The sequence below is a fragment of the Paramisgurnus dabryanus genome, chromosome 17, assembly GCF_030506205.2.
Source record: "Paramisgurnus dabryanus chromosome 17, PD_genome_1.1, whole genome shotgun sequence".
NCBI lineage: Eukaryota > Metazoa > Chordata > Actinopteri > Cypriniformes > Cobitidae > Paramisgurnus > Paramisgurnus dabryanus.
Window position 1 is genome coordinate 22789461 of NC_133353.1, and position 288358 is coordinate 23077818.

The 288358-nt window shown below is 38.0% G+C and overlaps 8 protein-coding genes across 11 annotated transcripts; 4 read left to right on the plus strand and 4 right to left on the minus strand.

Annotated features, from left to right (window-relative positions):
- The first annotated feature begins 24587 nt into the window (after positions 1-24587).
- On the plus strand, positions 24588-35112 carry entpd5a (ectonucleoside triphosphate diphosphohydrolase 5a). Its single transcript, XM_065288624.2, has 13 exons — positions 24588-28450; positions 29123-29202; positions 29572-29715; positions 30179-30254; positions 30788-30823; positions 30933-31021; positions 31098-31177; positions 31275-31336; positions 31433-31534; positions 32531-32674; positions 32769-32825; positions 33983-34098; positions 34341-35112. The coding sequence occupies exons 1-13, from the start codon at positions 28171-28173 to the stop codon at positions 34422-34424; spliced, it is 1350 nt and encodes a 449-aa protein (XP_065144696.1). The 5' UTR covers positions 24588-28170; the 3' UTR covers positions 34425-35112.
- A 2984-nt stretch (positions 35113-38096) lies between these two features.
- Positions 38097-50417, minus strand: coq6 (coenzyme Q6 monooxygenase). The gene is made up of 12 exons (XM_065288622.2): positions 49877-50417; positions 49362-49496; positions 48342-48400; positions 46442-46568; positions 44984-45114; positions 44802-44909; positions 44624-44686; positions 44356-44463; positions 41304-41506; positions 40881-40996; positions 38986-39152; positions 38097-38229 (listed from the first exon to the last, which is right to left on the minus strand). Exons 1-12 carry the CDS (start codon positions 50082-50084, stop codon positions 38200-38202), a joined length of 1455 nt encoding a protein of 484 aa, XP_065144694.1. The 5' UTR covers positions 50085-50417; the 3' UTR covers positions 38097-38199.
- Positions 50418-50454: 37 nt separating this feature from the next.
- fam161b (FAM161 centrosomal protein B) lies at positions 50455-61546 on the plus strand. The gene is made up of 9 exons (XM_065288621.1): positions 50455-50822; positions 52245-52537; positions 52649-53082; positions 55091-55422; positions 55518-55639; positions 55724-55891; positions 56787-56886; positions 56988-57166; positions 61160-61546. Exons 1-9 carry the CDS (start codon positions 50805-50807, stop codon positions 61239-61241), a joined length of 1728 nt encoding a protein of 575 aa, XP_065144693.1. The 5' UTR covers positions 50455-50804; the 3' UTR covers positions 61242-61546.
- Positions 61547-67303: 5757 nt separating this feature from the next.
- On the plus strand, positions 67304-75302 carry ngb (neuroglobin). 2 transcript variants are annotated; one of them, XM_065288619.1, is made up of 5 exons: positions 67304-67452; positions 67693-67933; positions 68619-68727; positions 72294-72413; positions 72576-75302. In XM_065288619.1, exons 2-5 carry the CDS (start codon positions 67836-67838, stop codon positions 72726-72728), a joined length of 480 nt encoding a protein of 159 aa, XP_065144691.1. In that variant the 5' UTR covers positions 67304-67452; positions 67693-67835; the 3' UTR covers positions 72729-75302. The 2 variants fall into 2 exon arrangements, with proteins under 2 accessions (XP_065144691.1, XP_065144692.1); XM_065288620.1 differs by having other exon boundaries at positions 67309-67452; positions 67637-67933.
- A 20085-nt stretch (positions 75303-95387) lies between these two features.
- Positions 95388-196249, minus strand: tmem63c (transmembrane protein 63C). Its single transcript, XM_065288618.2, has 23 exons — positions 196111-196249; positions 136865-137135; positions 133124-133203; positions 129454-129541; positions 120908-120945; positions 119457-119599; positions 116479-116530; positions 116249-116357; positions 115765-115838; positions 114482-114562; positions 113397-113517; positions 112874-113007; positions 110255-110377; positions 106797-106950; positions 106560-106666; positions 103168-103254; positions 102453-102518; positions 102206-102368; positions 101742-101847; positions 101117-101284; positions 100247-100362; positions 97432-97506; positions 95388-97219 (listed from the first exon to the last, which is right to left on the minus strand). Exons 2-23 carry the CDS (start codon positions 137096-137098, stop codon positions 96995-96997), a joined length of 2544 nt encoding a protein of 847 aa, XP_065144690.1. The 5' UTR covers positions 137099-137135; positions 196111-196249; the 3' UTR covers positions 95388-96994.
- A 397-nt stretch (positions 196250-196646) lies between these two features.
- Positions 196647-201073, plus strand: zdhhc22 (zDHHC palmitoyltransferase 22). The gene is made up of 3 exons (XM_065288824.1): positions 196647-196802; positions 197415-197972; positions 198046-201073. The coding sequence occupies exons 2-3, from the start codon at positions 197417-197419 to the stop codon at positions 198330-198332; spliced, it is 843 nt and encodes a 280-aa protein (XP_065144896.1). The 5' UTR covers positions 196647-196802; positions 197415-197416; the 3' UTR covers positions 198333-201073.
- Positions 201074-204611: 3538 nt separating this feature from the next.
- Positions 204612-209057, minus strand: cipca (CLOCK-interacting pacemaker a). 3 transcript variants are annotated; one of them, XM_065288617.1, is made up of 4 exons: positions 208896-209057; positions 208337-208457; positions 207368-207537; positions 204612-207271 (listed from the first exon to the last, which is right to left on the minus strand). In XM_065288617.1, the coding sequence occupies exons 2-4, from the start codon at positions 208377-208379 to the stop codon at positions 206417-206419; spliced, it is 1068 nt and encodes a 355-aa protein (XP_065144689.1). In that variant the 5' UTR covers positions 208380-208457; positions 208896-209057; the 3' UTR covers positions 204612-206416. The 3 variants fall into 3 exon arrangements, with proteins under 3 accessions (XP_065144689.1, XP_065144687.1, XP_065144688.1); XM_065288615.2 differs by having other exon boundaries at positions 208337-208472; XM_065288616.1 differs by having other exon boundaries at positions 208337-208502.
- A 1994-nt stretch (positions 209058-211051) lies between these two features.
- On the minus strand, positions 211052-237819 carry pgfb (placental growth factor b). Its single transcript, XM_065288614.1, has 7 exons — positions 237386-237819; positions 217181-217217; positions 213953-214149; positions 213303-213382; positions 213066-213095; positions 212918-212980; positions 211052-211188 (listed from the first exon to the last, which is right to left on the minus strand). The coding sequence occupies exons 1-7, from the start codon at positions 237506-237508 to the stop codon at positions 211167-211169; spliced, it is 552 nt and encodes a 183-aa protein (XP_065144686.1). The 5' UTR covers positions 237509-237819; the 3' UTR covers positions 211052-211166.
- Between the last annotated feature and the right edge of the window lie 50539 nt (positions 237820-288358).

Sequence of the window (288358 nt, forward strand, 5' to 3'; positions counted from 1 at the left end):
TTCTACTGGGGTAGGGGCATGTTTGTTTACATGATTTCAGATGTCAACATTGGCTTTCAGAAATCATGCACCCTGCCTTTAAGTATTATATGCCGAATTGCAGCCAGGTACTCTGCAGTTATGGAAAGCCACATAGGTCATGATGTTTTTAGGTTATGAAATTAGATGAGATAATGAGCATCAAAGTTTGATATTAATTATTGATTTACATTGGTGACATGGCCTTACTCGGTCAATATTAAAGATATCAAGATTATATTTTTACAGAAAGTTCTTTTACATAAACTCATCCTACATAATAAAGCAGTTAGCTGGGAATTTGGGAGATAATTTTGGCAAACCAGAACAGAAATCTAAAACCAACATAAATCAGATCTTCATCTTACATCTTCTGCATGCTCAACACTCAACCTCAGATGAAATAAATCTTTAAGATGGTTTGTAATTTGTGTGGCGTCCATGGGTAGTGTCTATCCCTGGATGGATGCCACCCTGGTCCATTGGAAAAAAATGGCAATTCCACAAAATGTTTCTGGTTTCTCATGTGGTTGAAGAAAAATGCAGTGATGATATAAAACATTTTTAACTGAGGGGAGTATGTACCTGCTGAAGCATCATGTAATTCTTGTGTTGTTAAACTGAATTTCCGCTAAAGTTTATTCCTGAACTTTCCCGGTTTTGACATTTTGAACTGTTTATCCAAAATATATTGTAGGTTATTTACAACCAAATGACTAGGTTCACCCTCTATGGTAGGCTGTGGATCACCAAAGACAATAATTTTGTCCCTCAGTTTGTAAAAACAAACAGAACATGCATTTACAGTAGCTCAGTGACAATGTAAGTGTACAGTGTAAACCCACATGTTGTCTTTATCAAGTAAACATCACTTACAATGTAGCGTTTTGGACCTACTTTCAAAATGTTAGTTCATTTAACTTTTTAACTATGTCAAATCCATAAACTTAAAAAAATAAATGAAATTAATATGATGTAAAGAATACCCATAAGCCATTGTGCCTAAAAATTGAGATTTTTATGCTTGGTGAAAGAATGGGGCACTTAAATAGATGCACTTAAATTGCACAAGCATATTTAAGATAAATATCACACTGTTTAAGACAGAACCTCTTACCAGCCGTGTGTGCAGCAGACGACTCTGGGCCAGATCCGCACCGGATCCACACTGAAGTCAGCAGCTCCAGTGCCGATCCGTCCCGGAGCCAGAGCTAATCTAATTTTCTCACAAAATCACCTGGGGCCTTATTTATAAAGCATGCATACGCACAGATTAGATCCTAAAGTTTGCATACCCAAAAATCCCCTGCAAAGTCCATATTTATAAAGATTATCGTGGAAAAGTGCTTATCGCCATGTCAATCTGAGAAGAATTATGCTTGTTTTTGTCCGATTGCTGCTGGTGTTTAGAAATATAAGCCATTCTTGCTGCTCGAAAAGGTTTTAAATATGTCAATGACATTAATTAGAAATGGTTTAAAGCAGTGGTTCTCAAACTGGGGGCCCTAGTTTTATGACATTTTATAAAAGACACTAATTATTATTATTTTTCCTCCGTCATTGCGGTCTATGGCAGCCCATAGCAGTGTACATAGGAAAGTTATGAAATTTGGCATGCTTATAAAGGATTGTCCAAATAGTCTCCACAGCAAATTTGGAGTCTCTATCTGTAACCCGCTAGCGCCACCAACAGTCCAAATTAGCACTTATGTTTTTGCTTATAACTTCTAACATGTAAGTCCTTAACACAAAATTCTTGTTTTCTCTGATTCCTTGGCTCAAGACGATTCGATTGGACCACAAAGTCAATTTCCATCATGAACATTTTTCAGCCATTTTGAATTATTCATAAAACCTACATTTGCGAGCTTGTCCTAGAGCTTTTGCCTGATTGCCACGAAAAATGGTATGTAGCATTTGGAGACACTCACTGCAAAAAGTTATTAAAACAATTTTGATAAACCAATCCGTTGTTTTATAGCGCAAGAAAACTGATTATAGGCTGTATCTTCACCAAACTTATGTCTATTGACACCACACTTGGTAGTTGTGATGCCAGTTAAGAACTAAGGATACATGCAGAGCTTCGACACAACGGCATCTAGTGGTCAGACGAATGTATTAAACGCCTATAACTTTGGCTGCGGTTAACATATTTTAATGTGACTTGTTTCCTTGGAGTCCTGAATAGTTGCCAAGTCCAAAGATACCAAAAATGCCAGAATTTGCCTTACGAATAGCCCTGTGCAGCAAAAAATATCTCCGCGAGCGATATTTAGATCGATTCGATACCACCATAGGAAGCACATTCCAAAAAACTCGATTGGCGTTATATTAAATTTCCATCAGAAATGGCTGAAAATTGCAAAAAACTAAAAATTACCTTCAAATTGTGTTTTTACACATAAATGGTTATAACGGCGCAACGAAATGTGATTTGTTTCACCAGATTTGATACGCTGATGTATGAGCAGATTCTGATGCCACACAAAACAATTGTATGCTTAAGTTGCACCACTAGTTGGCCTTGTAATTGAACAAAACCTTTGATATCAAGCTAGCCCTATGGTCATACAACTGTTTCTTCACTAAACTAAAGTGTATAGTCATAAAACTAGCTAGATGTAACACTATCATGACCTGAGGTTGCATGCACAATTTTGTCATTGCGACACCTAGTGGTTTTGAGAGAGAACATGGTAATTTTTGCCTAAAACTACTGCAACAGTATGTCTAAAATCATGAGTCATCATGGATTATTCCTTTCATGGCTTGGAGTATAATCAATGGTGGATGTCAATTCATGCCCTAGCAACCAAAGAGAATACCTTATCAACCGTTTTTGCAAGAGCTATATCTCTGCATCAGAACATCGTAGAGACATGGGGGTGGCTCTTTTGACTCATTAAACTTGTTGTAACATGATGTGACCCATGTTTTGCCACTGCAAACACCACTCACATGTCCTTCAGTGCTCTAATGTTCCATGATTGTCAATAACAGAAGGACGATTGCAGTAAACAAGAACATAGATTATTTTTGTCGATTACTTTGTTGTTTTTTCATCTGAAATCATTAGGTTTACCTAGGTTTATTAATGTGCTTTTCCAAACTCAACTTTACATCCTTCTGTGCCCCTTTTGGCTTGACCCCGGTATTGCTACTTGCAGCTATATTTGATCATGAATTCTGTGTAATTAAACCTAAAAAAATAAGTTAAGCAGTCGTGTCAGTCAAGTTAAGCAACAGTTCAGCTGTGCACAAATTCAAGGTTATTTGCGATTTATATATTTCACGTCTGAAAGTGAGGCATACGCGTGTTTTCTATGCATACATTAGTTTTATGAAACACACCTGCACGCTTTTGAGAAATGATCTAGGATCAAATTTAGGACGTTTTCTTTGCAGCATTTTATAAATGAGGCCCCTCATGTGGTTAAAATACTAAACTTTAGAGTCTATGCAAAGAGACCAGCGTTGAACTTGGAAGGCGTACTGTAACATAATCTTTAGTTCAGCAAACTCAACATATACACCACAGAAGTGCTTCCGTTCACCACAACAGTACAATTTTCATCAGAACAAAAATGCTAAAGATGCTTCAGATGACTACTTTTAAAATTTCTTGCCAGTAAATGTGTTTTTCATCTATTTTTACAACCTAAATAATCTCAATTCTCGTCAGTATGTCAGTTTCTGCCTATAGATCCTATTTCTCGACTGTCAGTGGCTTGTCATGTGTTTCCTCCTTTGTCTTTCTCAAGTTACATTTTCTGCTTTCTCTAGAGAACTGCCAATACTTCAAAGAGCTGCATTGTGCATGTGAATTTAAGTGGCATGCATTTGTTCCCTGGGCATGACACTACAGCCATTTCAGCCCTATTTTTACCTTTCTGGTTTTGACTCACTACACCACCTCTATGCAGCTAAAACATTTTTTACGCTAACAGATGCTTTATGCCACCCCCACATTTACACTGGAAAAAGTGGGTAGCTTTAGTCACTAAAAGAAAATCTCAGTAGAAAGCACTTGTTACAAAAACTGTGATGTAGTTGGCAAAATACTTATTGTTGATTTTAATGCCGAGTTGGTAAACGTTTTGGAAGGGAAATGTTCTCAATGATGCCAAATAATGGTCATGGTAACAAATTGAAATTATTAAAACCTAGACATGGATACAAAAAATTTGTTTTATAGCACCTATGAGATTGTAATTAAAGATATGGTGTAATTACAGCCAGTGTATTTTTAGATATTTGGTTGTCAACTTTCTAGCTACATAGCTGTAAAAATATGCACTACATTCTTAAAAATGTGCTAGCAATGGCTGTATGGTTCCATTAAGAACCTTTAACGTCCTAAGAATCTATCTAAAAACTAAGGTGTTTTGTAGTGGAGAAAGGTTCCTTAAACTCTAAAAAGGTAAGAAATTATTTTAGAAACCTTTTACTGGTTCCTTGGGACACAAAAAGACACGACAGACTAGCGGGTCATGGCCTTTAACCTGCTTGTTGTGCTTTCACACTAGACGCGGAAGAGGCGGCAAAAACTGGCTATTTGCACGTAGTTGGACGCAAGAACATTTTGAGTTCACTTCATTCACGTGTGAAATTCTAATTATTTGAGACATTCACACGGAAATTTGCATCATGGAAGGGGCTTCTTCTACCGCTGCTTGCTTCCTGTATCACGTCACTACTACAGGAGCAAGCTCCTGATTGGTTAACATGGTGTGAATATCCGCCAAAGTTCAGATTTTTCAACTGAACAGATCACACAGCAACGCGCCATCCGCGCTTATCGCGCCGCAGGATGCTATTTATGTCTTTGCATTGGCTTAACATATAAATCACTAGCGCTTGCCGCCTCGTCGGCAGCTGGTGGGAACACTACATTAGAGCACCACCCTTATGCCAGACCAATCTGAATCCTGCCTGGAGCGTTTCGAGTAGGGCCGGTTATAGTGGTGCCATGACCCAGATGGGTGTAAGGTTAAGAGGGGTGTGTGTAACGGCGTTCAGCTAGCTTATAAGAGCCATCCAGTGCATAAACTCACTCCTCAACCTCAATAGGTACTCTAGTGACAGACGCTAGAGGCCGGGGCCTTTAGATTCCTTGTTAGAGCGCCCGACTTCCATGCCAGAACGATCACTAGTTTGAATCCTAAACCAGGCAGATTTGAGTTGGGCCGATATATTTAGTTCTATTATACTGTTTGTATGATGCAGAGTGGTTTATTTCTATAGCAAAGGTCAAAAGAGCCCATCTCCAATTCCTAAGTGTCTATGCAAGTGTGCATACGCAAAAATCCACGACTAAGTCCATATTTTTAAAAACTGTTTTTGACGTGGAAAAGTTCTTAGCGCCACGTCAGGGTCTGAGCAGACATACGCACTTTTGCTTATCTGATTGCTGCAGGTTTTTGGAAATATAAGCCATTCTTGCTGCTCGAAATTGGGTTTAAACATTGACATGCGCTCTTTTTTATGTCTATGACATTAATTGGGCATTGTTTAAAGGCGGAGATCTAAAACGGCTCAGCTGCTCTCAAGTTCAAGATCATTTGTGATTTGTAAATTTCACAGCTGAAAGAAAGGGGTGTGATTCATAAACCAAACATACGCGCAGAAAATGCTCGTGCATTTTCTGCGTGTATGTTTGGTTTATGAATCACACGCATTTTTGATAAATGATCATAAGATCAAATGTAGGATGGTTTCTACGCAGCATTTTATGAATGAGGCCCCTGGTCCTTCTCTTTACACCTGTTTTATCATCTGTCAGATAAATATCATAAGCCAAACTGTTTAGAAAAACAACAGCCCTAAATATAAACTCATTTTGTTAAAAAAAAGAAGCAAGGAAATTGGTTTTTAAGGTTGGATATTATTACATAATGCATTACGCATGTTGTAAAAAGATTAAAATCAGCAGCGCAATTTCTGGTCTCTTCTGGAAACAAGATTAGAATAAATGTTCGGTTTGCATGTGGTTGGGGGTTTGAGATCATATCTTAGATGGAAGTGTGTGTCCAGTACCAGTGTCTCCACATTTACAGTCTCCCGCATTTGCATTTCCTAGCAGTGGTCCAAAGGCAACAAAGAGATTAGAGGAACTGCCGGCTTGGAAAGCAATAGCCTTGGAAAGAGCACTGAGCGCCAGGCCACACGAGACATGAGACTGCCTCCTACTGTGGAGGTGCAGGGAACGAACCACCACAAGCAAAACAAATACACAGAATAGTGCAAATAAATAACTTGGGAGGGAAACGCCATACCTGCTGCATCCGTAAGAGATTGGAAACTTTCTTCATAATGAAATTAAATTTAGTATCACTATAAACTAATAGGTTTTCTGTTCGTCCAACTAATTTGTTTTTGGCACCAGTAGTGCATCATCCTATCCGATAGTATTTTCAAAATTAACATTTTTTTTGTGGAAGTAGTTGCTATATTTCTGTGGACATCAAGAAGTTGACTGATCAAACAAACCCTAATTTACAAATTAAAAGAATGTGGTTGGGAATTTGAGCTTGCACACTAAGCTCATAGAAATATTATCCTTCACAGAGCACAGCTTGTGCTTCCATGCAGTAATGGTTCCTATTTCTGAATGGAAACCTAAACTTAAATATTTAAAGGTTTGTTTAATGTTCATTTCAGTACACTCTGCTTTCGTCCCATCTTCATTCATTTGCTTTTTCTTTTACGCAATATGCGATAAATCATGAAATAGATCCATAGGAGAATGAAGCCAAACCTACATGTAAATGTCAGTTTGTAGATTGTCGGGAACTACACTCCTAAAACACTGCCAGCGTCCACTTTTGGAAAGGCTTTTTGACCAGGATGTTGAGGTTTATTCTTAAGCATTATACAAGTGAAATCCTTTTTCCAATCTGTTATGTCTATTATTGCCCTGACTTTCATTGCTAAAACATTAAGCAGAATTCATTTACTGTGGTAACTAATGTATGGATGAGATTTTAGATAATGCAATACTAGACTCTTAAAGGGACATTCCACCTTTTTTGGAAAATATGCTCATTTTCCAGCTCCTCTAGAGTTAAACGTTTGATTCTTACAGTTTTGGAATCCATTCAGCTGATCTCCGGGTCTGGCGCTAGCACTTTTAGCATAGCTTAGCACAATCCATTGAATCTGATTAGACCATTAGCATCGCACAAAAAAAATAACAAAAGAGTTTTTTTCCTATTTAAAACTTGACTCTTCTGTAGTTACATTGTGTACTAAGACTGATGGAAAATTAAAAGTTCCTTTGGTTACTTTCAGTAGCAGGAGACTATTTTCGGGCAGTGCGTAATATCACTACGCCTGCTGCAGCCATGTTACATCAGAGGTTGTAGTTGGCAAAATACTTGCTTCAAAGCTTCTTTGTCAAGCTGTGTGATTCCATAAACAACACTATGAAAAATTATCCAGGAGGGTGGTAAATACAACCCATGAAAATCTGTTAGATTATATATATATATATATATATATATATATATATATATATATATATATATATATATATATATATATATTGCACAGCATAAATAAGTACACCCCCTTTGAAAATTAAAATTTTTCTTCTTTTGTTACTAAATATGAGACCAATTTGCTGTATTTTTATACACCGGTTTTATTAAAGGACAAGTTCGGTATTTTAGACTTAAAGCCCTGTTTTCAGATTGTTTATGGTGAAATAGAATGGTTTTGACTGAAATTTCGACATTTGCGGCTGCCCTGAGAATTTTCGTGTGTTTGTGTTTCACCTCACACCTCTACAATGGGTTTAATGTTGCACTGGAACAATCCTTCCTAAAATGCATTAAACGCATTCGTTTACAAAGACATGAAACTCACCGAGTGGTCAGGGGTGTTCACTGGTATGCTCACACAAAAATCGCTGCAAAAGACGCATTCCAACAGGTTTTATCGTAGTTTTTACCAACTCCATTGACTTGTAGTAGATGTCCTGTGAGGTACTCCGCGCCGGGAACTTTGTTTCTATTCTTGCAATTGGCAATGGCGGATTAGCGCCACCACCTGGGCTGGAGTGTCTATTATTCAAGCTCTCAACGGAAGAATGTACAGGTGTGAGGCGTTTGGAAAAATAGGTCCACAAGTTAACAACGAATGCTAAAACAGCTTTTGGAAAGCATCTTTTGCAGCGATTTTTGTATGAGCATAACAGCTAACACCCCTGACCACTCGGTGAGTTTCACGTCTTTGTAAACGAAAGTTTAATGCATTTTAGGAAGGATTGTTCCAGTGCACCATTAAACCCATTGTAGAGGTGTGAGGTGATACACAAACACGCGAAAATTCTCAAAACCATTCTATTTCACCATAAACAATCTGAAAACAGGGCTTTAAGTCTAAAATACCGAACTTGTCCTTTAAACATTAGGTTTATTAACATAAGAGTGAAAGTCACTTACCATCTTAAGGATTCGAAAAATAACACATTTAAATCAAATGAGGTGATGCAAGAATGAGTACACTCTACAAAAATTCTTTAAAAAAAAACTTTTATGGCCTCCATTCTTTTTTTAAAAAAACAGCACTAATTCTTCTAGACATTGAATAAACATGTTGACAACATAAAGTTACATCTTTTATTCTCCATTCTTGAACAATGACCATTTTCGGAACTCCCCGTATGAATCTGAATCACTTTTACCCTGTGCTTCTTCCATAATGAATTAGTGACCTTAGATGTGTGTTTTGGGTCACATTCATGTTAAAAGATTGCCCGGTGACCAACGGCACAGTGTGATGGTAGCATCTTTTCTTTAAGTATTTCACAGTACATCTGTGTATTCATGATGTCGCCTATAAAATTCAACTCTCTGACACGTGCAGCACTCATGCAAGCCCACAGACGAACACTGCCACCACCATGCTTTACTTTTGGAACCATGCATTTTTTATTGTTCTCCTCACCCTTGCCACACCATACAGTTTGGAATACCTCAGAGCCACAAATTTTAATCTTTGTCTCGTTACTCTAAAGTATAGAGAGTTGGAGACCCAATAGTCTTAACCTTTCTCAATATGAGCTCTAGCAAAAAGCCTTTTGTGAATTGGCTTTCTCTGTGGATGGCAGCCATGCATGCCTCTCCTCTGCGCTATACATCCATCGTATAATGTCACAGGAAACACCCCAGATTGACTTTCTAATGATTTAGCCAACTGTGCTAAACTTGCATGATGATTTTTTTTCAACATCTTTCAACTCAAAACGCTCTTTACGAGGTGTTAACTTCAGTGGACGTCCTGGACATCGCAGAGAGCTTAACACAAGTCCATCCTTTTTTAATTTTTGGATCCCTTTTGTGACAATATTCAAACTTATTAGCAATGCTTAACTAATTATCTTGAAACCTTGAACATTTAGTGCAAAGAAATTATTTTATTTCTCATGTATTGAGAAATTTCTTTACCATGTGGTGCTTTTCTGTCACCATTACATGGGAGTGGATTTTCTTTTTTAAATACCACTCTGAATTGCCATTTGTCCTGTAGCAACCGGTGTGATGATTAATTATATTTATAATTTCCTAATTAATTCGTGTTAATTACACTTTATTTAATTTTTTGCTAACATATTCATCAGGGTGTTCTCATTTTTGCATCACCTCATTTGATTTAAATTAGTTATTTTTGTATCCTAAAGATGGTCAGTGACTTTCACTCTTTTGTTAATAAAAATAAAAAAGTTTTTTATAAAGAAAGGAAATTGGTCTCATACTAACAAATGGAGAAAAATCTTAATTTTCGAAGGGGGTGTACTCATTTATGCTGCGCACTGTAAGATTTGGTGACTTAGAGTGTAATGTTCTCAACATTTTTTTAACTGGATTAATTCAGCAATTCTTGTAGTACTTTAAAACCAAACAATAGTATTTTAAATTCCATCCTATAAGAGATCGCCAGCCAACGTAGCTGTTGTAGTACCGGCGTGATATGTTGATATTTTCGATTACCTGTCAGTAATTGTGCAGCAGCATTTTTAACCTGTTTTAGTCTGCCTAAGCTTACTCAATATCAGAGGGATAATACTACTCCATTGTATTAAGTAATTTTAATGACGTTCTAAACTTTCAGAGAAGCCTAAACATTCAGGCTTGTCAATCATCATTAAGAGCGTATATAAGGCAGCCCCACGCCCAACAGCCTTTTATCCGGCATCCTTTCTCCTCCCCATCTCCTCCTTTGCTGGTTTCTTTCTTCCCTATTTGCAGTTCCATTACGGCTGGAGCCCTGACCTCAGGTTCAGAGCTCCCTTCGAGGACAGCAAGTCAAGTTCAATTACCATTAACTTTTAAGAGACTGAATAAGCATGCAAACTATAGTGAATCTAATTTTATCTAAAGACTTTATCAAATTTTTTTGTGTGTAATAGCTTATATGTTTAGGTACTCTTTACTTTGGTATAATGCGCACTGATAAGAATATCTTGCATGATAAGACTTGGAGTATTTATGTAAATACAATCAATTTTGAGTTCTTCACTGTAAAAAAAATCCATAGAAATTGCAGCTGGGTTGCCGGTAACTTACTGTAGATTTAAATTTATGTTTTTTACTGGCAACATTTTGTTCAAAGTTAAATGAACATTAAACATTTACAAATCTTTGTCTTTACAGAGTAAAACTAAAAAAGCAGCATCAAGCAAAACATTCTGGGAAACAAAATCTGAAGCAAAAAACAGAAAAATGTTGATGATGATTTCTGGTTCCCAGAATGCTTTGCATGAGGCTGTTATTGTATAGTTTTATTCTGTAAAGATAAAGACTTGTTAATATTTAACATTTATTTAACTTTGAACAAACTCTTGCCAGTAAATAGCATAAATTTAAATCTACGGTAAATTACCGGCAACCCAGCTGCAATAACATTGTAATTTCTACTGAATTTTTTTACAGTGTTGTTTACTTCCAAAACGTCATGAATCTAAGCACGGAAAGACGCTGTTGTGTGTACACCATCCATCTTAATTACCGTGGGTATTTGGAAAAGTGTCAAAGGGGAGACCAGATGATGCACAATTGGTATGAAGCTCCCACAAATTGCCTTTACATTTCACCAGCTTACAATTCTGAGGCATTGGGTTGGTCTTGGCTTTACTGAACTCTGAGTCATCTAATTGAATTAGGCTAACCTCAAGTGCTAGGTTTGGAAAAGCAGGTGAAGGATTGCCCCGTGGAAACACTCTAAAGTACTCTAATCTACCCGTCAAAAAGCTTTCCCACACATTGAAGAATGAATGAGCAACATAGGTGTTTCACTGACATGGATTTGGTAAACTAATCACCCCAAACTAACATGGTTGTTAGTGTGGCTATGAGAAGACAAATACAATGGCACGACTTTCTACATTCAGACTCAATTACGCAAACATTCAAGCACATGCTAGTACTTCCCACACTGTGTTTGAAGAAAAATCCCCTCTGGTAAAGATGTAATCATTAGCTTAGGCGATGTGTACTGTCTACAAGAGAGAAAATATAGAATGGTCAAGATAATATAACCTTGTGTGTTATTTTTTGCAACAGAGGTTATTTATTTTCATATATTGTGTGTGACACTGCGGTTTGAAGTGTAAAATGTACCATATAATTAAAAAGAAGGTAGAACAGATGGATGGATTGCAAAGTGCTACCTAGTCAATTTATTTTATGCTGTCCTTTATCCAGTTTTGTTTGATTTTACACTAGACTATGTTTTCATGAATCTGTTTTTCAGATAATGAGAAGAACTCAAAATGTTAATTATTAAACAACTTTTTATAAGGTTTCTGCTAACTAGATGTTGTTAGATATTAATCAGTGTAGCAGCTTTTGAAACAGTGTTCAAATACTATGGAGCAATTCCTGCATTATGGATGTGACATGTCAGTCAGTCAGTCAAAAAAAAAAAAATCTGTTTATATTTTCCTAAACCCAAAGTCCAGACAATCAGAAGAATATCAGTCTATAATCATGTTTTATATTTTAGATGAGGGAAGTAAGTGTTATGGATGTGACAAGTACGGACATGGACATTACAGTATAAGGTTTTATCCAGATTCTAAGTTGCTTTAAGCTTTTGAGCTACAAGGTTTTTGCCATTTAACAAAGATTATATGAGGAAGAAATCTCTTTTATACATGACAGTGACAAATACCCTAAATGTCTTCTAAATGTAGCCTACAATGTTTAAAAATATTCTCAGCTTTTGTTTTTTTGGAAAAGGCTGACTAGAACCGTCTAATTCTTTAAAAATCACTTTCGATTGGAATTACAAGGTACTATCTTAAAAACCACTAATCAAATTCATTATTTTCCATAAAACAGAAACAGCTCATGAAAAGCTTGCATGGAATTTTTCTATCGTGGACTAAGGATGAACAGATGGTAAATTGAATCAGATGAAGCAGGTTAATAACTTACAGATGAACATGCACATTGCATTTGTGACACTCTTATCTTTGCACAGAACCAAGCTGCTGGAGGAGAATAATGGAAATCAGGACTGCAATGGAGAAAACCATCAAAGAACACTGAAGTCATATATAAGTCATTTGATTTTATATATATATATAGATTTTTATATAATTTTATTTATATATATATATATATATATATATATATAGACACACACACACACACACACACAGATTTCCATGTTTTGTGGGGACATTCCATAGACGTAATGCATTTTATTCCATACAAACTGTATATTCTATTCCCCTTACCTACCCCATTCCCTAACCCAACCATCACAGAAACCCTTCTCCTACTTCACATTTTCAAGAAACATCATTCTGTTTGATTTATAAGCTTGTTTCCTCATGGGGACATCAAAATGTCCCCACAAGGTAACAAAAACACTGGTATTCCTATCTTTGTGGGGACAATTGCTCCCCACAACGTGATAGTTACCAGGTACACACAAACACACACACTCACCTAAAGGATTATTAGGAACACCATACTTATACTGTGTTTGACCCCCTTTCGCCTTCAGAACTGCCTTAATTCTACGTGGCATTGATTCAACGAGGTGCTGAAAGCATTGTTTAGAAACGTTGACCCATATTGATAGGATAGCATCTTGCAGTTGATGGAGATTTGTGGGAGGCACATCCAGGGCCATGAAGCTCCCGTTCCACCACATCCCACAGATGCTCTATTGGGTTGAGATCTAAACACTGTGGGGGCCATTTTAGTACAGTGAACTCATTGTCATGTTCAAGAAACCAATTTGAAATGATTTGAGCTTTGTGACATGGTGCATTATCCTGCAGGAAGTAGAAATAAGAGGATGGGTACGTGGTGGTTATAAAGGGATGGACATGGTCAGAAACAATGCTCAGGTAGGCCGTGGCATTTAAATGATGACCAATTGGCACTAAGGGGCCTAAAGTGTGCCAAGAATACATCCCCCACACCATTACATCACCACCACCAGCCTGCACAGTGGTAACAAGGCATGATGGATCCATGCTCTTATTCTGTTTAAGCCAAATTCTGACTCTACTATCTGAATGTCTCAACAGAAATCGAGACTCATCAGACCATGCAACATTTTTCCAGTCTTCAACTGTCCAATTTTGGTAAGCTTGTGCAAATTGTAGCCTCTTTTTCCTATTTGTAGTGAGGATGAGTGGTACCCGGTGGGGTTTTCTGCTGTTGTAGCCCATCCACCTCAAGGTTGTGTGTGTTGTGGCTTCACAACTGCTTTGCTGCATACCTCGGTTGTAACGAGTGGTTATTTCAGTCAAAGTTGCTCTTCTATCAGCTTGAATCAGTCAGCCCATTCTCCTCTGTCCTCTAGCATCAACAAGGCATTTTCACCCACATGGAAGAAGCTAAACATGACTGTCAATCTCCCCTGGACTGGGGCTCCATGCAAGATCTCACCTCGTGGGGTCCTAATGATCCTTAGAAAGGTGAGAAATCAGCCCAGAACTACACGGAAGGAGCTGGTCAATGACCTGAAAAGAGCTGGGACCACCGTTTCCAAGGTTACTGTTGGTAATACACTAAGACGTCATGGTTTGAAATCATGCATGGCACGGAAGGTTCCCCTGCTTAAACCAGCACATGTCCAGGCCAGTCTTAACTTTGCCAATGACCATTTGGATGATACAGAGGAGTCATGGGAGAAAGTCATGTGGTCAGATGAGACCAAAATAGAACTTTTTGGTCATAATTCCACTAAACGTGTTTGGAGGAAGAAGAATGATGAGTACCATCCCAAGAACACCATCCCTACTGTGAAGCATTGGGGTGGTAGCATCATGCTTTGGGAGTGTTTTTCTGCACATAGGACAGGGCGACTGCACTGTATTAAGGAGATGATGACCGGGGGCCATGTATTGCAAGATTTTGGGAAACAACCTTATCACCCGCAGTCATATCACCCTGTTGCCAAGACAGCTTGCCCACTGAAGCTAAGCAGGGTTGAGCCTGGTCAGTACTTGGATGGGAGACCACCTGGGAAAACGAGGTTGCTGCTGGTAGAGGTGTTAGTGAGACCAGTAGGGGTGCTCACCCTGTGGTCTGTGTGGGTCCTAACACCCCAGTATAGTGACAAGGACACTATACTGTCAAAAAAAACCTCTAATGACTCTCTGTGGTCATTATAACTCCCAGGATGTCATTCAAAAAAGAGTAGGGGTGTGCCCCGGCATCCTGGCCAAAACTTGCCCATTGGCCTACTAATCATCCCCATATCTACTAATTGGCTATATCACTCTCCTCTCCACTAATAAGCTGGTGTGTGGTGGGCGTTCTGGCGCAATATGGCTGCCGTCGCATCATCCAAGTGGATGCTGCACATTGGTGGTGGTTGAGGAGATTCCCCCATTCATATGTAAAGCGCTTTGAGGTCTGCAGAAAAGCGCTATATAAATGTAACAAATTAATTAATTACAATCTCCTTCTCTCAGTTAGAGCACTTAAGATGGGTCGAGGCTGGGTCTTTCAACATGACAATGACCCGAAGCACATAGCCAGGATAACCAAGGCGTGGCTCTGTAAAAAGCATATCAAGGTTCTGGCGTGGCCTAGCCAGTCTCCAGACCTAAACCCAATAGAGAATCTTTGGAGGGAGCTCAAACTCTGTGTTTCTCAGCAACACGCCAAACACCTGACTGATTTGGAGAAAATCTGTGTGGAGAAGTGGGCCAAAATCCCTCCTGCAGTATGTGCAAACCTGGTGAAAAACTACAGGAAATGTTTGACCTCTGTAATTGCAAAGGCTACTGTACTAAATATTAACATTGATTTCAGGTGTTCAAATACTTATTTCCAGCTGTATCACATAAAAAATAGTTACAAAAATCATACATCATACACCTCTCCATGATTTCTAAGTGGGAGAACTTGCAAACTAGCAGGGTGTTCAAATACTTATTTTCTTTACTGTATATACATACAGGTTGGTTTAAAAATCTTGCCAAATTTTTTATGAACCTTAAAGAAAATTATGAAACTAATAAAAATGTAGTTTATGAACAGGTGACCTTAATGCAAAGCTTTCTAAGTACGTTTAAAAAAAATAAATGTTCAGAAATAATCAAAATATATACTGTTTTTTTATAGAAAAAAAAATTCTACACAACTAACAACTAGCTATTTCAGAATCTGGAATAGAGGAAGAAAAGACTTTAAAAAAAAAATCATTTGGGAACACTGTGTAATTCTCCAAAGCCAGGACCAAAACCACCCTTTACTGGGATGAGAAGCACAAACTTTGACTTATGGCCTTTTCTTGGGCCGAGGGCACAGAATGTCCCGTAGAAAAATACCTTGTTTTTTAATTGCTGTAAAATAGAAATCTGACCTTCTGCCTCTTGTGTTATGTTATCTACTGGATAAACAGAGCATTCATGCTCAGTTTGTCTTAAATAAATGTTTGTGCTGCAAAATCACATTACTAGAAAATCAGTTTGTTAAAATTATTATTTGAACTAAAAATGTAGTCAAATACATAGTTGTTTTATGACAAATGAAAGCACAAATGACAATACAGCACAGTCAATGACATAGACTATTGCTGAAAATGGTTGATACACATTTAATGATAGCTTCCAGCATCCTATGGTTTTGACCAAACTGTCAAACTGAATTAGAAAAAGAATCTCCACTTCAAAGGTCAATTACATGGTTTTTGCTTTTCTCCTATACCCTTTTTAAATTGTTGTCAGAAAATGGCTGGGTCACAAGGAATACAGCTGGGAAAGCCTTCATAAAATAACAATTTGGATGACTGAATTTCACCCTGTTTTCAGACACATGTCAGACCACTTCTCCAGTAAAAAAGAACAAAAGCAGACACTCACGTTTAACTTGTTTCCATTAGCTAAGCCCTTTCTCAAGACATCTCAAGTGTTTTATTATTTAATGTGAAGGCCAAGAATGGTGGGACTTGAAATGACATTTGAGTCCACCACAACAATTCATTTTCCAGGATTTTGCTATGCTGGCAAATGTGACATTTCCATGAGTTTCTAAGAAGGATGCTTTTAAAAAATTGTCCAGACCTTATTTTCTGCTTAACACTTATTGGTACTCGTTTATTTACCAGGATGAAGTAAGGGATAGTAAATGGAAAACATCTGTTGACCAAATTAACACATTTTTCTCTTTAACACAAATGGCAAATGGTGTGACATTATGCTACAGTTTGGAATTTCATTTATATAAAAGTCTTTGCTATGGCTTTGAATGACTGGGTTTATAAAAAGTTTGCACTGACATAATGTTAAAGTAAAGCTGGGTGATGTAACAATATCAATACTGGATCACAATAAATTTTAGGTTAATAATGACATTTTTACTCAATATTGATAAACCCAGCAGCCTATCACACAGCAGCTATGGTTGCAGTCTTGCATACTGGAAAGTATCTGGGCATCAGATCTGTGCTTCTTTCATATGTTGACATTAGGGGGGGTTTCATGATTCTCAAAGTCCTCAATTCAATGACATTTTAAGGTAACGATTTGATTCTCTGTTTTTTTTTTGAAAGCACAAAAATATGCGATTTTTAGACTAGACTTTATGAAATATAATATCTGACCTTGAACCCGAGATGCCCTGCGATGTTTGTCGTGCTGCCAGTGGAAAAATATGGTACAATGGTACAAATAGTAACGTGCGGACTGCGGAGACTGTGGTAGAATCCAAGTGCAGAAGTTTATTAATAAAGTCAGGCAAACAGGACAAAAGGGTAATCCAAAGACATAATCCAAAGAACAGGCAAAGGGTCAAAATGATGAACATAAACATGAACCATGAAACAATGACAATAACGTTTGGTAATGCAGTTACAACTAACAATGCTTCGCCCTGTGACTTGTGAGAATTGAGATGTCACCTGACCTCCCCAGATTTCAGCGAGCAAGGCTGCACTCGATTCATCCTCGATATCAAGAACACATCCGGGTATTCTTATGTGTCCTCTGTACTTTTGTTCTTGAGAATTGAACTTTGACAGTTGATGATGACATAGAGGGAGAACACAAGGATGCAAGATCACTGAAGAACGCATATTGAAAAACCATGGCTGAATCCGAAATCGCATACTGTGTAGGTACTGAATTTCACTGGGTACCTACTTATAGGGGTGCACGATTCAGAAAATTTCACGATTCGATTCGATTCCGATTTTTTTGCTCAAGATTCGATTCAAAATCGATTTTCGATTAAAAAACGATTCACGATTTAAAAAACGATTCACAGTGTGTAAATGTAGTTTACTTTTTCCTATGTGACTGATTGTAGTAGATATACAATTTTAAAGAAAAGAAACACAACAAATTAAATGTAGTTTGATATTACTTTATGGCTTTATGAAAAAAAAATTGTTATGAAGCAATTAGATGACCCCTTTTATCAAACTCTATTAAACACAATAATACAGTATATTAATAATAGACAGTGCAGGTCTATAGATTATAAATGTTACTGGTGTTATAATGGTTATTATTTCTATTAGATAGAGCAGAAGCAGGAAAAGTCCCTCTCTTTCTATTTCTCTCTTGCCGATTAAAAAAAAGCTAAATGCACTCATTATTTCAGATTCAAAAGTCTACTTGCTGTCCCAGTGACAGGGGACTTTACATTACAGCTTTGCATTTTGTAAATCTTGAGTCAGCTTGAGGTTTGCTTGGTCAGTGCAATATATTTTAGAAAAGATATGTTTTATTAATAATAATAGAAAAGAGCCAGTTTTTATCGCCATAGAAACCGTCGGCACGCTGAAACTGCACGCGAGCTTTAGCGCGGTAGCGCTCACGGCCATTTTCCGTTCGACTCGGGTTTTACACACAATAGTAATCAGACTTGGGACCCAAAGTAATTTAACTATGATTGACCAGGACCCGACTGACCATTTCAAATACAAACCCGGAACCATACGGTCCGCGGGTGCTCCGTGAACTCCTCTAATGTTAAAACTCTGCTCAAGTTCAGAAACATGAAGGACACAATGTGACACGAGCTTGTTCGCGTCGCAGTCACATAATTCATTGAGAAACAGAGAGCACGTGAACGCACACCGAACTCATACTCATCATGTCGCACACAAAATTAACATTATTAAAGAGTGTCATCATCACAGAAAAACAAAAAAGACAAAATTTGATACCAGATATACTTAGGCATTTGTTAATATAACTGGGCAGCGCGCCCAAGTAAAGTCAATGTGTGGGAAACACTGTGACAAGAGTGTGCAGGCGTCGGAGTGAATACGACGCAGCAACCCCATCTATGGGAATACTGAGATAAACTCATTTCAGGACAATAGTAACACGGCATTACAAAAAAATATGTATGAATCGATTTTTTGAATTCTATGAATCGATTCTGAATCGGCAAAGGTTGAATCGCGATTCAAATGTGAATCGATTTTTTTGCACACCCCTACTTAACGTGCGCTAAGACAGTATGTACGTTCACGTTAAGTATGGACAGCATTCGCCATGTTGACGTTATCATCCGACATATGACATAGTAGACTTGTTCGAGTTCATGCTGAGCCACAAGAATCGACAAGAGATTGACATCACAATACCGCGAGAGCAACTCGAAATCAGACTTCTCCGTGTGATTTCTGGAATCGCTCTCACTGTACTTTGATGTCATCCAGCTGTTTGTTCTTACAGCGGTGCATAAACTCGAACAAACCTAATAACAGACATGAAAACGTATGCGTGTGTATGAGGGACAGGTGCACTAACATCTGATTGCATCAGTAACCTTACAACTCTACTACGGTCTCTGGCAGTGTTACAGATATATTACATAATTTTGTAGTGGACACAAATAAGTAAAACAAGCAAATTGTAATTTAATATCTATTGTCACATGACAGCTGTGCTTGAATACAAACTAGACAATGCAGGCAATGTGATTATATACATTTTAGTGAAGCAATCTCTTGTATTTACTTAAAACAACAGGAAACATGAATAAAAAATTAATGAATAAAACCATCACAATAAATGAAAACGTATAGAAGTGAATCCCATATGAAACAAAACTTTATTCAAATGTATTTTTCTAACAAACCATCACATATTTACTGTCAGCTCAACACAGCTGTGACAATTCTACAGCTTTATTTTGATGAATCTGCTGAGCACTTTGTGGTATATCCTGGGTCTGTCAGGGTGCTGAGGAGTCCTGTTTAACGTATCGAAATCACCCGATTGGCTGGTCTCCGGTCGAATGCTTTGCTTTCCTGTGGCATCATGGGAAAGTTGGGATAGAAGTGTCCATCTGATACACTCTTCAGAATCTGGGCGGACTCAGTAGGGCATCCGGGGATTTCTCGCCTACTGATTTTATGGATACTGAGGATTCGGACGTACTACACTGTTTACGTGCTGTTTCCCCTACTACATTTTCAGTAAGTAGGCGGTTTCGGACGATACTTAAGTACACGTGCCTCTGAATCTCGCAAGAAATAGTCCAAAATCCCGCTAATTCTCGCCTAACCTTTTACGTATACTGAGGTTTCGGAAATACTATTCGTTCGCCTACTGCTTTTTGCCTACTATATAGTACGGCAGTATGCGGTTTCGGATTCAGCCCATGGTTTTATACACACAGAACAGGAAGTGAAAGTAGAAGCAGAGTGACTGTCCACTGTCTGGTTTGTGAAGAGGGTGCCACCTGGTGGTAGGATGAATGAGCAGAGGAAGACATGATGACTACTGACACACATATGGTTAAAAAACACATTGTTTTCCGCATACCGTACATTATTGTAGCGCTCTTCCTGAAAAGGATTTTGTACAAAACTCATAAATTGGAAAAGCTCTAGCCTAAAGAACTCTGACATCACAATGTGACGCTTCTTTCCAAAGCTGACAAAGTTACTTATTTGTCTGAATAGCACGTTTCTTGAATCAAGTTGTTGCAGAGAGGAAGACACAGCAAACTGGCAGGTCAGAATTAACATTCTAATCTTGAAGAAGAAAGGCAATCTGTCTAAATGTTCCAACTATTGACCAATTTGCTTGCTTAGACACACCACAACGATTTTTGAGCAAGTCCTGTACAAGAGAATTCACAGCATTGTTCGTCTTGCAGTCAACAAAACTGGTTTTGTAAAGAACTATGGAAAAGTCAATACAATTCAAGCCACCCGGCCCTTGTTTAAGAAACATTGTGAGAAACGATGTACTGTCCGTTGCATTTCTCGACCTTAAAAAAAAGGTGTTGTACCGTGTTCCTCATGAAGCTATCTGGCATGCATTAAAAACCAGTTCCTGAAGAACTTATGGAATGGGCAATGCTGCTGTTCCATAGTACTGTGGGCTTCCACCAATAAGTGTTATTACCACTTCTATTTATTTTGTGACATATGTCATCATGCAAGACTTAGAACACCCAGTGCCATGGACAGACTCTATGAAGGCAACATTTTGTTTGCTGCTGAGGAGAAAGCCAGGTCAGCCTCAAGCAGGATGTCCAGGCATGAAGTAACTAGCTGGCAGTTTTCGGCCTATGCCTTAATGTTAAAAGGATAGAGTAGATGGTGATGGATCCGAATGAATGAGCATGGTACAATCAAGATTGATGGTACTGACTTACCAAGAACTGAGGCAATACAGTTCCTCAATGATCGCAGTTAATAAAAATCTGAGCCATAAAGTCCCAATACAACGCTGCCTGGCTGAAGTAGCATGTGACAACCAGCTTTATGTGCAATAAGTGACCTCCTCAAGTTGAAGATCTTCCATTATCCTTCTTAGGGCTGTCGCGGTGAAGGATTTTCCCTTGCGATGATTTTGCGGGGCTCACTAGCGCGCTATGCGGTTTTACCGCCTTCATTTACTAAAATAAAATTATTATTTAAATCCAGAACAACGGGGTGCACCGATGTAGAAGCAGGGTGAGAAAAAGATTATCAAGCTATTATACAGCTAAATATATTTTTGAAAAAATTTTTGAAGAACAATTTCTTCACAAAAAAGTGCAAATTAACAGAGCATCGGTAATACAGAACAAAGCTTAAAGAAATTAAACTTAAACAGTATTTATGCACCTGTAAATGTAAACAAAACAAATGCAAGATGCAAGAATTTTGAATGGCGGAAACTAAAGTGGTGGAGATTAGTTCAGGCAACAGGTGTGCAGATGAGTGTGGCGATTGATGATTGGGTGATTCAATGACGAGGAGGCACATAAATAGGGCGTTGGAAGAACAGGAAGAAAAAAGTTAATTCCAGCAGATGCAGCGGGTGAGACGGAGCGGTTGAGGCGATTGGAGAGACGGATGTATTGTGGATATTGTGGATTGGGCGAAGTGAAACTGAGGATTGGGTGTTGAGTATAAAACCTACCTTTATTGAAGTGTCGTGTTGACATGTGTTACTTTCTGGGAAGAGTGTGGAGTATCAGTGTGTCCCTTGCGAGTTGTGCTTAGTGTGTAAGCGGCCCCACCATGGAAAGGATTGGTGGGCGAGCCGGAACCAGCAAAGGAAGGAGTATGTTACATTGTCGTGGCTGTGACCTTTACATCCGGCCATCCGCTGCATAAATGGTTTCAGTTATCCAGGACGAATCCCCGGTCCAACGTGGTGTGCTGACCCTATTTCACTGTGAGTGTGTGGAGTGCAGTGGGTGAGTCTTTTCTTTGACGTTTTCTTTGATATATGCCCGCTTGTGACTACTGCCCCTTTTTCCCCCACCAGGTGGTGGCGAGGCAACGGTAACAAGTAAGGAACTGTGTGAATATTGTGTGCAACATCAACGGAGGGAAGTATTGGCTGCTGCATGGAAAACTAGCTGTGTTGTCTCTGTGTATGATTACCTGTCTGTGGAGTGTGTTCAGAGGCTCGCCCCTGTCTGGATCTCTTGTCCTGTCAGTTGGAAGAGAAGAGAGGGAAGCGTTCGACCTATTCCTGTGGTACATACTTGGCGTGACAACCTACCTGAACTTACCCATTGTGGTGACACCAGCTGAGGCTGCGTTAGGCCCAACGAGCAGCAGCTTCAACCTGTTCCTCCATCTGCCCTTGTTCGAAGCCAAAAGGTGGTGTATCTTTCTCCATATATTCACTGAAGCCAAGTAAATCTGTGAAGGAATTCTGTGTGTCTACCTGCTACTTGTTCTGCAGGTCCGAGCCTAAGGCTCTGTGTCGTCGTGTGAGTGTTTTCTACGGTTGGAAGGGACCGTGTTGAGTATTTGTCTGGGAAGTCTGTCCCGGTGAAGAAGACTACAAGTGTCGTGGCAAATACATCCTCTCCAGTCCCCCAAGCTTCAAAGGGCTAAAGCCTGTCGTCCACCTCGTTGAGGGTCTGTGAGTTGTATCCATTCTCAGCCCTTTGTATACCCACCTGTATGCCCAAAGTAAAGATCCAGTGTGTCCTTCTGTATACTCACCTGTACGCCTAAAACTAAGAGCCAACGTATTACCTTTTGTAAACTCACCTGTATGCCCAAAGTAAAGATCCAGAGTGCCCTTCTGTATACTCACCTGTACGCCCAAAGCTAAGAGCCAGCGCATTACCCTTGTATACTCAACTGTATGCCCAAAGTGAAGACCCAGTGTGCCCTTTGTATATCCACCTATACGCCCAAAGCTAAGAGCCAGCACATTACCCTTGTATACTCAACTGTATGCCCAAAGTGAAGACCCAGTGTGCCCTTTGTATGTCCACCTGTATGCCCAAAGCTAAGAGCCAGCATATCACCCCTGTATACTCACCTGTATGCCCAAAGTAAAGATCCAGTGCGCCCTTCTGTATACTCACCTGTACGCCCAAAGCTAAGAGCCAGCGTATTATCCCTGTATACTCACCGGTGTGCCCAAAGTAAAGAATCAGTGTAATCAGTAATAAAGCCACCAGCGTTATTGGCTGGAGCCTATATCCACGGAGCGGATACACACAGAAAAAAACAATAAAAGTTTTTATTTGAAGTGGTTTTAATGCTGGTAAGCAGTCAGTTATTTTATGGCGCTTTGTATTCGTGTTGATCAGTTATATTAAAGTAATTTTTTAAAACTGCATCTGTAGATGACGCTGTACAGGTATTCTGTCATTTTAGTTTCACTTTTGATTTAACGAAATATGAATAGCATAATATTACATATTTAATTGAAATTTACGAAAAACAAGTTACTCTCTTAACACTTGACAATCTATTTGGCATTTATTATACATGTATGATGTGAAAAACAAGAAGGGCATAGCTATATAAGAATTTTATGTGAAAAGCGCGGTTGTTGCGGTTACTTGTCATCCATGCGGTTACGCTTCTCAGTAGCGCGGTAATACAAAATTGCGGTTACCGCGACAGCCCTAATCCTTCCTGTTGCTCATTATGTTGCTCAGTGTTGGCCCCTGATGAAAGATGTAGAATGACCTCAAGCTTACTGGCCCACATACCGAACAAGCTAAAGAAATTGCAACAACGATCCAGATCCTACCAATTTATTGGACAAACTTTAAAGAAGATAAAAATTTTTGCCACATTGCCCAGCCGCATGTTAAAGCTTAATTTGTCATTTGCGACCACCTGATTTTGAGATATGTGAGAAACATATAACTGCACTGCACATAGAACACGTATTTTGAAATTCAATATATGTAAACAATAAATATAGTCTTGCAGATGTGGATAGATTTCTTAAAGGCAGATTTCTACATTTCTACAAATACAGGACAAGCATTCTAGAAGAAAAAAATCTATCACTTGTGCATCTGTGGTTCTTTACAGTGGAAACTTCTTAAGGTCAAGCAGTGACACATACAATATTTTTTTTTTTTTATTAAGCCAAAAGTCAAATATATGAGAACAAAATCATGATGAGTCTGCATTTTTGTGACGTGTGCAGTTTTGTAAATTTGGTGACTGAAAGTTACTTGCATGCAGTTATATAATAACTAAATAATCCAACTGTTACAGTATAAAATTATTTTAAATATAGACTATAGCTTTTATAATGGCCAGTAATCCAACCCCAATGTGCAGGTTTGGTATAAAGTAAATTTTGGAAGGGGGGGGGGGTCACAGATGCTGTTGTTTGCAAAGCAGAATGTGATATTCGCCGACCAAAGAAATGTGGGATGAAGAGTAACCATGGGTGCATAGGGTTATATAAGCAGATTGGGTTTATTTCCCGTACTCCCGAACAGAACTTCAGCAATGATTGACAGGTCATTCAGCCACCACACAGACTTGAGCTATAAGCAAGTATTGCATAAGCTGTGGACTGGCCACACAATTTAAACAAAATTGCCGTTGACTTAGCAGATTCTCCGGGGTAAAGCCTCTTAAAACACTGTAAACTTAGCTCAGAACAATTTCGAATCCATCCAGCAGCACCACCCTCGGATCGCATGCCTTGTACTCAAGTCAGATGCCGGCTTCCCAGCTACTCATTTCTGTTCAGCTTTTTGATGAAACTGGAGAGTATCCATAAAACATTCCACAGGCAGGAAAAGCCAAAAGAACATATGTCAAAATGTCAGGGTGTAGCTACTGTAACCTTATAGCGGCTCTTGGCTTTAGGTTCATGTGTGTTAGGCAACTAAATTTAAAGCTAATTGCTATGACAGAGATGAAAGCAGACTTCCATCCCTCCCCCCACCATATACAAATAACTGTGAACATTTTCAAGCTGTCATTATCATCAAAACTGTAATTACAAGGTTATGGTCTCTTCAATAGGAGTTCTTGGGCAGGACACCCACAAAAATGGCATTTCCGTGGCTGCTATTTAATGTAAGATTAGTTTACAAAGCAAGGGGGGTCCATAAATGTATGCTAACATAATGTAACAACATAAGCTTTATCCTATAAATGCTGAATTTGTCTACAAAATATGTGTTTTTGTATTTGTACAGGTATTGTTTTGTAAATTGTTACAGTATCTTGACAATATCTTGCTGCCATGCTTCTCAACAATTGTAGTCATTGTATTATTTGCTGTAAATTCAAAATTCAAACATTTTACCCGATCATTATAATTTCAAATTACATTTGCAGACATCGTATTAAACTTGCATTGTTTTGCAACCTAGAAATTAGAGATGAAAATTGTAATATTACTGTTTATAACTTTTTTTATGGATAACACATTTAATTTCAGTTCACTTGAGCATGGTAAAACCTCACAATTTTGTTGTCACATGTTTTGATTCATGCACTGGTAGAGCAGTCTATTGTTTTCCAAGTGTTTATTTTCTGGTATATTGTGCATGCTTTGTACATTTTAATGGGCTGGCAACCAATTATTCCAAATTATTATTGTGGCTAAACTTGTTATAGTCCACATTGCACAACTGGTTTTGAATCAGTTAAACTGTGTACTGTAATTGCCTTGCTTTATGCCATAAATATTGTTTATGATGTACTGTGATAATCCCATGGATATACATGCGGCCTTGTCCGTAATTGTCTTTAGTTATGTAGGAACATAATTATAACTACTGGATGGATGAAAAGCATAGAGAAAAGGATGAAGAAACTGAGAATGCGTTGAATTGCAATGCAGCTATAAAATGAATCATATTGTCAAGTAAAAACATAACTGTAAAACAGTAATCCACAAGAAGCATGCAGGAGTATTTTTCTATTATACTTAAGTAGCCGGCAACCTATTAAATAAGCTCATGGTGCCCTTATACTGCTGCCCTGGCACAGCTGAAAGTGTTCTTTTAAATGGTCAGAAGTCAATATGAGGGCCTGCACATGCATGCTTGGCACGGGAGAAAAGCCCATAATGGGGTACCGCAGTTTGAAAAAACAAGAGAAAGAGGAAAGAAAGTGTAATATTTTTAGTTCCAAATTACAACGTTGGAACTGTTGCTTTGCTCAGCCGACTGTCCGGGGACTGGAATGGCATGATGGGAGCACAGACACTGCCAAACTCCACCCTGGCCCCCTCCCTATGTCCACTCTGTGCTTCTCCTTTCCTCTTTATGCTCTAAAATCACAAACTGGGCTCCACCACCTCTTATTTCTGCTCTTCCCTGTTCCCTGCTAAGTCTCACCGGCAATGGCAGAGAGAGTCATTCTTAAACTGATGTGTGGTGAACCACTTTCATTAGTTGCAAGTGAGAGAGAAAAAGACATGTCATAGCAATGCAATCCCACTGTGAAGACTGAATTCTTGAGAATTGCGCAAAACGGTTTAGCAAACCTTGTTGCACTGCCAAGGTTCACCGGGCGGAGAAACCCCCTCTACTGTTGAGTTCATATGAGGTCTTGAACAGTGTCTTCTTGCAAACACCTACAGTAGCTGCTTTTGATCTATTTGAACCAATAAAGAAATCGCATAAGTGATTCAACAAAAAACTCTTTTTGGAAAAAAACTGTAAATAAGTTTTGTCCAACTGAAAATCTAATTGAGAGACAATGGTGAATAAGCCTTCAATCAATTTACAAATGCTTTATTTTAAAGACACTTTCCATTATTGAGCCAAAATTTCTGTCAAGTTAGTTGCAGTAGTCTTTCAAGAACTTCACAGTGTTTGAGTCCAAAAGTTTGACCCTAGGTGTCCTTGGTACAGGATCTTCCACTACTCTGTGGGCACTGAAAGTAAACGGACACTGAAGTTTACAATTGGCCGTGCCAAAATATCCGGCCACTGATGTGAAAACAACACGTAATAGCTTTGCTTCATGTGCATCTTATATTTCAGCTCCTGAGACTTTATTATAATAATGACATTTTATACACTTGCCACACAGTCCCACAATAAATTAGATAATGTCTACATGGCTTTACACCTCTCTTAAAATGAACAAAGGAGGAAAAAGTCCTGTTTAAGAAGTTACAAGACAATTAACTCATATTCACTGGATAAGAATAATTTAATGTGTAATCCAGAGTCATAAGAAACCTGTTAATCGGACTTCAAGATGAAAGCCAGTTCATGATATCACTACTATTGTTGGAAAGGAAGCTTGTTGCATCAAATGGTAGCTTGCATGAGTAGGTTTAAATGCTTGTTAGAAGAAAGAAAAGAGTGGTGAAGTAACAAACCGGCCGTAAGTAGAAAGCAAAGCTGTAAGTTTTAATTAAGTACGCCCATAAAATGTATTTTTAAAAGAAAGCATTCACTCTTAGCAACCCAGCTGGTTTTGAAGTCTTAATATATACTCGCTTTAGTTTTTTAAATAAATTTTTTTTGCAGTTATTGCACTTTAAATGATGGGGGAGGGTACAAGGGGTTAACTACCAATTAAACCATCTTTAATTGACGTGAAAGAAACTGCACTGTTTAGCAGGTATCCCATGTCCATTTTTATAAGTAAGGGGAGGAGAAGGTGGAGGATGGATTTCAGAGGGCTTGTGATGGCGAGGCTCAGGATTGGTGGATGCTCCTGTTTGGCATGGCCCCCTGCCAAGTGCTTATGTCTTTATATACTGTAAACAGATGACCAACCAGTCCCGAGTGTGTCTCTCTGTTCACCCTCTTTCCAACTCTCTGCACCTTTATTCTCTTCCCTCCTTCATCATCTTTTCTGCACACTGCATCTGTACACCTTCAAGACTTTTTCTCAAGAAGACCGGGCAAAAACAGCAAACACATCCTCATCAGTAAAAAGTCTTGAGTCACTTCTTGGAGAAACCACCCTTCAAGCCTTCAGCTGTTCGTAGTGCCAGCGTGGGTGAGAGAAACCATGTCTCAGCAGATGTTGCTCTTGACGGCGGTGTCCATGTGGCTTTTCGCCGGGTTCTTCCTGGCAGAGGCGACATATAACAGCCACATGTACAACCGCTACCGTGCGTTCAATCACCAAGCCAACATGGACAATCAGCTTCCACCAGAAGTACCTGTGATGGCAGAGGCAGTTGCACCCCGACCGGTCAACTTCAGTCGCACCTTTTATGGAATCATGTTCGATGCTGGCAGCAGTGGCACTCGTATCCACATTTACAAGTTCATTCAAAAAGACCCAGGTATGTCCTCTTTTTTTTTGCATGTAGAAATCCAGATACTTTTCTCAGAGCTAAAATTTGTATACTTCTACAGATCTGTAGGTCCAACTGTCTTCATTCACATCCATGCTTTAGAGTAGTCTACACCATGAACTCAGAATGATCTTGAAGAGTCCCGCCTTGTAGACTCTGTGAACGGCTGCCCTCTCCAACTCTCTCTCTCTCTCTCTCTCTCTCTCTCTCTCCCTCTCACTGCAACCTTTCTAAGGTGGCTGTATGTAATAGTATGATTGCTTAAAGTGTCTGTTTGGCGTGGGCTTACTCACTACTGCTGTACAGGCAACAGTGTGGGAAGAGAAAAAGAGGGAAAGATAGGTAACAGGCATCTGCAGTTATATTTAATAAATTGCAACCCTAAGCAATCTGTTAAAAGATTATGGGTTTGGGCTGATAATGCAGTAATCCTAAATGCCCATCAAGTGGAGACATGGCATCATGCCTGATGAGGTAAACTTTAAGCCTGCAGAAACTCTTAATTTGTCTGTCTGGAAAAATCTTAGTGGTCGCCATTTGTGGTAAACATACAATAACCAAACATGTCTGCTCATGCAAAATAAGCTTTAGAGCTTCTTACAGTCCATCTCTAATGTGCACCTTCTAAATTGTCTTCTGACATTTCTGTCTGTCCCACAGTTGAGCTCCCAGTGCTGGACAATGAGATGTATCATGCCGTCAAGCCTGGACTGTCACATTATGCGGATAAGCCTGATGTGGTAAGCCGCTAATTTCATCTATGAACATGGTATTTCTATTAAATTTGTATAGCTTTAAGTTTTTCCAGAACAGTATCATGCAGACAGAGGAAGTATATATTTTATTACATTTTTCCCATTACAATGTCATGAAAAACACTAGAAAAGCTATACTTAGCGGTGTGGAATTTGAATCTAGACTTTGCAGTTATCCATTACAGCAGTGTAGTTTGTCACCATAGTAATTTATATCTCTTTAAAATAAGGTTACTTGTAGATCAGATTAATGAAATGTTAAAGACAATACATATCAAATTTTAAAGGATGCTTCTCTTGAGTTCATTTTAAAGAATTATGCTAAATAAATAATGTTTGATGTTTATTTCCTAGGGTGGAGAGACTATTAGGCAGCTGCTGAAAGTGGCAAAAAAGACAATTCCCAAGCAGTTATGGATACAGACACCTGTGGTTCTAAAAGCCACTGCAGGCTTGCGCTTGTTGCCTCAAGAAAAAGCCAAAGCCCTGTTGAATGAGGTAAGGCTTCATCGCTTTCTCACTTCCTTGCCTGCTTTCTCAGACAATTTCGTTAGAGAAACTGACCATCCCAAAGGGAAGCAAACCACATTGTGTGCAAGACAGAGAAAAAGAAATACAGGAAGTGAGAGAGAAGAGAAACAAATATTGTGCAAAAGCAGCTGTTCTGAGGCTGTCTGGAGCCTCGGGGAACCGAATGGCTTTTGAATTATCATTTTCTACTCTGCCACACCGGCCACACTTGTGGTTTTCAGCTTGCACAGTTTTCAGACAAATTTGCCCAAGATTGATTCAGTGCACTCATTTTGACTTCAGATTAAAAAACATACAACAATTGCATTTTCAAGTTGTAACAACTAAGCGGTTTATTTTATTCCTTTACATATTTCAGAGGAAAACGAGTCATGAACTTTCAGAATACATTACATGAAATTTTAATGCAATTTCTGCTTTATGTCTATAGGTGAAAGAAGTCTTTGATGACTCTCCTTTCTTTGTGCCAAACAACAGCGTGTCCATCATGAATGGTGCCAATGAGGGTACTATAAACATTTTTCTTATCTAGTCCTTTGACATTCAAGACAATGAAGCCTAGATGTATTCTAGTGAACCCTTTGACACCAGGTTTCCTCTGTGTCTGTTATTGTGATATTGACCCCAGTGTTTTATAATATAACTGTCTAGATTAAGCCTCGTCTGGAAGCCTCCCACACTCTTTATAAAATCCAAATTTTTTCATTTAAGTTCACATTCACTTAAATGCAATATCAAATTTGTTTATGAGGTGTGGCCAATTTTACATCTCAGACAGTCTGATTACCTAGGCTAGTCCTTGATGACCCCAATATAAGACACTTTTTATAACAGGATATTACTTTTAATAAAAAAAAACCTGGAGAACATATACAGTAGAATATGTCTGTTTGATAATCATGTAAAGGTGTCAGTACTTTCAAAAGGTTTACTTTCTTACCTAATACCCATAATAAGATTGGTGATGGATGCTTACTACTAAAATACTGTGATAAGTTGATACATAGAATCTTAATAGAATGGATTCTCTCTCTTGCAGGGGTCTTGGCATGGGTTACAGTAAACTTCCTGACAGGTAAAGTATTGGTTACTTTCATAAGGTTTTGCCAAACTGTTGTGATTATTAGTGTTTTTTTGTGTCATAACTCCAAAGTAACACTGTTTATTAAACTTTTGTATTGCAGGTCATTTGTATGCTAAAACAAGAAGAACTGTTGGGATTTTAGATTTGGGTGGAGGCTCAACACAGATCACTTTCCTACCAAAATTAAAGGTATGATAATATAAAACAAACCCACAGTCCTAGAAAAATATTTCCTTAACTGACACTGTTCTCCATTCTTTCACAGAGAACTGTACTGAATGCTCCACTAGACTATATTGCCAGATTCAACATGTTTAACAGCACTTATGAGCTTTATACACACAGGTCAGTTAACTTGTTTCGATCATTTTGTTAAAAACGTAATTTCAGGAATTTTATAAGCAGTGTAAAATATGCCATTTTTCTCTCATGTCATTTGTAGTTATCTCGGAAATGGAATTTTTGCAGCTCGACTAGCAACTCTTGGTGCCCTCGGTTCTGATGGTAATAAATAAATGTATTTTTATTTTTAATCTTCATGTTTCAAAATGGATGGTTATTAATATCTCGCTGTTTTCTCTGGCAATGTTTAACCATCAGATATTGACTGGAAAGTTTTTAGAAGTTCTTGCTTGCCCAAAAAATTCAGTGAAGAGTGGTCCTTTGGTGGACTTACATACAAAGTCAGTGGAAACCCAGACGGTGAGTGGTCTTAAAATTACTTTTAGTTACTTCCGAAAGATCGAATCAAGTTTTGATTTAAAAAAAAAATCCTATACTTGGAAATATAGACCATATTATATAAAAATTTAGTTGTGAGTGATATTTCATGTTGGATTTAAGGTTTTACAATGTAACTATAAAATTGACTTCACTAAACTTCAACCTCACTCTGGTCTTGTCTATTTAGTGTCATTCTAAGCTTCACAAAAATACCAAAATAGCAAACAAAACATTTACTGTAGAGTGAGAGAAAATAGTCAGTTCGCTCATTAAATGATTCATGAGGCATGTAGCCAAAAGTAACTAGTTTAGTCAGATGTTTGGCATTTAGCCTTACTGCATGTTGCTTGCAGCTTGATCTTGGCTGCACACCACATTGTGGTCTAGAATAGCAGCTATGAGGGGCTTTGTTGAGTAGTCCACATGATTTCTGACTGGTAGAGCTGACATACCAGTGAGCTCACTCCAGACCATATGAAATCTGCCTATTTAGAGCTTTCTGTGAGGAAACCTCTTCCTGAAATGTTTGTGGCAATCCCTTAAATTGACCTCATTATGTAGAAGGGAGGCAATCTCCTGAAATGCATTTTTCCACATTCAAAGTATGGGAACCCAAACTCGAAATTTAACCTTCATTTAACCCATACCAGTGAGTAGTGAACAACTGCACTGCAAGTCGTAACACTGACACTGCAAACTGTGCAATTCCACTTCGACACGAACAACATCATCGCATAAAACTAACTAACGCGTAGCCTACAGAGAAGATGCTGTGGTTTCTCTTTGGAGTGACACAAATATCAAGCAAAGAGTTAGGGTTAGCATAGTCTCATTAACTGTGATTGATTGTTGTTGGTCAGATAGATTATGTTTCAAGGAGATATTATTAGTGCCATCTGTGTCAATAAGATGTATTGGTGAGATGACAATGTCAATTTAAAATTTTATTCTCATACTCTACAACTTTATTTTCAGGTTATGCAGGGTATAAGCTGTGCTACCATGAAGTCCAGCGTGTAGTGAAAGGGATTGTGCATCAGCCTTTGGAAGTGAAGGGAAGCAGTGTCTTCTATGCCTTTTCCTATTACTATGACAGAGCTGTGGATTCTGGTCTCATTGGTGAGTAGGGTTAAATTTGGAATAAGTGTGCCTCAAGAAGTTCATTATTTTTTACATTCTAACGGAACATAAACGGACTGTCTCAATCTTTTAGACGGATCTCGTGGTGGTACTGTGGAAGTCAGGGATTTCAAAAAGAGAGCCAAAGAAGGTAAGACCTTGGATGACTTTCTCCAATCTTCCAAAGCACATGCAGGTCAAAGTCCTGCCGCACACATTGCACAAACATAAACCCTCTGTGCTTATTTGCATTTGAGGCTCTCGACAATCACACTGGCTTCACAAAATGATAGCTCTGCCACCACATAAACACGGGTTGCACCTCTCCCACACAAATACTTTTGCCTGTGTGTGTTCATCATCTTTTGAAACCCTCCGAACCACTATCTCAGCTTTTTCATGCACCTCAAATAGAGGAATATATTATGCATTGTCATACAGCACAGAATGTGAAGTATAGTATAGGTGCACATGTTGCTGAGGACAATGAACACATATTGGCCAGTCTGACAACTGAAATGGAATCAGGAAATCTGTCACATTCGAAAGAATGTGTCAAACTATAAATGTCTTTGAAAAAGATTTATCACTAGGGGGAATGAGTTGGCGTCTTATGTAAGGCTTTCATTTGTACGATGAGACTGTCGCATAGTCTTGATAAACCAAGCTTGGCGAAATTGTAATCCATGGCAGCAGCCCTGTGGGCACCCCTTTCTTCACTGACCGAGAGACAACACCTAATGCCCAGTATCTAACTGAAGGCAGACAGGTCTTAATGTCACACCATGTGCGGGAACACTTGGCGCTGCTTGTCCCCTCTCGTGGCTTGGCACATAGTACATGTGCACGACTGAGGATATGAAATAGTTCTTTTACACTCTCCACCTTTCCGTCCCCTTTTCCCAAACTTTCACAAATCAGCGTGTCAGCTTGAGGAAAAACAAAACATTGTGAAGAGCTGTTTCACAAAGAGGTGCCAGACGCTTGGGGCATACACAGCGCTGGTGCCTCAACGTCTTTTGTAATTTTTCCCAGACTCCGACAAACCTTGGGCTGTCAATCACCAGTAAGGGCCTTAGTGGACAGTCTATACTCTACCTTTAACTTCTCATGCCAAGACGTAACTGTAACATTCCTATGGCATAACTGGTAGAGTATTCAGTTAGCAGGGCAAAGGTCATGGGTTAGATTTTGAGGGTACACAGTTGAATGCCTTGTACATTACGCTACAGTATAATGCTTGATCTCTGCATTTTAAGCCTCATAGCTTAACAAAATTTTTACAAATGTACTTTTTTCTTTTTCAAGTGTGCAATAAGATGACCAAATATCGTGCAGTCAGCCCTTACTTGTGCATGGACATGACTTACATCACCTGCTTACTAAAAGAGGGATTCGGCTTCAAGGACACCACTGTTCTGCAGGTGAGTGGAAAATGTACAAATAATGAACATATAAAGGTAAAACTAAAAGTTAACAGGAAATACACTGTGGGGAGGGATCTAAAATTGGTCTCAAACCTGTTTGCCATTTTCTGTGTACATAAGTAAATTGCGAACCTAAATTAACATCCCTTGGCAGTCGGAGATCGCTATTTTTATGGATTGTCATTACCGTACCACAAATTAGGCAAGAATATAACTTTTTATTAACGTTTTCTTTGCAGCTTACTAAAAAGGTGAATAATGTGGAAACAAGCTGGGCGCTCGGTGCTGTCTTTGATCACTTGCACAATCTTAACATTCATTAAGCCTGCGATCTTCTGGCTATAAGCAGTAACAGGAGCACAGGGACCAAGAAGGAGGACACCTCACCTAATCAAGTAACCCCACCACCTTTTACCCTACACTCCTCAGTGAATTTCAGATATGCACTGCACCCCTAAACCACCACACTCTCCATCATTACATCCCAAATCAAACCCCCAAAAACTGTTCTTATTTACTGTGTTATTTATGTACAGATGGCAAGGCCAGCCTGCTACTTCTACTGTATGTTTACATTTTTTCCTCTTTTGTCTCTCATCTAATATACTGTTGATGTCTACTTTGGATAAAGTTTCAATGTATAACGCAACCAATCAGAGCTGTTTAAGCTCGATCTATGTTGCTGTGCAGGGTAGTGTGCAGTGTGATATTTGTAAAAAGCCTTGTGTGAGGTAGTATAGCATCCATAAACGGTCTATTGTCTTTTGTTAGCAGCAGTGCTTGTACACTAGTGTAGTCCTCTGTTAGGGTATCGTCAATTATATTGAATACTCCCTAAGTCTTTAGTGCCTTTATTCTATCTAGCACATAACACTTTAAATGTAGCTGTAAGAGCCATTTGTGCTGTTTTGGAATATTATGTGGGATCAACAGTTCAAAATGAAGAGAATTTTTCAAGTAGGGATAGAAACAAAATAATACCATATACTAATTTGATAAATACATGAGTGGTGTAAATGAATGAGTTATTTATTTTGGTTATATTTTTATGTTGAGAAGGTATGGAAAGTTGACCTGTAATTGGATTATAATATCTTCAGATGGACATTGCTCTTAGTGAAATGCTACAGGGGCTTTTTCAACCAAGGTATAACCAGCCATGGTTTTTTAAGTGGCATACAGTATGGTGCTTTCTTCTTCTACTTATTAAAAAAAACACATGGTAGGATTCTGAAGATTCTGTCAATACTTTAAATGTAACTCAAGTGACTACTGGCTGGAAGTTAATAATTAAGACTTTATGGTACTGTATATTAACCTAAATTTACTAATTAAACATTGTTAAATGCAATATGGTAACATGCACCCTCTGTAACATTTAGATCTTGGTTTGGTTAATATAGGCCTGGTTTCACAGACAAGGCTTAGCTAAAGCCAGGAATAGAAAATAAATTAAGATGTTTAAACATCTCTTATAGACACGCCTTAGAAAAAGGTGTTACTGGTGTGTATCTTGGCATATTTAAGATCTGTCAGTGCAAGTTATTTTCAGTTGAAAGAGCTCAAACGTATGTCTAAGTCTAGGACTAGTCTTAAGCCTTTTCTGTGAAACCAGGGGGTAGACATTTAGGTTACTATCGTTGTGCAGGCACGCTTAGGTGTAAAGCATTGCAAGGAACCAGGTCTTCCAGAAATGTTAACTTGTTTAAGTGTTACATGTGCACACCCCTGTAGATACCCTGACTGATTTAACAGGCTTTACTCAGTCAATTTTCATCATGACATGCTTTTGTGAATTATTGTACAAATATTTATTACAGTGTGGCATTGTTGTTACTTTTCTTGTTAATCCAAGAACATCTCTAAACCAACATCATTATACAAAAATATGATTTATAGGTATTTACTATATCAACAAATGGCCTCATCAGTATGGTTAACTTTGCCACAAGTGGTGTTTATGAACGATTATCATGTACAACAATGCATTTTTAAGGTATTAACTGCAACAAATGCTATAAATATGGCTATGCTTTTCAAATTAATCTTGTATATGAAGTGATTTTATTGTACATGTATGAATAATAAAAAAGTTTGAAACTGAAATCTGTTTTTGACTTTCTTATATAAAACTATTTGAGATAAAAACACATTTACAGACTTACGTTAATAAACCTTAGTTTTTTTTAACCTAATCATTGTATAGCTACATAAGTCCAGCTTGACTTCCATAACATGACTTTATATTAACATAGCCTGAGTCATATTCACAATAGAACTGCGTTAATTAAACTATATATAGAACTGCGCTAAAATAAACTGCTTAGAAATTATCGAGGCATTTAAATAATAAATGATATTAGATACGAATGTTTTTGCCTACCTTTTGGTAATAGAATCCACAAACTTCATCAAAGGTTACAGTTCTCCAGTTACTTTGGATACATGACAGGATAAACGACTATTCGCGCCAGTTATTACAAGTGACGAAACGGTCATCGCGAGTGTTTGTCAATTATCGCGAGAAAATTATTTTGCGTTGTTTACTTGTAAGTAGGCCATTTTTTTATGTTTTTTTTTAAATGATTCTATTCAAAAACAATGTACAGATAACAAAAATGACAAATTATAACAATAACAACAAGAGTATGAAAAACACACAAAATAAAATAGAACAACCAGGGGGAGGTATAGGTTAAATGTGTTATTCATAAATAATATTAAATAGAATTATAAGACCTCAAAAAAAGGAATTACATACAGATAGATGATTTAGATGATTAATTGAACATTTCAAGGGCAGGAAATTGCAGAAATTCTGTAGTTTGTAGGGGGTGGGGTAATTGATGATTTCAGATGGGTTTAAAATAACATATTGTCATATAAAAATAAAATAACAATTGTCCTCCCACGTGTTTTCTTGATTATTAAAGTGACAAAGTTTTAACACTTTTTTTGTTTAACTGATACATCAGGGCGTTCAGCCCCGACGAAACGTTGCACAACGTTTATTAAACAGAAACAGTGATGCATTGAACACCCTGTTGTGATGACGCAAGAGTTACAACTACAGTAGCTGAGGGGCCATTCTTTGTGTTCTTTTTTAAATGTTTCTGAAGTCTGATGAATTCTATAAAATGTGTGTTTAATACTGTAAAATACCCTCGATGTTACAGTCACTGACCTTGCCGTTCAGAATGAAAGACAACATTCCAACTTGAACCCATTGAGCGAGCTGTCTCTTTAGTACCGCGTGGTTTATATACATCTTGCCGCTGATTGGGCCGACATTTCTGACACACCCACCAAACAAGAGAAAACGCATCTAAAACCTGTTGCACACCGTTTCCAGAAAACATGTCGTTCAACCCGAAAACCGTAGCAAAACGTTGCGCACCGGTGTTAGCTTGAATGTGCCCCTGCTCATCTGCATTTAAAAGAACACGCCTAAAAAGGCACATTTTTGCTCACACATACAAAGTGGCAATTTTAACATTCTATAATAAATTATCTATATGGAATTTTGAGCTAAAAGTTTACATATGTACTTTGGGACACTACAAATTTATCTTACATCTTTTAAAAGTCTTGTGAAATGCTCTCTTTAACACAAGAGAAAGATGACTTACATAGAGATAATTATCATTTGAGCAATTTTTACTGGATGTTATTGTCAAGATATGTAAAAATATATACTATATGTATAGTGGCACTCAATGTTCATTATGCCCTAAATTAACTACCATTGAAGTTACTCAAACTCAATGTTTTGTTTAATGCACACATTATTTTCCACATTACTTAACAATAATTGTTACAACAACAAAAACATGCGGGCCTGTATGTGTTTTACAATTATTATGCCATAGTACAGGCCTCTTCATAGAACTCTGTGTGGAAGAATATACACAAAACTATACTGTTCGTGGAATGTCTTGTTATGAGTTGACAAACACACAAACAGTGTTTTACATGTGTAGAAATTCATGTAGACAGAGGAATAAAATATAATTTATTAATTTACACTTTTACACTCCATGAACAAAGTCTTCACATCATCTTTAAGAGGATCAGCAAACATCCAATTTCAGCTAGTCTTTACTTGCTTGCAAAGGCCATGATCTGCTCCTGTGGGTACAGAAAACAATATAACTACAGGTCAGTAAGACAACTTTCAAACCGCAAGCGATATTTTATATACAGTTTAATTAGAGAAACTGAGATCTTGCCCACTTTAACCATAAACATTGTTCTCACAGACTAAAGCAACTAAATTGTAACTGTTTTTACAGAAAGACAGAATATGAGCAATATTTCTCTAGGATATATGCACAGTGAAAACCCTTTATGAAAAGTTAGGGACCTTCTGGTTGAAAATCGCTTAGTAAAAGGAATGAAGCCATTTCATATGAGCGGCCTATAATAAAAGGAGTGTGAAAACACAAGCCAACACCACCATGCACGGCCCTGCAACCCCACCCACACGCTTTCGGTAAGAGTAAATTTAGAGCTAAACATAGCCATAGTAGTAGCTCCTGACCATGCAAATTACAGGCACGGATGAGAGTAGAAAGGCATGTAATCAGAGGACAAGATGGGGATGGGGGGGTGATGGGGTTAGAGAGAGAAGAAAAAGTCAAAGGAACAGTGAAAGAGGGAGAAAAAGTTGGAGAGGTGAAAAAGGCTAAATGGGAAGCTGGAAGCAGAACAGAGAAAAGAGAGAGGCATGAATGACAGAGAGGAAAGAAAACATGAGAGAATCGCCACAGAGCCAGAGAAAAAAATAAATAAAATGCAAGTGAAGGAATACGTTGGAGGAAGGAAACCAAGTCAGTCATTTAGAAGTGGCAAATCGAAAACCTTTTTAACATCACGTAATCATACTTTGAGAGGTGGCAGTATGTTGGTAGCTTGAAGGCCAAAAGTTCGAAGCAGAACCACAGGTGCGGCGTTGGTGGAGTAGAGCTTCTTCATCAGGTCAATGGCTGCCATCATGGGAAGATTGTGTCGCTGACGCTCAGTTTCGTACTCCAACAAGTGTTGCATGGCTCCTGGAATTTAAAGACCAAATGTTAATTTTTAAAATACATTACCACTGTATCAGACAATGGCTATTTTATTATACATATATTGTAGTTTCAAAGAAACTTTTGTTAAATATTGAGAGTAACAATCATAAAAAAACTTTTTCAAAACAACTGTAAGCTTCCCTCACCACAACGTATGGCCCACCTCTCCCCTCATTCGATTGGACAATGAAAAGACGCAAATAACGTCGGCTGCTTTTCTGCTCTCAGCACGCTTTCAAAAACGCGTGCTGCGACCCGCGGCAAAAACTGTAAGGCGTTTGGTGCGCATAAACAGTGCGCATACGCTCACTGCCCATAGAATATCATTCAAAAAAGGCACCTGCAACTGCCATAAACGCGTTTGGTGTGATTGGCCCCTTAAAGGTGACATAGAATGATTGAACGGAGTATTTATCTTTGTTCTGTGATGTGACATGTAGACAAAACATTTTTTGTTTGGGTCTGTAAGGCCTTAGAAGCTTCCTAAAAACCTCTCTCAGATAGCTCTATTAGGGTGGGGGATTTTAAACAAGTGGTTTTGCACCTATTTGGCTCCCCCTACTGGCTTAACTTGCAATCTCATTACTGATTGGCTGACTTTGCTGCCACTCAAAAAATTTAGCCAATTATTTTAAAGTGGAGGAGCAGTTAGATGCCTGTGATGTCATAAGCATCAGTTTTTCAGATTGGGCTGTTTTCTGTCTGACATTTCTAAAAGAGGAATTTCTATGAGACTGAGATGTTTAGCATGTTTAGCACTTTTTGTATGTTTGTGAATGTGGGTAGACTACCATTATTCAACAAAGACAAGGTAAAAATTGTTTTTCATTCTCTGTCCCCTTTAAGGAGTTCTGTCAAAGTTTTTTTTTGACCATGTCAATACAGTATAACGTCACAATATAATGCTGAGACAGTATATGAAGAACTCGGATGCTAAAGCTGCTAAATGCCACCTCCGTCAAAAATGAAATATTGATTTTAAATATGATATTGACCGAATGCTCTCGACACGTACCATACGTTCATCAAATACTTTAGTTGCAAATCCGCTTAACCCCGGCCTCAGGTCATTCAGAAATGCCAGTTTTTTGGCAGTTAAATGGAACAACGATTTTTCAGCAAAGCCCTCTAAGTGCAACTGGATAAACGACAACGCGTGTGAGTTGCAAGTGTTGCAAGAGGTTTTTACCTAAAGGAGGTTTACAGAACATATTAGGATATTGACCGAATTTTTGAACCTTTTACGTTTATTCAGAAAGGACAGTGAAGAGTCACTGGAGAGAGATAGAGTGGGATTGGAAGACCACAGTGGATTACATACAAACTTTAGTCTCTTTTGAGTACTTGGACCTGAATACAACCCAAATGTGGCAGCCACATGCATCACAGCTCCCCCTAATGTGTGGTTCAGTTTATTCATTTTTTATTCTTACTTTCATTATTTGCAATGTTTTCTAGTTGCATCTTAATGATTTTGTCTTGTTGAAAAAAGCAGATGTTTTTGTCAAAAACGCTTGCATGCATTTAGAGGGTTTTGCAGCGAAATATTTTTTTTAAAATACCAATGACCAAATTGACATTTGTGAAAATAAGTAAATTACTTACTGACCCTAAATTAAATGAAAGTATTTGGGTGACAAAAAGTGTGTTATCATAAAAATACTGCCTGCATCTATTTGGCTTGACTGTCCTTGTAGTTGAAATCCTTACCGAGGTCTTTTCCGTTAAATGCTGCTTGGCTAAGAACGTTCGTGAGACAAGCTACATCTCCAAAGCCTAGATTGGCACCTTGGCCTGCTAAAGGATGGACTCTGTGTGCAGCATCTCTGAAATTAGAAAGATCAGAAAACACAGACCTTGAGTTTGGAACCATATTTAGCATGATGACCATATATTACAATGCATTCACAGCAATATCGCCAAGAAAAACAAATCTAAATACATCACTGCTTTAAAAGGCTCAGTGAATCACTTAACATTATGAGTACACTATAAACCTAACATAATGAGTGATTTCTCCTTTAAACTTATATATGTTTATATAATTACTCATATATAAAGAAAATTATATATATTTAAGAACACAAAATTCTGAAAAGGAATGCAAAACTAAAAATCTGCCCTCAAACGTACCCAATGAGGACCACTCTGTGACGAATGTACTCTGTGGCATGACCCATACCCAGTGGGAACATGACCCGGCTTTTTGGGCCAATTCCTGACACGCTAGGTGGAAGTTGGCGTGCAGAACCTCGGTCGGGCATCAGGACAGACATGACAGTCCGAAACAGAGAGCCAGCAGTCTCTACCAGCTGAGAATGGTTCTCATTACTCCACTGAAGAGGGAGAAGCACGAAGAGAAGGTGTTAATGGTCAAAGAGGACCGAACATATGCTGTTTATGGCAGGAAAATATCTACATAATAGAGTTAAAAACATATGGAAAAATGAGCCAAGGCGAGGAAAAATGAAGTGAATGAAGTGGAGAGGCAGGTTGATGGAAAGTTTTCAAAATTTTAAGGTTTTATTGCAATGCTTTACTGTAAAGCTCATGTTCATGTTTAAAACACTTTACTAATATTACAATAATTATGCACTAAGCTTAATGTTAAATAATACTACATATACAATCAAAATGAAAGAAAGTATTGTTTGTTTTGTAAAAATGAAAATATTAAACTTAAGGAAACAGGACTGGAGATGTGCACTTTTTTCTTAATGTATTGCTGAGCTATTTGTTAAACATATACATTAGGTTGATTTTTTTTAATAACCGTAAACAGCACCTAATGTCTGATTCACGATATTACATTTTCTTTGGTGTGTATGTGTGTATTAGTACATATTAACAATATACAAAAGATACAAATCCCAAAGCAAACGATAACGCAAGTTATCGTCTCCAACTTAAATCTCTTTTCTTGGATTACAACGAACACGAGAATTGTAGGCAACAGTTTATTTCCTCGGCCTGTTGACGTGGACACAACGGTCATTATCATAATTCTGCCACAGTCTGTAAGTAGTCTATGTTTTCATATTAAAAGAATTTAATACTTACTAAACCATGATCCAAATGCAAGTTTTTAGCAGTGCAGACTAGCGCTTGTGTTTGTCGTTTCTACGATCACAAATGCAGAAATAGTTTTAATGTTTTAGTATCCTGGCCTTAGCAATCTGTTAATCGATCAGCTTGGTCATCTGCATTTTCTGGATCAGATTCGGCTCATATTGATAAGCTGGTAAAGACGCATAAACTCCTGTCAGTATTCCATTAGGAGCTGATCTTCAAAACATGGTAAGGAGCGTCACATTTCCAGCTGACGACAGAGGTATCCAGGCCAATCACAACTTAAAGGTTAGCTGGCCGATTGGATGACATTGTGCTTTTCAGAACGATAAGTTTGTACAAAATCAACGCGTTTCAGGGAGGCAGGGCATAAAGGCATTTGGTGTAATACAATGTGTTTGCGTGGTTTACGGTTCAAAAAACAACACATTATTTTCAACATACCGCATATTATTGTTGCTTCTCTTTCCCCCAGCTATCCAGGCGTCGTAATTAGTCAAATACCTCAAGCGTGTGGTGAAAATGTGACGCTCCTTACCATATTTGTAAGATTAGCTGCCAACAGGATATAATATCATCTTTACTACCTTATTAGTACAAGACCCGAATCTGATCCAAAAAATGAAGATGACCAAGCTGATGGATCAACTTTGCTAGTGCAGCTAGAGCAGAAAGTAACAGGTTGTCGTAGAAATGACAAACAACAAGCCCTACTCTACACTGCATGTTTGAATCGTCGCAAATTTGTTAAAGGGGACATATCATAAAAAAAATATAATTTTTCCATGTTTAAGTGCTATATTGGGTCCCCAGTGCTTTTATCAACCTAGAAAATGTAAAAAAGATCAATCTGGTAACTTAGTTTTGGTAAACCATTCTTTGCAAGCATGTGAAAAAATAGGTCATTGAAATGTGGCTCCCCCTGTGATGTCAAAAGGGGATAATGGCGCCCCTTAATCTGCAAATGGTCAACCACAGCACTGTTATTTGGTGCCGAGATTAGCTCATTTACATTTTAAAGGAAACAAAAACAGCAAATTTTTGCTCGCACCTACAAAGTGGCAATTTTAACATGCTATAATAAATGTTCTATATGGTATTTTGAGCTAAAAGTTCACATACGTACTCTGAGGACACCAAAGATTTATTTTACATAAAAGTTTTTAAAAAGTATTAGGCTGTGATTAAAAAGTGAGTGGATTTATGATAATGTGCATCATGTCCAGGTCAACCAGATGCGGAAGTAAACTGTTGCCTACTGTACAATCCTTGGGTTCATTATACTTCAAGACAAGATATTTTAGTTGGAGATGATAACTTGTGTCATCGTAGACTTTGGGATTTGTAACTTTGCAGATGTACTAACACACACTTAAAATGTAAATGTAAAATCATGAAAAAGAGAATAGGGGCTCTTTTATACATTTAAAGTTTGCACCTAGCACTAGAAAAAACATGTGTATGGTTGGGACTCTGCATCGGCCGAAACTTAAAATTAAATGACTTGGATCAGGGGCACAAAAACATGATCGGAGAGTAAATAAATGACAAATTGACCATTTAACGCAACTTTGGGTAATCTTCAATTTTACAACACAAAAATGAAGATACAATGACCTTCTTTCTTTTTTCACTCAATACCCAAAGAAAAAGACAAAGAAAGGGTATTTCATATAGAAAAAACATAGCTAATTAAAGTATAACGCTGACCAGGCCATAAATTTGAGTTTGGTCTACAGAAAAAACATTCCATGGCGTAATGACCAATACTGGCAAACCTTAGGTTTAATTAGCAAACCAGTTTTGATGGCAAGCGTGACTCAGATGCAAAGGCCTGTGACCAGGAAGACCAGTAAAAATAGCCTGCTTGGGAAAAGTGATTCTTTGACAGAAACACAAACAAAAGACAAAAAAGGGTGTGAGGGTCATCTTGAGGGCACTGAGACGAAACCAAGAGTATTCACTTTCAATAAAAAAAACACTGCTTCATAACTTTAAATAAGAACTTAATATGATATGAGGGTTACGTGACAGGACAGCCTTAAGGCGTTTAACTGAAAATCATGACTAAATAGTGAGGACTGGAAAAGTGGAAGCAGGCATGGCGTTCACTCACAAATGCAGAGTTAATGGCATCCACAAAGCTTTCCTCATCCAGCTGCAGAAGTTCTTCAGCATGCTGATGACTGGTGGACCAGACCAATGAGCTCGCCGTGTCTGACAACTGCAAAGCAGACACATACACCATGTCTGGGTTTAAAGTATTAATACAAACAGATGCATTTTCCATTTGAGTACTGAGTGATATCACAATGAGCTACTAAAACAAATCAATTAAATCTGACATCATTTACAAGTAAATAAAACACTGTAGATCAGCTCACAGGAAGCATTGCAATGGGTCCGGTGGGAAGGAACCTCTGCCAGGCCACGTTATTTTCTGTGGGCTAAAAAAGCAAATGAAATAAAGTAACATAATGAAACATTTGCAACACATAACAAATTTGACTTATTCTGACCCTAATGTGCAATACAATGTGAATTTTGTCTGGATCATCATACCTCAGACAAATGCAGAACAGCGACAACAGCTGACTGGTCGTAGTTCCATTTGACAGTAGGGATGCCAGCCTCTCTCCTAACCATTGAGTTTGGACCATCGGCACCAATCTAAAGGAGGAAAACATTTAGCACTTCTGAAGTTCTGCATATGACCCCACTGTGCCCTCCTGTGTTCTACATACCAACAGCTTGGTATGGAGAGTCTTTCCACTGGCCAGTGTCACTTGAACCCAAGGGATGGAATCAGCCATATGGTACGGTCTGGGCCAGGTGTATTTCACCACTTTTGTTCGGTACTTCACATCAACATGGTCTGTTTGGTACATGACAGATAAAATTTAAGCTTAAATATCATCATGCATTCGATATGACAAAAATAGGATGTCAAAACAGTATCTTCCACAGAAATAGGGAAACAAGTCCGCTCCTTCAAAAGCGCGTGCTGCGGTTGGCGGCAAAAAGCACAAGGCACTCGGCACGCATAAACAGCGTGCAAACGCTCCCTGCCCATAGAATATCATTCAAAAAAGGCACCTGCAACTGCCATAAACACTTTTGGTGTGATCAGCCCCTAATAGTGTTTATCTACAAGCAGACCATGCCATACATATGACCAGCTGCCAATAGCCTGCACACTACAAAGCAAGAAAGAGTAGGAGGAAAAAAATCCACTTTTCTTAGAATCACTGGCGATCAGTCATCTAGCACACGAAAAGATCCAAAATTACGCCTACGTTTCAGAATTGGAGACCATTTGGTCCACAAAATTGAACGTTGGTTGGAATTTTTGGCTTCTGCTGATTGGAAAGCAGTGTTTTACAAAACATAACAGCTGGCTGATGTATGCGAATATGTTTAAAGTGCAAGTACTTTATGTTCAGTCCTTTAGCAGAAATAGAGGAGTGCTAAAATAAAGTAAGACACACACCGACATGTGAATATGCACGTGCTACCAACCACACATCTGTTAAACGTAAGATGTGTTTAAAAAAAGGCTTGTTTTTAAAAATATGCCGTTTTACAGAGCATGGCATGGAAAAGCAAAGCAAAGATTTCAAATGCAGAGCCCTGGAACAGTTTAGTTAATTACAACAACCAAACGTAACAGTAAAACGCTATCCGTGCTTAGGCACCGTGAGCAAGCGAGATGCTCCGACCGGAGAGGAGTGTGGTTTTTTTAAGTGGGTCAATAGACCACTGCACGTGTACGAACAGGGTGGCAATTCTCGTGGGGCTCCTAACTCCCAACAAAAGTAACATACTGGACGATCGAAATAGCAGGAGAAACATAGACGCGTCCAAAGAAGTGGAATCTTTCAAAAGAGGGATAGAAGTAAGATGTTCAAAAAGAACAAGTACAAATAATCATAACGCCAAGAGAGGAAGGATGGCTTGTGGTGACATCATTTGCCAAGCCATCCCTAAAACCAATTAGCAGTGCATCCGCTCGGCCCTCGACTGTGCCGGCTCCTCCTGGGGGAAACACTGAGCAACACAGAAATAGTACAGCAAAACATCACTGAATCAAACATTGTGTAACGATCAAATTGTACAGCGTGCTGGAGAGGATTCAAAGCGATGATTACAAAAACAAACACCAAAACGATGGCATATAGCAAACATCAAATCGTGTCCGTTACCAGAGAGGGTCTGCAACTGTTTAGTGAGAGAGGCCACAATGACGTCGTTCTCAATGATGTATGCCATCTCGTCCTGCAGATTCTCCTTATCGAATGTAATCAGGGCATCCGAACAAGCATCCCAAACCTAAAGCAGAGGACGAAAATATTGCTGTGGTTTACAACTCTATCTTTAAGTGACCACGTCACCCTATTTATGGATTACCAAAAGAGCACGTGCTTCACTGAACTTGAACACATCAAAGCCGTTCTACTGAGCAAAGAGTTTTGCCAGATACTCTAACCAAACATCAAACTAGGTTCGGCAAAAACCACCAGCAGCCTTTGAGGTTGCATGGTTGACTTAGTGTGTGTACTGGGGCGAGGAGACATACAAAAATTTCATTCTTCTTGGAGATTATGCCTGCATTTATAGTTAAGCCGATAATAAATAACAAATATGCGAACATTACTGTCGAGCTAAATATTCTGTTGGCTGTTTGTTATACAGTAGTTGAAAGCCAACAAGCCAAGTTTTGGACAAGCCTGCAATTTAATAAAATATTGGGCTGGTTTTAAAAGCACAAAATGTCTTGGTGATTGATATATATATATATTTATGTTGAAAACCTAAAGTGACTTGTTACTTAGGTGACAGACAAACAATAGAATCCATGAGAAACATGATGCAAAAAGACTGTTCTATGCTGCTTGCGTATGGCCATGCAAAAACCACTAATAGTAGTGGTCTTGTGATTTTTGAATCATGGTTACGTGAAAGATTTCAAATGTGACCAACCCACAATTATGAGGATTTTACACATAGGAAAAGTACTGCTGGTGATAAGTTTCTATAGTTGCTGTGTACTTTTAGCTTCTGCCAAATAGGCCGTCCCCTGACAAAATGACCATTTTAACGTGATTATTTTTGCAATTAAAGATACCAGACACGGTTCCAACCGCCCACGAAAACCTAACGGATAACACTTTAAAAAAAACTCTTTTAGTGGTACGTGGCATTTCCCAAACCCGTTTTAGTCACTTTCTTCTAACCGCTTTAAATTTAATTGAGGGAGAACCTAGTTAGGCACTTCACAGTTTGATCCCTTGTTTGGACATAAATGCACACACATACAGAAAAAAGTCAGGAGGTATAGTGGGTGAAGAGTATCACTATAAAGTTCACCCTGATGACATGCCTTCGTTTGCTAAGAAACCGCAGGATTTCATTTTGGGAGTGAAAAGGCCACATCTTACAGGAGAAACCAGTACTCCCACCACAGCGTAGAAAACCGAGGGTCAGTTTATTGCTGATCTGTGCAGCTTATAATTTCTCTCCCCGCATTTTACATGAATCTTTGAAATTAGTAGATACGGGAGTTAGATGACAATTTGAAGCGTACGCAGAGATTTATTCCAACCCACAAAACCAGACTCCAATAAAAAAAACTCCCTGGGGTGACACTGCGTGGGGCATTTGAGGTTTTGCATCTCTAATGTATGTTTTGTATTCTGAGGTTGTGCTTTTGGAGCATAACTTAATTTATGGGTGCTGACAGTATGATGCACACAGCGATCAGCAAAATACCAGACAGTTGTAATGCAGTGAACTCATGATCTTAAACAGGTACATGACCGGTGCTGCACTGTTGGTTGCTTATAAATGTGTTTTGGTTTGGTGTTAGAGAACAGAGATTTAAATAGTGTGAGGTCTGATTAATTAATTTACACAATACTGTACGTACCACAATATTACTATGACCATGGTAATACCAAGATATTTATGAAGTACACTATAGTACACTATAGTACGAGAATGTTTAACACGGAGTACCTTTTTATAATAACCATCTCACATTATCACTATTACGGTACTACCACCAATATTTCTGGGGATGAAAAACTTGCTCATTTTACTGACCTGCATTTTATTATATGGTTTGCATCTCATATTGACAATATGGTCCCAAGCACCAAGACCTACAAGATCAAGGAATAAAATGTTTAAGGTACAATAAATCTTTTTCTTTTAACATTTTCAATTAAAACAGAAAAAAATAAATGCAAAAGACATGTCCCCTATCCTGCCTCATTGTAATGATACCCTTTTGACATTTTACATAGGAATTTGTTATTTCAAACATCACTGTTCGCACAAAAACTGGACACGACACACAGCATGACCAACAAAGAAAGATAACTGGACATGGGAAAGAGGCAATGCAGATGCAAGCACAATTCTTGTCCTATACAGTGCATGAAAGGCAAAGAGAGATACCTATTGAACCACTTCTGGGAAATCTTTCATATACTTATGTAAATAGGCTTAATGACAGTAGTCTCCTCTTTTAGAGCTTTGACTGGAAGAGATTTCCTTTTCTTAGCATTTGACGACTCAGTTTCCCAAACTGCTGATTCTAAATTATGTTTACTGTCCAAAATGTAAACAAACGTTCTGTGGAAGGCAGCTTGCAGTTGAGGAAGGCATTCAAAAGCATTTATTGGAAAGCCGAGTATCTAACTTTAGGTAGATCTTATTTGTATGGGGCAGTTTTTTTATTTACTGCAGGGTATCAAATTCTTTACAATTTGTATATTAATAATTTACACGTTGTGATAGGAAATGGTGGTGGGGTGCCTAATTGTCATGAAAATGTCAAAATATCAAAGCCTACAAGAAAATACTTAAAATGGTCTTCATTTATTAAAAAATAAATAAAGCAAAATGTATATATATATATATATATATATATATATATTTTTTTTTTTTTTTTTTTTTTTTTTTTTTTGATAAATGACATAGACATGTTTTTGGCAGGTTTGATGACATCAAAAGGAACAAGCACACAGATCTCAGACAGATGTGAACAGTTGTTTAAACATAAAAACAACATATAAAAACATCAACATGAAAAAAATCTACATTTAAATTTGTTTATACCACTAAGAAGAGTTGCTGAGCCTGGACTGATTGAGCTGACCCTTGTACTGTAGGTCTCAGGCACACTGTCCATCACTTTTTTGTGACCCGCCTCCAGCAGAAGAATCTTCTTCCCAGCCAAATTTGGATCTAGACCTGCAAAAGGAAAAACAACACAGAACATTAAAAGGTCTTTGGAGAAGTTATGTTTGTAAATAATGTGTTTTAACATTGCTGATAGATTAAAAAAAAACTCAGGTCTGTTTGTGCATAAAGTATCTGTTTTCAGCACATTGCTTATTTAGCATCCTACTGCATGAATGAGAGTACTCTAAAAACGCAATTGCATGCTTTACCTCAAGCTAACTTCCATCAAGGAAAATGACAACCCCTCCTATGCGTGAAAAAGTACGGAAAGGTAACACTTTATTGCAACTGCGAAGTTAGACTGAACTTGAACATGAGATCTAGAGTGGGCAGGGTTTCATGACAGTGGCATTTTACATCTATGTGCATGTAATGCCCATTGCACTTACCCAGTGAACATGCCATCGCGGTGCCCACCATACCTCCGCCGGATATTATAATGTCATATAACTCATTTTCAGACGTGCTGGATTCTTTCTCGCTCGCGGAGCACGCGAATCCTCTACTCACTGCTCGCGCTCCATTAAGCGTCCTCACTGCAACACACTGTCGCCCTATACCGACAACAGCTAGTTTAACTTTGGTAAAAGTGTACATTCTAGCAAAGAGCCAGACGTTGAACGGCTTGTTACAAGTAACGACTGCGAAAAAAAATATTGAACACTTCTCGTTAACTTTGTCCTGTTATTGACCTGTTATAAACCTACACACTATAACCCAGCCATGTTTGTTGATGATAGAGAATACGTAACAGTTATGTTCGCAACAGTCCTTCCGGTTTAAGAGCCGCTCAAATAAATAAATAAAATCACATTTTAGACGCACTTAATTTGGTTTCACTATGAAAAACAAAAATGCTTAACTGTGAAGTTAAACTAAACTGGCACATTTGTGTTTTAAACTACTTTCACTTTGCTTACACTTCCTTGAATGTTTCTATGGTTTCAGATGACTGATGAACTAGTACTGTCGCCATCTACAGTGTTGGAGGACAGACAAAATTCGTTTAAATGTGAAATCATGTTGCATTTACTGTATCTGTTTGAGTGATTACCATTTATTACTTTAAATAAAGCATAGATGCTTTGAAACAAAGCAATTTTTTGCTGATAGTCCAAAAAAAGTTAATGAATTTACACTGTCGAAACTCAAAGGATTTAGCTGCAAGCCGTCGGTGGGCGGAGATTGTCACAACACCACAGAAAGAGATCATGATGTTTGACGATTCTCAAACTGAAGAAATGGAGGGTCTGCTAATCTCTGACAGTTAATGGATGAGTGTTAAAGTGATGTCCTCATTTCGCGTCTGATCGCACCATGGATCAGAAAACACTGGTGAGAAAAAAGGCAATTGGGGAGAAGGTTATTGAATGATACGAGTTTACGTTGTCAAGGAAACGAAGGTTTATGTCGCCAGTCCATACATACAATATATATTTATGCAGCTTGTTTTGCTGTTCTTACAGTTTTAAATAGATACGTTAATAATAACCTGCTTGTTTTGCTGTTTTTACAAATAATTATATATTGTATTGGGTTTGACTGCAGCACGACGGTAAAAAATAATAGCACGTTGCTGGGAGCGTTTACGGTTGTCATGGTAGCACCTGTTGTGCTGATTCAACAAGCTCGATCTGTTTACTTATACAGATTAAATGGAACAGATCCAGTCAATATTTTGGTATTAAGTGTCACATCGGTTCTGCGATTTTATTTATTTTTTAATACATTTTCTTTAATTTCTAAGATTTTTTTATTATATTTGCACCCTATTTTCATACTCATTTATATAATAAGTTATGTCAACTTATCACAGGTCAAAGCACAGGTCAATAAATCCATTTGGACTTATTTCGGTAAAAATGTGTTTTCTATACCAAGAAAGTGACAAGATGAAAATCACTATTTTCGGTTACAAACTTTCACATAGCATCTTTAGGTTATAATAACATAAAACAATCTAATCCATAATTTGATTTTCAAAGATTTATTATAAAAACTGATTATTTTTTCCGCAAGTTTTTTTTTTTCAAAATGCTATAAATCTATTGAATCAATATATTTAGTTGACTAGTGATATACATGGATTAAAAAATAAGCATTAATGGTATTAATCAAAACACTTACTTTTTCATATTAAAAACATTGTCATTGCTGCTGTCATCCTTGGGACGTCGTCCCTGAACTTTTTTGACAGCGATCAAGTTTTTTATAAGACCCTCTGGGATCAATGTGTTAGCATGACAGAAGCTTGATGCTGTCGTGTAAGAACAAGCAACAGCCAGCATTTTTCCTTTGCTCGAATGCCTCTCACGTAATTTTTTTCATTTTGATGGCTTATGTTTCTTCCCAGCCACAGAAACCACCACAGGTTTATCAATGCCATCAAAGTATAATTTTGTATTTGTTTATTTGTTGATCACGAAGTACAAAGTAGATGCGGAAAACTAGAATTTCGTGTGTATTTAACGTGCTGGCGTTTACAATGCGTGAAATGGTGTGTTGTGATTTGTTGAGTGGATTTATTGCATTCTGAGGGAGAAAAAAAATGACAGAATAACACGGCGGATATTAGATTTTGTGTAAAATGAAGAATTTACTTTGTAATACTGACCAGATACAATACTAATTTTGGCGGTGACTTTTTTTTTTTTTTTAATGGTGTATATCGCGTTTTGGAAACAAACTCTTCATATACTGATATATGTGTTTGTGTATGTATAGCAGTTTAACAAACAAACTAAACACTCTTTTCAGAACTCTCCCATTTTGGATAACTCTCTATCTGAAGAGAGGGGTAATGTACAAGTTTCCAAAAGCCTGTTGTCCATCTATGAGAACAGAAAGAAATCTGACCTTGAGTTGGATTTGGAGGCTCTGAAGAGCACACACAAGCAGCAGCTGGAGAATTTAGAGCTTCAGCATCAGGATGGCCTGGACAAGAGGGTTCTGCAGAACTCACTGCTCTCCACAAGTACTGAGTGGATACTTAAAACCAGTTTACTGCAGGAGAGCATCAGTCAAAACTTCAAAGACAACAGGCACTGCAGGTAATTTCTAATTAAGGTGTGAAAAAAGACATTAGCAAATGGGAATTCACAGTACTTGCATCTTTTAAAGTCGCCAAAATATTCATTATCATCTGTTCTTTTCCTCTCAAGGGTGACTCGTCAGAATTTTACCTCAAATAGGATCAAGGCTTCAAGTACTCCAACCAATTCTATTGGAATGGTGAGAGAGAGTCATAGGAAACCTCTGCCAAAAGAGACACATAAAGTCAAAGAGGAAGCTGACTTAGCTGAGTGTCAGCAGCAGTTCCGCGTAGCCCCAGTCCCAGATCATGTCTCCAAGCCTCTTTATAAAGATTTGATCCAGGATCAGGAGAGATTGAGGAAGGAGAGCCGCGACCAGAGGAGAGATTTCCTCTTGGCAATGCAGAAGCCCTTCGGATTCCACAAGAGGGAGGAGAAGGAGCGAGAAAAGAAAAAGGATGAGATGACATCTGCCAATAAAAGTGAAAAAGCAAAGCCTGTGTGTGTGCGGAAGCCAATACCGAAAGCTGTCTTAGATCCTAGGTTCTCTGAACAGTTGAAAGGTGCCATTTATTTGAATTATGTATAGAGGGGTTCAGTGAAAATAATGTGAAAGGGTCAGAGTAAACTAGCTAAATTTTAGAATTTGCACAGGTTAAAAGGAGAATTTAATTATATTTCATTTTTTATTTATTATTAATTAGATATTTATCGTATTAGTTAGAACAAAAATGTTTTTTTACCTTATTATCCCAACCCTGTATCAGAGACAAAAAAAATTAATTTCACTGTAATATTTCTATAATTTGAGATTTAAGTCAATATTACCGTAAGAATAAGGAATGTGTACATATTTTACGAGGTGGCTAATTTGTATTATTTGTATGACCACATTTGTACATTTTTGTATGATTTGTCTTTGCCCCTGTGACGTTAAGGCTGGGGGTGGGGTTTTGTTATTGTTTTTTAATGATAATCGTATTTTTTTGCACGATTAACTGTATGAATTAGCCAAATTGTAAAATATGTAGGAATTCATGTGAGATCAGGCTGGTTTTTGTCATTCATGCATTTGGCAGATGCTTTTATCAAAAGTGACTTACACTCACCTAAAGGATTATTAGGAACACCATACTAATAATGTGTTTGACCCCCTTTCACCTTCAAAACTGCATTAATTGGCATTAATTCAACAAGGTGCTAAAATCATTCTTTACAAATGTTGGCCCATATTGATAGGATAGCATCTTGCAGTTGATGGAGATTTGTGGGATGCATATCTAGGGCACGAAGCTCCCGTTCCACCACATCCCAAAGGTTGGGTTGAGATCTGGTGACTGTAGGGGCCATTTTAGTACAGTGAACTCATTGTCATGTTCAAAAACCAATTTGAAATAATTCGAGCTTCATGACATGGTGCATTATCCTGCTGAAAGTAGCCATCAGAGGATGGGTACATGGTGGTCATAAAGGGATGGATATGGTCAGAAACAATGCTCAGGTAGGCCGTGGCATTTAAATGATGCCCAATTGGCACTAAGGGGCCTAAAGTGTGCCAAGAAAACACCCCCCCCCCAATTAAACCACCACCACCAGCCTGCACAGTGGTAACAAGGCATTATGGATCCATGTTCTCATTCTGTTTATGCCAAATTCTGATTCTACCATCTGAATGTCTCAACAGAAATCGAGACTCATCAGACCAGGCAACATTTTTCCAGTCTTCAACTGTCCAATTTTGGTGAGCTTGTGCAAATTGTAGCCTCTTTTTCCTATTTGTAGTAGTACCCGGTGGGGTTTTCTGCTGTTGTAGCCCATCCGCCTCAAGGTTGTGCCTGTTGTGGCTTCACAAATGCTCGGTTGTGATGAGTGGTTATTTCAGTCAAAGTTGCTCTTCTATCAGCTTGAATCAGTTGGCCCATTCTCCTCTGACCTCGTGCATCAACGAGACATTTTCGCCCACAGGACTGTCACATGCTGGATGTTTTTCCCTTTTCACACCATTCTTTGTAAACCCTAGAAATGATGTGCGTGAAAATCCCAGTAACTGAGCAGATTGTGAAATACTTAAACCGTCCCGTCTGGCACCAACAACCATGCCATGCTCAAAATTGCTTAAATCACCTTTCTTTCCCATTCTGACATTCAGTTTGAAGTTCAGGAGATTGTCTTGACCAGGACCACACCCCTAAATGCATTGAAGCAACTGGCATGTGATTGGTTGATCAGAGAAATTGAACAGGTGTTCCTAATAATCCTTTAGGTGAGTGTATAGTGCATTACAAGGTGTGCATTTTTTTTCAGTATATGTGATCCCTGGGTTCAAACCCATGACTTTTTGCGCTGCTAGCACAATGCTTTACCACTGTGTATACTCTTTTGGACTTCGACAATGCACATCCCCATACGATTTGTATTCAAGAGAAATTCTCTAAAACTTCTGTATTTGTGGAGAAAAGAAAGTCAAGAGTGTTTGAAAAAATAAATGCAGAATAAAATTTTGGGGTGAATGCTAACTAACCCTTTATGTTAGCACATGTTCGTTCATTCAACTTGTAATGTTTTGTCCAGAACAGGAGCAACAGAGGAAGATTCGCATTCATTTGAGGGCTCAGGAGACTTTGAAAGCTTCCTCAGCGCCTATTCAAACTCAGGAAGCTAATGCAGAGAGCCAGAGCCGCAGTGCTCAGAAGACCAAAAGCAAGATGCTGGGTTATTTGGACCAAAGGCCATCATTTAGACCAAAGACTAACACAGCAGTGCCTGACTTTGACAAGCTGTACCAAGCCTTTCAACAAAAGGCCATGGAAGCAGCAGAGAGGAGAGATGTCACTTACTGTAAACCATTCCAGTTCTCCACATCCACACAACAGCCACGCTCAAGGAGTCCAGAAAACCCAATGGTCAGGTTTGATTTTTGTTGATGGTTTTAGGGACATGAAAAACTGTATTAAAATCATGGTTGTTATTCTTTTAATATGATTTACCCTTTTTATAGAACTCTACAAACAAGATGAATTTAAAGAGAAGCTGTTCATATGGTGGTTTAACATCACTGTCTATGGATACACTTCCAACCTATACAACAGACGCTGCCAGGAAAAGATCCATGGCCATAAGGTGAAAAAGAGAATTTTTCTTAAGATGAATTACTACACCTCAAATGATTGAAAGGTTTTTAACGTTTCTTTACCATGCATATAGGAGATCTCTGGAGCTGAATGACCTTAAAGAGCAGGAGCATGCAGAGTGGATGAGACAACACAGCATCAGATCTCAAGCTATGAGCAAGGCAGTGGCAATGCGAGCCAAAGCTATGGACCCCCATAAAAGCTTAAAAGAGGTCTACCAGGAGAAACTCAAACAGCACAGGTGAGAAATTTAATTAGCCAGTTAGTTATGTATTCAAAACTTCCTTTGATTAATGCATACGCATATGTTATTAATGAATATAAAAACAAAATCTGCCTGTTGGAAACCCCTGGGTTAGTTTATAGTCTGGACATGAGATCTGTTGGTCTGAAAACCCTGGTGTAAGCAAATGTTCTAGGTTTAATACAGGTAAACAATAAGGTATGACATGCTGCTTACTATAGAAAAAAATTTTGAGTACTACATAACTAGACTTTAACTTTTTCCCCATCATTGACGTGTTATCTTGTCAATTAAGAAAAAAATTAGCATAAAAAGTGCTCCTGATGAGGTTTTATGTAAATTTGTAATACCGCGATTATTCAGAAAATGGCGCACTTACCCAATTTATAAAAAAACTGAAGCAAATTTTTTTTTTACCAATTTTAAACTCTGTGTATGTTTTGATAATCGTTCTAAATCGGATTTTTTAAAGAAAAATACCCATAAGAGTTTATAAGCAAAAATATAGATAGGATAGAAAGTTTTTTCCCGTTTTGTTTGTTTGTTTATTGTTTTGTTTAAAAGCAGAGGGTCTGTGCTTTCATCTGATATATTTGTATGTTTATATATTATATATTCCAGAAATGTTTTTCTGGAATGCATTTTGTGAAAGTTTTGTGAAAATTACAAAAAGGCTGGCGGCAAATGAGTTAATGTAAATATAAGCAACCAATTTTTCCTTTTAAGCCTAATAAGAAATGCCTGTTTTTTTTTAAACTGATATGAATTGAAATGATTCCCCGTAGAGTAGCTGTCCATTGTTCCTAAAGTGTTTTAAACCTAGAACATTTCTTTAATTTATTAACAAGTTATCATGCATGTAATAACTTATTGTATGTCCTTGTGTATGTAGGCAAGCTGATCAAGAGAGGGCGAAGGATTATCAAAAAGAGCTAAGGGACATAAAATCTCGAGTGACAGCTCGTCCATACCTCTTTGAGCAAATGTCCCAGGTTTATTGAAACAAATAATTTGCATATGAAAATGCATTATCAGTAAACTAAAGTAGCCATAGTTTATTGATTCTGACCAGAAATCTTCCTTTTGTTTTCAGAAAAATGCCAGGAGTAATGCCGAATGCAGATATAGGTACACTTTGGAACAAGCAGGTTTGGATGAAAACTTTGTGAGATCAAAGGGAGAAAGTGATAAAAGCATCCATGGATCAAACAATGTGCATGGCGACTCTGAGGATGAAGATTATCACAGCACAAAAAGTGAAAGCCAACAGAGGTATGAAGTAGAAAGGGGCAGAATGGTTCATCTAAACATATTGATATAGAATTATTAAAATACAGTTTATATTAAGGGATGCACCAATACTACATTTCTGTACCGATATTCCATTACTTAGAAATTGAGATCATCACAGATAGACGGTTATTCAGACGGATGTCTGCCGATATCGATAGTGTGTGTGTGTGTGTGTGTGTGTGTGTGTGTGTGTGTAGATAGATAGATAGATAGATAAACAGATAGATCTATACACAGAGTTTAAATTCATTGCATTTTCCTGTTCTTTTTTGATTGACAGGATATATTGGCCATGACTATCAGCGTTTTAAAACTATCGTCCGTTGGTGTGAAAAATTGCTTTTATCGACTGATACCGATTATTGGCTGATATATTGGTGCCTCTACTTAGAATAACATCTACTGATACTAATAGTTTACTCCTAGTTTCAGATAAGTATGTTCTGAAATACTAAGGAAGCACTCACATTATCCAAACCATGCCCCAAGTGTGATTGTCCCCCATCCCTACTCCCCCACAAGCACGCACTCACACTGTACTTTTATCAATCCGAGCCCGGGCACGCTTTTGTCATTTAGGATGCAATTGTTTTTAACAAACACTGGACCCCATCCTAATGTTATGTGTGTGTGTGTGTGTGTGTTTTTTTTTGCGCAATGACACACAGCCCTCTCACATGCCATCGTATTGCTTAGTTGATCTGTCGCATCATAGATATTCATGTAGGTTTTAACGAAGGCAGATGAATGTGAGTGGTCGCGCAATTGACATCTTTCCTTTGAAATTGTGCTCAGGCACAAATGCACTCACACTATAGCCTTCCGCGCCTGAGCCCAAGTGAATCGTGCTCCAGCCCACCTCTGCAAGCCGGCCAGGGCGCGACTAACCAAACCGGTACAGAGTGATCACACTAGTCAAACGACCCAGGCTTTGGGGGTCAAACCCGCCTGAGTGCGGATTGGTTTAGTGTGAGTACACCCTAAGGGGGCGTGCACACCAAAGTTGTTACGCCTGCGGCTGGCGCATGTTTTCAATTGTTTCCAACGGAAGCTTTGCGTATTTCAAATAAGCCTGCAGCTAGCATTTTTTTTCAAGCTAAAATCTGGCGCTCTGCGTTTTTTCCGCTCCCGGCGCTGAGCGTCGAGAGTTGAAAGAGATTTAACTTCGGGTGAAAAGCTCAGCTCGTCAATGTCAGTTCTCACACGGCCGTTCAATCACAGTGGAGGAGGGGCGGGAGATTACCACAGCAACCAACCAGCTTGCAGTTGAAGTATCACAGCCACCAAAGGCTCAAAAGCTGAAGAAAGCTGGCACTCGGATGAAAAACAGCTGGCAATCGGTGTCCTCCGGGCGTTTTCAGCCACGTTTAAAAGTTTTGGTGTTCACAACCCCTAAGGGGGCATGCACACCAAAGCTTTTATGCCTGTGGCGGGCGCATGTTTTCAGTTGTTTCCAATGGAAGCTTTGCATTTTTCAAATAAGCTAGCAGGGTTTTTCCAAGCTGAAAACCGGCACTCTGCGTTTTTTCCGCGCTCTGTGGTGAGCGTCGAAAGTTAAAAGAAATTCTCACACGGCCGTTCAATCACAGTGGAGGAGGGGCGGGAGTAGGGGTGTGACGGTCATTATATAACCGTGAGACCGACGGTTATAGTTGAACACCGTCATTAGAACTCTATAACCGCCAAAACCGTGTTATTAAAATATTTTTTATCATAAAGAATTTTTAAATACTATTTAAAACAATTGTTAACAGTCTGTGTTACACGCCCCCTCACGTTCTCACGCAGTGAAAAATACAGAGCGGAGCAGACACTGACAACGCGCTGACATACAGGACAGACCAGGTTACTTTCCGGTTACTTTTGAGATTTAACATATTAAACAAAGTCTCACCTTTCCAATCATCTCTTCCTTCTAGTTAATTTATAGCATCAAATAAACATGAATGACCATGAGAAGGAATGTTGTTTTAACCGCGGAAAGGCGTCAGTACACTCCGCTTTTCAAGTTCAAATCCTCCCATGCTAATCTACTAACTCTCTTGAACGCACATTCACTGCTAGTTGTCTTGCTGTTAATTTTAAAGAAACGTAGAGCAAGTAGCTAATCAGTGTCTAGTTTATTCAAACGCCGGGTGAGCACCGTGCAGCGCGTCTGCGGAGAGTGTTTGCTGCGCGTGGCCATTGTGCTTTTACACCGGCTGCGTTTAATAACAATCTCAAGTTCATATTACTTTCTTTTACCTGCGCATTTATGAGCAAAACCTCTTCAATACGCTTTTAATCCACATTGTTTTCGTGCTGTTCTGGTCCATGTAATGACAGATATAGACACAATTACAGACATAAAAAGCCCAATGCACAAATCTGTTTCTCTGAAGATTATTAAAATAGATGATAGATAGAGGATTAATTTATGCTGGGCAGAGAGTGACAGCGCAGTCTTCTGGCAACAGTGTGTTTTTTAATATTTCATTGCTTTCTGTTAAATTGTTCAAAGTTATTACTGTTTAAAACACACTTGGCATCACATTCATGATTTTATGGTAAAATGACACTTTCCCGTCAATCCACGAGCATTTAAACGAGCAAAACGCCCCCCACAGACGGTTATGTGATGAACCGTCACATTTGACTCACGTCATAACCGTCATCACCAATTCTGAAACCGGCACACCCCTAGGCGGGAGATTACCACAGCAACCAACCAGCTCGCAGTTGAAGTATCACAGCCACCAAAGGCTCAAAAGCTGAAGTAAGCTGAAGAAAGCTGGCACTCGTATGAAAAGCATCTGGCAATCGGTGTCATTCTGAGCGTTTTCAGCTGCGTTTAAAAGTTTTGGTGTGCACAACCCCTAATAGTGCAGAGCGTACAAACTGCAACTCTTTTGTCATTGTGACCTAATTCAAAGTAATCACAGAGCATCAGTTCTGATGTGTTTTTCCACCCCCTTTGGATGCATCCCTAGTCAGTATTATTTATTAAAAAAAGATTTTATTAAAAGTGCTTTTAAAAGGGTAAATTAACACATGGAGTCTGTCAGAGATGGTTTTATAGTGCTAATTGCCACTGCAGCCATCAAAGGAGCAATTTACAAATTTGACAATTAACAAATTTTAAGTTGTTTTTCCAATAAATAAATGTGAAAATAAAATACCAGTATATTTAAAGACAATTAATGTCTGACTTTAGATCAACTACTGTGAGCAATGTTTCTGTTTTTGGGCATGTAGGTCCATGTGTTTTGTGGGGACTATTTTGTGCAATAAAAATGTTTAATGTATTTAGCCTATTTATTTATTAAACATCTGCCAATTAAGCAACCGAAAGGCGGCATATACTGTAAGTCAGTGGTATCTGTGCTGGTCTTTATGCAGATGAACATCTTTTTAGCCTTTTTTAGCAGCTTTATTGATATGGGCCATATAAAAAACGTGACTCCTGTATTCTGTTTTCCTCCTGTCTGGTTGGGGTCCCTGCTGGAAATCAGTTAAACATGGCTTGATTAAAACTGCCCATTTAGAAATATGTAGTTATGCCTTTGGTACACAAATGTGGTATTGGCCATTAGGCACGACTGGACTATTTTAAATAAAGAACTACACATTACTTTCCATTATGCCATTCAGATCAGGCACAAGAACACTGTAATATTGTATGTATGTGTATGCTATTTTATGAGTGTCACAGAGCGGACAGATCTGCCCAGTGCAGTGATTTAACAGTGTATTTTAAAGCATTTATCCCAGTTTAGCTGAGCACTGTGATTGTACTTCATGGCCCATACCATATAAACTTAAATCATAGACATCTTACTTAATGGAAACACAAAACATTTTGTGGTCGTGACATATGGACTGTCATCTATGAATAGGGTTTATTGTCATTGGCATAAGAGAAAAGTAACCATGCAAATATTATGATGTAGCGGTCAGATGTATATGTGGGGTTCTAACAAGTGTTATTTACAGTGCAGGAAGTGGGGAAGACAGTGTCGAAAAAGAGGAGGACAAAGAGGGGAACGCTGAAACTGAAAAGGAGGACGTGTGCTGAAAGAACATGTATTTGATTACTGTGGTTAGACTCTAAATCAATGACATGCTGTTGCTTTAATTATTTTTATTGTTTTTAAAATTATGTGTTATATGTATTTTTAAAGTTCATTAGTGGTGCTTTCTAAAGCAAACTTTTCGCACTGGCAAGCATCACTCATATTTTTTTTGTCTTTTTAAACTTTTTTTATAAAGGGGACTGCAACAAATATTTTATAGTTTTTAATAATGCAATTTTTACAAATTGTCCTGGTAAAGGAACTTTTGAGTTTTCTTGTATAAAGATTTTACAATACAAAGGGGATTATGAATTCCATCATAATATTTTTATTAAAATCGAAAATCAAAAGCAAGTTTAATTTTACTAAATACAGAAATTGGGGGCTACAGAAACAACAGAGAAAGAAAAAAAACAAGAAAATAAAATAAATTCTTGTCAACAAGAAGAACTGCATATTGAATTATATTTGCTTGAGTTCTGCTTATTGCACTTTAAATGATCTTGTAAACCACATAAACAGCTTTTGGGCTGCCTCAGTTTGCATATGGTAAATTGGGGAAGCACTGACCTGGCATGAACACACCGTCAAAGAAGTTCTGAATGACTGCTATAATTATGAACTATAACTGTCACAGAGGTGAGCTTTATTCACAAAACTGGATTTTAATAAATACACAAACTACATTTTGTGACAACTCCCCTTAGCACAAGACTCATCTGAAATTCCCATTCTGATGTCCGGGTATTTAAAGAGCCGTAGGATTGGTTTAGTAAACAGCTCAGGACATTTCTCTGCAGTTGGATAAGAGCTTGTGTTAGTACATTATAAGCAGTCCTTGGCAACATCAAGAGAATTTTCATCCAATTGGCCTTCAGGGTGAACATTTCTTCAGGCCTTAGTTGCTTTTTTTTATGGAAAGTTCCAGCATTTTGAGTTATTTTGGAGCATTTTAAAGGCATAATTTGTGCTTTTGCTTCAAAAGTCTTCAGTTGAAACAAATGACCCCTGCAGCATCCATGCAAGGCTTAAATATCAATGTTCAACAAAAAATGATTTCCAGTGTTGTCCATTTGGATTATATTGTACATTCTGTGATTAAAGGGCTGGCAACACAAAAAATCCTTGTGCTCACAGCCTTTAGTCTCTCAATCTTCAAATAATTTTGTAAAAGCATGTAGCTCAGTGGTAAAGCAATGCATTAGCAATTAGCACTGCAAAAAGTCATGAGTTTGAACCCAGAGAAGACACATACTGAAAAAAATGTAGTCACTTTTGATAAAATAGCAGAAAATCCTTCTATTCCATTGTGTAAAATACCATCTGTGTACCTTTGGCATGAAATTTTCACATAATCTAATAAAAAATGTATAAAAATTTATTTTTGGCATGCCAGTGGATGTTTTGAGTCAATAAAGTTGCCTTGGCAATCTCAGTGTGTCTCTGATTCAGGAACAAACTGAAACTTTGAGTCTTTCATGAAGCACAGAATGCAGTGTTTGAGTGACAGGCCCTATCTTGAGCTTTGAGTGCCAGATAACTGAAAGTTCAAGTGCTCTTGCGAGGTCACCATGGCAACTGTGCTCTCTCCAGTTACACTATCAGCAAGTGCTGTGGGTCTACAGCTTTCACGGCTGAATGTCCCTTATACTGATAACATGTCAGATATAGTTCTGAATCAGGTGGGACATCATGCATAACTCTTGTTCCTGAAATCAGGATCCCTCATTCTCAAGGGAAACCCACAATTTGTGCCTTTATTGCTATGATGATCATACATTGTTAAAAATAAGAAAATGAAGTATAAATATGTAAAGTAGCTGCATAACAATTAACCCTGCATTCGTTTTTGCCCCGCCCACCCCTATCATCTGTTTTGCTCCTTGAACTTTATATCAGATCTTATTAATCTAAAGCATGCTGACTGCACTACAGATCAATGCATTAATCCGTTTATGTTATTACTTTACAATAAGGTTGTATTATTAGACATTACTAGACATTGCTAGTAGACATTGCTAATGTAAGTTAATGTGAATAGTCATTCATGTTCGTTCTTGGTGCATTAACTAAAGTTAACAGATACAACGTTTGATAAAATTGAAGCTTAAGAACAAAATTACAAAATATTTTGTATTGTCAAAAAAGCTTCTTAAGAAAGTTTTTTTTTAAGGATACTCTTAAGAAAAAACTTAAGAAGTATTCAAATTCTCAAAAAAGAAATGTAAGATGTTTTATAAGTTAATTTGATTGTTTTAAATATGACATGTATTGTGTAGTCGAAAATGGCAATTTAAACTGATTACTTCACAAAGATTAATTTAATGAGGAATGTCATACTCATATAATAATAAAGTTCAGTAATATGGCACAAAGCACATAATTATTATTAATAATATAAGCTATAACATTTTACTTCCTTCATAATACATTCATTGTGAAATTACTAACAGCCAAAGACGCTCTGAGCAGGAGTCTATTCGGCAATCGTTCCGTCATGTGAGTCAAGCGGATGCGTGTGCATGGGAAACGGAACCGGGCACGGAGAGTACACATGGCCCAGAGTGCTCGACCAGCATGACGGACCGATTGGGAGATTAGGGAATGATGTTTACTCACTGCACCGGCTTCTTACCCTAGCTGGTCTCTGTTACAACAGCGAATGACATCTTCTATAGTCTTAACACATAACTTGTTTATGTAGTATATTTATAAAGATAAATGGAAAGATAACCTCATGAATATGGTAGAATTATTTATTTGGAAGCTTGTTATTTTATTCGTAAGACAAAAATTTATAAGATAAGAAAATCTTCAGTAAATATTTGAGAACCTTTCAAGAATTCCACTTAGGAACATTCTTACAAACTTATTTTATCTTAAGGACGTTCTTATTTTTTGTTTTAAAAAGGTCATAGTGTGAAAATCAGACTTTTTCCATGTTTAAGTGTTATAATTGGGTCCCCAGTGCTTCTATCAACCTAGTAAATGTGAAAAAGGACAACCCATTAACTTAGTTTTGGTAATCCATTCTCTGCAAGCATGTAAAAAATTTGGTTGTTCAGATTTCACCTGTTTTGTGAAGTAGGTAGCAAGGCCAATCACAATAATAACGCCCCTTAATCTGCACTATCCAACCATGGCACTGCCATTTAGTGCAGAGAGAAATAGAGAAAAGATAATTGGCAGCACAATTGAGTTTCAATTTTAAGAAAACACCATCATTGATCAGTGTTTGCATTTCATTAGCTCATTTAAATTTTAAACACACCCAAAAACGGCACCTACAAAATGGGAATTTTAACATGCTGTAATAAATTACCTGTGCTGTATTTTGAGCTAAAACTTCACATAAGCACTCTGGCGATACCAAAGACTTATTTTACATCTTAAAAAAATCTCATAATATGTTTAAAAATGTTTTCGTGAATCCAGCCCCAGGTTCCCAGCTCACTCTCCCGCAATGGACACAATCACCAGAGTTCTAATCACCTTCACCTGTCACTCATCATTACCGCACTACGTATGTATCTATGTATGTATATAAACCCTCCACCATTCACTCACTCTTCGTCCAGTCTCGTTAAAGCATACATCTAACCTGAGTATATTGTGGGAACTTACCTGCGTTTACTTTCCTCTTGAAGATTTATATCCTTGTTCATCCTGTCGTCGTCTTGTTGTCTGTTCACCTAGTAGATAAGAAAAGTTATTTGTTTGTTATTTTTAACTGTCAAGAAGTGTATGTGTGGAGTTACCTGTTGTATCATCATATATCATCATTCATCTGTCTACCATAACCATCTGCCTGTGTTAAAGCTCATACAATAAACCAACTATCTCTATATACCATGATGATTACTAAATGCTGGAGAAGTATTGTTCATTGATAGTTCATATAAGTGATAGTTAACTAATCATTCTAAATCCTATTTGGTAAATTATACAGCTTGAAATGGCTCAAATAAATAATAAAAAAGTACATGTATTATTCTGGTCCAACTTAAGCGTCCAAGTCTCACTTTTAACCAACTATTAACTACTTTTGCCTCAATATACTCCAACTACTTATTAACACTTAAAATAGTTGCTAATTTTGAATATTAGAAATGGGGAGGGTAAAGTATCTAGAATAAGGTTTTGCAGAATAAGGCATTAATATGTGCTATTTAAGTATTAATAAACAGCTAACATCTCAGTAAAATTGATGAAAATAAACATCCAGTTAATAGTGAGATTTGGAAACTAGAGTGATACCATTATTCTTACATGCTTTTTAACCTTAGACTTTAAGGGGTTTCGCAGACAGGGCTTATCTTAGTCCCAGACTAAAAATCTTAATTTAAAACACCTTGTACTGACACATCTTAACATATAAGTGCCATTGTTTTTTCTCAAAATGCACATTAATATTATTTTTTGTATGTAAAAACCACTTAAATGTTCTAATAACTAAGGCCTATCCTGGATTAAGTAAACTCTTTCCAGTCAAACGACCCTATTTTTTTATGTTAACTCCACTATTGTAATATATATAATTGTTTTACACAGTTTTACATCAGTAGTAACTGTAATTAAATTATTTCTAAGGAAAAAGTAATACAATTACAGTAACTATACTTATTGACTAGTTACACCCAACACTGATCATAATCATAGGAGAACCACTTTAAGTGTTATATAGCACCTATATTTTGTCAAATGGTGCTATTTAGATAAGCGCTGTAATATTGGTGGGTACAGTATGCTTAACATAGGTGCAATACTGTACTTAACCTGGTTCCCCTACATAATTACAAGCCAATAAAACAAATTTTAGTTTAATTTTTTTTTTTAATGAATAACGTTTTCCTTTGGAAGCAATTTTGTTGTTTGCTTGCCTTTATTGTTTTGCAGCAATAGGTCACATACAAATAATACATAAAACAAAAAATTAAAACACATTACACAGATCATAATTTCTCAGGTTCACCAGTCCTAAGAAGACAGTAAACCAATTGCCACTAAAACAAGAAAACTTTAAAATGTTTTTTTCTTCCACAATGAACTCTAAAACAACGTCCTGAACGCAACAGCTGAAACTCTTTGATCCAAATTCATTTAAATAGACTATGCCTTATTTAAAACCTGCATATGATAAATGTGAATAGATTGAATTTGACTCGCACCTATGACTTTTTCTCCCACTTTGACGAGACTATTCAACATATTCCTATTTGACAATGTAAGATTACCAAACCAAACAACAATCCCAAAAGAAATCCCTGATTCCATAAAGGACTTATAAAATAAAGTGATCATCTTGGTGCATACATTAAATGTTTTCATCTTCCTTAAAAAAACATTCTTATGGAATTTCTTAATTAAAATGCATTTTATTCTGATAATAGAAAACCGTTTCAAGCATTTTCTTCAACAGATTATATTTATACTGTTTCCTAAATAAGTTTTTGCTTAATAATGCAAATCCAAGATCCATAGGTATTGTTTTGTTGAAGGCCAGACTCTCACCTGTAGGAGGAGCTATGGATCATAACATGTGCTAATAATAGGAGAATGTTTCTTATAGTCTTTTTTTACTGTCCATACTCACAATATCATAAACATATCTCAGGGATAAAAGACTTTAGGACTATTATAGTGTGATTGAATAAAAAAAGACAACATACATTGACATATGATTATCAGTAATTTTAATATCCACTACATTTATATTTGTCAACCTAACTTTGGTTTTTGTTTGGTTTTTGTTCTTAAAAAACTGTATTTTTTCTGAAATCAACAAAACATTAACTATTAATGTAAAGTTCATTATGATAAAATGCATTTTATTCTGATTGACTCACACAGTAATATTGGCTTTTGCAATTTCCAAATGCCGTAAATATACTTCAATGTCATAATTTTGTAAACACATCAAGCAGCATTTACTGTAAGAGGTTACATGGAACAGAGAGGGGAGAGGGAGAAGATAGAGGGAGAGATACAGAGAAAGTGAGTGACAGAGTGAACGTTTTATGCATGTGAGAGTGCGGGGGGAGCAAATAAGAAAAGAGAGAGAGAGAGAGAGAGAGAGAGAGAGAGAGAGTCAGAGCAAACACAAGGATAGCAGGCTTGACATATACATATTCGCAGTGAACAAACACAAATCCTAATGCCAGAGAGACGAAGCAACTGAGAGAAGAAGGTCATCTCTAGAACATTGAAAGAACGGTATGTCGTCTCGGCGTTTTAGACCGATTATTAGTCAAGATTCAGTTAGGATTTATATTCTTGGTATTGGGTGCACCTGGGAAAGCCGAGTGTCAGCACAATGCAAAAAAAGGCTGAAAAACACATCTGAAGGTTTTGTTGATGTGTCCTGATTTGTAATATGTATTTCTTTTTTTAACTGTAGTCCTGTTTCTCATTTGTCCTTGGTGAATTGTCTCTGTATATATTGTCACTTCACAGGTGGGTCGGACGTGTAGACCAAAACTCTCAGTGGAAGGCTGGAAATGGGAATTCAGGAGGTTCTGCTTTGAACTGACAGACATACATTTTGATGCCACATCACTGAAAGTTGACAGGAGACTGTAGCATTCCTGAGGGTCACAATGGAGAAACTCTCGGAGAAAGAGAAAGAGCTGATCCGGGACAGTTGGGAGAGTCTGGGAAAGAACAAGGTGCCACATGGAATTGTACTGTTTACTAGGTAATGTATTCATCATACTGCATGCTGACATAGACAAAACTGTATTGCAGCTAGGATGATGCTGTGCAAATTAATCGACATGTCTATTTAAAAAGTTAAAAAAAACAGAATTGCATATAAATAATTAAATACAAATATGTAACGTAAATAAAACAGATAATTGTCAAAACTGTTTGCTGTTAGCTGTTTGCCATAGTTCAAAGATTTACCAGATGAAATTCATTATTGTGCTTTGATGGCATTTGATCATGTGTTCTGCCTTGTAAACGATCCTATGACCTTGGCCTTTCCGGTACTGCTGAGCTACAGGAACACACAATTAACACGCTGGCTATAGCATTTATTTCAAATCCATCACAAATCTTCCTTCAGTCTCCCGCTGTCTGTTCCTCTAACCACAGCTCAGTAAGAGGCTTGACTTGTTGCTTGGCGACAGGAGCTGCAAGATCATTTTCATCTGAATTGCCTTCTCAGTGAAAAGATGCTCCTTAGTTCCTTTTCAATTTCAGCCTAAAGGATATCAATTATTTTTTGAAAAGAGTTAAAGTGATTAAACAGTGACACATTGCTGAAACATTCAAGTCTATGTGGAAAACAGTTAAAACAGTTGTTGAAGATATCCGTGTCAGTAAAATGTGTAGTGTGCAAAATGCTTTGATTTACGTGCAAAAAATTTCTTTGATAGGCTATTTGAGTTGGACCCAGCACTGCTTGATCTTTTTAGCTACAGCACAAACTGTGGGGTTCTACCTGAATGCCTCTCTAGCCCAGAGTTCCTCGAGCATGTCACCAAGGTAAGATTTTCTTTGTACTCTGATGCTCACATTATGTTGACAGAAGAAAACTCAATGTTTTCCATTTAGACCAAGGACTGAATCGACTTCTGGAGGACCACCATTTTGCAGAGTTTAGTGCCAATCCTTGTCAATCACACCTGAACAGGCAAATCGAGATCTTTAGGATTACTAAATAACTGGAATTGTCCAAATAACATAGTCAAGTCGATTATTTTTTTGTACAATGTTTCATTCCTTCAAAGTAGCTTAACAAGAAAGGCGAAGAAATAAAATAAATAATAATAGAAAAACTGACATTTTAAAATATATAGAATATTTAATAGAATATATAGCATTCTTGCAAATTGTATTGTCCTTATCAATAGATTATAATCTAATGATATGGTGTATACTTTTTCTTTAACCATCATAGTAATTAATATAATAAATAACAGGCGTGCAAAAAGTGCATCCATCCTTTACAGAAGTAATCCACATGACTCCAAGGGGTTAAAAAATGTCTTTTGCGGGTAATCAATGCGATATTGTAAGAAAAATATCCATATTTTAAACTTTATAAACTACAATAACTAGCTACTAGCTTCCAGTTACGAGTCACTGTGCAATGTATCCATGGCAATGAACGCCCACTACGCTAAACCTCTTGCGTGAATTGCGTGAATCCAAGATAGTGCCAATACCGAAAGCTTATTACAGTTTATAAAGTTTGAAATATGGATATTTTTCTTACAAAATTGCATTGTTTTCCCACAGAAGATTTTTAGTAACCCATTTGAGTCGTGTGGATTACTTCTGTGAAGGATGAATGCACTTTTTTGGGGTTTAAAATCAGACGTTCCCTTTTTTTTACCATTATAAAGCTTGGAAGAGCAAGGACTTTTACTTGTTAATTGCTTGTCTGAAAAATGATGAAAAATGATTTGGAATGCGCACATTCTTATTTTGAGCCAGAGACAAAAGAAAGTGTAAATGTCATTTTGGTTGAAATTGAGATTTTCATTAAAATAAGTACACATTTGCTGTAATTATGCAGCTGGTTGCCAGTAACTTACAGTAGAAGATAAAGACTGAAAATGTTTCATGTTTATTTAACTTTGAAAAAAATGTTGACAGTAAATAACATAAATGTAAAATCTACAGTAAGTTTCTGGCAGCTAGTTGCTTTTTTACAGTGATACATTAAGCCCTCATCTAGCAATCCCAATGCTCTAAATAGTCATTAAAGGAGGGGTGCATGATTTTTGAAAAAAAAAAACACTTTGGAAAAGAGAGTCCGGCCAAGTACCATAACACAGTAGCCTACCATAACACACTTTTAGCCAATCGGCATGTCTACTAACTGACATCGTTGCCTGGGTTGCGTATCTGTGGGGCGGGTCTATCAAAAGAAGGTCCAGATTCTATTGGGGTAGGAGAGTGTTTGTTTAGTTGATTTTTAAATATCGACGTTGGCTTTCAGAGATCATGCACCTCGCCTTTAAACATCTAAAATGATCTTTATTTGTACGTTTTCTGAGAGGTGTACCATCCAAAATGCTTAATTTACTACAAAGATAGTTGTCCATCTACATGCACGTGACATTTTGGTTTCAGTTTTAAAACATGCAGGGATTCGAAAATAAAGTTCACCACTTGTTTGATGTTAAAATAATTATCAAGAGAGATAAAGTTCAGGACCTGATTGATGTTAAAAGAGTTATTAAGAGCGACAAGACTCCACAAGGCACCGACTGATAGATCTGAAGTTTCCACACAGACGCACAAGCCCCTATATTTTTTTATTTGCTCATTTTGATTCAATTTGCCAGCATGGCTCACATATGTTAGTCGGTTTGCTTGGGGGTGATAAATCATGGGGTAATTTTGATATTTGGCTGGGTTATCTTAATCACTTAATAGTCTTCACAATAAGATGTTTACATGACTCCAGCAAACCTTTTGAGTCCTGTTTACATGCAGTTTTTATTTTTTGATTATTTGCTAATAATTGTATTATTCACCAAGCACAATGTTGAAATGATACAGCAGGTATGTTTTAATTTATTTATATTTAATGACAAACACGTTCCTAGTGACGTATTTCGTTATTCCGTGCTATATTGTGACAATGCCTGTAATGGTTTTATACGATGCTGTCGCGTTCTTTGCGCTGTTTCTGGATAAAGGCAGACTGCTAACAGTGAGTTGTGTTGACAAGAGTTTAGGGAAAATGTCCTAATGTCAAGTTTAATATGAATTTGTGCTTAAGGTGTGGGACAAAAACACATGCGCACTTCAGTTTAGATGCGATTAAAGCATGTACATGGCCATGCATTAAGATTAAAAGAAAACAACACTGTTTTTTAATATTTTACTATGTTCTTACCTCAACTTAGACTAATAAATACATACCCATGTTTTTTCAATTCGTGCACTTAACCTTTGTACGGCACGTCGTGAATGTGTAAGCATTTAGCCTAGCCCTATTCATTCCTTAGGATCCAAACAGGGATGAATTTAGAAACACTTCTATGTTTTCCCTATTTGAAGACTGTTACATGAGTAATTACACAAGTAAGTATGGTAGCACAAAATAAAAAGTGGCGATTTTTTAAACAGATAAAAAATGAGAACTTTGTTGTATGGCGGAAGAGCACTTAGTTTGCAGCACTTTGACCACGGCATGATGTTACTGCGCCAGAGGTCAAAGTGGCAATAATTAAAATTTAATTATGAGGGTCCCAGTCAACAATTTGATCTCTCAGTGAAGTCACCATGAGCTCACAAGATCCTCATAATGTGGTCACAATGTGTGGGTCACAGTGATCTAAAAGTGTAACCACACCGCACACTCATTGTGTGCTCATTTAAAGGTCACAGTATAAGGTCTCTGCACACTTATTGAGTACGTTTACATGCACAGAATAAGCGGATAACTATTAAAAATCTGCTTATTATAGAAAACTGTTTTCATGCGTTTACATGCAAATCAATAAGCCGGCTATGCAGTCAACTGCGTTTACATGGGACTTGGAGAATTATCAGTTTTCTCGCAGGCAGTGACGTCACCACCTATAGTACATAATAGTCGATCAAAAAGCCGACGGCATATCTGTCTTAAGCCATATAGTTGTATCTCTTCTCGTGTCTGCAGAACCTGTAAATGTAACATAAGCTTCTATTTTAACAGTTTCTCTGCCAACTGCTTTAGTCGAGCGGAGACTTTTATGCATTACTTTGCACTTACTTCCGCGTGTGACGTTTATCGTTCATACGCGGAGACATGTGCACATGGACAAAACCGTGAGAAAGCCGGTTAAGGTGTTTACATGCCACGCGAAATCGGCGTAATGAGCAAAAAACTACCTGTGCCGATAGGTTTTAGCTTACGCCATTTATGGGCTTTCCCCGATTAAAGAAAACCGTTTTACGCGTTTACATGACCCCACATGTTATCAGTTTATTAAGCATAATCGGCGTAAGACTGTGCATGTAAACGCACTCATTGTGAGCTCATAAAGCACCCTCCATATTTGACAAAAATGTTAAAAATCCTGGTCCAGAATGGTTGCATATCTTTGCAGGTAATGTTGGTGATTGATGCTGCTGTGAGCCATCTTGATGATCTAAATACTTTGGAGGACTTCCTATTAAACCTGGGCAGGAAACATCAGGCAGTTGGAGTCAAGACCCAGTCTTTCACTGTAAGCAGATTTTGTTATGGCCAGTCTAGTCATTTATGTATTAGAGATCTCAGTGTCCATGTTGACAGAAAAAATAAATTACACACTGCAACCGTGACGTTCAAAATGACAGCGGGTTAATGGGAGTCACAGTGAGTTTAACCATTTGGATTCTTTTATCAGTTGGTCGGAGAGTCTCTTCTCTATATGCTACAGTCCAGCCTTGGTCCAGCATACACAGCACCTCTGCGCCAGGCCTGGCTCAATATGTATGGCTTTGTGGTGTCCACCATGACCAGAGGGTGGGCCAAAAATGGAGAACACAAGTCCAACTGAGAAGGAGGTAGATTTAGATGTAAGATTCACACTGACAATATGCTGAAACACCATATGTAATAAATTATTGCTATGGAGGTTGACCAGATGTACAGTTACTTCACAAAAGTCTTTTGAAAGATCTTGATGGTTGAAGGGAACATCTGTTCGGTCAAGTTGCGTTTGGCTACACGAGCAGTCCTAGTTTTGATAGCTTGTTCTAACTGTAGTGTGAGAATGCATGAGGTGTCAGAGATAACAACGCCTATGAGGTTGATGGGAAAAATCCAGAACATAGATAGTTTATGGTTGAAATTTTAAAAGTTAAATGGGCTTTGTACATATAGTCATGACTAAATGTATTTCCTCAAACTATCTTAAATGACTGTCTAGATGTGTAGATGTTTCATGTGAGCGTGCTCAACGCAGAGGTTTGACTATGCACAGGAGTTTGGTCATCTTAACATTTTTTTAAAGATGATTTTTTTTCTGACACACCTCTTGGAATAAAGATAAGACCTTTACAATAACAACAACATTTTGATCCTATAAATAAACCTGGTCTGACTTTCCAAACATACCTGTGCACTGACAGGTTGAGGGTAATGTTAAGGAAATTACCTGAATATGGTTTAAACGCTACATATTCCAGGACCACTTAAGATTGTTGTCTTTTTTGAAAGACAAATAAAAAATTGTAGCCATAATAAGTTACAGTTTTATCTAATCATAAAATGTAGGTTAACAAGACCATTGTAGTTTTCTGGCGATGAGAGTTAATGACGAGAACTGTTACATCCAAAATAGCTTTTGGAGTTTTTCGACTGTTAATTTGTCAATCTGTGCCATCAAGTTTACATTTCCATTGTATGGGATTTATACAGCATACTCAAATGCTTACCAACAGACTTGTATAGACTGTTAAATACTCTTGTGTGGACTTAATGTGACTGTTACAGTATATCATTTTAGCTGGATGAATTATTCACTTCAGAATTGTAGATAGTACATTTTTTTATGCCAAATGGACATGAGCTAATTTTAATGATTATTTTATTTAATGACCTCTTTGCGGTTTTGTCAGCAATCATTGTGAATAATATTTGAGGAGCTCAGATGCAAAAGACGCTAAACCTCATCTCCGTCAGAAATTGATATTTTGACATCCCGGCGCGTATTATATGTTTATCAAATACATTTGCTTTAAATCAGCCAACTTTTTAACAAAGTCCTCTAACTGCATGAAGATGAATTGTCGCAAAACAAATGTCGCAAAACTACCATGGATCACATTCAAACTTGTATCCGTTGTGAGTACTTCGACCTGAATACAAGCGTGGTTCTTTTTTTTTCTTTTTTAGATTCTGACTTCATCATTAGCAATGTTTTTAGTTGCATCTTTAGTTATTTTGTTTACTATCAACTGTTTACTATGTCTTTTCCAAAGAAGTGGAAGTTTTTACCAAAAAAGCTTGCATGCACTTAGAGTGTTTTGCAGCGGAAGACAGTCAAATTTGTTAAATACCAATATTGAAATGACTAAAGTGACATTTGTAAAAAAGAATGCATTTAAATTACTGACTAATAATCTTTTCATTGCCATTAAAGTTAAATTACTGAACATAAACATTAGAGCCAGATAAAAATGCTCATTTACAAGAAAACATGCCAGACACACTTAGGGGGTTTTGCATCTGAACTCCTCATTTCTAAAAAACAAAAAAATAGTATTAGTTGGCTTATTATTATAACTATGTCAGAACAGACTTTTATTGTATTACTTAAAGAGATACATTTGTCGTTATTATGAGCTATAGAAAAATGTTAAAAAGCGATGATAACCGTTTTGCTGCTATCATATATTATTTCAGTATCTTTGTAGAAATATGGTCCTCTTTGTACAAGAGATATTTCTACATTTAAATGGTTCTGTTCTGGCCAAGTACTCAATAGGCATAGGGGTAACTGTGTGTCATGACTTTAATATGTAAAGTTTTATGTTTCATTTGATCTGTTACTGTATATTACCTACTTTAGGTATAAGCTATATATTGTGTATATTTAGGTGTATGTGGATTAATATTTTTATGTAGTGCTTAATGGTGCACTATAATATTTTTGTGTAAAACATACTATATATACTAGAATTTGTTTATCTCTTTTAAAGACTGTTCTTCATGACAATGTACCATCTGATGGCTTTCCAATAACCTCTAAGATGTCAGTCTTTATCAAATGATGATCTTATTAGTATTGATACAACTTTTTACAAAGATGCAATGTGAAAAATGTTCTTTTGTGCTAATCTATGTTTATTGAGCGTTGAAGAATTGTTCATGTGCAGTGTTTGCCCCTGTGATTTTCCTCTTGATATTCTGTGACTGAAGTGTCTCAATGTCTACCTCACTGAAGCAGCTGCTACTAAACTGGATGTTATGACCTGACTCAGTAACCAAAAAAAGTGATACGTCTATTACACTGTACATTCTGTTTTCTCAGCCGGTCACCAATCCAACACGTATCAGGATAAGTCAAGGCTCTGTGTAAACGTATTTAAAGCTTATTTGTAAAAAAATGACATAAATAAAGAGTGTCTTAAAATCATGGCTCTGACTGAATTTAATAAATTTATTTACTTATATTAAAATGTACCTTAAGATACCTTAGGGAAGATCTTAGTTTTGTTTCATTCAGAGTGTTTCGGATTAAATATTACTGTACAAGTTTTGGTCAGAAAAAGTTGCTCATGCAAATATTGATACCTATATTTTCCCCCATTACCCATGCAAATATAAGTGGAAAGCCCAGTATAAGTGGAAATGTCAGCATTATAAAATCAATTGGATTTACTGTAACAAAATTGAGCACTGCACTTTATATGAATATAGGAGGATGTAAGTCCCGCCTTCCAGTTAAAAGAACCAATCATCAATAACAACTGATATTCTCTGGGACTCTATGCAGGGCAAGACTTAAAGAGCTAAAAGCTAAAACAACCAAAATTGTTGGGCAAAAAAAATTTGTTTAAGCACATGATTACAGGATTGAATGAAAAGTAATATACAAATTCAAATAAAGAATCATTAATCACAAAACCTACATAGCCCACATTAAACTCACAGAAAGTGTAGGATGAATTTATTTTGCATTAGTCCAGTACTGTTAATTATATAGTCATAGGGACACACACTTTACACAAATGCTACCGCTTCCTAAGAATGAGTTTTAAAGGACATATCATTTAAGTGCTATAATTGGGTCCCCAGTGCTTCTATCAACCTAGAAATTGTGAAAAAGAATGACCCAGTAACTTAGTTTTGGTAAACCATTCTTTGCAAGCAGGTGAAAAGTCATTAAAATTTGGCTCCCCCTGTGATGTCAGAAGGGGATAATGCAGCCTCTTAATCTGCACTATGCAACCATGGCACTGCCATTTAGTGCAGAGATCAGCTCATTTGCATTTTAAAGGACAAACCCAAAAACGACACATTTTTGCTCACACCTGGTGGCAATTTTAACATCATAAATGATCTATTGTCAGGGACGAAAAACACACAGGGATCCCAGAGCAGATTAACAGAAATATTTATTAAGGAAATAACGAGTCAGATGGCAAACTGGGCACACTCTGCACACTGCGTTCCGCACACGCTCGGGCTCCTGCCACACGAGCGGTGGATGAGAGAGATAGGGCACACACACACAACGGGAGAAGGATCCTCCACTTAACTGGGTTCCACACCCTCAAAACACTGGCGGATGATGACTCCTGAGACGGGCAGAGAGAGAGAGAGAGTTAACGGTGCCGGAGCACGCTGGACAGTTCCAGCGAGAATGACCCGCTGCTGGACAGCGACAGAGCCGCTGAGAGTCTCACTCTAGAACTGGTAACACTGTCTCAAAGTCTTCAGTGAGCAGCCAGATCGACCACAGCAGCAGAGAGAGCAAAGTAGAGCACGGGCAAACAAACCAACGACAAGACAAGACTAGAAATAGCTGGTTAAGAAACTAGTAGGTACAAACACAGCACAAACACTGGCGTACATAGACAAACGGATCTGCAAAGACACACTAGAGACACAGGGATTAAATACACAGACCAGACGAGGGGATAACAAGCAACAGGTGAGGAAGACAAGAGGAGGCAATCACACTGAACAGGAACACCTGTGAGGAAGCACACGTGAACCTGTAAAACACATACAAACACAAGACAACCACAATACAAACAAGACAAAACCATAAATATATTTATATATAAATAAATAAATATATATATATAAATATTATATATACACACACACACACACACACACGAAAACAGAACCCTAGACTAAACAAGACATAAAAACAAAGACTAGATAATACAAGGGAGCAGGGAAGAAGTCACAAGACACTGGAAAAACGTGGTTTAATATAACAATACCAAAACCACGTTCTTCCACACAAAACATGTACTGTTAGAACCCTGCCATACAAAACTAGATATAATTACCAACACGATTAAGGCAGAGTCCTAACAGGACCCTCCCCTCAAGGGACGCCCCCTGGCGGCCCTCAAGGAGAGACACAGGACAAGACAGACTGAACACTGGACACCATCCACGAAAACATGACAAACACCAACAAAGGAAGACAAGACAGAACAACAAGAGGGTTAGGGTGGGACAACAAAAACAACAAACAAGGGAAGGGGGGCGGGGGAACAACAACGTTCACAGGAGGAGGGATGGGACTGGGACCAGGACGAGCCTTCTGACCCCGGGGAATAGCTGAGGGTTGGGTGCGTGGAGGCCGGGCAGGCCTAGCAGGGTTCTTAGGGGAGGAAACATTGGGAAAAACAAAGTCTGGTCTTGAAGGCTGAGGGGAAACAGGAACAGTGACAGGGGGCGCTGCGGCCGGCAGCGGAGACGACACAGGAACAGTCACAGGGGCCGCTGCGGACGGCAGCGGAGACGGGACAGTGACAATGACAGGGGGCGCTGCGTCCGGCAGCGGAGATGACATGGAGACTGTGACAGGGGGCGCAGCGGACGGCTGCGGAGGCAAGACAGGAATCATGACAGGGGCAATGACAGGGGGCTGCGCAAACGGCAGGGGCTGCAGCGGTGGCTGCGCAGACGGCAGGGGCTGCAGCGGTGGCTGCGCAGACGGCAGGGGCTGCAGCGGTGGCTGCGCAGACGGCAGGGGCTGCAGCGGTGGCTGCGCAGACGGCAGGGGCTGCAGCGGTGGCTGCGCAGACGGCAGGGGCTGCAGCGGTGGCTGCGCAGACGGCAGGGGCTGCAGCGGTGGCTGCGCAGACGGCAGGGGCTGCAGCGGTGGCTGCGCAGACGGCAGGGGCTGCAGCGGTGGCTGCGCAGACGGCAGGGGCTGCAGCGGTGGCTGCGCAGACGGCAGGGGCTGCAGCGGTGGCTGCGCAGACGGCAGGGGCTGCAGCGGTGGCTGCGCAGACGGCAGGGGCTGCAGCGAAACAGAGGCCGGGGAGGCGGCAGCTGACTGGAGAATTGAGGAACCTTTCTTCCTCTTTTTCTTCTTGGGACGCGGAGCAGAGTACGGGGCAGGTGGAATGAGCGCCGTGGTGGGAGTGGCAAGATCCGTGGAGGACCCCTCGGACGCCGACTCCCACGAGATCCGCCTCTCGCGCTTCCCTCGAAGGCTGTCAGGCTGGGCAGAGCTTGTAGAGCTAGATGTGGTGGGTGCTGATCTCTCTGGGACCACCATCCCGACGACGCGACCCTCTGGGATCGGTGGCAATGGGTTAGAGGAAGCAACCTCGGCTGAGACCCCGGGCTGAGGACGATTCATGGCATAGTTCATCAACTCAATCAAGCCCAGGGACCTCCGCATGCCGAACTCGTTAGGGCTGAGAGGCTCATCGAGGCCACTGTTGAAGGCGATCTTGAGCTCCTCCCAGTCTAATCCGGTCCCTCCCATGGCATATAGAAACTCAGTCACAAAAGCGCTGCACCTTCTTCCCCGCTGATGACAACCGTGTAAAAGTTGAGCCCGACGGGCTCTGTCAGCTGGATTCTGCTTAGGTTGGTCCATATCTGCGGGATCCAGTCTTGGCAGATCCGTTCTGTCAGGGACGAAAAACACACAGGGATCCCAGAGCAGATTAACAGAAATATTTATTAAGGAAATAACGAGTCAGATGGCAAACTGGGCACACTCTGCACACTGCGTTCCGCACACGCTCGGGCTCCTGCCACACGAGCGGTGGATGAGAGAGATAGGGCACACACACACAACGGGAGAAGGATCCTCCACTTAACTGGGTTCCACACCCTCAAAACACTGGCGGATAATGACTCCTGAGACGGGCAGAGAGAGAGAGAGAGTTAACGGTGCCGGAGCACGCTGGACAGTTCCAGCGAGAATGACCCGCTGCTGGACAGCGACAGAGCCGCTGAGAGTCTCACTCTAGAACTGGTAACACTGTCTCAAAGTCTTCAGTGAGCAGCCAGATCGACCACAGCAGCAGAGAGAGCAAAGTAGAGCACGGGCAAACAAACCAACGACAAGACAAGACTAGAAATAGCTGGTTAAGAAACTAGTAGGTACAAACACAGCACAAACACTGGCGTACATAGACAAACGGATCTGCAAAGACACACTAGAGACACAGGGATTAAATACACAGACCAGACGAGGGGATAACAAGCAACAGGTGAGGAAGACAAGAGGAGGCAATCACACTGAACAGGAACACCTGTGAGGAAGCACACGTGAACCTGTAAAACACATACAAACACAAGACAACCACAATACAAACAAGACAAAACCATAAATATATTTATATATAAATAAATAAATAAATATATATATATAAATATTATATATACACACACACACATGAAAACAGAACCCTAGACTAAACAAGACATAAAAACAAAGACTAGATAATACAAGGGAGCAGGGAAGAAGTCACAAGACACTGGAAAAACGTGGTTTAATATAACAATACCAAAACCACGTTCTCCCACACAAAACATGTACTGTTAGAACCCTGCCATACAAAACTAGATATAATTACCAACACGATTAAGGCAGAGTCCTAACATCTATATAGTATTTTGAGCTAGAACTTCACACATGTACTCTGGACACAACAAAGATTTATTTGATCTAAAAAACCCTTTAAAAGATTAAGGAACAGCATTTGTTCAATCTCTTCTTTCACATGTCCCAATTTCAAAAAAGAAAATACAGTTCAAGGATGTGTACTCTGTCTCTCCTCTCTGATGTGACACTATCAGAGGGCATGAGATATTGAGGCAAACTCAAGAAGCAAGATCTGCTCGCTGAGTTTCTGGATCAGATGAGCCATTACTGGATTCAATTACATTGCATTATTGTAAATGTCTTGAAATCTGACAGTTAAGTAGGGACGGTCTGCCATGTCTTTGTGGGCTAAAACAACTGCCCCCATATACTTCATGGTATTGTTTACCACTGCTTTTTAATTGGATTTGAGTGAGTTACATTTATGAGAATTCTATTTTTAATTATTATGATGCCAAATTTACTGTATAATAATGCCAAAGGATAAAAGCCACAAAACGTATGCTATATCTGTCCAGAAATGCTAAATAAAGTATATAATTGCAAGACAATGAGAGAGGGAGGGGGGGGGGAGAATAGCACAAAAATAATAAAAAAACAATACAGACTAGATATATTTATTTTTAGAAAGTCTGCAATGTGTTTTTGAAAGCAGGGCATTTGGAAATTACCATGACAACAATGATAAGCACAGTGAGAATGAGTGTGTGGAGTGTTTATATTTTCAGACTGAGACAGAAGAGTTGTTCAGAAAGGAATTGGGTTCAAGCGACAGTTCATTTTCATTGACTTCCTTTAGTTCAGATTTCCATCCACTTTTCTCTCAATGTGTGGCTTTTGTAGTTTAAACTAACAAATATACAGTATATGTTCTTAAAACATTCTGACTAATTTTAAGGTATAAATGTATACAGTTGTAAACTAAGAGACTGTATTAGCGATATAAGTTACTGGATGGCACATAACTTCCTTATGCTAAACTCTAATAAGACAGAGATACTTATTATTGAACCGATTCGCTCAAAACAAAATATGTCAGATAAGTTGCCCATAGATAGCTGCACTGTGGTGCCATCTTCCACGGTAAAGAACTTTGGTGTGGTTCGACAGCAATTCATCCTTCGATAGTCATATCTTCAACGTCTGCCGCACAGTATTCTTCCATCTTAGAAATATCTCAAAAATACGCCATATGCTGTCTGCATCAGATGCAGAGAAGCTTATCCACGCTTTAATGACCTCTAGAATAAACTATTGTAACTTGTTACTCAGGGTCGGGGATGCCATGCAAATCAGGTACTGTAAACAGGCTTCAGCTAGTTCAAAACGCAGCTGTAAGTGTTTACAACTGGGCTGGAGTGTCTATTATTCAAGCTCTCAGCGGAAGAATATACGGGTGTGAGGTGTTTGGAAAAATAGGTCCACAAGTTTACAATGAATGGTAAAACACCTGTTGGAAAGCATCTTTTGCAGCGATTTTTGTGTGAGCATATCAGTGAACACCCCTGACCGCTCGGTGAGTTTCACGTCTTTTTAAACGAAAGTTTAATGCATTTTAGGAAGGATTGTTCCAGTGCACCTATACACCAATTGTAGAGGTGGGAGGTGAAACACAAACACCCGAAAATTCTCGGGGAAACTGCATATGTCGAAATTTCAGTCAAAACCGTTCTATTTCATCATAAACAATCTGAAAACAGGGCTTTAAGTGTAAAATACCGAACTTGTCCTGTAAAAGTATGACCACATAAGCCCAATTTTGGCATCTTTACACTGGCTACCAGTCAAATATCGCATACAATTTAAAATAATATTAATCACCTACAAAGCCTTAAATGGCCTAGCACCTTCGTATCTTAGAGAATTAATATCAGAATACAATTCACCACATACAATGCAGTTGCAAAATTCTGGTCTCTTAACTATCCATAGAATATCAAAAGTGTCTAAAGGTGGTAGATCCTTTTCCTACTTAGCCCCTAAGCTCTGGAATGATTTGCGAGAATCAGACACAGTTGATCACTTTAAATCTAAACTTAAGACTTTTTTCTTTAACAAAGCATTCACATAATTTGTCTAGTAAATTATACTTATCTCGCAATAGTTAGCTTGTACGGAACAAAGCATTCACATAACTCGTCTGGGTAATATACTAATGCTGCAATAGCTAGCCTGTATGGAACCGAGCATATATTAAAACACAGCACTGTGTGACACTTGTATTACATGCGAACTGCCCCTACGCTAATAGTATTTTGGGTAACACTTTATTTTACGACCCGCAAAGTACCGCGTAATTAAACCGAATTTACAGCGTATCTATTTGTAACAACAGAGTACCTCTACAGTACGTACTTGTTGTTATAAGGGAACAATATTTTAAGTTTGGGGTAATAAGGGGGTAAGAATATATGGAAAATTATTCTCTAAGTATTTCATAACTACAGGGTACCTATTGTAATATTAAGTGGTATGTATGACTTACGTCTATGGGTAATATGGTCTATGTGTAATATGTTTTTTTTTTCATATTTGCTACTTACCTGATGAAGTGTTTTGTATAGCCTACAGTTGATGTCTACAAGCCACGTCGGCAAATAAAATATAACACACAATAAAAATAATAGCAACTTGTACCTCTTTGATCTGTATATGTATACAGGAGTTACCAGGTAACTCTTATATTTGCGGGCTGTAAACTAAAGTGGGGCTTATTCCCTGATTGTTCTGTGTATGTACCAGGTAACTCTTATATTTGCGGGCTGTAAACTAAAGTGGGGCTTATTCCCTGATTGTTCTGTGTATGTACCAGGTAACTCTTATATTTGCGGGCTGTAAACTAAAGTGGGGCTTATTCCCCGATTGTTCTGTGTATGTACCAGGTAACTCACATATTTGCGGGCTGTAAACTAAAGTGGTGCTTTGTTCACCTCTTGTTATAAATGTTAAAGGGTAAATACCATAAACATACAGAATATTGTTATTTTTATTTTAAAACAACTTATTTCAAAACATCTTTAAAACACTATAATTAAGCCAACACTTAATGTTTATTATCACATAACTTTTATTTTAAATAAAAAGTCATGACAATTTTTCATTGTTTTTGCGGCTTGGCTTCCTCTGTTGGTGATCTTGTCCACTTGGATGATGAGTTGATGTCGTCTCACAAATGCTGTTCTGCATTACATATAAAAAACATAAATGAAAGCCTTCAATAAATGTTTCTTCACTGTGCCTTGACAGAAACAGAGTTTTCTGAGCCAGTTACGTTAATAACTTTAGGCTTACTTATGTGCTAGCTAACCTGCTACCATTAGCTAGCAACTTTCTTGAAAAACATTGTTTGAAATGCGTGAGTCATGTATTAACAAAACCAGTCACCTTATCCAGCATGCGGATCCTGCTGACATCACTCGCAGCCGTACTCCACAGTGTAGAACGTTTTTAAAACCTTTTAAAGAAATTTCACCTCAGGATCGCGTTCCAGCAAACCTCCTGCAGACGGCCGCGCGCTCTACACCTGCGCAGTAGCCTACGCATGTGGTCGTCTTTTGCTTTAGCGGGAGCTGATATCTGCTGTTGTTTCATTCTGGTTTGCCATTGCATAAATTATATTTGGCTAAAATACTTGTGTTTAAATAAATTGCAAAGCACCACTTCAAATATGTCCGCAAATGTAGGAGTTTCCTGGTAAATAGGGAATAAGTTGCTATTTTTATTGTACTTACTTTAAAAAAAAAGATAACCACATTAAATCAGCTGGACTTTTGTTATTAAAACCAAGTAGGCTACTAAAATTAAAGTGATATGCTGTTATATTTATTTGCCGATGTGGCTCGTAGACATTGACTGTATACAACATTCAGTAGTCAATATGAAAAATTCACAATAAAAAATAGATAAAACACGTAATATTACAATAGGTACCCTGTTGTTATAAAATACTTAGAGTATAAATAATTTATAATTCTTCATATTCTTACCCCCTTATTACCCCAAACTTAAAATATTATTCCCTTATACCTACAGGTTACCTACCCTGTTGTTACAAATAGGTACGCTGTAAATTCGGTTTAATTACGCGGTACTTTGCGGGTCGTAAAATAAAGTGTTACCGTATTTTGTTTCTCTCTCCCTGTCTCGTTCTTAAACCCGAGGACATTTAGACAAACAGACCCAGTTCCGGTTGCCATGAGTTCAACACTCCACTGATCTACTGGCCGTCCTTCAACGTGATGCCCAGCCGATGCCTGATCAACGGCTAATTCGTATGAATTCATATGACCACATTTGTTTGTTTTTGTAAGATTTGCCTTGACTCCTGCGACGTTGGGGTTAGGGGTTGGGTTTCATTGTTGTTTATTTCATGAGAATTGTATGTTTTTGCATGATTAACTTTGTATGAATTCATATGAATTAGCCAACTCGTAAAATATGTACGAATTCTTGTGAGATCAGGCTGATTTACCAGGTGTCCACCAACCCTCATTTGAAAGATTTAAAGGAACAACAATAATTCCAAAATATGTAGTTCATTTATTGTAATGAGGTATGTAAGTGCAGAGGAAGAAGGCGGAAACGGGAACACATTTAACCTTTTAATAAACAAAAGTAAACGCCGGCAGCCCTTCATGAACGACTGCCGGCCACAAACAAAACATCAAACACATTAACAAAACACAATAAAACAATGTCAAGGCCTGGTCCTTTCTCGTCCTCCATCGTCGTTTATCCTCTATTTATACTTCCGAATCTCCTCCGTGGGATACGAGACAGGTGTGCCTCCCAGGTGATGCTCATTAGCAATCGCATAACGGGTCTCGCGCTGCTCCCACAGCACTTGCCCATCTTGCTCGCCACATTTATATTTACATTCATGTAATTTTGAGGCCAAAATTCTGGGACACCTTTAGAACTGATCATGCAAAGCATTCTGGGAACCAAAATCTGAAGAAAAAAAAAAGGTTGATGAGGATTTCTGGTTCCCAGAATGCTTTGCATGAGGCTGTTATTTTGTAGTTTTATTCCATAAAGACAAAAACTTTAATGTTCATTTCACTTTGAACAAACTGTTGCCGGTAAATAACATCAATTTAAATCTACCGTAAGTTACCAGCAAACAGCTGCATAACTACAGCAATTCTTTTACAGTGAAGTCATTAGTACTTACTGTACATGTTGTACTTTTAACACCCTCCACAAGAAACCAGAGTTTGTGGCGCCTTACTGTACATGTCAGCCCCTAGTGTTGATGTTGCTTCTAATGAGAGTCCTTCTGTGACTCAATCTCTGCCAATGTCTTCACACCTCTCCTTTATATGTCCACTAGTTTCCCACAGGATCCCACTAATGATAGGAAATACACCATGCACAGTAAGAGGTCACATGGTTATCACATTCTCTCTGCACATTTAAAGTTGTCATAGTGCATCTGCCAAAATTTGCAGCAGACTGTAACAGTAAATCCCAGAACGAGTTCACACTAGAAATCAATGCCAGAATTCAACAAGCAATGTACCACCACATATCTAGATCAAGATAAAAATGTTGAATATTCTTTAAAATGATTAATAAAGGCCATTTAATGACTGTTCTTGCTTTTTGAAATTGAAGAAATTGAGGTCTTGTACTACGCTGACTACTGCTCACAATACAAAGTTTTCTTCTCATGCACCAGTCAATAAGGATACTAACCAGGGTATCTGTAGCCGGTTGCATAAACATAGTCGTGAAGATAAGATGTAACTTATTTTGTTTGAAAATATGCTAATTTTCCAGCTCCCTTAGAGTTAAACATTTGTTATTTACCGTTTTGGAATCCATTCAGCAGATCTCAGAGTCTAGCAGTAAAACTTTAAAGGAACAGTATGTAGGATTGTGGCCAAAACTGGTATTGCAATCACAAAACTTGTGGCTAAAACTGGTACTGCAATCACACAACTGGTGGTAAATACAAATGACAACATAAACATCAGTTGAGGGCTGCAACTACACTTAAATGACAATATCCTGGCTGGACCATGTTGTCAGTGATATAAGTATTTGAAACGAATATGATTTTTTAATGTCTACTGACATATCAGGGCCATTTTATGATTAATTGATATAAATTTCTTACATACTGTTCCTTTAAGCATATCTTAGCATGATCCAAAAAAAGACACATGCTATTGAAAGTTACTAAGGGACTATTTTCGGGCGCTGTGTTATATCAACAGCCATTTTACGGCAGCAAAGTCCTTGATTATTACATCAAAATGAGAGTATAGTTCCTAGCCATATTGGCCTAGAAAATCGCAACTTTTAATTTTCCTTCGGTCTTAGTACATGATGTAACTACAGAAGAGTCAAGTTTTAAATAGGACAAATATTGAAACGCTTTGGTTATTTTTGAGCGCAATGTTAATGGTGAAGTGAAGTGAAGTGAGTATTTTGCCAATGTATGGTAACCCATACTTGGAATGTGACCTCTGCATTTAACCCATCCAGTGAATAGTGAACACACGCACTGCAAGTCGTGAACACACAAACACTCAGAGCAGTGGGCAGCTATCCCAAATTAGGGTTAAGGTGCCTTGCTCAAGGGCACCACAGTCGCAACCCGCCGGTCGTGAGCCTCGAACCGGCAACGCTCGGGTTACAAGCCCGACACTCTAACCACTAGGCTACAACTGCCCTGGTCTAATCAGATTCAATGGATTGTGCTAAGCTATGCTAAAAGTGGTACCGCCAGACCCGGAAATTGGCTGAATGAATTCCAAAACGGTAAAAATCAAATGTTTAACCTTGGGGAGCTGGAAAATGAGCGTATTTTCAAAAAACATGTTATGTCCTTTTAAGAACTAGTCTGACCAACCAGCAATTAGTTAGGAGCCTTACTATATTGATTTAAATTATACCAGTCTACCTTTTTTTATGCAACTTTCTTGAAACAGTTATTTCAGTCTTGAAGAAAAAAATATGAAGAATAAAAATAAATATAAATATATATTATATAAATATATTTTTTTTCTTACATTTATACATGTATATGTGTGTTTAAAAAACATAATTATTATATACATTACACACACATATATTATGTAAACAAAAACTTTTATTCTGAAAACGATTAGGCAGCCCTAGATGTGTTTTTTTACACATTGTTCTGTGTTATCATATATTTAACACATCATGTGTTGATTTTGTGTTTAAATAAATAAAAGGGACAACACAATATGTGTTAAAACAACACAAAATGTGTTGTTCCAATAATAACACCAAGATTAGGGTTAGAGTTAAATGTGTTGTCCTTTTAAATAGACACAAAATGTGTTATTTTAACACAGCCGTTAGAGTTAGGGTTAGTAAGGTGTGTACAGTATTTATACACCACTGAATATATAGTTATATTTCATTTTTATCGATCCTCCTAAAAATTACACAGTGCACCATCTGCTTCAGGGCCGCTTCGATCACAAATTTTAAATATTCAACATGCTGAATATTTATGATCAGAAATCTTTTTGTGTGGGGGGGACCAAAGACAAACATGCTGTAGATTGACACGTAGAATAAAAGGAGACCCAGTCAGAAAGTGAGCTGATGAAAAATGAAAGTCATCATGTAACAGGCACAGTCCAAAGTGAGATGGACACCAGAACCTACTGTACCTCCTTATTTTTTGCTTTGCTGCTGCAAATAGAATTGTCTAAACCAGGGGTGGGCATCGAGGGCCACAGTCCTGCAGATTTTAGCTTCAACCTTAATCGAAACACCTGAATGTCATTTCCAAACAGTCCTGAAGACTTCAATTAGATTTTTCAGCTGTGTTTGATTAGGGTTGGCGCTAAACTTTGCAGGGACACTGGCACTCAGGACCAGGAGTTGCCCACCCCTGGTCTAAACAATACTTGTGCCTCATCTCTACATGTATATTCTACATGTACAATCACAGTAATGTGATGAATAGCTTTATTGTAAGTGACGTTCATCACACAATTAGTACAACATGTATGTGGGAAAGGTAAGTGCTACAGTATGTAGATGTATAAGATGTGTAAGAAATGTGTTGCCACAGTGCACAAGCACTGCATAGGAGACAAAGCAAGCACAGGTTGAAGTCAAATAAAGGATAAACAGCAGCAGTTCTATTCCAAGCATGTGGCAGCGTGTGCTGTTCCCAGGGGTATTCACCTTCTGAAGACTGCCTGTTCAGGAAGGTTGCTTAGGAGACAGGAAGAAAATGTCAAGCAGGTTTCTTTTTCTCTCGTGTTGACACTTGCATTTAAGGCAGGTGTGTGTTTGTAAAAGAGATTGCTTTCTCCACAGCTTCGATGAGTGAAGTGGTTTTATCACTGATGAAACATACTTGGTCTTGTTTAGCAATGTATAATAATATGAATAGTAATAATTGAAAATATATATGAAGTCATGAAACTGTTAGTGATTATATTGGATATTTCTTGAAGGGGACACATCATGAAAATCAGCTGTTTTCCATGTTTAAGTGCTATAATTGGGTCCCCAGTGCTTCTATCAATCAAGACAATGTGAAAAAGATCAAACCAGTAACTTAGTTTTGGTAAACCATTCTCTACAAGCATGTGAAAAAAATAGGTCATAAAAATTTGACTCCCCTGTGATGTCAGAATGTAATGTTATACTGCCCCTTAATCTGCACTATCCAGAGATCAGCTCATTTGCATTTAAAAGGACACACCTGAAAGGCAAATTTTTGCTTAGACCTACAAAGTGTCCATTTTAACATGCTATAATAAATTATCTATATGATATTTTGAGCTAGAACTTCACATATGTACTCTGGGGACACCGAAGATTTATTTGACATCTTCAATTTATTTGAAATGTCCCCTTTAAACAGTCTAAAGATGACTTTGAGGCTCTAGGTGTCTTTGGTGTCTCAGAAGTACAGTTTGATAAAACAAAAAACATTGTTTTTAAAATACACTGAAGATAGACCAACAGACAGATTAATTAAATAATTACCTGTAACGATAGTACTTTAGGCTAGTACCAAGGCACATTTCTACCCAAGGAAAACCAAATTTGATCTAAAGTCCTGAGTCTTCCTGTCTACAGAAGCAAATAAATAAATAAGAGACCAGTGCAAAGGTACACAAAGATGAAATCAGATTTAAAAAAGTGTTTATTAATAGACAGCTGAGAACTAATAGAGATTTTTGGCACAACAATACATGATGACTGCACACTACAGCAGATCACCTGCTACCTCTATTTATTACACTGCATGCATTTCAAAATATTTTCAAAATAAAATGCATGTCCCAAATCATGGAATGTTGGAATGAGTATCCTTTTATTCAATATGTGGATCCATGCACACTCCAAACACTCATTGCTACCCACAACTCGTTGCGAGGAGTAATTTTTAGTGATACTACACTACCTTAATAATCTAAATTAAATAGTAAACAAGAAATAATGAATAAAGAAATGCAAGGAGAGTACTTGATGTGATTATTTAGGGAACAATAGTTACAACTGATAAGTGTTAGTACAGTTTGTCCCAATACTTACATAATCTAAAGCTATGCACACAGATGTAGGTTATATTTTCCATAAAAACAAATGTATAGGTTCATGGCATAGTATAAATAGGCATATTTCTGATGTAGTTTATAGTGTAAAAACAGCTTTATATTCAGATTTTAAGCTTATATATTTTACATATGATGTATCTTTATACATATGAGTCATCCAAAATATTGTTGCTTGATAAATCCAATAAAAAATCTAAATGATAACTCTATCATAATATCTTTCTCAGATAGACACGCATGCACACACATAAATAATAAGGTTGACTATATGCAGGGCCATCCCAAACTGCACTGATTAGTATGCATACTCACTGTTGTTCACAGGCCACCATTGGAGAGGTGAGCTCTGGCATATACTCAGCCAAATTAGAACAAACATGAGGAACCCTGCTTGAAGATAAACACAGATGTTATTAAGTCTTTGCAATATATAGTTTTGTTAGTTTAACTCCATAGAGGTTCATTTGAGGAGCCTGCTATAAAACAACAAAATAAAGCCTGAAACTCCTAAAATAAAATATACACTGTTTAATATAAATGCCACTCAGCAGTGGCTCTATTCACAGTGGTTTCACTTAAACACTATATTTCAGCAAGACGTTACTGTATTCTGTTGTTACTTTTGGAAAAATCGTTTAAAGATTTCAATTTTATGAGATTCCGACCAGTCCTGCAAAAGATTTGAAAATGATATCAGAGGCAAAAACCACTAAATACCCCAAAGTAACCCAACTCCACTTCCAGATGGACATTCACAATGTGTCAAAAGACAAACCAAGTTTGTTTCATAATTCCACATATATCATATAAAAGATCTCTACACTTAATCTATTAAGCCTACCGAACTGAACTGGAAACTTCCATAACTAAGACCCCGGAATATATTTTGATTCTCTTTTATTATGAGTAAGCATTGTTAATGGTCTTACAGTACATATACCAGATATATTTATAGTGGAAGAAATGAATTTTAAAAGACTGTGTCGAAGCAAAATTTCACAGAACTTTTCTTTCTGATTTCTTATGTCGCTGCAGTTGTTATGCTGCATTCTCGAGCTCTCTAATGTGCAAAAAAACATAATTGTTATTTATCAAGCTATGACCGGTCTTCGACTGACCACTGCCTGTCCTCTGGTACTGCGTGGAGATTTAATTAAGGGCTGGCGTTTCATTTTCTGAAACACTGAGAGAAAATGAAAATGTTTTTCTCAAGATTCTCCAGCTCAGATGATGCTCGGATGTTGTTGGTTGCCAGGACATTGCGATGTGGTTACTTAAGTGGTCTATAGGATGTTGTTATGTGGTTACCATGGTGTTCTGGGCGGTTCCTTAGTGGTCCAAGTCAAAAGACCTTTCTCGGGTCTCAGGACCTTTTGTTAACGTAAGCTGAATTTTTCGTGCAAAGTTCAATATAATTATGTGTTCTTCAAAGAAACTCTCTTACTGATGCCTGCATTACCAAAAATGGAATTGATGACCACGGACAACTTCAAAGTTTTCATTTTTGTTTTATATCCTTAACAGGGCGGTGCTGCAGTGCAACGAGGTACAGCAGTTATAACTGCAACATAAGCACCTATTCACATGGCATATGGCACCTCAAGACACAATTTGGAAACTTTCACTAGAAAGAAATCTTGCACATTAACAGTCGGCAAATACAAACAGGACAAATTAAATAAATATCAAAAATATTTCACAAGAGCACTGCTTGGTACCTGGTATGACAGACATTGTGTTTGCACATGTTTATTTACTCGACTGATGTTATCAATAATTGGTCTTTACTTTAACTTAAAGGAACACTCCACCTTTTTTTTTTAAAAAAAAAAGCTCATTTTCCAGCTCCCCTAGAATTAAACATTTGATTTGTACCATTTTGGAATCCATTCAGCTGATCTGCGGGTCTGGCGGTGCCACTTTTAGCATAGCTTTGCATAATCCATTGAATCTGATTAGACCATTAGCATTGCGCTCAAAAATGATCAACGAGTTGATATAGAGCAATGATATAACGCAGTTCCTGAAAATAGTCCCCAGCTATTGAAAGCTATAAAAGGGAGTATTTTCAGGCGCTGCGTAATATCATTGGGCATTCTGCAGCCATATTACAGCAACAAAGTCCTTGATTATTACACCAGAATGAGAGTATAGTTCCTAGCCATATCTGCCTAGAACATTGCAAATTTTAATTTTCCGTCAGTCTTAGTACATGATGTAACTACAGAAGAGTCAAGTTTTAAATAGGAAAAAAAAAGTGGTACATCCAGACCTGGAGATCGCCTGAATGGATTCCAAAAAGGTAAAACTCAAATGTTTAACTCTAGGGGAGCTGGAAAATGAGCATATTTTCAAAAAAAGTGGAGTGTCCCTTTAACAAATTAAGATAAACAATTCCAACTTGTTTTTACTGTATAAGTTAACAGGTCAAAACTTAAAAAAGTAGGTTGAACCAAGTTGTTTTAACTTCACGCTGCAGTTTTTTTTTGTACAATGCAAGACCGGGAAAGATACTTTAATCAAGTACATACAGGCAAATGTTTGGCCAACACAGTGTGGCATCAAGTCTTTCTTCCTGACCCTGCCTGTGAAATCCAGTCTCATAGTCTAATTGTAAGATTAGGAGCATCAGAATTTTATTTAACTCATTGATTTCACATTCATTTAAATCTTTGACAGTCAAAAAAGTAAATCACAAAATCAACTTTAGCTGGGTTTTCACAGACAGAGTCACATTGTACTCTGTTTTCAGCCCAAGTTTAGAGGACAGATATCTCATATACAACAGATCTCTCACCTCATTGGCGGAATGCACATTAAAATTGAGTTTTGTCTTGATCTTTAAGTCCATGCAGCATATTGCAGATCATGCTGGATTGTCAGACATAACTTATTTTTCTTCTTTTATCAAGATTGGTTTCTTCAAGGCACAACAAGAGAGCACAATACAAATCACAACTCATTTACATTCATTTTGGCAAGATAAACCCTGCACCGCTCCAATCCTCGAAACAACTAGCAGCAAAGACCAAAAGTACAAAATTTACTAAGAAATTGAGAGTATTACAGAAGGCAGAGCAACATGTGTACAAATGTAAAGAGAGCTGCAGGCTGGTGTTAGCGTGTGAAAAAGGTGGGCATGCAGTAAGTGAGTCTGGGATTGAAGAAGACTTGACCACTTTCAAATAACACACATGGAAAACCAGTTTGGAAACTAAGGAGCACAGTTGAATAATTATTAAAGGAATGTTCCAGATTTAAAATGAGTTAAGATTTATTGACAGTTATAATTTTGATTTGCCCCTTAGTTTGTTACAATTTGCAGTACGGTAGCTGCAGTCGTTTTGGAAATATAGCACAAAGACCTGCACATAAAATTGCTTACCAGCTGTATCTGTGCAAAATGATATCTAACCTTTCAACTCATGACATGTCTGTTAAAGGTGCAGTGTGTAGATTTTAGCTGCATCTAGCGGTCAGACTGTGAATTGCAACCGTGGCTCAGTCCACAGCTAACCCCTCCCTTTTGCAATGCATAGAGAAGCTCTGATAGCCACCGCAGGACAAACACACTCTGCAGTTTGTCTGTTAAGGGCCAATGTAGAAACATGGAGCGCAAAATGGCGACTTCCATGTAAGGGGACCCACGGTGTATGTAGATAAAATAGCTATTTCTAAGGTAATAAAAACAATATAGTTCATTATGTAAGGTCTTTTTACACCACTGATAAAATAGTTATGTATAATATATTCCATTTCTGTCAAGAGATCCTCCTAAAATTTACACAATGCACCTTTAAAATAAAGGTATTTAAAGAGTTCTTCACAGCAAAGCCATAGAACAGTGCATGGTTCACAACCTGGGGTCTGGGGCCCCCTTCGGGGTGCCACAGTTTACAGAAGGGACACATGAACAGATATGCTTTGAATTTAAAGCTGCAATCCCTAATATTTTTAACAGTTAAAAATGAACAAAAATCAGTTATTGAATATGTAGAAAAAAATCTGTGTCTATTTTCTTTGCCCCAGCTAATAATGGTAAGCTTATAATAATGAGCCCATTTACATGCACAGTCTTATGCTGCCTTTACACCAGCCGCGGTAGGGGCGTGAAGCGCGAGCGATTTCAATGTTAAGTCAATGTGAAGACGCGTTGACGCGCGTCTGGAGGTCTTGCGGCGCGGATGAGGCGTTTGGCACGGAAGACGCGATTCCGCCTCATTCTCACGAATTGAGCTCCTGGCGCGGTACACGCGAATGGTGCTTTTTGTGCATTTTGCGTTTAACACAAATTGCGGCTCATGCGCAAGGTTAAATTTTTTTAACTTTGGTGGAATTTCGTGCCGCGTTAACCAATCAAAAGCCGCTTGCTGCGGTGGCGGAAGCCCCGCCTGGAGTCACTCATTCAACCTGAAGGCTTGATATTGTCAGTAAGTCACCCGGAGCTATACGACACAAGTTCATATTTCTATAGAGAGAGGAATAAAAAGGACATCTATTGGAAGAGTGTCAGTGAGGACATTGGTAAACCTGGTAAGTTGTAATACACATTTCACTTTTGAGTCACGTGACGTTTATCGACCCGCGCCATTTATTTCCCCCTATAGTAAGGTTACCAAATACAAACCGGTAGCTCTCTTGATAAATGCACATCAATCAACAAATGACATCAGTCATCTTGCAAACAGACAACTGCATAGCACTTGCCCCTCCCACAAGAAGCGGATTTTGCCTCAGACGCGCGTCAAATGTTTGCTCTTTCCACGCGTCTACTTCGCTCTACACGTGCGAATGCATTCAAACTGTTCAAGTGGCAAACTAGGCGCGGTAGACGCAATTTTGACGCCTGAAACGCGGTTGGTGTAAACGCAGCATTACGACGATTATGTCCATAAAACGATCTGCACAGGTAGTTTTTTGCTCATTACCTCGATTTCGTGTTGCATGTAAACACCTTAATCAGCATTCTCGCAGTGTTGTTCATGTGCGCATGTCTCCGCGTGTGAAAGAAACATGTCACATGTGAAAGTAAGCGCAAAGTAACGCATAAAAGTCTCCGCTTGACTAAAGCAGTTGGCAGAGAAACTGCGAAAAAAGCTCATGTTACATTTACATGTTTTGCAGACATGGGAAGAGATACAACAGTATAGCTTAAGACAGGCTTTCTGAACGACTTTTATGTACTATAGGCGATGACGTCACTGCCTGCAAGAAACCTGACAAATCTTCAAATCCCATGTAAACACAGTTTCCTGCATAGCCGGTTTATTGATTTGCATGTAAATGCATGAGACAGTTTTCTATAATAAGCTAATTTTTGAAAGTTATCCTCTTATTCTGTGCATTAAAACGCACTCATTGAAAATTTGAGCTGTCGGTTCAGTCGGTTTAGAAAAAAATTGCTTAGAGTTTAAACGTATTTTTTTGATGGTGGCGTTAAATCTGTAAAGTTTCAAAAGATAATCATCTAAGGGAACGGCATGTAAATATGTCAGTTTATTACGTTCTTACGTTTAGGAAATCATCTGTTAAAACAGTAAAAGCTCAAACTGCAACCTTGTACTAGAAGAGTTAATATCAGCCAGGCTTTTCAACATCTGAAGCGATTAAATACTGGAGCACAGACAGCTTCATTTGGTAAGGCATCTGCTGAAACACTTGCGTTATCATTTAGTCCAAACAAACGCGGCAGGTATGGTATATTACTTCATGTCAGTGTTTCCCACAGGCTTGGCGGCACATCCGCCAGGTGGATGGATAAAAATAAATAACTAATATGGGTTTAGACCAGTCATTTTCTGATGTACTAGGATGTACTTCTAACTGCAATTTATATTTTAATCAGAGATGACGTTTTAAAGGCCCAAATTAACAACACAGTCTCAAGGAAAGTCATGGTCATGAAATATTTGATTAATTTATTTGTGTTCATGGACACGATTTTCGCTTTTTTCGTGCCTTTGAGCACAAATGTTTTTTTCAGGTCACTCAGCACAAATTTCTATAAATAGTTTTTCGTGTCCATGGCACGACTTTCTTTTTTGGTGTCATTTTATATATTTTTTTCTCATTGTTTTTTCCTATTATTAAATCATTTTGGGTTAGAGTTGGGGTTTGGGATGTCTGAAATGTAACAGAAGGTCGTTAAGCAACAATGGTAAAATAGTAAAAAACTATCAGAAAATAATACATAAAATGACACAAAAAAAAAGAAAGTCGTGCCACGGACATGAAAAACTGTTTTTAGACATTTGTGCGGAGTGACACGAAAAAGACATCCGTGCTCAATGGCTTGAAAAAGAGTGGAAAATCATTTCCATGAACATGAATAAATCAAATATTTTGTACTATACTACGGCTTGCCTTGAGACTGGGTTAAAGTTACGGACTGCAGCTTTAAATAAGGTTAAATAAAAAAAAAAAGTCAATCTCATACAACAATGCCAATATAAGGTAGTTAAAATATTTTCTTATAAAAACCAACTATTTCAATTTTGCTCACTCCATCGCAACATGCTTTTAAACGTAACCGCAAAATGAAAAGGAAGGATGGATGAGTGGCTCAGATTGTCACATATTTATGTGTGGGGCAGGGACCATGATTTAAACCGAAAAGAAAATATTAGCAATATGTTTCTGTTTTCAAATCTTATGGAACTTTGAAACATTATAATTGAATTATTTAATTAATATAATATTTTTGTTTGTTTGTTTTAAGGGGTCAGTTAAAATTACTTTCTGTCTATAGATCTTAAAATTTTTTAAACCCAAACCATTGGATATTTGTACTCGATAAGCGCATTTAAGCTTTTTGCACTTATTCAAGCGTTTGTGTCTGTCAAATATATACTTTATAGCAAAAATCCTCACTTTTTGTCTTTTACATTTCCACCGAACATTCAATGTGAAATTTTGCCAATTGACAGCAGCATGCGCTGCAAAAACCCAAAACAATAACAAGTGAAGTCACTCTAGCGTACGATGTGAAAGTGCCAAAACAAGTTTAGGGTGTTAATTACCTTAATAATAATCTAATACTAGTAAACAGATCAAAACAGCACTCTCTTATAAAAATGTCACACAATACATAGCAATGCTAAAATACAAGTACAGAATTAATAGACAACAAGCACAAACTGTAACAGCAAAAGAAGTAAATTAGATTTGGATATCTGAACCACTGCATCTCTTTGGGGCTATCGGATGTGGCAGTACGCATATAAAAGTACATCAAAAAACCTTTCAAAATATGATGTTCTAACCTTCAGTCGACCATAACACCCATTAATGTAATTACAGAGGAAAGAAAGATACAAGAGAAAATTGAAAAAGTAGAAAGCGTAGTCCAAACAAAGGAAGTGGACTGGTCTCTTTTTTAAACAGATCTTTGCTTTTATCCACTTCAGACGAAGGCTGCGGTACATGTTTGAATTCTCTGAAAGTCCCACATTAAATCTAAAAGCTCATCAAAGTCCTCCTAAAACCACCATCTCGGTAAACTCCCCGTCCAGCTTTTGAAGCAGGTCGCTTGGCTGACCCTAATTAGTCTTTTACTCGTAAATGGAGGTTGTTGAGGAACAAAATTGCAGCATGGTGCCTCTTTATCAGCCACTAGCTAAGAGGAGGCATGGGGCTTGAGTTTCGGGGCGATGTTGGTCACTGGAAACCCACAGGGCTGTCCATGAGAGGGCTGGGGCTGCTGGGATTTGGATCATCTTTGAGTTCAGTCTCCAAAGTTTCCTCCAGATCTTTCTCTTCCCCCCCTTCGGCGTCACGCACCGAACTCTGACTGTTCACCATGGTGCCGTAGCTCTGGTGGGCCGGGGAGGGCATGGGTGTGAGACCCAGCTCTGGCTCCAGCAGGACGGAGGCTATAAAAAGCTGTCGAGGGAAAGATGGAGAGGTGAGTGGGTGGACAGCGAGAGTGTTATTATCTCATAAGCTTCATTTTTTGTTTATGCAACATGCTACAGGTGAAGTGCCTTTGACAGGGCATGTAGAAGGGGATGAGAGGAGAGACATTAATTAATTTGATAAGAGGAACTTGAAATAAGAGTGTGTTGAATTAAATGAGAAAGAATGGGAGCAGGTACATTAGCTGTGGTTGTGGTGGAAACGGTGCTTCTCTCTGCGTTGCTGAAGCCTCCTTCTGTTGTCTGATCAGACATCTGCAACAAAACAGGACTACGATCAGATTTTAATGATTGGACATATTATTCTATCTAACCCATCTCTAAGTCATCATTGACAGGTTTTAGTGAAGTTTTAGCCAACAAATAATTTGTTATAGCAAGTCCAAAATGTCCCTATTTCGGTAGTAACAAAAAAGAGTGGTTTTCATATGTGTACCTTTAAATGCAAATGAGCTACAGCTTTCGGTTAAAAATAGATCTGATTCCTGTAAATACAGTGTGGTATTTGTGCCTGCATTAGTGCTACAACATGCTAACAAACACATTAACAAAAGCTTTTGGGTAACATTAACCAGTCCGTCAGTGGCTGAGTGGGGCTGTGTGAGTGTGACATCACATTAACCAGAGAATCAAAACAGCATGTCTACACAGCGTTCCAAATCATTACACTCTTAGAAAGGATTTACACATCTTTGTGCATTAAACTTTTAACAGATTATGTGTAATTTTAACACATTATGTGTCAATTTGTGTTGATTTTGTGGTAAAATATAACAAGTCGTGTTAAAAGTAACACAAAATGTGTTGTTTCAATAATAACACAGAGATGGGTGGATTCTGGGACAACGCATTTAGTGTGTTGTCCCAGAATCAACACTAATATGTTGTTTTTAACACATTCGTTCTAAGACATTTTGTTTATTTTTCCAATAGTCACTAAGTTTACTAGTTTTTATTAAGTTTTTGACAGTGCCAAATATGACAGTGTGGATGTTATTCTATTTAAATGAAATAAAAATGTCAAAAGTAACTTTGAAAAATATGCAAAATATATCCAAATTATTAAGCTGTAGTGCTCATACAATATGGGTATGAAAAAAGATATTTCTAAAGACAAAAAAAGTGTCCATTATCTTAAAAAAGCAAATTATTTCCCATAACAATTTAAATTTGGTGGTTCTAAACATAAATCATTGAACTATTATAAGATTCATGAGTGATTTACAGTAAAGAAAGATTTGACTATATAAAGGCTTTTTATAATATTTTTTAAGGAAAATATTAGGATAAAGCAGCAATAAAAAGCCACAGTTAAAGGTGACATAGAATGATTGAACGGGGTATTTATCGTTGTTCTGTGATGTGACATGTAGACAAAACATTTTTTGTTTGGGTCTCTAATGCCTTAGAAGCTTCCTTAAAACCTCTCTCAGATAGCTCTATTAGGGTGGGGGATTTTAAACAAGTGGTTCTGCACCTATTTGGCTCCCCCTACTGGGTTAACTTGCAATCTTATTACTGATTGGCTGACTTTGCTGCCACTCAAAACCTGTAGCCAATTACTTTAAAGTGGAGGGGCAGTTAGATGCCTGTGATGTCATAAGCATCAGTTTTTCAGATTGGGCCGTTTTCTGGCTGACATTTCTGAAAGAGGAATTTCTATGAGACTGAGATGTTTACATGTCTAGCACTTTTTGTATGTTTGTGAATGCGGGTAGACTACCATTATTCAACAAAGACAAGGTAAAAATGGTTTCTCTGTCCCCTTTAAGAAACAAACATGTATTTAAACCTGCTGGTGTCTCTGGAATCCCAATAACCTCTCAATATGGGATCCTTCAGTGCATAAAGCTGTATTTTTAACCCTTCCCCCAAACCAAAACTTGCAAAAATGAAATATTTGCTGTGAGCTCAGAATACTAGAAGACTTTCAAACTGTTTTATTCATTGACATGCCACAATACACTGAATAGTACAGATGAATGTTATTCTGAATTGTTGGTGAATAGCCACTATATTCAAACAAGACTGTAACATTAGTGAGAGGTGGCAGAGTAATGATTTGGACTGGAATATTGGGAAGTAAGATGGTGGGTCCCTTTAGGGTCCCTGAGGGGGTCAAAAGGGCATCTAGAAGATATGCAGAGTTCCTAAAAGATGGTGTTTCACAATGGGATATAAAGGAAATGTGTATTCTGAAATAAATTTACTTTCATGGAGGATAATACACAATCCCATGCTACAAAAAGCATCACTGACTATATTAATTCAAATGGGCATAAAATAAGAAAAAAATCAAGGTGTGACCACCGTCACCCTCTGACCTTAGTCCTATTTAAGAGTCCTATTTCATTATATAAAAGATCTATAAGATGGACAGCACTATAATGTGAAACATTAGGGATGCCCTACTAGCGTCTTTAAGTGAAATAAAGACAAAACCTATACGTACTTACAAGTTTAATGAATGGGAAAGTTAAAGACATGTCAAAGATATGCTCATATAATATTATGTAAATTGTGTAAATACATTATTTATTTTACATTGTGTTTTTTTTGGGGGGGGGTGATTTGTCCATACTGTACATTTGACCGATATCTGTTTTAATCCATTATATCATTAAACATTTAAAGTATTAAAATATTTTTTGACATTTTTATTTAATTTATAGAATAACATCCACACTTTCAAATAACTGTTGAGGGTTAAATAAAATGTGTAAACTTACCAACTGTATTGGTGAAAAAATGGCATGTGCATAATAATTTGGAACGCAGTGTAATGATGAGACTGCTCAGGTTTAATAGGGAGGCAGTGTAGTACATTAATGAAAATGAAGGGGATATATTTAAATGTTCTGAAAATAATCTCAGAAAATAATACAATTTACGATTTCTTAAGCAGTATAAGTTGCTGCCATTTCACTTACATTTATGTAACAATTATCTGAAATCAACATGAACAAACGGCAACATGAAGATTTTAACAGCTGACCTGATAGCTTGTTGATCTGTCAGGTCTGAGTTTTTTCAGACATAGGCCAAAGCAGGAGAAGGCAATACAGGATATTAGAGTTATGAAAGTAAAGAGAGTGATGGGCTGCACTGGACCTAGGAAAGAGATAAACCATGAGGTTATTAGTACTAATAAAATGACATTATTGGCTTCAACCTTCTTCTTGGTCTCAGACTTTAGACATACTGTAACCATGGCTCTGGGGTTGGTCTAATTTCTCTGTGTTATGGTTTAAGTCTCAGTCTGGAAACTTACTGTCTTGATCTGGATCTGTGATTATATATATTAAAGCTTTGAATATAGTTGTATTGTTGTAAGTTATTATTGTGAGAAATTCAACTTAAAAAATTAAGTTACAAATATTAGTTTTTGTGTAAACTAATATTTTTAAGTTAAATTAAAGTCTCTGTAAAGTTAATCTTGAAAATTGTTTCTAAACCCAATATTAATGTTAGAAATGTATTGCTGAAATGCGGCACTAAGACTGTAAACTATGTAGTACTGAATTGCAGAGTTAGATCGTTAAACAGTTTTCACCATTTCTGTGTTTATCATTTTAGGCGGGCCTAAAACGGTGACTCAATGATCTACTTGAGCCACCGAGCATGGCCCCAACCAGCCCCGTATTGGCCATCGGGAGGACCGGGAGAATTCCCGGTGGGCCGGTGTTTTTTTTTGGCCACGAGTGCCGGTGTTGTGATGCCGACGGGTTGAAGGTTGTGTCCCTATGCTGCCAGCACCTATCAAGCCCCATTCGCATAATTTGCGGGTGGGAGATGTCGGCACCACTTTATGCCCAATTTTTTTAAAAACAACAAATATAAGTCTAAAGAATGAGTGTGAACCTACCGAGTCTGAGCACAGAGAAGAATAGCAGCCAGAACATGCAGAGAATAGGTGCCAACACCACTTGACTGATAGCGGCCGAGTGGACCCTCTGGCTGAGCTTTGTGGGTATATAGGCATAGTAGATATTATAGCGATCTACCATATGCTTCAGAACAAGGTAGAGCAATCCTACAAAATGAGCATAGTTTGTGTTAAAAAAACAACAACTCTATGATCTTTTAAAATTACAATCACTATTCCAAGTGCGTTCAGATAAAGTTATCTCATTCTTATTCAAACTGCACAGGTACATTATATAAAATTTGTCTGCATATCCCATATGTTATTAAAAGTTGCCAAAACAATTTAAAACTATGCGAAAAACCATGATCAGCGTATAGTAAATAAACAGTCATGGTGTGTATTGGTGACAGAACAGGCGTGGAGTGGGCGTCTGGATCTCGGCTAGACGGGTCGGAGCGTCTGGAAGACTGCAGCGGGTTCTCACATAGCGGCCGTGTCACACGGCGATACTGAGATGCTGTTGGAGATACGGCTCAGACGCCCACACACTGACTGAGGATGAGAACGAGGTACAAGAACAAGCAAGGAGGTAAAACTGAAGGCGTAAACTTTACAGACTCACCAAAAGGTGCAATGATGGGACACGTGATGCTGTAGGTCATGCTGACTGAAAATATGCACATGGTCCAGGCGTATTCAAGACCAAACTGAAACTCATAGGCTTGACTCTAAGGTAAAAGAGGAGAAATAAGTTAAAGAAGTTAGCCGAATGGTTTTGTAAAGTCAAAACTTTAATCTCTTCAACTTCCACCAATGGGTCCAAAACTGCATTAAATAAGACATTTTTTTATCAATTTACTCCAAACTATGTGAGTAGGGGACTGGAAGTTTATTTTCCAAATGTTATGACTTTATTCTCATATTTTTTTCTTTATTCTTGAAATGTAGAAGTTTAATTCTGTAATTCTGTAACTTTGTTCTCAAAATATTATTAGCTATTTGTTGACGTTTTTGAATTTGTTAACATTTTGATCTTTCTTTATATGTGTACATTTATAAGGAAACTTACTGTACATAATCACTTACTCTTTTAACGTGAATGCGTTCAGCTTTAGATTTGGCAAAACAGAGGCGAAGCGAATACACCAGCAGTGCAGGAATACGCAGCAGCTCCATCCCTGTTCCTATTAGACTGGATGTAATAACGTAGTTCACAAAGAATGCCCCATTATCTGGCAAGAACACACACCTGATGGGTCGAATGAAACATATGTCAGTTTCAACAAATTAGATTGGACTGTGGATTGAAACAGCAAAAATAACAATAACTTACTGAAACTTCACGTCTGGTTCATCCAGGAAGTGGATGTCAAAAAGCCACCTGAAGAACAAATCCAAGCTAAAGAGCATAGAAGAGGGTTTGTGTTTAATTTTTGCCCTAAAAATTATTACAGTGCCCCCCCCAAGATCGTACGGCGAAGTGAGTGGCACAAAATGGGAAGTTCATCACAACATGTATTTAGCCCGCCATGTGTGTGGTTCATCATTTCAAAATATGTGTTCTGCGCCTCAAGTGAACATATGTGCATCATGTGTTTTGTCAAAATAAGTGTCTTCTGCAGACTAAAGGGTTTATGATAAAAAAAGATGCTCACGTTTGCCAGATGCTCACATAATCTCCTGCCTAATCAGAGTTTACTGTTAAGGGAGTGTCTTGCGTGTATTTTGTGAACGTGAGCGTCTCTTTTATGACAGCAGGCATTTATTTTTACAAAACATGTGATGCACATGGTTCACTTGACGCAACAAACACATATTTTAAAAACACAAGACACTCCGAACACATATTTTGAATTTGCGCCCCTCAGAAGAGCAGTCACCAGCCGCCACTGAACAAAGTAATGAATTATCCTAATGAAATGTCTGAAATATTAACCTAAAATGGTACTGTATTGAATCCAACTTACATCTTAAATTTCAAGTGAAGCTACACTAACTACCTTTTATCTTTGAATTGAGATTCTGCATTCAGATTATAGGATATTTACCTGGACAGACCCAGTGATGGTAGAATAATGACCATAAAGACAAGCAGGAAAAAGCATTTATGCATGGTGACCTGATTCTCACTGGACCTAAAAGAGACACAAATAGATGACAATATATTTAAATATTTAAATATATATATATATATATATATATATATATATATATATATATATATATATATATATATATATATATATAATTTATTATATCAAATTTAAGGACTAAATGTGGAGACAAATTTCAAGTGAGAGCAAGGTTACATCATGTTACCATTTAAGATACATTGTTACAGTTCCCTTTGTGGGAACTCGCTCTGAGTCACTGCGGTGACACTTTGGGGACGCCTCCAGGGGTAAGTGACTCTGAATGTGTTTGTATATCAAATTCAACCAATGGTGAGGCTAAGCGACAAAGACAGGGTGACGCGTAAGCCAGGAAGTATATTGCTATCTGAAATATTGCCAAAGACGACGTTCCATGGACGCAGGAATTATGGCAAGACGCAGCGTCTCGTTCCCTTCTCAGGGAACAAAAGTTACATACGTAATCAGAGATGTTTTCATGTGTCAAACACAACTATGCAAAAAAGCATTTTGGTATGAATCAACATTTGCATACAGAAGATATAAGCATTTAAAGCGAACAGTTTAGCAAGTGTGATTAAAAAGTCTAGAATTTTTATGAAATTATCCTACACTACACAGGGTATTATATGGATTTTTCTCCAGAAAACTTCTTGCATAAAATAGATTCAAGCACTTTCAATGACCTGTATTTATGTATGTATATTTTCAAAAACTTCCCAGGACCTTGGATCTGCCCCCCCCCAGATTCACAAACTTTCAAGGACTTCAAGGACCCGTGGAACCCGTGGTAGTATTTTTATCAGTTCATCTGTAATGCATACTTTGTAGACAAGTCAAAATTAAGTTTGCAACATTAGTCGGATGGTAGTTGCCTACACCATTTTGCATCTTTTTAGTTAACAGTGACATTTAATTATATGTTTTGCAAGTGACCAATGACTGTGGGTTCATAAATCCTTACATTTAAAAGGATCTGTATTTTATATTATATGTAATATTTCGCCATATTTTACATTGCATAGCTCATGGCAGCTACTAGTTAAAGGCTTGGGGTGGTGCATATACTTGTGGTATAAATTAGTGTTGTTTTCAAAATGGAGCAAGTTCTTTGAAAAGCATCCATAAAGTTTTAACAATAAGATAAGGAATGTATAAAATAAGTCCAATTCTGATTATATTAGAGTGCACATTTATAGCACAGTGTTTCCACTGTGTAGATACAAGCCATATTCAAGTGGAGAAATCACAGACATTTTGATCCAGATGCACTACATAATGTGACTGCGTGAAAGACGCCGCCAGTGTGCATATGATTATGCCCTTGTTATGATCACTATGACAACAAGACTGGAGAGGCAAGCAGAGAGTGCAGGAGTGAGGGACATCGTGTTAATGTGCATGGGTGGGTGGGAGACTGAGTTGGGGGGTTGTTGTGCTGTTATGCAATATGTTTGTGCGCCGATATGAACATGTTTATGCAATGCATATTTACTGCACTAGAGATAAGCAAAAGCACAAACTTCCTCACCCCGGTCTTTAGGACAGTGATTTATCTTTGCAAAGAGTTATTACAACAAAGTCAGATAAAGAGATTTTCTTATGATCCCATGGTTGTCAAGAATAGGGTGCTTATTTTATTCAAAAATACAAATATTTTTAAATTAGAGAAAACTGATTAAGCAAAAATGTTATTTTCGTTTTGTGATATTATTTTAATTTCACTTTACATTTTTATAGTAGGGATGTAGTGATATATCAGCCTAAAATTGGTATGGGCAGATAGAAAGCATTTTATCACACTTTATTTAAAAAAACAGCCGATGATTAGGGCAGATTATATCCTGATAATTAAAAGGGAAGGAAAAACGCAACAACTCATGCTGGGTGATTATTTTGATAACTTTTTGGCATAAGCACAGATTTCTTTTTGCGCCGATGGGTTCTCGGCACCACGTCAGACAGTGCTTAGGTTGCTTAGCAATGGCAGATGCTATGAGAGCGCCCAATCGCTTTGTAGAGAAAGAAAAAAGTGGCCCGGTTGCGCTTTCTGCACGGTTTTAGATGTAAAATGTGAAGTGCCCTTTATTCAGCTTATTCATTAAAGCATTGTAGATATTACAATGAATTTCAAAAGCATTAAAATAGAATAATTTTAAATGCATTAATGTGTTAAATCTGTACATTTTAATAATTTAACTCTTTCGCCACCACTAACAAGTTATCTCGTCAATTAAGAGAAAACATTTGCATGAAAAAAACGTGTTCCTGATGAGTTTTTACCATAGACTGTAAAAAAAGATGGACAACGTCCGTTCGCTCTCTTCCATTGGTGAAAAGTGAAGCCGCCAGTGTCCCAATACGGCGCCGACATCTTGGGTCTTGAGTCTGCGCAGTAGCGATTTCGGGACTAGTCCTGCGCAGTAGTGAGCAGGAAGTAAAGCCGCAAAATCAAGGCCCCACCCTCGCAGAATGTGCATATCACAGCTGTCAATCATGACGTGACACCACCGTTTTTATAGCATTAAATAACGAACTAAAAACAAACTTATTTTAAAAACAAACACTTAAATTTACATCTGCGTGATAAAAACTACAGTAAATGACAGAAACCAGCTTCGGAAAAAAAGATAATTGAAGTGTAATTCAATTGTTTAGTTGGTCTCAATTCCCGTTGAATAACATGGGGGAGGCGGGGTTTATGACCTATACTGGGACCAGTCACTGGGGGGCGATCTAGACGTTTTGGCTTCACTTTTCAGGGCTTGTGCAGCAAGCTTGGTTTTTATGTTAATCTGTAATACCGTGATTATCCACGGACTTACAAAAATGTATAAAAAAAGGGAAGCAAAAAATTATTTACTAATTTTTAACTCTGTATATGTTTTGATAATCATTCTTAATCTGATCTCTAACAATTTCCTTCACAAAAATGCAATTATTTCAGCTTTTTGCTACATTTTATATATATATATAAAAACATATTTAAGAGTTTATAAGCAGAGAAAAAAATACAGATAGGATGAAACATTTTTTTTTTTTCGTTTTGTTTGTTTGAAAGCAGAGGGTCTGTTCTTTTATTTGATATATTTGTATGTTTATTTTTTTAGAAGAAAATTTTCCTGGAAGGTATTTTGTGAAACTTTTGCAAAAATCACAAAAAATGCTGGTGGGCAACTTTTCAAAAAAAGGCTGGCGGGGAATGAGTTAATGTGTGCTACACTGGGCTCAACATAAAGACTATTGTGTTCATCTCACAACACACAAATTGCAATGTTTATTGTCAAACAGTGAAAACTGTATCATACCTGGTCCAGTGGTATTCAAAGAATGATGAATAGTACACTATGAAGGGCAGCAGGATGGAAAAGGCCCACAGCAGCAGGGTGGGGAAGAACTGGGTAATTACCGGGTTCTAGACAGCAAGACACAACATTCAACATCCAAAACAACACACAAAAGCACTTTTAGTTTTTTTTTTACATTCCTATGTGGCAAAATACAGTCATACGGTTAAAAAAAATACTTCTTTAATGGTCACTGACCCTTAGGCTTTCAACAGGCCTAGTGACGTTGAACTTGTCCATGGTGTTTACAATGATAGCTGGCGTGGTGAGAAAGAAGAGCAAGAGGAAGAGCGCAATGTTGAGCAGGACGCAGCGAAGCCACCAGCGAGAACCGCATACTGACAGATTTTCCCTGGACAGACACAACCAAGAATCAACACGGCAAGGTCTTAAGTACAGTTCAAGCACACAAACGGGAAGCTTCTATTACACAAACAGGAAGGTTTGGAAAAATATTTATAAATAATGAAAGAAATAATGAGAAAAAGAGAGGCAATGAAAATAAAAGCACAACAATCAAGAATTACAAGTAAAAGTAATTTTATTGTGGTAAAAGACTTATTTTAGTCACTATATATGTTTTTTTAAAGATACAAAATAGTCACTTTGACCCCAAGAAATACACAATACTTACAAACATTTGAACATTATTATCTTATTTTATTATTTGAACCGCATTCATTCAGTTTTAATGTATTTTACTGTTACTTTTAGTGATGTTTTACATTGTTTATCATGGGCATAGTCTCTGAACTTTTGATCACCTCTTGTATGATGGCACAACTATTTTACTTTGCTGCTTACATTTGAATAACAAGCACATCGCAGGTGACAATTGCATGACTAGGGCACCTTTTTAGGGACTCCTCCTCTTTAATAACATCTCTATCATCTCTGGATGTAAAACAGTCCATTATAACACCGTTTTAGGGAAATGACATCAGATTGAGGTGATCATGTTTATCATTATCAAGTGAGCAGCTACTCATTTAGGGTGTTTTCACATATACACTGTTTAGGTCGGCCCAAATGACGTGTCGCTCCGAGTACGGTGCGTTTGGGTCAGTGTGAAACTTCACAAAGACGTGCATCGTTTATCTCCACATCTTGATAGCTGCGCTCTCTCTGTCAAGCTGGTTGTCGTGGAAACGTGGGGGTGGTCATGAGACGGTAAGAGCTGTCAGAGACCAATGACAGCGCTGACCGTTGTCACATGGTGTACGGTGCGGCATTTCGAGTAAAGTAAAAAATATATATATGTGAACACGGACCGCACTAACTGAAAAATGATACAATGTATTTTGGTGCGATCCGAGGCCGCACCACGGTGCGCACCAATATATGTGAAAATAACCTTAGACTCTTGGTTCTCATGTACTCTGTACTTTCAATAAAAAAAATTGCATGCCGTAGTCTACAAAGGACTGGTGGGATGTGCATTTATACACCTTCAATCTACTGTACATGTTGTGTGGTTTATTTTGATAAGTAAACTGCCCCTTCACCGATCCAGGCAGATACTACTGCATTAAAGACGCAGTCTTTTCATCTTCTCAATATAAAGGTGTAGCGGAAGATTTTCTCGAATTTTAGAAAAGAACCGCCTTCTCCACTTTTAAAAAAAATGCAATTGTGCAACACTCCTGATTGACAACTAGGAGGACCAATTGTTTTGATGATCCACCTGAAAAAGAAAATCCTCCGCAATACCTTTAAAATGCACCTATTTCAACGCTAAAAACAACATTATTTTGTGTATTTAGTATAATACAATGTGCGTGGTTTATGGTTAAAAAACACATTATTTTCCACATACCATACATTTTTGTAGCTCCAGATATACTGCTTTCCTTAAACACACTGATTTTGTACAAAACTCGTTGATTTGAAAAGCTCTGTATCCTTGATTGGCCAGCTAATCTCTACGTTGTGATTGACCTGAATACCTCTGACGTCAGCAGGAAATGTGATGCTCCTTACCACGTTTGATTACAATGCAATGCTAACAGGAGGAATTATAATAATGTTGGTCTTGTCTATGTGAACAGGCACAGGAAGTAAACTGTTGCCTAAATCTGTGTGTTTGTTATAGTCCAAAAAAAGAGATTTACGTTGGAGACAATAACTTGCATCATCAATTACTTTGGTGTTTATAACTTTTGCATACCATTAAAATGTACTCTAAAAACAAACGGTGCTACCATAGTTACAAACATTCCTCAAAATACCTTCCTTTGTGTTCATCAGAACAAAGACATTTATACAGGTTTGTAACAACATGAGAGGAAGTAAATGATGACAGACTATCCCTTTAAGTACACTATCAGAAAATAAACCCTCAAAGAATGGTTGGGGCGCTACCCTTTTGAAAAGTACACCTTTGCTTCTATAGAGGTCATATTAGTACCTCTGAGGTATTGCTGCTGAAGAGTGCACATTAGTATCTCAAAGGTACAGATGTAATAATGTTTTCTGACAGTGTTCTGTATGAACAATACACAAAAAAGATATAAAAAGTAATGATTTCCTTTGTTGCAAATCCATATACTACTACATAAGTGTAAGAAAACTGAGTTATACAAAACTATGCTCGAAGGCTATGCTAAACTGGAAAGCATTCACACATCAATACATTTTTTTAATAAGATGCAAACATGCTGCAACATAAGAGCTTATGCTCAAAAGAATCCAGACAACACATGCACACACACACACACACACACACACACACACATACACACACTTGTTCAGTGAAGCAGAAAGACAGGCTGACACTGTCTCCCCCCCACACACCCACACACATACTAACACTCACTCAATATATGATTCTCAACACATATTATGTAACAGATATAATGGCTTTCACTGTGGCTGTCTAGGCAGACACTCAGATTGAGACTTACTTATTTCAATTTCATCTCAAAAAGTGTAATATACCGTAACAAAGTGTGTCAAGAAAAAATAATTGTGCACAACTCTTAGCACAACTGTATACATAAACGTATTATAAAAACACTGTGTTTTTGATTTGTTTATCTCATTTATTATGCGGATCTCTGCAATGCTTAATTCTGATTGGTCAGTTGTCACATCCGTGGTCTTTTATTACCTGGTAAACACTAAAAATGATAACACACCCCTCACCTTGATTAGTTTTTCATTTTATGTTTGTCATTTTATGACGAAAAGTTGTGGTTCAAAAGTGTATATTTGTTATTTTTATTGTCAAAAATGACAATCGTTTCGCTAGATAAGACCCTTATGCCTCGTTTGGGATTGATTAGAGTCCTTTGAAACTCCGTTGAAAAAAACTGTTAAGTGTTGAGTTAAGTGTTAAGTGTTGGTGTCCATTAAAGTCCATTAAAATGAGAAAAATCCTGCAATGTTTTCCTCAAACAACATAATTTCTTCTGGACTGAACAAAGAAAGACATCAACATTTTGGATGACATGGTGGTGAGTAAATAATCTGGATTTTTCTTTTAAGAAAATTGACTATTCCTTTAAATAAAATGTAATAAATCAAATTAAACACACACAAAACTAAAGAAAAAGTTGAAATACACAGGAGGTGTATGTAAAGTTATAGTTGCCAACAACTCAATAGAATGTTACACAAGAATAATATAAGCATATTTACGTTTTCATAATACTTACCAGATTATGTCGCTAGGGGCAGGGGCGTAAGAAACGCCCCAATAATGGGAACGCACTACTGTTGAGATGCTGGACTGCTGGGGTTTGTGTCGGCAATGAGCTCTGCTGTAGTCTTTTACAATCCTATAGAAATACAAACAGAGTTTAAAAGAATGAATAAAAAGGATCTATAGACCCTTTTACTGTTTGTAAACAATGATGATGAAGCAACGTATGCGCATATTTTGGCAATGGAAATATGGCGAGAATCAGCAGCGTGTCAAGCTACGCGAGTGGATTAAGCAACACAGACAGAGAAAGTTATATTAAAAAGTTGACTTTATCAAATGGTACAGTATCCGGCTACCAGATCAGTGTATTATAGTGGAGTGGATAGAAGACATTAGCACAAGCCAAATATATAATTTAAATATAAAATATATAATAAAAATAAACAAATATTAGTGCAACTGTAAACACAACAACCAGACATTTTGATTGTCTGACATTAGACGAGTTGCTAACAAGTTAGAACCACTGGGGAACAACACCACTTGCCGTTGCCAAAATGTATGCACAACTATTTGATCACATAACTGTAAAAGGGTCTATTATTCTAGCTCTGCCTTAAATACACAATATATTAACAGCTATAACACAAAACACCTGTTTATGTAGCAGCTGTGGATATTAATGTGCATCAAAGAAGCAGAGAACTACTACAGCAGACTTACTGTACATACTTTACATGATATATATAATGTACATATCTGTTTTTCTAGTCAAAGAGCTACACCTTACAAATGTATTTAATCATACCTACGTAAGCACACTTTTGCTGTGCTATTTTGTGAATATGGTCACAGTTGAATGGGTTGTACTCTGCTGCACAATGCACGTAACAACAGCCTAGAGCAAAATAAAGTATGGCCTGTGCTTCGATGGAGTAAACTTTACAAAGCTCTTTGTGAGCAAAAATAATAGGCAAGTTAAAACTTCATATTAACATGTGAATTGCAAATAAGTAAAATAATTTAACACAGGATATACCTGTACAACATTCATGTTTAATCCCTGTTTTCACACTTTTAATGTGATATGCGGGAGGAAATAAAATATTTAGTTTTTGGCTTAAAAAAATTATTTAAAGAAATGTAAAGTGGTGCTTGCCGTAGCAAAACTTGCAATGTTCTGTTTGCTAACAAGAGTCAAAAGAGCACATTCACATGTTCTGATTCAGAGATATAGGTCCTGCTAAAGGTTGCTAGGGTATACTGTTTGGTTGCTATGCAGTTGCTATTGTACCTGGGGTGGTTGCCATTGGGTTGCTATGCAGTTGCTAGATGTTGCTAGGTGGTTGCTAGGGTACCTAGGGTGGTTGCTATGCAGTTGCTCAGTGTTGCTATGTGGTTTATATGGTACCCGGTAGGGAGGCATGATTAATCGTATTTTTATCATGATAATGATTTGTGTGTGCCCACGATCAATGAATCAAAATTGCAGCGATCAGCCTGTAAAGACCAAGCACAAAACAGACGGTCTAGAATCAAGCAATGTGTTTGTTTGTTGTTATGGGCGGAGTCAGGGTATACTAATGGATGACGGACAGTGTCTGACATGACAGCGTCTAAATTGCAAGCACAAGATTTACCTTGAATGAACATAATGGCAAACAACAAAAGGAAAGTGCAGAAATACATAGGTTGGTTCCCAAAAAGGATCATATGCTATTGTATGGATCTTTTGGATTCAAGGAATTGATGTTGATCAGGTAAGTTACGAGTCTTGTGCAAACTGTTCTCCTGTTCCATCCGAACGTGCAATATCAAGAATTTCAAAAGCTGTAGACAAGACACAAGCCGCAACCCCCAAAAATCCCTGACCATCCACGACACAGACAACAATAATGGGTACATTGTTAAATGCAGTACCATATTCACCTTGCTCGCAATGACACAAGGAACCGAATGCGATAGCATATCAAGTAGGTCAGCCAAGAATATGTGTCCAATATGCACCTTGAACAGCAAAATTATTGCCACATAAAGGCATATCATAGGCTAGCAAAAACTATTTTTTTATTCTAAAATTTTTTGTTTTTATTATATATATAGCTGTAAAGTGTAATAAAAATACTGAAGTGAATAGAAGTTCTTCACCAAACAATAACTGTGATCAAAAGTTCGAGCAAAATAACTGTGATCATCATTTGTCCTTTTATCGTGGAGCCCTGGTACCCGGGGTGCTTGCTAGGGAGTGAATTGGCATCCACTAATGATTTCAGTCCAAGCCACGAAGGAAACAAGACCACCCATATGATACAGAGATAAAGGTCGCACTAAATGGTTGCTAGGGTACTCTGTTTGGTTGCTAGGTAGACTTGGCATCCACCAATGATTATGCTTAGTGAAACAAGCCCACCCCCATGTCTCTGTGATGTGCAATAATAATGATACTTTGCATAAATACAAGGGACCACTAATAATAAGTTGGCAATGTTTAAAATTAGTTATGACAATATTTTGGTGAGTTTATAATGTAATCAATTTCTTATAATTCTTATTACATTATGTGCAGTTTTTATGTTATGAGCTGCTACAACATTTAAACCTTGCCACAATCAGTCCACCCAAAACTTACACTGCTGTCATTCTTTCATCTCTGAAGGTAACAAAGGCAATGCCCAGCCTCTTCATAGAAATGCGGTTCTTCTCAGCATTAAACTCATCTGTCAGTTTCTCCTCCAGCTCACTATAGTACTGCTCTGCATCCACCTGAAAAAGAGATCACATCTCTCATATACACTGCACTTCAGCATGAATGACAGTTGGTGTGTGGGGGTCTCCAGTGGCCGACATGAGGAGCTGCATTACCATCCACACAGCAACTCAAGAGCAATTTCACATACTGTATAAAGGCTTTTCACACTGCGCTAAACCCCGGGTTTGAACAGTGTGAAACGTCAGATTATGAATACCCAGGGTAATCTCAAAACCCCTGGTTATGTATGAACAGTGTGAAACAGATAAGACAGGGAATTTCAAATGGCGTGCTTCATACCATATGTGGTATTTCTTTCTCTGTAGTTGAAAATCTGTTTATATTCAAATGCAGCTACAGTATTTATTCTGATAAGTATAATGAATGTGTTAGAGCTATGCACCTGCTCAAATCCACAGATATCACAGCAGAAGATCTGTGCACATGGATGCATCTTTATCATGATTCTTCCATCCTTCTGAGCTTTGGTTGTGAAATACAGCCGACCTTTCATTGCTTTTCGCCTGTAAAGAATGGCAAATGTGAAAAAAAAGATCTTTTAGGGAAAAATATACAACAGCAAGTTGAATCTCTTTCTTGTGTCTCTTTAATCTCTCTTTGCTTTCCGAATTTGCAAACTGCCCCCTGATGGTAGATGCTGAAACCATTGCATGATGCACGGTTCCACATTAGTAAACAGTATCCTAATAGACCCTTTTACTGTTTGTACACAATGATGACATGGCAGCGTACGCACGCCCATTTAGGCAACGGAAGTATGGCAAGAATCAACAGTGAAGCAACACAGACAGAGAAAGTTATTTAAAAAAGTTGACTTATCAACTTTTTCAACACAACCACCAGATCTGTGTACTATAATGGACTGGATAGAAGACGTTAGCAGATGGCCAAAAATAAAGTTGCCAGATACATATATACGTATATTAGTATATTATATTAGTACATCCAAACGCAACAACCAGACATTTTGATGCTGGGAAACCGTTTTAATAAACTTTCTGAGTTGCTAACACGTTAAAACCAATGGGGAATAACACCACTTCTGTTGCCGAAATGCGCGCGCAGGCTATTTGATCACGTGAGCTGTAAAAGGGTCTATGGAACCTTTCAATAGTAATTACATAATTAAAGTCTTTTTAAGGAAATCACATCACTGCGCTGCCAAGTTTGCAACACCTGCAATACTGTGCATGCGCAAAGGACCTGTTTGGCTCTTTTTACTGGAAGGCGGGACTACAGCGGCCGTATTGACTGTTGCGATCTCCCCCATTCATAGCAATAGCAATGACGCATATGTAAGATTAAATATTTTTGCTCCTGACCCTAAACCTTTAGGACACAAAGTTCAACATGCCGTTGCAGGTTCAGTGCAAAATAACATCATACAATATATCAACATGCCATATAAAACATCAATGTTAATCAATCAGCTTTATGACACTGGAGATGTTTAAATGTGGGAACGACCTTTCTAAGTCCAGCTTCATCAACCTTTGTACATCGAAGCAGAAACGGATGTCTGTGACAGTGCAGCTTGGGTAGGCCTCACTATTAGAAGATCAAAAAGACAAAAAATTATATAGGGAGACTGTGCCTACACATATACACTAGTAAATATTTCTTAGGAAAGGTTTATTAGTCGGGCATGTTATCATACTATTTTAGGATATTCTGAAAATGTTATCATTTAACAATACAACATTTTGATACATTTTTATTAATAAAAACATTTAACATAATTACAAATACAAAACGAAAAAATTGTAAACATATGGTACAAAAATATCAAACCATTTTTTGTCTAACAATAATTATATAAATACACTGCACTTTTCAAAAAGTACAGTGTGCACCTAACATTTACAGTACTGTGCAAAAGTCTTAGGCCACCACCACCAGACTTATTGTTTTAGAAGTTTTAATGTCCATCCATATTTAAAAATTAAATTAATTCTTTAGGCATCGTCTGTGTTTAGTGTGACCTCTCTTGGCACTAAACACATTTTGAGCGTTTTTGAGCAGAATGAAATAAAAAGACTAATTTCTTCAAAATTAGAAATTAGGATTTAATTTTATTTAGGTTTAAGAGATTCTGCAGTTTCCTGCTATTGCTCAAGTGGAAGGGGAGTTTACCCTAAAAACTTGACACATCAGTTTACATTTTTATACAGTTTTTAATACTATATACACATTTCCTGTATTTCTGGATGTGTTCTATTAAAGAGACTAAGAAACAATTAATTATATATGATCAACATTGCAAAAACAACAAATCTAATTCTGGTATGGTGGCCTAAGACTTTGCACAGTACTGTATATATTGCTTTGCTACCTCAAATATTGGTACCAAATGTATACATATCTGTACCCAGTACATATTAATACCTTGTGACAACAGAGTAGTATAAAATTACAACTCATGTGAAGACTTATCATCATGATTTGACATTTATAAAAAGGGTTTTCTCAAATGTATGTCAATGTGGCTATTTTGTGTTTACTTGTTTATCCAAAAGCTTTTTAAAAATTATAATATAAGAACTTTTGTTACAGTAGGAACTTTGAATCAACATCTGAAATTCAAGACAAACCAACATACTGTAGAAAACAACTGCTATAGAGAAATAAAAAATGTGTGTCATTTTGGTTTAAATGTTTTTTTAAGACACTGACAAATTATTTAATATTCAATATGCTGAAAAATGTATATCAAACGAGACTTTGTTGCAAACATTGTGCTCTTTACTCACTGCAAGTGTTTGGTGATCAAGCCAGGATCAGAGATTTCTCTGGGAATGGAAGTGATCATTAAAGTTCTGGCCACCTGCAGTAAAAACGAGAAAAAAATAAAAACAAGCTTTGATTTTCTGAATTAAATGTTGTAAATATTGTACTACAGTATAGTGTACTTTAAGAAATCTCTTTTATTCCCTGAGAGCCACTTATAAAGTTCATAAAGCATGTGACTGATGTTTTTTATGCCTGGTAGAGAAAATTGCAAGAACTGAGGTATCATTCATGTTTTGAATCTTTACGAATGGAGGCTTGTTCAAATCTTATTCCAATCTTTGCGTGTTAACCAATTAAAGTAAAGAAGACTTTAGCTTAGATTATTATTATTATCATTTCTCCTGCTTTAATTAATGTAAAGCTGCAAATAAACAATTGTGAGAACTGCTATATATATAGATAAAATTGAATTGAATTATTATCACAATGTGTTTGTCCACCGACCTTTTCATCCTCTTTGTACTCAAGTCGTGAGGAGTGGTGGGCCATACACAGTACAGTGATCACAAAATACAGCAGTGCAAAGATGCTGTGCAACCAAAGAAATGCATTTCTAATAAAAGAGGAAGAGAGACCAATTTAGATCATGTCAATGACTACAAAACTGCAGTATGTACATACACAACAAGGTTATGCTTTTTAGTTTCACATGAAGCACATAAAAAATGACCTACTGTCCCGGGACGTTAACTACTGTAGTCCTGCCGAAATTCTGAGGGCTATCTTCTAAAAAGCAGAGAAATAAACAACTTGTGTTAGGATTTCAGGGCCTTCTCACATACCAGCAACAAAAATAAAACTCTAAAAGTAATTTGAGGCGTGTGTGGTAAAGCATGAGCTGTGAATCTGGACAAAAAAAATCTCTGCACCCCGATTATTATGCTCTGAGTTTGGTTGCTATGACAAATTTGTGAACGTGCCAGTTTACTTAACCAACACAGTGTCAAACGGTTGCATGGAGATTATGGTCAGCGTCGAAACCCCCACCCTCTCTTAACCAGCCGGCTCCGAAATGACACCACATATTGGTCTACCGCACATCCACATGCAACGATCACTCACCACTTTTTTAAAAGCACACTGTAAAAATCCTGCCACCAAGGTCTGCTAAGTCATATGAAACGCTTATTGCAGGTCTGAGAACAACACGAGGTAAAGCTGGTGGCTTTTCACAATGCACTTCTTGTGGTGTGGACGTTCAGGGCCTTTCCCATATTTAATTTGGCTCGTTCTAACCCTCTATCGTGCCACCCAACCATCTTCAAACACTGTAGGGTGGTCTGAATGATGCTTTTACACACATCCACTAATGGATGGTTGAGAATGAGCTCTTCTAAGTCTTCATGAGTTTTCCCAGGCCATTCCTGGGAATCATTCATAAGCAGGCCCACACGGAATCTGTGCCCACAGAATTAAAATAACTGTATTGTTAAAATACTGCATGCTCCTTGCATGGTTGTTTATTATATATTGCCAAATTCTATCTATCTATCTATCTATCTATCTATCTATCTATCTATCTATCTATCTATCTATCTATCTATCTATCTATCTATCTATCTATCTATCTATCTATCTATCTATCTATCTATAGATACTGTGTGGAGGTACATGAAACAGTACACAGATGAATTCAAAATGACATTTACCCTATTTACTTTATAATGTATACTCCTGAGGTGCATATTATTACAAATTTCAAACTGTGCAAATATCTATTGCTTTAGGAAACCCACATTTGGGTCTGAACTCTTCCTCCCACTTAAAGTGCATTTGGCCTTACAGGTGGTCTCTTCCCAAACTAGCACCCCTGGTGAAGCTGATATGTTGATTTGCTTAAATAAACAGAGTAATGTTTTGAAAGCACCACAATTTTTAAACTAGGGATGTGCCAATCTGATATTTAGTATACATAATGTCTCATAATGGCAAAAAAATCCTGAATCGGATTTTGGGAAAATAAAGATAATGTTTGTCTGTTACTGCATAACTGTTTCATGTAATATGATGTATTTCATAATTTAACTCATTCGCCACCAGCCTTTTTTTTTAAGATGCCCGCCAGCATTTTTTGTAATTTTTACAAATGTTTCACAAAATGCATTCCAAAAATTTTTTCTTCTAAAAATATAAAAACATAATATATCAAATGAAAGAACAGACCCTCTGCTTTCAAACAAACAGTAAACAAACAAACCGGGGAAAAAAAACATGTTTCATCCTATCTATATTTTTTCTCTGCTTATAACTCTCACATTTTTTTAGCATAAAGCTGAAATAATTGCATTTTTGTGACGGAATTTTGTTAGAGATCAGATTCAGAACGAATATCAAAACATACACAGAGTTTAAATTCGTTAAAAAATAGTTTGCTTCAGTTTTTTTAAATTGGGTAGTGCTAAGGGATAATTGCTGTGTTACAGATTCACATAAAACCTCATCAGAACACGTTTTTTTTATGCAAATGTTTCTCTTAATTGACGATATACTGTTACTCGTCAATGGTGGGTAAAGAGTTAAGAGAGTAGAATATTTTTTTCACATGTTGAGCATAATATTTTGTAGATGGCTAGGTTAAGCAAAAGGCAAGCAGAAAAATGTAACAACAGCTTAGATCAGGGGGGCCCAGCCCAGGTAAATGACATTATATTATAAAACACATTAATTTATCATAAATTCTATGTAATTAAACCTCAGAAAAATAAGGCTACTAACCAACAGCACTACATTGCATAATTTTATATGTTTTGTTTAATTCAAATGTTAAGTTTTGGAATGTTTAATGTCATAAATTTTCTTTGGGGGGGGTATGAAGGGATCCACTGTACACAAGGGGGGCCGCACGCCGAAACAGTTTGAGAACCACTGGCTTAGATGTTTGAGAGGGGAAAGATGGCATCATATTAGTATCAGTATTGGCAGATACTCAGGGCTGCAGTATTGTTATCTGTGTCGGATATTAAAAATGGCATTAAGTCATCCCTAGTTTACACTTTTAAATTATGATAGGAAAAGTATTTTAACATAAAAATGACACTTTACATAAAATAACGCATCTTTACATTTTGTTTTGTTTTTATACAATTTTTGAATTCTGTCATCATTTACTCACCCACATGTCCCCCCTAAACATGTATGAGTTTCTTTATTTCATTGACTTTCATAGTAAGAAAAACAAATACCATGGAAGTCAATTGGTGCCGTCAACTGTGTGATTACCATCATTTATCAAAATATCTTCTTTTGTGTTTAACAGAATAAGACGCAAACAGGTTTAGAACAAAATGAGGATGAGTAAATGACTACATACATTTCATTTTTGAGTGAACTATCCGTTTAAGTATTTCAGAGTGATTTGCTCTATGATAAATTTAAGAATGAAAATGTAAAAAAAATCTATTTTGGGGAAAATAATCTGAAAATAAACCCTAACATTGGCTAACTCATAATTAGTCAATCTGTCAACAAACTCATGAGATCATTCTAAAAATGTCCATCTTTTTAAGTGCACCCCACTGATAAATTAAGTCATGTTGTTTAAAAGAGCACTGCCTTTTCCTGGATACCAAACGTGTTGTGTCTGTTGTCATGAGTCCCTTGAGTACTACTAGAGAAAACAGTAACCAAGCAGTTGAGGATCCGGCGGAGTTACCGAGGAGGTTCCCGGAGAGGTTTATGGGCAGGATGATGCTGAGTGACAGCAGACACACCACCATCATGAGCAGGATGATGTGACGCTGGAAAGACAGGTACGTGACTGCATCAATACCACATTTACTGCGGATCTCCTCATCTCTGTGGGAAACAAAAAGACAAAACAGCCTCAATTAAAAGCATGTATATTTTGCATAGGCTTATAACTATGGCTACTAACAGTGGTACTTTAAGGAATCTAGTTTTTTAAGGAATCGAATACATGGCTTTCCTGTCATTCTCTACCAAACCTGTGTAAATTAATTTGTAACCAAAAAGATCTGGGACACAATTAACTTCCATTGGAAAAAATTTGTACTATTAAAGTCAATGGTGCCTCGAATCTGCTTGTCCAGCAGAACAAAGAAATTTAAATGATCACTTTAAAAAAGTTTATTGTAAGTAAAATATTGGCAGTTATGTTCAAAAATCTGAGACCAGATTAAAAATCTTAAAGGAGACATATCATGAAAATCTGACTTTTCCATGTTTAAGTGCTATGATTGAGTCCCCAGTGCTTCTATCAACCTAGAAAATGTGAAAAAGAACAACCCAGTAACTTTTGTTTACCAAAACTTTCTCTGCAAGCATGTGAAAAATTTGATAATTGAAATTTCACTCCCCTTATGATGTCAGAAGGGGTTAATACCGCACTATCCAACCACGGCACTCCCATTAAGTGCAGAGTTCAGCTCATTTGCATTTAAAAGGACACACCCAAAATATTTTTGCTCAGAAAGTGGCAATTTATCATACTGTAATAAATTATCTATATAATATTTTGAGCTAGAATACATACGTACTCTGGGGACACCAAAGATTTATTTGAAACTTTTAAAAGGTCTTGTCCCCTTTAAAATGAAAATCTAAGCCTGGAAATTAACAAAGCTTTAGGATTTTGATAAATAAACAAGAAGACTGAATTGAATCAGTAATTTTCATGGTGATTTTTCAATGAACATTTTTTTGGTCTCAAATTTCGGACCCCACTTTATGTGTGGCAGTCTTTTTGTAAGACCACACAACTTAAAGAAGGGCGTTGGGAGCTATTATAAATACAAGTAGCACTCATATACACCAAAAACAGTCAAAAACACAAACACACACGCCCCTCTGGCTTCGCCTCACACAGAGCAAGGAAGCTCTCTGCAAGGTCTCCAGAGAGTTCAAGAAGCTTTTAAAGGAACCAGCTAAATATGGCACCAACATGTTATCCTAGTCTTCCAAATAACATCTCAGAAACTGTGGAGACAAGAGGCTGGTTTAAGGTGCTGAAAGCCCGTCAAACGCATCCAGGCGTCAGAAGTGCTTGTAAAGTGCCCGGTAAACCTTTGCCCTTGTCTTGTTTTTGGATGCAACGTGAGTAAACAGGACACCGGTTGATGACATCACCATTTCTAACACACTTACTTCATGTGGTACAGAGATGAGAGCCAGGAACAGAAGCCCTATAAAGAGAGACAACGGTGTCATAAAAAGGTCTGGAACATAAAAACACGCCAGTGCAGAGCACGTCTGGCCAGTTTAGTGTCTGTCAGAGTCATTTGTACTTTAAGTGAACACGAAGAGTCTTACTAGTGGAAAAAGCACATGCTTAGTCTGCAATGTCTTGTAGTGTCATGCACATAAAACACAAGGCGAGAGAATGTAAAGGCACAGATAAAAAGAAGGACAGAAAAAATGCTACGGCTGTTTGTTTTGACATCAGTTTCGGGGCGACGCGACATAACAACGGCTGACTTAGACTTGTGGACAGATTGAACTTGTTCTTTATTTATGCCTTTGTACAGATGTGGCCTTTAAAAATGCGCGTTTCTGAGAGCAGAATGCCGCGGAGACTTCCGAAATTCTGCGAGATCCCGCAGAAGGGGAGTTCGGTGGGGGACGCAGGAAATATAAAAACCTGTAGAGGGCAGGCGTGTTTCATGTAGGCCATACTGACGACAATGTGTGTGCTCGACTTCATGCTTAGCGTATACTGTATGATATTGAAGTAACATGACACGGATTATCAATGTTTAGGCGATAGACTTTGATGTCATACAAATGCATGCTTTTTGGCAAACATTTTGTTGGCGAAGTTTTCTTTTGCCAGTTACATAAACAGTCACATATTCTTCATAAAAATCGGACTCAAACGCGCATCATTTGTCTTATTTTTTCCGTGTACTTACAGTAGAAGAGACGTGATGTATGATAATCGAGTCTAATAACAAAATAATTCGCGAAGACCTTTGAAGAGACCGAGCGCATTTACGCAATATCATTAACTAGTTTATCTAATTTTACATTTAGTTCATTTTTGCATCTGAACGTTTTAATAGCTTTAACATGTACGGTGCGCTTTTCTGCATTACTGAACAGTAGGCTACTTTTTATATTATCATGTTTCCCTTTACATGGTATGAAACACGATAAAAAGTATGCATTGGTGTTTAATACATTTCACTGAGAATTTGTATAATATGTTATACTTTTGTACTAAGGAAATAAAATCATATTGTGAGTGTAAATATTCATAAATTGGAGGAGTTTCTGAGGTGTTTGTCATCGGCAAAATGTGCAGTTTCTTTGTTGCTGATTAAAAACCGTTGGCTATGTGATTGTTTAAAATTGACATTTTTTCTACTTATTATTAATTTATTTTTTGCCTACATTTACTCAAATAATATCAATGTGAAAATATAAGTAATTCATACTTCAAGTTAGGCGTAAAACTTACACATTTTTGATGTCAAATAGAAATAATAATAATTTGAAATATGCAATTATTACAGTTTAAAAAACTTAAATATATTACTCTGACCTTTTTAAATATATTGACTAAAATAATCTGTAAATGTAATACTTATATTATTAAGGCGTATACATCAAATAATATATGTACATTTTACACAAAATATCTGTTCTATTTTAAGTAATTTATTTTCCAACTAAAAAAATCGCATAACTGCATTAAGAGATTTTATTAAGTTACTTTAATCATTTATTTTATGGATATTTACAAAGCCACTGAATCATTTTTAACAGTGTGTACATTATGACCTTACGGTAGACTATTATTAAATGCATATAAATAAAAATATGTAAAACTAAATAAAAAATATATCATACACGGACTGTATGTAAGCATACGTTTTCTTGTTCGGTGCACGTGGGTTTAAATGCCGTTTTTCTAAAGAAGAATTTTAAAACTTTATTGGTGGTATTGAAAAAGAATTGGAAAAACAAATTCCAAGTCCAGGCACTCAGTAGGATGCAAAAGTTAAAAAGCCTTTATTGATATTCAAGGGCTAAAACATTAAAACACCAACGCGTATCGGCCCACTGGCCTTCATCAGGGTGTTGGTAACAAACAAACTTTATTGGTGGTAGTTGAGAAGAATTCCTTTTTCCATTTCTAAATCATTTTGAGCGCAATATAAATATATCATATTTTTATTCTTATTATATAAGAATACGCAATTTTTACAACATTTTTAACATATGGAAAATATACGTTATGTTGTGTGAATTTCCTAATTACAAGCTTTTGATGAAATTGCACCAAAACTAAACGTGCATAAAAACATAAAAAAGCAATTTAAATAAGCGAAAAATCTTTTTTATGAGCTCAAAATGTTGAATATAATGTGCTATTGCTGAAAATTGCCCATCTCTAAAGGAGAATATTCATCTTTAAAGTTGAAGAAACAAAAAAGTACTGACAAGCATTCTCAAATATAGCCTATATATTCTGCAAGCACTCAGTTGAGAACAATTCCATTTTCCATTTCTAAATCATTTTGAGCGCAATATAAATGTATCATATTGTTATTCTTATTATATAAGAATACGCAATTTTTACAACATTTTTAAGATATATAAAATATACGTTAAGCGTGTTGTGTGTATTTCCTAATTATAAGCTTTTGATGAAATTGCACCAAAACTAAACGTGCATAAAAACATAAAAAAAATCATTTAAATAAGCGAAAAATCTTTTTTATGAGCTCAAAATGTTGAATATAATGTGCTATTGCTGAAAATTGCCCATCTCTAAAGAAGAATATTCATCTTTAAAGTTAAAGAAACAAAAAAGTACTGATAAGCATTCTCAAATATGTATATTCTGCAAGCACTCATTTATCCATAATGATGTAATTTATTTTTTAATAACATATTGTCGCTGTCGGGCAAAGATACTCTCTGGACACCAAGACCATGTCTATGGGTTCAAGAATAACAAAATATTGGCCATTTGAAACTCGAAAGTCATCACTTTATTTTGTCCCATTGTTTTCCATTTTGCGGGTGATAAAACTCCTGTGCACGTCGTTCAAATTCATTGAAATTTTGTTCACTTGTAGTTTAGCAAGTATGTATAATACAATTTCAATAATGTTTTTACACTGCACATCGTCTGAGGAAATCCGAAGTTGCGTCGAGGGGAACCAAGCTGACAGCCGCGACAGCAGAGATTGTCACGTAGTACCTACAAAAGGGTACCTGCAGCGATATCATTCTGGCTTGGTGGGATGTCAGCCAGCGAGAGTCCTCTGATTCTGGCCTTGTTCTTTTACTCCTCAGAGTCTAAAACCAGGAGGGCATATTAAGTATTCATTGTATTTTCATTTTAACAGAGCAGCTATGGTTGCGCGTTTCACACACCTCTCCAAACCACGTTGTTAACACTATGCTTGTTCGACTTCATGCGGCGCCACAAGAACCGACAGCCGGATGACGTCAGAGTACCGCGAAAATGATTCAAGAAATCATATTTCGCCTCGCTCTCGCGATACTGTGACGTCTTCCGGCTGTCGATTCTCGGGGCGCCGCATGAAGTCGAACAAGCCTATTGACAGCAGCAAAAGCTACGCATGCGCTTTTAACTTGTAAAACTCAAAGGTGTATGGGTAATGTAGTCTCTGCTCTCGGTGGGACGAATTAGGTAGCTTGCATTGTGAAGGGCGCTTTGAAAAGCGGCAGCGCAGCCAAAGGATTAAATTAAGCCTCTGATTTAAACAGATGTGCAAATGAGCGTTCTGGTACGCTAGAAGTACGTTCTGGGCGCAGGGAGAGGTGGTGGTACGCAAGAGCTATATTTGGAAGTGGCGGTACTGAGTACTGGCGCCTACCGGCCCACATTAAAGCACTGGCGGTAGCAAAGGTAGACGGCCCTTTGAAAAGCAAAAGAAAGCTGATAAAAATGAGAAACCCACACTGAAATAAATTGGAGTAGGATTTAGGCTACTTAACAAAATCTAAACATTTTTCACTCAGAAAAGGCTAGTAAATATAAACAAAATTATCAGCAGCTTTAACTTTATTACTTTTTTAATTTTAATTCACTCTTTGTTTCAGCGATGTTTATAAATATACTATATTTTTGCATTTTGATTACAAACTGTTCTACACTGAAAAGAAACTAATGTAATCTTCATGATTTAATCACGTAAAACACAAGTCTAAACACAAGCACCACTTTTCTGAATGATGATAATCACAAACATCCCAGAGTTTGTAAACCAATTGTTTGTAAACATATTTAATGCTAACTACTTAAAAATTCAGAAAATATTTTTTACAGTGTATAAATAAAAAGACATGAAGGAAGTTAATTCCAAAATGTAATTAATTGTACATGGTTTAGCTGCTTGTTTTAGCAGCTACCAGTGACACAGAGTCAAGAAATTAAAAACCACCCACCCCTAGGTCTGCCAATTCTTTGCCAACCCCCAATGCTAATCGATCACCTCATCATCAGGGAATCAAAAGAAAACCGGTTTATCCAGTTTTCACCAGCGCGTTGGGTTTTAATTTCAACCCTTGCAGTTTCTTTGTTAAAATGCTATTTAAGCAAATAGGCCTAATACATACGCTGTATGTTATTTTAAATGAATGTTTATAACTTATAAAATTAAGTGGATATCAGGTAACTTAATTTGACATATGTTGATATAACCTAGGCTCTTTTTGTTATGAAACATGTTCAATGGTTACAGTGCCTCATGGTGGGGTTGAACCCCTGGTTCAGTTTACCCCATCTGGTTCACTTTGCCCCACAGCCACCGTTTTGGAAAACTGCCTAGCTTAGTAATTCAGGCTAATCTTTAGCTAAATCATTCACATGGTTTTATACATTAGCCTATCACCAATATGTATGGTATAAATATTTAGACCTGGATAAATCTACTTTGACATAACAGCCATTATACCTGGTATGTATACATTTTACTTTGATAGGATAAAAACTTTTTTTTTTTTTTTTTTAAATCATACTTTAATCATAACTCTTTAATTTGTCCTTCTCTTTAACATAGCCAAATATAAATTATGGTTGCTACCTGTATTTGTGGTCACACGGCTACAAATCTGTATGGTTGCCTAGATAAAGGGGGTGGGTCAACTTACCCACTGGCTCACTTTGCCCCACTCTCCCCTACTTGGTATTGAGAAACGGGCATTGTTTATCGAAGCCGGAGCGCGAGCTACAAACTACAGAGCGAGTGCGCGGGTGCACAATGGTGAAAGAGCAACACACGATGTAAATAACTAAACCAGTGCTCGCAGTACAGACACTTTATATTTTAGCGTACTGCGTACCTTCACTTTCTTTTGCGTGCCACCACTTCTCATGTTGCTGGTACTTTGCCTTAAAGAGTCAAAGGGCGTTTCTATGTGGCGCTGCGCAGACAGTTCGGCAACTAAGACATCAAAGTACCGCGAGAGCAAGTCGAAATGTTACAAATGGTCCGACTTTACCTTTGCTCTCGCGGTACTCTGATGTCATACGCCGACCAGTCAGCGCCGCACCATTTAAAGTCGAACACACAAAGCGTCAAGGCAGGGCCGCTGGAAGTCATTTTGAACAGGGGGTGCTGTGAATTTTTTTAACCAAAAAACCTATGAGCCTATAGGCCTATTTAAAATACATTTTAAAAATAAATACATTGAGATTTACTACTTTATTGTCATATACACTTCAGGGCACACAGCCAGGGTCTGAAACACAGACATCATCAGTTCTCAGATGAATATGCGCTATTAATCAGAAGCAAAAATACTTATCCCAGGGGGAATTACTTTCGTTACAATTTACATACAACATATAATATTATAACAACATATAATATTAATTAAACTTCACAGTTTTCAATGTCCATGCGGACGAACATATTTTACTTTCGTTTTTAAGTTAAGATCACACGTCGATTAACAGATGTAAAATATTCTTACATTAACATACCTAGTATATTTTTATATAGATCTTTTTTTACTAAATAGTACTATTACTGTCTTTTTTAAACATATAAATAATTCATAATTTGAACAAAAATAATAATGGGTTTAGTTCTGATATTGTATACTTTTAATAAGAAAAACATGGTGTATAATTACATTTTTAGAATAGGCTTTATATAAGGTTTGTACTGTAAAAATACTTTATTTGTTACAAACAAAAGATAAAGAATTTACAAACGTGTGGAGAGCCATTTCAGCACTTGGACAGCGAAATGTTTTTTTTAAAAGCATTACTTAAAATGTTTTCTCATCTCACCATATCTACAGGTGCAGAGTCATTATATACAATAAATCCGTTGGGTAGCATTTAAAAAAAAACATTTAAAAGTAGATGCATTTGTTTAAAGCAAAGCATTTATTTACTTAGCTACAGATGAAGCAGCTCTTTGCGCCTTCTAACGTCTCATAATTGGTCATCATTTATGTCCAAGAGACTCAATAATAATCTGTTACATTTTAATCCTTTAATTTTTCATATTAAAAAGCGTTTTTGTGCTGCTGCGCATCCATGTAATAAACAAACCCGCGTTGTCATTCCGTTAATACGCATATTATCAACGCGCTCTTTACTCGAACAGAAAAAACTCGCCTCGCGAATTGCGCCGGTTGTATAGAGATTCCAAAGTCTCTCATGAGCTAGAGGACAAATATCCAGGGAGTTCAGTATTTCTGTGTGGGCATGCATCAGGGAAAGGTGTGTGAGTCTTTTCTGGGTCATGGTGCTGCATACCAATGTCTTCAAAAGATGCAAGGCGGAGAAAGTGCGCTCGGATGAGGCCACGGATAGGCACAGTAATGAAATTAAAATCCAAAATACACGTAATAACCTACGTGTGTCAAAAATAATTTCCTAAAATATTCATAAGTAATATATCAATTGTGCAAAATATTTTAACCTAAAAAAAATATATTTCTCGCCTTCCCGCGACCATGCGTCAAGGTCTGGAGGAAAATGATACCTGCCCGGATCCCACGCACGCATCTGCAGTTATATACATTTTACAAAACCAGTATTCATTAGATTTTAAGAACTTTTTTGCCACTTTTAAAACTGTAAAACTAAATAAAAAAGATATCATATGCCGAATAAGCATGTAAGCATATGTTTTCTTGTTCGCTCCACGCAACACGGGTTTAAACGCCGTTTTTTTTCTAAAGAATAATGTTTACACTTTATTGGTGGTGGTTGAGAATAATTTATATTGCTTGCAGAATAATGTATATTGCATTTTAGCGCAATATAAATGTATCATATTGTTATTCTTAAATTAAAGAATACTAATATATTTTTTACAACATTTTTAACTTTAAAACATACATATAAAGATGCTTTGTACAATAGCTTTGCTTCTGACAACAATTTTCTGTAATAAATCAGTAAATGAATCACAAAATGTGTTGAAAGTGGCGAATAAAATGCTTGTCAATTCAAACAAAGGTGTATAAAACCGCTTTAATTAACAATAACTAAACTGTGCTCTTTTGCATACCTCTACTTTTCTCATGTCTTTCTTTATACCACCTTTATCTTTTTAAAATCTTGCCACTTTTAGAAATAATTTGTTTGCATTTTTTGTATACTGCACACTTTATTTGCATCAACTATACCCATAATAACATTTTCTACGTTTTTCTTTCAATAAGGAAATCTGTTTATTGTTATGAATAACGGCTGAAAGGATAAAAAAAAATCATAACACTGACTGCCTATATGCGCAAGAAAGGTATTATTAAAGTTTTAAATATGTAAAACTAAATAAAGATATCATATGCCCACTGTACAGTATGTAAGCATAGGCCCATGTTTTCTTGTTCGCTCTGCGTGGGTTTAAACGCTATTTTTCTAAAGAATATTTTTTTTTACTTTATTGGTGGTGGTTGAGAAGAATTCCTCTTTCCATATGTATAGCATTTTAGCGCAATATACATGTGTCATATTATTGTTCTTAATATATTAAGAACAATAATACTAATATATTTTTACAACATTTTTAACTTTAAAACATGTATTTTTATACCACATGAATCTCTTTAAAATAGTAATACTTTTAGAAAAACGGACATAATTATTAATATTATGAACAAACAATGAAACGGTGTCAAAATTCGACAACACAAATAATTAAGATATTCATTGTAAATAGAGTTAAGGGTATTAGGCTCACACTAAATTCTTTGTTGCACTTAGTATAAATGCCCATTGCACGTACAGTCATCTTAATAAATGTATGCGCTGTTATGCTGGCAAGAAGGGGTTGACGTCACTTTGCTGTTTTAATAGAAATATTAAATATTCAGCAATGCCCTTATTAACTTCTGGAAACAACCGCAATGACAACGCATATAAAAATGTAGTTTTTTATGCGCCACCTGGTGGATTTTCTGTGAAGCGAAACACATTAAGGGAAAAGGGAAAGTAGCCCCCCCGAAAACACTTGCAGAATTCTGCGTGACTCCGCGAGACGATTTGGCGAATGCCGCGGGAGAAAACGCGCGTTTTTAAAGGCCACATCTGTATGTTTATACATTACGGCAGCACAACGTGAAGACAAGAGTGACCAAAAACATGATCTATTAGTTGTTTGGGTAAAACAGCTGCCATAAAACTTTGTACTTGTGGTTGCATTTGTTCCTGTGTGATGAAATATTTGGTAAATGTGTGGGAATCTTACCATGTCCTTGCTCTCTGAATCTGACGGGCTGGATTCTGAAGGAGTTTTCTCCTTTTCACTTTGTTCTCCATAGAATAGTGATGTCAAGCTAAAGAACAAAAGCAAATAATAAAATGTACAGACATATATGACTTATCAATGTTTTAAAAATGAATTCAAATTTTTTGTATAATACTTTTTTTGTATAAAATCTGTAAAGGAGAGACTGTGGCTGGTTGTCACTCTGTTATTAATATGTTATTAATCAAGGTCAATATATTTAAAGACTCACAATGTGTCATATGCAGTAATATCTTAATAATTATATTATAACTGTGAGATGTCACAGTGAGAACCTGCGCTTGTTGACAGTGTTCTGGGAATACTTTTCTTTACGGACAACACTATCTAAATCTATAATTGTGACACAACACGTGTTATGAACACAAAGGAGATTTTATGCACATTTATGACAAATGTCATTAAATGTTAATACTATGTCAAATAACTTTGAATACCTTAACAAAATGCAACAGACACGTCAAAAGATAATACTTAACTTTATGTAGACTCACCTAAAGGATTATTAGGAACACCTGTTCAATTTCTCATTTATGCAATTATCTAATCAACCAATCACATGGCAGTTGTTTCAATGCATTTAGGGGTGTGGTCCTGGTCAAGACAATCTCCTGAACTCCAAACTGAATGTCAGAAAGATGAGCAATTTTGAGCGTAGCATGGTTGTTGGTGCCAGACGGGCCGGTCTGAGTATTTCACAATCTGCTCAGTTAATGGGATTTTCACACACAACCATTTCTAGGGTTTACAAAGAATGGTGTGAAAAGGGAAAAACATTCAGTATGCGGCAGTCCTGTGTGCGAAAATGCCTTGTTGATGCTAGAGGTCAGAGGAGAATGGACCGACTAATTCAAGCTAATAGAACAGCAACTTTGACTGAAATAACCACTCGTTACAACCGAGGTATGCAGCAAAGCATTTGTGAAGCCACAACACGCACTGTGCAGGCTGGTGGTGGTGGTGTAATGGTGTGGGGGATGTTTTCTTGGCACACTCTAGGCCCCTTCGTGCCAATTGGGCATTGTTTAACTCTTTCCCCGCCATTGACGAGATATCTCGTCAATTAAGAGAAAACGCTTCCCCGCCAATGACGAGATTTTCCGTCTTTCCGCAATACCGCTATTATCCACCAGGTGGCGCCCTTCCGCAACTTTTTAAAACCGGAAGTATTGCCCTATGGCAAGCTGCTGCATGTCCGTGTCTGTTTTAAAGATCGCTCTGAATGGGATCTCTATGAAAATGGAATTATCATAAAAATGCAATTATCTCTGCTTTTTGCTCAAAATATGGTGTTTTTGCACAAACCTACCCATATTCAAAAGCTGATTACAAAAGAACCACTGAAGGTAGGATGAAACGGTTTTTTTTGTTTGAAAGCAGAGGGTCTGTTCTTTCATTTGGTATATTGTATGTTTATATATTTAAAGAAGAACATTTTCTGGAAGGCATTAAACTTTGGTGAAAATCATGAAAAACGCTGGCGCTGGCTGGCAACTTTTTTTAAAAATGCTGGCGGTGAAAGAGTTAAATGCCATGGCCTACCTGAGCATTGTTTCTAACCATGTCCATCCCTTTATGACCACCATGTACCCATCCTCTGATGGCTACTTCCAGCAGGATAATGCAAAATGTCACAAAGCTCGAATCATTTCAAATTGGTTTCTTGAACATGACAATGAGTTCACTGTACTAAAATGGCCCCCACAGTCACCAGATCTCAACCCAATAGAGCATCTTTGGGATGTGGTGGAAAGTTTGGACAGCTCTTACATTAGTTTTAGGGGTTGTGTACACCAAAACTTTTACGCCCGCGGCTGGCGCATGTTTTCAATTGTTTCCAATGGAAGCTCGGCGTTTTTCAAATAAGCCAGCAGCGAGCGGGTTTTTTCCGCGCTGAAAACCGGCGCTCGGCGGTTTCTCCGCGCTCGGCGCTGAGCGTCGAGAGTTGAAAGAGATTCAACTTTGGGAGAAAAGCTCCGCTCGTCAATGTCAGTTCTCACACAGCCGCCCAATCACAGTGGAGGAGGGGCGGGACATTACCACAGCAACCAACCGGCTCGCAGCTGAAGTATCACAGCTATCAAAGCGCTCAGCTGATGAAAGCTGGCACTCAGCTGAAAAACAGCTGGCATTCGGCGTCCTCAAGGCGTTTTCAGACGCGTTTAAGTTTTGGTGTACACAGCCCCTTAGTCTAGGACTAGTCTAATCCCTGTCCAGGAAAACTCCCCTTAAATAATTAAATGTTTTTGCCGCTATATGGACCCAACAATGCATGGCTTAACCCATTATTGTACGTTTTCATTTAATTTTAGGTGAATCGCTCTCCAAATGCAATAAAATATTATTTGATCAATTTTAATTATTATTATTATTGAACGATTGATTTTTAAGGGTGATGAACCGATATCAAAGTTGCCCCAAACTGACACTTACTGTATAAAAATGCCCATGCCTCTATGTATTTATGTAAATGTGAATAAACATTTTCCACATTAACAACTATCCATATAACCTCCCCTATATACAGTATGATGTATGTTTCATAATATGGATGATGCCATTTCAACCCCTATAGCTCTCATCTGTGGAAGAGCCAAAGTCATTACAATGCAGCTCATCCAGAATTATAAGGAAAAAAAAACATTTCCACTTACATGTTTATCTGTTATCTCAGGAAATAAAAAGAATGAATTTTAATTCTAGTGTCTATAATTCTAATACCAATATTAATGAGGCAATCTCTCTCTCTCCGAGTGGACTGATGCAATACTGTGTAAGAATCGGCTGCACATACACAGATTTTTATACAGCATGCTGAGGCAGATTAAAAGCACGAGTGCTCCAGCAAAACTGCATGAGGTTTAAGACTTATGATCCACCCACAGGGTCCCACAGGAACTCAGTGTTTGTGTGTTAACTAGAAAGGTTTCATAAGACTATGAGGTTTCCTAAAAAAAGTAAATGGCATACTAAATAAGTTATAGTAATATATAATTGTCTTCCTATACATCCTGATCCAGAAAACATTTGGGTTAAAACTATAGTTATAGTCTATAGCTATAGTCTATAGTTAGCCATCATTTCAAAGTCTAGGGTTTTTGCTTGCTGGGGACGTTCCTGTCAGTTAGAGAAAGTCAATATTCCCCTGGCAGCAATTTACCAATTCAGTCTATTGGAAATGTATAGAAATATGTTTGACCATACCCTGTATTATGACAACTATGTGAGACTATTTAACAAAGACCCATTATAATAAATTCTGATCAACATGACATAAGCAACTGATAATGTAGGAAAAAGCAGATAATTGTACATAATCATTTGCATGAGAAACTGCTTTTTTGATGTGCACAAGTGATAATGATGTGAAGATTGAACAGGTGATGATTTCAATTCTGATCTGAAAAATGTACCAAAGTGACTGAGAAAAACTGTAAATATCACACTGAAGGACCACAACAATTTGATCTAACTACAGTATGTCCTGTTCGTCCAGCAGGTGGAGCCATTGTATCACATTGACCAGCATTCAATACACTTAGATCCCACATGCGGTTGTTTGGTTATTCATATTTCAGTATAACGTGTTCTGACAGCCAAGAAATTATACCTGTCATTTTCCACAAGCAGAGCCAGGCGGCCATAGTCCCATGCTGCTTTTCTCAAACATGAGAAGATCAGAAGGAGGAACTAAGAAGAAACAAACACAGAGTAAAATCAGCATGCATAAATACAAAACATATTTCTTACTGTATTTATATAAAAAGCCTTTATATAAAATATAATAATTTACAGTTACAAAATGGCATGCACAATGATTGACTATTTTAATGTGATTGAAATGTTCCCAGAAGGCATTGCACAATTTTGTATTCTGTCCAACGGTTTTCTTAATGCAAACTCATGCTCTGTTAAAACTATGTTTGTAGGCAAACCCTTCTGCTTACTAGACTGGGCTATAGTAATTATTAGCCTTTACTTAGACAAGTAAAAGAAGAGGTGAGTGGTTGTCTTGGAAACTAACAGGCAGTGAGGTCAGCATGCACACAATGTGTTTTTAATGAATCCAGTAGGAACAGTCAATGACAACACAACTGAGAACTCCGACTGCTGGGAAGCTACAGCCCTCGATTTGGCTTTCTTTGTTATGAAATTAAACCAAGTTAAAGTTTTACAAGTTACAGTTTCATGCAATTTCTCAAGTTCACAATAAATTAAACATTTATTGATAAGAATAGTTTGCATAAAAGTCACCCCTTGAATTACAATGAGTTCCAATAAGGTAAAATGATATACATTGTACAACATACAAGTAACCAGAATAATATAATAAAATCGGCATACACTCTTAAACTACACGTGAGATACGCTGTTTCGTGAATAAGTAACGGCTGAAGGGCGTTGTTAGGCACGACGCGAAGCACAGCCTCTGGTACCTTATTGCTTACTTAGACATACTGTATTGTCCCCCTTATAAGATTCCAAAACTGAGCCTATGAAGTAAGCAGCTAAAAAATGGGCAACTGTTTTATTGATCAGAATTTTTTTATCTTATTTTAGCTCTGTATTTTCATTTCAGTAGCTATTAAGTTTCCCAGTGTCTCTGTTCATGTCCACAGTGCAGTTTATCTAAACTTTAGCTAAAGCAGCAGACAGTGCTGTTCTGCAGTGTTTCCAGCGTGCACCGCAATGTATATTACAATAATAAAACATATTTACTTTTCATTTTAACAGTTTGCTACCATTATTAGGAATATTGTTGTGTTTGCTGTCTCCATTTACAGTAAGTCATATGATGAGGGCTAAATAGATGGCTTTGCCTCATATGCTTTGTGAGTGTTTGTAAGATCATTGTGGTTATTGTGGCCATCTTTGGCTTGCTAAATAGGATTCTGTCATGTACTCTAATTCTAGTTCTAATTCTACAGTTAAGCAGCATCACATCACGGTTGAAAATTTACAGATTTCATATGACAGTTCACTAAACAAGTAATTAATATTAAGCCACTAACATTTTAGACGCAATGTTGACTGTTTTTGTTGTTTTAGCACTGAAAATAGTTCAAAGATAACAGCAGAACCATAACGTGTCAGTCTCACTGCAACACTCAACCGTGTCTTAACGGTGGCACTTTGCTTAGCAAACAACTAAACATTTCCGCGCTCACTATAGACAAACCAATCAAATACATTTAAAATATATATTTTTTTAAATCAGACCAAACACATTTTATATTTATTTAGGAGTTTTTATTTCCCCTGGCATCATTTAAAAAATGGCTGTGACCCCGCGTGCAATTTAATCTGCTGTCTATGAATTTAATACAGTAAGCTGCGCACGCACATGGGTCATGTGACACAGTGGTGGAGTATTTTTTTATTTTGTGTATTTAAAAGATATTTTTTACTGTGCTTTTATTTAAGTGTGTTGAAATTGTTATAGTTTTTATAATAAAATTGAATACATTATTTTAGTAAAAAAAAATTGCATTTTTTTTTTTGGCAACCCAGTTTTTAATTTCCGCGACCCACCAGAGGGTCGCGACCCAGGATTTGAAAACCACTGCACTATGGGGTGCTGTTGAGTCTTAGTTTGGCAACAACTTTCTCTGTGTTTCAGCAAATGGAATGATTTTTGGTGAGAAATCTTATTTTGACAGTTTTTTGCAGCATCAGATTTAAATGACATATTCTCTATTGGTTTGTGTAGTGCTACACTTTGTGTGTTCTCTGCCATTCATCTTCATTCTAGAGTAAAAAAAAATTCGTTCTCTTATATAGATTGGATGGGGGCCCCATACATACATTCGACTTGGGCCCCCAATTTGCTAATTTCGCCACTGTAAGTAAATACCACAAATTACTAGGTCCCACTTTTATATTACAGTTTTTCTCAGTCGCTTTGGTACATTTCTCAGATCAGAATTGAAATTCTCATAACTACCTGTTCAATTCTCACATCATTGTGTCACTTGTGCACTTCAAAAAAGCAGTTCTCATTTCTTTGAGTTGCAAATGCTTTGGCACATCCATGCAAATGATTATGCACAATTCTCTGCTTTTTCATACATTATCAATTGTTTATGTCATGTTGATCAAAATGTATTATTATGGGTCTCTGTTAAATACTCTCACTCCACACAACATTCAGGCATTAATTCATAAGTCTTTACATGCAAAATGGTTGAACAAGTTGTCAAAATACAGGGTATATGGTCATATTTCTATATATTTCTATTAGATGTTTTTTCTAAATGTGTCCTGAATTGGTAAATTGTTCCCAGGTAAATCTTGACTTTCTCTAACAGACAGAAACGTCCCCAGCAAGTAAAAACTGAGATGTTGAAATGACGGCTAACTGTAGACCCAATATAGTCCGGCTATGAGTAACCCACTTCTACCCTAAATAACCTTGAATCTGTTTACCTGCCAAAATAACTCGAAGCTGTATGAGATTCCAACATGTAAGCAAAGTTGACAGGTGTTCAAATTTCTATGCGCATCGTCTATTCTTGGACTATGGTTAGACGTCTATTAGACTTTCACTGGCAGCCCAAAGCACTGCATGTACAGTTCCCTAAGGAGATTATCCTATGTTCATATTTCTACTTTTGTTTTTTTTCTTTGTGCTGTCTTTTCCTTTATGTAATCGCAATGACATGGCCTGTCAACAAATTACAGTACAAACAGTAAAAGTGTAAAATGTAAATTTTGTCCAGTCTCTCAAACTCTCACATAACTTACCCAAAGGTGTAACCTACAATTTACAATACAATAATTGTCATAAAAACTTTAGCCATAGTTTACATCAGATTCTCCCTCCAGAGTAAACTGTTATATTGACAACATGACTAATCAATTTGACTGTCTTATCCGTACACAATGACAGAAGGACTTGTCATTCTGATGGCACTGACATGTTCATTGACACAGATATTTCCTTTTGAGAGATGAACTAAGGATTTTGAGCAAGAGACTGGCTTTTGCAGGTTATCCATGGTGTTTTGCTATTTGTACAAATTGTTTTGAGAAATGCACTTATTGTTTTGCAAATGTCGAAGATGATTTTGAGAAATGTACCAAAGCAACTGAGAAAAACTGTAAGTGCCTTTAACTGTGTGCTTACAAAAGAAAAAAACACTTATAACTATTGTTAATTACTGTACACATGCGTTTTGTTTTGGGTTGGTTAAGGTTTGGGGTTGGTTTAGGGTTATGTGTGGGGTCAAGAGTGTAATTAAATGAAGAATCTTTCAATGAAAGTACAATACATTTTATATACGTACATAATTAAAACACCTAATATAATGTGTGACCAAATACTAAAAGCATGTTATCAGGGATCTTGTACCAGCCAGAGAACAACGTTGATGGCGAGGACAGTGGGTACTCCTCCAAAGGGCAGGCCCTGCAGCACACTGCTACGAGAATGGGAGCGATAACATCTCTCTGCTGTACTGTTCTCCTCTATCAGCGAGCCCAGGAAACTTCTGACATCCAGCTCCTCCGATGGGCTGCCACCACCTGCAGGCCAGAACTCAAGCCTCGGCTGAGCCGTACCCAAGAGGTCAGAGCGCGACGCCATGGCAGTGGCAGGTCTCCAGAAGCCGTTCAAATCATCACTGGAAAGACAGACAGACAGACAGACAACAATTGGCAGTATTAATAAGATGAAAAAGATAAAGAGAGACCATTTACAAAATTCTAGGATGATTTATATCAGGAACAATTTTCTAGTTGCTATGAGTTAATGCTTAATGCAGAATCTGGAGAATTTGATGGAAAACTTTGTATTGTTGATTTACAATTTCCCCAGAGGAAAATGTTAGTGCTTATATGTTGGTCTTTCAAGGCTTTTAAAGTTTTTGGAAATTTCAGTTTCACTAAACTGTAAAAATGTCTGTGGAACTACTAGCTGCCAGTAACTTACTGTAGATTTTACATTTATGTTATTTACTGGCAAAAGTTTGTTCAAAGTTAAATGAACATGAAACATTTTCAGTCTTTATCTTCTACAGTAAATTACTGGCAACCAGCTGTCCCAGGGCGCAAGGGCATAGATTTTGTTTTAACTGTATTGTTATTTTTATTAATTACTGTTTAAATATTGGTGGAGGGGCTTTATTGCTACTCCCACATCCCCCCAGAATCTATGCCCCTGTTAGTTGATACCATACGGCAGTGGTTCTCAAACTTTTTTAGGGTGCGGCCACCCTTGTGTACAGTGCATTCCTTTGCGGCCCCCCAAAGAAAATTTATGACAAAAACTAGTTCTAAAATGTAAAATTTGAATTAAACAAAACATATTAAGTTATACAAAGTAGTGTTGTTGGTTAGTAGGCTTATTTTTTGGTTTAATTACACAGAATTCATGACAAATGAATGTATTTTAAAAAATGTCATCAAACTGGGGCCCCCCTGGCACCATCTCGCGGCCCCCAGTTTGAGAACCACTGCCATACGCTACCAGAACATTTGGTAGCCAAATTACTGAAAGAACCGGTTCAAAAGAACGATTCGTTCACAAACCGGACATCACTACAATCAAGTGCTGTAATCTCAATTAAACAATTTCCTGGCATCAACTGTACCAAAACTTGATATGTATGTTTCTTTTTGTTAAACTTTTGTTAAAGCAACACCAAAGAGTTTTTTTTTACCTTAAAATAACGTTTCCAAAACAGTTTCAGTCGTTCATCCACTTTAAACAGGGTGAACAGCACTTTCACATTCGCTTTGCAGCCCTCTATCGGCCAAAACCGCACTAAAGAAGTTTCCAAACGTCGGGTACTGGTTCTGTAGTCCGAGTGAATACTACAAAAACTTGCTTTACGGCAGACCTACAATCCAATCAGAGCCAGCTATGCCTCAGTATTTATGACAGTGGGTAATGGACAATTACGCTTCTAACCTGTAGGGGGAGCAAAGAGCCAAAACTCTTTGGTGTTGCTTTAAATTGCACTAGATATACCTTTTTCAAGTCACGTCAAGAGAGGCTTTATTGTCATTTCAACCACAAAGCAGTGCAGTACATTCGACCAAATTGCTTTTGTGGTTTTTATGCGCATTTGGTCGCCTATTGATCTAATGTAATGTACTGAGCACAATGTTTTCCTATTGGACATGACTTCTACCACGAATCCACGGTTCAGCACGATCTTTGGCTTTCACTGATAAAATTGAAGCAGCTTCTCTCAACCTCATACATTTCTTTCATTTTGCAAGCGTTTGAAAGTTGCGTGAGTTTATTTCATCAATTGCTCTGATATATCAGAGAAAGACCTGTGCAGCATGTTTACTAATAACACAAGCAGCGGACTCTGACATAATATTAGTTTGCGTTATTTTAAACCCGTCATTTCCCCAGCTCGGGTTTAAACGACAGCAGAGAAACTTGCCCACACACCAGCGCCTCAGAAAATCAGGACCAAAATGGTCGAAAGTGGACAAAAGAGACCAGGTGTGAACGTGAATGTGTCTCTCTTGTCCACTTGTGATCTGATGATCTGTCTGAAACACATCTTAATTCCAGGTATAAACAGCCCCATAAAGTGCATGTGTGGAACCTAGAGCAAACAGTGCCAGACAAGAGATCGTGCAAAAAGATACATTAGTGCAAGATAGAAGACAGCACTGTAAAAAGTGAAAAGTTGGACCAACTTTAATTGGCAAACACGTAAAAAATTCAAGTTTCTTCAACTAAAAATTTCAGTTGAAAAAAAACTTTTTAAGTGTTACCAATTGAAGAAATCTTTTCAAGTGATCCAACTTTGAACTTTTTACAGTTTTTAATACAATAAGAAAATGTTTGTAATTAAACATCCCTACACAAATTTTAGCAGCATACAGTATTTTTAAGGTTGTTTCAGATATGCATATAGACCAGTTGGCAAGCACCCCACATGACTCTGTATAGGCCCTCTCCCTAGGGTGAATTGTCAGTCTTATCGATTTATGATTCTTTTAACTGAAAGCCGCGACTTCCGTAGCCAGAGCGGCCATATTGAGTTTTGCATATTCCCCTATTAATAGTAATAGGAGTTCTCAATCTTGTTATATCCAATATCTTTGTTTCAGTTTTCTCTGGAGTTGTTTGGATTACTTGATGAATAATAAATGCTTTGAAAGAAAGTCTTAAACACTTCTGTGATGAGGGTGAGTAAATGTGAGAGAATTTTTAATTTTTGGGTGAACTATTCTTTTAAATTGCCGACTGCCATGGTGATACAAAATCCCCAACATTTAAACCAAGACACATTATCTCAATCATTTAATACCCCATAAAACCCTTTATAAAAGTTGCACTGCACTCAGGCACAGTGTGAGTTCTAGAAGGTCAGGCTGGTTATTAAGCTGTCACTTCCTGATGTTTCTAATGTCGCTTATGACCAGGAAACATAAATAAATCCACCAACACAAATAGGGAAACTTTTACTAACTTCATTTGAAATAAATTTAGCAACAAAACCCATCACCATGATCTCAAAACCATCACAGTTATTCCGATTCAGGTCAGATAAATAGAAAACAATGAAACAGTCCTCATAACTTACAATTTTTATACGTTCAGCACATACACTGTAAATATTCAATATTACCAAAGGTCACCACACTTTTTGCAGACCAAATGGTACATAAATTGCTCTTTTTGTTTATAAGCTAAACAATTAACAACCTATTAACTTGTCACAGGCTTAGAAATTGTGACCATGAGTCAGCAGATTCCTCCTAAAAAAGTGTAAAATACAGACACACACACACACAAATGCAATATCACTCAAGTAGGAGTGTGATATAGCTCTATATCAGCACTTCTGTGATTAGGCCAGAGGCACGAGGCCGCAGGCCTAGGATGCTGCAGGGCCAAGCTCAATTTGCGGCATCTGCCACTTTCTCTTTGTCACAGTTTGTGGCAGGTGCCACTGCTTTTAAAGCAACTGTCGTTGTTTGTGGCAGGTGCCACATAACTCCTGATGCATCTGATGGGGTTTGTGGCAGTTGCAATTTTCTGACGCAGCTGCGGCAGTTTGTGTCAACTGACTCTCATGCTGTCACTCATTTGTGTGCGCTGGCTATCAGCCGTCAGCCATAGCCTCCACGTTGTAGGCTCTGCGTCAGTTTTCATTTATACTTCTGCGTCGTTGTTTGCGTCAACATGCAATTACACACACAGATAGTTAGTAGGCAATGTCCATGGGCACGTTACAGTATCAAGGCAAAGGCCAATGAAGAAGCAGCTTGTTGAGAAGCATCAGCAGTGATGAAGGTAAATAGACACTTGAGTTGTTAATATAGCTTTTCGTCTTTGTTATTACTGTCGCAAGTGGAAATGCTTATAAGGAATGCGATGAAGACTTTTTTTGACCTGACAGGTGTCACAGCAGAAAAAGATGAGGAGATGATGAATAAACTGAACATTAATAAACTTAAAACAATACACAGACGGACTGGCAATAATAACATAAAACATTAACACTACAATGATGAGAACGGACAATGAAGGGGAACACAGGCAGAGTCTATATAGGCTGAAGATGAGGGTTATGTCTCAATCAGCTCCCTAAAAATTCCCACAATGCAACGCAAAAACCAGTGAGCTTCGGTGTTCACTATGTTCCCTTAACGGATATCATGTGACCTTTATGTAGATCGCCACCCGAAAATCATGTGATCCAACTAAATAAACTTTATGAAATGTGACAGAACTTTTAAAAAGACAAATGTTTGTTTTAGTTTTAAATATAAACACACATCGCTACAGAGTAAGGGAACATCTACTCAATATTTAAAATTACAATATTTATTTAAAATTGTAAAAAATATATATATTTCAAATTAAGTAATTATATTCCCCAATTTTATGCACGGATATGTAAGAGAAAAATGACAATGTTTTTCACAATGTACTGTTTAAAATTAAGTCAGAGAGATGTTGGTTTGGCCGGTTGTTGATGAGTAACAGCTGTGAGTAAGCGTCCCAATGTCAAGTGAGATAGTGTCCTTACCAGTGCCCGAACCTGTGTACACAATAAACTGATTCACGACCTCGGGAGCTACAGTAGGGAACGAATTGAGACACAGTGGATGAGAGTGGTGCTGCGTTCCAGGCAGGCTTTTGAGCACGTGAATTATGACTTCAAAACCACGACTTACGACTCTGAACTGGGAGTATGCATTCCAGGCAGCCTGTAACCTGTGTTTTTACAACCTTACCTTTGAAAGTGCACTGGAACGGCAGTCAAACCCGTGACTTCCCACCCGTGAACTCGTACTAGATCGATGTACTCCCAGTTCAGAGTCGCGAGTCGTGGTTTTGAAGTCGTGATTTACGGGTAACAGGTTGCCTGGAACGCAGCATAATAGTTGTCAGGTGAGGATGATTATTAACACAGTACATGTGAGGGAGTGAGGGGGATGATGGGAAAAGTAGTCCAGAGGAAAATGAATGGGGAAAACATGCAGGAGAACAGACAAGGAGCTTGACAGTACTCCCCTCTTCTCCTAGGCGCGTCCCACGTAACTCAAACACCACCAGAATGGTGGGAGGGGGGCAAACAACAGAAAACAAGGAAGAGTCAATGGTGGTGATGATGGTGAAAGGAGCCAGGGAGAAGCCTGGAGCAGGAGAGGCAAGAAGATGGTCCAGAGACTAGCCAAGATGAAGCCCCAGGGCGGAGTCGCAGGGTGGTGTTGCCAAGGTGACGTTTTGGTGCATGACTCCCTAGGAATGAGCAATGGTAATGTAGACTCTGGAGGAGGAGACCTGAGTGGAGCTGAGGAGACAAAAAGCCTGAGGAAACTTCCCTAAGACGCCATATCCATCTGCCAGCTGTCTTAGGAGAGTAAGATTGCTGAGAGCTGAGTGGAACCAGCGGAGACTAAGGTGAGTTTGACGGGACCAGCAAAGATGAAGGAAAGCTAGGTGGGACCAGCGTAGACGAAGAACGGGATTAGCAGGTTGGGAGATAGCAAACATCTAGATACTCACCCTCAGTGGCAGGAGTGTGGTCGGAGCTTCCCTTGAAATCCTTAAACTCTACCAGTCATCCCAATCCTATACACTATGTCGCTGGCTGAAACACCTGGTCAGACTCGTTAAGAGGTTTGTGCTCTGGAGCGATGACGGGCTCAGTCGCTTTTAACACTGGCTCCAGTGTTGAAACAGGCTCAGGTTCTCCGTCTGCAGTGGGCTCAGGCTCACATTTTGTATGGCGGGGTAATGACTGGCTGGTCTCTGGTGCGGGCTGGTGGTCACAGCATACCAGCACCAAAACACAACATATGCTGGTATGACCAGCATGGGATGCTGGTGCTAATGCTGGTTTAGCTGGTGCTAATGCTGGTTTGTTGCTGGTTTAGCTGGTGCTAATGCTGGTGCTGATGCTGGTTTAGCTGGTGTTCACTAGCAAACCAGCACCAAAACACAACATATGCTGGTCTTGCTGGTATGCTGTTTTTTTCAGCAGGGCATAAGCTAGAGCAAACGCTCCAACCCCAGTCCTTGGGGACCACTTCCCAGAATGTTTTAAATGTCTCCTAATATGAAACACCTGATTCAACTCATCAGCCTGCTTCCAAAATGTCTCCATAATTAAAAAGCACATTGCTATTAGCATTACATTGCTAAAAACAAAGTAATTTTCTGTATTTGCTGTAATACAATGTGTTTGCGTGGTTTGTGGTTCAAAATACACATTATTTTCCACATACTCCTCTATGCCCTGCCTCCCTGAAATGTCTTGATTTTGTACAAAGCTTATCGCTCTGAAAAGCCAAAAGTCCTCAGATTGGCCAGCTAACCATTATGTTGGGATTGGCCTGAATACCTTTGTAATCAGCCATAAATGTGACGCTCCATACCGTATTTGGAAGAACAGCTCCCAATGCAATACTGACAGGAGTTAACTCTTTCCCTCCAACGCTTAAAAAAGTTGCCAGCCAGCGCCAGCATTTTTAATGATTTTCACAAAAGTTTAATGCCTTCCAGAAAATTTTCTTTTTAAATATATAAACATACAATATATCAAATCAAAGAACAGACCTTCCCTCGGTAACTTCCCTCAGTCTCATTCACTCGGATGTATGTCATTGCTTATATTGTACAAGAACCCACTACTGACGGAACACTTGAAGTGGGTTAAAATGGAATGCCCTAATTTACAGGTGTGAACAACTTTCCCCTCCATCATTTGAACTGTGCAGAGCGCGAGCTGCTAAAGTGCCGTCACATTCGTGTTGCATCGTGGTATATGGAGCTGCCTGCGTACATACAGTATGAAGTAGACTAGCTCCCTCGATTTTGACAGAGGGAGTGAGTGAGGGTCTGTCCATATAAACTTCCCTCGTCCACTTGACGAAGTTAAACGCACTTCAAAATGGTGACAGGGATTCCTGTGTTTTTAGGGAAGTTTGTGATTGCATGTCTAAAACTGGAGTGGAACGCAGCCATGCAGTTTTAACTGTTTGCCCTAAGGGGTTACTTCCGGGTTTTATAAGTTGGGTAAGAGCACCACCTAGTAGATAATAGCAGAAATAACTCGTCATTGGCAGGGAAGTGTTTTCTCTTGGTGGGAAAAGAGTTAATATTGTCTTTACCTTATCAATACGAGCCAAATCTGATCCAGAAAATGCAGATAACCAAGCTGATCGATCAACTTTACCAGCGCGGCTTGAGCAGAATGGAACAGATTAATAAGGTAAGGACAGGGGCGCCGTTAGGGGGGGTGCAGAGTATGCAAGGCATATGGGCCCATGAGTACGCTAGGGGGCCCCACCGTCATCACTTTTCCATTTTTTTTTGTCATACACGTTTAATTATTAACACTATAGTAAAATGTAAAGTAAATGAATATAAAACTAATGTACATGACTTTGTGATAAGTAAAATTGAGACACTTTTTGCAATTGCAATTACATATTTGGCGGTTCTGGTGGTTTTTAATTTGATTGTGCAGGTATGGATATGGGTGGGTAGGCAACATTTTGGTTTGGGATCAGGGATGCAATCCTTTTAAGTTACCACAAACAGTCGAAAGCCCTACTGTTTGGCATTTCAAGGTAAGATCTCACATGCCACTAAAAAGCGCTCGTGCTGATCCGTAAACCGTAAAATGTTTCATGAAAAATAAAAATATTTGTGTTAAAACAAAAGGACAGCAAGGCCTTTATTTAAGGAAATATTAGGATAGCGACTGCTGAAAAATAGGCCATTGCATTTCTAAGACGGACAATTACTTAATAGGCGTAGTTAAAAATATTATTTTCTGCAATTGTGGACTCTTTATTAAATAAACATGAAATAGGAGAATTGTCTTAGCCATTGTAATTGAGTTAAATTTTAAATGACTAAGAGCTGGTTTTAATGTGACAACGCATCATTTTCAAAGTGAAAGTGATTCAGTTTTATTCAGGTTTGCAACGGAGGTTTAGCCCTTAGTGCAGCTATTATAAACGCTATATCAGATTGTTTTTAACATGTATCCGAATAGAGAATGTCTGTTCTATACAGATGTGGCCTTTAAAAATGCGCGTTTCTGAGAGCAGAATGCCGCGGAGACTTCCGAAATTCTGCGAGATCCCGCAGAAGGGGAGTTCGGTGGGGGACGCAGGAAATATAAAAACCTGTAGAGGGCAGGCGTGTTTCATGTAGGCCATACTGACGACAATGTGTGTGCTCGACTTCATGCTTAGCGTATACTGTATGATATTGAAGTAACATGACACGGATTATCAATGTTTAGGCGATAGACTTTGATGTCATACAAATGCATGCTTTTTGGCAAACATTTTGTTGGCGAAGTTTTCTTTTGCCAGTTACATAAACAGTCACATATTCTTCATAAAAATCCGACTCTAACGCGCATCATTTGTCTTATTTTTTCCGTGTACTTACAGTAGAAGAGACGTGATGTATGATAATCGAGTCTTATAACAAAATAATTCGCGAAGACCTTTGAAGAGACCGAGCGCATTTACGCAATATCATTAACTAGTTTATCTAATTTTACATTTAGTTCATTTTTGCATCTGAACGTTTTAATAGCTTTAACATGGTTGTGTTGCACTTTTCTGCATTACTGAACAGTAGGCTACTTTTTATATTATCATGTTTCCCTTTACATGGTATGAAACACGATAAAAAGTATGCAATGGTGTTTAATACATTTCACTGAGAATTTGTATAATATGTTATACTTTTGTACTAAGGAAATAAAATCATATTGTGAGTGTAAATATTCATAAATTGGAGGAGTTTCTGAGGTGTTTGTCATCGGCAAAATGTGCAGTTTCTTTGTTGCTGATTAAAAACCGTTGGCTATGTGATTGTTTAAAATTGACATTTTTTCTACTTATTATTAATTTATTTTTTGCCTACATTTACTCAAATAATATCAATGTGAAAATATAAGTAATTCATACTTCAAGTTTGGCGTAAAACTTACACATTTTTGATGTCAAATAGAAATAATAATAATTTGAAATATGCAATTATTACAGTTTAAAAAACTTAAATATATTACTCTGACCTTTTTAAATATATTGACTAAAATAATCTGTAAATGTAATACTTATATTATTAAGGCGTATACATCAAATAATATATGTACATTTTACACAAAATATCTGTTCTATTTTAAGTAATTTATTTTCCAACTAAAAAAATCGCATAACTGCATTAAGAGATTTTATTAAGTTACTTTAATCATTTATTTTAGAGATATTTACAAAGCCACTGAATCATTTTTAACACTGTGTACATTATGACCTTACGGTAGACTATTATTAAATGCATATAAATAAAAATATGTAAAACTAAATAAAACATTTATCATACACGGACTGTATGTAAGCATACGTTTTCTTGTTCGGTGCACGTGGGTTTAAATGCCGTTTTTCTAAAGAAGAATTTTAAAACTTTATTGGTGGTAGTTGAGAAGAATTCCTTTTTCCATTTCTAAATCATTTTGAGCGCAATATAAATATATCATATTTTTATTCTTATTATATAAGAATACGCAATTTTTACAACATTTTTAACATATGGAAAATATACGTTAAGCATGTTGTGTGAATTTCCTAATTACAAGCTTTTGATGAAATTTCACCAAAACTAAACGTGCATAAAAACATAAAAAAGTAATTTAAATAAGCGAAAAATCTTTTTTATGAGCTCAAAATGTTGAATATAATGTGCTATTGCTGAAAATTGCCCATCTCTAAAGGAGAATATTCATCTTTAAAGTTGAAGAAACAAAAAAGTACTGACAAGCATTCTCAAATATAGCCTATATATTCTGCAAGCACTCAGTTGAGAAGAATTCCTTTTTCCATTTCTAAATCATTTTGAGCGCAATATAAATGTATCATATTGTTATTCTTATTATATAAGAATACGCAATTTTTACAACATTTTTAACATATAGAAAATATACGTTAAGCGTGTTGTGTGTATTTCCTAATTATAAGCTTTTGATGAAATTGCACCAAAACTAAACGTGCATAAAAACATAAAAAAAATCATTTAAATAAGCGAAAAATCTTTTTTATGAGCTCAAAATGTTGAATATAATGTGCTATTGCTGAAAATTGCCCATCTCTAAAGAAGAATATTCATCTTTAAAGTTAAAGAAACAAAAAAGTACTGATAAGCATTCTCAAATATGTATATTCTGCAAGCACTCATTTATCCATAATGATGTAATTTATTTTTTAATAACATATTGTCGCTGTCGGGCAAAGATACTCTCTGGACACCAAGACCATGTCTATGGGTTCAAGAATAACAAAATATTGGCCATTTGAAACTCGAAAGTCATCACTTTATTTTGTCCCATTGTTTTCCATTTTGCGGGTGATAAAACTCCTGTGCACGTCGTTCAAATTCATTGACATTTTGTTCACTTGTAGTTTAGCAAGTATGTATAATACAATTTCAATAATGTTTTTACACTGCACATCGTCTGAGGAAATCCGAAGTTGCGTCGAGGGGAACCGACAGCCGCGACATCAGAGATTGTCACGTACCTACAGAAGGGTACCTGCAGCGATATCATTCTGGCTTGGTGGGATGTCAGCCAGCGAGAGTCCTCTGATTCTGACCTTGTTCTTTTACTCCTCAGAGTCTAAAACCAGGAGGGCATATTAAGTAGGCCCTATTCATTGTATTTTCATTTTAACAGAGCAGCTATGGTTGCGCGTTTCACACACCTCTCCAAACCACGTTGTTAACACTATGCTTGTTCGACTTCATGCGGCGCCACAAGAACCGACAGCCGGATGACGTCAGAGTACCGCGAGAATGATTCAAGAAATCATATTTCGCCTCGCTCTCGCGATACTGTGACGTCTTCCGGCTGTCGATTCTCGGGGCGCCGCATGAAGTCGAACAAGCCTATTGACAGCAGCAAAAGCTACGCATGCGCTTTTAACTTGTAAAACTCAAAGGTGTATGGGTAATGTAGTCTCTGCTCTCGGTGGGACGAATTAGGTAGCTTGCATTGTGAAGGGCGCTTTGAAAAGCGGCAGCGCAGCCAAATGATTAAATTAAGCCTCTGATTTAAACAGATGTGCAAATGAGCGTTCGGGTACGCTAGAAGTACGTTCTGGGCGCAGGGAGAGGTGGTGGTACGCAAGAGCTATATTTGGAAGTGGCGGTACTGAGTACTGGCGCCTACCGGCCCACATTAAAGCACTGGCGGTAGCAAAGGTAGACGGCCCTTTGAAAAGCAAAAGAAAGCTGATAAAAATGAGAAACCCACACTGAAATAAATTGGAGTAGGATTTAGGCTACTTAACAAAATCTAAACATTTTTCACTCAGAAAAGGCTAGTAAATATAAACAAAATTATCAGCAGCTTTAACTTTATTACTTTTTTAATTTTAATTCACTCTTTGTTTCAGCGATGTTTATAAATATACTATATTTTTGCATTTTGATTACAAACTGTTCTACACTGAAAAGAAACTAATGTAATCTTCATGATTTAATCACGTAAAACACAAGTCTAAACACAAGCACCACTTTTCTGAATGATGATAATCACAAACATCCCAGAGTTTGTAAACCAATTGTTTGTAAACATATTTAATGCTAACTACTTAAAAATTCAGAAAATATTTTTTACAGTGTATAAATAAAAAGACATGAAGGAAGTTAATTCCAAAATGTAATTAATTGTACATGGTTTAGCTGCTTGTTTTAGCAGCTACCAGTGACACAGAGTCAAGAAATTAAAAACCACCCACCCCTAGGTCTGCCAATTCTTTGCCAACCCCCAATGCTAATCGATCACCTCATCATCAGGGAATCAAAAGAAAACCGGTTTATCCAGTTTTCACCATCGCGTTGGGTTTTAATTTCAACCCTTGCAGTTTCTTTGTTAAAATGCAATTTAAGCAAATAGGCCTAATACATACGCTGTATGTTATTTTAAATGAATGTTTATAACTTATAAAATTAAGTGGATATCAGGTAACTTAATTTGACATATGTTGATATAACCTAGGCTCTTTTTGTTATGAAACATGTTCAATGGTTACAGTGCCTCATGGTGGGGTTGAACCCCTGGTTCAGTTTACCCCATCTGGTTCACTTTGCCCCACAGCCACCGTTTTGGAAAACTGCCTAGCTTAGTAATTCAGGCTAATCTTTAGCTAAATCATTCACATGGTTTTATACATTAGCCTATCACCAATATGTATGGTATAAATATTTAGACCTGGATAAATCTTGACATAACAGCCATTATACCTGGTATGTATACATTTTACTTTGATAGGATAAAAACTGTTTTTTTTTTTTTTTTAAATCATACTTTAATCATAACTCTTTAATTTGTCCTTCTCTTTAACATAGCCAAATATAAATTATGGTTGCTACCTGTATTTGTGGTCACACGGCTACAAATCTGTATGGTTGCCTAGATAAAGGGGGTGGGTCAACTTACCCACTGGCTCACTTTGCCCCACTCTCCCCTACTTGGTATTGAGAAACGGGCATTGTTTATCGAAGCCGGAGCGCGAGCTACAAACTACAGAGCGAGTGCGCGGGTGCACAATGGTGAAAGAGCAACACACGATGTAAATAACTAAACCAGTGCTCGCAGTACAGACACTTTATATTTTAGCGTACTGCGTACCTTCACTTTCTTTTGCGTGCCACCACTTCTCATGTTGCTGGTACTTTGCCTTAAAGAGTCAAAGGGCGTTTCTATGTGGCGCTGCGCAGACAGTTCGGCAACTAAGACATCAAAGTACCGCGAGAGCAAGTCGAAATGTTACAAATGGTCCGACTTTACCTTTGCTCTCGCGGTACTCTGATGTCATACGCCGACCAGTCAGCGCCGCACCATTTAAAGTCGAACACACAAAGCGTCAAGGCAGGGCCGCTGGAAGTCATTTTGAACAGGGGGTACTGTGAATTTTTTTAACCAAAAAACCTATGAGCCTATAGGCCTATTTAAAATACATTTTAAAAATAAATACATTGAGATTTACTACTTTATTGTCATATACACTTCAGGGCACACAGCCAGGGTCTGAAACACAGACATCATCAGTTCTCAGATGAATATGCGCTATTAATCAGAAGCAAAAATACTTATCCCAGGGGGAATTACTTTCGTTACAATTTACATACAACATATAATATTATAACAACATATAATATTAATTAAACTTCACAGTTTTCAATGTCCATGCGGACGAACATATTTTACTTTCGTTTTTAAGTTAAGATCACACGTCGATTAACAGATGTAAAATATTCTCACATTAACATACCTAGTATATTTTTATATAGATCTTTTTTTACTAAATAGTACTATTACTGTCTTTTTTAAACATATAAATAATTCATAATTTGAACAAAAATAATAATGGGTTTAGTTCTGATATTGTATACTTTATAAAGAAAAACATGGTGTATAATTACATTTTTAGAATAGGCTTTATATAAGGTTTGTACTGTAAAAATACTTTATTTGTTACAAACAAAAGATAAAGAATTTACAAACGTGTGGAGAGCCATTTCAGCACTTGGACAGCGAAATGTTTTTTTTAAAAGCATTACTTAAAATGTTTTCTCATCTCACCATATCTACAGGTGCAGAGTCATTATATACAATAAATCCGTTGGGTAGCATTTAAAAAAAAACATTTAAAAGTAGATGCATTTGTTTAAAGCAAAGCATTTATTTACTTAGCTACAGATGAAGCAGCTCTTTGCGCCTTCTAACGTCTCATAATTGGTCATCATTTATGTCCAAGAGACTCAATAATAATCTGTTACATTTTAATCCTTTAATTTTTCATATTAAAAAGCGTTTTTGTGCTGCTGCGCATCCATGTAATAAACAAACCCGCGTTGTCATTCCGTTAATACGCATATTATCAACGCGCTCTTTACTCGAACAGAAAAAACTCGCCTCGCGAATTGCGCCGGTTGTATAATAGAGATTCCAAAGTCTCTCATGAGCTAGAGGACTAATATCCAGGGAGTTCAGTATTTCTGTGTGGGCATGCATCAGGGAAAGGTGTGTGAGTCTTTTCTGGGTCATGGTGCTGCATACCAATGTCTTCAAAAGATGCAAGGCGGAGAAAGTGCGCTCGGATGAGGCCACGGATAGGCACAGTAATGAAATTAAAATCCAAAATACACGTAATAACCTACGTGTGTCAAAAATAATTTCCTAAAATATTCATAAGTAATATATCAATTGTGCAAAATATTTTAACCTAAAAAAAAATATATTTCTCGCCTTCCCGCGACCACGCGTCAAGGTCTGGAGGAAGATGATACCTGCCCGGATCCCACGCACGCATCTGCAGTTATATACATTTTACAAAACCAGTATTCATTAGATTTTAAGAACTTTTTTGCCACTTTTAAAACTGTAAAACTAAATAAAAAAGATATCATATGCCAAATAAGCATGTAAGCATATGTTTTCTTGTTCGCTCCACGCAACACGGGTTTAAACGCCGTTTTTTTTCTAAAGAATAATGTTTACACTTTATTGGTGGTGGTTGAGAATAATTTATATTGCTTGCAGAATAATGTATATTGCATTTTAGCGCAATATAAATGTATCATATTGTTATTCTTAAATTAAAGAATACTAATATATTTTTTACAACATTTTTAACTTTAAAACATACATATAAAGATGCTTTGTACAATAGCTTTGCTTCTGACAACAATTTTCTGTAATAAATCAGTAAATGAATCACAAAATGTGTTGAAAGTGGCGAATAAAATGCTTGTCAATTCAAACAAAGGTGTATAAAACCGCTTTAATTAACAATAACTAAACTGTGCTCTTTTGCATACCTCTACTTTTCTCATGTCTTTCTTTATACCACCTTTATCTTTTTAAAATCTTGCCACTTTTAGAAATTATTTGTTTGCATTTTTTGTATACTGCACACTTTATTTGCATCAACTATACCCATAATAACATTTTCTACGTTTTTCTTTCAATAAGGAAATCTGTTTATTGTTATGAATAACGGCTGAAAGGATTAAAAAAAATCATAACACTGACTGCCTATATGCGCAAGAAAGGTATTATTAAAGTTTTAAATATGTAAAACTAAATAAAGATATCATATGCCCACTGTACAGTATGTAAGCATAGGCCCATGTTTTCTTGTTCGCTCTGCGTGGGTTTAAACGCTATTTTTCTAAAGAATATTTTTTTAACTTTATTGGTGGTGGTTGAGAAGAATTCCTCTTTCCATATGTATAGCATTTTAGCGCAATATACATGTGTCATATTATTGTTCTTAATATATTAAGAACAATAATACTAATATATTTTTACAACATTTTTAACTTTAAAACATGTATTTTTATACCACATGAATCTCTTTAAAATATTAATACTTTTAGAAAAACGGACATAATTATTAATATTATAAACAAACAATGAAACGGTGTCAAAATTCGACAACACAAATAATTAAGATATTCATTGTAAATAGAGTTAAGGGTATTAGGCTCACACTAAATTCTTTGTTGCACTTAGTATAAATGCCCATTGCACGTACAGTCATCTTAATATATGTATGCGCTGTTATGCTGGCAAGAAGGGGTTGACGTCACTTTGCTGTTTTAATAGAAATATTAAATATTCAGCAATGCCCTTATTAACTTCTGGAAACAACCGCAATGACAACGCATATAAAAATGTAGTTTTTTATGCGCCACCTGGTGGATTTTCTGTGAAGCGAAACACATTAAGGGAAAAGGGAAAGTAGCCCCCCCGAAAACACTTGCAGAATTCTGCGTGACTCCGCGAGACGATTTGGCGAATGCCGCGGGAGAAAACGCGCGTTTTTAAAGGCCACATCTGTATTTATGTTTAAGTATTGTTTTTGTTGGGGTTTTGTCTGTGGGTTTCTTGTTTTGTTTATTGTTTCTTTATTTGGTTCTTGTATTGTCCTATGCCCTGCTGTTTTGTATTGTTTGTGATTCCACCTCCGTCATCTGTTGCCCTGGACTCATTGATTACAACCTTTATTGTTCACATGTGTCTTGCATTAGTTAATTATTGTTCCTGTCTCACCATTGGTCATTGCTATGTATATATTCACTTTCTATTCACTTGTTTGTCACGGTTCATTGTGTATATGTCGTGGTTTTCCCCGTGTGATGTCGTGTTTGTTTTTGTAACAGACCTGAGTTTTGTTCATTAAATTCAACTGCAAATGGATCCATTCTCCTGTTTCTTCTCTCGTCCGAGTGCAAATCCTGACAGAATGAACCGTGCAAAAAAAGGATCCAGCAGTTTGTGGAACATTCGCGAGCCCCGCGAGAGGGACTTATTGTTTTGGTCCTCCCGTTTCACAGAAGAAATGGGGAGGAGGAAGGAGGCTGGTAGCGCCCAGGATTGAGCGACTCGTCGGCACTTCGGACACCATGTGGTACGACCCCCTCTGGTATGGGTCTACAGCTGATGCCGTTTCCACACCCCTCGCTGCCGAGAGCCCATGGAGGGGTTCCAAACTGGTCATCCGACGTACGCCTTTCTCTCGGGGAAACTCCACGCCTGAACTGGAAGCGACTGAGTCTCTCGAACCGGGGGGCGCGAAATCCGCGCGCAATCGACGGAGGAGAAGGACCATGCCCGAGCAGCCTGTTACCAGTGTAGATGCCGCTCTCCCCAGCTCTGTCCTTTCTGTGCTTTCGCCGGTCTCCGCTGTCAAGATGGCCACCATCACGTCTTTCTCTGTCCCTAAGACGGCTGTTATATTGTCTACGTCGGTTTTTGAGTTTCCTACAGTCATTCCTGCCCCGGTTTTTCAGAAAGCCATTTTCTCCATTACACCCATTGTTAAAGGTGCCCTATTTACACCTGCACCTAAGATCGAAATGGCTCCCACACCCAAGATGACTGTTCCTGAACTAAGTGTGCTGCCCAGTGAACTGCCTAGTGTGCTGCCCAGTGAACTGCCTAGTGTGCTGCCCAGTGAACTGCCTAGTGTGCTGCCCAGTGAACTGCCTAGTGTCCTGCCCAGTGAACTGCCTAGTGTGCTGCCCAGTGAACTGCCTAAGATGACAGATTGTGAACTCTCTGCCTTATGTTCTCTTTTCCTGGTTTTGCCAGTCTCTCGCCTTTCTGTCATGATTTACAGGTCCAGAGTGCCGTTTTCATCGGCTCCACCTTGGGTTTCGTTGCTACCTGGTCTGCTGTGGTCCTCGGCGCCGCCCTGGCGCCCTGCCCTGCCTGCGCCGCCCTGGCGCCCTGCCCTGCCTGCGCCGCCCTGGCGCCCTGCCCTGCCTGCGCCGCCCTGGCGCCCTGCCCTGCCTGCGCCGCCCTGGCGCCCTGCCCTGCCTGCGCCGCCCTGGTCACGGTTGTGGATGCTGCCATTGTTGTTTTTGGCCCTCCATCCCTCCCCCATTCCGCCTCCGCTCCACCTCCCACCTGGACTATTGTTTTTTCTAGTTTTTTCCTAGGTCCGTCTGGTAGCCGTCCTTAAAGGGGGGGCTACTGTTGGGGTTTTGTCTGTGGGTTTCTTGTTTTGTTTATTGTTTCTTTATTTGGTTCTTGTATTGTCCTATGCCCTGCTGTTTTGTATTGTTTGTGATTCCACCTCCGTCATCTGTTGCCCTGGACTCATTGATTACAACCTTTATTGTTCACATGTGTCTTGCATTAGTTAATTATTGTTCCTGTCTCACCATTGGTCATTGCTATGTATATATTCACTTTCTGTTCACTTGTTTGTCACGGTTCATTGTGTATATGTCGTGGTTTGCCCCGTGTGATGTCGTGTTTGTTTTTGTAACAGACCTGAGTTTTGTTCATTAAATTCAACTGCAAATGGATCCATTCTCCTGTTTCTTCTCTCGTCCGAGTGCAAATCCTGACAGTTTTGTTTAAATATTGTTGTAATGTTTTTACTGTTTTGTTTCAATTTAATTCGATTATTAAGACTGTAATTTTAAACGCTATATATTGGGCGTTGTAATGGATTGAAGGCTAATATGACGGTAAAAATAGAGTGAATTATAAGACATAATTTTCGAGTTTAATTTAAGTTTTGTTTGCTTCAAATGTTTGCTTAAAATAAATTTCGTTTAATATAATTAGTCTCTTAATTTTAATGAATGTTTTGTTGATAAATGTTGTGAATATTAAAGAAAAAGAACATTAAAAAGAACACCGTGCATCATTACGTATATATAAACTACTGCAATATGCTATCAAATGCCAAAACATGCAGTATTATTTTTGTAATAATATAGTTGTTGTTGGATGTGCAAAATCATATTATGGATTATATCACTTTTATCGCTTTTCAAAAAACAGCCTTCAGTGCACAGAAATTAAATGCCCATCAGCAGCACATTTGATGATTGCGGCATGCTTTTGACTGAAAATCAACGTCATATTTAAAACTTTAGCCGATTGTGCTTTTTGCAATTTCTGTGTCACTGGCTAAGGGCGTGCGTGGGCGAGGCACACACTTTAAAAAAAAATCTACGTCATATTAATTTTTAAAACTTTTGCTGACCACGCTTTTTGTCATGAGCGGAGGACGAGTGTGGGGGTTGAGGGAAACACATACCACACGCACAGAGAACAACGACATAAAGAGAATATAAGTGGTGTTTTCTGATGAACACATTCGGTTTGTAAGAACATTTTTAAATGGACTAAATGGACTATAAAGATCATCAATATGAATTAAATTGAACTCTGAAGAATGAACTATTATAGGCTAAACATAAATGTACACATTTAGCTTCTAAAACCGCACAGAAAACTTGACTGCCGTGACTTTCAAAGCGCCTTCCATAGATTTCCATAGATTCAGAAATGCATCTCCATGCATTATTCTTCTTTTTGTGATCTCTTTAAAATCAGTCATGTAAATGTTTTCTGCAATTCCAGATTAAAATGGTATTCATTTTTCGAATAGCCTAAATCTTTTTTTTTTTTGCTTCATCTATTTATTTTTAGGTGCAAATGCGACTTGTAAAATTAAATAAACGCACTCAATTGAGTAATTTTCTATAGCTACACATTATAGTATGAAAATCAAACAATCATCTAAAGAAAGGGGCCCAAAATTCTGTCTCGCATACCCCCCTTGAAACTGTTCATTGCGCCCCTGGGTAAGGATACGCAATAAAACCATGTCTGCATTTTGTGATCTTAAAAACAACAAACAAGCGCTACTCTGCACTGCACAAAACTTGTGTTTAAATATTAAAACACAGACTACTTACAGACTGTAAGTCAGAAGCAGGAAGAATTATGATATTGGCCGTCGTGTCCAGGTCCACAGGCAAAGGAAGTAAACTGTTGCCAATCAGTGTGATTGTTGTTGTCCAATTTAACTTGGAGACAGTAACTCGCATCATTGTTTACTATGGGATTTGTACTTTTGGATATCATTAACATGTACTAACACACACTTACACACCAAAGGAAATGTAAAATTGTAAATCAGATAATACAGGGGTGTCAAACTCATTTTAGGCTGAGGGCCGGATGGTAAATAACGCCATGAAGTGCGGGCCGGATAATTTTTTTAAACCTTAGTGTGCTGATAATTGTGTTAAAATTAACTAAACAAACCAATTAATAAGTTTGTTTAGCAAGAAAACCAGAGAAACACACAGCTCTGTGAAAACTACATTTCATAAGGTCACACTCATACTGTATACACACAAATTTACATCTGAACAAAACCCACTGGCCTTATAGGTTGAAAAGCTTTAATTTAACTTCTTTTGCCTTAATGCCAAAATTATTTATAAACCATTCACTTTTCTTTGGAATATATTTGTAATGAGAACAGTCATTTAGAAAATGCTAGATGGGGCAGTGGCCCAAACCAAAAATGGCACTATGGGTGGTGGTACTATTATTATGGTTTTAATAAAGTATTATAAATATTATGTGTTATATTACTAGCATCAACTTAGACAAGTGATTATAATGGGAAATATAATAAGAATTAAAGTGTGACAATCTGCTAAATATTCAATATGATTTACCTGCTGGCTTGATGGAGCTTTGAATCCATGTTTGCAATGTTGAACTGCCTTTAGCAGCCTCTCTTTCCGTTCTCTGTCGTTATTTTGTGAAGGCATTGGTGTTTTTTGTATTTTTTGTCTACAAAGTGTGCCAACAACAGCAAATTTAGTGTTTATATTAACTTAGATCTGATCGGGAACATTAAATCGATTAGACAAGCATTGTAACGTTAATAAGAATGTGGATATTTTGTTGTTTGCTTGCTAAGTTGTTAGCACTTTTAGAACACTGACAGCAAATCATTACCGGAAGAAATACATAAACATACTTACAAATTCTGCGGTTTAACAACTGATATAATGTAATGAATCTACCTGTTAATGCAACGAACTTCGGAAACTGTTGTCTTCGCTCTCCAGGCAGAGAGTGGACACAGAGATGCTGCGGAGCGGGCGGGAAAACACGAAGTGGATTACTAGAATCGGTGGATCTTTAGCGGAGCGGTAACAATAAAACGGCAAGATTTTTGGGCACCGTGTTTACTCTATGTTCCGCGTTTTGCTGCTTTCCGCAAGTCTCTCATATTAAAAACGAACTAGACACCCGCCTTAAAGGGTTTTTAAAATATGTATTTAATATTTAATAAAACTGTATAAATCATCATGCGGGCTGGATTGGACACGTTTGCGGGCCGCATGTTTGACACCCCTGATATAATAGGTGCTCTTTAGCACACTAACAAGCTGATGAGCTGAGTTGAGATGTGTTTAATAATTTTAAAAATATAACGTACATAAAAGGTCTGTATTACGATAAACCATGTGTTAGTATGTGGTCTGCTTACCCATACTGTATAATCATAATACAGCGTTTTATGAAAATTAATGTTACAGTAAACTTGTTGTTTATTTAAGACGAATGAGCTAAAGAATAAACAAGTCTGGTGCCTGTGGTAGTAAGCATTGAGAGTAAACAATAATTTACTGTCATACAATCCTACTGTTGATCTCATAAATACATTACAGAAGTGCAATGTAAATGCAATTTATTTATTTATTTACATTTCAACAATGATGCACAAAGTTCTGATCCTTAGTCCTTCAGCAGAAAACTTTGTTGAGAGAACCCTTACACATATTAATGAACCAGTGCCACAATGATATGTGATCCGCCACAAGAAATTGAATTATGTTATATTAAGTTTTTTTGCTTGATATATGAGGCCTGGGAGCCTGGAATTCGATATTACATTTCCCTGACTTTTGAACCACAAATCAACTACAGTGTTGTTCTCATAGTAAAACCATTTGTCATTTGAGAACCCATTTCCTGCTTGGGTAAGCATATAATCTGGAGTATGTTTGAGAAAGACCTGAGACAGCAACAAAGCAAGACATAAATAACACTGTGAACTCTAATCGCCTCAATTGACAAAAGCTGTTACATCAAAGGAGTTAAAATAAATGTCTGCTATGCAACTAAGCAATGTCAAACAATTACCATATATAAATATTAATATCAGCTTGTATTTCTCTGTCTGGTTGCGCCACCAGAAATGAGTGTTTACTGTAAATGCAATTTTAGTCTCTCAGTACTTGTTGTTGGATTGTACTTCTACACCTGATTGAAAATGTCATGCAAAATAAAGGTTACATTTCTGTTTTCTCTAAATGAGCCGTTATTTCCTTAAAGGCGGTGTTTATGATCTCTGAAAGCCAATGTTGACATTTGAAATCACCTAAACAAACCTGCCCCTACCCCAATAGAATCTAGACCTTCATTTGATAGACCCGCCCCACACATACACAACCCAGGCAACGATGTTGGTTAGTAGACACGCCCCTTACTGCTGATTGGCTACAAGTGTGTTTTGGTCCGACTCCCTTATTTTCAAAGTGTTTTTAAAAAATCATGCACCCCGCCTTTAAGGCTCTTGAATACAAATGTGTCTTGACAGTGTCACAATCTTTTTGAATTGATGCATTTTAGAAGCCTAGAACATAAAAAGGATTCAGGCTGTTTCTGCAGGTTTTAACCAGCAAAAAGGAAACTGAACAAAATTTATCCAAGGCAGTTAATGTAGGGTTTCAATATCTACAAGTGTGTAAAACATGTAATTTCTGTGCCACTACTGGGATCAAACATAATTGCAAAATTAATGGTTGAAATACACTGTAGGTTTCCAGAATACTCACTCATGTACAGTAGCCATTGTTTGATTATACAAAAAGCCCCGACAGAGCTTGAGTTGTCAATGCTTTCACAATTGTAGTTAACTCTGCATTTTAATCTGGGATAGGCAAAAATGTTTTAACCTTAAAGGAAAACACGTAAGTTTTTCAATATTTTACAATGTTCTTACCTCAACTTAGACAATTTAATACATACCTATCTTTTTTCAATGCTTGCACTTTTGATCTTTGTACAGCGCCTCGTGAATTTGTTAGCATTTAGCTTAGCTCCATTCATTCCTATGGCTCCAAACAAGGATGTATTTAGAAGCCACCAAACACTTCCATGTTTTCCCAATTTAAAGACTGTATGATGGCACAAAATAAAACTTTTGTTAGGAGCCAAAGGACTGAATGGGCTAAATGCTAACACATTCAAGAAGAGCTGTACAAAGATTAAAAGTGCACGCATTGAAAAAAAGATAGGTATATGTATTAATTCAAGTTGAGGTAAGAACACAGTAAAATATTGAAAAACAGTGGTGTTTTACTGTTTTCCTTTAAAGTGCACCTATTTCATTGCTAGAAAACAATTTTTTTTGTGTATTTGGTATATGTGTTTGCGTGGTTTATAGTTAAAAAACACATAATTTTTCACATACCGTACACTGTAAAGAATCCAATTAATGAAATGTTGGACGGGCAAAAATATAAGTTAAACCAATTTTCTTGTTTGGGCTTAGTTGAGTAGACATATTATTTTAAGTCTAGATAAATCTGTGTTTAAAACATTAAATGAATGGTTATTTTCAAATTCAGTCAACATTCAGAATGGCTAGTGTTGACTGAACTAATTAAGACAAATCTGGTCGATATGTGGACTTATGACAGCTATGTTTCCTGACAACAAAATTCTCATAATATTACTGTTATTTGGTCACAAAATGTCATTTTAAAAGTTATTCAGGCGTAAATGTGTGTGCTTTAAGTTTAAATATGCAGTCAATTTATAAAGATAGGTCTATTTAAAAATGAGCTTGGACACTTTCGGACGGAGAAGAGCTCCAGATGAGCTCCAGAAAATCACTGCCGCTTAAGCGCTCACACCCCGCCCAGCGCAGCCTCGCCTCGGCAAGCCCATCAGAAATCGACTGCTGGCTCTGATATCTCTGTGGCGTTTAAACATGTGATTTAATTCATTTTAATTTCTTATACTTAATAATAAAAGGTTTACCGGTATGTTTTAAATCATAGGATTGCACTTAATTGATATCGCTGTTGAATGATCTTCATGTGCGTGTGTGTGCGCGCCCTGCGCACGCTAGTGTGTGTGTATATATGTATGTGCGTGCGTGTGTTTTGAATTTAAAATGTCTTAACTCGGAAGGATCTGGATCACAGGTCATTTCATCTGAGATCAATCCGCACCTAACAGCCGGAATCACTTACTGATTCACACGACACAAGTCATCAACCGTTTCCTGAAGTTCACGTCAGGTAAGTGTTTGTAAATAAATTCAACTGATTAAAACATTTTAGTTGAATGAACTATAAAGCTAGTTGAGCAAACATACTTTTTTATATTTGAGTCAAGTTTGGGCCAACTAAAAAACAACAATCCAGGTAACACTTTGAAAACAGAAATTGAGTGAACTTAAAATTTCTGTGGAGTTACTAAAAAATTATTCATTGAGCCAACAATTTATTTTTTACAGTGTACATTTTTGTACTGTATCTCCAGATATACTCCTTTCCTCAAATGCTCTGATTTTGTACAAAGCTCATCGATCTGAAAAGTGCTGTGTCCCAATTGGCCAGCTACGTTGTGTACGTTGTGATTGGCCTGAATACCTCTGACGTCAGTCGGAAATGTGTTGCTCCTTACTATGTTTAAAAGATTTGCTCAAAATGCAATGCTTACAGGAGTTAACTTACAGGCTATGAGTCAAAGCAGGAGGAATTATTATAATGACTGTCTATCCAGGAAGTAAACTGTTGCCTACAATCCGTGTGTTTGTTTTAATCCAAGAAAAGAGATTTACATTGGAAACAATAACTCGCGCCTTCGTTTACTTTGGGGTTTGTACCCTTTGCATATCGTTAACATGTACTAATATACACTTACACACCAAAGGAAATGTAAAATTGTGAATCTGACCATTGGGGCTCTTTAAAAATATCATATTTAAAATACAAAAAAACTGACTTTGCCTCATGCTGGAAATCCCAACTAGGCAATTTTTTTTAAATACTTCTTCATTTTTTCTCTTCTGTACTTTAGAAAGGAATCCCTCAGCTTGGTTTGCTGTGACTGATTGTCTGGATTAGTCTGAAAATATCCAGGGAGCATCCTGCTAAGATGAAAGAATCTCTCCTCTACACCGCATCCACAACTAACATTCTCATTTTTCAGATGCTGACCTGTGGTTGTTAATTAAAAATCTCAAAAGTTTACTAGACCAGAGGTTTTCAGACTGGGTCCAGGGAAAAGTTTTGAGAAACAGACAAAAAGGGAAAACTCAGTTCTTTTTTATTTTAGGTTTCAAAATTAGGTTTATCTCTTATTTCTTATTACATACATTCCAAAATAGTTTATAAATGCATTTGCTTAGTATCTTTCTAAAGTAGTGTGTTTTCCTTATTTAAGTTATTTATAGTAAATATGCGAGCGCTATTATGGTTGAAGTGCCCATATAAGGACTTCCACTGAACTTTCTGCACTGCATACGCAAAAGATGCAGTAGTCGAAAAAAACTTTCAGAAACTTGTACGAACCCCGGCAAAGTGCATTTGGCTGTGACGTGGCATTGATGTCTCATTATTATTTATGATAGCATGTTCTTATCCAATGTGAAGAAGTTTAGCTTTTGTGTGTGTGTGTGTGTGTGCGTGTGCATATTAGGGTGTTTTCACACCTAGTTCGTTTGAGCCCTCCAACCACTCTCAAAGCAGTTCAGGGTGTATATGTGAACAAACCAAGTGATCTCAGACCCCCCTAGAAGGACTCAAAATTAAACCGAACTCAGACCACGTCCGGAGGTCTGGTTCACTTAAAGGGAACTGAGTTTGGTTCTTTTAAAATGAACTATATGTGAAAACACCCTTACTCATGCAGCCAGGTCAGCTGGGGGGGGGGGGGGCTCGCACTTGGATACGGTTCTGTATAGTAAAGTAAAATGGGAGTGCGCCATGATGCACACACTGTTAATATGTTGGATGATTTTCCCCACAATGCTGTCAGGGCTAGACTTATCATCAACTATATTTGCTCGGGAAATCTACAGGCAGGTGGACTGATCTTGTCCGAGGTACCATTTCCTGAGGACTTTTCCTTATCTTCAAACACTATTATTTTAAGAACCATAACAGTTTTACTTGACTCTTGTTTAAATGAAATATTATATTAAGTTTAATTATTTCTGGAATACCCCTATACGTAAATCGTATTTGTTACACTAGCCTATTATATCAGGTGCCCCACCCACTCCTACCTGGTCTTCTCACAGCATCCACGCCAATTTAAGTTGCATTTTTCAAAATGATAGTGAGCTAGACTGGAGCTGAAACTGCAGGGTTTCATGACCCTTTATTAAGTCAGAATGCATGAAATAGCGTTAGGTACCCCCTTTAAGTATCCTACTGTACATCTCAGATATTTCTCCTACAAAAAAGCCAGACAGCCAGAAATCTTATAAATGTCTCCATTAGTTTTAGAAGAGATCTCAACCTAGTAAAACTAACTCAGATTTGCCAAATCTGCAATCCAAAATGTTACTGAATATTTTAATTTGAACACAAGCATTTTACACTAAAATTTACTGAAATCTGGATTATTTTACATATATTCAATTCAATTCAATTCAATTTTATTTATATAGCGCTTTTCACAAAAGTCAATTGTTTCAAAGCAGCTTTACATAAATAGAAGCAGTGAAAAGCACAGAAAACGACAGATAGCACAACAGAATACATGATAGCATGAGCAGTTAAATTTGCTGCGGCTATGACTCAATATTATAATTGCACGTATTACTAAAGCAACGTATTGAAGAGGAAGCTAGGTAAAGCCCAAAAAGGCTGCCTCCCCGGGGTGAAAAACCCCCTAGGAGAAAAAAAAACCCCGGGCTTTTATCCGAGGAAAAATAAGTCCTAGGAGGGAAAAACCCTTGGGAGAACGGAAATGGAGATTTAGCGGAGATTAAGCGGTTCTGCCGGTGATCGTTGGTCAGGTATCAGCTGGGCATAACGTTGAAGGACAGCCAGTAGATCAGAGGTGTGCCGACTTTCACATCTACCGGGACTGGGTCTGTTTGTCTCGTCCTCGGGTCGAGGACGAGACAGGGAGAGAAAAACAAAATCGTATTAGCGTAGCAGCCGTTCATATGTATTGAAGTGTCACACAGTGATGTGGTTTAACTCAGCTTAGTTCCAGACAGACTAAATATTGCGGCATAATTATGTTATCCACAGTTGAGGATTTAGCAAATTGGGGGCCCAATGCGAGGGTATATATGGTAAATAAGGGTCACCTTCCGATCTTTAAGAGAAAATGAAACCTGACGACCCGTTTGACTAAGGCCTAAAGCCCCACTGTCGTCGTTAATGCAGGTTCAGTGGCAAACGGGTCTATATTGTATACCATTTACAGGACCAGGAGAAGACGCCAAAAAAAAAAAAAAAAAAAAAAAAAAAAAAAAAAAAAAAAAAAAAAAAACATCGCAACCCGACCATACGTGTTAACCCGTTTGACTAAGGCCAGAAGCCCCACTGTCGTCGTTAATGCAGGTTCAGTGGCAAACGGGTCTGTATGGCATACTATTTATAAGACTTACGATAGCGCCAAAATCGCAACCCGACCATACGTGCCAACCCGTTTGACTAAGGCTGGAGGCCCCACTGTCGTCGTTAATGCAGGTTCAGTGGCAAACGGGTCTGTATGGCATACTATTCACAAGACACACGAAAGCGCGAAAAACGCAACCCGACCATACATACCAACCCGTTTGACTAAGGCTGGAGGCCCCACTGTCGTCGTTAATGCAGGTTCAGTGGCAAACGGGTCTGTATGGCATACTATTCATAAGACTTACGATAGCGCCAAAATCGCAACCCGACCATACGTGCCAACCCGTTTGACTAAGGCTGGAGGCCCCACTGTCGTCGTTAATGCAGGTTCAGTGGCAAACGGGTATGTATGGCATACTATTCACAAGACACACGAAAGCGCGAAAAACGCAACCCGACCATACGTGCCAACCCGTTTGACTAAGGCTGGAGGCCCCACTGTCGTCGTTAATGCAGGTTCAGTGGCAAACGGGTCTGTATGGCATACTATTCAAGACACACGAAAGCGCGAAAAACGCAACCCGACCATACATACCAACCCGTTTGACTAAGGCTGGAGGCCCCACTGTCGTCGTTAATGCAGGTTCAGTGGCAAACGGGTCTGTATGGCATACTATTCACAAGACACACGAAAGCACCAAAATCGCAACCCGACCATACGTGCCAAACCGTTTGACTAAGGCCGAAAGCCCCACTGTCGTCGTTAATGCAGGTTCAGTGGCAAACGGTGGCAAACTATTTAATGCAATTCATTTTAAGTGTTCATGTAGAAAAGGTTTTTATTTATTTATTTGGTTGGTCTGTGTTATGACCGTGAGTGCTTTGTTCCGTGAAAATAACTATTGCGAGTTAAGAACCTTTACTAGACAAATTATGCGAATGCTTTGTTGAAGAGAAAAGTTTTAAGTCTAGATTTAAAATGATCGACTGTGTCTGATTCTCGGACATCGGTTGGTAAATCATTCCAGAGCTTAGGGGCTAAGTAGGAAAAGGATCTTCCACTTTTAGACACTTTTGATAGTCTAGGGATAATCAATAGGCCAGAATTTTGCGACCGTAGTGTGCGTGATGGATTGTATTCTGATAGTAATTCTCTAAGATATGAGGGTGCTAAGCCATTTAAAGCTTTGTAGGTGATTAATGATATTTTAAATTGGATGCGATATTTAACTGGTAGCCAGTGTAAAGATGCCAGAATTGGGCTTATGTGGTCATACTTCTTAGATCGAGTAAGTACCCTTGCAGAAGCGTTTTGAACTAGCTGAAGCTTGTTGACCTGATTTGAATGGCATCCCCCGAGTAGCGAGTTACAATAGTCTATTCTAGAGGTCATAAAAGCATGAATAAGCTTCTCTGCGTCAGATGTAGACAGTATATGGCGTATTTTTGAGATATTTCTAAGATGGAAGAATGCTGTGCGGCAGACGTTGGCGATATGACTATCAAAGGATAAGTTGCTGTCGAACATCACACCTAAGTTCCTAAGCGTGGAAGATGGCACCACAGTACAGCCATCTATGTGCAATTTGTAATCTGACATATTATGTTTGTAGCGATTTGGTTCAATAATAAGTACCTCTGTCTTATTGGAGTTGAGCCTTAGAAAGTTATGTGCCATCCAGTCACTAACATCGCTAATGCAGTCTTTTAGCTTAGAAAACGTGTGTGTTTCGCTGGGATGCGAGGAGATGTAAAGCTGGGTATCATCCGCATAGCAGTGAAAACTTATGTTGTGTTTCCTGATAATGTCTCCTAGGGGTAACATGTATAACGAGAACAGGATAGGACCTAAAACTGATCCCTGCGGTACACCGTATTTAACCAGGGAGTGATATGACTCTTCCTCATTTACATAAACAAAGTGATAGCGATTGGTTAGATATGACCTAAACCAGGCTAGCGCCTGACCACTGATACCAACATAGTTTTCTAGTCTATTGAGTAGGATTCTGTGGTCTATTGTGTCAAATGCTGCACTAAGGTCTAGTAATATAAGAATTGAGATTTCACCACGATCGGATGTTAATAGGAGGTCATTTGTAACTCTAAGCAACGCTGTCTCTGTGCTATGGTGGGGCCTGAATCCTGATTGGAACTTTTCATATGTACTATTATTTGTCAAGAATGTGCGTAACTGGCTTGCCACTACCTTTTCTAATATTTTTGAAAGAAAAGGGAGATTTGAGATTGGTCTAAAGTTATTAAGTTCTCCTTGGTCAAGCTGTGGTTTTTTAATCAGCGGTTTAATAACTGCTAGTTTGAAAGCTGTTGGAACGTATCCTATTTCTAGCGATGAGTTAAAGATATTTAGAACCGGGGTTGACACTACAGGGAATACTTCTTTAAGTAGTTTTGTGGGAACGGGGTCTAATATACAGGACGATGATTTGGATGATGTGACTAGTTTAGAGAGCTCATCTATTGTAGTAGGTTTAAATGAATCAAGATGTTCGTATGGTAGTCTAGTGTTAAGTGAACTAATGGGTAGAGTGGTGGCTGCCTGGGTAGCTACGATGTTTTCCCTAATAGCCGAAATTTTGTTAGAAAAGAAGTTCATGAAGTCGTTACTATTGTGTTGAAGTTTACTATTGGTTTCTGTTTGTTCTTTGTTTCTAGTCAGTTTCGCAACTGTGCTAAAGAGGAAACGAGGGTTATTATGATTCTCATTTATAAGCTTGCTAAGATATGTAGATCTGGCGGTTTTAATAGCCTGTCTGTAGTGTTTAACACTCTGTTTCCATGCTGCGCGCCATACTTCTAACTTTGTGCTTCTATAATTTCTTTCCATTTTTCTAGCTGCCTTTTTAAGGGCTGCTGTGTGATGGTCATACCATGGGGCTGGCGGTTTTTCTTTGAATCTCTTTTTTCGAATGGGAGCAACGGCATCCAATGTGTTAGAACAGACATTGTTTAGGTTTTCTATTTCAATATCTAGATCGTCACAGTTATCTGCTACATGTTTCATTTGGGACAGGTCTGGAAGAGTGCTAATAAAGCTATCTTTAGTGGTGGAAATTATTGTTCTGGCTAGTCGGTAGCATGTTGTAGATTGAGTGATCCTATCTAGAAGTACAGTGTATGACACAAGGTAATGGTCAGAAACTGCATCACTCTGAGGTGATATTTCGACGTCATTAATATTGAGTCCGAGTGACAGAATTAAGTCTAATGTGTGATTACGAGTATGCGTTGGCCCTGTCACGTTTTGTCTAATATTGAGAGAATTTAGAACATCTATAAACGCACGTCCTAATGCGTCTTTTGGGTTGTCCACATGGACATTAAAATCACCAACAATAAGAGCTTTATCTACAGTGACTACAAGCTCAGATAGGAAATCTGCTATTTCATTAAGGAAATCTGCATGGTGGCCCGGTGGTCTATAGATTGTCGCTAAAGCAAAAGAAAGCTGTTTGTGGTTACGATCAGTTATTTCCATATTTAACAACATTACTTCAAATGATTTAAATTTTAGCTCAGATTTTTGGTTTACTTTAAACATTGTGTTGTATATTGTAGCTACACCACCCCCTCTCCCCTTTAATCGAGGTTCGTGTTTATAATAATAGTCTTGTGGGGTGGATTCATTTAAACTAATGTAGTCGTCTGCTTTAAGCCAGGTTTCTGTTAAACAGAGTACATCTAAGTTTTGGTCTGTAATTATTTCATTGACAATAGGTTCTTTATTGGTAAGCGATCTAATGTTAAGAAGGCCGAATTTTAAGATTCGAGATTCATCTGTTAATGTATTGTTTTCTAATTTTATTTGAATCAGATTTGTACCAGATGTAACAAGCGGTGCCCTGTATTTATTTGTTCGGGGAACAGATACAGTTGAAATGTGCTGATATTTCGGTAAGATTGACTCGAAGTGCTGGGATATAAGTGGTCTTGACATATCACGGCAGCTAACAGATGGACGGTTAAGCCGATCCGTCTGTTTCCTGACCTGGGCCCTGGATAGTCATACTATATCAGAATTAAGACTATTGATCAGATTTTTAGTGAGTATAGCACTTCCTTCCGATGACGGATGAAGGCCATCTCGGGTTAGGAGAAATGGTCTTCCCCAGAAATGCTTCCAATTGTCTATAAACCCTACATTATGCTGAGGGCACCACTTTAACATCCATCCATTGAGAGACACTAATCTACTATGTGTTTCATCTCCCCGGTAGGCGGGGAGGGGACCAGAGCATATTACATTGTCTGACATTGTTTTTGCAATTTCACACATCTCCTTAATATTATCTTTGGTGATTTCCGACTGGCGGAGCCTAGTGTCATTCGTGCCGGCGTGAATAACAATCTTAGAAAACTTCCGCTTAGCATTAGCCAGCACTTTAAGTTTGGATCTAATGTCAGACGTTCTGGCTCCCGGTATACAGTCGACTATGGTGTTTGGAGCCTCAATGTTAGTGTTCCTGAGTATAGAATCTCCAATGACCAGGGCACTTTTAAAAGGTGTTTCAGCTGGTATACTCCTTAAGGGATCGAATCTGTTAGAAATTGTCGTTACGTTATGGGTCTTAGAAGGACGCCTTATATGACTATGCCGCCTAACAGTCACCCAGTTTGACCGCCGACTTGACTCTGATGACGGAACCGAGCCATGTGTATTTTGATAAACACTATGCGCGCTCGATACAGTATTTGTAATATTTATATTAGCATCTGATGTCGGAACCGAGCCATTAGTCTTTTCGCTCGATAGATTATTTGCGACAGTAGCATTAGCGGTTTTGCTATCCTCAACTAGCGTTCGGATGCGCGATTCTAGTTCAGCAACCTTCTCAGTTAACCTTAATACTTCAATACACTTAGTGCATGTAAACCCCTCTATGCTAACAGCAGAAGCTAAACTATACATGTGGCAAGTAGTACATGTTACAATAACAAGCGGAGTCTTACCGCTTTCATGCTGGGCGATGGCGTCTTCGTTTACCCGAACGCGGTCCCCGGAGCTGCATCGCGTGGGGTGTTCGGTTGTGACACCCCTCGGTCGCCTGCGAACGTCTGGGGCTAGGGTGATGTTTGGCTTGCCGAATCTGCGAAGGCCGGGCAGCGGTTCCTTCACAGCTTCCCGATCGCTTTCATGTCGTTCACGGTCCGTGAAGCTGCATCGCGTGGAATGCATGTTTGTTGCTCGCTTGTGGACGTCGGAAGGCAGGGTGAAGTGGGCGCTGTACCTCGCCTTGGATCTGCTAAAACCGGGAAACAACTCCTCCACAGCTTCCCGCTCAGGTGAGGATAGGTCAGAAAAGCATATATCAGATGAATCCGCCATTAGATCGGAAAATGCTAGCTTCAGCCTCCACCGTGTGGATGCTAGCGGGCTATATGCTAACAACACTGGGTGTTTATTAGTGATAAATAGTTTCACGTGGTAGTACTGCTCAATAATCGTCACGGTAAAGTATTCCTATGTAAAACTAATAAGTTATATTATATAAATAGGAATAAGATGGTAAAAAAAAAGCTTTTAGATGATGAACTCGACGGAGCTACGATGCACGATCTGTTCAGCGTGACGTCACAAACCGGAAACTCAAAGTACTGTATACGATCTACTGTACATTAATTTTGTGCTCCATACAAGCTTTATGTTGCAGTTTATCTCTTATTTGTTGATTTGAAATAAAAAATAATGTAAAGAACCTGTAAAGAATAATGTAAAGTATTGTTAAGTGCCACTGTCCTTTTCGGTTAAAGTTAAGCACACTTTAGATATTACAAGCCGTGTAATGTTAATGTTCTGATTTGGTTTATTCTTAACTGAAGGATGTGAGTCATAATTGCAGTAATGTGACATCTAAGCAGCAATCTGGCATATCACTCTCTTCTATGACATGCATGCATGCACACAAACTGAAGCAGACAACCTAATATCAAGACAATTTGCTACATAGCTTTCTAGAATACTTGATTCTGATTGGTCAATATCAGAATTCTGCAGCTAAATGTTTTGTTGTATTATATATAAAGTGTTTTACATTTCTCATATTACCCCATGGCCCTTTCTCTTTTAAATAAGTGATCGTTTAATAAGTGGGATAGTCAGCTGGTCACATAAAGGCTTCTAGGCTGATATAAGACTGTTTCCTTGTCTGGACTTTTACAATAATAACCAGCTCACTGTGCATTTGTCTTTATAAATTCCAGTGTCAAAGAAAAAGATTGCCAATTATTTCTCTAACCAGCTTCTACACCATGATGCCGGAGACTAGGCGACACGATTAGTATTAGGGCAAGGAAACTTAATTTGACTCCTTCAGTAATAACCACACAAATTAAATATTTGTCATTATTTACTCTTTCCCCTTATTCCACTTTTGTGCTGTGGAATAGAATTTCAAAACGACCAAAACACCAAAAAAGTAGTCCATAAGACTGAACCGATATATTTCATGTCCCTTTTTGTCATTCTGCAGCTTAAGTGAATAATGATTGGTCATTGTACTGTCTGTCAGACATTATATTTACATCTGATTGTCTTTTTACTAAGAAATATAAGTATTTATTGGCTGATTAAAAATGTCCAAATAATAGTGTGATATAGACAATCACTAACCTCAAGTACCCAAATGATTCATCTTATATCTAATCTATTATTCTATATCTATATAACAGCAAGTATGTTACTATCTCTACTCATAAACAGTCACTGCTGCATTGTGTAAAAGGCCTCAGGTGGCAGCCTTAATCTTGTCTGTATGCGTGCGTGGGTGAGTGAATGATATTGCGCCAAAGATAAAATTAGAAACAAATCTCTTACGATGTCCTCCTTATACAACAGTTTTGCCACAGATGCTGAACAAGGGCTGAAAACGTGGCCAGTTTACATGCCAGCTGTTGGATGCTTTCATCCAGTTACAGTGGAGATGTGAAGCTTTGAGAAACGAGCTCCGTACAACCAATGTTAACCACTACCTGCATGAACCTACCTGTAGCTCAACCTATCCTAGTCTCTCTAGCTCTGGGTGTACAGCAGCGGGATGTATCAACTTCCAATACAAATTTATTAGAGGATTTTTTATATTTTCTCAGGAATGTAGTCCTTTCTTTTGATCACTGAAACATTGGAGATGAAGCTGTAATCTGTGCTTTGTTAAAGCTTCTTATGGTATTCAATTAGTTTGCTAAAGTAACCCTTCAATGTGCAGTTACTCCCTTAATCTGAATTAATTGTTTTAAATGACCACATCTGTCTATGTATGAATCATTGTCTTCTATGTTTGAATATCATCTTCATCTGTTCCTTGTTATCATCCATGTGTATGTAAGCCCTGTGTTCTCCCTTTGTCTTCGTCTGATCTCGTCTGTTACATGTTAGTTTTTCCAGTCTGCCTGATATTTGTATTATTACTAGTGTTGTTTTTGGCGGCCTGTTTTAATTTTAGTTTTAGTCTAGTCTTTGTGTCAAGCTGACATTTTAGTTTTTATTAGTTTTAGTCAGTTCATACTCTTTTTAGTCTAGTCAAGTTTTAGTCGACTAAAAGTCTGGGCATTTTAGTCTTATTTTAGTCAGAATTATCCTTGACTATTTTTGTCTAGTTTTAGTCGACTAAAACTGGTGACATTTTTAGTCTAGTTTTAGTCAATGAAAATTGTATTTTAGTCTCTTTTTAGTTCGCGGTGCCAGCAGTCAACGCTATACATATTAACAGGCTTGTGAACTCACCTGAAAACGATGCACAGGTTTCATTTTGGACTTTTCATTTCCATTTGAAGACTTGATGCGGCGGTGTATTCGCGGGCGCAGCTGGCCATCAAACGTGACGTGTCGCGTGTTACTGTTTCGTCTCGTCTCGTTTTGGTCAACGAAAATGAAGACACATTTTAGCATAGTTTTTATTTAGTACAGGGGTTTTCAAAGTGGGGGCCGCGGCACCCTGGGGGGCCACCAGGTGGCGCAAGGGGGGCCGCAGCAAATTGGAAGAAAAGAGCAAAAAAAATTAAATACCAGTAAGTATTTTTAAAATAAAAAAAATTATATTATTATGCGTATTTTTATGAAATAGCATTATAATAATTTGTCGATATCTGAACATTAAACTTTTAATGCTAATCATTCTGATTGGCTGGGTAAACCATCACGTAACCTGTCAATGTAGCCTTGTAACAACCGCCAAAACTCAGCTATTCAGCTATTTATTAATTTAACGTTAGTAAAAAATGTCAAAACTTTATCAAAATGGATAGATTTTTAAAAAGAAAAACTGACGAGCCAGCTATCGAAACGTCAGGCACAAAAAATCAGAAAACAAACTCCTGGCCGAGTAAGACTCGTAGGTATGAGGCAGCATACATAAAGTATGGATTTACCGTCACGCAGAAGAACGGACACGAGTGCCTAGGCCTGTCGCGATAAACGATAAATCGATTAATCGCACGGTAAATAAAATGAGCTCGATCATTTTTTTAGGCCGCGATAATTCACACTTGCATGCTTGTTTGTTTTCCTTGTCTCTCTCTCTCTCTACCAAAGAGACTGGATGACCGCTCCGTGCAACGAGTGACAAGGAGTGAACCCTCGTCAGTCATTTGTCAGTCGCATGATCTGTGTGGGGAGGGGGGACTCCTGGCGTAGCCTATCACAGTAGGAGTACTGAGGAGGATGAGCGCCGCGTGAGAAGTGTAGCAGGAGAAAACACTAGTTAAGACGAGAGTTGGAGAAAAAGATGGATTTACTAGAGGCTGTTTACACTTGTCATTAACATGCGTTTTTATCGATCGGATCACAATGTATTACGTCTTTTCTGACTTTTCTGACACAAGGTGAACAGTGCTATTTTTAGCCTTTCATTGATAAACTAAAGCGGGTGATCTTCGCAGTTTCATTTTGCAAGCGTGTGAAAGTTGCGCGATCTTATTTCATCAATTGCGCTGAAAATTCAGAGAAAGCTCTAACATATACATGTAGAAAATACTGTGCAGCATGTTTACTTGCTAAACAAGCAGTGGACATAATATTAGTTTGCGTCCATATAAACTCATAATTACTCCCGCTGGCGTTCAAATGACAGCGGAGAGACTCACCCACCGTCTCGACAGACCACCCCTCACAGTATTCAGCACAGAAGTGGTCGAAAGTGGACAAAAGAGACGGATTTAAATACCAGGTGTAAATGTGATATGTCTCTCTCGTCCACTTGTGATCTGATCAAAAACACATCTTAATACCAAGTGTAAACAGCCAAGTTTCAAAACCAAACGCTACAGCTGCAGTGTGGGAGTACTTTGGATTTAAACCTAATGACCGAGGTGAACCACTAAACCTGAACGAGCCGTTATGTCGCATTTGTGGTAAAAACGTAGCACTTAAAAGTGGCAACACGACAAACATGCATATGCACCTAAAACGCAATCATCCTGTTATTTTGTTCATTTCTTCTGGATATTTAAAATGTCTTCCAGTTCCAGTATTACTTATTGTTTAGAAATAAAAGTTTATAGATCTTTGAAAAGGTGTATCTGCATTATTATAATGGTCCCGGAGCATCAATGTTATCGTCTATCGCGATAAATTCCGAGGCAATTTATCGTCTAGCAAAATTTGTTATCGTGACAGGCCTACGAGTGCCCCAAATGCGTTCTTTGCTGCGAAATCCTCTCCAACGAATGCTTAAAACCATCAAAACTTCAACGTCACCTGAACCAGAAGCATCCAGCAGAGGCCGAAAAACCAATTGACTTTTTTAAGAGAAAGGAAGAACATTTGACCAGGCAGTCAGCGATATTTGTGCGGCAAGCTCCTGTCCCTAAGAGAGCACTGAGGGCATCGTTTTGGGTTTCCTTTCACATTGCGCGAGCTAAGAAACCGCACACAATTGGGGAGGATTTGATACTACCAGCTACCAAAGACATTGTTAAAGAGCTTCTGGGTGAGGATGCTGCCAAGCAAATTGACGCTGTACCGCTCTCTGATAACACGGTGAGCAGACGTATTGGCGACATGGCTGAGGATATGTCTGCTCAACTGTTGGACCAGGTGAGAGCTAGCGAATTTTTTGCACTGCAGCTAGATGAAAGTACTGATGTCGCTAACGCTGCCGAGTTGCTTGTGTACATAAGATTCATTTTCCAAGAAATGTTCGTCGAGGAATTACTGTTTTGCAAAGCACTTGAAAGTAGAACCACCGGGAAAGACATTTTTCAAGTGCTGGACGAATATATTAGTTCAAATGGACTTGACTGGTCTCGTTGCGTGGGTGTGTGTTCTGATGGGGCTGCGGCTATGACTGGGAAGAACAGTGGGGTGACGGCTCTCATCAAACAGAAGGCCCCGAATGCCGCGTTCACGCACTGTATGCTCCATCGAGAAGCACTGGTGGCTAAACGGTTGGATGATGAGCTTAATCAGGTACTACAGGACATAATACAAGTAGTAAACTTCATTAAAGCACGCCCCTTGAAACACAGGCTATTTGCTCTTCTGTGTAAAGAAATGGGAGCCCGTTTTGATGGACTGCTGCTTCACTCAAACGTACGCTGGCTTTCACGGGGGGCAGTTTTGAGCCGTGTGTATGAATTGCGGAGTGAGGTCGCAGAATTTCTCTTGTCTGAAAAACATCAGCTGGCTGACCGTTTTAAAAATGAAGCCTGGATTCTCAAACTTGCATATATGGCTGACATTTTTTCTCATCTGAATGTGCTTAACCAAAGCATGCAAGGGCGTGACACATACATAGTGCATATGCAAGACAAAGTGCGTGCTTTTTCCCTGAAGATTACGTTGTGGTCAAACAAGCTCAAGGAGGGAATTACAGAAATGTTCCCACTATTTCACCAAGAGCTGCTGTCATCTGGTGGTGAGATGGACACCATTTCTCCACTGATACAATCCCACCTGGAGCACCTCCAGGGATATTTCAGAGACTATTTCCCTGACCTTGACAGCACCCATCTAAACTGCAGGGCTCAAAATTAACTTTTTTATTTGGTAGCACTGGTGCTCCCAACTTTAAAGAGTTAGGAGCACCAGCAAAAATTTAGGCGCATCCATCCAAAAATTAAAAGGCACCAAAACTACAATGTATATGTTAATAGATTTATTTTACTAAAAATAAAACGCCACCATGGCCAGCATTTAAAATTTGGTCTTCTATTTATTTTATTTTATTTTTTGCTGCATAGATTCCAAAATGAATACCCAAATGCTGTTGAAATAGTATAGCAATAATAATTTAATAATTACAGGTAAAATGATTAAGATTACAATAGAAAATCTAGCAAACACGTAAAACACTGATTAACTGGGACATTACAAAAGTGACCTTAATATAGAAGGCTAATATATATATATATATATATATATATATATATATATATATATATATATATATATATATATATATAGGTATTGATAACTGCATTACCAGGATGCTATTACTACTAAATAGGCAATGTTTTAAAAAATACTATAAAAACATACCATCATTGTCGTGTTCCACATCAACATGGACCACAAGGATGTTTGTCGGATGTTCGCCAGCGCATGCGCACATACACTATCAAACACTCTTTGACAGACAGGTTGGTGTCTCCATCAATAATGAACACATTTGTCATGAAACTACTTCTGTTTTTGGCACTTTCGCCATGTTTAAGCAAGGTCTGGCGCTTAAAATGTTTTGATTCCGCCACCAACGCCGTTTTACAGGATTTACAGTAAACACAGTAAGTTACATCGAGCCATTCTCATAGCGGAGACACTCGTAATCTTTAAGCCACTCTCTCTGAAAGGTTTAACGTCAAGTCTTATTTTCCGGTGGTGGAGTCGCATTTGAATCCGGATCGTCGTCATTAATTACAGTAGTACTAGTAACATTGGCTGTAGTCGGCTCGTTCTCGTCATGCTCGCGGTTCGTCTTTCACATTTTCGCGCTTCACGTACCAACGTAGCACGGCAACAAGGAATGACTGACGCTCATATTAGCCAATCTGCGGTCTTCATTAAACGTAAGAACATAATGGTGAAATTTGATTGGTTATGTAACGTTGGAGAGAACACTGACCTGAACCTGGCACAGCAGCATCACAATCTAAATCAAGTTGCACCACACAACAAAATGGGCAGTCGCACAAATGCTCCCAAATATATTTTAAGGTCGCACAGATTAAATTTCGGTCGCATATGCGACCAGAATAGTCGCAATTTCGAGCCCTGAACTGGGTAAGAAACCCATTTGCCCCTGATGTAGGATCTTGTCTGGACTTAAAATCACAGAAGGAGCTGATTGAGATGATTTCTTCATGGGATTTAACACTCTGGGGTCGGCTGCGGCGCCGCAAACTCTTTATTTTTCAATCACTCCCCAAAGAGACTTAGATAACTCTGCTGATTTTTGACATACAGATATGATTTATACATCATTTAAAACGTTAAATTGTCTAGTTTTTTTCTGTCCACTCCCAATAAAAACAGCATGTTGTGCTTTTCGCAAAATTAAGAAAATAAACATGATGCGCGTTTTGTTCTCTCTCCCTCAGTGAAGTCCTTTCAGAAACACGTCAGAAAAATTAACTGTAACTTAACGAATATTTGTCATATAAACAAAAGATAAATGTCTACATAATGCTTGGAATGTCTGATTTTGGAAGATGTAAGTGAAATCGAAAACAAATATTGTAATTCCTTGTTAACTGTATTAGAAGAGAGAGATGTACCGTCTTTCTTCTGTTGCTTCATTATCTATAATGAGCCACGCCCCGCTCCATTGAAGAAAAGAGCAGAGATCATCCATATTCATTAGTCAACCCCACAGTCAATGGACATTCCGTCTCTGCAGCCATTCACTGCTGTGTTGAGTTTTAATCCGAGTGCTGGAAACATGACATCTACTTGTTTACTCGTGACTGTAACTAAATGTATCTCCAGACGCGAGTGTGACTCGATCGACGTCCAAACGCACACACAAACACACAATGCCTCATATTTGAAGCGCTTTGTGGTATCATTATAAAAGATGCGATTGCACACATCACATACTTGTTTACTAGCGCCTAAATCTCCAGACAGACGCGAGTGTGTGTGCTTCGTCAGTGTGACGGAATTGATGTCCGACATATAAATCCTTATTTACTTGCGGATGTGTGTCAGTATCTCCAGACGCGAGTGTTTTCTTTGTCTTCCGTCAAACAGCTGAAGCGACGGGAATGCACATACACAAACACGCGAGTCAGGAAACTCGACGCGCTTTTTGGAATTCTTATAAAATACGCGATTGCAAACAGTATAATCCTTATTTAGTTGCGTCTAAGCGCATATCTCCGCACAGCAAGTTTATTAAACACAGGATCACTCGCATGTGCACACATTCACTGCTTTCATGATCAACACGTGAGGTAATGGCGGCGGCTGTAAACAAACATTGATAAGTTTATCACGCGTGTCCCTGGTTGTGTTTCTACTATAATGATTACAAAAACACAAATAGGAGTCCAGACAACGATACGCAGTTGTTCTTTTGAGCTTTTTACTGCACAAAAGTAAACCTCTCGCTGGCCAACCAAACACAAACCCTGTGTTCACTTTATAATGGCCAAACAGTACCTTTACCATGATTAGGCTACTATGGTTTTTAAAAGGTAACTTATACTTGTGATATTAATAGAAAATATTTCTATATATATATATATATATATATATATAAAATGTGTGTGTGTGTGTGTGTGTTTACATTATATTGAAAAGTAAACCTTATCATGGTTTTACTACAGAGAAAGTTACATTCCTCCCCACAAGGCTTATTATGTGGCTCATTATTCAACTCTTTTGTCTCTCAGCTGTCAATCACTGATTATTCAGGAGCTTTCCCGCCTCCACGCATACAGCCTTTCCCAAGCAAAAGTGTCTTAGAAATTGTAAATCAATGTATTGCTTTATGTGATTGAGTAGGCCATATGATTTTCACATCATTTTGAAGAAAAAACTCTAGACTACTAGATCCTATTTTGAAAAGTCTTGGGAAAACATGTTTAGAATGAGTTTTGTGGTGTTATATCAGTGATTTAAAAATTTTGCTTTTTCAAAAACCACGCATAAACATTTTTCTCTCAAAAATACAAACATGTATATACATGTTGATTATATGATATTGTAGCCCAGTTTGTGATGAACACAGTGTTATGAGACTTTTGCCATTAATATGTTTTCAAGCAACTGAAAAAAGCACAAATGTCAGTGCATGTCAAAACTTCCCCAGGGCCCTAAAAACTAGGGCTGGGTTTCGATTCAAATTTCAAGAATCGATTCGATTCCGATTATCAAGTTTTTGAATCGATTATCATTGTTCGATTCGATTCGATCCGATCTGATCCGATCTTCGAGATTTAGATAAGTGTTTTAAAAAAAAGCCCGAAATGGTGCAAGATAGGGGTGGGCGGAATGACCAAAAATCTATTCCACAGAATGAGTCATTTTATTTCATGGTAACTGTAAATTTCATAATATACATGTTTTTCCAGTTTATATTGTTTTTGGATTATAAAAATGTGCAGTTATAGCATAGCTTATAGTTATAGCTTTTAACTGCTCACCACAGTTTTAAAATATGGACAATTTAAAGTAAATAATGTTAAAGTGAAAATGCCCAGAGGATAACAACAAGTCTTGATAGACAGAATCTTGTTTTTAATTGAGTTATTAATTTTGTAGACTATTGAAGCTATAGTATGCATTGTATTTTGTATTTATGTATTTATGTTTATATTTATGTATTTAAGGTCTTGACGCTCTTTTCTTTCTATTAGACCTTAACATTTGCGTCTCTTTCTCGTCTTTCTGATCAAAGATGTTTGTACTATAATCGAGTTAGGCGTCAAACTAATGCCCCAGCAGCCCACGTGTCACTGATATAAACGCGAGTTTTGTCTTAGCTTGCTTAAAGTTCAGAAAACTTTACAACTATAAGCATTATGTGTAAGAAGAACTCTTTATTTGGCGACCTGTTGCGCGCGCCTCAAGAAACCTCTGCCTGTCAGAGATCGGCTGCATGAGCACAGAGGGAGGGGGAGAGGGAGAGAGAGAGAGAGAGAGAGAGAGAGAGAGTTTCACTGGAGACCAGCGGTGGATTTACCGGCGCTTATTATAAAAATAACACAAATATCTCGTTCATTTGTTATGAGTGGATTATTTTACATATAGATCGCAGCTTTGAGCGTTTCTAGAGTTTTCAAAACAACCGCTTGCTTAACGTTACTGACCGCTATGTTCGTTGTTTTAATGTCCTTCCACCTCGCGCGCATGCGTGAATTCAATGACGCGGCAAGTTTAAGTTATTAATTATTAAATCGATTCTCTGAGTTAAGGATCGATCTTTAGACATTAACATGAAAATCGATTCAGAATCGGTGAATCGATTTTTTCAACACAGCCCTACTAAAAACCCCTTAGACCCCAGAGGGTTAAAAATGAAATTTGAGACTCTTTCCCTCTCTAACTACTGGATGTATGTAAAAAAAGACTTTCCCATCCTAGCTGAGAGTGCTCTGAAATGCCTTCTTCCTTTTGCAACCACTTATTTGTGCGAGTCCGGCTTTTCAACTTTAAAAGTACTTAAAACAAAACACAGAGCACGTCTAAATGTGGAGAGTGACATGCGTGTTGCACTGACAGACATGAAGCCCAGGCTTGACAAACTGTGTAGGAGCCACCAGGCCCACCCATCCCAATAATATGCTCTCTCTCTCTCTCTCTCACACACACACACACACACACACACACAAAGATCTTTCTTTTTCCATTAACTGACACACACAGGTACAATGTTGAATGTTAATGTTGAAATTACTGTACCAGATTTGAATGCATTGAAATTTCTATATATATATATATATATATATATATATACAGTGATGGGAATAACGGCGTTATAAGTAATTGGCGTTAGTAACTGCGTTATTTTTTTCAGTAACGAGTAATCAAGTAAATTACTGTTTCCCCCGTTATAACGCCGTTATCGTTACTGACATTAAAATGCGGCGCGTTACTAAAATTGATCTTACTGTAGTGATTTTCAGCCGCGTATGCTCACTCTCTCAGCCAAACACTGTTTTTCTCTTGTGTGTGTTGTGAGAAACATAACGAATGATGATTGGCTTAATTTCCATCGGTAGCCAACCAGAGGCAGCGTTCACAAAAAGGCCCGCCCAGACGCGCAGTCCAAGTCAGAGGAGCGAGCAGCAGTGTTAAAAAGTCTGAGCAACTTGGTCACTTTGTCGCTAGATTTAGCAACTTTCTATCACTTTAGCGACTTTATAGGACAAATCTAGCTATCTTTTCTGGCGTGGTTGGAGACTTTTGTAGACTGACATGAAAATACGCGTCGTTTTGTCTTCTCAACGAGCAGCGGTGCTGCTGCTGTCTGTACCCCATCTCAAAGCACTGACATGCAGCCCAGTCATCGCGCATCAATCACTCCGAAAACACCGGCGACAGGGCGATGGCAAGTACAACAAGCTCAAAGGTAGCGGTCGCAAACACAAAGTATAAAGCACTACTTTTCCATTGTTGAGGTGAAAGGCAAGAATGTTGGTGTAATGTGCAACTTATGCCCATGAAGAAAAAGTCTCTCCACGTCTGTGGCAAGTAATTCTTATCTAATAAAGCACATCACATCGTCACATGCTGCCACAAAATTAGTGATTTCTCTTTAGTATCCATTTTAGTCATTTAACATATTTAATTTTGTAAGGGGCATTCAAGTTATTTGAAATATTAATTTTTTTTAAGTAACGCAGTAATTACTTTTCCTGGTAATTAATTACTTTTATAATAATGTAACGGAGTTACTAACTCAGTTACTATTTGTGAGAAGTAATTAGTAACTATAACTAATTACTTTTTTTAAAGTAACGTTCCCAACACTGTATATATATATATATATATATATATATATATATCTATATATATATCTGACATACAAAGGTTATTATTACAACACTAATAAAGTTCAGTGGATGTTCACCTAGATGTTTTATTCATTTATTTTTACATTTGCCGTAGTATTGTCGATGAGTTCAATAACACATCATGCAAAAGGGGGGTCTTGGCCAAAACCTAGTGGAATTTGGGGGGCCTTGTTATGGAAAAGTTTGGGAACCCCTGATTTAGTAAACCACTTTTAGTCTCGTTTTTATTCGTCAACCATTCGAATTTATTCGTATAATAAATTTTATTATAGTTTTCGTCACATGACCAGCATTTACGTTACGTCTCGTCTCGTTTTCGTCACGTGATAAAGGTTCGTTGACGAGGATATTTCGTCATACTTTTCGTTGACGAAAGCAACACTAATTATTACTTTATTAAAGTTTTATTAAAGTATCATTTATTCCACTCCTCACCTCCATCGTCCTTCCCCAGTCACAGTTTGTGACCGAAGATCCGAAGATTATTATTTTTTGTCTCAGTGTTCGTGCTAAGCGTAGTTACCCTGTCGCAATTAATGGAAATCCTAGCTGTAAAGCTTCTGTGCCTGGAGCAAGGGGAATCGCTCCCTCAAGGAACATTACTGGACTTCCTGATGTTGTTTCCACACACACCCTTCCCGGACTACTGCCTGTGTACGTTTCTCCGCGCTAGCCTTAACACCGTCACACATGCACAGTTCCCTCTGGATGGTCCTTGAAGGGGCTTTGCCACATACGTAGAGTGGGTAATGGTATACTGTGGATCGTCGTACACAGTAGAGGATGACCCCAGCCCCACTCCCATAATAGAGACCAGCCTGCCTACACAGAGTCCGTTCCCACTTCAGACGGAGAGCCAGAGCCTGTGGCAACTGAGCCTATCATCCCCCCGGAGCCAGAGCCTCACCAACCATCTGACCAAGTGTGTGAGCCGGCAAAGGGAGTCTTGGTGGGGTACGAGGGCTTAGAAGAAAGCCCTGCCCACAACCCCGCCACTGAGGGTGAGCTGCAACCGGACTTTGGATATATTGACTGTGTGAATGAATTGTTCTGCAGCCTCTGCTTGTTCCATCCAGCTCCTCTTTTCCTCCGCTTGTCTCACCCAGCCTCCCCTTTGCCTCAGCTGGTCCCGCCCAGCTCCCCTTTGTCTCAGCAGGTCCAGTTTCCCTCCTCCTCTTTTCACTTCAGCCAAATCGTCAGCCTTGGGTTGTCTGCAGGAGATTCCTCATCTCACCCTCAGCACGCCATCGCCGCTGGGACAGGGGTGCTCGGGATCTGCCAGCTACCTCAGGGATTCAGCATCCCTTATCTCCGCCTCCAGTCTTCGAGACCCTTACTCAACCTCAGCCCTTTGACCCAGCAGCTCCACCTTGGTTCTTGGCTTCCTCATCTCCACCATGGCCCATCATTGCACTAGCTCCGCTTGGCTCCCTCATCCCTCCGGCTCCGCCTTGATCAATCTTCGTCCTGCCCCCCCCTCAGGACTCCACTCCTCCAGCTGGGTCTCATCTCTTCATCCCACTGGCTCTGTTGGGCTTCTCCTTCCTTCCAGCTACACCTTTCGTTACCAGCTGTCAGCTCCTCCTTGAACCTCGGGAGTCTTTGCTTCCGCCAGGTTCTCCGTCTGCTTGGCTCTGCTTTGGGTTCCACCTCCCAAGTCTCGACACTCGTGCCCAGGGTGTCGAGTGCCAAGTCTCCACCCTAGCACCTCCCTCCTGTGACTCCGCCCTGGAGCTGCATCCTGGCTGGTCTCTGGAAATCCATCTGGCTCCTCCTGCTCTGGGCTTCCCCCTGGCTCCTCCCACCATCATCTCCACACTGTTTTCCCGGACAGGGTTTAGATTAATCTAGGACTAGGCCTTAGTTATATTAGGACATTTAAGTAGTTTTAACAAAAAAACGTACAAAAAAACAATACTGTTGTGCATCTCAAGACAAAACAATGGCACTGATATGTGCTAAGATATGTCAGTTGAAGCCGTTTTCAAATTAAGGCAGCTCAGATATGCATTTTAGTCTGGGACTAGGATTAGCCCTGTACTGCAGGATTATGAACTCCTATATGAACATTACCTTATCACACTGTGCGACATGGATAATTTAAACTTCGGTACGATAAGCATGTAGACAGTAGGATGATGACACAGAAGCTTCGATGGCTGCGTCAAAGCTCATTTTTGCTGACAGTAAGTGAATTATAATATTTGAATTTATGGTATTATGACCAGGGCTTGACATTAACACCCGCCAAATGCAGGTAGATTTCGGCCGTGGCGGGTAAGACAGCCAATATAGCCACTTTGGCAGGTTGAATATAATTTTTTAAGTGTAGTTTTATTAAAAGTTATGCGAAATGATAAACAATATGCAATGCGACACTGGGAAACTACAACTCCCATGAGCACTATGTACCCAGCGAAACGCACAGAGACCGTTTGTTGAGAGACGCGCACGCGATCAGCGGGGCGTTGCGGACCAAAGCGTCACCTTCTAGAGAGCGCGCGAGAGCTGATGGATTTGCGAATGCACAAGAGAACGCAGTCTAAGCGCATACACACTTCGGAAAAGACAAAACAATTGCATAAAAGTGATTGAAGAGATATAAATTTCCGCTTTAATAAATTGCGTGCACACTCTCAGGGCAAGAGCGGAGAGAAATTCAGCGCATACCTGAATTCACACGAAATCAAAGGAAACCCACCAGCTGAGAGGTTCGCGCATCATTTTAATGTAACAATAATGCCCTCTCGACATTTGTCATTAAAAGTCTTAAATCACTTTTATCAGAAACCATGATCAAGCTTATAAAATACATATGCATAAACTAGCTGACAGGAAAATTAATGTACATATCTTGGCAGTATTTACTGCTCTTGTTAATAAATATTTAAAGTGGTTGTCGACTTTTGTGTTTATCTTTTCAGTTTAGAATTAGTGTTTCTTCTACACCCCTGCTCTACTTTTAATATATTCATTCAAAGTTAATCTATTTATGCCTTACTTACTAGCATGTTTTTCATGCACCTAAATATGATCTATACTGATATACCAGCTATATACCAGCCAATAAATGTTGTCTTAATTTGGGTAGTCAGACTGCATTTGAAATTCAGTCTGCATCTAATTTAGCAAGTAAATTTGCTCGAATTAAAGTCATTTTAGGATGCCAAAGTCAAGTTTAATCATATAAAATTTATTTTACCAGCAAAAAAAATTTGGCCAGTGAAAATGCTGAGTGGCTAGTAACTTTGAAAAACAACTAGCCACTCTGGCTGGTGAGCAAAAAGTTAATGTCAAGCCCTGATTATGACATTTGTTAAAGAGTTCCACTTTTATACTTTAGCCACAGGCTCACGTAAGATTTTTTTAATATCATACAGTGTTTCACCACACATAAGTTAGACGAATTCTAGTTAGACACAACACCGGCCTCCATATTGAGTTTCGTTATTTATTTATTTTTTACTTTAGAACACGCAGTGTATTCGTTCAGCTGCATTTACTGTTCCTGCTCTCTCTCACTCGCTCTCTTTCTTTCTCTCTCTCTCTCTTTCTCACACACACACACACACCATTAAAAAGAGATAATCCGTGGAGATACGTGGCTCTGCGCTGCGTGAGACAAACACGCAATATAGCCAAAGCCACCTCAAATATATCCGCTATTCAATTTAAATATTTAACAATTTCCTACCTATCCCTTGCTGCCACTGGAAAAAAATAAAAAATAAAATAAAATAAATTCCCTGCCAACCCATGACCTAAACTGACAACCAACCAGAACCAAACTTATTTTTTTATGCCTAAAGAAGAAAATTCACAATTTCAAAAACGCCAGATCAAAAAGGTAAGTTTTCAACATAGATTTAAAAACAGATAGTAAAGGCGCATATCTAATATAAAGGGTCAAGGCATTGCACAATCTAGGGCAGCTACAGAGAAAGCATGGTGTCCCATGCATTTCAATCTCGACTTGGATGACTGAAAAGACAAAAGGCCAGTGTTCAGTCAATAAGTCAGAAAGATAGCTGGGGGCAGACTGTTTAATGATTTAAACACTAAAAGTAGAATTTTAAAATGTACTGTATAGCGCACGGGTAGCCAATGTAGAGAACATAAAACTTTTAATCTTTGGAGCACATTAAAAGCTTAGCAGCTGCATTTTGAACTATCTGCAAGCGAGATAGGGCTGACTGATTGATCCCTACAAACAGTACAGTGAATTGCAGTAGTTCAATTTAGATGTAATAAAAGCGTGAACTAATTTTTCAACTACTAGAATGGACATTATTATTATTATATTAAAGTTGATCATTTTTTCCAGTCTGTTTGTTATTTGTACTATATTAAAGTTTATCATTTATTACACTCTTTGTCTCCATCGTCCTTCCAAAGTCATTGAGCGTGACTATCTGGGCTACTATTGTCATGATTTCGGTCTTATTGGCCGCTTTGTCTTTGTTTCACCATGTGTTGTGTTGTGTTTATGTTTTGACAGCTCCACACGTGCGCGCCTTCCACCTGGTGACCTCATTATCTCCGACTCTTCTCACCGGCGTCCCACACCTGATCCTTATTATTTGCCCATCCGGTTTGATTTAAATTCCCCTCGGTTCCTCTGTTCTTTGCAAGTTCGTCTTGGTGTGTTCGTGCCCGCTGGCTCTGTCTGGTTCCTGTCTTGTCTGGCTCTTGTTTTTGGATTGCTCACCGTGCTCTCTGCTGCCTTGCCCTTTGGATCCCCGCCCCGCTGTCGGTCTCTCCCGGGTGGTGTGTCTACCGTCGGGCCTCTGTGTGCACTCTGTCTGTGGATTCCCGAGTGCCTGTCTGCATCTGGCGCTGTCCGGCCGCGGTGCGCTCTCGGCGCGTAGTTCTGCGTGGGACTCGGGCTGCCGCTGTACGCTGTCCAGCGCGGACGCTGCTGGGGACTCTGGCCGCCTCTCTCTCTCTCTGCCCGCCAGGAACCTCTCTGTCTGCCCGCCAGGATTACATCTCTGTGCTTACAGTTCTGTGGATGTCCTACAGCCCAGCTGTGTTTCCCACATTGAGACTTTCCAGAGGAGATCGCTGTGGTCCGCCTCGCTAGTGTTTCTCCCTCCATCCATTCATCACACACACGGACACTGAGAGTTATCTATTATACATATTCACCAAGTGTTTTCTCTTATACATTTTCATCTGATGACATTGAGTGTTCTCTTTTATACATTTTGATTAAAAATCTCTGCGCTGGGATTCCTGTGTTGTGTGATTCCTAACAGGACGAACTTGCCAATATGGATCCCGCAGAGGTTGACGCCCTCCGATCTGCTCTCGCCCAGCAAGGTTCTTGGTTGGGCCAACACTCGGCCCGTCTCACCACCACGTCTCAAGAGGTCGAGGATCTATCTACTCGCATGGCTGACCTCTCCTCCCGTCTTGACCAGTTTCAGCAGAACACCTCTCATACCAGTCAGCAGTTAGAGACGGAGCCTCATGCCACAGCCCCACCACCGTATGATGGCGATCCCGCCTCCTGCCGAGCGTTTCTGTCACAATGCTCCCTGGTCTTTGCCCTCCAGCCACGTCGCTATGCTTCTGAGCGCACCCGGATTGCATACGTGATTACCCGGCTGGTGGGGAGGGCTCGTGAGTGGGCTACAGCCGTTTGGGATGCTGGCGATCCTTGCTGCCGATTAGGGCTGTCAAAATTGCTCAAAAATGACGTTCGAATATTCTCCCTAAAGAACCCACGAATATTCGAACTATTCGAATATCTGGTTGCCCATTTTTTCAACGACGTTAACGACGTTTAACGACACATTACTTCAATAACAGGACAAATTAATATAAAGAGACATAACTACTTCTATAGGTAGTCTATTTAAGTTTAAACATATTTGACAACGTATATTACATACACAAAACAAGTAAATTAAGAGATATCAAAATGATATGGTACCTCGGTTACATTGCTTGACAAAACTCCCTGATGCCTGCTCCATCCACGACACTGATCGGTCTCATGTCCTTACAAATGAACGAAATTAATTTCTCCGTTATGACCTCTTGTTGTGTTGCACATAGCTTGTGGCGGGCGATGCAAAGTAATTGTTAAGACGTGACTGTTTAGCTGGAGTTCCACAATTGTGGTCTCGTACACACTGCAAACTTTCAGGAGTGACAACCGCATTTAAATGTGAAAATATGATGATTGACACGGAGATAACCATAGCAACGGTCTGTCGTCTCACATGCTTATCACTCACAGCTTTGATGAAAATAATTTAACAGCATTATGTTTTGCAATAAACCTCCGTCGTGTCATTGTGTATTGTACGCATTTGTGAGGCTGCGCGCGCTCTTGCAGTGTTGCCAGGTCCTCGTCTTTTTTGTACTCACATACCATTTTAGCGCTTAACCGTTTATGGCTTTTGGCTCATGAAGCGATCAAGTTTTTGGTGTTGTTAAAATGTGAAGGTGCCTGTCCCAATATTTTGATCTTTGAGGTAAAGCGTTTGGATCTATTTTGGTTTATTATTGGATTTTTCTTGTTCGCTGTTTTTTTAGTGCAAGATCTGGCAACACTAGTCAGCAAACGCTTGTGCCTCTGTCATTCTTTGTACCGCGCATACAGAAGACTTTTCCCCCTTGTTAATAATTTATTTCTTCAGAAGAGAGACCTGTCATGTCCATGATGCACGTTTAAACACTTTATTAACTAGTTGTTCATTTCGGTTATGTAGGCTACACACTATGCAAAGTTTCTGTAAACGCGGTTGTCACTGCAGTTTGCGGGAGTTAATGCGGTTGTAGAATGCGATTGTCAGTCCCGTAAATTACTTTCAATTTCTGCCATCTTCCATGCAAGACACGTCAACTTTTAACAGTGACAGACAGTGTGACTGTGACCTGTTCCTGAACCAAGCGCATTAGTGCGCCCACTTACAAAGCAGACAGCCACGCCTCTACTACCGCGGGCTTTAAAAAAAAAAATTATTCGAATATTAATTTTCATATTCGAAATTCGTTTTTTTTTTACTATTCGAATATATATTCGAATTTAGAATATTCGTTGACAGCCCTACTGCCGATCCTTCGATGAGTTTCGCGAGGAGATGGAAAAGCTATTCGACCGCTCCGTTCGCGGGGACGCCGCTGCGGCTCGGTTGGCACGCCTGGTTCAGGGAAGACACTCAGTCACCGAGTACGCCATAGAGTTTAAGACCCTAGCGGCCACCTGCCACTGGAACGAAGCGGCTCTTCGAGCGCAGTTTGTTGAGGGGTTGTCAGATGATCTTCAGGATGAGATCGCCGTGCACGATCTTCCCCCCACTCTCGAAGCCATTATTGATCTGGCTCTCTGGATCGAAGCCCGGAGGATCCTTCGTGGTCAGCGTCGCTCTCTGCGCCAGCGAGTGCTTATGGGTGAGACTTCCACTTCTCCCTCTGCCCCGTCGTCTCCACCTGTCGAGTCGGAACCCATGCAACTGGGGCGCATGCGCCTGTCACAGAGAGAGAGAGAGAGAGAGGCGGCTGCAGAATGCCCTCTGCCTCTACTGCGGGAGACCCGGACATCTTGCAAGGACCTGCCCGTTAAAAGCCGCTGCCCACCAGTGAGTCCGGGAGTCCTGGTGGGCGCTACATCTTCTAAACTCTCCCCTGTTTCCAGCACCCAGCTCCCCGTCATGCTGTCCTTCGATGGGCGTGATCATCCGTCCACCGCCCTTCTCGACTCTGGTGCGGAGGGAAACTTCATTGATGAAGCTCTGGTTCGTTCCTGGAATCTCCCGGCTGTCCCTCTCCAATCCCCTTTGGATGTCTGGTCCCTTAAGGGGCAGCAGATGGCGCGGATCACTCATTGCACTCCCCCTGTGAGTCTCTCTGTGTCTGGTAATAATCGTGAAGAGATTGTGTTGCATATTCTTCATGCTTCTCTATCTCCCATTATTTTAGGGCATGGTTGGCTAGCGCAACACAATCCTCACGTTGATTGGCAGCATAGTGTTATTTTGTCTTGGTCTCAGTCTTGTCATGTGTCTTGTCTTGGTTCTGCTGTTTCTGGTTCTGTTCTCTCTCTTCCTCCGGTTCCGGCGGTCGATTTGACCGGAGTCCCGGCGGAGTATGCGGATATCGCCCAGGTGTTTAGTAAAGCCCGGGCCACCTCCCTTCCTCCTCACCGGCCATATGATTGTGCTATTGATCTCCTCCCCAGCACTTCTCCGCCTAAGGGTAGACTTTATTCTTTATCGGGTCCTGAGAGAGAGGCTATGGACCAGTATATTAATGATGCCCTGCGTGCCGGTCTCATCCGTCCCTCCACCTCGCCCGCAGGGGCGGGGTTTTTCTTTGTTGGCAAGAAAGACGGCTCCCTGCGCCCTTGTATTGATTATAGGGGTTTAAATGACATTACTGTTAAGAATAGGTACCCCCTTCCTTTAATGTCTACTGCGTTTGAGCTCCTGCAGGGGGCGCAGTTCTTTACTAAGCTAGATTTACGCAACGCCTATCATCTGGTGCGAATAAGAGAGGGAGATGAATGGAAGACAGCCTTTAACACCCCTACCGGACACTTTGAGTACTGCGTTCTGCCGTTCGGCCTTTGTAACGCCCCCTCTGTCTTCCAAACTCTGGTCAATGATGTGCTGAGAGACATGATTAACAAGTTTGTCTTTGTGTACATAGATGATATTCTCATCTTTTCTCCCTCTATGCAGGAACACACTCAGCATGTCCGCCGAGTCTTACGCCGGCTGTTAGAAAATAAGCTGTATGTCAAGGCGGAGAAGTGCGAATTCCATCGTAAGTCAGTTTCGTTCCTGGGTTTTGTTGTTGCCCCCGGTGAGATCCGTCCCGACCCAGCCAAGATCAAAGCGGTGGCCGAATGGCCAGTCCCCGACTCCCGTAAGGATTTATTAAGATTTCTGGGTTTCGCCAATTTTTACCTGCGATTTATCAGAAATTATGGTCAGATTGCTCAACCTCTTACTGCTCTCACTTCCACTAAGGAGAGGTTTGTCTGGAATTCCAGTGCTCAGGAGGCCTTTGATAATTTAAAGTCCCGGTTTATCTCTGCTCCTGTTCTCTCTATTCCAGATCCGGCTGCTCAATTTATTGTGGAGGTGGATGCTTCGGATGTCGGGGTAGGCGCCGTTTTGTCTCAGCGGTCTGCAAAGGATGGCAAGGTGCATCCCTGTGCCTTCTTCTCCCATCGGTTAAACCCAGCAGAGCGAAATTATGACATAGGCAATCGGGAGCTGCTGGCGGTCAGACTGGCTTTGGGTGAGTGGCGTCACTGGTTAGAGGGGACCTCGGAGCCCTTCCTGGTCTGGACGGATCATAAAAATCTCGAATACATCCATTCAGCCAGGAGGTTATCTTCTCGTCAGGCTCGTTGGGCGCTCTTCTTTGACAGATTTAATTTCACCCTCTCGTACCGGCCCGGTTCCAAGAATACAAAGCCCGATGCTCTCTCTCGTTTGTTCGAAAGCGCTGGTTCCGCTGGGGACGAAACCATCCTCCCGGAGGGGCGGGTGGTGGGTGCCCTGCGCTAGGGAATAGAACAACGGGTGAGACGGGCCGGCCGGGAGGGGGAAGTGCCAGAAGGGTGCCCAGCGGGTCGATTGTGGGTTCCGAATGCGCTTCGCTCCGAGGTCATCCGGTGTGGTCACGAGTCCAAGTTTGTTTGCCATCCGGGGGTTCGGAGAACGTTGGCTACCGTACGTCAGCGTTTTTGGTGGCCCTCTATGGGTCCCGATGTCAGACAGTTTGTGTTAGCCTGTCAGGTTTGTGCCCGTAATAAGGCCTCTCATCAAGCCCCTATTGGTCTGCTTAAACCATTACCCATTCCCTCTCGTCCTTGGTCACATATCGCCATCGATTTTGTAACCAATTTGCCTAGTTCTAAGGGAAACACTGTAGTTTTGACCATTGTCGACCGCTTCTCCAAGGCGGCTCACTTTGTCCCTTTGCCCAAATTGCCCACTGCTAAGGAAACTGCCCAGGTTATGATCGAGCACGTCTTTCGCTTACATGGTCTGCCCACAGACGTTGTTTCAGATAGGGGTCCTCAGTTTATTTCTCGTTTCTGGCAGGAATTTTGTAGACAAATAGGCTCCACAGCTAGCTTGTCTTCAGGGTATCATCCTCAGACCAACGGGCAATGTGAACGGGCTAACCAAGATTTAGGTAGAGCTCTCCGCTGTCTGACATCGCAATATCCGAGCTCCTGGTGCCAACAGTTACCCTGGGTTGAATACGCCCATAATTCTCTCCCTGTTTCTTCCCTTAACATGTCCCCTTTTGAGGCGTCCATGGGGTTTCAGCCCCCTTTATTCCCATCACAGGATCCTGATGCGGTGGTTCCGTCTGCGCTAGCTTTTGTCCGTCGTTGCAAACGCACCTGGAGAAAGGCTAGATTTACATTACGCCAGGTTTCCAGACGAACCAAAGCCGCGGCCGACCGTCACCGTAGAACCGCGCCCCGTTTTATCTGTGGGCAGAAAGTATGGCTTTCGTCCAAGGATTTACCTCTCCGTGAACCTTCTCGCAAGCTGGCTCCACGATTCCTTGGGCCATACAGCATTGTTAAGGTTATTAATCCCGTGACGGTCAGGCTCAGATTGCCCCCAGCACTCGGTCGGGTTCATCCAGTTTTTCATGTGTCTAAACTGAAGCCTGTGTATTTTTCCCACCTTAATCCTGTTCCCTCTGCCCCCACCCCTCCCACCCCTCAGCTTATAGATGGTGCCCCTGTGTATTCAGTTAAGTCTTTACTGGATGTGCGTCGCCGGGGTAGGGGATTTCAATATCTCGTTGACTGGGAAGGATATGGTCCGGAGGAGAGGTGTTGGGTACCGGCCCGGGACATCCTGGATGTGGTTCTGCGTGGGACTCGGGCTGCCGCTGTGCGCTGTCCAGCGCGGACGCTGCTGGGGACTCTGGCCGCCTCTCTCTCTCTCTGCCCGCCAGGAACCTCTCTGTCTGCCCGCCAGGATTACATCTCTGTGCTTACAGTTCTGTGGATGTCCTACAGCCCAGCTGTGTTTCCCACATTGAGACTTTCCAGAGGAGATCGCTGTGGTCCGCCTCGCTAGTGTTTCTCCCTCCATCCATTCATCACACACACGGACACTGAGAGTTATCTATTATACATATTCACCAAGTGTTTTCTCTTATACATTTTCATCTGATGACATTGAGTGTTCTCTTTTATACATTTTGATTAAAAACCTCTGCGCTGGGATTCCTGTGTTGTGTGATTCCTAACAACTATCATAGTTACACAACTTGTGTATCTCTTTATAATTATCTCAAACCTCAAGATATGGGCCAGATGTTGGCCTTTTGTGTTTCATGGAACCAAGAACTTGGGTTTTGAATGAGGGATACGGTTGAGAAAAATCATTAGAGAATTTTATATCCAGTTAAATTGGACACATCACTCTTCTTGTGACTTTAAAACGCATGTAAACTGATGCTAATTCTTATAAAACCCAAACTCTATTTTGTCAAATGTAAGCAAGCTGCCACTAATATTTTTTAGTTAACGAGAACAGGGCGAACTAAAGGCTGAAACAGTCATCAGCCAAGAGCATGTGTTTATTCTGATGATTTATTCATGATCCAATTATGAGCTAATACCAACATGCTATTACAAATGCAGTGACATTTCCACTTGCACTAATTGCTTTATTCAACCAGTTTGCTAATCAGGCATTGCTATAAACATCACACCATGATGAACCATTTATATGTAAAGCAGATGGAAAATGTGACTAGAAGACCTGTGCCATACTATTGTGTCTGATCTTTAATCGTCACATGGACACTGATGAAGGCCACAAATGTCATGCATTTATCACTCTGTGGGAGCACTGACGATTTACAGACCAATTACTGTCGGTTTACATTCTTATTTCAACTTGTTTCAGATCAAAAAAGGTATAAAAAGTTTGTTGCATAACGATTATTTCATTTTAAAGTACATGAACTCGGCTAAAATTGCCAACACATGTTGTGTGAAACTGATGTACTGGTTTGTGTCCATCAGACTGGTTGGTTAACTGCAGACAACTGATCAGTCCACACTTCTAAAACTGGGTCCTATCCTGGGTAACCATGTTGTTTATATTTTTATTTTCCGTGAATGTTGAAAGTAAAAATGTAGTGTAATGGTATTCAAGAATTTCTATGAGTTTGGAAGAGATTTCATCACTGTTTCTCAATCACACTTGTTTTATACACAGTAGGTATGATGACATTTTCGTCTATCTGACTAAATTCAAGTTTACTGCAGATTACGAGTATTTTATATTTATACGTACACTGAACATTGCAATCCAATTTAATTTCTCCTTTACATGTACATGCTGTATATTCCAAACAAAACATTTGTGCAATGAATGGCACAGGCAGGGTTGCCAGATCACTGTAGCAAAAATAAGCCAATGGCCATTCAATATAGCTGGAAAGTCATGGACTTAGCAACATTGCACAGCGTCTGTTGTTCACACATTTCTCTGTATGAATGGGGGATGACTGGTAAGTTGTTTGTAAGGAGCTTTCAGATGAATGACGCAACTCTCTTTTTTGCATTATGTAATATTATGAAAGAACACATGAGCCCTGCAGGATGTACACCGCCAGCTCCATTCTTATAATGCGAGTTACTATTGCCTATATATTTAATATTTAAAGGGACACTCCACTTTTTTGAAAATAGGCAAATTTTCCAGCTCCCCTAGAGTTTAACATTGATTTTTACCTTTTTGGAATCCATTCAGCCGATCTCCGGGTCTGACGGTACCACTTTTAGCATAGCATAATCCATTGAATTCGACCATTTAGCATCGCTTACATCCAAAGTAAGCAAAGAGTTTTGATATTTTTCCTCATATTATGATATTACTGGAATGAGAGTATAGTTCCTAGCCATATCTGCCTAGAAAATCACATTTTTAAATTTTCCGTCGGTCTTAGTCTTAGTACACGATGTAACTACGGAAGAGTCAAGTTTTAAATAGGAAAAATATTGAAACTCTTGGTTATTTTTGAGTACGATGCTAATGGTCTAATCAGACTCAATGGATTATGCTATGCTATGCTAAAAGTGGTAGTGCCAGACCCGGAGATCAGCTGAATGGATTCCAAAACGGTAAGAATCAAATGTTTAACCCTAGAGGAGCTGGAAAATTAGCATATTTTCAAAAAAGTGGAGTGTCCCTTCCTTGTAAGGTGTTTAAAAATGAACATGCACCATTGCACTAGACATGTACACAAGCTATGTTTTTATTTGATTGTGAAAATACTTGGATTGAAACGTTTAGGGGATGTGTACACTACAGTACATACTTTTTAGTCCGTAAAAAGCCCTGAATCGGACTGCAAGGCAACTATTTGGTAGCATGTTAACGTGCCTAGTGCAAACGTTCAAAACCACATTAGTGTACTGTACCCTGCTTAACCAATCTACTGTTTCACTAGCAGATGGGACACCTTTATCAACCAGCTTTGTTTAGTTTTTGAACAGCATGTTTATTCTACTATCTAGACCACTATATTATAACTAGCCTAAACTGGCACAGACCCACTTTATTAGGTAGCCCATGTTAGAATTGGTTTGGGCCCCATTTACCTTAATTCTTTATGGCATAGATTCTGGAAGCTGCTGGAAACAATCCCCTGAGATTTTGGCTTTTATTGACATGTTAGCATAGCACAATTGCAGATCTGTTGGCTGCAAACTCCTTTTGTGATTCTCCTATTCTATCACATCCCAAAGAGCCTCTATTGGATTGAGATGTGGTGACTTTGGAGGTCAGTTAACTACACTGAACTCCTTGTCTGTTCAAGCAACCGTTTGAGATGATGTAAGCTTTGTGACAGGGTGTGTTATCCTGTAAATAGTCATTAGAAGATGGGATGATACTGTCATCAACAATACTCAGACATGCTGTGGTGTTTAAATGATGCTCAAATAATTTGGTAGTAAAAGGCTGATTTGAACTGCAGCAAATCCTTTGGACCATGTCCACATGGCTAAATGTGTTTCACATGATTAAATATGCATTTATGAGCAACTGACCTTGTGTACCTAATAAAATGGCCAGTGAGTGCTATGTTTATAAGAGCACAACTCCATACTACTGTGATTAATGCTTTAGTGCATACTGCATAGTATGGTAAATCTTCTTAATGCATAGAGGCATTTTACTATTTTCATTCATTCTCATTCTCAGTGATAGTTTTCATCTCATAACTTCAGTACAGTAGTTTCTACTACTTTCTACTATATTACATTAGGAAATTACTATAATACAATATTATTTAAAAAAAAAACATAAAGGAAGTTCAATGATACAAACACGATTTATAAAATAAAATTTTATACCTTACAGAAAGATTTTAAAAGTCATGAAAAGTCACAAAGCAATTTAACTTAATTGTTTTTAAAATAGGCTTCATTTTATTTAAGCAAAATATAATTTAGGCTGAAATATTAAATGAACATATTCTTGGCATGATTTGTGAGACTGACCGTGCTATATCTGTTGTTAAAGTTGCCCAACCCTTTATATGTAATACGTTTTAATTTTTTAAGTGTAAGATTAGAGGTGTCTTATTTTGAAAGTTAAGAATACCTGCTATCTGCTTAAGCATCATCAAAGCATCTTGGCAACAGCGTGGAGATTATATCCGCCCCATCCCTTGATTTGCAACGCACATCTCTTATTCAACATCTTATCCAAACATTAAACTTAATCTTCTGTTAGCGTGAGAGTACTGAGATATATTAGCAGTAGCAGCAAACCAACCAAAACTTTAATAAGATAATATTAGGATTTTACAATAAATTAACAACGTGTACACTCCCATGGTACAATAAGCAGCGCAGCTCGTGGAGGTGTTATATGCACGAGGCAGTAAACAAACAAGCCAAAGCAAATGTAAATACAAAATTAAACAAATAGTATTTTCAGACACCTTCAGATATTATATTATTAACTTATCACTCTTTTCTTCTAGGTATAGCACCAAAGCATAGTTCGCTGCAGAGATAGCATTTTATATTCACTACCCACAACTGTTAAATCCATACGCCCACTTTAAAATAAAACGGTTAGTTAGAATCGCTGAATCGTACCCTGTTAAAAATTATTAATCATACCCGATGTGAATACAACAATAGTATGGCTTACCTTTACAACACCTCCGGTGGTTTGTGTCCGGTTAGATGCTACGTCTGTATGTATGTCTGCATCAGCACCAGAAACACGGGGAGCGCCCATGTGCTTAGGGACTATGTATAATGTGACAAACCATCAACAGAGACGAAAACTAAGGAGTTGGGGATATCAAAGAGTTGCCTATCGTATGTGTTTATACGTATCACATGTGTAAACTTGTTAGCATAAAGACCTATATCTTAAGATATCTTTGTTTTGAAGCATGATTTATGAATGCACACGCAATCGATCTGATGAAATAAGCATTGTTTTGCCGTGCCATCTACTGGTGGAAAAGTGTAAGTGCTTGCATTCTCGCCATATTGATAAGACAACATGTGTAATTCAAAAGCATAATTAAATATTTATAATAATAATTAATAATAAGTATGATTGTAAATAATAATAATAATAATTACAATATCAATTATATGGTAAATAATATCTTTAATATTTTTTTATTTCTAGGGGCTGTAATACTATATCCACACCAACAGGTGGTGCTAAACAATACTAAGACATCTCCGCTAGTGCGCACAATACCAGGATAATCAGTATTATAAATTATTTGTCTTTTCTGGATGAATTTTATGTGGTCTACATAGATCAAATTGATAGTGAGGTATGTGCTAATACAGCAGCTCGTCTGATCTAACCGGCGTCAGGTAATATTCAATAACATCCCATTTTGTTTAGCATCAAGCTTAAAGCAAATGTAATGTATAGGCTGTATAATTTCTAAATGTGTTTATCAAAAACATAACCCTGTCAATAAATTGTTATTTTATAGTAATTAAAAGGACTTTTGATATGTCAGCGCGTGATCACGTCTTTAAACGTATGGAATGCAATATGAGAGAAGCTAATATGTAAGCCAGTATAATGAACATTTTGTTTTGTGTTGAAGTGAACGTAAATCATTATTAGTTTATTTTCCTGAAAATGCGTTGGGTAAAATTTAAAGTTGATGTATTTATGTAATATATTTATTAAAATGCATTACTAATCCCAATACACGTGCCGCTTGCGTGTTCAAAATCGGTCTTAACTGCATGTCGGTTTAAGTTTACCAGTTATCTTTCTTTGGGCGGGATTAATGCAAAATGTGTACCAAACTTGCCACAGATATCTTTCTGTTTTAACTCTTTTACAGTTCTCCTATCAGATTATCAAAAATCCTATAAATCCAATTCTGCTCATAACACTGTCTTTTCTTATCAAATTCCTTGAGCTAATGATGTTTTTGTGTCATCTTTTCTTTAATAAATGTTACACAGGCATGCTGTTCAGGATGGTTAAACTCCGACTACTCAACATGATCGCACCTGCATACTTCTACGCTGCCACTGTGGTCACGTTTGTCCTCCACTTCTTCCTTTTCATGCCCACAATTTTCCGGACCCCAGATGTGATGTTTAATCCCACCATGCTGGTCCACACTGTGGTCCTTCTGTACCTCATGGCAAACGCTCTGGGTAACTACACAATGACTATATGGTTCCCATCTGAGAGTGCCAATGAGACGGTTGTCCCGGTGTGTTCACCTGACTGTCCAGACAGAATTGATGCACACTACCTCCTGAATGGACGCCACTTTTGTAAAGTGTGTAAGAAGGTCATTCTGAAACGGGACCACCATTGCTTTTTCACAGGAAATTGCATTGGAAATAGGAACATGCGCTACTTTATTATGTTCAGCATCTACACGTCCAGTTGCTGTTTGTACTCTTTGGTAATTGGGGTGGCCTATCTTACAGTGGAGTACTCCATTTCCTTTGAGAATCCACTGACGTTCCTCACACTTCTTCCGCTCTCCACAGGTTACTTCTTTCTTGGTAAGTTTGCTTTTGCTTTGCTTTTAGTTTTCTGGCTTATTTTCCTACTTGAACTTTTTCCCCCTTTCTTCAGGTCTGATATCTGGTCTCCAGTTCTTTCTGGTTTTAATGCTGTACATTTGGCTGGGTATCGGGCTAGTGAGTGCGGGCTTCTGCTGTCAACAGCTTCTGTTAGTAGCCCGAGGGCAGACCTGGTGTCAGCTCCAAAAAGGGCAATTGGAAGAGAGTCGTGGCACCTGGATGGCCAACCTAAGTGACGTTTTTGGTTCCCGCTGGGCTTTGGGCCTTTTTCTGCCTGTAAGGACTGTTGAGACCATACCTGGCAACTGGCAGGTTTACCATGACCATAAACATGACTGAAGATCAAAGGATTCACTTTTGGATCAACACTGTAAATTCTAATAGCTGCTTAAAGGGACACTCCACTTTTAAGAAAATATGCTTATTTTCCAGCTCCCCTAGAGTTAAAAATTTGGGCCCGGTTCCCCGATAACGTTCACTCTTAGCGCGCTAAGAAGACTCAAAAAGATATATCTTACCAAAGTTGTTTATGTTCCTAAGTGTGTTCCCCGAAGTGTCTCTTAGGAAGCTTCTTAACACGCTGCCTCTAAGAACGACGTAACAATGACGCTGTCCCAAGTGAAGGTGCTGAATTATTTGCGATCGATCGCTCAGGGATCGATTTTCCACTTCACGTGAAAGTGCATTACGCCGTTAAGAAAGACAACACGTTCTATACAAATGTACCATTACTCAAATTATTCCAATAACATTTATTTTAACATAGTTTAAGTTATCCGTAAAATATAGACTATTAATTAAATTATCAAATTGTCAGTAATACGGGCAGATGAACCTCGCTAATCATCCACCCTCCTTATCCCGTTGTGCCACTTGTGCCGCTTCTTGACATGGGTTTAACGACTTAAAAAAATTATATAATACACTTTTAAACTAATGGTAAGGTACTTAACAATCAGAATTACTAGGCAAGCAGCTGTAGTACTTCTGTTTAATGCGGTATTGCTTGCCATTAATGTTTTCAATAAAAAAACAACCTATCTACAATAAACAGAGAGAGTTAGATAGAGAATATGGTCTGAGAGGATCTAGCAGCTCCATAATGAGTTGTCTTGGGAGGCGATTTTTTTATTTAGCCACGTCAGACAAATTGTCAAAATGTTTTAAGTGTTACAGAATAAATAAAAAAAAATTGCCATGGGCTAAACGGTTACGGGGTTACCGGTGTTGTGTGGAAGTCTGTTCCCCCTATGTTTCCCTTTAGTGTTTTTATAGCGTTTTTATCACATTATACGTTTATTCTTTATATACATTGAAAGTTCTAATACTGAGATGTGTGTGTGTGCATTTATGTAATGTATCTTGGTTGTTCTTGATTGTAAATTATTTTTACAGTATTACAGTATGAATCATATTATATGTATAATTTATTATGTATGGCAACATAAAAGTTTTAAAACAAACAGTAGAGAAAAAAAAAGGAAAAAAGACAGGTTAAAAGCTATAAAACTGTCAAATAAGAAATATTTAATAAATTGTATAATAGAATACATGATATTATTGCTTTTAGTATAACAAATTCAAATCTTTTTTCTTTCTAAATAAATTATAAATGTAAACGCTAACATAGAGGGAACAGACTTCGATGGGGAACAAACTTCAACACCGGCGCCGTCTTTGATTCATTCTGATACCAAATAAAGTCAACTGCATAAATAGCCCTGTATCCATTGCAAACATATTTTATTATAAGTCTTAAAATGTCCATAACATAAAATCATTGTCAGCATACCATAGTTTGACTTGTACTGCGCTGCGCTGATTTCTAAAGACTGCGGCGATAGCGTTTTGCGCTCAAACAACGCTAAGAGAGAGCTTCCGAATGGTCCAGACCAACCTTACGAAAGTGTGACTTACAGAAGATATACTTAGTGAACGAACGTTTTGGGAATCGTGCCATAGAGTTAAGAGAGAGGTTAAGAAATAGGTTAAGAACTACTTAGCGATAAGAACGTTTTGGGGAACCGGGCCTTGATTCTTACCGTTTTGGAATCCATTCAGCTGATCTCCGCGTCTGGCGCTACCACTTTTAGCATAGCTTAGCACAATCCATTGAATCTGATTAGACCATTAGCATCGCACCTAAAAAATAACCAAAGAGTTTAGATATTTTTCCTATTTAAAGCTTGACTCTTCTGTAGTTACATTGTGTACTAAGACAGACGGAAAATTTAAAGTTGTGATTTTCTAGGCAGATATGGCTAGGTTTATACTCTTATTCTGGCGTAATAAGGACTTTGCTGCCGTAACAGCAGCCAAAAATAGTCCCCTCAGTATCTTTTTTAATAGCAGGGGACTATTTTCAGATTCAATGAATTATGCTAAGCTATGATAAAAGTGGTAGCGCCAGACCCTGGAGATCAGCTGAATGGATTCCAAAAACGGTAAGAATCAAATTTAGGGGAGCATAGGGGAAAATTTGCATATTTTCAAAAAAAATATCTTTATCACTTAATCTGTTTGGTGAATAAAACAATATAATTGATTTGAGTAACACTAACTTAAAACAGTGAAGTACACTAAAAAACATTTGTTGACTCAGTCAAGTCTTACAAGAGGACTCCAAAAAAAAAAAAAAAAAAAAAACAGCACAACCATATTTATTTATTACAAGTTTGACTGTATTTCATATGTCTGCGAAAGTTCATATCAATAAGAATTACCAGAAATTTAGCTCTAGTTTAATATAGCCTAAATATTTTTATTTTGCAGTCACCTTTATGGTGATCAATGTTTTCTTCAGTTGGGTTCTTGACCCTTGACTTTCATAAAATAATTTTTTTATGACATTTACATAATTTAAATAAAGCTACAGTATGAAGTACCACGTACAGTATTTATAATGAGATAAAACAAAAAAGTATAAATATTGATTTGTAGTACAGTATTACAAATAATATGTAATATGTACTAAATATTATGTGTGACAAGATCTTGTGCTATGAGATCTCACAATGTTTTAACATCACAAGATTTCAAGATTTGAGGTGAAATGCATTATATATTTTATCATGATTGTTTAATAAATCCATCTATTTACTTGGTTTTGATTCTTTTTTTGTACCAATTATTTGTACAAATTAAAAGTCGGTCCTGGAGTGCCGATGTCCTGCCGATTTTAGCTCCAAGTTAAAATCTCACCTACCTTTAGTTTTCAGGTGACTCTTTAGACCAGGGGTCTCCAACGTGGTAGGTAGCCCGCAGAGAGTCTGTGAGGTGCCTGCCAAAGCACATTCTATTAAAAATCGCAATTGTAATATTTATTACATATTTTTTATATTAGCTTGGCTTGGTTTATGTGTGTTAACATTTTAAACAATACTAAAACATATCAATAAGTAAATTAAAATAAAATCAACAAGTAAAACAAACATTTTTTGAGTAGATTATGTCAAAAAGTAGCCCTTCAGATTGTTTATCCGTTGTGGTAGCCCTTGCTAACAAAAATGTTGGAGACCCCTACTTTAGACCTTGATTAGTTGTTCAAGTGTGCTTGATTAAAGCTGGAGCTAAACTCACATCGGACATCGGCACCCCAGGACCGACGTTGCCTACCCCTGCTTTAAAGGCTATTGCTCACTTAGGTCTATTTTATTACCAAAAATATTAGATGATCATCATCAGTTAAATTACCAAAACAATCGTTAGTGAGAGCCCTAGATTAGTTAAAACGTAAAAATTTTGTGAAAAATTTTAATTCATCCTTGAGTATTCCTTAAAAAGTGTAAAAATCTTGTCTCATCTTGTTCGCCAACGCCATCACCGTCAAAAATAAGATAATGATATTAAGAGACCCAAAAATGAAAATTCTGCCATAATTTTCTCACTCTCATGTTGTTACAAACCTGTATAAATTATTTTTTTCTAATGAACACGAAGGAAGATATTTTGAGCAATGTTTATAACCAAACCAATTATGAGCCCAATTTACTTCCATAGTAGGAAAAATATGGAAGTGAATGGGGCTCGTGAACAGTTTGGTTACAAACATTCCTCAAAATATCTTCCTTCGTGTTCATTAGAAAAAATAAATGTGTACAGGTTTGTAACAACATGAGGGTAAATAAATAATAACAGAATTTTCATTTTTTTGTGAACTACACCTTTAACCTAATGCTCTCGGCCCATATTATAAAACAAATACATTCACTTCAAAGTTAACATATATTCCAATTTCATTTTACTTTAAAGGTTCAAAAGGTTTCAAAGGTTTGTTTTATTAAGGTTAACATTTTGGATTTTTTTTTAATAATAAATATGTTAATCATGATTTAATCTGTATGGAGCAGCTATTATAGGGGTTTCAGTTCAGACAGTGGGCTTGTGTAAGACCATGCAACTGATCCACTTTTTAATACATTGCTGTCATCATGACACAAATTAGGAGATGGTTATATCTTGAAAATATGGTAGGACCCATATAGATGTCCATCAGCACTGTTCACTTTATCCCTAGTTCTGGCCAGCAGTGATTATCAGAGAAGGTGGTCATAAAAGGGTAGATAACTTCAAATTGTTATAAAACAAGGCACGCTAAGTTACACAAGTGGCCTGCTAGTGACCAGGTTTATCATAGAAGGCCATCTTAATGTTTGCCAAATATTAAACAGTGGTGTGTTTGCTAATAAGTTGAAAACACGTTTTATATATTTTTATAATCACTAAGCAATAACCGGAGATGTATGATATTGACACTGTAATCTGGCGACACACAAGGAGTACAATACAAGGGTAATTTTTTTATGAAAATACATTATATATCGTATTTCCTAAATCATCCTAAGTAACACTGGAGGGTCACACTATTCCATAATAGAACGCCTGTTATAAAACTGCGATCCATGATTAAGTTTCATGGCAGTGTTTTAATTATTGTAAGTGCTCGCTTTCGGGTGCTCCACTTTCAGCTGTGCTGTTTTGAAACCGGGTACTTATACATCCTTTAACTGCTGTTGATTTGAAAATGACGCACTTTGCATTCAGTACACTGACTGAACACTTTATTAGGAACACCTTGCTAGTTGGACTCTGTTTGATCTACGTAAATACCTTAAAGGTCCCATATGACCTTTAATTTGCAAATTTACAGATCTTATGGAATGGAAGCATTCATATTTGGTCATGTTTACAGCACGCAGTTATAGGTTTGTCAGCTGCACATTCATGATGCAAACATCCTGTTCAACAACATGCCAAACTTGTTCTATTGGATTGAAATCTGTTGACTGTGGAGGCTGTTGGGTACAGTGAACTGATTATCATGTTCAAGAAACTGGTTTTAGATGATCTGAGGTTTGTGACATGGGTCCTAGTCCTGTTGGAATTGGCCTTTTAAAGATAAAAGTCATGGTCAGCAACTCTGGTAGTCTGGGGCATTTAAAGATGCTCAGCTTGTACTTAGGGCACAAAGTGTGCCAGGAAAATATTCCCTAAATATCTCCTATTTCATCATCACTAGCAGCCTGAACTGCTGATTCATGGCAGGATGGATCAAAAGTCGATCTATTCACAAGCTGGGGAAGGAAATTTGTCATCTCCAAGTCACAGAAACCTCCATGTCATTGGATTGTGGTGGAAACGGAGTACCCAAAATAAACCCACGCTTACACACGGGGAACCGGTGAACTCCACAGAAAGGCCTCCTGAGCCATAGGCTCAAACCATGGACCTTCTTGCTGTGAGGCAACAGTGCTGCCCATTGAGCCACTTTGCCACCCTTGGCAATTCTGTGTCCTAACGGTTATTATGTACAGACAGTTTCAGCTTTTTTTAACGTTAATTAAATCACCTTTCTTTTCCATTCTGATGTTTAGTTTGAACCTCAGCAGATCTTCTTGACCATACATTTAGTTGTTGCGAGGTTATTTGCTGATTTGATACTTGCATTAAAAACAATTGAACAGGTTCCTGCAGTCATAAAGTGGCCAGTGATTGAACATCTTGACTGAATCAATAAATTTTTACTTCTTGAGAAACTAGTTTAATAAAAATTTTATTGATATCAAAAGTAATTCCTGAACATAATGCACTACTGTAAGGACTGTTTTAAAAAAATGTATAAATAATAACAACAAAACGTTTACTGAATAAAATAAAACAATTTCATTCTAAATACACTTTCAGAAAGTTATTCAAAGCATCCAACAATAGGAATTTTGATACTTCTTTGTGACTTTGTGTGCGGTACAAAAGTTGTCACTGGGCTGGACCCTTATAAAAGGTCCTAATATGTACCATTTTAGTACAGATATATACCAATATGCACCTTTTAAAACTTTTGTACCTTCTTGTAACTTTTTTATGACAACAAACCTATGTACAGTAAAATCTGAGTTTTGTACATTAGGCTTATGTTAATTATTTGTCAATGTTTATATATTATGTAGTAAAACATACATTATATGCTATTTTTTATTAATATCTACATGAAGATTAAAGAAGATTGAAGTTTTGGGATTGACATTATTTTTTTATAAGTAAATAGGACTTAATGCAAAAATGTTGGACAAACATTAAAAAAACTAATGTGAATCAACAACTACTAACCAGGGATTGGTGTGAAAAATGCCTTTATTTTTGAAGGCACATAAAAAGTCAAATGAATACCAAAATAATACAAAACAGCGTGTCACTAATGATAAACAAGGCTATTGCATATTTTTGCTGTGGAAATTCCATTAATTATCCTTACGATCTAATAAATACAATGCATTTCTTTTTGTTGCAAGCATATACAAACACATTCCAGATTACAGTACACCTGTACTCTGAACCTCTGATATACTGCTGTGCATTGACAAGCCTCATAGTATCTCTGTCATAGTCTAAATGCATGCAGACTGCTGTTAAAAAAAATTGTAAAAACATTGCTCTGCTCATACAACCCAAACTGAAGGTGAGTCACAATCTGTTAAAAAAATTGTAAACTAACTTAGCGTGATACAAGGCAAGTCAAATAATAATCGCAAAAGTGCTACTGTACCTCAAATATGCCCTGACTTACAGACTTACATAAAACATCACGAGAATACAATTTACCATTAAAAATCCATTGCCCATATAGTAACAGTATACATTTAGTGTTAGAGACCAGATATATTTTAGAACAAAATGACAGTAAATAACTTGGCTCATTACATACAAATAATGTTTCGTACAAATTCATAAGCATTTTCAAACGTACATTAAACATAATCTCGACTATCACATTTTTAACTCTGGTAAAAAGCTTCCCTAATAGTTTTGCATGCAAGTATGATTCTCTTACAAATTATGGTTAAAACAAACATTAATAACCACACAGACCCTTATGATTTGTTCGATATGGTCAGTGTCATTGGTCAGATGAAGCTGTATTGTACCTTTAACTACTTTAAAGTTAAAAACTAACATCTTCAAAGTAACATTTTAAGTAGAAAAGTGACTCAAATACCTTTTGAACAAATCTAGCCATTTCAAAAAAAATAACCAGTGTTGGGTAAAAAAGTGATTAATTAGGCTACTAGTATTTAATTACTTATCAAAAATTACTTCCTATTTAATAAATGATACAAGGACAGGCATAAAACAAATCATTTAGTTACTTTCAAATAAATAATATAAAACTAGACATAAATTAATCTGGTCACATGGGTCCAATTATCACTTTGAACTACTTTTGCCTCAATACTTCTAACTACTATTATTAGTACTTAGTAAAGTATTGGTAGGAATTGGGTAGGATTAAGAATGTAGAATAAGGCATGTGTTTTTTAAGTAATAAACAGCCAAAATCCCAGTAATATTAATGTCAAATTACTAATAATTGGAAACTAAACTAGTCTGTTACCATTATAACCCTTCAAAGTATTTAAAGTGAGAAGGATACATAGAAAACATGCATCTTTAAGGCGGGGTGCATGATCTCTGAAACCCAATGTTGGCATTTGAAATCACCTAAACAAGCACGCCCCTACCCCAATATAATCTGGACCTTCTTTTGGTAGACCCGCCCCACACATTTGCAACCCTGGCAACGATGTTGGTTAGTAGACATGCACATTTCTGCTGATTGGCTACAAGTGTGGTACTCGGCTCGTCTCCCTTTCCCAAAGTTTTTTCAAAAATCAAGCACCCCGCCTTTACGCAAGACTTAAAATGTTATCTTAAAATCCGCTATCGTATTATATATATATAATTGTTCTATACATAGTATTTAGTTCAATTACATCTGAAGTATAAATTACAGTAACTAATTACTTAGTAACTAGTTACACCCAACACTGAAAATAATATCCCTATAATTACATGTAATGTATTATTTTTTACAAATGGGCCCAGGAAAAAAAACATTTTACATATCCTGGTCTACACAATTGTGTACACTACATCATTAAACCAGAAACTTTAATGTCAGACTCTACATCCCTTACAAAGTCCACAGCAGTTTCCTCACGGCCTCCAAGATTCTGGAAGTTAAGCTGCAATTTGGTCCAGACCTTTGGGTCTCCAGTACCTATGGCCTCCAAGAATAGATCTGTCTGAGCCTGAAGACTCCGAAGCTGGGCCTGGGATCGTTTGTTTTGCCGTATAAGCTCCTTGGTACGCAATGTAATGCCCAGCAAACCTGACCTATTCAGAATATTGTACGTGTTGCAGAAGCGCTTGCGTTTGCTGGTACCTGGAGAGAGCGCCTCTGAGATATTTTCCTCATCATCAGTCTGGTTAAAAGTTGCTTTGGAACACTTTTGAGGGTATGAACCGAGGACCGAGTCAGAGCAAAGGAACAAGGGTGTACTTGTGGTATGGGGCTCCTCAGAGTCAGAAAACCTGGACCTGGAGTCATCCACATCAATGTCTGTGGCAGAGTGACTGAATTCTCCCCAGGAAACATCACTGTGATGTTCGTCATAACTTTTAAATGTCTCATCCTGCTTCAAGCCGTGAAAAGGTCTGTCGTCATGCCGATGATGCTGAAGCCTTTCACTATGATTTGACTTCTTGCTGGCGGCATTGGGACCAAGGTAAGCAGTAGACCCATGTGAAGGGTATGGGGCAGTTTTTGGTAAGGTGTTTTGCATGGGAGCATACGTCCAGGGATTTTTCTGATTGTCCGAGTTTTGGGTGTTGCAGTTACCACTGGGCATGACCGGCTGGAGGAGAAGCAGCTGGGACTGAGGAACCACATCCAATGAAGGCTTTAAGCTCCACGGTTTTAATGCAGGGGCCACCAAATTAGGCTGAAAAGAGAATAAGAGAATATGTATTAAAATCATCCTGACCCTAGTTACTTATTAATTGTCAAAAAATTATTTTAAGGTTTAAACGTGCATTACCTGCTTTAGTACAAGGTTGTTCATTATGATCATGGGAGAGATGCTTGAATGCGAACCAGGAATGAAAGGCACCTGTGAAGCTGTCTGCATGCTCTGTGGTGCAGCAGTTGTTGGACCCACATCTTCATAATCTGTCTGGTCCAATGCGCTAAAATATCCTGAGCTGGCATCTATGGAAATGTAAAGAAATTTAGCAAGACCCAGCAGTTTTGTGCAGATGCATGGGGAAAACAAAGTGTTTTTATTGGGTACGATTTGTAAGTTTAGCTTTAAAAATAAGTACTTTAAAATAAATTTCTTTCTGTTTTTTTTCCATTCTTTTAAATGCCATACCAGCTTCTATGGCTATATTCATGGTGAGGAAATCGTAATAAAATAAAGTAAGCCTAGAATTTTTTTTTCCTAAAACACATTTAAATTTTTAAAGCTAAATCTTTAATATTAAGGTTTAGATTTTATCAGATGTTTTTCCCAAAGTGACTTACAAAACAGAGCATTTAACAATTTGTCAAAGAGATATAAGTAACACTTTACAATAAGGTTCATTAGTTAACACTGGTTAATCTATCAACTAACATGAACAAACCATGAGCAATACATTTGTTATAGTCTTTATTAATCTTTATTAATGTTAGTTAATAGAAATAAAGCTGTTCATTGTTTTTCATGTTAGTTCACAGTGCATTAACTAACGTTAACAAGATCTTAATAAAGGATTAGTAATTGTTGAAATTAACATGAACTAAGACTAATAAATGATGTATATGTGCAGTTCATTATTAGTTCATGTTAACTAATGTAGTTAACTAATGTTAACTAATGAACCTTATTGTAACGTGTTACCGAGATATCAATCAAATGTTTCCCCAATAAATGCATTGAAAAATATGAAAAAGACAAAATTTTACAAATACCACACACTACCTTGTCATGTCTATGTAACCCATACAGAAAAAATAAGAAACAAACCTGAATTATCGATCTCACTAGATGTTTTGCGTTTGTTTCCCATGTTGGATCTTGAGTGTCAGTCCAGTTTGATTTCAGTGTTTTGTGATGTCCATCCCTACTGGCCTGATGCAGGCAGTGACTGAGCAGAACAGAGCTATGGATTAAATAAAGGAAAATCTAAACCCTGTAAAATGATAGTCCAGTGAAACATGAGTACAACTACGATTCAAAACAAAACGCAGCTCAAACCTAACACAAACAGCTCAACCCATATTACAGACTAAATACATTGTTTTGTGCTAGTAATAACATTTTTAATGCGAATTAAAAGATTATACTAAACACAAGGTTGATAGTAAACAAACCGCTCATGAATTTAACGTTATCCGATGAATAAACAGACATCTCAACACTTAATATCATACACATTTATATCTTAAAATAGTAGCAGTTCGTTTTATTTATAATGGTGAATACTTTATGAAGAGCTGCTACTGCAGCACCTGACACGATGCCAAACACGAGACTTTCTCATAAACACACAATACAGCACAAGAGAAACGTTTTCATTACTCACCAAAGAACAGTTTTGATCAACCTTCTCCTTTTGTGGAGACCCGCGTGTGAAATGATAACTAACTATTGAAACTAACCTTGCATTTCGGTTGCTGTTGACATTGCATTGCCTTGCGTGCAACGTGAGTTTACAAACGTAGGTCCGCCTACACTGCTGGTATAAAAGACTGTTACCAGGGAAACGGCATAATCGCGGCCCGTTTAAGCATGCAAGATCCGCCTTTTATTTGCATATTGAGTTCTGATTGGTGCCAGACTCAGCCCTTGCGACTATGAACGTGACTAATAAATTACCGTGCCGTGTCAAGAGTGAATCTAGCACGCGCTTCAGCGTCATCCCCTCCATCAGTTATAAATTTATGAAACATAAAAACTATTGTGTGAGTTTTGACGCCCTCTGATCGATATAAAAACAGTTTATTGAGAGTTTTATATGGTTTTTCTTATCTTATTAGAATGCTTGAGTCCTGTTGTGTGTGTTTTGACTTTATTATTGAGTAATATTTTTCTTTATGAAAGTATGTAGGGGCCAGAAAACCATAAATAGCAGACACAACACAAACTTGGCTGTATGCTCCTAAACGTGCATCACTACTTAGCTACGGTTGTGGCTATAAAGGATACATCTACGGCCATAATCTCGTGAGATCTCGCCGGATGAGCGCTGGTTTCGTGCTAATCCTACCCCTAAACCCACCATCTCGCGAGATTTGGCAGTAGCTTTGGCTGTATCCCATCTAGCTAAAACCCTCAGGCCACCTAGCACCTACACATTGTGGCGTACACTAGGGGTGGCACAATAATAAGACAATTATACGTTTCTGACCATTCATTAAATGAGAATCCATAGATTAATTTGACTTTGAACCCTTATAAACACATATTTATGATAATAATAAACTACCATACTACATACAACATACTGAAAGAAAGTATCTCTTTATTAGGAGAAATACATATGTTACATTTTTTAAGACCATATTTGTATTAACCAAATCAGACCCGCAACAAACTTTCACTCTTATAAAAATGCTCACACACCTTCATTCACACATACAATATATTGTTTGACAGAATATCTGTTAATAATCAGAAATATAAAACCATAAACACTCTATTAAGTAAGATACTCTTAATTCTGTAAAATATTCATACATATTAACATTTTGACCAGCTGGCCACTTTTCATAGCCTATGTCGGGAATAACATTGCCCTGTTTGAAAACTGGTGCATCTGTATTTAGGGCCCTACACTTAGTCAGCAGCATAAATAATAATGCTTTCTTCGTTCATTTTACAGACCTGTATCCAAACTGGGGGATATTCAGTCATGTTTCAATGACAAAATAATAATACAAAACACCAACATTCTCTCATATCATGATGAACGTCTGTCTCACTGGAGTTGACTTGCCCTTTAAGAGTAAGGCTTTTGTCCTTGCACAGTGCATACTTCAAAAGTTAAGTTTTTTTTTTTTTTTTAAGTTGGAATGGCTTTCTTAGGGTTATTTTCAAAATAAAATGTTAAAAAGATGTTTGTACTACCACTAGAGGTCAGTATTTCATTCAATTTGATGCCCAAATTGAGATACTGTATGAAGCACAGAAAAGTTTTTGAATAACAAGATGGCAAATACTGTAAAAGAAAAGCTCAGGTAGAACTTGAGTGTAATATTACCTTAGCATTAGCATGGCTAATCAAAAACGTACACACCAAAATTATTATTAATGGTTTGTGGTATGACAAATCATAAATCTTTGGAATCATTGTGACAAAACATTAAAAAAATTCATGGAATTGAAGTAGATTGAATTTTCTGTAGTGAATTTAAATAAATAACAGGGAAGAACTGACAATGGTGTAACCCAATACTACCACTACTATCACTACTACTATTTCTACTTTTACAAACATATATAAATATAATAAAATAACATTATTATTAATATTATTATATAATATAATATAGGTCCTTTGTGTTTTGTCAGTCTTAGATTTTGGCTTTGATCCCGTTGCTTTTACAGTATTCTTCTTAAAAGAGCTGTGAGAAGCTATTGTCAAGATGCCTCACTGCACAACAGGAGCTTCCTGTGTAGATCATTAACAGGCCCCCGTGTGCTAGAGAGAAGCCCTATCACCATAACAACTCTGCTTCTGGGATCTTTGGGTGCAGAGCTGTGTCAGTATCCATAAGTGAAAGATAATGATGATGAGGGTCGCACAGTAGGGGCCGGATACAGGCGATAGGCTGAGATCACGATGAGACAGAGTTTACCTGCGAGGAGGCTGACACCTGTAAAAAACATACATTGAGGTAAGTGTGCTGCTAATACTCACACAACAATTCACTTTACATCCTTACTGATAAACAATGAAAATTGTGACTGAAATGTGAAGGCTTTATAGTTTTGTACTAAAGCCTAAAGTTTGCTTATTAAATTGAATATATCACTCCCTAAGAAGAACCCAGAATGCACTGCACCAAACTTAAAAAAAAATCCAAGTTTTGATAATGAATACATTTTATTTATTAGAGAAAAGTGTAGTAAAATGTTTAATCTAATAAAAACTGTGTTTTTTACCTAATATGTGTGTGTGCTATAATGTATATGTTTACTTTATTTGTATGTTTATAGAGTAATGCTAAGTAAAACCCAGAATCTACCTACAGTAACATAGTTTCTGTCTGTGTATAGTGTTCCAAAACTTCATTTAGGTACTTAATGTACTCACAGTACTGTACTGTATTGCTCTATATCTGTTACTGTGTATTACAATAGATGGTTTATTTTAACTGTCCTTAAAGGGATAGTTCACCCAAAAATTAAAATTCTGTCATCATTTAGGGTGCTTTCACACCTGTAGTTCGGTTCGTTTGCTCCTGACCAACTGCAAAAAATTATACATTGTAGCTTTTTTAGTAGTTTTGGTTCCTTTTTTACACCACACTGACTGTTCTGATCCGCAGCAGTTGAAACGAACCAAAATGCAGTCATGTGATAACATCCACATCACTCATTGGCCACATGTTGTGAACGTATTTCCTAAACTGCTTCTCGATTGGTCAGAATCAATGTACGGGAAATTCCAACGGAACCCTTGAAGTAACAAAAAGAAAATACAGCAGACACCATGGATAGATGAAAGCGCACTGTAGTCATGTCCATGGTTGTTATATACTACATAGTTTGTATACAGCGCTCAACACAAACTGTTCATTTACAGAATGAAGCGCGGATGAGGCTTGAAAACAACGTTTTAATGCACTACAAAAAGCAAAGCCACCAAATTTCTGAGGCTCCGCCCCTACCTCCTCGCAACTTCAAGTATGTCCGCGACCTGTCATTGTGCTAATATTGCTAATAGAAACTGTCAAAAAAACACTTCCTCATTCCATAATGCACAACGCAACTGACTACGGCAGCTGGTTTAGTGAAAAAATGCGAAGTACTTTTGCCGTTAGGTCTGTACGATCTTGGATCGCGTTCTCACCACAAACGCACCGCTCCAGAGTTCGTTTGAAAGTGTACCGAGACCACCTCTTCAAATAGGTCTCGGTCCACTTGTTTGGTCTGGTTTTGGTGCGCACCCGAATTTGATTGCTGCATTCTCACACCAAGTGAGCTATCGAACTCTGGTACAATTCAACCAAACTAAATAAGGCAGATGTGAAAGCACCCTTACTCACTCTCATGTTGTTAAAAACCTGTATAAATATCTTTGTTCTGATGAACACAATTGGAAGATATTTGGGAAATGTTTGTAACCAAACCGTTTGTGGACCCCATTCACTTCCATAGTAGAAAAAGAATACTATGGAGGTAAATGGGGTCCACCAGCGGTTTGGCAAAATATCTTCCTCTGTGTTCATCAGAACATAGACATTTATACAGGTTTGTAACAACATAAGGGTGAGTAAATGATGACAGAATTTTCATTTTTGGTTGAACTCTCCCTTTAAATGTATATACACTGTGCCAAATAGGCTTTATTATGGACTCATTTTGTTATATTTAACTTACCTGTCACAATCTTTCACTCTCTGTTTCTCCTTCCTTTTTCTCCCTCTGTTTCTTGGTTTCCGTCTAAATTAAAATGAAGAGTCACTGAAGTCACTGTAATTCAGTTTGCCTGTATGCTTAACTTTGATTGCCTTTTGCAACTTATTACCTGTCATGTTTTGTTGTGGGTTTTCTTAGTCTTGGCATCACAATGCAAGAGAAACCATGTCAGGTAGTTGATGAGAGAAGATAAGATACTGTTACATAAGTATTCTTTATACATAAACTCAGAAAACAACTTTTTGATTCAACAATTGAATTTGGATAAATCTAACAGCGCAAAGCTATGTCACAATGCAAAGCATAGGTAGTTACATAAATACACTGAATTGATTTTTGTCCTTACCTACATTCACAGGCTTTGTGCTCCACAAAGGACATCTCCACATATTCTTGGCCCTGTTCTGCTGGCTTAATCTTCAATAACTGAAAAAAAAAACCATAACATTGGCATCTATTTTAAAGTCATTAATCTCAACCATTACACTAAGCTAACGTTACTGTGTAAAATGAATGTATACAACGTTAGCTACAAATCTTTAAATTCTTGACTTGCTGCCAAATCAGCAAAGTGATGATCAATGCTCATTGTCTCCCCTTATCTTTTGAAACTGAAACATTTTATTTTCCACAATGTATTTGTACCAGAGGTCAGTTTAGTTACAATTCAGGCTGATAAACCAGCACAGACGGAAGTTCGATCCTTTCGAAAGAAATAACTTCAAAGACAATGTGACATTGTTGGGAACACTATGATTCTCCTTCAACTAAATAAATGTGTTACGCTTCACTGTCGTTCATCTTATGAACCTGCTCACCTATGAACCCATTTAAACATTTATGTATAAAGAAAATTCTCAACAGCATTAAGCTTTTTAAAAAATCACTGTAAAGTGTAAAGAATATGAAAATGTTTTTCTAATTAACGTTAAGCTCTTTTGGGGTGCTTCTGAACCGCTAAGCACTGTTTGACCTTGTCAAAGTGAAAATTCTTACTTGCATGGTCGTGTTGGAAGTAAGCGTAGGGTGACACTCCAAGTTCTCATCTCCACAGCAACCAGCGCAGCGGACCAATGGAACGCAGGCGGGGCTGAAAATGTGCTCAACCTCCCCGGGGTATTCTTGAACAACTTCCACTAGCTTCTCTATAGTGCGGCAGAAGCTTTTCCCCCACACCTCTTCAAACAGCATAACTGTAAAACAAAAAGAAAAATATGGGAAAGCCAATAAGTTACAACTACAGCAGATATAAAAAAAAGGTTTCGTCATTTGATGTTTTTTTTTTTTTGGAGAAACTGAAACTTGCACATGACATTAACTTGGTGCACCTCTTGCCACAAATTCTATGCAAAATTGAGCATTATTATTATTACACTTAAAATGTACCCTGACTATGAAGACTTGTATGCTGTAATACTTTATATTTACCCTTTAAAAATCATTGGTAGTAACACATTAAATATTTTCAAACCAAAACATGTAATACTCATTTTATCCTTCGGAGGCAGCCATTATGTTTCGCCTTCTGAAATAAAGGCCATATTTCAATCTGAAGGCCGCAGCCTCCGGAGGTCGCCTTTCCAGGCTGCACATGTCATCAAGACTGTCTTATTTCAGAATATTTACAATTATAAAGTTACTGTAATTCTTATTTAATAGTAAATTGTTGTAATATGCTTATGACATGCGAATGTAATGCTCAGTTAACTTAAACAATGCTTGGAGTGTGCATATGCAACCTTTGCAGGCGGCAGCCTTTAAACTGAGAAAAGTGCCGGAGGGATGACGTATTTTTGTAAGCAAACCTGGAAGGTAGCGGGACACTGGATTCTTTCGCTAGAAAGCCCATTCATTTTTCCCATTGACTTTTGGATTATCACAAAAAGCTCTGTTTTACAAAAGTTTAAGACACTTACACCCAGGGGCACCGTCATGTGAACCATGTCCATCATGCGTCTTGTCAAAATATATGCCTGCTGCACACGCATCGAAAGGGTTTATGATAAAAGAGACCCTTTCGACGTGGTTCACATGGTTTTGACATGGTGAGCCACACACATCAGGGGTGAAATACAAGCTTCGCCTCATGCGCACTCGAAAAAGAAGTCACCGGCCGCCACTGCTTACGTTTTGTCCAACAAGTTTATCTTCACACATAAACACAACTTCTATGAATTTTGAAGTATAAATGCATTAACTAGAAATAAAAAAAACGAATGAAGACTTTTTAGGAAAATTTATAAAAATTTGTGTTCATCTGTGAAGACTAACTTGTTGGACAAAAAAGTGTCATAAACTTTTATTAAACACAGAGCTTATTTTGTGATAATGCAAATATCTATGGGGAAAAGTTATGGTTTTTTTTTTTTGTGAGGGAACTATAATCCCTTAACTACCGGGTTAGACTACAAAAATATGTAATTCCTGCAGCACTCTATAGTTGTGGCCCAAAGGACGTATTCTTAGACCAGTTGCGTCACAGCAGCGCAACTGAAGATTAGTAAGGCCGTCCCAATTCGAAGGCTCCTTAAAATTAAGCCTCAAAATAAGTCCTTATTTCTCTGCACTGCTAAGGATAGAATGAATGGATCCTTCACAACCGAGGCTATCCCAAGATTCATTGTGCGCCTATAACAGCTGAATATAACGGCTGGATATTTTAAAATAAACAATTAAAACCTTTATTAAATAGAAGTGTTATTCTGTGTATGTTGCGTATATTTCTAAGGTTGATGAATTTAAAGGAATAGTCTACTCATTTTCAATATTAAACTATGTTATTACCTTAACTAAGAAGAGTTGATACATCCCCCTATCATCTTAGTGCGTGCACGTAAGCGCTGGGGCGCGCTGCGACACTTCGATAGCATTTAGCTTAGCCCCATTCACTCAATGGTACCACACAGAGATAAAGTTAGAAGTGACCAAACACATCAACGTTTTTCCTATTTAAGACGAGTAGTTATACGAGCAAGTTTGGTGGTACAAAATAAAACGTAGCGCTTTTCTAAGCGGATATAAAAGAGGAACTATATTGTATGGCGGAATAGCACTTTTGGGAGTACTTCGACTCGGCGCAGTAACACCCTCCCTCTCCCATTATGAGAGGGAGAAGGGGAGCGGATTTTTCAGGCGAGTTGAAGGACTCCCAAAAGTGCTATTCCGTCATACAGTATAGTTTCTCTTTTAAATCCGCTTAGAAAAGCGCGTTTTATTTTGTACCACCAAACTTGCTCGTATAACTACTTGTCATAAATAGGAAAAACGTTGATGTGTTTGGTCACTTCTAACTTTATCTCTGTTTGGTACCATTGAATGAATGGGGCTAAGCTAAATGCTATCGAAGTGTCGCAGCGCGCTCCAGCGCTTACGTGCACTAAGATGATAGAGGGATGTATCAACTCTTCTTAGTTAAGGTAATAACGTAGTTTAATATTGAAATTGAGTAGACTATTCCTTTAATATGTTAGTTTAATCTACATCAACGTGTCATATTTTCAAAAATAAAATGAAATTTTTTGTTGGTTCCATATTCATTGTAATAGGTCAGAAACGTCTCTGCTATGTCCCTGCTGAGAGTCGCGGTGGGTCCTTATGGGTCCTCTGAAGGCTAGACCGTTTAATTTCAATTCTCTTCGTGGACTTCGGAGGTTGCCACCTTCAAAGACTGAGTGCCCACCTTCTGAGGTCACGTCAATAGAAGGTCGTAGCCTTCGAATTGGGACACAGCTTATATTACTACAGTTTACTATAGTAAATACTCTGGTATCTTCTATAGTTTCTCATGTGAGAATTTTTTACAATGCTAAAAAATCACAAATAGTAAATAACTGGACAGTTGTTGTAAGTTGTAAGAGATGTAAGTGCAGATGTAAGCTTCTTTTTCTCTGTGGTATTTTTCTTTTGGTATCTATGGGTGCTTCTCATTATCACACAGAAACATTTCCAAAATCATCATTCATTCTGCTTGGTTCTTCCTGTAGCTCAACTGATAGACTTAGAGACTAGCAACACCACAGTAACGGGTTTAATTCCCAGAGAACGCTTTTGCTAAACACATCTGTTAAACACATCAATGTAAACATTTACTGCGCCTTAGCGGCTTCTACAGACATGTTTTTCAACAATATCACCTCAATATAAATAAGTAAAGGAAGTAAAATGTAGTTTTATGGGTTGTAAGATACTAATGTTTATAATGTGTTGCATAGTGATGCTTCTTACCTTTAGCAGTGCTGTTTACGCTTACTAAGGGAAAACTCTGCAAGAAAACAGTGAGAATAAACACAGATTAGAAGTCACGTAAAAGTTGAAGCTCATTTATTTATAAAAAAACAAACAAATAGTTGTAAACATGTTTTCTTCAGTGTTGTAGCGATTAACGTAATACAGTTTTAAGGACATTTTGAGAAAAAAATGAGAATGAAAAATAAATGATCAAATCATATAGTATTGTATAAAAAGCCAACTAAGATGATTTTCAGCTTAGTTCTAATAATACACCAAAATCCATGCACGATTTAATGCACACATCGCACCAGAAAGGCGTGTTATGTTTTAAAGAGCAATTTAATTAATTATACAGTTTAATGCTGTATGTAAGATACAGTATGAACTGAAGGACACACTGGCCTAATATACTGTAAGTGGCTTCAAGTCATAAAACATAGAATGGCATAAAATACAACAGCACTCACTAGTGGTGAAAGAAAATAATGCATTTTTTTACATGACATTATCCCCAGTAACAAGACTTGTGCCAGGACAAGAAGCTGAGCCACACCATATTGCTGTTTGTGAGGGCCTGTGTAAGTTAAAATTTCCTTTTAGGTTTTGCTATTTATTTTCCCATTGGTCCAGTTCACTTTGTGGTTATTTTTAATTGAGCCTATTATACGCAGCATGACTTGTTCTCTTGACCAGAAATTGTAGGAATTAGTGTGGTTTCAAATCTTCTTATTGAAGGAAATTGCTTTTGATACTTTGGGAAGACACATTCAACAAACTTCTTATTCTGAGGAAATAAATGCTACATTACCAGTGTTTGAGAAATCACTTAAATGCTGAGTTTGGGATCAAACATTAGTTAATTTTTATTTTATTTTATACCTTTTCAATAAGTGATATTGTTTAGATATACATTTCTTACAGTAACTTGCAAAATGCTTGAATGGCTCAGCTTTGGTATAAATGAAATTACATTATTTACTTTAATTTACCACCATGTCATAGAATCTGAAAATTACTATATGGTTGCCCACAAAATATGGGACACTTTGGGGCTTCTAATGACTACAGTTCTGGGATCATCTCCATTTGTCCTTTTAAAGTTCTGCCACAGCAAACCTAGTTTATTCATTGTGTCAGGAAGTCCTACAGGGTCAGTGTGGTCACTATGTCTGCAATCTGCATTTCTAAATAGAGGGAAGAGAGACATTTACAGGAAAGTTTTTAAATGACCCACACACTGTAAAACACAATTGAGAGCACAGAAGTTCCTGTTGTCTCCTCAAGCGTTTGCACTCCTCAAGAATAGACAGCATTCTTCTTTGTGCACATAAGGTGACCTTGGCTGAGTCCCAAAACCCTGCCTCACAGTCTACTGCTTACAAATAGGCAGTTACTGTAGGCAGGTGCCTTCTAATGCCCGAAATTCAGATGCCAATGCAAAGCATGTGGTCACGTTGTACAAAATGCATTGCTGTGAGGGTACAAACCTCAGCACTACAGTATGTGTATTATAATTGGGTGTGTTATTTAGGTAGCTACCCACCAGCCCTTTTCACACAGAGATTACTGAAATATACAGAAAAAGGCATCACGTGACATATTCAAAGTCCTGCACTTGGTAGGTTTTTTCCATAGCGTCTGAACTTTTCTAATTATATGTGATTTCACTACGGCATGGCCCTTACGGCATTGTTTCTATTTCTATGTATCAATGCCTAAAGCGCAGTAATTAATTACAGTGCATTACAAGGTGGCAAACTTTTTGGGTTTGATCTTGGTTTAAACCCATGATGACCCTTTGAGCTGCCAACACAATGCTTTAGCACTGAGCTATACAGGAGCAATAAGAAAATGTGTTTTACTTAGCTTATTATGATCTGTGATTGCTTAGTCTGCAAATTAACTAATGATGTACCTTTAAAAGCTTTGGAACATTCTTTACCTCAGAAGCAGGCCGATATTTCCTTAAATTGCTGTCTAGGTATAGGCAACTCATTCAAGTTTTGCAACAAAGCTTTTGAAAAAGCCATAGAAAAAAAACATACTGGTTCCTCAAAGAACTTTTTAAGTCCCCCTGAAGTCAAAATGAAATGTTTTTCCTTTTAGTCAAAATACGTTAGCCTTAATATTATATAAATAAAGTGGTATTGTCCAAAACGTTGACAAAATTAAGGTACAGAAGATATAAGCATTCAAAACTTACAGTTTGCCATGTGCACAAAAAAATCATTTTTATGACATCATACACTTTAGCTTCTCAACTAATTTTCTGTCCAATCAAATGCTCTCTAGATGCTAAAGTGTCCTGCTCCCATATTGCATGGAACCTAAAATCACAAGCACCTGAAATGACACACTAGTTAATTCCTTTTTCTAGTTCTTATGTGGATAGAGTAGCCTGGTCCAACCAGACTCTCGTACATTCATTTCATTTGTACAGAGAGTCTGGCCACGCTCCATTGCAAAGCGTTACTTCCGTTAAGGAGGGTCCATTGTTGAAGTTTAAAACTATTGGATCTGCCCAGAGTCACTCAGGATCTGCCAAAGCCAATCGCTAACGTGTGGTCGTGACGTATATCATGCACCGAAACCGGACGGAAACAACAAGTCAGATTAATCAGACAAACAAAACTTAGCAAACCTGGTTCTTGCTCCGGCTTTAACTTCTGTATATTCGGCAGTTTTGCAACAACGGACCGAATAGATTTTCTCACGTCTTTCTCCGCTGCCATTACTGAACTACAACTCAAACTGACGCACGACCTCAACGTCATCGTTCTTAGCCACCCCCATCTGTTCGCTGATTGATCCTGCAGATTTTTGCAGGAGAATACGAAACTCTATAGAGCCATGCCAGACGTACTGCTGAAGCGAAATGAAAATTAAGCGGAAGCACGTAGGAGGGCGGAGCCAGGCTATGGAAAGAGTGCACTATGTAGGGGATAAGAAATGTTTCAGACATCACATGTGATGGGTTATGTGTGGAAATGTTTTTGGAAAACTCAAATATTATGGATAAAATACTATGAATTGCACATGGTTGTCTTAAAAATGGGTTGCATATTAAAAACACTCCACAGACATATAGACAAGAATAAAAACTTAATTTTCACCACAGTGGTACTCTAAGTGTAAAGGGTGTTTTACCAGGTACTGTAGATTCAGATATTGTTTACAGTACATGCAAACACAAGAAGGCAGAAACTTTACTTTTTCATTAAATTCAAAATAGAAAAAATAGTTCTCAGATTCTATAACAAGCTTTAATCAATCAGTCACTGTCTGTGTACCTGTCTGTCTATATTGTCAGTTTTTATACTGAGCATGTGTGCAAAGTTTTAAGAGAAATAGAAAAGCAAACAAAATGGTAACCAAACAGTACTGCAGGCATTTGGCATTAAAATGTGGAATTATGATATAATCTAAGGTCGTTACAAAAGAAAAAGCAAAGAGAGACTTTTTTGGGAAAAATTTGCTGGCTCCTGGGTTGAAGGATTTTACTGAAATAGGCTACTACTGTAACTGTTCTAATGCTCTCCAGCCACTGACATTGTGAACTGTTCAACTGTTTCTTCCCAAATTAACAAAGAGAATAAAAAAATTATTGCGAGGAAATATTGTATAGCTTTTCATATGTTATATATTATTTAACTTTATGGGCCCTATCACACCCGGCGTAATGCAGCACAATGTGCGATGCAAGTCTTTTTTGCTGGTTTAATCCCGGCGCAGTTATCATCTTCACTTCAAACATTTCAGTGTTTAAATAACAAAGGCAATTGCACCCATTTGTGCGGCATTGGGGTGCTGGCTTGAAAACCGGGTGTGTTCAGGCGCGTTAATACATTGAAGCCACTAAAATAGACTACGCCATTGACCAGGTCTAAAGTCTATGGCGCAATATTGTTTTTGTTATTTAAAGAGTGCGTTAGTAATATGCGCCTAAACGGCTAAGACAACGTGCGTTTGCTTATTACACACATGAACAGCACACAACGTTTTTAAATATAAAAAGTTATAGGGCTCTATCTTACACCCGGCGCAATGCAGCGCAATGCGCGACGCAAGTGTCTTTCGCTAGTTTCCACCCTAATTTTCACGTTTAGCGCCGCGTTGTTTAAAGCTCTACTGTGTACTTTATTGAGTTAATTCTTAACAAAACCCCATGTTTTCTTTCAAAAGTATGTGCTCATTCATGTGTAATTACTTCCCACCCACTAATGAAAGTATTCATGTAAGTGTAGAATCTGCTATTTAAAATGCATACCGTCGAAGCGCTCTCTGGCTGAATCCATGTTGTGCCTCCATCTTTGAAATACATTCGCCGACGAGGGACATTCCTGAAATTCAAGCTCCACCTTTCGCGCTTTCACTCTACACTCACGCTGGCTGCTGGCTGAAGCCTTCGGAGGTTGCATGTGTAGGCGGTATACGTCATCAAGACAGTCTTATTTCAGAATATTAACAATTATAAAGCTGACAATTATTCTTAGTTAATTGTAAATTGATGTAATATGCGTATGACTTGCGAATGTAATGCTCAGTTGATTTAAATAAACCAGGCTTGATGACGTATCGTATCCAGCCTGTGACCTGCGTAGCTGAATCCTTCGGATTTTACAACAACCGCACACCGTGATGAACCTGCGATCTAATGCTTTGATTTGAAAGCCTGTTGAAGACATATTCTCGAGGACATTAAAACGAATCGCCAAGGATGCGAGACGGGGATTTTAAACGACAACGTGACAGGAAAATCATCAAGACCAAAGTCACTATTGGAGTTAGTTTTCCAAGAGGGGGCTCAAGGGACACTGAAGTTGCACTTTATTTCTTCTCCACAGGTAATTCAGCATATTCGTTTACATCTATACAGTCCATGTTGTAAACTTGAAGTTTTATAGTTCCTTGGCTAACTTTAGCATGATTATGCATAACACTTGTTAGTGTAAACATGCATGTGGTTTAATGTGTTCAAACAGACACACGCCGTCTCTCCGCCCATTTATGTAATCTGAGGTACTGAGATAAATGTTTTTCATCTTTTCTGACCTCTAGCACAAACACACGGTGACAGCGCTATTTTTAGCCTTTCATTGATAAAAGCGTCTGATCTGCGCGTCTTTCGTTTCATTTTACAAGCGTGTGAAAGTTGCGCGATCTTTTTTCACCAATATGAGAGAAAGCTCTTACATATACACGGACATGTAACATGTTTACTTAAAACAGAAGCATTGTACTCTGACATAATGTCTGACATACTACTCTGATAAAAGCTTACATGTCCGTGTATATGTAAGAGTCTTTCATTTCATTTTACAAGCTTGTGAAAGTTGCGCGATCTTTTTTCACCAATATGAGAGAAAGCTCTTACATATACACGGACATGTAATGTTTACTTAAAACAAAAGCATTGTACTTTGACATAATATTAGTTCGCGTCCATTTAAACCCGTCATGGTTGCTTTTTGTATGTGATTTTAAGCGGACATATCATGACAATCAGACTTTTTTCATGTTAAACATAAACCTGTGTGCTTTGATGGATCACAGGCAAAGGACATTGCAAATTGTTCATTTTTTTCTCATTGCTTTTGCTTTGTAGCTACTGGAAGCCATGTTAAACTTGGCATGACACGGCCGGGCCACCGTACGAGTTAAAACGCGTTCCGAATGGGGGGGCTAGAAAGTATTATTCAGTTGCTTGTCATATAGACTTTCACCGCTAGATGGGAGTAGATCTTACACAGTGGAGCTTTAAATAGCAAATGCATTTGCGCCCCCTTTTGCGCCCATGGGCGTTCTGGTCTGAAAACGAGGTGTGTTCAGGCGCATTGTTGGCACGTTGCTATTTTGAGGCAACTAAAATAGACTACGCCATTGACCAACAAAAACCTGGTCTAAAGTCTAAAGTCAATGGCGCAATAGTGTTTTATGTTATTTAAAGAGCGCATTAGTAAAATGCGCCTATACACGGGAGGACAACGCGGGTTTGCTTATCACAAGGTACATGAATGCGCAGCAGCACAAAAATGTTTTCAAATATGAAAGATTAAAGGATTGAATGTAAAAGATTATTATTGAGTCTCTTGGACATAATTGAGGACTAATTATGAGACGTTAGAAGGCGTAAAGAGCTGCTTCACCTGCAGCCTGGTAAGTAAATAAATGCTTTGCTTTGAACAAATTCGTCTGTTTTTAAATGTTTTTTTTAATGCTACCTCACAGATTTATTGTATATGATTACTCTGTAGCTGTGGATATGGTGAGATGAGAAACATTTTTAAGTAATGCTTAAAAAAAACGCTGTCCAAAGTGCTGAAACGTGAGGAGAACCGTTTGTAAATTCTTTACCTCCTGTTTGTTACAAATAAAGTATTTTTAGAGTACAAACCTTATCTTACCTACTTGTAAATTATTTTTTGATGATATTGGATAGCCATACATTTAAAGCAATTACAAGCCTGCTTTTTACTTCCATGACTAAAAGAAAACGGGTTTTAAAGGTTTTAATAAAAAAATAACAATTTCAATACAAGTGAAAAACAACACAATTATTTAACATTAATCTTAAACTGGGGATCTTCTTCCTCCGCTTAGTTTTTCAGTTTACAAAGTCCGTCATCTAAATAGGGATTAGACATAGCGCCAGCGCAACTTGCTTTTAAAGGGGATGAGAGCTGTGACTCTCATTGGTTTACTGCACGTTACGCCCAAAATACTCCCATTACAATAGGACCTACCCTTTTCGACCATGCGCTCGGCGCAAAACCCATTTTTCCCGTCGTTAAATTAGCAAAAGTGGATTCGGACACGCCCATTTAGACGTTGCGCTGTGCGCTTTAGACAATGCGCTTAGATCGTTAAAATAGGGCCCATTAGGATTAAAATGTTAATTATTATTATTGAGTCTCTTGGAAATAGAGAATAAGGACAGTTTACATGACTTTAGAAGGCGTGAAGCTGAGATCAGGTGGCAGAAGTGCTGCTTCACCTATAGTCTGGTAAGTAAGCAGATTTTTTTTGCTTTTAAAAAGTGTTAATATAGCATTTATATATTTATAAATGCTTCCCCACAGATTTATTGTAATATGATGACTTTGTACTTTTGGATATGGTAAGATGAGAAATAATATTTTTTAAAACACTCAGGGCGCTGTCCCAGTGCTGAAAGGGGTCTACACACGTTTGTAAATTCTTTATGTCCCGTTTGTTACAAATAAAGTATTTTTACGTATACAAACCTTTTTTATTTGTATATTTTTAAATTATTCTTTTAAAAAACGTTTTGAGATTACAGTGATCATTTATCATACTATATCAGCAATTATAACACTATTTATTTTACTTTATTACTTCATTACTTAAATGTATGAAGAGAACCAAAGCTTTACAAAAAAACATTTTAATAACTAATAAACAAAACACAATTTTTTAACATAAATTTTAAACTGGTGGTCTTCTTCCTCTGCTTACAGTTTTTCCGCCTACAAACTCTGCCATGTCAATAGGGATCGGCATGGCGCGAGCGCAACTTGCTTTAAAAGGGGATGGGAGATGAGACTCTCATTGGTTTATGGCACGTTACGCCCAAAACATACCCAAAGTGCATAGATCATTTTTCCAGTTGTTTAACTAGCAAAAGTGGATTCGGACACACCCTAAATGCACGTGCGCCATGCACTAGACCATGTGCTTAGATCGTTAAAATAGGGCCCAATATTTTTAAAACTAACAAAAATTTGCCACTATACAGAAGTTACTTGCTAAAATAATATACTTAAATAGTTTGGTGGGCTATGGAGGATTTTTATTAAAATAAACCCTTTCAATCATTACTTACAGTATGATCTTATTATGTGGTGGTGTTTGTCTACTGAATCATTGCCCTCTGCCAGTATTTTCATGTTTTTGTATGGTTTTTTAGTGCTTGGGATGTTTCTTGTTGGCAAACTTTGTCCAGTGGGTATGTAGCCAGGCTGTCAGCCAATAGCGACGCACAGGTGAAGACAGTTACCATGTAAAGCTGCAACGAAAACGGCTGATACAGCCCAAAAATTACAAATCTGCTGAGGCAGAACATCGGGCAGGCAAATCTCACTGAATAAGCAGAGCGAACATGGGGTTGGTTTTTACCCACTGGCATTCACAGTAATGAGAAGATAGGGCATTTTGAACAGGTACTGTATATGTCCTTGCCTCAGCAATATGTACGTATATGAAAGTACTAGTATGTGCTCACTATTTTAAATCCCACTACTGCTAAAAATAACCCTGACTTTGAGCTTTAAATAATTTAATCTTTAACACTCAAGCCTCATCGGTTACAAGAGCAGTACAAATCAAGTAGGCCTACTAAGCTCATTGTCAGAGACTCAGAGATAGTGGTCCGTCTCTAATTTTGTACACTTATGCTTGTAACTGGAAAACACTAAAAGTTTGCATATACTTGCTAGCTAAATATTTCGTTACTTTGTGCACTTCTGCCACTGTTTAGACTGAGAGGAGGTCAAGTTGGAATTGTGTTTATAGTAACTAGAGATCTTTATAGTGCACATTTAATGGGACTGTCAAAATAAATACACAATTAATGACTCATAATACAATTTCTGCTGCCAACTGTAACTTCATAGATGAAAGCATGATGGTATCATACAAAAATGACCTGTGTAAATATTGTATAATAACCACAGTGACCTGAAGTCAAACAGAAAGAGAATCCATCTATCCTCAGTCTATAGTTTTTGATGTAACAGTGTGGGTAAGTGCTGGCCTGCTACAACAAGAGAGTACACTGAAAAAGAGGCTTCAAGCAGACATAAAGTCTATGGGAACTTAAGACAAACGTCCTTTAAACTGCTGCCAGGCTGCATGCCTTTATTGGCAAAACTAATTGAGACTGGGAGGATCACTGAAATATTTCTGTGATGTGTAATAACCACAAGGTAATAATATTTATGTCAACAGAATAGCTGATGGTACATTCATTCAAACTGAAATAGCACATGTCAGCTGTGAAAGCAATTTTCAGAATTAGTTTTGCCTTTGCGATAATACCAACCTGATCTCAGGCATTTCTGTGGGATAGTCACAGAATTTTTTGCAAATTTTTCCGTGGCATTCTCACGGATCTCAGCATTTTTCCGGGCTTTCTTTTCCGTGGCATTCTCATGGATTGGTTACTCAACTGTTTTGTCCTATTTTCCTACCATTGTCGCTTCGGTTTAGAGTTAAATTTACATAAAATGACATCCCTACCCAAACGCCAGGCGACAATTGTTTAAAGTTTAGAAAAAAGAAATCAGAAATTTTTTTATAAACCAATACTTAAAGTGACATAACGTAAACACCAAATCTAACCCTAAACCGAAGAGACAATGGTATGAAAATAGGAAAAAGCAGTTGAGTCACCAATCCGTGAGAATGCCACGGAAAAAGAAAAAATGCGTAGATCCGAGAGAATGCAAAAAATTCTGTGACTATACCACAGAACTTTGTAAGATCATGTTGCATAATACATAAGCTGAGCATGTCCATTAGTGTTTCTTTAAACAGCTGGTGTTCATCTGTCAAAAAACATTCTAATGATGGAGTAAAAAAATGCTATCTTGTTGTTTAATGTGATTTGTAGGGTTCAGTGAATGAATGAAAGATTTGCAAACTACTAGGAAACTCCAAATAAATTTAATAGGAAACATTTGGCAAAGGGTTAAAAGTAAATTCATATTTATAAGTACACATTTTACTGATCTGTTGAGCATTATGTCTGTTACTAAGCATTGCTATAAAGGGTTACATATTATTATTATTATAGTACATATTCAGGAAAAACATCCTGGAGACAAACTATATTAATTTGCTCGAAAACATCTCCACATAAACTCCCTTGAAACTGGCCAGCCAGGGATAATTATGCTCCTTATTACAGTAAACCTTGTTGTGGCTATGTAAATGGAAGCAAATTGCCTCCAGATGAGAGATTAAAGCGGACAGAGTGGATGACAGTCCCCTGAGTGCCACTGAAGGAAGGAGAGATCCATTTTTCTTGATCGTGATTGCACCTCGCCCCCTAGGTCATAACCAGACCCGTACAGGAAAGAGTTGGGGTCTTGTCACCAAAACAGCCCAATGCTGACATGAGTTGTAAATGCATTTGTGCGTTAATATACTCACTGGCACAGATTAAGGGGGTGCGGCATATGTACTGTACCCCACATATTTCTTAGTTTATTCGTAAGAAAAGAAATTCAGCTTCTCGATCGCAAACTGCTAAATGTTGGTGTTCATTACGTAACAGCAAGTGCAACAGCATTCGATCCCAGGAAACACATACAGATAAAATCAGTTTGGATAAAAACATCTGCCAAAGCGGAAATTTTTCAAGTAGCAAAAATAATGCACAGTCATTAAACAAAAACACAAGCACAACTCCGCTGCTACCCTGGATAAACAAACCATATCCATTGTTTCCATAATACTGGATTCATTGGAAAGCTGAACAAGCTTATATTTCCTCTTCTGCTTATTTTATTTCTTTACATCATTCCAGCATCTACGGCTATATTCATGGCGAGAACCAGTTAATCCACAATTTTTATTTAAACAAGTTGATCCAATAACAGTTTGGGGAGGGACAATTTGGCATCTCCAATTTGCGTAACTTGCATGTTTTTGGCCTGTGGGCGCAAACCGGAGTACATAGAGTAAACCCAAGCTGACACAGGGAGAACATGCAAACTCCACACAGAAAGGCCACCTGCCCTAGCCGGGCTCGAACCGTGGACCTTCTTGCTAAGCTTATATTTCACTCACAAACAACAACACATTACTTTGGTGATGTTAATTTCCTGTCAGATCTTGGTTGGTTGGCGTATGTGTGTGTGTGTGTGTGTGTGTGTGTGTGTGTGCGCGCTATTTCCCATATAAGGACTTCCACTGTTCCAATGGGATCTGTTTGGCAACAGATTCAGAAGTCGATATAAAGTTTCCAAAACTTTTAGGAATTGGATGAGTGTGTTTGGCTCAGAAATACTCTGTCATATGTCCAATTGCTTTTTTGAACCTTTGCCAATGTTTAACATGAGGAATCCAACTCTTTAACTGTGTTAATATGTCAGAATGCATGAAATACCATTAGACCTGCCCTTTAAAAGTATTAAAAGTGGTGGAATGATGGGGATGTTGTTTTCACCATACAGAGGCGTATCGCTAATCATGTTCGCAGATGGAGTTATGAATTCATTTTTTATTACCTGAACCTTTAATCATATGCAAGGCAAAACAGTGACATGCTAGATTCTGTATAAACACCACCTCAGCATTTGTGGACACATAAATAAAATTGCCATAAATAAACATTTCTCTGGATTTTTAAGGTACGTACACAATTGCATGAAATATCTCACAGTGCTAGTCGTTTATGTAGATTTTCTAACATACAAAATCTTACATATTATGGCTTTAATCTTTTATTTTAGCATAGTAACTTTTTAATCACTGTTAATTGTCTGATTGCTTTAATCAATATAAACTATAGTGGCTGCCCTTGCTGTATAAAAAACAGATATTAGGCTAACACAGGAAATACATGAAAGAAATAATTCATGTGTTTAATGAGAGTAAAACATATACATAAATCTTTTCATGAATCACCTACATTACATATTATTATCTCACATGTGCTGTCATTAACTTGATCCTCGTAATAATTTCTTAAACCCGGACTTATTTCATCAGGGGAAAACTTTCGGGATGTGCTGCATGCGTGTCGACCTGTGTTTTCTTTTAAATCCACTGACACAAAAAGCTAAAGTCTGTGGTGATGAGCGTACGTGTTTGGTAGCAAAAGCAGACATTAACCTTTTGAACCAGGCTGAAAAGGCTTTGTTTCTGTGAGACACTTACATAACACAACAGCATGCACACGGTGTAGTTACAACAGACAATGCAAGAAATGCAATATGCACCGAATTTGCGGTCTCTAGATAAAACATCTATTACTGGTATAATGAACAGGTGGGTTTTCATTACGGACTCATAAAAGAATCCTACTGTAAGTGAATCGAGTATGTTGGCAGAGCTGGAGGTCTGAGTTGGATCGGTTAACAATTCTGTAACCTCAGGGCTCAGGTGTTTGCTTTGCGAGCAACACCGTCAATGGGGCTTGTATAAATAGCTGCCACACCACGTTACTGAGGCAGAGGAAACCAGCATAGACGCAGATGGCCCGTCTCAAGTATTATTTTGCTCAAAGTGTTGACGGAGAGGAAACACCTGCAGTGAATCATGTTCTGAGCTTGTGCGTGATGACACAGTCGCTGTCGCTCTTGACACTCTTTCGCCTCTCATCCCTTATTTGGGGGTTTTCCTGATTTATTGCTTTAGCTCTTGTTCCTTGGCGTAGGTCTCTATACACTGCTCTTCACTGTCTGCATAACATCCTCATTATGTCTTCCGTCTGAGACAATTATGAAGGATCTGCAATGATCTTGCTTTGTGAAAACACTAACAATCAATGTTAGGGTTAGGATTAGGTTAGTGTTTGGAAACCTTAACTAATGCTTGTATGCTTGTCATCAAATGCTGTCTATAATCCCTTGTGTAGCTACTTAAGTGAAAATGTAAAAAATTACTTCAGTTGGTAACTTAAATGTTTCGCTTAAATTGAGAACTTAAGATGAAAAACTGTGTTAGAAATTGATCCAACTTTTTTATCAATAACAAAAATTAAAATGGTAGTAACCATGTTTTTTGGTGTATTGTTTTGATTACTATTAACAAAACCATGGTTTTTCTAAGGTTAAGACCATGTTTTTTAGTTTTAACTCTAGTAAAACCATGGTTAAAGGTCACATATTTCAAAGCTTTCTAGAGTTTTATTTTAGGTTATGCTGTCCTTGAGAATATATATTTGCAGTTTAAATACCAAAAACAATCACTATATATTTTTTACAGCTCCTCTTTCAGGAGCTCTGCTAAAAACAGGTCACTTTGGCCTGTAATAAGTAATATTCATTAGCCTCTCTTCTGATTGGCCTGTTGTTTTATGAGTGAAATACACACTTACCATGTTTTTAACCTAACCATGTTTAACTCAATAAACAAACAGACACCAACAGGGCCGGTGTCTGTAACTTAAGAAAACAAACAACGTCTGATTTCCAACAGATATTCAATCAAAACTTGTGGCTACAAAAGACTTTAACGTTACAAAACAACTCGTAAGCCTCCAGTTAGCAACACGTTAGCATCACATTAGCATTGCATAACTGTTTATAATTTATAATTTCCATTTTCTCTGGCTCCATGTAACTTAGGGCGCACTCACACTATCCAAACCAAACCGCGCTCGGGCGTGTTTGACCCCCAAAGCCTGGTTTGTTTGACTAGTGTGATCGCTCTGTTCTGCGCCCAGGCGCGGATTGGTTAATCGCGCCATGGCCGGGTTGCAGAGGTGGGCCGGAGCGCGGTTCACTTGGGCTCAGGCGCGGAAGCCTGTTGTGTGAGGGCAATCGCGCATGTGATTGTCTCGCGCACTTCATCAGTAAAGCCGGTTCATTGATTTGTAGTAAATCACCATTACCTGCTTTCAGAAGCAACAACTGGCCGCCGGTTCTGAAAGCAGGTGATGGTGCTTTTTAATCAAATTTATGTGCGTGACAATTGCGTGCAATTATCGTGCAGCCCTACTTAAAGTTATTTACGGGTTGTGGATTTGAGGTCGGACCCAACAAAGTAAGGACTAGTTTCCTGGCATCCATCGATTTAACAGCATTTTCTCACATGGTTGGGATGTTCCTTGGGGTTTGTTTGGCCTGACATCATGATTTTACGGAGGTACTGTACAAACAAACAGTTTCAGATCACAGCTACTTCAAGCAGGCTGTGTGCATTTGACTGTTAAAAACTTAAATGGTACTTACATACTGTAGCCCCTAGACCTCAGTTATCATGAAAAAAGCCATGAAATTTCAGATTTGACAATATGTGACCTTTAATTTTCGTATAATTCATGTAATATGTGGCAAAGGCTGAGCAAAAGTTGTATAATGTGTGGTTAGCATTAGCAAAAACATCCTAAGTACTATAAGAGTGAACTTATGTTATGTGAATTGTACCAGACCCGACTACGGTTGACCCTATAGTAAGTTTTTTTTTTTGGCTAGTGTGATCCCTCTGTACTGTTCTAGGGTGCGGTACACTTAAGCCAGAGGTGTCCAATCCTGCTCCTGGAGGGCCGGTGTCTCTGGAGTAGGGTGACCATACATGCTATTCTTCCCGGAAGCGTCCTGATCAGGATTTCGGGTGTGTCTTCCGGAAGTCATATTTGTCGACCGCATACATCATACGCATACGTTTACAGAAAAGCAACCATTGCATTTTAAGGTAAGAATGAAAATAAAATTGTATGTGTTATGTTTTTAACTGAATGGCATATGCGGTCAACAAATACGACTTCTGGAAAACGCACCGAAATCCTGGCCAGGACGCGTCCGGGAAGAATGGCACGTATGGTCAACCTACTCTGGAGAGTTTAGCTTCAACCTTATTAACACACCTGATCCAGCTTATCAAGGTCATACTAGGCAGACTAAAAACTTTCAGGCAGGTGTGTTGATTGAAGTTTCAGCTAAACTATACAGGACACCTGCCTTCTGGAAACAAGTTTGGACACCCATGACTTGAGTGAACCTGGGTACACTTCGCAGAGGTGATCTCAGGTACGGGTCACCTGTTTTGGGAGCGGGACACGCGTGCCGGAATGAGAAACTTCAGCTGTCACTGTAAAACACTCTTTTGATATGCGCAGCACAAAAACATACAGCCATGTGTCATGCATTCCAAACGAACCATCGGACTGATCGGTTTATGTCATTAAATAACAGCAAGACTTAAAATTTAAAAGCGTATTAGGAGCAGTCTGCTCTACAATTACTTTCGTGTTACTTTGATGTCATGCGCCGATGATCGAAGAGTTTCAGAATTTCGAAGAGGCTTGTGTTGTGTTCTTTAAAGTTTGCTTGGAAAGTATGACTGGTTGCTTTACATGTCAATCAGACAGACTCTTGGGTGGTCCTGGGCCTGTGAAAGCTGCTGCAGCATGGACTTAGAAAACACTTAGAAAACATTACTTCTGTCTACATTACAGATGACTCAAAAAAACAAAACAGAAAAAACGATGCCTCTCTCTGTGTGCTTTGCCTTCTGCCTGGATTTTCTGGAGCTGCACAGGGACAGTATCACAAGTGCACACTCATCCGAGCATGTGGCTTAGAGGGAACACCGCCAACATCTGACATAAGATCAGATGACCAGAAGATACTTTTCAAAACCATATACTGGTAGATTGCTCAAACTTGTGAATTAGCACAAAAACTCTCCTATCAAGATCCCAACATTTCGAGAACACTGCCACGCACAAGAGGACATAGATCAAAGACTAGAAACATGCAGGACACTGGAATACAAAGGCAAAAAGAGAGACAATGTAAACGTTACAGTGAGGAAGGAAACAAATGATGGGATGTCATTGGACCTAAAAATGAGAATGTTGCGCACTGGGAGGAAGAACTATGAAAGAACACAAAGCGAATGGCACATGTGACACAGGAAGGTCAATAAAAAAAAAATTGAATGGGAGAGCACAGTAAAATTATAAATGAATGAATGAACCCACACATTCACAGTGCTAATGTGGTTGAAGATGAATTATGTAATCTCTTGACAGATATGCAATAATACTATCAGCGATGTATAAAGGCCTTATAAAATGAATTTGGGAGTACTTCAACTCGGCGCAGTAACACTCTCCCATTATGAGAGGGAGAAGGGAAGCGGATTTTTCAGGCGAGTCGAAGTACTCCCAAAAATGCTATTCCGCCATATAATGTAGTTACCCTTTTAAATCCGCTCAGAAAAGCGCTATGTTTTATTTTGTACCACCATACTTGCTCGTATAACTACTCGTCTTTAATAGGAAAACGTTGATGTGTTTGGTCACTTTTAACTTTATCTCTGTTTGGTACCATTGAATGAATGGGGCTAAGCTAAATGCTATCGAAGTGTCGCAGCGCGCCCCAGCGCTTACGTGCACGCACTAAGATGATAGAGGTATGTATCAACTCTTCTTAGTTAAGCTAATAACATAGTTTAATATTGAAAATGAGTAGACTATTCCTTTAACTATGCACTTCAAAAGGGAGGGGTGAGCAGTGAGCCTTTCTTTGCAATTCACAGTCTCCACGCTAGATGGTGCTAAAATCTACATAGAGGACCTTTAAGCAATCTCAGAATCTATCATGTAATGGGTTGGCTGTGGATGTATTTAACAACTTTACTGTTTAGCCTGTTAGTAGCACACACTAAAAGCTTAAAAACACATCCTCAGAGAGACAGATTAACAAGTCCAAACTTGCAACATCATGTCACATCAACTTATACAGTAAACACGCAGGGACAATATGAGATTATAGACCTCTGTAATTACAGAGTATGTAATATGCCCCAGTGTCTACAACATCCAAATAAAAAGTAGTCTACCACCTACAGTATAGTACAGTAGTCACCACATCGTTCCCTCTAGTGTTTCTGCAGCTTAATTCATAGAGTATCGCCTTAGCCGTGCAAAGGTCAAAGGGTTCGATACTGATATAAACGTATCAGAGGTCTGTTTCAATATTCATGCAGTTCATAATAATTCTTTTAGTTCATACTGTAGTCCAATTTAACCACAATAATACTCATCCCAGTTTTTTTGTTGTCTCCATCCAAAACACCAGTTTTATGTCATTATACAAATTGCAGGACTGAAATAGACAACCACTGCCCTATAATGTATTATGTCTATCACTTAAACAGTTTTCCTGCTTACAATTTTAAAGACATACCCTGCATGAAAATACTGCACATTATTTTGAACTTAGCAGAAACTTTTCTATCCGAAGCTGCTTACAGTGCTCACTCCCAACATCGGTTAAGCACTTTGCTCGCTGATAGATAATAACCACAGATGTCTTATACCAAGATAAACAGCTCACATTAAACTCACCTGTCTTGTAAAAAAATATATATAGTCAAAATAAAAGATATAAAAGTTATATTTTAACAGAATGTTTTCTACATTATGTAGGATAAGTAGAAAACTAAAAATGACTTCAGCTGGGTTTTCACAGACAGGGTCACATATTTAAGCATTAAAATGGTGTTGGGTGTTACACGAAAATGATGATGTATCACTTTAAACCAGAAACCATCATGGACACATCATCACTGGCGACACGTACGCTTGTATAACAATGACACATGGAAGAATCTCTCCCAGTGTCTGACTCAACATTGCGAATATTTTGGGTAAACCAGGCACTCCACCCCACAAGAGAGAGCACAAGAAAACATTTATATATGGTCTTCACAACCACATGGCCAATATTTACTTTTCCATTCTGTTTGATTTTCTTCAGAATGGTTAACGGTGGAAAAGCAGATGAGACAGACAGCATAAAGGAGACATCTCTCTCTCTCTTGGGAGGAGAAAGCGTAGAGCATTCACATTATTCAGCACACACTGGACTCGTCCTGGCCCACTGGGAAATGCATCTTATTCCAACCAGGGGCAAAATGTGATTTGGATGCACTGCATTAGTCATGGACAACTAGGTGGCCAGTGTGTACATCGAAAGTGCAGACTTATTGTTTTTAGTGTCAAACAAACTCAAATGAACTTAAACCAGTTTAAGGTGCTAAAAGTACTCTAACGCCTTCACTTTATCCAAATTACACAGCTTATGTGTTTGCAATTGCAGAGTGCATCTCATATGGTTATACAAATTTTTCACAGCATCTTGACTTTTAAAGGAGTAAAGCATTTATGAGGTATTACATCGTTAGCATTTAAAATGTTCGGTAAAACAAGGCGTTTATAGACTATAATGTATAGCATATGTTTAAAACGTGCAATGCTTGGCACTTAAGATCCTCTCCAAATAATTGCTTGAAATAGAATGCTATTGCATTGAGGGGGTTTCTGTGTTTGCTTGACCGCAAAAATAAGCAACTCGTGATTCTGCATCAGATTTTGAATAACAATGAGGTTTGAATCATGAGCCAATTTTGACAATTATTTCCAGCTTTCGGTAACGAGTTTCTTGTTGTGTTATGTATAAGTTTCACTCTGTCACACCTAAACCAAGGATTTCAGAGATTATCTGGCTTTAGAAATGATACAGCGACTTCTATTTACAATGTTGCTCTATATAGATCCTCTTACAACAGGGTACGGGAGACTATCACACTCCAACAGAAAAGGGCTAGGACTAAAATCACAATGTTTAAATGAAATGTGAATATCCATTCATTTGCAAAGACAACACGACCAGTTTTAAGGAGATGTATTAGCTGAAGTGAATAGCTTCATGGAAATGCTGCACATTTAACAGTTTAGCAAGCTGTGGTATGATGGGAGGATGTCTATTCATTTAAACAAAAGAAGTTCTTAATTGAGCCTTTTCTTTTAGTAACAGCAGGTGTTTGCCAACTTCCTGTAACTACTAAAATAAAGTCTGACAAACAGTTGCAAACTTTTGCCATGGGCATAAGGGGGAAACAGGAGCCAGATGAATTCTGACACACACACACACACACACACACACACACACACACACACACACACACACACACACACACACACACACACACACACACACACACACACACACACACACACACACACACACACACACACATGCACAGACATCTGGTTTAATCCCATGATATTAGAGACAGCATTAGTGTATTTTGCACATGTGAACGGAGATGTGAGGCATTTGTGGGGTCCGGAAAGTGTTGGTGGGGTGTTTTTACGCTAGTTTACCTTGTTCTGACCTGCCCAGTAGATGGATTAATGCTTAATAACCAAAGACCGCAGATATATTCAGCAGGTACACCTCACCCACTCATGGAGGAAAACAAATCCTTGATATCAGATTTATCCATTCTTTTCAGTATATTCTCAGAAATAAAGGTACAAGAAGGTACCTTAAGGTGCATATTGGTACATCAAGGTACATAGCGCCTACTGTATCTGTATCAAAATGGGATCTGGACCTCAAACTTTTGTATCTTTATTATTTCTGAGAGTGTATATTATAAATGAAGAGAAATCCCGAATGGGCTATTCTTAAAATAATCATACAAGTGTTTAAAATATATATATATATATATATATATATATATATATATATATATATATATATATATATATATATATATATTGAAGCAGTTCAAATCAAACAATAGGCCTTACTTTGATCTTCTATATTGCTCAATCACACATACATACATACATACAGCATGTACTCAACATCTGTCAAAAGAGATGCTCAAAAGTACCAGAGCGAGAAAAAGGACAACGTGCCTTAGAAAAACAACAAGCTATTATGATACAGTGATAGTATCACATGAGCTAATAAATATAGCATGTCACTGATTCATGAGCGTGACATTTACAATACACTACTACTAAAAATACTTCAAAGAATGTAATTCTATTACGGTGGCACATGTCCAAAACTCATAAAATTATGACAGTACTCATAAAATTATGACAGTACTATGTCAAATATAATTAATACTGGATACTTTGCATTCATGTCTGTTATTGTGAAATGTTTGATGAACACACCCCTGTCACACGCTTGCGGCTTAGGTGATGCAGTCCATCACGTTTCATGACTCAACGATTTCTGTGTGGCAGCACTTCAAAAAGAGATCCAGTTGTGAAAACAGCCGCCTGCGAGGCTTTACGGAGACAAAAGTAAACCGACTCCATTCATTCATCCAATTACTTTATGTGTGTCAAACTGCACGTAGACCTAAATCCATCATGCACTCTCTTTATTTTATTAAATGATAGAAAATTAAGTCCTGCTGCTTTGTCTTTAAAAGTATACATTTTTTAATATTGATGAAGTTTAATAATTTTGACTAGGCTCAACGCGAGACAAATCAATATATGCAACGCAAAAAAACGCGCGTGAATAGGTAAATACACACTTTTGTCCATTTACTCTGCTATAGTGACGCGACAAATCTTTACGAACGCTTTGATGATTATAACAGTAGCGTCCTTTCATCACGTCTCGTAAATGGTGTATCATTACATGCAGGTAACCTTTTAAAACAGCACGGCACATATATGCTTACCTGTGCAGGTAAAAGGCTCAGTTGGATCGTAGCAACAATATGTAACAATGACGTCAGATAACTCATCTCGAAGTGTAGTCCAATAGCAAATCGAATCACAAAGAAATCCAAACAGTTGTCCATCCAAACAGTATGTGTATATTTCAACAAATATTCCACAAAAAATGTCTCAGGTTCTGCTTTCCTTGAAGTATAGCTTTCTCAAAGTGTTGAGATAAAATTAAAAAAGCCAAAAATATGGATTGGACAAAAAAAACTCATAATAGTTATTAAATCGGAAGGTGCACGAACATTTCAGAGGTACAATGTTGAAAGCAGGTTCTTATGGTGTGAATATTGTTTTCTAATTATAGTTTGCTGGTTTAAATCTTCCACACGCGCCGCTGCAGATACAGCGTCCGTTTTAAAGTAAAGTATTCCTGCTCGCGCATGTTCCGAACAGTGTGGCACACTTCCACACGAGCGCCGTGACTACCTTTCAACAAGTGGATCATTTCAATCTCCTCCTCCTGGAGCCCTGCTCAAACTGCCCTCCCATCCATGCCATAACCTCTTACTTTATTTTACGTTTTTTAATTAATAAACTATATGTATGCTTTTACTTTTATGTCCTGCTATTAAATGTATAAAGAAATGAAAGCTGTAAAACACAATATTCGTCATGATTCATATTTTTTTTTCAAGTTTAGTTTTTTGCAGCGTCATTATATAAAAGATCCTAATAATCATAATGAATAGAATAGAATATATTTGATAAGTTGATGTCATAATAAATTTTAGTATGTTTTTTGTGTCTTTTAAGTTTTTTCATGCTTCAGAACAAATCACAAAGTTGTTATATAGCTTAGCTTCTGATAGCTTTTATAGCATTTTACATATTTTAAATATCCTTTTTTTTATTATATGTGATGTTTCTGTCATTGGTAAGTGCCAGTACCAAATAAACTCTTTGTGCAATAAATTGTATTTCTTGACTCATAACAACATTAATATTATGTCCAATTTTTCCCCTTTTCCCTTAATATTTTGTACATCTATCCTCTACTTCACCATGCTATATTGTACATCTATTGCAGATAAATAAATAAAAACAAAATAAATAAATGTTCTAAAAGTTAATGGTGCATCAATACTTTTATTACAAATTGTAATATAAACCACACTGACATAGAGGACAGTTACATAGAATTATGCTGCATCTAAAGAGTCAAAATTAAAAACTGGTCTGAATAATCCTCCACATCACAAATGGTTAAAATGGCTTTTAAACTTCTTTAAAAAAATGTTTTTTTTTTTTCACTAGTGGATGTCTCACATCAAAGCAGGGGCGTTGCTAGACATAAAGCTCTACTGGGGCACAGGCCCCCCATTTTTTTTTTTTTACTTTTTCTTGAAAGCCTGCGGTGTGCAAGATACAATTTCCTTTGCTTAACCCACTATTCCAACATTGCAACAAGTACTGGGAAAGACAAACATTTATTTAAAAATCTTTAAGTATCATCTTCATATATACATATATACAACATAATTAACATGTTTAAAGGCATAAGATGTTTGGAAATAATGGCTGGAGAGAAAAAAATGTTATGCACATTTGCATTTTACATAACAATGATTAATAACTTCTTTTTTTATTTTTAAGAATATTTTCATTTTATGACTACTAAAAAATATATCTTAGTTACTGCTAACTAATTATGAAATGACCTAGAGCTAGTGAACTAAATATTTTAATTTCATATCTGAAAATACAGAACAGTATAACACAGTTTTTGTATGTGAACAATGCAATTTTATAGACTATTGACAGAGGTTTTCCTGAAATTTTCCCTCTAATGTTTAAGCCCTGACAGGGTAGGATGTTATGTGTCTTTACTCCCTTAAATTCATCATCTCTCATTTTTCCTTCCCTTTTCCTGCTTTGCACAAAACATTTCTGATGTCCATCACATGCGTCAATGAGATTTTCATTATTATTTAGAAACTTACTTTAGTCTCTTTGTATGCGGCTGCGCACGGCAAAACAGTCGCGTGCACGCCTCAATTCATGTCCGCGTCCGCGCACCCATTCATGTCCGCGTCCGTGCGACTGTTGCGTCGCTTTTTCAAACGTGAATTGGGTAACTACATTGCATATAGATCCGTTTTGCCGCGATTGTCTTTGTAAAGGAATAAACTAGTTAACTGCTAAAATGTAAACTTGAGATTTACACAGGGGCACAAAAGATTTACACTGGGGCACGTGCCCCAGTAAAAGGGGTCTAGCGACGCCCCTGCATCAAAGGTTTAATATGCATACCTACATATTTGACTTCAGTCCCAACTCATCATTCTATTACACAATTTATGCTCGTTGTACTTGGCAGTTGTAATTGCGTCATAACACAATAATCAAACCTGTTGACATTGGTCCGTTCAATACTCTTATGTGTGGTCAAAAGATTCATGATTCATCTCATATTCTGAGTAAAGCAGTATGGGGTCTACAATCAGACCAGAAAAAGCACAGGCTCAGAATAGACACACTGAGAAATAAACAATATCCTTCTCTTGGCATGCTTATAACGTAACTTATCACCAGCAATGAAGCACGTTTAAAGGAACACATATATGTAACAGGATTATTGTGGTGAATCAGATGATGCTTAGAGATGCGCTGTTCCAAATTTTGCCACTGTGTGTATGCAATGGATTCCTGTCTCACTCACACAATGTTTATATACAAGGATGTGCTGTTTGCTGTAGTGTTGGAATGCACAGGATAGAGATTCTTCAGTTTCACTACATTCTTCACGCTATGTTGACTGACAGGGCCTCTGTGTGCTATTGTGAAGTGCACGCTTTAGTAGATGGTGTCAGCAAATAGTGTGAGTTGCTCTGCTTTAGATTACCCCCACCTCGCCCACCCAACCATTCCCACAGCACTTGCTCTTGTGCTCTAGCCAAACTAAGTCAGTGGACTATGAGCCTGAAAGCAACCCAAAGAGTTTAATAGTCATGCATTTTGATCTCAACACGACCCTTCATCTTTTTTTAAATGTGAGACAACAATACTCTTACTGTGATATACAATAATAAGTATAAAGTAGATTTATTTATTTTCAGAGAAATGTGAGGTGATGTGAGTGGTATAGTAGGCTTTCCCATGTCTGTAAGTGACCCCTAAAATGACATTCATGTTCACACCGGATTGTGAATATATAGCTCACTGTCTGGTTTGGTTGATGGTATGGTGTTGGTATACTAAATTGTTGTCATTTAAGTGGTTGTGTCACTATGCTGCTGGTAGAATATCCCACAGGTTGCTATGGATCTTTTTAAAAGAGGCAATATTAAAGGAATAGTTTACTAAAAAAATGAAAATTCTGTCATCATTTACCCACCCTCATGTTGTTCTAAACAGTGTTTTTTATTTTGATAAACACAAAAGAATTTAATTTAATAAATGATGGTAAGCACACAGCTGATTGTAACCATAATACGTCCCCTTGGAATTGTACGTTTCTGCGTTCTGAGCAGTTTTGAGATAATGAGCTTCAAAGTTTTGGATTACATACAGTATAGTAAAACTTATATGGGAAACAAGTTTCTTTCAAACATGAAAATAACATGGACCCTAAATGTCTTCTAAATACAATATCAAAATCCTCTCAAATTTGTAAATGGGGATTTTTTGGAACGTGTCAAATACAGATAGAACCTTCTAATAAAAAACACTTTTCGCTTAGACTTATAAGGATTCTTTCCGCCAAAACATTATTTGAACATTAAATATAAAATTCATGTTGTAACAATGTCTCAACATGTGTTAGAAAGTAAAATTTAATTATTTCTATGACATTTATTTCATATTTTTAGCACTTACATATATTTAGGACATTTAAAGGAATAGTCTACCCTTTTGCCATATTAAATTATGTTATTACCTCAACTTAGACAAATTAATACATATCTATCTTTTTTCAATGCGTGCACTGTACAGCGCATTGTGAATGTGTTAGCATTTAGCCTAGCCCTATTCATTCCCATGGTACCAAACAGTGAAGCCACCAAACACTTCCGTTTTTTGCCCTATTTAAAGACTGTTACATGAGGAGTTATACCAGTAAGTATGGTGCCACAAAATAAAACTTTTTTTTGGTACCATAGGAATGAATGGGGCTAGGCTAAATGCTAACACTTTCACAACGCGCTCTACAGTGCACTCATTGCTAAAAGATAGGTATGTATTAATTTGTCTAGGTTGAGGTAATAACATAGTTTAATATGGCAAAAGGGTAGACTATTCGTTTAAGCAAGGCAGTTCGAAATATTTTGTCCAGTGCAGATGTTAATTTTTGGTACCAATTTGGTGGATAATTAAACACATTATTGCAGAAATTGTTACTTTAATCAGAAGTTGATAGGTTCTCCCTGATAAAGATTCTTGCGGATACATGTTTTCCATTTTGAAGGATTTGAAACACGTCTCCTGTTTTTCTTTTCTGAGTAGCCCCCAGCTTTTCAATTTGGAAACTGGTAGGTGCAGTCACTGGCTCGGTCACTGGCTCCACTGGTGCGCTCACTGGCTCAGTCACTGGCCCGCTCATTGGTGCGGTCACTGGCTCGGTCACTTGGCTCCACTGGTGCAGTTACTGGCTCGGTCACTGGCTCCACTGGTGCAGTCACTGGCTCGGTCACTGGCTCCACTGGTTTGTCTGGTAAACCCGTAGGCCCTGCTGCATCTACCTTGTCACCTGCCTGGAGAATAAAATACATTTGAAAAAATACATACAGTATTTAAACATAATATTTAAATACACAATGTAATAAATAGACATGCAATAAATTCAGAAAAGTTTCTTCTTATAAGCTTACTACCTATGTAGCTCAAAACTAACCAATTCTGGCTAACTGACTGATTCTTACCTTTCCTCTCTCTGTTGTTCTCTGTCTTGGTATTACTGGACTGCGTGTTTCTCCCTCTCTCTCTAAAAGTCTGATTTTACTCCTTTACAATATTGCTCTTTCACTCTTCTGCCTCAGGTTCTGTCCCATTCTCTAATGATGCTTTTTTCTTTTAACAAAAAGAAAGTGTTAATGATAAATGATGAAGAAGATTTTGTAAGTGTCACAGGTCGGAGCGGACCCGAGATAGCTAAAGGGTCACGCCCCTTCCTAGTTTCCACCTCGAGGAGGTTCCCAAAGCCACCCCAATGACCAGACACAACAAGGTATGAGTAAAATTTAAAATAAACTTTATTTAAATTATTTAAAATTGCAAATAGGGGAGGGGAAAGGGGAACTTAAAATAACGGCCTCTTCTGGCCTCCAAGCAGGTTAAGAGAGGGGGGAGGGGACAAGGTCTTCAGGGGGGTCCTTTTTGTCCGTGGCGCCCTCCGTGTCCTGGAGGCAGAACTTCCGAGGCTGTAACACAGAACAGGTATCTGACAGTTAACTGCAATCTATTTCTCTCTTTCTCTTACAGGTGGCGGACGACAGTGGACGTGGTAAGTAATTTGCAGGTGGCTGACTCGTGATCTCCTCGCTTGGAGGGTTCGAGGCTGTGGACACAAAATCACACTTTACTGTTGCTGTGATCTCCTCTCTCTCTCTCCTACAGGTGGCTGACAATAATCGCGGTGGTGAGTATTTTGCAGGTGACTGGCTCGTCGTTTTCCTCCTTTAGGGGGGGGGGGCTAAGGGCTGTAACACAAATCACACTTCACCTTTACTGTGACTTTCTTACTTGCAGGTGGCTGGTAGCAGTGGATACGGTAGGTTCTTCTCAGGTAACTGACTCGTTGTTTTCCTCCTTTAGAGGGCTCAGGGCTGTAACACAAATCACGCTTCACCTTTAACTGTGACTTTCTTACTTGCAGGTGGCTGGTAGCAGTGGATACGGTAGGTACTTCTCAGGTAACTGACTCGTCGTTTTCCTCCTTTAGAGGGCTCAGGGCTGTAACACAAATCACACTTCACCTTTAACTGTGACTTTCTTACTTGCAGGTGGCTGGTAGCAGTGGATACGGTAGGTACTTCTCAGGTAACTGACTCGTCGTTTTCCTCCTTTAGAGGGCTCAGGGCTGTAACACAAATCACACTTCACCTTTAACTGTGACTTTCTTACTTGCAGGTGGCTGGTAACAGTGGATACGGTAGGTACTTCTCAGGTAACTGACTCGTCGTTTTCCTCCTTTAGAGGGCTCAGGGCTGTAACAGAAATCACACTTCACCTTTAACTGTGACTTTCTTACTTGCAGGTGGTTGGTAGCAGTGGATACGGTAGGTACTTCTCAGGTAACGGACTCGTCGTTTTCCTCCTTTAGAGGGCTCAGGGCTGTAACAGAAATCACACTTCACCTTTAACTGTGACTTTCTTACTTGCAGGTGGCTGGTAGCAGTGGATACGGTAGGTACTTCTCAGGTAACTGACTCGTCGTTTTCCTCCTTTAGAGGGCTCAGGGCTGTAACACAAATCACACTTCACCTTTAACTGTGACTTTCTTACTTGCAGGTGGCTGGTAACAGTGGATACGGTAGGTACTTCTCAGGTAACTGACTCGTCGTTTTCCTCCTTTAGAGGGCTCAGGGCTGTAACAGAAATCACACTTCACCTTTAACTGTGACTTTCTTACTTGCAGGTGGTTGGTAGCAGTGGATACGGTAGGTACTTCTCAGGTAACGGACTCGTCGTTTTCCTCCTTTAGAGGGCTCAGGGCTGTAACAGAAATCACACTTCACCTTTAACTGTGACTTTCTTACTTGCAGGTGGCTGGTAGCAGTGGATACGGTAGGTACTTCTCAGGTAACTGACTCGTCGTTTTCCTCCTTTAGAGGGCTCAGGGCTGTAACACAAATCACACTTTCTTCTTTAACTGTGAACTTTCTCTCACTTACAGGTGGTTGGCGATGGGTATGGTGCGTAGTAGGTCTGTAATCTTCTTTTCCCGAGGCTTTAGCCAGAAGAGATGGAGGCCGTCACTGCCGAGCCGAACGCTGCCCTCTCCTTCCCATACGTGGGATTTGCTGGAACCGGAACAGGGGCGCACCTTTGAAGAGGCTCCGTGACAGGCAGGTAATAGCCAACTAAGCTTCAGAAATGCAATAACTTCACTCACAGGTAAACCCACACTCTGAATTGTACTCCCGTGTGATCGATACTTCCTGTACCCTCTTTCCACCGTCACCACCGTAATACTCGTTGCTAGGGCCGGAGACTTCGTAGTGTCTCACCAGCCTCCACACTCAGGGTTATTTGGACAGCGTATGATAGGCTGACTCTTCGCTCGCCACACAGCGTCTTCTCCGTTCGAATATGGCCGACTCCAAACAATGGTAGCTTCTGACAACAAGTACACAGCACTTCACTGCAATACAATCACGTGAACACACTCACTCTGTAAATCTAGACTCACCCACGACACACTTGGTGAACAAATATGGTCAGGCCATGGGTTTTTTGTGGGGTCGGTTGAAGAATCCGCGGGGCACTGCAATGAAGAAGCCAGAGGTTGAAAAACGTTGCTGAAGCCAAAAAAACATCTTCAGCGGAACCAATCTCCGCCTCGTTTGGATTCCGCCCTACCGTAGTCACCTTGTGACATCAGCACACAGGTAACAGTACCCATTTAATTCCATTGTATTTTTTTATTCCTAGTATGAAAGTCAATGGTTAAAGCTGTGTGCTTACCATCTCCCATTTCTTTGTGCTTAACATTATGAAAATATCTTCTTTTGTGTTCATCAGAATTTTTTTATACAGGTTTAGAACAACATAAGGATGAAAAACTGAATTTTTATTTTTGGATGAACAATGCCCATTTACAGAAACTGTCACATATTTCTGTTTGAAAAATGTAATATAAGTACAAATTTTATTTAAATGCAAAATTAATTTTTTGTGTGTGAAAATTATGAGTTTTTTTCATGTAAAGCACATTGAATTATCTATGTGTTTGAAAAGTGCTATACAAACAAACTTGGCTTGCCTTGCCTTTATTTTGACATGTAGCATGCTACCATCAGGTACTTTGAAATACCTGGTTGCTCTTAATAAATTGTTGAAATATACATTATTAATATACATATTTAATATATGAATATAAATTATAACATGCATTAGATATTAAAGTTGACATTTTTATTAATTTTTTATTCAGAATAAGTTTTATTTTAATTAGGGTTGGGCATAGATTAATCTAGATTAATCTCATACAAAGTAAAAGTACTTTTTTTCCCATACAATATGAGTTTGTGATGTGTGTAAATATTTTGTATATTTAAACACACACACATACATATATATATATACACATTTAAGAAATGTTTTTAATTTATATATAATTTAGAATATATACAAATATAAATAAATATATGTACACATGAATGTGTGTGTATTTATATACATAATAATTACACACAGCACAAACTCATATGTTAAATACTTTTATTTTGTATGAGATTAATCTAGATTAATCTATGCCCAGCTCTAATTTTAATATGAAAATGCAATATTAAACCAGATGTTATTTATTATAGATGTACACTTTTCCAACAAAACACATAAAAAAGATTTTAAATTATAAACCAAAGCATAAGAGCCAGTGCCCTGCAAAGTTTAGCTCAAAACTTGATCAAACACATCTGAACTAAGCTAATCAATATCTCCATAATCACTAGAAAATCACAAGTATTTGATCAGTATTGATGCTAAACTCTGCAGGGCACCGGCTCTCCGGGGTAGTATTTGAGGAACCCCTAATGTAAAACAAAACCACAAATGTGCTGAAATATCAAGCAGAAAAATCTGTTTAAAAGCCCCATGTAAAAAAGAAAGCCTCAGATTATTTGAGTGTATTATCAGAAATGTAGTGGGGATCTCCATGTACCAAATTCTGCTTAGATCTTTTAAATCTTTACTTTCCCAGATTGTAATGGGCAAAACAAGATCTGCATTAAAGTTATCTATTCATCGCTGTTTAGGAGATCTGATTTCCTCCATGAAGATTCATTTTACACATGGGAACACTAATCTGAGTGGACATGATAAACATTAGAATGATGATGGAGATATTTATATAGAAGGTATTTAGCAATCTCCATTACTGCAGTGTTTATGAGGTCATCGCTACCGCAGAGCATCTGGCCAGCACCTCACCCGGAAATGACAGTGCGTGATTTACCTTCCTGCAATTGACTGGCCTAAGTCATGTGCTGTCTGTGTTCGCACCTGTTGTTTCCAGTCTGTAATGCAGCCTTAGACAGCTCTGGAAATAAGTGCCCACTAAAATCCCCTCTGCATTGTTATAGACAAAAACTTTGATATTACTGCAATAGGTTTTTGTTGTTGTTGTTTGTTTTTCTGGGTATCACTTCCTATATGCAAGACAGAGATGACAGTCTTTGTCACGTCTGGAAGGTCTACAGGTGTTAAACAGTTTCCTCAGGCATTCTGCTCTATTGTATGGGGCTGTGATTTGTTGTTTATGTAGGAAGTCTCCTTCAGCACATGCACATAGTCATTATTGTCTGGCAATGATGCGTCACATGGAATAAGATTCAGTTCACTTTAACTAAGCTAACTTAGCTAAGGTGCATACGTAGGTCACTGCTTTCAAATGCTGTAAGAAATTTGCTGCTGTTCTTAAAAAACTTCCTTTGAAAGTAGTTATTTGTGAAAAATATCATTATCTGATCATTCATCATCTAATATTTTACTTCATTTTTGTTTCATTTTGATGCAATAACCCTGCTTTTTAATCACTTGTATCTTTTATGTATTTTGACATGCGCTCGGTCTTTTACTGTACATTGCTGTTGGGTGACTTTATGTCACTCCTGCAGTTTGCTTTTGTTGGAATTCAACAGACAGGCGACTAAAATACAAGTGGAAATGATGATTAAAGGTAAAACTGGAATAGTCTCATAATTGTTTTCTGTGGCTGTACAGTATATGAGATTATGGGTTTTGGTTGCATACGAAATCTTTGTAACTACATGTAGTCATTATGGCTTAGGGCTGGGATAAGGTTAAGTTCAGGTATTGTCCCTAAATACACAGTTACGTGGTACTGTAAATAAGCTACATAGTATGCACATGTTTTTTTTTTTCATTTTTTAATGCCATTCCAGCATCCATGGCCACACTCATGATGAGAACCGGTCAATCCACACACAACCCAATCTACACCGGTCAATCACACATATGTTTGGGAAGGACAACCAGGCATCTCTACCTCACCTAACCTGCATGCCTAGAAACCGGAGTACCTGAAGTAAACCCATGCTGACATAGGGAGAACAGGCAAAGTCCACCAAGAAAGACTGTAAATGAATGAATCTTTATTGTCATTGTATGCAAACTGTAGCAAAAAAAAAAAAAACTGCAAAATTTGGTGTCCTACAAAAAGTCATAACTAGTTTAATAGTTTTTCTCTTAACACATTTTTTATTTTAGATACATTTTAATATAAAGGATATGTAAATATAACTAGACTGAATGGCAGGAAAGTTGCTCTACTAGAAAATTAATCCCACCTCAGAAGAATGAGATTTATAATACTTTTACCTAAACTGAAATTTTTTACTGAACTCTAGTAGTATCTCCTGATAGTCTCTTGGCTATCTATTTGACTGATGGCAAAGGTCTGAGGTTTTCTGGAGATAAAGCATGTCTCTACATTTTAGTGCCCATAACCATAAGCAATTCTGTTGATTTGTGTGTGACACTAAGATTTCCTTGTCTGTAATCTGATATGAAATGATACAAAACTAACAAAATGGAATCATACTGGAATCACATTTTGGCAACACATTGTAAATAGTACTGTATTTTTCTTACAGTATATCCTTTCATCAAACATGCAAAAACCTCCCATTTAAATTCCAAGTTTCCCAAGCAAACATCTTGAATGCCTATCAGAGTTTCACAACTCTTTCAAACATTGAAAAACCATCATGAACGATGCTGGTATTTTCAGCAGGGTATAACAACATTCCTGATGACCGTACAGATTTTAGACTTTAATTTCTTTGACAAGATCATTGTTCCGGGACCAGGAAAAAACATGTTGAGCAAAGAACATGCAGTTCTTTGCATATTTTCTCTGTGAGATTTCTAATTTGTGGACGGTTGGTGTTTTTGAGAAATTTCATTCTCATTTTGGATTAAGTCCTTGTTCAAGTATTCTACTGCTTTTCATTATGGATTTTTAAAGTTCTACAGGTTATTATGGCAGGGGCGTTTTTCCTATTCAATGATGTTAGCCAATCCGATCAGTGGGTGTTTACATTGAACAAGAAAACAGTTAATTTAAACCTGTTTTTTAAGGAACAGTCTTACTGATGTTAGCTCACTTGAACCACTCAATCAAGTCTTCAAGAATACCTAAATATTGCATACAGATGTGTTTGCTTGGGGTTGGTGCTAAATGCTGTGGGACGGTGGTCCTCTAGGACTCATTTAGGGCAGATGGAATATAAACCAATCTATTACTACATTTTGGGCAACTTAAGGGCAAGACTGGATAAAAATAATCATAATTCATATTATGAGCCATTTTATGTGTAATGAGATTTAATAAATTTAAGGAATAGTTATATATTTTCATTCAGATGAGAATGTTTTTCCATAAAATGGATGCCAAGCCCCAACATTTAACTATAAACTGTTTAAATCCTCTGGATTTATTCGTATTTACTAAAAAATAAAGTGCTTTTTGCATGCCTGTTCTCACAGTTGGGAAGAGAGATGAGGAGACGAGAAATAACACCTATGTGAATATGTTTAATAAAAACAAGACAATAAACAGACAGACTGGCATAGAATTACTTATAACATTGACGGGCATGGTTTCACACAAAACTACGATAACCAGTGCTTTAAGTGGCCCAAAAGAGGTGCCGGTACTCTATTTTTTTTTTTGCTGACTCGACTCCTATATTGAAGGGGTTTATATATTCAGCAGTCAACAGACGACCTTGTAAAAAATAATAAATCCTTTTATAAGTTTGTGGATTTGCTTGAGCTAAAAATATCTACTGAACATAAATAAAATGTGCAAAAATGTTCAGCATAGTTAAAGATAGAAAGAGCTTGAAAAAAAACTTTAAAATGACACCAAGACCATGTCCATGGGTTCAAGAATAACAAAATACTGGCCATTTGAAACTAGAAAGTCATCACTTTATTTTGTCCCGTTGTTTTCCATTTTGCGGGTGTTAAAACTCCCGTGGTCGTCGTTCAAATTAATTGAAATTTCGTTCACTTGTAGTTTAGCAATTAAACTAAATGTCTATTACAATTTCAAGAATGTTTTTACTCTGCACATTGCCTGAGGAAATCCGAAGGTGCTTGAACCAAACTGACAACCATGACACAGCGGAGATTGTCACGTAGCATTACCTGCAAAAGGGTATTGGATAAAGCTTTCATCTGACCTGTAGCTGTCATTTTTGCTTGGTGGGATGTCAGCCAGCGAGTCCTCTGATTCTGACCTTGTTCTTTTACTACTCAGAGTCTAAAACAAGGAGGGCATATTAGGTGTTCATTGTATTTTCATTTTAACCGATCAGCTATGGTTGCGCGTTTCACACACGAATACACACCCCTCCAGTCCAGACCATACTGACTGACAGTCAGCGGCAAAAGCGACGTATGCGCTTTTAACTTGTAAATGCAAGGGTGTATGGGTAATGTAGTCTTTGTTCTCGGTGGGACGAATTAGGAAGCGTGCATTGTGAAGGGTGCTCTGAAAAGCGGCAGCGCAGCCAAAGGATTAAATTAAACCTCTGATTTTTAAACAGATATGCAAATGAGCGTTCCGGTACGCTAAAAGCACATTCTGGGCGCACGGAGAGGTGGTGGTACGCTCAAGAGCTATATTTAGAAGTGGCGGTACTGAGTACCGGCAAGTTCCGGCCCACTTAAAGTGCCCGTATTATGAAAAACTCACTTTTTCTGGGTTTTGGGGTGTTCATTTGTGTCTCTGATGCTCCCACACGCATACAAAATTGGAAAAAAATCCATCCATGCTGTTTTGAGTGAGATACAGGTTTCTGAATGTCCTCTGCCTTGAGTCTCAGATTGCGCTAGTTAAAACTCAGCTCCGTTGTGACGTAACAAACCGTTTCGTCACATTCAGTTTGAATTTTCCCGCCCACCACCCCACTCGCAGGTCTCCACCCACCAGGTAGCTAGAGAGCATAGAGCAGTCACTTGAATGAGACCCTCTGTGCTGTTATCATCTCTCACGGAAATAACAGCGCTATTTGGATATTATGGATTATACTCCCACCTACTTTTAAAAACAAAGTTTTAACGCGTGGTTATTGGAACCCGGAGTAATCTTATATACACTGTGTTACGACGCAAACAGTCCTCAGATTGTAGGCGATAAGACCTTCATGCGAAATCTGATGTAAACAACAGACTATGTATCTATATTTCACGGATTATAAGCATTTGTGGAAAAAAATGGTAATTGGATGTATTTTATTGTACTTTCATGGATCATTCACACATCTGAAACAGGCTGGATTCGATTCGCGATCGCGTTGTTTCATCACAAAAGGTAAGAAGTCACGTTATATTTTGCATGTTGTCATCTTCTGTCACAAAATACTACATTTATGATGCTAGAGCTAAAAGCTTTTTGCCAAACTAACCGAGACCGTACGCCCCGGCTTTTCTGATGAGGCGAGCCTCTAATAACGGTCCGCATAGATATATACACGGTCCGGACCTCCCGCTAGCTTCTAGCAATTAGCACGCGGTCCACAAGCAGTATACATCCCCCGCCGGGTCTTAATTTCTGTAATTTGCGAAAATAATGCGTTTGAAAATGTTTATAACGGGAATATGTTAGTATTGTCCAGGGAAAACGAGTGTATTGTTCAGACTGCTACATCACAATTTACGCTGGAATCTTTGTGTGTCATGATGAGTTTGACACACCGAGACCGGGCCTTACCGCCCCGGCTTTTCTGACGAGGCTAACCCCCGAGCCTCTTATAACTTTACGGTCCGGACCTCCCGCTAGCTTCTAGCAATTAGCACGTGGTCCACAAGCAGTATACATCCCCCGCCGGGTCTTAATTTCTGTAATTTGCGAAAATAATGCGCTTGAAAATGTTTTATAATGGGAATATGTTAGCATTGTCCAGGGAAAACGAGTTTATTGTTGTGACTGCTAACGTAACATCACAATTTACTCTGGAATCATTGTGTGTCATGAGTTTCTTCTCCTGGAGTGTACTTATTAGTGATACATTTCTGCATGATTTGTCTGTTGGCAACATAAACCGTTAATAATAATAATATATAAAATAATAACACAGTATGGTCTGTACTGCTCACGATACCACTGAGCATGCGCACGATCACATGACGTTAGTAGTGGGGCGTGATCAAAGGAGCAGCAGCTCATAAATATGTAAGACTAGCTCAAAACGGCACAATCTGAACTGCCCTGAAACAGAGGCTACTAGAGATGGGTAACAATCTTTTCCTACAAGCTATTTCGAGCAAACAACTTTTGAAACATGCTTTATGGAACTCATACACCTATATAACTTGTGGAAAAGCAGTCATAAGATGGGCACTTTAAAGCACTGACGATAACTGACCCGGATTAGAACTAAAACACAGTATAAATACTCAAGACTGATGATTACAAAACCAGACAAAGGTGAGGATGACCCAAATAACACAAAAGCATAGTCAAAGGAGCCAGGGTGGTGATGAAGGTGAGAGGAGCCAGAGACCTTTATCTCCGTTTACTCCAGTGGAAGAGTTTTTTTTTAACAACAATGGCGGATCATGAAGCCTCTCAAGAGTTCCCAGAAGTTACTGTCAGCCCGATAGAGCTGCAGCAGAAATGACTTAATGTGATGAACTTTTTTAAAGTTTTAAGACGTTTAAAAAATAAGATTGTATATTAGCAGTACATGTGAATCAAATCACTTTGTGCATCAATGCGTTTTGGTGGAATATTTCTCATTAAAATAGTATATTTAGGGGATGTAAGTAGAAAATACGTCAAGCTAGCACAGGCTGAGGATATCATTAGCAACAAACACACACCTAAAGGATTATTAGGAACACCTGTTTTATTTCTCATTAATGCAATTATCTAATCAACCAATCACATGGCAGTTGCTTCAATGCATTCAAGGGTGTGGTCCTGGTCAAGACAATCTCCTGAACTCCAAACTGAATGTCAGAATGGGAAAGAAAGGTGATTTAAGCAATTTTGAGCGTGGCATGGTTGTTGTTGCCAGACAGGCTGGTCTGAGTATTTCACAATTTCACAAAGCTACTGGGATTTTCATGCACAACCGTTTCTAGGGTTTACAAAGAATGGTGTTAAAAGGGAAAAACATCCAGTATGCAGCAGTCCTGTGGGCGAAAATGCCTTGTTGCTGCTGAAGGTCAGAGGAGAATGGGCCGACTTATTCAAGCTGATAGAAGAGCAACTTTGACTGAAATAACCACTCTTTACAACTGAGGTATGCAGCAAAGCATTTGTGAAGCCACAACACGCACAACCTTGAGGTGGATGGGCTACAACAGCAGAAGACCCCACCGGGTACCACTTATCTCCACTACAAATAGGAAAAAGAAAAAAAAATTGCACAAGCTCACCAAAATTGGACAGTTGAAGACTGGAAAAAATTTTGCCTTGTCTGATGAGTCTTGATTTCTGTTGAGACATTCAGATTGTAGAGTCAGAATTTGGCGTAAACAGAAGGAGAACATGGATCCATCATACCTTGTTTCCACTGTGCAGGCTGGTGGAAGTGGTGTAATGGTGTGGGGGGTGTTTTCTCGGCACACTTTAGGCCCCTTTGGGCCAATTGGGCATCGTTTAAAAGCCACGGCCTACCTGAGCATTGTTTCTGACCATGTCCATCCCTTTATGACCAACATGTACCCATCATCTGATGGCTTCTTCCAGCAGGATAATGCACCATGTCACAAAGCTTGAATCATTTAAAATTGTTTTCTTGAACATGAGAATTCGTGCCCTGGATGTGCATCCCACAAATCTCCATCAACTGCAAGATACTTTCCTATCAATATGGGCCAACATTTCTAAAGAATGCTTTCAGCACCTTGTTGAATCAATGCCACGTAGAATTAAGGCAGTTCTTAAGGCAAAAACACGAATAGCCGTTTAATTGTAATTTGTTTTCTGAATGGAGAATCAGACATTCTCATGAAATTAGAGTTGCATGCTATTAAACAGGATGGTGGTACATAGTGCAGTTTATGTTTTTGGTCAATGGAGATGAAGAAGAGCTGGGCGGGACCAGTGTAGACAAAGAAGAGAACAGAACAAAGAAATATATGTGAGTAAATGATGACAGAATTTTCATTTTTGGGTGAACATTCCCTTTGAAGTACTTTTTGCACAATGTGTAGTTTGCTGCAAAGTTTTATGTAGTTTTATAAAAAGCTTATATTGCAACAAACTAAGCTGCTTTCTCGATCATGTAAGCTTTACAGTCAAGTTAGAAAAACATTGATCCAAAGACCAATTATCTAAGAGACCGAGAATTACTATCATCCATGATGCGATTGAAAATCATGAATGCCTTTAGGTGAAACAAAAACCTATCACAACATATTGGTTAAGCACTAAATCATTCCAACACACTGATGCCTCAGGACTGTATCTGAAATGAGGTATGTTACACTGTTTAATTGTATTTGTTTTGAATAATATGTGCAAGTGCAGGAGTCCTAAAACAACAATGTGCTCTTCTAGACTGCTGCTCTGCTGGAGCGGTAATGTTTATTATTGCAGTAAAATAATATTTAATGAAAGCACTTCTAATACGTTTTTTCCCGCACAAGGAAATGCAAAAGTTTTTAAAGGTTTTAACACTTTATGCATACATTTCCAACGACACACATTGCTGTCAATTGCTTTACAACTTGCTGTTAATTACTAAAAAGTATTCAAAATTTTCCTAAAATAAATTAAGTTCCTATGTAACATGTGGGCTCATATTTTGTTTAAATGTTCTAACATTTTGAAGTGAGACCATTTTCTATGTGAACAAACTTCTGGTTCTGTTAGGAGTGTGACCAACTGAATGGACGTCTACTTCCAAACAGAGTTCTGTGGGTAGAGATGGAAAGAATCCAACACGGCTCTGGGCCAGATCTGGTGTGGATCTGGCCCAGAGTGCTTAATAGATACTGTTTTCATGTTAAAGATATATAATTTATACACTGACCAACATTATAAATGCAACACTTTTGTTATTGCCCCCATTTCAAATATTGTTCACAAATCTGTCTAAATCTGTATTAGTGAGCACTTCTCTTTTGCCAAGATAATACATCCACCTCACAAATGTGGCATATCAAGATGCTGATTAGACAGCATGATTATTGCACAGGTGTGCATTGGGCTGGCCACAATAAAATGACACCCTTAAATGTGCAGTTTTTTTCATACAACATAATGCCACTGTTAGGGGTTTGTGTACACCAAAACTTTTACGCCCGCGGCCGGCGCATGTTTTCAATTGTTTCCAATGGAAGCTCGGCGTTTTTCAAATAAGCCAGCAGCTAGCGGGTTTTTTCCGCGCTGAAAAACGGCGCTCTGCGTTTTTTCCGCGCTCTGCACTGAGAGTCTAGAGTTGAAAGAGATTCAACTTTGGGAGAAAAGCTCCGCTCATCAATGTCAGTTCTCACACGGCCGCCCAATCACAGTGGAGGAGGGACGGGACATTACAGTACCACAGCAACCAACCGGCTCGCAGCTGAAGTATCACAGCTACCAAAGCGTTCAGCTGAAGAAAGCTGGCACTCAGCTGAAAAACAGCTGGCATTCGGCGTTCTCAAGGCGTTTTCAGCCGCGTTTAAAAGTTTTGGTGTGTTCAGCCCCTTACGGATTCACCAGGATCACAGCTCACTCTCACGCAACGAGCACAGTCATCTGACTACCAGGGCCGGAGTGGGACTCATTTTCTGCCCTCGAGTTTCATGCCTTAGACCTCCCCACTTTAGTTCATGACTGACCAGTGGCGGCTGGTTAATATGAGGCGCTGGGGTGCCGCCCCATAAAGTTGGCCAGAGAGTAAAGTTACTTTAACATGTTACCAAAAAGTGAAATATATAGTGCAAAGTGATACAAAAAAAGAATAATTTAGTTGTACTATTTCACTGTTAGTCATGTTTTTATTTATAAAAAAAAAAAAAATTAAAACTGGGTTTGTTGTGTGTGTGTCGTGTGAGTGTCGGGGCGCCACCCAAATTCTCACTTGAACCGTAAGTGCTCCGAGTCTCGGCTCGAGCACACAGCGAAAATGGCCAAGCACATATACTTATTTGATTTACATTTGTTTCATATTTCGCGTCTAAAACCATGTGACTGCACCGCTTTTCTCTTTCTTTTTAAATCGCGTGGGCGCTCCAGAGCGGAAAAAGAAACCCGCCGTCTATGAACACTCATGTTTGTTAAGAAACGTATATCTGATCCTTGTTTATATTTTTAGACTTCAAAATATATGTTTGTATTACATATAAGCCTATATGCATCAATGCATGCGTGCACATATGTACGCACCAACCCCTCCCACTTATGTTGTAAGCAAATCACTATTCTTTTTTAAAGTTTTTCACCTTATGTGATTGGACTGTGCTCAGAGTCTTATAACCGCATTGCAGATTGTCATGGAACTGATAGTTACTGAGAGATAGATTTGTAGATCCTTTTAGGAGCCATTCGTATCAAGTCGCGCTGAAGTTTATTTTAAATCTAGATGGCAAGCGCACTCAAATATAGACCTGTCTGAAACAAAACTCATGTTCACAGGCAAGCGCTTTAAAAAGCAGAAGAACATGGCGTGTCCATGCGTTTTAGATGTTAACTGACCCTAATGCAAGAATTCTTTTAAAATTTGTTTCCATAAGTTTTCGGGACACAATCAACTTGGGCATAAAGCGGTGGGGATATCTTCCACCCACACATAATGCAAGTGGGGCTGATGTAAGTACTGGCAGCATAGAGATAGCAAACTTCACCCTTTACGTGTGCTCTACATCCATCGAAAGCCTGAAGGTAAATGTTTCAGTGCCTATTCCTCATGAATAATCTGCCTTTCAAGATGTATTTTGTCCCAAGAGAGCCTCCAAGTCACCACCTTATCGGCCAGGGGACTGTGCGATTGATCTCCTACCGGGTGAGCCAGTGCATAAGGGAAAAATCTATCCACCATCTTCAAACAGGGGGCCATGGAGAAGTACATTGAAAAGCTCTCAGCCCTTCTTTGTATACAAGAAAGATGGCGGTCTCAGGCCCTGTATTGATTACCGGGTACTCAACAAGATCACAACTTAGTTCCGTTATCCCCTTCCTCTCGTCCCTGCAGCATTAGAACAACTTCGCAAAGTGAAGATCTTCTCCAAACTTGACCTTTGAAGTGCCTACAGCCTCATTCGTATCTGAAGCAGAGATGAGTGGAAGACCGCTTTTGTGACCCCTACCGGCCATTTTGAATATTTGGTCATGACGTATGGATTAGTCAATGCCCCCTCTATTTTCCAAGATTTTAAACACTCCATTGTCCGAGATCTTTTGAACTAGTATGTATTAATAAACATTGGTCATATCCTAATCTACTCCTCTAACCCAACCAAACACTCTTGTCATGTCAAAGAAGTCCTAAGTCAACATCAGCTTTATCTAAAAGCCGAAAAGTGTGAGTTCCACCAACCTTCTATCCAGTTGCTTGGATAAAATGTCTTCTCAGAGGGAATGAGTATAAAAAAGAGGAAGGTGGAAACAATCCTGGCCAATGCCCATCACCATCAAAGAGCTTCAAAGATTCCTTGAATTTGCCAACTCACTGATTCAACCAGCAATACAGCTGGATGAATCAGCTGTAATCAACTTGAGTGATGATGACACCATTCCTGAAGCAGCCAATGTTCTGCCAGACTGTCCACCCAAACACAAGTATGTTCCAACAAACCATCACACTTTGCTCATCATAAAGTAACATACTTCTACTGGCACTTGTCACCCTGGCACAAATCAAACACTCTTACTGCTAAAACATTGCTTTTGGTGGCCCAATATGGCAAAGGACATCAGAAGGTTCATGACTGGATGTAAGGATTGTGCCATCTCCAAAACTCATCATTAACTTCCCACTGTCAAACTCCATCAACTTTCAATCCATCATCGTCCCTGGTCCGCTGATCGTTTCTCCATGTCTATACAGTTAAAACCATTGAAAGGCTTACCCACTGTCATGCAGAGTGCTGAACTCCTCTTTCAGCAGGTTTTCAGATACTTCGGTATCCCAGAAAACATTGTCTCGGACTGTGGTCCTCAGTTAATCTCAAGAGTTTGGAAATCATTCATGAAACTCTTAGATGTGACCATAAGTCTCTTCTCTGGCTATCATTCCCAAACCAATGGTCAAACCAAGCAAAAAATTAAAGAGGTCAGTTGATTCCTCTGAACCTTCTGCCAGAGGTGACAGCAACGGTCAATTTAAAATAATCAAGAAGATTAATCTGGTAGCATTCAAACTTCAACTCCCACCTCATCGGATACACACAGTTTTCCACATCTCACCCTTCAAACTCTCCACAGAACCTGGTGAAAAGTCTCAGATCTTAAGGGCTCGTTAGAGTCGTGCATTGGTCCTACCATTTTTGTGAGTTGCGCGTCAGGCTACGCAGAGCTACGCAAAGGCTACGGATAGCTACGGTAGAACCTACGCACGACTATAAACAGGCTTTAGAGTTCAGCTCATGACATGAGGGCAAAAACAAAAGGTGGACATTTTACCAATTCCAAACCACATAAATCTGAATAACAACCACTAATATTGTATTAAATCATTTATAAGTGAGACTGTGTTGACCCAATAATAGTCTAGGGGTATTTGGGGAAGTAACACTCAAAAAATAATTCCCAGGAGTGTATGTGTGGGAGGGTGAAGACAAAACTCAAATTCAAACAATATGAATGTTTATTTTTTACAGCAAGAGACAAAATATTATATAAAAAGTGGGGGAAAAAGATAAGAATAATGGTGTGAAATAATAAAGAAGGTAAGGCTATTTACAGTATTTACAGGACAATAAGCGAAAGGAGAGGTACGGGGGAAAAAGGACGAGAGTGGTGCTAAAGGAAATAAAGTAACAAAACAAAACAACATTAAATAATTTTGTATGACCCTCTAACCTGACTAATAAATAAAAATGTAAAACAAAAAGGTCTTAAGCGTATAAATGCCCTACCTAAACTACTCTAACTAGCCAAACACAAAATGTAGAAGGGGTGGCACTCCTAAACTAGTGTATCTAATACAGTAATAAGTTATCCTATGTGTGTACAATGTATGTTGTGCAACCTCTTACCTGTCCCCTTTTCTACCTTTAACAGGGAAACGAGCAGTGGCGGCGCCAGGGAGGAGCTAGGTGGTGCTGTAGCTCCGGCTATCATATCAATAGCACCCGCCCAGCACCCCCAAGAAATGTCTCTAATTTTTATATTTATATTTTAATGTCATGTTTGAATAGTGTTTTTGTGTTGTTAAAAAAGGGAGTTAAATAATAATTTAAAAATATATATTTAGCTAAAATATCATGACGCCCAAACATGTGATCTTCTTTGGCCAATGGGTGCAGCGCCCGGTGAACTTTTGACCTTAACGCACGGCAGTTTGTTTTTGATAGCGAGTTTAGAAATTTAGCCAAGTAAAATACACCAAAATGGATACACCAAAAACTACCCGAGGAACAGCAGTGGACACACTAGGACCAGTAATCTGGCACTTTTGGCTATAAATACGGAGTGAACGAGGACCCTTGACTGCGTCAACATCATTGATGATGCTGTTTTGATGTGAAGACGTCTATGATAAGTGCTTGATTTTCCCCTCTGTTGGCTATTACAAATTGAATTAATTCGGTGTTTAAAGAACAAATCTTGGCTCTGCATACGTGTCATTCTTCCCGGACGCGTTGTTGACCGCAAACGCCATTTAGTTAAAAACATAAGATATACAATCGTAGTTTTATTCTCAGTGTTGTAATGTAACGAAGTAAAAATGCTTCGTTACTGTACTTAAGTAGAAATTTCACGTATCTGTACTTTACTTCGCTATTTAAATTTATGTCAACTTTCACTTTTACTCCACTACATTTTCTAGATAAAATGTATACTTTTACTCCGATACATTTTCACATATTCGTTACTCGTTACTACAAAATAACTCAAAAGAAATGTGTCTGCGACCTCAATAAGGGAGGTTTTGGCGAATCAGTGCTTCTAGATTGCATTACGCACGCTCCGCACACTCTATTTCAAGCACACTCTATTTTAGCGTAGTGTTGCCAGAGGAGGAGGAAGCACAACTGTAACTGCAATGAAAGCACCTACTGGAGGACCTCCCTTTATCGTAATCGACCACCCCGACGATGAACAGGGTGAGAAAGCTAACGTTATACACCCGTGGCTGTATTTGTAAGAAATGTTTTTGTACATTGGAAAAGTGCCTCTTATGCCTACCGAAAATCACTTACATTGTGTCATTTAAAAACTCCCCGTCCAACCTGAAGATTCACATCAAGGTACGTTAAAATAATAGGTATTAAGTAAAGCCACAGTGTCAATGTGATTCAACATTAGTTATCATAAGCCGTATCAGATAATTATCTGTCTAATGTGATGGCAAGGCGCACATGTTTAATAAACGTCAACGTTAACGTTACACCGCTGATTTTCCCATGGATTTATTTAATTCACAAAGAACTCTCAACTGAAACACACTTAACTGTTTATGGTAACATTATAGCATAACTGCCGGACGAATATTCCCTCCGGTAGGCTAATCTTAGATTGAGAAATATTTTTTAAAAACTGCTATCAGTGGCAGGTTAGAAAGAAATTGTTAAGGACTGTATTCACGTCTTCAAAAGCATCCTACGTTTTGTCAAACTCGAGATTTCCTTTTATGTTAACTAACTCAAAACTCAGTGGTTATAGGATAATGGTGTGCTAATGTTATACATTGTGAATGTACGCTTGCATTGTTGATCAAAGTCACAGTGCTTTCATTGCCACACAACGAGTTGGCATTTTTTTCTTAGTAGAGCAGCTAACTTAAAGGGACACTCCACTTTTTTCAAAAATATGCTCATGTTTTGAAAGAAATAAGTTATTATATATTTTTCATTTTTACCTGAAGTTCATACAAAAGTGAAATTTCTGCTCTTTTATTTGATGTCAGCTCTAAAAATATGCTTTTTGCTCTTTGAACTTAAGAGAATTGTACCTGAAAAGTCCTGGAAAAAAACGATTTTTATTTGATGATTGAGATTAAGAAGATAATGGGAACCCTGAATATGCTTTACTATAAGAAAGCCACAATAAAGTTCACAATCACAGTTCTAACTGCTTGCTTTAAAAAAAAAACTTTTTACTTTTACTTAAAATACTTAAGTACATTAAATATCAGAAAACTACTTTTGATACTTAAGTACAGTATATATCAGATACTTTAAGACTTTTACTTAAGTAATATTTTAAAAGACAACTTTCACTTCTACCAATTTTTTTTCTAGTACAATACTTGTACTTTTACTCAAGTATTGCTTTCTAGTACTTTATACAACACTGTTCATTCTTACCTTAAAATGTAACGGTTGCTTTAGTTTTCTGTAATAATAATTATAATAATAATCCTCTATGACGTATGCAGCAGACAAATACGACTTCCAGAAGATGCACCCAAAATCCTGGACAGGACGCGTCCGGGTCCGGTAAGAATGGCACGTATGGTCACCCTATGATGCTCCAACAATAGAAACAATGCTGATTCATCACTAGTGTTGGTAACTGGCTGTGTGATTTCGTGATCTGAGCATTTTAAGCCGAAGCGTGCAGAGTGTCTGTTGCTGCGTTTGCTGCTCCGTTGTATTCAGGGCTAGACTGTGACAGATCTGTGAAATATTATTTTCAGAGGTTTACATTGGCAGGCTTATGTATGTTGTAACGGCCCTTGTGTTGAATACTTTTACATAGTCGTGGAACGAGTATAGGCTAGTTAATGCGGGCGTGTACACGTGTATAAAGGGTGGTCCGATGCGACCTCTTAATGAAATACCCCAAAATTTAACGCACCTTCTCTTAAGTGTTGAGCATCCCCATAGCACCTGCATCAGAAAATCTCTGGAGCCGCCACTGGAAACGAGTCACCAACAACATTTACAAATGGTGACACACCTAACAGAATGAAAAGAATGGACACGACAAAAACAGCACACACTGATAAACTCACAAAAATCATGTTCTTAAACACAAAGGGTAACAATAAATGTGAATGAGCCAATAAGACTATCGCTCAGCCCTCTGGTGTCCTTTTTTAAAAGTATGATGGTGATTGATGCAGAGACCCATGTGTCACTTTTAAAGTCAGGAGATTGACACTTCAGTGGACCAATAGAAAAATGAGGATGGACCTGAAGAGGGACAGCGCGAGAGAGAGAAAAAAGAAACAAAACAAAGACACACCCACACAGATGTAACAGAGACATTATTGTTAATAATAGCTGGATGTTAAACAGACCTTAAATTCAGGTGAACATAATTCTTTCGCAGGTTTTCTTTTACTGGTAAAATGGACCAAAAAAGGCCTTACACTGAAAATTCATTATTAAATTCCCATAAGACAGAGGCAATGCTATAAAAAAGCAAAAGCGTAAAGTGAAATAAGCAAAAAAAAAAAAAAATGTAAAGCCTGATTTGCACCCTCAGTGATCAAAAGGGGGCATGACCCGATGAGTGTTTTACTGCAGGCGATGTTTTGTCCATAAAAACCTCTGGTGTGTGTGATGTCATTCATTGCAATTAGTTTGCTGCTCCTGATTGCGTTGGAGCCTTCCAGATCCCAAATCGTAAATTTAAAACTTGACTCTCGATCGGGCGGCCTCCAACATGACAGCTGTAATAGCCAGTGAGAGCGTGCAAGCTTCAACTGGATGCTGCATGCTTTTAAAGCTGAAACTAGACTAACTTGATATGAAAGAGGAGTATTGTGAAAGAATAGGGACTTAAAGCAACAGCCTCTGGTGGAACGGCAACGGCATTCTGCCGTTGTATTGCGCATGCACGATTTTAACTCTTTCACCGCCAGCGTTTTTTAAAAAAGTTGCCAGCGCCAGCGTTTTTCATGATTTTCACCAAAGTTTAATGCCTTCCAGAAAATGTTCTTGTGAAAATGAAAGAACAGACCCTCTGCTTTCAAAAAAAAAAAAAAAAAACGTTTCATCCTACCTACCTGCAGTTTCTGCAAAAACACCACATTTTGAGCAAAAAGCAGAGATAATTCAATTTTTGTGACGGACTTTTCATAGAGATCCCATTCAGAGCGATCTTTTAAACAGACACGGACATGCAGCCGCTTGCCATAGGGCAATACTTTTGGGTTTAACAAGTTGCGGAAGGGCGCCTGGTGGATAATAGCGGTATTGCGGAAAGACGGAAAATCTCGTCATTGGCGGGGAAGCGTTTTCTCTTAATTGACGAGATATCTCGTCAATGGCGGGGAAAGAGTTAATTGCAACTTTGCGAGGTTCTACTGTAACGGTCTACTATGGGAAAACAGCTGATTTGTCGTAGTTGTTACAACGTGAGAGATTGTGTAAATAAATGTTAGGTTTAATGGCATATGACATTGTAATTGCATCAGTTTATGATTGTACCACAAGTCTTTTATATAATATGTGTTAAACTTTTTTAGACTTATTTACATCATACAATAGTAAAAACTCCTCTTCTGACAAAAGATTGACAGATTTTTTTGTATCTCAATTAATGCATTAATGCCGCGTTGCGCTGTCCTGTTTACGGTTGCTTAGTGATTTTTACGTTCTTGGCTACGGCGGTGTGACAGCATACTTCCGGTCGCCGTACCCGTTTTATTCCCAGCTGTTGCTTAGTATTCCCTAGTATTGACCTGACAACAGTGCTTTTATGGAGTTTCATGCAAGAACTACCACTACATTTTATTTTCTCAAGTCACATCTAATCTCGTGTTTCTGTGATATCTTGTATCTCTTTAAAATTGTTACTACAGTCATCACGTGTGTGGTTTTGCGGTCTGGTGTAATCATCCACTGTGTGTTCTAAGCATTATGTTATTAAAAATCGTTTGACTGTAGCTGGGTTTTCATCACACTAATTTTATGCGCAAGTATTGCATAAGAAACGAATGATGGAAAAGACAAATTTCAAATAAAAATCCATTAATTCACACAAAAAGTTTTTACGCTCGCTTGAGGTGGTTTTTGATCCGTAAATGCAGATAATGGGAGATGGAAACGCATCTGCTGAAAAAATTCTGACGTTGCAAACATTAAAACCACGTTTTCTGGCAAAAATTGTTGTAATAAGCATAGCACATTGCATTATGCTGCATTATATATATTTGAGAAGTTTCACAGTTGAGGAGCGCAGATGCAAAAGCTGCTACATGTCACCTCAAAAATGAGATAATGATATTATTTGAATACTCTCGGCACATCTACTACTTGAGCTTAAAATCCGCTTAATCTTACCAACAGCCCATTCAGAAATACTGGTTTGTTGTTGTTAAGGGCTCTTAACAGTGTGAAATGATTTTTTTCGGTCTGCTGCAAAGAGTAATAGTATGATTTATGACATGGCTCAAGGGATTCCCTCATGTTTGCTGGTGAAATGAGAGCCTTTGAAGCAAAGACAGCAACATCCAGGTATCATGCCTTTGGGTCTATATGCGTCCGCTCAGCAGCTGGAGATGAAACTGAGATGAATGGAAATGCTAATGGTGCTTTGAAAAGATTAACCTGATAATGTTACTGTTTCACAGGCTAAGTGTTATACTTTCAAAACTGTGTAACATTTGCACATTATTTGCAATGCTGCTTTATTTAGCTTTATTCTTTGTTATAAAAGATATTGGAATGCGTACGAGTTATTGCTACTATTATTATTCATAATAATAATTATTATTATTATTATTATTATATGATTTCCTGTTTTAAGGCAGTTTATCTGAAATATATCCTAAAATGTTCCTTTAAGGTTTGCAATACTTCTTACACAGGTGCAAAAATCTTCCTTTTATTCCTTATTAACAATTTATGACTTTGTGAGCACTTACGGCCTATTTTAAGCATCATAATGTAATTTCCCTCTGCATAAAATGATGAAACCACACGTGAGCCCACAAAACCTCTTCTCACAGCTTCTAATTATTCTACAAAAACATTTGTTAATTTTTTTAAAACACAATGAAAGGTTAAGGGAGAATTGCCGACCTGAGAGCTGCAGTGGATCTCATTGCAAGAGTTTAAAGTAGGACATGCCACAGGCGAGTGCAAGGTGAAATGCATCCGCTTGAGTGGTGTTTATATGAACCACTGCCAAGAAAAATTATTTCTCTGGGGTTTATTTTTGTGTGCGGAAAGACAACTACCTAAATAATTATTACCACTGCCTCTAGATGTAAAACAAGAGCAGATGGAGGGAATGGGGGGATGTGTGCCGTGGGTCTTACGGAAAAATGGGACGCTGAAGGGAAAGAGGGGAGACTGGGGGAGGAGTTTAAAGGATGAGGGGTTTAGTGCTGTGCAAAGTTAATATCTTAAAACAATACACAGTGCAACCGGACGATGGGAATTTGGCAGAAGAACAACTCCTCCCCACGGCTGATCTGACTATTAACAGGGAGCGGTGCTCCAGGGGCCATGTGCACTTGCTAAAACACTGGATTCGATTTCCTCTGATATTGTCTGTTTGTTGTTATACTTCTGTCTCATAATGGACTGGTCTGGTGCCATTTGTGCTGGAGGGCTGGTGAACGGACTGGTCCCAGATGAAACCACAGTAAGAGACCACCACTGTGGAAGAGAATTTGGAGAGAGCTTAGTTTTACATTTATAAGACCAAATGAGTGCAACAATTAATGCCGATATAAGATACTATTAGTTAAAATAAGACAATCTTGTCAGTAGAACTTTTTAGTCACATTGCCCTTAATGTGAGGTTTGATTTCCTGTGATGCTCTTTCTGTGTACACATATGAACGTAAGAGGATGCCGTGAACAGGAGAATGAAAATTAGGAGGCCGGAACTTTTTAAGCTCATGTGCTTATTGAATCTCTTTGCAATACTTATCATATTTACATTTGTAATTACAAATTATAATTTTGTAATTTTTTTATGTCATCACACCTGTTGATACGTCCATTAGCTGCCATTTGGTGGGCTTCCTGCTGCCTTATCCTGAAAAGTTTATACAAAGTCCTAAATGTCCTGTATACTATATTTTATTGTGCAAAAAGGTAAAAGAATTAAAAAAATTTTATTGATTTCTGTAAGTCTTTCATTTAGACGACAACCATGTAAAAAAATTGAGATAGCCAACAGTTTTGGTCGGAGTCACGCTCCCCCTGTGAGCTTGACCACTTAGAGTTCCTGCAAAACTTTTTTATTAAGACAGATGCCATACATATTTACAAACTTTGGAAAATCCAGCCATTATTTTCTCAGAACTATCATTTTAACAGTCTGCCAACTTCTAAACCAACCCAATGACTTATGAAATGAAAATGTATGGGAAAGTCAAAGATGATGTTCTTGGGTTTTGAAGTAAAAACTGAGATATGGGTGTGTCAGAAGCTAAGGTTGAGGTCAATGGGACCTTTTTAAGTTTCGGTTCCAGGAATATTTACTTCATGACAATGATACTTCACAGATGTTACATTTAAACCATCATTTTAAAGGAAATCTTAGAAGTCATCTGACTAACATGTGAAGTGACCAATTATTTAAAATTGCTTAAGCCAGTCAGATTGTTGGTTGCCATTCTGAGACAACGCTTTTTGTGTTTAGTGTGAAATATGTCTGAGACTGTGGTCAACATTAAAAAATTAATAAATATTGTATATACTCTGTGTTTAAATTAAAGCTGCGGTCGGGAAGATATTTTTAATCATATTTACTGAAACCGACACTATGATCCGATACAACAACATAAATTAGACTGTTTAAGAAATAAATCCACCCTTCTAGCTCCACCTAGAGCCTGTTATTTGGTTTGCAAAAATCCTCCGCTCCCGGTTCATCTGGTCCAATCATCACAGTTCCTGCATGCATCACAGACCCGCCCTCCACCCTTGTGCGCGTTACAATATCACATGCATCCGCCTGAAGTTCATGGGTGTGTTGGATTAAACGCAGCTTGATGGTGGAGAGAACATTCACTAACAAACTTCCGATTCCTCGGTTAACAACCAGAGCCAAGAGAACAACCAAGGAAACAAAGATAGAAAGCGTCCGTGCCCGTAATTAAACTACGATCAGTATCGGTCCGGCATTTGCAAGGTAGTGGAATCTATAAGATTTTAAAGGGTTCAAGCTGGATGCAGAGCTTGCCACATTTCTACTCGACAGGTAATAGTGCTTTATCGACTATTGAGTGTATTTCTGAGTGTTATTTAAGTAATCTAAGTATTCTTGCTAAGTATGTATTCACAATAATACTGGTGCACACGCACTGACAAGGACGAGCTCGATGGGAGGTTGCTCGATGGTAGTGTGGGAGGGGCATGAAAATTGTAAACATTAGAAATCATCCCTATCCTCCAGAGTTTTGCAGACCGCAGCTTTAAGCCAGAACTATTAGGTATAAGTAGTTTTAACAAATATGTCTTACAAAAAATACTCTTGAGATAAAACAATGTTACTGATATGTTAAAGGTCACATTCTTCCTGATCCCATTTTTCAAACTTTAGTTAGTGTGTAATGTTGCTTTTAGAGCATAAATAATACCTGCAAAATGATAAAACTCAAAGTTCACTGCCAGGCGATATATATATTTTGAATAGAAGTCTCCTTTCAAAGCCTATAGCGAACGGCCGGTTTGGACTACAGCCCTCTACTTCCTGGTTGAATGACGTCAATATAAGAGTTTTTGACTGAACTCTGCCCACAGGAATACGTCAGTCGGCAGCTAAGCTCGAACGGCACTGCTAAGCTGCTGTCGAATCACAACACACTAAACAAACTACACAATCAGAACTCGTAACGAATTTCTGAAGGAGGGACTTCATAGAACAAGGAAGACATCAGCCCGTTTTTAGGACAGTGAAAACAGCGATATACAGATAAGTTAATTGTGTGAAAAATACCGTGTTTTTGTTACATGTGAAACATGAACACATGTTATATTGTGCACTGTAAACACAATAAAAGCTTCAAAAACACATAAAGAGCGGGACCTTTAAGATACCTCAGTGCAAGCTGTTTTCAGTTTCATTTTATAACAAGCATTTTATTCTTGTACTAGACCTAAGTCCTGCCTGGGAAACTGCCCCATTTCTAGCAAGGCATTCTGGTGAGACCCATAAGTTGGCTCTGTTCAACACTCATTAAAAGGGAAGACAAACCGTCTTATCAGTAAAACAGGACATGCCCAAGGGCATAAATCATTACAGATACACACACCCCCTTTCTGGTTATGGGGACAACTGAACAACTGGTTTCAGACTCAACGATGGTATAGAATGCCCCACCACCCCAATAAAAGACTTTTTTACATCATCAGAAACACAAAACGGATCACAACAAACTGTTCTTTAACTAGTAATTTTAAACATTTTCTTGTAACAAGACAACATTTTTTCACAGAACATCTTGTATTTAGTTTTATGTTTTAACCATAAACCTCACACAATTTGGGCTGATATATCTTAAAACAAGAAACAATTGCAGCGAAATAAAGTACAGAATATCCTCTATTAAGGCATGTTTTTTGGAAAGGCTGCAATAGTGCTTCTGGAGTGTTTATGAGATAATAAATCGCACAACACATTAATCAAGCAGATATTGTGAAGATAAGAACATGGGGCTGGTATTTATCTTACTACATTACTTCCGTGGAATAGAGGGCTATTTGAATGAACTTATTTTGCAGCCCATTCACACGAAATTACATACTTATAGTCACGTAATTTTTCATTCTTTTTCGTGATACTGTCACGAATCTCCACGTTTTTTCGTGATCGAATCACGAATTTCTGTTTTTGTGTCATTGTCATGTATTGGTTACTCAACTGTTTTGTCCTATTTTCTTACCATTTTCGCTTCGGTTTAGGGTTAGATTTACATAATATGGCATCCTTACCCAAACCAAACTCTAACCAACGCCAGGTGACAATGGTTTAAAATTTAGAAAATATAAAGAATAAATCAGAAAAAATGTATAAACCTTAAAGTGACATCCTAATACAAACACCAAATCTAACCCTATAGGGGTTATAAACCGAAGCAAAAATGGTTTGAAAATAGGAAAAAGTTGAGTAACCAATACGTGACAATGACACATAAACAGAAATGCGGAAATTTGTGACAACATTTGCCGTTCTCTCATAATAATAAGGTTAAGCTTTATTTGAATAGTTCACTTTATACATTCTACTAACTATAAGTGACTTTGCAACTCAGACTGATCTCATGGAAAGTCGTGTTACAGTCACGAAAATTTGTATTAATTTATTTGTAGCCATGGCACGAAATTCAGCTTTTTTCGTGCCTTGAGCACGAATTACATTTTTATAAATAGTTTTTCGTGTCTTTTGCATGACTTTCTTTTTGTTTCAATTTATGTATTGTTTTCCCATTTCTTATTTTCCTATTTTCTCACCATTGTCGCTTGGGGTTGTGGTTAGAATCACTTTCTGTTACATTTTTAGACATCCAAACCCAAACCCCAACGCTAACCCCAACTCCAGTTAAGAATAGTTTTAAAAGCGGAAGAAAAACATGTAGAAACCATGGCATGAAAGTACATCCTAACCCAAACCCTAACCCTAACACTAACCCTAAGCAACAATGATTAAAAATAGACAAAAAGAGAAAACAATACATAAAATGACACGAAAAATATCAGTCTGCCAAAAAACCCTCAGAATACATTAACAATAGCATAGTAATGCCATACCAACCACCTTCCGCACCTTGCCTTCTCTCAAGCACCACTCACAATTTCCTAATTTAATGGAAAGATCTAGTAAGAAACATATACACTGTAGTGTTACAGAAGGAGGTGCATCTTTAAAGCGCGATTAGCACTCTGAGAACCGCAAAGTGGCTTGGTAACCTCATTCGAGGGATCCCAGCCTAATCCCTGTGATCTGGGGGATTTTCCCATGCCAGATGAGAAGCAGATGTCTCCTTCTCTCCCTACCCCCTGTACTCTTCTCTTTATCTTGCTCTCTGTTAACTTCCCTTACTTTATCAATTGTCAGCTTGCGTTGACGTCAAAGCGTGTCCCTCTGTCTCAGTCAGTCCCTGGCCGTTCTTTTACCCTTTTCTTTCAGTCACCCCTACACACTTCCCTTTCCCTGCATCTCCATGCCTATCTCACTATCTTGGTCTATCTTAGTCTCTCAAGGCTCCCCCTCCCCAGACCAGTCCTCCATCGTCGCCATCCCCTGGGGCACACTGAAGGAACATAACCACCATGGGAAGGCCCAAGGTCCCCAGAAACCTGGTCACATGACAAGATCGCCTGCCTTTCCATGGGATACACACAGCACTGGTGGAAAGGTAAAACTGTGAACCCTATGGACCATGTCCAACAATTCCTATACTTTCTCATGAAGCAAAAAGAAACGAGGCAATTCTGTAGATTGTTTTGTTTTTGATCATTCCCAGTTGAATATACTCTGGCAGACTCTAGGTAAAAAAACATGTTTAACTCTAGCCAATTATTTTTTTCAAACAATTGTTGATGTTGGAAATGACCTGTGACGTTACCAAATTTGTTTTTTAAAATAGGGAATCTGGTAAGCATTGTGTAAATCGTCTTTGAAACCCTCTTGTACTCCAAGTTTCATCACCTCTGCAAGAACCCACAAGGAATACTGTACCTCATTTCTCATTCTGATGCCTACACGTGGACACTGGCTCATTTGTTGAGGTCTTTAGGCTAATACTTTGGCAATGGCACAAACATATCTGTTATTCTGTGGGTTTGTTCACTGCGAGTGGGTCACAGGGCTGCTGGACATTATGTCTGTAAACAAGGAGCTGGCAGTGGGAGCAGGAACTCCCTATGGAGAACTATAACAAAGATGGCGGGAAGTATATTTGTGTATGAGGGGATTTAATATCAGTCAGAACAGGGCAGCATTATTCGGGTATTTTGTACAGTGTTTTTTATGTGACACTGTGTGTGAAATCCAGGCTATAGTATTAAAATCTATTCGATTTCACATTGATTTCAATCTTTGACATGGTCTTACAAAGCCAAAATATATCAAGGTTATGTTTTCACAGACTTTTCTTAAAATTATATAGGATGGTTTTCTGAAGAAAACAATAAATTACAAAAAAAGACTTTAGCATGGAGCCATTTAAAAAACCCAACTATTAGTAGTTCACCACTAAGGTGAATAACGGGTGAGGATTTATTGTTGTGAACTATAATTGTGGTAACTCTTCTATGACACCTCTGTGTTAATGTAAACTAACTTTATACATCACCCATGATGTAAAATCCCTTAAAATCCCATGGAGACTAGTTGAATAAGAGTAATTGCACATGCAGGTATGTCTAAGAATAGTAAAGTTTGTTCTGAGAACAGTTCGGAACCTAATTTTCTTCCAGATGCGACTATGCCTCTACTATATGATATTTTATTATCCATGCAATGAAGTTTTTATACTACATGTTGTAGTATAAGTGGCTTAAGTGGCATATCCTTTTAGGGGTCAATGTCAGTTTTGTCTTTGGGAAACTAAACAGGATCTATAAAACTGCCAGCTAATAATAAAGATGTACATTAGTTTGATTTAAATAAACTGCCAGGCTTTGATTCTGTTTGTGGTTTCAATCCCACGATAGGGCGCAAGTTCACACAGTCACGAAGATCTCATGCAGGGCAAGCCAGAAGACGTTTTAGATGGACCTTGAAACCACATCACTCCCTATCTTGGAGCTGGGTCCCAAAACAGGACTGTTTGTATGCTTTGTAAAACATCTGGCTGACATCTGCAATAGATGGAGGAAAATTGAGTGAAGTTGTTACTGAGTTTATGTGCAGCCAGAACAGGTTCACTTACTTTGTTATATAACAACGCATGACTGTAAATCAAAGTTTTGGGAAAGTTGACTAAGAAGGTCACAAGGACCTAGCAGTCTTCCGTTGAATACAGAATTTCCGACAAGCAATTTTTTGATGTGGTCATTTTCAGTCAACAACACCAGACCTCTAATTACTAATAATGGTTCTGCTAAACTGTTTTTAATGAAGCAGGATGCACTGGCAAAGATAAAGGCTGATGATGTACTGACCTACTGTTCTGAAATCACACCAAACTCAAACTCCGATTACCTGTGTTCTCAATGGCTCTGGTAATGCCACTTAAAATCATAGCAGGGCTACACTTTTGAACCAGTATTACAGCCACTCTCTCAGAGGAGACAATTGTAGAGAGGATAGATCGGGTGCTTTCAAAGATGAGGGTATGCAAAAGCCTTTAAAAATTGACACAAAGTTTACTTCAAATAAGAGTTTAACTTTTGCAATGTTTTGCAAAGGAAAATAAATGGTTTTGTTTGCAACATAAATGTTTTCAGAGAAAAAGTACAGATAAAGTACAAAACTTTAGATCGAAAGAAAAGATACAAATATTTTTGGTAGAAACACAACAAAGCTTTTTGTTGAAAACGTAATCTAGACCATCAGAGGTTAAGGCGGGCATAAAATAATGCATACAACTAATCATGTCACAAGTTTAGATAAGGTGGCTGTGTACTGCATGTGTTGAACAGTGGGTTTAGTGTGTGATACTAATCCAAGAATAATAATGGCTTACGTCAAACACAAAAACACTATGAGCCTATGAGCATTTCTATGCTGCTGAAACTTTATGATTTACAATTTACAAATATCACAGAATGAATAAGGCCAGCTTTGTGTTGGTGTATTAAAGATTACCTATACTGATTGGGTAATTTAGCTACACCCTAAGTGTGCTACAAAAGGCCATAGAATAACCATTTTTGGTTCCCCAAAGAGTCAAAGGTTCTAAAAAATATCTATTCTTTCCTACTCTTTTATAGTCTAAAGAACCTTTCACTACAAAGAACCTTTTGTGCAACCAAGATGTTATTTGGATGTTGAATGTTTTTATTACATGGCACTCTAAAATGCTTGATTCCAAGGTTCGTTCTTTTCAGTTATACAACGGGCAAGTTGAATGCTTTATTACGCTTGGTTGATTATTTTTCTGTAAAACGCACACCTAACCTATCAAATGTCTTCAAATAACCACCAGAGCAATGTTTGTGGTAACCTATAAATGAAAAACTGTGGTCCTTTGAATGAATTTAAAATAATCTCTGCTTTACGTCACCCCGCATTTCAACCTTGTGCATTATTTTCTAATAATTCAATGCCCGTCGTCAATTATTCATTACATAACTCCTGCTTAAAACTAATAACACACGTTAACCTGGATGCTGCAAATCAGTTTGACAGGTACACTTTAATATTACACAAAAATAAATATGTCTTTTAATAAGATTTTTGATATTATATTTACAAATGATTAAACCAATTAGTGAGTGGGAACAGTTATGCGGCTTTTACATATGAAGCGGTGCACGCTGCACTGCGCTATGAAACCCATTCATTTCAATGGCTTGCGCCGCGCGAGGACGGTTTGTTGTTGCGTCGAGCAAAGCGCGAATATTTGAAAATCTATTTAATGTTCCTTACATTACTAATGAGACAAACCATGTACATAACCATGTAATAAGTGGGATAATGTACAGTCAGCAGGTTGCTATAGAGAAATAAGCCCCTTTGGTGTGAAACAAGCCTGATCACACTGTCCGGGCTTATTTTTGCGAAAAACAACCTGCTGCCTATACATTATCCCTTACTTATGGAACCATCATGTGGTGCAATTCGCGAAAAATAAGGCGGCGTGAATTTAACGTTCTTATGTTCAACCCAGGAATCAAGCCAGCATGTTTCCCAATGTGTTCTGTTTGTTGCTTTTTGTATCTGGGTGTGTAGAAAATTATAAAATGGGCAAAAATATGCTGATTTACAATGACACAGGGTCAGTTTCCCAGACCAGGCTGTGTTACTTGAAAACAGCTTGTACTCACTACATCTCTAAATATATCAGGGCCATAGTTTTGTCTCAAGATGCACACCATTAATGTTTTTAAAGGTATGTTTGTAAACACTACTTAAATGTTCTAATATTACTAAGGCCTAGTCCTGGAATAATCTAAACCTTGTCTGGGAAACCACCCAAAAGTGTCCCATGCCATATCTAGGGATATCCCCAAACGGGATCTCATGGGAAAACATGTCTACTTTACAGTACATGGTGGTTATTTTGTATGAATTGGTATGCTGTGAATCGTAAAAATCATACGATTATCCAAAGTAAAAGCACGATTAACCTTAACCCTACATTGGAAAAAATGCTGTATTATGCAGCAGTTTGCCATTAACTGTAGATTTAAGTCACATGCAAAGCATTCTGGGAACCAGAAATCGTCATCACCCTTTCTCATTTTATTTCTGATTTTGGTTCCCAGAAACACTTTGCATAATGCTGTACTTTTAATAGTTTTTTCCTGTAAAGATAAAGTCTTTATCTTAATGTTTAATGTTCATTTATCTTTGAGCAAACTGTTGCCAGTAAATAACATCAATTTAAATCTAGTAAGTTAATGGCAAACTACTGCCAGTAATGCTGTAATTTTAACAGTGTAATGTTACTGGATGAAATCAGATCAAACTATAATGCACAAATGATTAATATGAACTAGCCACCTCGTAAAATAGGTACAAACTGCCATGAGATTGTGTTGGCTATCTCATTCAGTGTTTTTAGGAATTAGCTCTTTGGACCTGTGCCAGTAACCAAACCTTTAGTAAAAAATACTCTTGAATACTGAACCAGATTATGAAAATAACTAAACTTTATCAAACAAAACTGTGTATCAGATTGTCCACAAATAAGTAAACTTTAAAAACATCCTTGTTGCATTTAAAAGTTTAGTTTAAGCTAAAAAAAAAAATTACGGTATGTGGACAATATATAGAGCAGTACTAACAGTACAATAATTGTCTGGTGGATTTTAATTGGAACATTATGTTAATAGTGCTAAGCAAGATTTTAAAAAAAGATATTATCTGGAGGACTGTAATTTGGTCATTATTTAAGTAGAAAGTGGGCATTTAAAAATGAAAAAGAAATAAATAGATAGCATTATAATAACTAGATTATAGTAGCTTTGTCTTGAACCTATCAATCAAATCAACACCAACAGCATTTTACTTCCACACCTGCAACCATAAGCGCTTAAGGTAATAAAACTCACAAGTGGTTTAAAATGTAACTCTGGAGTACAGAGCAGAACAGTGGACCACCTCACACCTGGCATGCACAGCACTTTAGCTCCAGCGAAGCTTTACATCTCTGAAAGCATTGAACATTGTTGATGTGGGCGAAGGGATGATGTATGAACTGAGGAGATGAGCTGGTCATAACACCACAACCACAAAGATGTCCATCAATAAAACCTAGCGTGATCTTTCAACAAGGCTCCTCCCCCCAAATCCTTTCTTAGTCCCTTTTGTCATGAACATTTATGACAGCAGTTGCTCTTCCCAGACTTGCCGAATGGTGCTGGGACCTCACCGTGTCGTGACTGCCTGCATTTCCACTGCAGAGATAACCCGATAGGTCCCGGCGGGCTCACAATTCCCCCTATTGGCCCTCAAATCCGACTAAGCCATCTGAAGACATTAGTGGTGACAAATGGGACTGTGGTTGGAGTGCTGGCTGCACGCTGGAGGAACTTTGCTCTTTCTTTTGCTGTTATCTTTGTGGGATAAACATTCGGGAGCCGGAGAGTGTGCAGGCACTAAAGGAAATGCCTCCTTAACAAGACCACTGATGTTTGTACATTGTCGCTCTCATGTAACTCTCTCCCCTACCGATCCAGCTGCTCGATCTCTTCACCTTCATTACTACTCTTTTAGTGCTTTCATTTAATACGCTATTTAACAATTTTTTGTTACCCTGCTCTGCCTCTTTACAGAATCTTAGTGATGAAGGGTAATTACGTTCTCGCAATCATTAGCTTGATTCGCCAAAAAGAAATTGCGCCCGTGTGGCAAACATGAGCCGATACAGGAAATCGACAGCATGAGAAGAGGGAGTAGTTCCAAAAATGTTGCTGCAATTCGCAGACCGCCAAACATGCAGACTCATGAGAAACATACTGTTGGTTTGGCCTGTAGGATGGACAGATAAGCAGATGTACAGTGAGCAGCTGGGAAACGTCTTTAACTGTTGCCATGGGAATCTTCAATTGTATACAGTGAGAAATGTCAAAAACATTACTCAGGGGAGTTTAGCACTGCATATGTGACACTAATAAGTACTGGGCAGATCGAGCAAGTTCCTATTACATAAACCATTTGTTCTGTTTATTCATTGGCAAGCCCAGAAAACAACTACGCTGACTCTTACGGGGCTTTCACGCTGCCACTGGTCATTGGAAATTTAAGATAAAGTAATAGGATTGACAGTAAGCCCTTGCCACGTGCCAAAGATGAACACAGTTCAATTTTATGCAAGCAAGCACACAGAAAGTGTCAGCAACCAATGGGAGCAGCTAGACAATTGGCAACAAACCAATCTGCAACCAATCAAGTATGAACTTCAAAATGTGGAAAATACTTTCTTTGTGGGTTTTTTTTAACCATAAACCACGCGAACACATTATACACCAAATACACAAAATAACGTTCTTTTTTAGCAACATTAATAGGGACTCTTTTAAATTTAAAGGGACACTCCACTTTTTCTGAAAATGTGCTCATTTTCCAGCTCCCCTATAGTTAAACTAATTCCGCTTTGGAATCCATTCAGCAGATATGTCTAGGAACTATACTCTCATTCTGGCGAAATAATCAAGGACTTTGCTGCGGTAACATGGCTGCAGGAGGCGCAATGATAGTACGCAGCAGCCGAAAAGAATCCCCTTAGTATCTTTCAATAGCAGTTCATAGCCATATCTGCCTAGAAAATCGCAACTTTAAATTTTCCATCGGTCTTATGCTGCGTTTACACCAGCCGCGTTAGAGGCGGCAAGCGCGGGTGATTTACATGTTAAGTCAATGCAAAGACGCGATTACACACGGATTATTATCCTGCGGCGCGGTACATGTGGTAAGCGTGGCGCGAATGGCACGTTCCGCGCGAATTGAGTGTTGCCGCGGGAAACGCACGAGTTGACAAATCTGAACTTTTTCGGATTTCCGCGCCATGTTAACCAATCAGGACCTTGCTTTAGTAGTGACGTGATTACAGGAAGCTAAGCCCCTCCCATGACGCAAATTTCCGCGTGAATTTCTCGAATTACTAGAATTCCATTCGAAAAAAGCGAGTGAACTCAAATGTTCAAGCGTTCAACTGCGCATGAATAGCGCGTTTTTGCTGCCTCTACCGCAGCTGGTGTAAATGCAACATTAGTACATGATGTAACTACACTGCCCTACAAAGGCTAACTGTGCTTTCACACCACCACCGGCAAGAGCGTCAATTAAAGCTCTGACTGCCCTGCCAACGACGCTTTAGAAAAGGTGTAGTGGATGCTCTAACGCTCGAATGGATTCTCTGAACTCCCCTCAAGCAGAGGTTTCCGCCTTCCGATTGGTTGCCGGCGAACGTTTCCGCCTTCCGACTGGTTGCTGCCGAACCGCGTCATAGCTCATTACCATAACGTTGAACTGATTTCAACTCTCCTCGACGCTCACGCCCTACATGACGCGCCGGGGTCACTGCTCGCCTGAGTTCGCCGCTGGCTTTAATTGAAAATGAATGACTTCTGGCCACTTTGACGCTTTCGCCGGTGGCGGTGTGAAAGCACAATAAGCGCAAATAACTACGCAAACACTAAAACTGAGGAAAATCCCTTTAAAGTTTTTTTTACACCTGCCAGTTATACATGTAACCGCAATTTTGGCACTCACGTTTCTATGAAATTATACAACATTTTACCAGGAGACTTTGTCACAAGACACGTCTCACAAAGCCCATTTCAACCTTTAACTCAATTTTGACCAAATGTGAAGTTACTGCGCTTTGGCTTTGTATGGCAGTACAGAAGAGTCAAGTTTTAAATAGGAAAAATATCCAAACTCTTTGGTTATTTTTAGGCGCGATGCTAATGGTCTAATCAGATTGAATGGATTATGCTAGCTATGCTAAAAGTGGTAGCGCCAGACCCCGAGATCAGCTGAACGGATTCCTAAACTGTAAAAATCTAATGTTTAACTCTAGGGGAGCTGGTGTCCCTTTAATTTATTTATTTATTATTTTTTTGTAATTTATTTTATTTTATTTTCAGCTGCAGTGTAAAATGCAGTGTGGCTCCATGATGTGAATAACTTGCTGATGTTTGTTTTTGAAGGTATTCTCGGCACGGTTTTACAGCTTTACCTATTCACCACCAACAGTAGAGGAAATAATTGCAGGGCTTGGAAATGTCAAAGCATCTGTAGCTATTCACAAGAACCATTTTTTAAAGCACTCATCCAAACCAGATGTTTGCTCATCATAAACAAGACAAGGCCTGAGACGAATGAACAATATTGGCTAATACAGGGTGAATTATTTCCGCTCCTAAACTTAAAGCACGAAGACCTCAGACCTGTCTTTGTTTAATCTAAATGACCCTTCACTCGACTGAATTGCCAGCCGTTTTTAGGAAGCATCACCACTGGTTTGTGCATTTTAAAGGTTTCCATGCATTACAGCTTGTCTTGCTGTGAAGAGAAGTCATGTGATCACCTTTTGTGACTTGCGGTCTATAATAGTGACCACTGGGCCAATCAAAGTTTATGTTGAAGGTGAAACAATATTATTATTTGATATTTTTCAAATTTGATTTGTTACACTGTTTAAAACCTCAGACTTGTCTCAGGTTATCTAACGTGTATTTATATTATATTAGTTAAATCAACATTAATAAAGGATTTACAGTTGGAAATGGATCTATTCCCAAGTGAACACATTTTTCTCATCTACATTCCTCACTTTCAGATTAAATCATAGCGGTTAACATCCGAGAACTGCTTTATACAGAAAAACCTCATTAAATCAAAACCCAACTGTTGGAAGTTCATCTGTACTGTACGTCTGGACGTGACCTAAAAAATATAATATCCAAAATTCTGACTTTAAAGAGCTGACAACCTGCCAACTCACGTAACTGAGAAACAAATCAATTCAATCCCCTGTAACATATTTCTGGCAACATTTGATATGAATGTGTGTGGGGTGCAGGCATCCAATCTGTTAAGATCAAGACAAAATTCCTGTGCTCCCCTCAGAGGAACTGTTTGTTTAGTCACACAGTTTTGTCAAAAATCCACATCCTTGAAATTGAATGACTTGAAACGTAGCCTAAATAACTTCAAACGGCATGAATGACATGATTTAAAAATTAAAAGATGGGCTATTGTGCCAATGGCTGACTGTGAATTTGTTTTTATGACAGTATTATAGTATTATATCAGTGGAATCAAAGTGTGTTTGCAGCAGGTCAGCGTTTCTCTATGTGGGTCACAAACCAAAAATTCACTTGAGGACATGGCAAGCAAAAACAATGCTAAATACAAACATTACAAGAAACTTAAACATATAATGTGACTCATAGGGGAGCAAAATAAATAATGCTTGTATAGCTCAGCAAAGCAGTGCTCAAAGGCAATGGGCAGTGGCGGCCGGTGACTTCTCTTCCGGGGGGCGCAAATTCAAAATCTGTGTTCGAAGTGATAGTTGTTGCTCGTCGTGTCAAAATATGTGTTTGTTGCGTCATGTGAACCATGTGCATCTTGTCAAAATACGTGCCTGCTGCACACAAATCGAAAGTGTTTATGATAAATGAGACACATTGAAATTACACATGAGATTAAGCGAGTATCTGGCAAATACAAGACAGGGTTTATCATAAACCCTTTCGATGCGTGTGCAGCATGTTCGTATTTTGACAAGACGCATTATTTCCTATTTTGACATGACGAGCCGTACACATGATGGGCTAAATACACGGTGTAACAAGCCATGCATTGTGTGGCTTTGAAAAAAGAAGTCACCGAGCGCTGCCACTGGTCATAGGTTTGATTCAGGGAACACATACAGTACACGTACAGAATAATGATCAAATGTATTTCTTGTAATGTACATAAGTACATAAAGTAATGCATAAACATAAATAAGCATATATAAGCCAGCCAATAACATTAACAAAAGGTCTAAACACAACAAAGATAAACACATTTTATGTCAACCACCAACCCAGTATCACGGAATTATAGTCACATAAATTTGTGAGTCATAAGCGCGACACTGACACGGTTTTCCGCCTTTTTTCGTGAACATGTCACGCATTTTTGTTTACATGTCACTTTCACGTATTTGTTACTCAACTGTTTTGTCCTATTTTCTTACCATTGTCACTTCGGTTTAGGGTTAGATTTACATAAAATGACATCCAAACCCAACCACCCTATGCCAGGCAACAATGGTTTAAAAATCATATTAAAAATAAATCATGAAAATAAGGTATAAACCAATACCTAAAGTGACATCCTAACGCAAACACCAAATCTAACCGTAAACCGAAGTGTCAATCTAACCCTAAATCTAAATCTAACCCTAAACCGAAGCGACAATGGTAAGAAAATAGGACAAAACAGTTGAGTAACAAATATGTGACAGTGACACGTAAACAGAAATGCGTGACATGTTCACGCAAAAAGGCGGAAAACTGTGTCAGTGTCATACTTAAGACTCACAAATTTACATGACTATAGGTACATAATTTCGTGATACAGGGTTGTTAACACATGTTAACATTTTTTGCATACAGTATAATCAGACCTGTGCAGTTTATAGTTTTTTTTTTACTAAACTGTAATGTAATTTCATTGATATTTCTATTTACATTTGTAAAACAAACAATTCTCGTTCTATTTTGGGTCCTAAATTATATAAAAAAATTTATATATAATGTCTAAAACAAAATGTGTTCTTATGATGCAAATCAGTTGCAAACACATGCTTAGGTGACAGGTCTGTATAGCGTGAAGCCAGTAAAGTTTAGTGATATGAGCTCCCCGCTGCTCCCATTTCCTCAAACAGTTGAAGTAAACTCAGCTGAAGGATTTTTTTTAAACCAGTGGCTGGTTTTATGTAGCCCCAGGGTTTAGGCCTTGACTGATGAATGTAGCAGGGAGTCACCAGGTAAGGGCTGAGAAGCTGGAAATGAATTACATAACAGCACTGTGAGCTAAAGGAAAAAGTGAAAAAGACATCTGCGTCTCACATGAAGTGAAAAATGATATTATAATGGAATGTGTAGCTTGACATTGCTACGAGCAATGCAAAATGCCAGCCATAACAACGTACTCAAGCTTAATACTTTAAATGGTTTGAAGTTTCAGGAGTGTTATGAAAAATACATTACACTGTGCCATAGCCTAGATGGATGCCTGTTTTGTCTCCCAGCTAAAGATAGCAGCAACTATCCATTAATCCATTCTGTATATTTCCAGCCACTTCAGCGTTTAATGCCCATAAATAAATCTGATATCTAGTTCAATATAAATACAATTCTTTGTAATTCAATAAAGGCGCATACTTTGCAAGTTCTTTACAATTCCAGTAAGAAGAAAAAGTGTTCTTGCTGAACTCAACATGCTCAGTAAATGCCCCCGAAAAGCTTTTAAGACAATACTGTATCTTTTTGGGCTGCATCATCAATCTCGGTTAAAATGTCAAGGAATCCATCTTCACAAGCAATGTTATTCTTGTAAAATATTCTGAAACCTACAGTAAGTGCACAAATGATAGGTGTATATAGTGTAGCTTCTGTGTGGTTTAGAATAACAGTTTGTTCTTAATGAAATGAAACCTGCTCCAAAGAGACAATTGGTGCAATATTGAAGAATCAGTCATTGGAAAATTCAACATTTGTCTTTATTTAGAATTTTCTATCTCCATTTATTTCTCATGTGTTTTTGACTGGGTATGTACTGTTATTTGTCATTGTCAAACTTTTGGAAAAATTATGTTCTTTCAACATATTCATTACAAATACACAATGCTGGTGACACCCACTGGAGGGCAGCAAAGTAATGGAAATGAAGGAATCGTCATTGCCGTTTCTTGGCCGTTACACCAATTACGCAGTAAATATCTTTTTTAACAAAGTTATGGGGTGTAAAGCAATTGCTATATGTATCATTCTTTATGGTAGGGTGTTTATTATTTAGATATATGTAGGCTACTGTATGATACAGTATATGGGCCTTAAAGGGATAGTTCACCCAAAAATGAAAATTCTGTGATCATTTACTGAGCCTCATTTTATTATAAACCTGGGTTAACTTCGTTGTTTTGATAAACCCAAAGGAATATATTTTGAGGAATGTTTGTACCCAAACCGTTCACTTCTATAGTAGAAAAAAAAAAGAATACTGTAAGTAAATGGGGTCCACAAATGGTTTGGTTATAAACATTTTACTCTAAGTAAGTAAATGATGACAGAATTTTCATTTTTGGGTGAACTATCCCTTTAAGTGATCGGGTCAATCTCAGCAGAATGTTTGCCAACATTTATTTGTGCAGAAATTATGCATGAACTCTTATTAGAAGACATAACTCTGACCTACACTGAATGCATTTTATGCATTTGCAAAATGCTTTTATCCTTACAATGCATTTAAATTATGCAATATTTCATTTTATGTGTTCTCTTGGAATTGAATCCATTATCCTACCATTGTTAGTTCACTCTAAAAACAAACAGTGCCACATAGCACTAAAAGTGGTTCACTGGCTCGTAATCATAGAAGAACTATTTAAATTTCACCTGTGTAGCACCTGTGTAGAACCATATTGTGCTATATACACTCACCTAAAGGATTATTAGGAACACCCTACTAATACTGTGTTTGACCCCCTTTCGCCTTCAGAACTGCTACGTGGCATTGATTCAACAAGGTGCTGAAAGCATTCTTTAGAAATGTTGGCCCATATTGATAGGATAGCATCTTGCAGTTGATTTGTGGGATGCACATCCAGGGCACGAAGCTCCCGTTCCACCACATCCCAAAGATGCTCTATTGGGTTGAGATCTGGTGACTCTGGGGGCAAGAAACAGTTCAAGAAACCGATTTGGAATGATTCGAGCTTTGTGACATGTTGCATTATCCTGCTGGAAGTAGCCCTCAGAGGTGGTCATAAAGGGATGGACATGGTCAGAAACAATGCTCAGGTAGGCCGTGGCATTTAAATGATGCCCAATTGTCATTTAGGGGCCTAAAGTGTGCCAAGAAAACATCCCCCACACCATTACACCACCAGCCTGCACAGTGGTAACAAGGCATGATGGATCCATGTTCTCATTCTGTTTACGCCAAATTCTGAATCATCTGAATGTCTCAACAGAAATCGAGACTCATCAGAACAGGCAAAATTTTTTCAGTCTTCAACTGTCTAGGCCTCAAAAATGGCTTGTTTGCTTTTTCTTCATCTTTCCGAAGTTTGACCGTTTTGTTTTTAACTAAACATTTAATTGTGAGATCAGGCAAGTTTGCAGTTTTTGGCTATGAAAAATTATTTTCAATCTCCCAAAGGATCCCAAAATTTTACTGATGTGACAATGCAGCCTTTTATATTTGTTGGTATTATACTATATGTTTGTTTATTGAGTCAACGATAACATTTCAGGCATCTAGTACTGTTTGATCTGCATGTAAATTGACTGCAGCTTTGTTTGTGGTTATAGAGTTGATTTAAGATCAGTCTCTGGTTGAACATTTCAAAGTTCTTTTAATGATACACCATAAAAAAGGTGCTAAATAGGACTTAAAGCTCATAATCATAGGGGAACCATTTTTAGCCTTATATAGCACCTCTGTAGAACCATAAGTGGTGCTAAAGCATCACTATACCACTACCTCAACATAGCACAAAATGATGCCATTTAGCACTAAAATGTTCCAGTACACCACTTTTGGTGCTAAATAGCAACATTTTTTAGAGTGTAGTTATATTATCACTATGTTGTTGTTGTTTTTTATAACAACCATGGCTTACACACAGCATTGGATTTAAATGAGTTACAATTGATCCACCCATCCATTGCACCGTGTTTAAGTATCAAATCTGTGCATCCCTAGTGTGTACTATTTGCTGTCTTTTTCCTTTCTGTAAGCTGTATGCAACTGTGTATGGTACAGACACAAAGCAATGTAAAATGGTCAAACCACATCGTAAATCCTAAATCCCATGCCTAATGAGTCACGACAGAGATCAATCAATTATTGACAGATCGTCTATCATTATCAATTATAGCTCGATATCCCTGTCAGTGAAAGGAACCAAGGTCAGTGAGTATCAATACTCAGGATGGTCTGCGCATCTCAAGACATTCATTCCTCACCATTCCCAGCAAGCCTATTTAGGAGCATAGGGAACCGGGCCAATGACAAATGAGTTAAATTATCCCTGATGTGAATTGGAGATGCGCTACGTATTGCGCTGAGACATGCATTGCCTGTGGGAAGCAATGATCAATAAGGGAGGAAGCAAGATGGGATTGTAAATAGTGTGTAGGGTACCAATTGAGAGTGGGGTCTTCATTCAGGTCGTACGGTGAAGTACGGCAGTATTTCATTTCAGACGTGAGCTCTATAAAGGAGCAAAGCTGTGGAGGAGACAGTCGAAATGTAAAAATAAGAGAGTGGGTGTAATTAAAAAAGAAATTAAAGGGAAAGGCATAAAAAGCAGAAAGAAAACAATTAGTGACAAGGGGAAATAATACAATGAGATGGACGAATAAAAAAACGATTGATTTAGAGTTTAAAGAATAAAGGCAGGAGAATACAGACAGAAGTTCAATATTAGATTTAGCAGTTCATTTTCAAGAACCAAGTAGGCACACTGGTTAGCAGGGGAATTTATAAAGCCCAGAGACATTAACAGCAAGGATAAATCAGATGGTATCTCAAGGGCGGTGAAAATAAAATGAAGGAAAAGCAATGAAAACAAAATCTCTGGTGCCTCCTGTAGGTTCACTGTAAGCTTTTCATTATCTTTTAGATATTAGTGGCAGAGGTGCTGAGATACATTATACAACATGGAGGGAATTGGACTGATGTCACTTTAGAAGACTGAAAAGGTTGAGAATACAGTATATATCAGGGGTCCCCAACTGGCGGACCCCGGTCCGAATCCGGACCGCGAGATGCGTCCATCCGGACCGCAAAGACTTTTAACACAATAAAATACATAAATAGCAAACGCTATTTAACGTTATTATAAAATCTTATTTATATCAGGCACATATATGGTCAGCCCAGTAGCGCTATATGGGTCCTACATCAACACAGGTTTCGAGTGCGGAGCCAGCGCGAACATTCACAGACAGGTGTGCAGGGAAGAAAGCAGAGAGCCTCATCTTGCTTGCGAGTCTGTCTGTTGCGGTTGTCAAAAGTGGGGACATTAAACACCATTACGAAACTAAACAAAGACACTTTGAAGAAACTTACCCTCAGCAGTCCGAGGTAAGGGTGCGAAAAATAAATGAACTAAAAGCCCAGTATGAGCGACCCACACTCACTCATTGCCAAACAACGAGCTATGCGTCATCGAGCCATCTATGAGTGTTCACTGAAAATACAGTGGATTTAAGGAAAGCATAACAAGCCCTTTACAGATGGGAAAATAGTAAAGGAGTGCGTGGATGCTGCATTTTTGGCTCAACGTATAGTTGCGAGTCAGCATTCTCAACAGTTAACATTATCAAAAGTAAAAACATGTCAAGAATGATCAATGAGCATAGTTTTTTTTAACTAGGACGTTTTATTCTTTCGTCTTTTGAACTTATTTACATTTTTATAGACTTGAAGGAACAGTACAAATTAAGAGAGAAATGTTTTCCTGCACTTTTTCAGTTTTCCAAAACTGGCAGTTTACTTTTACCTGTTTGTGTTTATGAATTTGGTATGAACTTTTACCAGTGCAACTTGAAGCAGCTAAGCAGAACTTAGTTAAGTACAGACAATAAATGAGAATGAATGTAACATGTGATATGATTTGATTAAGCCAGAGAGGTTTGTATTCATTGATTGTGATTGTAATTCTCAGTTTAGCAGAAAAGTGCATGTTAGTTTTCCTATTAAGTTGTTATGTGGAAATGAATTTGTGTTTTGCAGATTTAGAGATGAATGCATTTTGCACTGTTCCCTTCATATTTTTGTCAGACATTGTTACTGGATAAATTTAGATATTTTGTACCAAGCAACTGAAAGGACATACAGTAACAGAACAGCTTTAAAATGAAATCAATTTTGTGAAGGATTATTTATGCTTATACATATGAAGAAACATTATTCAATATGCTTGATAACACTATATTTTGTTCAATAAAACAAATATTTACACTAATTTCTTTAGTCTGGCGAAAGGTTCATTTACTGGACCTCCACCAATTTTAGTTGAAGACCCCTGGTATATATCATATCTTGTTCATGTTTCTTACTGCAAAGTGAACACATTTGGAGTGTTTTAATGAGTTGATAGGTTTTACATATCTAGCATAATATCAGATCACATCTGTGCAAATGTTATTACTTTGTTCTTGCAGAAGTGACAAGGAAAAGTGAGGAAACAACAGGATTTTTGTGTCTGTATCCCTATCAGACAGACCTGATAACAGTCTGGCTGTGGAGTCAATGACCACCAGACGGTTTCATTAAAAAGCTACATACATATCACAGGGACAAAAGTTATTTGATTACTGCTATTATACAATTGGTCAGATGTGGTCAGATGTGAACTGTAGGGGTGTGCGGGCAAAAGCTAATGCAGGGTTGTAACATGGACCGTTTACATTGTTGCAAAGGGTTAAGCGATTTTTTCCCCGTAATGTTTTTACGCTGCCAAAGATTTTGGAAAGGTATAATGTTAATTAAGTTATTGATGAAAGAGTATTTTGGTGGCATGTAAGTAAATTTTTTCATCATATGTTTTTTTCGGAATCTGAGTTGGTTGTGTAATATACCAAATCCAATGCTATGTCTTATTAATCAGTGTCTTTTTTGACTAAAACAATGAAATATGTTTGCAGCTCTTAAATATATATTTTCACCCAGCGGGGTTAATTGTAAGGCTGTGTTACAAGTATAACCCCTCAGCAGTAACAATATGAAAACAGCTAACGTTAGCGTAATTCTTGTCATTGTTTTAAATAGGCTACAACACATTAATGTTTGCTGGCTGCCAACAAATTAAATGTGCCTGTCTTATCAAAAAAATTGTGTGTGAAAATAAATTTTTTATTGATCTTTAATATTGATTCAATAAGGTCATGTCAAAGATTAAAATCATAATGAAATGAATGGCTAAAATCAGACTTTGATGCTCATTATCTCAGAATTTGATTTTGAAACTGTAGTATGGTTATTACAGACTGGGTCACATATACAAAAAGTTTTTTGTTGTTGTTGTAATTGTGCTGCGTTTTCTCACATATTTATACATTTGTATCTATTTATAATTAAACTATGGTTAGATGAGGGATGAATAGTGTAGATACATGTCTATAATAGACAGATATATAAATAATATTCACTTCCACAAGTATATAGACAAAATAGTATTGAAATATTTACCTGCAAACTTAATTTTTAGCAAGTGTTACAACTAACCACCTGTCTGTTACAATTAACCCCACCTATGGGGTAAGTTGTAACATTTGCACTTCTGTCATGTTTGGTGTTATCGTCCAAGAATGGTAAGTACTAGAAACAAACTTCAAATTGTCATTTGTAGCAGAGATGTGTGTGTTGTTTGTGTAAAATATAATTTATCAAATGAAAATATTTTTTCCAAAACAAAAACGCGTTAAGTTGTGCCCCACTTTCCCCTTCATTATTTTTTCTATTTTGTTAATTTAAGTTTATCTCCATGCTTAAAATATAACCGAATAGCAGAAATGTCCAGCAGATTACAACGGGTAACTTGCAATATTTCTCTTTATAATTCCTCAGATCTTAAATTTAAAATTTCTCTTACTCATGGAAACACGTTAAATCTCTTTTTAAGCAAATGGGAAGAATGAAATAACTTTGCTTTCCATCTATTAAACTGTAACACTTTGTTTTACCCTGTCCAACATACGATGTAAGTGGCTTAACATTCAATATTTGAGCAACAGTTCCAAAAATTTTTAAAGGAACAGTTCACCACAGAAAGGTTAAAATTGAAAGTATATAATCGAAGAGCTCAGATGCAAAACCATTAATTGAGTAAAACCATTAAGTGCATTAATTGATCGCAGATTCATTGATTGATTGACTGACTCTTAACTGATTATGCAAACAAACTGATAACTGTAGGATATTTGTGGCCTGAGGTAGAGATTAAGTGCACTGTAAAAAATACTTTGCTGCCTTAAATTTTTTTGTTGAATCAACTCTGATTTACAAGTCTTTTCAACTTACTATTGTTTATCTTGACTAGAGATGAGTTGTTATAACAACAGTTGAGTTGTTATAACTTATAAAATTAAGTTGAGTTTTCTCAACTATATTTTATAAGTTGTGACAACTCATCTCTGTTTACATGACTTGTAAATCTGAGTTGATTTAACAAAACATTTTAAGGCAGCAAAGTTTTTTTTACAATGTGGATTTCAAGTAAAAGTATCAGAATTAACATAAAACATGAGTTAATATCAGTATTTCATTTTTGACCGAGGTGGTGTTAAGTGGCTTTTTGCATTCTCAATTATAATATAAGGTTTTGTGTGTGTTTTTTCAGACTATAATTTCTACTGCTACAATTCATAAT

Coding starts and splice junctions, on each gene's coding strand:
- entpd5a (XM_065288624.2), top strand. CDS start 28,171: ATGTCTCAGCAGATGTTGCTCTTGACGGCGGTGTCCATGTGGCTTTTC. Junction 31,022..31,097: donor CTTTCCTACCAAAATTAAAG/GTATGATAATAT, acceptor ATTCTTTCACAG/AGAACTGTACTGAATGCTCC. Junction 31,337..31,432: donor TGGTGCCCTCGGTTCTGATG/GTAATAAATAAA, acceptor TTTAACCATCAG/ATATTGACTGGAAAGTTTTT.
- coq6 (XM_065288622.2), bottom strand. CDS start 50,084: ATGTACACTTTTACCAAAGTTAAACTAGCTGTTGTCGGTATAGGGCGA. Junction 48,401..49,361: donor CTCAGCAACTCTTCTTAGTG/GTATAAACAAAT, acceptor TTGATCTTGTAG/GTCTTGGTGCTTGGGACCAT. Junction 44,464..44,623: donor GACCCATTGCAATGCTTCCT/GTGAGCTGATCT, acceptor TCTGCTTTGCAG/TTGTCAGACACGGCGAGCTC.
- fam161b (XM_065288621.1), top strand. Junction 53,083..55,090: donor GTTCTCTGAACAGTTGAAAG/GTGCCATTTATT, acceptor TGTTTTGTCCAG/AACAGGAGCAACAGAGGAAG. Junction 56,887..56,987: donor TCTTTGAGCAAATGTCCCAG/GTTTATTGAAAC, acceptor TTTTGTTTTCAG/AAAAATGCCAGGAGTAATGC.
- ngb (XM_065288619.1), top strand. CDS start 67,836: ATGGAGAAACTCTCGGAGAAAGAGAAAGAGCTGATCCGGGACAGTTGG. Junction 67,934..68,618: donor GGAATTGTACTGTTTACTAG/GTAATGTATTCA, acceptor TTTCTTTGATAG/GCTATTTGAGTTGGACCCAG. Junction 68,728..72,293: donor TCCTCGAGCATGTCACCAAG/GTAAGATTTTCT, acceptor ATATCTTTGCAG/GTAATGTTGGTGATTGATGC.
- tmem63c (XM_065288618.2), bottom strand. CDS start 137,098: ATGGCGTCGCGCTCTGACCTCTTGGGTACGGCTCAGCCGAGGCTTGAG. Junction 133,204..136,864: donor TCAACGTTGTTCTCTGGCTG/GTACAAGATCCC, acceptor GTTTCTTCTTAG/TTCCTCCTTCTGATCTTCTC. Junction 102,369..102,452: donor GAACCAGACGTGAAGTTTCA/GTAAGTTATTGT, acceptor TCGACCCATCAG/GTGTGTGTTCTTGCCAGATA.
- zdhhc22 (XM_065288824.1), top strand. CDS start 197,417: ATGCTGTTCAGGATGGTTAAACTCCGACTACTCAACATGATCGCACCT. Junction 197,973..198,045: donor CACAGGTTACTTCTTTCTTG/GTAAGTTTGCTT, acceptor CCCTTTCTTCAG/GTCTGATATCTGGTCTCCAG.
- cipca (XM_065288617.1), bottom strand. CDS start 208,379: ATGGGAAACAAACGCAAAACATCTAGTGAGATCGATAATTCAG. Junction 207,538..208,336: donor TAGTGAGATCGATAATTCAG/GTTTGTTTCTTA, acceptor ACATTTCCATAG/ATGCCAGCTCAGGATATTTT. Junction 207,272..207,367: donor ACAACCTTGTACTAAAGCAG/GTAATGCACGTT, acceptor TTCTCTTTTCAG/CCTAATTTGGTGGCCCCTGC.
- pgfb (XM_065288614.1), bottom strand. CDS start 237,508: ATGGACAACTGTTTGGATTTCTTTGTGATTCGATTTGCTATTGGACTA. Junction 213,383..213,952: donor CTTCCAACACGACCATGCAA/GTAAGAATTTTC, acceptor TTTTTTTTTCAG/TTATTGAAGATTAAGCCAGC. Junction 212,981..213,065: donor CCCACAACAAAACATGACAG/GTAATAAGTTGC, acceptor ATTTTAATTTAG/ACGGAAACCAAGAAACAGAG.